The sequence below is a fragment of the Acanthopagrus latus genome, chromosome 19 (genome assembly GCF_904848185.1).
Source record: "Acanthopagrus latus isolate v.2019 chromosome 19, fAcaLat1.1, whole genome shotgun sequence".
In the NCBI taxonomy this organism is placed as follows: domain Eukaryota; kingdom Metazoa; phylum Chordata; class Actinopteri; order Spariformes; family Sparidae; genus Acanthopagrus; species Acanthopagrus latus.
In genome coordinates this window covers 6,229,773-6,518,130 of record NC_051057.1, presented here as the reverse complement: position 1 = coordinate 6,518,130, position 288,358 = coordinate 6,229,773, and the positions used below count along the sequence as shown (strand labels likewise).

Here is a 288,358-nt window from a genome sequence, read left to right as displayed (position 1 = left end):
AACGGACGTGGGGGCCAAATGAGACAGGCCGTGGCAGGGAGGAGGTTTTTTTTTTTTTTTTCATTACGTTATAAATCCCACAGAGTCTGGCAGCTCCAGTGTCTCAACGTAATACCCAAATTCAATGTGGCATTTCATAACAGTGCTCTCGTCACGGTACTGTAACTGTGCTGGTTCTGGTGGAAAGAGCAGTGCTCTCTCCCTCTCCGAGAGGTTGCAGAGTTATACATATTAATCAGTGCTTTGAGGATGATGTTTTCTCGATGATACGCAGGCAATGCATGGATATATTTTGTGAACAGTAATTTGTGGGAATGTCAGAGTTTCTGTAATGTCACAGTAAAACCAGTTATTGTCAGCATGTTGAGCTGGAGGACCTGGTTCTTACCACCAATTAGAACAGTGACGTTTTCTGAATCACTTCATTTCAATGGATCAGTCAAACCTGACACACCAGATGGTTTGTTTCACAGAGCCGTCTAGAAAGTCGCCCTGTGGAGCTGTTTGGAAAAGCGCAGGCACTTTTCAAAGAATAATTGGCTGGTGATTGGACAAACCATTTGTCTATCGCCCACCAACCAGGGGCCAACTTTAACCAATCAGATCACCATATGACATGGAAGGAGAGTGCTACCAGTGATCAGCAGGAAATGATATTACGGTGTCGGTGGTGGTCCTGGACAGTCGTTATTAACGTTGTTTCAGTGGCATCATTGAAACGCTCCAATCACATATTTTGTTTTGTCACAGCTTAGCAACTCAGATACGCACATTCGTTTAAGACAGTGAAAGGATGCATTTAAACCCAAACCATCTTTCCCTAAACCTTACAAAACAGTGACAGAAAATAACAAGTGACCAAAATAACTAAATATTCCAGACGGTATTCAATCTCCAGTCTCCCGTTTGAGAGTCCAACAGGGCACTCGATCAAAACAGTTTGCTCCAGATGCGGTCTCCATTATTTTCTATTCATTATTACTATTTCAGTTAGGTTGGAATGAAGATTCTGGAACATTATAACAACAATATCGTTTTTATTATTTTTTTTTTTTCAATTAAATATACTTTCCACTTCCCATGGACTGATGCCGTAGTTGCCATGCCAACCTTCTGAGGAGCAATATTTGTTGCGTCTCTGGCAGGTCTCAACACACTGTAGTTCCCAGTCGTTCATCACAGGATATCGATTGGTCCGCACCCCTGTTGCACGGACTCGTGAGCATAGCTTGAAGCCTGACCAGATGGATTTGCATGATCACATTGATTTACTCGTACGGCAAGGCGAATCCACGCAATCTTCGCGTTGTGTTCAACGCTGATGAGCCGTGTTGACCAATAACAAGCTGCCTTGGCAATGGCGAGCACTGATGTAATGGAAAGCTGCAGTATGCAAATGTGTTGTGCATTTGACTTTAGTTCAGGCATTTATTTAGCACCTAAGCCATTTGAAAAGAGTTTGCCAGACTTATCACTGGACGTTAATCGGCCACATCAAAAAAAAAAAAAAAGACTCACTTACAGAACACTGACAGACACTTGGTGACAAAATTGGATGTTCTCGATGCCAGGAGCTAGATAAGAACAAGGATGACTAAGATTGAGGGAAGAGAGTGACAGACAGCCAAGCGGGACTTGTACTGTACTGTATGTGATGGAAATAATAACATTTGAACTGAGCAAAAAGGGCAGAATTGACATTTTGCAGGTGTAGGGAGCAAAGGCTTATACAGGTTGTACACCCTGGAGCCCAAACCAGCCCGACTCTCCGGTCCTGGCAATCACACCTTCCATCACTGAAGGCAGGTTTATACATCTCCCCGCTGTCGCACATTTCATTTTTTTCTCCTTACTCAGATCGGCGGCAGCAGAGTCGACAGAATTCCCAAAACATTGGGTCCATCCAAGCATGAAACACGCTTTGGCCACTGGTGAAAGCGGCACCCTGCGTTGTGAGAGGTTATCAGCCGGAGCAGAGATGGCCACAGGTAAAGCCTGTTGGTCGCCCTGGAGGGCAGCTCAGAGGGCTGGGGAGGGGAGACGCGGCTGATGGTTATCATCAAATTATATCTCTGGGATGGCACCCATGGCTGCACGGAGTCAGAAAGAGCAATCTTCACTGCTCATTTCTGCTCACAGTAGTTTCTCAGTAAGCAGGTGTCTGTGTGCTTCACCAGTTAAAATCTTTTAATGTGCAGCTAGAGCAGTAGGAAATAATAACTTACTGCAGCACACTATGGATATGCAAAGCACGACTAACAGTCTTGCAAAATGTCCGGTGTGATTGGTAAAATGTTGTTGTTCTGTGCAATGAAACGGAAAGAAAATAGTTCCTGCATGAAACTGCTGACAACAAGGTCTTTGGGTTATCTTCAGTAACCAGGTCATGACCTCCACAAGCAGAGTGCCAGTTATATTCTATATATGTAACCATTGTACAGTCGCTTGATCCAGCTTCTCAAATGTTGTACGGACAAAACAAGCAACATCAAGATATTGTATTGGGCTCTGGGAAACTGATGAATTGCTACCGCAACAAATGTACTTTCTACTTCTGCACAGCCTCATGTTCACTGTTGACCATGTGCCTGAAACTGCTGCTTATTTGGAAACATACAAAGGCTCCTAGTTCCAAGCCTAACACATATATGTTTCAAATGTGAAAAAGATATTTGATAGTTGTTTCCTCAAACTAATTCCAACTAATTTCAAGTGATATTATTATAGGCGCCACTGTCCTGAAGATACATTGGACTGTTCTCTGTTCTCCTCAGAGAAGCAACTGCCAACAACAGGACAAAACAAGAGATTGTTCATTCATTTAGTCTGTAATGGAATCATGAAAGCAGATAAAAATGGTACCAGACTTCGCGGCCGGTAGCAGACAAAGATTGTTTTATGGGGAACCGGTCTAAACGCAGAAGATGTCATTATATTGTGCAATCAGCATTTACTTCATAATGATATAGCTTGTCCATTCCCAGTTATTTAGAATTTCAAGAAACACTACATCTTCTTAGCAGAAATATGTGGCTCATCTTTCCACCCTGCTCTTCCCTCATATCTTCTACCCCCTTTCCCCTCCCCCCAGCCCCCCGCTGGTCTCTCTTGGTGATTGCCTTGCCTGCTATCTCTGGGCAGCAGTTCTGTTTGTGCAGAGATTTGCTATGTCAAAAAAAAAAAAAAAAGCGGCCTGTTAATTTTATGATCTGTCACACGTCTGCCTTTCCGCGACGGGCAGTGGGCGACAGGGTCTGGACTTTCCCTTATCACTCCGTTCATTCCTGTCCACCCCTGCCAGAGTCACATCACATATCTGGCAAGCAGGAATGAATTGGTTTCCTCGTGCTATTGAGAATAGGTCAGCTCGCAGCGGAGGAGATTATTTCGATACTTTGACTTTGAATATAGTTCAAAACCTGTTTCTTTGGCGACAGAGTGCATCAGCGTTGATAACCGGGGCCATTCCTGCTCATGCCGCTGCGGTGCGAGATAGTTAAGCTTTGGTTGTTAAATCCCTGCATAGTCTAAATGCATATTTGTATGCAGACGATGCTGATTATTTAGCTGCAGTGTGATTCAATTTAACAATGGTCCCAGAAACAATTCAGGGAATGTAATATCGCCTTGACAGCTAGTGGTATCCCGTCGAGCATCTTCATTCTACCCACTGTAGCGTCAGTGTTCGGAGAGGGGTCGGGGGCTCTCAAAACAAGCTTTCATCAAAAGGAGAAATGAGAAAATGATCTACATAGCGCGTCCTCAGTCGCCAAGCCTCGCAGGATATGTTTCATAATGCCAGAGGAACTCGGTGTGTGTTCGAGTGTGTGCCTCTCGCATTTGCGTGCGGTAGAGCGCTTGTTGGCGTGGAAACTGTAAGAGAAAATTAAGACGCAAAACAATGAATGAGGAGCTCACGCCGGAGTAATAACAGCTCTTTGTATATTCAAAGGAGACACCGGAGAGGCAAATCGTGCACATTCCGGAGTTAATGGAGACGTTTCCATAACTTACAGTGTGTTTATTGGAAACTTATTACAGTGTTTGTCTTGTGCTTCCTCGAATCATTATCCTGAGAAGTCAACTGTAGCTTTTACAGATAGCTTTATTTACATAAGGCTATCTACTTACATCAACACAGGATCAGCAATTCGGGATCTTTATAAAGCCAAAAAAACACGAAGCCCCTCAAGTAACCCAGGCTCTGTAAAGATGAATTAGTAATCTTCTAATCAGATCTCCAATCTTAAACAAAGACACTGTATCCGTCTCTCTCCGCTTGACAAACACAGAGCAGGTGGGCCCCTCCACTATGTAAATCTGAGGGCTGTCAGCCAGAATTGCGCACAGCCGCAGAAATTAGAGGAGGGCCTTTTGTCTTGGAGGGAAAACACAGCCATATTTAAAGCATACAGAGCAGGCAACTTCAAAGCCAGCGAGCGCACACACAAAAACAATCTTCACCAGAATAACTCGGCGGCACGGCAGCACGGGAACATTTCTGCTGAATGTTTCGAGGTGCTGGATGATTGCCAGGAACCACATTTTCTGGCGTAAGTGGCGGCTGAGGTACGTCGTTCTGGGTTGTGTTTTTGCAGAGCAGAACGACGTTCGGTGAAAAACAAGATCAGAACCTCGCGATGGCCGCAGAGTCCAGGGGTGGTGATGCATTAGGGCCCTAAATTTTCCCCTGAGATGGCTGAGCTGCGGTCACCAAGACAACAAAAGGAACCCCGTGCCAGAAAACATTCCTTCTTCCTCCCACACTCATGGACTGCTAATGGGAGACAGAGTGGACTAGCCAAGCAACCAATGGAGGGAGGAAAGAGGGGAGAGATGAGAGCACTCCCGTCCATTTAAGGAGAGTTCCCATATGCCGAGCTTTCAGTGGGAGGACTGGACCATTACAGTAGTTTGCCAAGTGTTTTGTTTGGATTCATCATTGCAGCTCAGTTTTCCCAAAGCTGTTTAATTGCTGGGGAGCAATGAGACGTGATGACAGTAAGATAAACCTTGACACAATTGGAATTGTTTTAATGATGATTATTTTAATGTTTTTACAATCTACTGTGCAGAACTATCAGCCTGTATGTGTTCGATGTTCCAGCACTGCGTATTTGTAACAGCGGCTGTGTGTCTGGGGCGCTGCTTTCAACAGTGGACCGAGGGTGGCACACCTCAGAAGCTAGATATAAATATGCCAGGCAAGTAGAGCAGAAATTCTATTGTTATGGCTAATGACTTCTGCAGGACTCACACTGAGAATATGAAAGGCGACCTGGCCTTACCCTCCTCCAGAACTCCCTCTTCTCTTTCTTCCCACCTACAAACTCCCGTCCTCTGTGCAAACCGCAATGCACAAAAACAAATAGACTGAATAGTACACAGGTATTCCCTGAAGCATGAATGACACCCTTAACACGTGTGTGTGTGTGTGTGTGTGTGTGTGTGTGTGTGTGTGTGTGTGTGTGTGTGTGTTTGTACATATATATGGTTAATTTACGCCAGTACACACTGTGACTAAATACAGATTTCAGTGTGTAATAAGCAGGTGCTCTCCCATTGGGCGTGACATTAGAGCTTCTTATTATCACATTATGCCCATGATGCACTTTTCCTGGGTCGAAGCAAACAATTAGCATCATTATGATGCTGGCTAACGATATCTCCGCTCTGGCTTAATTAGGACTCCAGCCACAGCGGCTAACCATCAGTGGTTTGAGCACAGGCTCCCACAACAGGTGACCATCTGCAGAGAGGGACTAAATATAGAGCGGAATTAAGTAGCACAGGGGTTAAGTTCGTGTCATGTGGCCCTGTAGATAAATTATTTTTTGTTTACATACTTTGAAAACACAGTGAATGAAAATGATGAAAAAAAAAGAAAAACTAAGCAGCTCGATGTAGACAGACAACCGTGTCAAAATTACCAGAAGCCCAAATAATCTGAAGGCCTGCTGAGTTGCCATCAGGATGTCAGACAGATGAACCATTAAGTGTCAGTGCACAAAAAAAACAAACAGGGAATGTTATTGTTGCAACATTGAACTGCATTCGGTTTGAAACAGTTTGTACTGACAGTGACTAAATAAACACCACAGAGAAAGACTCCGTTACCAATGTGATTTGCACTGCAAGTATGATGACGGTGTAATAATCTATGATGGTTAGCTCAGTGTCACTATACAGTAAGCAAGCACTCCTGCTCTGTCAGTCACCGGACTCGTCTCCACACTCTCTACTATTGACTCTACACCATACCATACTGTACAACCTTTATGACCTCCTTTCCCGTGATGAGTAAAAGGAAAAGCACCAGAGGCAAGGAGGACGGTTGTCATTACACTGGGAGTGTTGTTTCTTTTGATTTGGAAGAAATAGGTTCTGCATTAATGGAGTCATTCTCCGGCTCGTCTCCTGCTTCAAAAGAGGGAGAAACAAAGGCCGGGAAATGATAGCCGCGAGCGCCGCGCTCACATAGCAAATGAGCGTTGGCTATACATTACTGTACAAACCCGTGTTCATGATAAAGGGGTACCTATTTTGCTATTCGAACGACATGCCTATGCCCTTTCCAAATTCACAATAGTCTTTCAATAACAGTCTCACTAATGGTAGAAAAAATGTGTATGAATATGAAAAGAACAACATATTGCAGCAGTGACATATCTGCAAAGTTGCGACCTTGGGTTTCTCGGTATGACCTTGAAATGGTACATAGACTGGAGCAGCAGTACAATGGAAAAATGATATATGCACAATTTTAGTTGATCAGCTAAATTAATGATCAACAGAATTTGAAGAAACAACAATAGTGCTGACATTGTGTTAAAAAAAACAACAACATAGACTTTCTAAATTCAAGTTTCTCTCCTTAACTGAACTAAGACGAGCTTAACTTCTTTGTTAATTCCTCGTAAAACACACTTCATTCAAACTTGACATCACAAACAACCACCAAAAAAGCCTTGGTTTTCTTTCCGCAATCACCTCTGGTTTGGCCGAAATAAATCTTCAAGTCACCGAGAACAATGTGAAAATATTCCAGCTCATGACGCTGTTTTTGTCACTGCTGATGCCTGACTCTCTGCCATTTCGCTGCAGCCCTGGAATCACAGTCTTGATCGAAGCAGCTGTAAATCACCTCTGTACTGTATCTCCTGTCTTCAGAGTGGCATCTGTCTCTCTCAGATGCTTTGTTCAGTCGCATGGAACAGCATGGGGCATCCAGTCATTTTTCAGAATAATTATCTTAAAGATAAACACACTTAAATCAGACAAATAATTAAACAAATGAACTACATAGCCTGCCCAACTATGGCTGAAACACAAAAATCAAGGAAAAATGACTAAATAAACACAATCTGAGCAGCTCAACAACATCAGGCAGGCATGACGCCACGCTCCTGAAACACTTCCTGTGGGATAAGAAGCATTGTGGAAGACAGGATGAAACAGCGTTGCACATGCCAGTTTACAGGGATGTGCCCAGTGGAATGAAGGGGTGACTGAGCTACTTGCTATTGGCAGATATTTGACATGATGTGAATCAAATTATATTTAGTGTACAATATGGATTACTGTATATGTTAGATTACTTACTGCAAATTCAGCCCGTTACATTTATCTTTGCAAAACTCTGAAAAAAAGTGTGATTTCACATAGTGCTTAAACTTCACAACAACCTCACTTTGTAAAAAGTTTCCATATCAAATCCCACACTTATATAACTGTACTTGCTGGAGACGGCACACTGCTGTATATTACTATTTAACAGCACCCAAGCTGTCTAATTCGAGAGTTTTTGGAATGCAAGGAAACAGATGAGCTCTGATGATAATCAAACCGAAATTAGCGCAGGGCTGAAGTCACAGGTGCCGAGCTTTCCAACGCAGAAACGAGGGCTCGCAATGCTAACTGTATTGATTAGCTGCTAGCACTTGCTGCAACACAATCAGCGTTCCATACACCAGTAGGAATTAGCCACATCTGTATCCACTCCTCGGCTCTGTGACATGGTCAGCCAATCATCATCACAGACCACTCAATACGTCTGGGAGAAGGCTCTGATTGCTGCGCAAAGTGTGTCTTCAATTGCGGTGATATCGTCAAGTTTGCATGGTCTGAACGAACGTCCTTGTGGATTAAGTTGTGCGATTGTGCCCGTTTGAGCAGGCACAATTTTTGTTTGTTTTGTCTGTTGCATGGGGCTCTTACATGCAGTCTTTATTTTCTTCATTTGAAGCCTGTGGGTCAATGAGGTAGAGTTACTCTGATGTCATCTTATTGTGGTTAGCATCTTAAGTGCTCGCTGCTGGGGATTTTTTTTTTTTTTTGCACCACACATCAGAGACATCAATTATGAATCAAACAGCGAGGCACTACTTGAGTCTCCGGGAGCCATCGCTTTCTTTTTCTCTACAGCCATTCTTCTCACAGCTCTGGATTTTTCACATTCCTTCCGAACAAATTTATTTCGCCACTTCTTCTGTGAGCAGAGATTGTATCATTTCAACCCAGCTGAGCTACGATGCTATAGGTAACAAGTCAAAATTCTGGTACCATCACAGTACTAGAAGCCTGACCTTTTTAAATCCATGTGAGCTCATCTTTATTTTTTTACAGGAGAGGCTCTCGGTGAAAAATGGAGCTGGTACAGAGGTGTGGAGGGGGGAGAGGGAGGCAAACAAGGACCACCTGAGACAGAGAATCTCTTATGTGGGAGAGGACAACAGAGGTGTAATGAGGATTGCGATAGACATCAGCCAGGAGTCATGTTACATCAGTGGAGAGGCTGAGAGAGAGAGGAGAAGGTTTCTCAGACAAAGAGCGGGGCATGAAATAACCAGGGAAAAGCAGATCCCACGCCTGGCTCTGCCGGTCTGATTTATTCCCTTCTTTTTCTTGTTTATAGCAGCGCAAACCCTCACCAGAAAAGATGCAAAGCAGTCCAACCGCACATTGCACGCTGTTCTTTACAACTGGGTATACAGGGGTGACAGCAGCAGATTGTGCAGCAGCGACAAGAGCCGGTGAAACATGAGATCCTGCCACCTCCCGAGTGTACAAACAAGACATGGCTGCAAGCGAAGCGTGTGTGCTCTGCGAAAAACCCTGTTCGTCTCTTACCTCTTGCTTGCTTGTGTTTGGTCGATGCTTATCGCATACTGTTAGGATAGCTTTCACCATGTAGAGAGGACAAAGGGACGAGCGGAGGGGTTGGCGGGAATGCAGGAGGAGCTGAAATGTTAATGTGTGGGCCTCTGAATGTTCCGACAACGTGGCTGTGCCTCAGATAGAAATGAGGATGCAGATCATTTAGTTAATAAGGAAGAAAGAAAGTATTTCAGATTGAGCAATATGGAATAATTAGGGATATAGTGCAAAAACGAGGCAGAACATACAGGTAATGGTGAGCTCGCTCTTTCCTTGTGTAAGGTAAGCATCACTAACAAGACCCCCAAGATGCGTTGGCAGACAGACAAAATTAGCAACTGGCTGGTGAACACGGTAGATCATTTTGCAGCAATGCTTATAAATTAGTGGAGGCCAAAACAGCTAAACTGCACTGTATATGGACTCCAGTCCTTTGGACAAAAGCATGACTTCAGATGAAAGTCAGTTTTCTAGAGATGTTTCCACGGTCCCAGATCTCAACTGGATTGTACAGAATGGACCTTAAAGCCGGAGAACATGTCATTATTATCCACATAAAATGGTAAAAACTGCAGAAAACAAGTTGTATGAAACCAGAATTTGTCTTTAAGGCTGGCATGCTACCTGCATATGATGGAATAATACCATTACAATGTGCAGCATTGTTGTGTGGACGCCCTTCTTTTCCTTTCTCTTTACAAACTCTCTGATGTTCAAGGATCTTAAAACTTTCATCATAATGTTTGACTAGCAGCAGGCTATTTTAGGTCATGTTTGTAATGATGAATATGCAAATGTTCAGTGTTTACTCTGATAATGCTTATGTGGTTTCGTAGATGGTGGTAAGAAATCCACAGAGGACCAGGACTAACCCCATTAGCGCACTGCCGGATAACCATGCAGAGGCCCAGGGGAGGTCATTATGAAGGAGCTGTTTTGCTGTCTTCATATCTGTAATCAACATATGCAATGCTGATTACTTCTTTCAGCATTTAACCTAGATCTATATTTTAACTTAGACGATAACATGGGGGGGAAGAAAAGGAAACAGAGCTAACAAAAGAATTCATAATGGTGTTAAAACGTCACCTACATTCCACAGACGCGGGCTTGTGTTAACAGATTGAAAGCCATGAAGAAAGACAGAAAAGGAGAAAAAAATAGAAAATCACAATACCAACTGAGGGATTTTTCCTTTTCTTTTTTTTTTTTTTTTCCCCAAGATCCTGTTCCTGTTAAGCACTGCTCAGACGAGGTGTGTTTGGGTTTGAATGGCAGGAAAACGAGACAGGAACGAGCGCAGGATTGTGCGGTATCCCAACGGAATCCCACGTCTCCGTTCCGAGCTGCTCCGTGACGACCAGCTGCAGATTTCAGTTTACACTCACCGGCTCCGTATTTACATGGGAGGACGCCGCGAATGAGGAACAATTCAATCACCGGGTTCCTAACCTCTGTTTTCATTTCCCCGGCATGTGGAAGAGATGGAATGGAAGGAAGGGGAGAGAAGAAAAAAATCATCTGAAAGACATTACGGCAAAGGCAGCGGGAATGTTTGATATGCGCTTGGACTGTGAAGGTGGAGTGCGAAGTCAAATGTGTGTGTTTGTGATAAAACAGGTATGAGTCTTTCATCTGGAGCGAAATGCGGGAGAAAAGGGCTGATCTTCCAGCGCAATCATTCCGGTTTACGCTATGTGTTTTTCACGCTAAAGAACCCGCACGCTGCAATTTCCCCCCAGTTCCCTTCAGCTACCACATTGTCCTCGTCCTTTGATAACATCATTCCGTCGCAATGCAGTCCCCCTTTGATTTGTATTCCTTTGAAAAGCGCATGAATTCACTGAAGGGGAACAGGTGGGGTGGGGAAAGTGGTCGTCTCTTTGTGGACTGCCTTGAGTTTGATTCCCGGCCAGTGTTTAATTCAGCTATTGGGAAGCGGCGGCCAAATGTTCCCCGACAAACGCCAGCCTCACTTATCAGGGCGCTGCCTCGCCCATCACGTGTCACTCTCCTGCCAAGAAGCTGGTGAGCGCACAGAAGTTTGATTTCGTGGGCCGCTAGCTGAAGCTCTAAACGGACACGTTCTCTGCCCTGGTATGTTCAGTCATATCATTAAGCAGGCAGCATGTGCCCCAGCGGAGGCTTCTCATTGCATATTCAATGCGGCGATGAGCACAGTCATATTTGCAGATTCAGCTTTAAGTGCTGGTGGATACTGGTTTGACGGTGCTTCTGTAGTGAGAGGACAAGAGTTCTTGGGGCTTCTGCATTCATTGTGCTCATACTTGCTGAGATGTCTCCGAGGCGAGGTTATTTAAAAAGTGCTTAAGAGGTCTGGTGGGTTTTTATCAGGGTTAGTCCATTCATGTCAGTCTCAGCCTGAAGGTCTGTGGAGGTCTTTTTAGAACTTTTAAAAAGAAATATTAACAAATGAGCTTGGGTGTCTGATTTTCAAATATTTCTTTTTAAAATCAATAACACCAGGGAAAACTGATGAACGCAATTACTGTGTTTACCTCCGCCACAGAAGCTATGTTTTCACCTGGGTCCATTGGTTTCTCAGCAGGAAATCACAAAAAAAAACTACCAATTAGACCCAATTAACTCTCGGTATAGATTCTGAAAGCCATATTCACCAATGAACTAGCCGGAGGAAAATGCAATGTGTTTGTCAGTGAGTTATGAGAACTCTGTTAGCATTACTACTAATGACAGTATTGTTGTTATTTGGCTCTTTGTCATTAGCTGATCAGTTGAAAATTGATACCCTAGGCAGCCATAACATAATTGCAATTTTGGTAGAAACTGAGCGATGACTCACGCTGAACTTTTCATATCTTGGGACACATTTTTGAAGTTGTCTTCAACAAAATGAACTCAGTTACATCTCATCCCTTTCAACTTGAAACAGACATGCAAACAATACAATTCTGCAGCTTCGTTACTATATGATTCACAGGCAGAGTGCAGCATCGGCATATTTGGGGTCACAGATCAGATAATTTAAAGTTGTAAGATTAAAAGTTGTTCCCTGAGCATCGAAAATTTCTTTAAGAATATGTGTTTAATAAGCACATAACCACTGTTCTACCACATTTGGCTGGACAGTCAGTTTCATTATGAAGGTTACTGTGGTTAGCCTGTGGGCGACAATTAGTACGAGCAGAAGCAGTGAGTTGTTGGATGAAATGCAACAGAGTGCCGGCCAGCCCCTTCTGTGGTTTGTGAGAAAAAGTTTACCCCGACATGACACATCAAAAAACAATGCATCGCTTCCAGGCTTTCTTGTGGACGCCCGTTCACACCATGCCAGCATGGCTGGAGCGGGCATAGCTGCTCATGGCACAGCTTAGCACGGATATCACCACCGTCAAAACAATGAAGTGATGTAAGTTGTTTTTTTTTGGGGTTTATTTTCAGACAAAGCAGGTATAAGCCATTGCAAGGCTACTGTTCAGGAAGTGAGGGTCATACAGATATATGTGGCTGCTCTAGTTTGCCTTTGTCATCCACGCATACGATTCTCTATGGTGACTACAACTGGAATGGAGCAGAATTAAAAAATATATATATATATATATATATATATATATATATATATATATATATATATATATATATATATATATATATATACACATATATATATATATATATATATATATATATATATATATATATATATATATATATATATACATATATATATATATATATATATATATATATATATATATATATATATATATATATATATATATATATATGTATATGTATATGTATATGTATATATATATATATATATATATATATATATATATATATATATATATATATATATATATATGCACCAGCACACCTCCTTTTGATTTGTATCCTCATGTGAGTATGAAATACAAACAAGGATTTTTGGCTCACTATTGTTGTTTGGTATTGCAAAACACTTTGCCTGGGTTTCCTGCTGTTCATCGTGTAACGAGCCAAGACCCTGACAAACATAAGGTACCAGCTGGTCAGCACCCATTTTCACAGAAGTAATTTGCAAATAGAAAAATGCTTTCATGCTACACACCGATACGCATGCACACATGCACACACACACACACACACACATAGCAGAAGTCTGAAAGAGCCTGGAGCTGTTTCGGTACATCCAGAGCGGGGAGAACAGTTTTGAAGTCATGCAGGTTTGAGATGTTAATGTTTTCCACGTTGAGGCTGGGTGTAACGGGGCTAGCCTGAAGTACATTGCATGCTTGGGATGATTCTGTACCTGATCCAAAGGATTCGGAGGGCCCAGAGGATGACGGGAAGCAGAAAAATGTGTGAAGGGTGGAAAGCTGAAAATGAATGAGTTCAGTGGGAGTTACAGACATCCTGGTTTTCTAATCTTTAGCCCCAACGTTTCAGAATTTTAAGTTTTCTCATATCTGTTCTCCTCTGTGCTTTGAAACTAGTTTGATAGAGGTGAAGTAACTAACTTTTCCTGTGCAGCAAGGATGAGGAAGTAATTCGTATCCCTTGGGTTTCTCCACAGGTGCGCGGCAGAAGTTGCATATTAACAAAAGACGCATTTGCTGACTGTTTCGCGAGGGATTCAAAACAGAGCTTTGGGGCATCGCGGCTTTTCATTAGAATGCTGAGCCAGTCAAAATGCAAGCCTGGAAAAAACACAAACTTGGTAAAGAACGGGAGGCTTGCCTTGTCAGGAGTTTACATTGATACACCAAAGAAGAGGGCAGGCCTCTCCTCTTTCTCTTCCCCCCCTCTTCTCTCCCTTTCTCTTTCCGTCTTCAATTGTTCTGCTCCGTGGCTTCATCAGCAGTTTCCCTCTATTTGAAAGCGTGGGATTATGCAAGAGAGGCAGCATCAAATGATAGGTAACCCATCCCACCCCCTCGCCTCGACGCCACCCCCCTCCCTTGTCTTTAAGTCTCCCGGCTGCTGAGCATGTAAATCTGCGAAGCCTGTAACAACACAACTCAACAGTCAAGTCACTCTCTGACAGGCGGCACTGTCAGCACGCATACAAGATGGTTTTTGAAGTCAAGGTCAAATGTATGAAAACATACAGCGGTTGCCACAATGTGCACGTGAAATATTGTACGTGGGTGAGCCGGTACATAATGGAATGTTTCTAAGCTGCCGAGGAGCCTTCGGGATACAATTGTCAGCGCCACTGTGAAGCAGCAACACTGGAGCTATTGTGTGCCGAGGTTCCTGCGCATGAAACCCAGGATGAAGTCAGCTGAGTATTTGGTTATGACGCCCTGCACTGCTTTTCAGAGACGTGGCAGCAGGAATAAATGCAAAAGACAGACTACTTTATTCCCCCCCCCCCCACACACACACTTCTGTAGTTGTTGTCGGGAAATAGAAAGAATACAGAAAACGGAAGGAATCCAGCTCCATTTGCGGTCTTTATCCACTGACGCTGAACTACATTTATACCGACAAGTGGTGTTAATGCTTCATCGGCTATCTCCTCTCCGCTCGCTAACTCCAGGAACAAGATTAGAAAAATGTCCCAAAATATGAGGAAGAGAGGGAGAAAAAAAAAAAAACGCTTTTTGTGCAAAAGTGGAACAAATGACAGAGTGCAATATCGCCTTGACAACTTCATAATAAATGCATTTTTATGAAGAGCAGCCTATTTATTTTGTATCAGACATCTTGCACTAAAGCAGCACTCCAGCCCTCGTGAGACGCAGCGGTTCTGTAAATGATTGCCGACCCAAGATGTGCACTCGCAGGATTATCTCAACGAGTCGATCAAAAATAAAACCTCGGACGCGCTGCTCTTTATTGACCTGTGACAGAACTTGTGAGGACGAAGTAAAGTTGTTGTTATTGACGGCGTGGGTCTTATGCGCACTGCCCCAGAAACTCATCTCATGCTGTCAAGCTAAAGCACATTGATTATTGGGTGCCGGCGAGTGAACTGTCTCTGAACCCTTTGTGTCTCATCTGAGGAGTTGAGTCGTCTTTTGAGTCATCATGCTGTTTCCATTTTCCGCAGGAACCCACACTGTCCTTTTAGTTGATGAAATCTCTCAATCGCTGCCCTTTAAAGGATTCGCTTGAATGTCTCTCCCAGACTTTCTGATACCTGGGATTAAAGCCGGGTCCATGTCTGTGCCTTGCAGCTCATAGATCCAACAAAACCAATATTCTTTTTTTCCATTAATTTGTCATAGGTGATTTAATTATCCATGCGAATAACACAGTTACTCCACCACTGATCTCCTCCAGATAAGATGTGTCTACACTTCCTATTACAGTATCAGTCTCTCTTCCTCCGACTGTATTCTTTGGCGTCTGTGTGTTCTCGGTAGTGATTGGTAGCACTGAGCCTATCAGCGGTACAGTACAGGACCTCTTGTTTCACTGACAGACCTGTTGATTATCTCCTCGGCATGCCAATAATCCATTAAACACATTGTTTACTTTGCCTGTGCAAAGAGATCCACTCTTACATCATATGCATGCGGTGATACATTTCGCCCCATTTAATAATGCTATTAAACTTTACTGTGCAATGAAAAGACTATACTCGCAGCCATTAGTGGCAGTGCAGGAAACCGAGTGCGCTGTAATTTGCACCACATTATCGCCTCTGCTGCATTTTACTGTTAATATAATGACCCAATGTGGTGGACAGCTTAATTCTCCGGGTTCAGATGCATCAAGGATTAATCCGAAATAAAGGTCTGAGAGTGGATTTTTATTTACTCTTTATAGATGATTTCTACAGTACATGCGTAGTTTCACGGTATTTTTCTTTCTGGACGGGTGAGGTTGAGGAGTGAGGCATATTTTTGTGAGTCTTGCCATGGAATATGAATCACCGTATCCCAACACAGTGTGCTCAGAGATGTATATTTTTAATCAAGCAGTGCTGAATGGAATTCCCCTCGGTTGATTCCTGCACAGAGCCGGGCGATAACACATCCTCCTCCCTTTCGTGTCACCCTGCATTACACCGTGGTGGCTGCACAGCAAACCAAACGGGCTGGAGTCATGCCTCGCAGCCCGCCAACCAATCTGCCCAGCAACATCTTATCTAAGGCATGACACATGAATGGAGGGGGAAGTCCGGGGAATGTGTTTGGCGGGCACGTGGGCGGACTCCATGAATGTCAGAAGACAGCGGCGCGTTGGGCCTGTAGTATAAGGTGTTACGGAGGGAACACGGGGTTAAAAATGCAATCTGGAAATGTGACTGATAGACGTGAAGGAAGCTGCTGACCAAATTTTGCATGTGGAGGTTTTTGGTAGCTCCAACAGAGTTAAAAAAAAGGGTTACGGGGTAACCTCCAGATTACACCGTGCAGGTCTGTCGATGAAGGTTCTAAGTCATCCAGGTCAACGTCATTCTAAATTCTGTGACATTGATAAATGGACTTGTTTTCCAGGTACATCCGTGTTGCATTCAGGCCGTATTGTGGCTACATGCAAAAGACCGGTGCAAATAACCTCAGCTCCGTATCTGAATCCACTCAGTCATAAGCACAACACATGCATCCAATGTTGCGCTGATGTCACATTGAGTTAAATCATGTGCAGAATTATAAACAAATTCCTAGCCTGAGTCTGTCTGATGCAGACCATTGGCTAAAAGTAAGATAATGCAAGCCAGGGGAGCGAGGTATGAAGGAAGGGGGGGTCAGCAGGCCAGGAAAGGGGAAGGGCGTGTGGGGGCAAGCAGTTGGTTCAGCCATGATAAGGGAAGCCAATACTGTAAGAGAGAGAGACAGAGAGTACAAGAGAGATAAAGACCTGTGATGACTTATTCCATAAAGGACAGACTGGGAGGAGGGAGGATCCTCAGACACACACACAGACACACAAACACACACACAAACACATTGAATCGGGAGACACAGTGGGGGGTGACGGACGCTTGTGGTGGATGTCCACATTATTGTTCTGGCAGAGCAATCTTCTCCAATCTTGGCAGAGCCTAATGGAGGCACGAGAGATACCAGGTGCTGTTACCTTCTCCATTCCGGAAGGCAGGGCCACAAGCCAGACTGAATTGGATGAACCTTTTATTGTTTGGCCTGCACTCGGCTGGGTCACCACTGAAGGGCCCCGCTGTTTGCAAAAATCTCCAAGGACAGAGAGGAGGAAAAAAAGAAAGAAAAGGCCTTGTCTTGACCTGAGGAGTCGGCCCTCCTGTGTTGTGCCATTCATGTGCAGTCCCGGCTGCATTGAACGGCATGAACTACATTACTCTGCCTGGGTGATTCGTCCTTAGGATAGACAAATTTCTGCCTCACCGTGTAGGTAGATTTGAGGTGAACCAGGATGTGATGTTTATTGAAGGTCCTCCTTAGTTTCTTAGATATTCCTGCGATACAGGGAATAACGATGTTGGTGTGTTTTTCCATCTTCTCCTCTCTGTCTGTTCTGGATCTTTCAGAGGTTTTGACAGAGGTCTAGCCACAACACGGGTGGGCCAACTCCTCAGGTGAAGACTCTGCTTTCCACGTACATCTGAAAGATGATCCTCTACGATTCTGTAAGGACACTCCCACACAGAGTTTAAAAGTCTGCAAACTCCCCTCCAGTTAGTTAAAACTAAAGAAGGCTTGTGCAGCGTCTTCAAGAAACCAAAACATGTCTAGATGCCTACGCTACAGTGCTTAGATTTACCATGAACTGGATGACTGAGAACCTTCATCAACCTTTTACCTTTTTCTGGTCATTTTATTTATGCTTCAAAAATCATTAAAAAAAAAAAAAAAAAAGTGTTCATATGACTTGCTGAACAAAAATGTTTGCCATAAACTTGTGTTTACCACAGAGCCTGTTTTCTGCAGTAACTCAAAATCAAATCAAAGATTCCCAAAGGCATTTTGTAGAGTGAACCACGGTGACACTAACTTCCAAATTAGCCAACAAAAACATGTCATCCCTGCAGCACTGTTATGCCAAAACTGTCCATTTGAAATGTCCATCACAGTCGAGATGTACTTCAGGTTAAGACTGCTTTATTTGCAGTTGTAGGTGGATTCGGTTTGCAGGAAAAGATGGCAAAGCATCCATCTTGACCCAAATTGTATAAACACTGACGATAGGCAAATGTGGGAAACACAATTAAAATACTGAAGCAACTGTGCAAATGTTGCTGCATTTATTCACCTGAACGATATCTGCTGGAACAAAGGTATTTTTATAATGCATTATTGTATACCTTGGTTCCTCCTGCACTGAGAACATATATAGAATTCATGGTATTGACCTTGATTGACCATTCAGCATGCACTTGGATCACTTGGATTTTACTTCCAGTTATAGTGCTAACTTCTACTGTTGTGTTTTGAAATCCCAGCAGCTACTTTTTTTCTATGTTCTATCTCTAAATCTCAGAAATTATGGCAGCTGTAATAACCCAGAATTGTCCTTTAAATCAAATATTTATTCTTTTTTCCTTAGTAACTTTCATGTCTCAATCAAACATGGAAATGGCTCTTAATTTGGCGATGCACTGTTAATAACGCGGTGATTAGACACTTCTCGTCATTCAGCCTGATTGCAAGCATTTCCCAACCAACCCCTAATACACACACATACACACACACACACGACGGTGGCACACACACATCCATGCAGAAACAAAAAGAGTGAGACAAATAAAGGACTGGGCGCAGGGCATGGGTGGGTGTGGGGGGGCTTTATATGGCACACAGGGGCTGGAGATCATCAGATTAATAACCTCCTCTTTTATTAAGAAAACAGCATTATTGTGTTTGGTCATCTGAGCATGACAAAACAAGCCAATACACTGACTGCTGCAGAGCTTATTATTGTCCATTATGTTTGTTTGGAGGACTTGGTCAGACCCAAAAGGATTAGGGCTGATTTAAAGACTGAAAAGGGGGATTTGGAGGAGTGTGTGTGTGTGTGTGTGTGTGTGTGTGTGTGTGTGTGTGTGTGTGTGTGTGTGTGTGTGCACGTGTACAGAAAACTGTTGCTGTAAAAAAAAAAAAGAAAAAAAAAAAGTGTAAGGCAAACACTCTGAGTCTTTAGAAGAGGACCCAGAACAGGGAGCGTGGTGCCGTGTTGCCTGGTGACTCCGTTGCTAGCCACACTGGCGATACAATAGGATAATGAAATCTCTAGCTGTTCCAACTCTCCAGGCTACAGCACAAACAGAGCAGAGGAAAAAAAAAAACAACAAAAAAAACACTTTAGTTCATTGTAGCTTGTCGGATTATGGCTCACTTAATAACGCCTTTTCTTTGCGAGGGAATAATAGCTTGGGACATTACACGTGAAGAGAAGGGGAATTGTTCCCACCGGCACCTCTTCCATTACCATAAAAGTTGTCGCCGCTTCAGCGCGTTGTCATTTTTTGATTGATCCCTTCAAAAAAAAAACAAGCGACATGTTTTAAAAAAAAATAAAAAATCTATCGCGGTGCCAGAGGCCGCAGTGAAGATGGTTTGCAGTATGTGACAAGCCTCGGAGGGCCTCCTCCTCCGCAGTATCCCCTGTCATTAGCAAGGAGGCCTACTCCCACAGGCGGGTCACCACAAGGAAGGTGTGAGGAGAATCTATTACAGCCACGGTCGCGTTCCTCCTTGAGGACAATCGGAGACTCTGACTTCCTTCTCTCGGGGCTGGAAACCATCATTTCCACCTTTTCCGACTTTAGACTTTGGTCCGTCTTTTCAACCCTTTTTGCTGCCTTGCCTGCACCTCTCCTCCCCCCACTCACTCCTTTCACCTCTCCTCCGGAATCCAAAGAATAAAATCGCTTTTCTTTTTTTTTTTTTTTTTTTTAAACACGGGATTCAATCCCTCACCCGGGCATCCCAATCCACCACGCCAAACTGCCATCTTGACAATTACGGTGAGCGAGGGGGACAACATCGGCAAGACGTGATTACCTTTACCGACGTCTGCAGGCCCTAGAACAGAAGGGAGAGGAGATAGAGGGAGCGAAAGAGACGAATAGCTGCCGGTGTCTGAGTGTGTGTGTGTGTGTGTGTGTGTGTGTTTGTGTCTCTTTTGAGCTGTTAAAAGCACACTCCCCGCGCTTCTAATTAGCTGATGTGTTCATTAGCTCCGTCAAGAGAGTAGACGTTCTGTCAGTCAGGTCGGCAGACTGAAACGCGGCTGTTAACGCTCCTTTCTCTCGTGATTACACCGATGTTTAACTTTTGTGAGAAGAAGCCCGGGCGTCCCTCCGATCGCTGTTGCGACTTAAACTGTTTCCAGCGCTCGCCGCTCTGGTTAAAGAAATAAAAAGTCAAGGCCTAAAAATCCCTGTTTCACTCCTTAATTTCTCCGGTGTCACCTCGGTGGCTTTGTATTTTTTTTTTTCTTTCTCTCTCCGTGAAAAGCCCACGCAGCATTGTTTCGTTCCCACACATCATTCATAACCTTGAGGAGCCAGAGAAATAAGAGACTCTTAGTACTCCAATACAAAAGAGGGGATGTTTCAATAGCATCAGCAGAGATGGGAAAGAAAAAAAATAAATAAAAGAGATGTGGCCCTCATGTATCCATGGTTACCTTGGCTTTATTGCTGTTTGTCTTGGGCAGCGCGTGCAATAAAAGTGCAGGGAGAGGAATGACTGGGCGAGGGGTGGAATTGCAGAAGGAGGCACAATGCGCAGGTGCAGGGAGGCTAACAGGAGGCTGGGACTGACCCGAAAGCCCCTCTCCGCCCCCCCGAGCCCTTTCAAAGCTATCTGCCTTACGAGGGTCTCATTAGCCTTTGATTTGACGGCCCCCGAATGCGCACGAACGCCATATTTCAGTTTTCCAATTAAGAATTCCGAGCTTCAGGAATCTCAGGTATGCTACTGAAAAAAAAAAAAAAAAAAGGGCAGAACGTGAAATTAAGTGTCTCTCCCGCGGCTCGATCAGACTCTGCCTTATTTGAGGAATAATGAAATAGGGAGGTGGTAAGTCATGCGTGCGTAGAGGAGGGGGGGAATGAAAGGAGAAAGAAAAATGAGTGTTGGTGCGAAACGCCCGTTCACAAATCATTTTAAGACCCGTCGGAAACGGCTCATGTTGTCGGGCGTCTTGCGCGATTAGCCATTTCCCGCAATCTTTTTTTTTTTTTTTTTGGCAGCAAAAGGTGGAAGGGAAGTATCACCACCTTCTGTCACCTTTCTTCATCTTTCCCCGCCGTCACTTTTCGTAACCGCGCCTTTTGCTGAGGGTGTTAAATGAAATGAAGACAGGAATTCATTCACACCTGCGGTACTGGCGGGGCGGGAACGGGAGGCACACCATTTCCTGTGGCCCGCCGGGGCTCAGGATGGAAGGCGACACGCACACAAATCAACACTTAAGACACATGGCCGGGGCGGAAGAGGATTGAACATTCAGGTGTGGTTTGCCACTAAGATGACACTGTTTAGAAGAGGCATTTGGAGAAAATGGAGCTGAGAGGGAGGGAGGGGGGGGGGCTTTTACTTCCTGCAGGGCTATAAATCACGGAGGAATCACTGGACCCCCCCCCCCCCCCCATCACCCCCTACATACACCTTCATATATGCATTATAGCTAAAAGAAGACGTAAGGTTAGATTTGTGATATTTCCCAGTTTAAAGTTGCATAATGCTACAGTTCGGGGAGTCTTCACGCCGGCTGCTGCATGTCATTGACATTTTCCAGCGTTCTGAAACGGCAGATGAATAGTGATAGCCTACGCAACAGGGAATACGGAAAATAAGAGAATGGAAGGAAAAAAAAAACAAAAACCGCAGAGAGTGAAAAGTCAACAGTGATTGAAAGATAGGCAGTTCACACAATTAACACATTTGGCACATAAAAGCGTCGACTGTCACAAGCCGCCTGGTTGCCGGTTATTGTTCCGGGGCTGGCTCATCAGGGAGAGTGTTGCCTCCGGGGAAGGACACCCACGGGAGCCTCAGGAGAAAGCACGATGATGACACACACAGTGCACATCATTCAGGCGCACACCCCCCCCTGGGGGCCCATAAACTTTCTGATGTCACACCAACATTTTTTTTTTTGTTTTTTTTGTCACTGACAAGCCATTTAATCTGCTGTCTGGTGGTGAGCTGTGATTGAAGCCCCACTCCATTTAATCAGGCGCGCCAAACAAACAAAAACTGCACTGTCTCGTCTTCGCGAGTTGTATTTATTCATTTTCTACAGTTTACTGTAGTGTGGTGAGCTGCAGGAACTTGAGACTGCGGACTGATGAATCATTATTGTTCTGTGTCACCGCTGTCTGGCACGGTGTTACATAAACACGATCACTGCATCCAAATAAACAAGAAGAACTGGACTGGATTCACTTTGAATCCATTGTGGGAGGTTTTGAGAAAATGATCCTAAAATAGTCGACAAAATCAGCAATTGGAATTTTGGACACGTGAATACAATGACTACAGGTAAACACAGTGCGCTATTTAGTAAATAGAGCGATTTCAGCCTTATGTCAAGTAGTTTTTCATCAGTCATCATGCAGATTTAGCGTCATTCACCAATGAAATGGAGAAGGGGGTCACTTTGCATAATCGTTCATGTAGAAAACCCAGAATGCTGTGTTTTGTAACGGCGAAGAAATTACTGCAGCACCCGTCCAGGGTTCAGGAGGAGTCCTGGCAAGCAACACAATCGAAAAAACTAGCTTGAAGTTCCCCAACTCTGGGGAATTCCGGAATTTTTAAACCTGGGCCCTACATGAACAAAAAAGTTATGCAATCTGGGTCCAAAAGTATGAATCACATACACACAAAAGCATGTAAATATAACGCCCAGGTTTAAAAGTATCAGATTTCCCCTTTAAGAGGAGCAGCAACTGCCCCGCTGCAGCATTATCATTCATCATTCATATCGATATGTTCTCACGCTAGTCGCATCTGACAATGCAAACACTTATCAAGGCTAATGTCGCACCTCAGTCTGAAGGAGTGTTCGGCAAATTGGAGTGGAAAAGTGTCGGTCCAATTACATGGCGGAGCCCCAGAACAGGTGCCATTACCGGCGACTGCAACTGATCGCCTCGGTACTCCCCCGCAGATATCAAATCAAGCGTCGGCATCGCGGGGGGCATACCAATGAGGACGTGAAATGTGTTCGCGCATCAAAATGTTCGAATCCGAACAATCCCGCAACCCGAAATCGCCCGCGTCAATCCAAATAAGCTTTCGCCATTGACTGAGCCGGGGCGCAAATGGAGATTTTACTCTCAAAGTGGAATTGAGGAGGGAGAGCGAAAGACACAAGATGCTTTAAAGACCTCTCTCGATTCATTAAAAAAGTCTCTGCCACCAGAGACGAGGGGAGGGAATAGGATTAATCTGTGCTCTCAGTGCATGTGTGTGTTTGACACGGCTGAGTGATTCTCTTCATGTCTCTGAGGGGTAATTAGCTGTGGCGTGGCCTGTCGCTGCTCTACAGGCCTCTCCGGTCCCGAGACTCAGCTGCTTGTGTCATCAGTGGCCTCCGCGGCTGTATGCGGGGAGAGAACAACATGCAGTGGACCTCTTTGTTTTCGAGCCTGAGGGGTCACTCTCAAATAATCCGTCTGTCGGACCGCACTCTTTGTGTTTCATACTCCCCGGTGATGTCTGCAAGTGTTTGTTGTTTTTTTTGTTTTTTTTGCTTCGTATTCTGATTTTTCCCTTTTTGTTTTTACTTTCTTGTTCATTTTTTCCTATCCTTTATTCTCCTTCTTTTCTTCTCTGGTTTTCATCCCGGTCTGCTTTCCGCTTCTGTTTTTCCCTCTCTTTTGTCTTTTCCTTTTATTTTTCCCCTCTCTATCGAGTTATTCTCTTCTCTTTCTTTTTGTCCCTTTCTTTTTTCTGGTGTCCCCCAGTTTAAATTTCTTTTATCATTTCTCTTATCTGACATTCGTTTGATCTCCTTTCGTTTCTTTGGTTTCCATCTCCCTTTTCTTACCCTTGCTTTTCTTCCCTTTTCTTCTCCATTTCTCCGTCCTATTTTCTTCTATTTTTCTGCTTTGCTTTTCCCTCATTCCTTTGCGCATCTTCTCTCTGCTCTCCTTTTAAGTTTGCTTCCTTTTCCTGTTTACTGTTAACTTTTTTCAGTGCTTTTCCTTTATGAGCCCTTTCCTTTCCTTTCTCCTCCTTTCCTTTCCTTTCCTTTCCTTCTTCTACTTACCTTTCCGCATCTCTCTTGTCCTTTTTTTCCTTTCCCTTCTCACTTCAGATTGTATTATTATCCAGTGTCAAGCCAGTGGCTGCTGTGCATAACAAACTCTCATCCTCCATCCGTCTCTCCTCGTTCGCTCGTTCTCGTTTTCCATCACTCCTTCTCGTGACTCCTGTCATTGATTTTCCTCAACAAGGAGCGTGAAGCCTATCAATATTTCTAGCTGAAGAATGAAATCAATCGACTACTCCCCTCCACCGGTGGTTAAAAATGAGCGCCCGCTGGTTTATTATTAAAAAAGCCAGTAGCTAACGTTCACCCGACCATCTCCTCGTGTTCTGCTCGGGCCCGCGTGCACTAATGGCTGTGCCGTGACCCACCTCAATACGCTCGATCGATGGCGCCGCCTTACGTGCAAGACGCTATCGAGAAAGTGGAGAAAGTGCTGCAGCCATCGACCTGCCGACCAAGCAGAACGTGTGTCTTGAGATATGACTGGAGATGTTTTGCACTTTGAGTTGAATATACAATACACGGGTGACCCCCAAAGCATTTGTCAGCGAGTAGAGCCACTCACAAACAGGTATATTAATGTTGCTGAAAAGGTCAAACCACAAAGGTTCTGCCTCAACTTTTAAAGACTCCCAGAAACCGACTGCTCTCCTCACGATGGGCGATGGCGATGCTTCGACCCTCCCGTTTCAGACCAGGCCATTCCTCCATCATCCGCCTCGAGGTATTTTCAAAATGTGCCTTCAGTTCCATTTACACGGCGAGTTTGCGCGTTATTTTTTGTACTTTGGGCTGTGTGGTTCCTCCCTCATTCGGGCCGTCCGTTCAGTCGCTTTCACCTCCCACCAGTCACAACCATCAGTCACAATGTGAGGGCTCAATGAGGGCAAAAGTCGCAGTGCAGTGATGATTAAAACAAAGTAAATCAACTGAGAAAGTGAAGTATAAACATAAGAAACTTCAGCATTTTATAATCCACTTACGATTTTTTTTTAGTTTTCCTCTTCCGGCTGCTGTAACACTGACAACCCCGACACAGCATCAACACCTCAAGTGTCTGTAATCATCCAGCATCACTCCATGTACCGCCATACACCAGTTCCATTAGTCTCTCTCTTACCAGTCCATGATGCAGTTATGGAGTGGTTTCGCGCAGGTTCCATTTTGTACTTTCTACCTGTTAATGGCTTCTTATGTGGATCTAATGATGATGAGCACCCAGGTCGGGCCCAGCAGCAGCTGTACTTATTTTTTCATGGTCGCAGATCTGACACACACATCTGTGGGTTTAAAGGTGAGCAGCCACGCAGCCTGGACAGCAGATGTCTCGGAATTTCTGTTCTAAGACAGTGTTGATCCATGTCCCATTCCGCAATTTTGGTCCACACTCAAATATCTCAACCGCTATCGGATGGATTGCCTTGAAATTTGGACAGACATGATCACTAGAGGATGAATCATATTGATTCGTTGATCCCCTGACCTGCCTTCTAGCATCATGAGCACATTGACATTTTTGGGTTTTTTTTTTCTTGATAACCACGAGATAGATTGCCATGACATTTTCACATGAAAAAAAAAAAGGAACGGTCGACCCTGAAGCGGGATTTTCAGTTTGAGATGGCCCTCATGACATCAACAGGGTTATTTTTTTCAGACTTGACGTCATGCAGCTGTGAGCCGAGCAGTGCTGCCAATGCCAAGCAAAGTGACGTTCAAGGGTTTTCGTTGTTGCTGAAAATCAGTGGACCGATCCTCTAAGCCTGTTATTTATGCAGGTGGGTCTATATGTGTGCTTGTGTCTGCTTGTTATTTATGGGTAAACCATAGGAAGTATTTGAATCATGCTACTTATGTTGCTTGAATCCAAATTATTGAGTCAAGCTGTGCAGTCCTCTTATTGCTCTGCGTGAATGTTAAGCCCCATTAAAAACGTGTGAGACCTTTTTCTTTGCACCGCCCCTTTGGACAGATGGCATGGACCACCATTAGAATGCCATGTAGCTAATTATCAGGGCAGCACCCACATCCACACCCACACCTCTTGATTATCGCCACACACACACACACACACTACTTTACTCCATGGCTTGCCTGGAGGGGGAAAAGGCCAAAGCTGTGGCTCTGACTGTCAGAATCAACGTGACACCGCGGGGAGATTCTTCCTCACTGGAGAGAGCTTAACGGAACCTCGGATGGATGATGGTGGGAACAGGAAGTAGGAGGGTATTGGCCATCTGGTTAACCTTCTGTGTTCCGCTATCAATAATCAAAAAAGTTCACAGTATTGAACCGAGTACTGGCGCACTGGAAGTTTAGCGAGATGATAGCGTATGTTGTTAGTTTAGCTAACACAAAGTGGGCAAACATTTTAGTGATGGACAAGCAGAGAGATCCCCTTGACTGCGCGAAGGGCATTTGACATATATAAATATGCACATATGCAATCAGTCATTACGACGGAAAACAGGAATAATTGGGCCAAATGCAGCAGCATGTCAGCAGCACAGCATGAGAAGCGGGAATGATCAATGAGTTTTCCTCAATGGTTCCCGCTGAGGAGAGCCGTCGCGCCGGAAAAAACACACAAGGACCTCCGCGAAAAAAAACAAAAACAAACGGCGAGCCGGCGGAGTGATGGAGGAAACGCGCTCCCGTCAAAATGACATGTCACATGCAGACAAACAGGCAGCTGACATTTCACACTGCAGTCGACAATCAAGTCGCTGTTCATTAGCGGCACAAGGCTGAGGGCAAGAAAAAAAAAATAAACTGTCTGCATAATGGGTTAGATGCCGAGCACACACACATTTTGACATCTCTGCAAGGGCACACACACACACACATATGCAGACACAGATACAGTCTCTGAGGACGACCCCAGATTGGGGATCCCCAGCTCCCCCCCCCGAGGCCTCAAGGCAATAAGGCATGTTCACTCATCTACATCCACCGCGAAGACAGAGAGGAGGACTGTCCCACATCCAGACGGCACCGCATCCCTTAATGAATGTGACATTTAGCTGATATTTACATGCCATGCAGGATGCAGAATTAGCATGCTAAACACTAAGCTTCAGATTAAACAAAGCTTAGCAATTACTCGCAATCTATCACGCGAAGAGTTACTACAGGTGACCCTTGCAGCTTAGCCAAGACATTCACTTAGGTCTGCCTCCTAGAAAAAAATAAAAATAAAAAAACATTCATTAAAATGTCGCACACATGAGTTATTTACATAGCAGTGAAGCAAAACGCCATATCTCTCCGGGGGAAACTTTCAGGCCTGTCTGTCTGCCCAGGTTTAAATTGCTCTGCTGACAAGACGCAAAATATCAATCAGAAGTAATTTCTTCCCACTGCCTCTGCTGTCAAGCGCAGCAGTGGAATGTTGACCCTCCATCATAATACATTTGTTTACCATTTACATCACTCACTACACTGACTCCAAAACACTGAGAGATGTCATGGCACCGGCGGCGGGGGAATATAAAGCAGTAAGGGCAGGGTGGCTCCCTCGCAACGTCGCACTTTTTCAAAAAATGATGTTGCCTCTGCAGGAAGACGGCGCACGTAAACGGGGCTGCATACTGAAAAGCTATATTATTAAATGCCAGCTTGGAGGCACGCAGACGTGCGAGGTGATAGTGAGTGCTTTTTACATTAATCAGATAACAGTGATGGTAAGGTCCGCCATCAACACCCCTAATGGAGATGTTAGCTGACAGAAGCACTTATTTCAGCAGGTTAGCTCCCAGACAGCTCTGTGAGGCCTGCAGGAGTGCTTGTCAAGGCCTTAACTGATGGGTGCTACTGGCTCCAGGTGAATGAATGTCATTAGACTGTCTATGCTGAGGTGCCTCTGTACATGTGTCAGGCCTCCTCTAACTCATAATCCGCCTGCAGACAAACAACATCGCAGTCCCTCTGAAATGATCCCAGTAACCTCACTGTTAAACACTCTGGCGGTGGATTTGCATGGTGCCTGGATAGAAATGTCAGGCCATTAATTGCCCAATCGCGGCGTTTTTTTGCATTTTCCGCACCTGAGGCGCCCGGTAAGTCACGGTCACTTTAATTGATTCTTCGCCGGGTCGCCGCGGAAGGAAAGCTCAATGTGTGGTGCCGACCCTGGGTGACAGAACTGACATTTGAAGTTAAAAGTCAAACACTGGTGGCAGCACATTCCATAGCGGGAAAAAAAAAGAAAGAGTTTATCCAGCCAGCACAACTGTGTGACATTATGAGGGTCGTCTGCTGTGCATAAGGAAGCTGGCTGCCAGAATGTGATCGCAGTTTCCCAAAATCCCCCTTGGCGAAGTGAAATGAAACAATGATCATTACACTGATTTATCAAAGAGAGAAAACAGACTTATTAGCGATTAGCCGGCCTCCAGCTTTTCATATTTCCTGTCAGTCCATCTTTCTTTCTTCAAAATACACCTGTGTCCAAATGGCACTTGCTTGTCTGCTTCAACAACGGCATCCTTCAGGTGTGTGTGTGTGTGTGCACGTGTGTCACCCTTTCCAAGGTGTCTAGGAACTGAAGGCCCATCTGTGGGTTTCCTCCTGAGCCTCTTGAGAGGGCCACAAAGGCTTCTAATTATCCCTGACCTTCTGGCTCTACCCTCTCTCTGCTTCCCACTCCAGGCCCCCGTGGCTCGCTCAGTTCCCCCCTCTCCCCATGTGCTCCTTCCTCGCTCTGTTTGCCCCCTCGCACATTCAAAATAACCCCTCCGCTTGGCTCCAGCCGCTAATTGCTGCCATTTCAGAGACAAAGACGGTGTTTGGCGCGAGGCAATCCCGAAGGTCAGTCAAGGAGAAGGGCTCCAACAACACCTGCGAGTCTGTCGAAGGCATGGTGGGTGTTTGGAATCACATTTGCTTTGACAGGCACAACTCTTTTGTTCCAAGGTGTTCCATTTGTGGAGGAAAGTGACGCCTCAAAACGGGTCATTAGCGGCTAGCGCGGCGGAGAACAAGCAGGGATTATGTGGGCCCTGACAGGCCCGCTTTTTTATTGCCAAAAAACTGATCATTTTCAGGCTGTGTTTATTTCATATTTATTTCATGTACACAAAGCTAAATAAACTCAAATTAGTAGTGACATTAGCAAAGTGGACTGAATAATTATTGTGTGCGACATTCCCTCAAGTGAAAAACATACTAATTATAAAAAAGAAAATCACAACTTCAAGTCAAGATAACATACAGTCTGTTAATAAAACCAGTGGTGCTAATTTGCTTGGCTTTCCCCAAAAAGCTGCAACAACTTTGGAAAACTGCTGTGTAAATATAATTTTGATATTGTAGTCCATGTTTTGGGTTTGAAGTATTTTCCTTTAATGCAACTGCGAGGCCAAGACTGTAGTTCCTCTTAATGGGTGTCACATGTTTATGTCCAATTGGTGTAAAATGTCCTTACACAACGATAAGGCTTATTGAGTGAGGATATTCAGCATGCAATATCAAAACAAGACGAACGCTGTGCCCAGAAAAACTTCATCATTCACTACTCCATACTCACTGTCTAGGGAGTTCTATGCAGAGGACTATAGACTAAGTGATTTTGGTCATACCAGTGGCTCTGTATATAGTTCCAGCTGTGTTTTGAGTAGCTTTGACCAATACGGACTCAATCCAAAATGACCGACTATGTTGATTGTCTTGATTGAGTGTCTGGTTAGGTTTAGGTTGGTTTGGGTTAAAATAAATAGGGATCTATTGTGTTTTTGTTCATAAACCAAACTGAAAAGAAAAGTAAAGAAAAAGTAAACATATCCAACGAATAAGTTTCAACATACTGTATCTGTGGTTTTGCAAAAACGTATTATTATGTAAACATTTATTCCGACAATTCAGTTGGTTTTGGGCTAAAATGCTAAACATGCTACTAAAACGCACAATGCAAATGCTAACACAAAATGATATTTACCAAGTATAACCAACCAACATTTTCTAATACGCACTAAGCACAATGCAGCCTACAGCCATGGCTGTTTTAAAGTTGGTTTGTAACCCAGCACCAGATGGAGTGTCAAGATTATCAGTGTTGTTCTAAAAAAGGATACGGGGTCAACTTTAAATTATATATCACATATAAGTTTAAATCTTTTTGGATCAATGGTGCAATAGTGGTGTTTTTTGTTTGTTTGTTTTTTTTTTGTGGTGACATTTTTAGAATTTGACAGTGTCTTGAGGGGTAAATAAAGAAAAACCAAAACTCGAATGCACTGCAGTTGTCGAATTGTAATTGTTTTTGCTGTATGTAATCGTAAACCAAAGTTCATAAACTGTTTACTAACACCAGTGAACTACCGTCGCCCCGGTCCTGACAGCTGATGATGTATGGGTTTTGGACAAGGTGAACTTCATTTGTTTCTCCATGCATGCTACCGCCGCTCAGAGCAGTCTCGTTCAGCTTACGGTCATGGATGAGTGGGGAAAGTGAACATGGGCGGTAATTAGGGCGAGGGCTTATTGAATTTCACACTTTTCAAATTTAGATTTATCACCCAGTAAAAGGTGGCCTTGCCGCCTGCCTTGCCTCATTGTGAGGACGCTGAACCAACAAACAGTGATTAGCACGTAGAATAACTCCTCTAATCAGCCGTGAAGCACATATTCGCAAATGAACTTCAGCAAGCTCTATTAAACCTGTAACTTAAAGATGGCAACATGGATTTTGAACCCGCACAAACAACAAACAATATTCTTTTTTTTTCCCTTCTCTCTCTCTTTTTTTTTTTTTTTTACAATAGATAATTGCTGAATTTCAAAATGTCCAGTCAGTAACCCGACCAACAGCATCGCCATGGAGACTGTAATTATGTACGTCCTGATGTGAGGGGTGAAAATAGACATGGGAGGGGAGGGGGAAGGAGGGGGTGACGCTGTAAAGCATGTCAGTGAATATCAGAGCTGGAGCCCTGCAGTAAATAATGACTCCACTGCCGCACTCTGTCTCCTGCTGAAACCTTGCTGGTCTCTCAGAGAGAGTTGCCAAGGAAACAGTGAATGAAATAAATCTACAGTTTCATGTCAGAAAGGTTGAGGGAGACTTTGAGAAGCAAGACAGGAGACAAGGAGTTTACATATTTAAATCTGTACTCGTGTTTTTTTTTTTTTTTTTGTCCTGCGTACATGTGCGCATGCAGGATGACGATTGTGGGAAATTGTTTAAGCGAGGAAAATTTAAAAAATGGGTAGCACGGCCTGCTTCTGCCTGTCATGGCACTGAGGAACCAAATACTAAACTTTGACGTACCAGCCTGCTCTCACTTCCAGCACATCAAATACAGCAGTGTGGTCACTGGCCCTGCGCTTTCTTCGAAGTCCGACACTCTGGGGACCCCTCTGGCATCACTTCTTGTGGCACCATTTCGTGCAGTTACATGAACAGTGAGAAAACTGTGAACTCAGTGGCGGTCGTGGTGGTGTGATGGGTCATAAAGTAGATTTCCCTACTGGAGACCAGGGTTCACATCCATTTTTTGACTAAGAATCAAGAGTGATTGTATTTTAAGTTATGTTTTGTCCAATAACTTCTTCTTAAACCTACATACTTCTTCTTACCTGAAGACACAAACCAACGTGAATCATGAGAGCAAACCAGAAAAAAAAAAAAAGTCCACTTTCAACCTGACTGGGAACCAGCAGCCATAACAAGCTGGTTTCGCGGGGCCCTGTCTACCACCTTGTTTGTCCTCCGCGTTCGGTGTATCTGTCAGTTATCTTGCTTGCTCTTGTTTTACGTGCGTGGCTCTAATTGACAAGCCAAAAGCTGTTGCCCCCCTGTCCTTAATCCTCCCCACCAGCATTAATTAAACATCCCCCCCCCCCTTCTAATTAACAGAGCATTACAAGAGCAACAAAATAAATCAGCGTTCTGCATACATCGCGCCGATAATGTATTCCGAAGTACTTATCAGGCAACACAATTCTCCCCTCGCTCTCATGTAATTAGACACTGATCAAAGTGTTGCTTGATTTGATAGAATGCAAAAGTACCGATTTACTGTATAAATTAGCTATAGTTAGTCAATGAAAAAAAAAAAAAAAAAAAAACATGGAAGAATTTCCAAAGTCTAAATTGAGGTTATGAAACACTTTGAATGCAGGACGAGCCGTTTTCAAAAACTCGTTGTCTTGTGTTCATGTGATTTTTTTCTTTTTTTGTGGCCTCTGGCGTCGCATCAAATATTCGGGAAAAGTGTCACAAACTGTGTTCTGCTGGTGGACTACTTGGTCTTTTTTGAAGAGCAGCTATTTGTGGCAACCATCTCCCCTGCACTGATCAAAGACAGACAACTCCTTCCGTCCTTCACTGCGGATCGCATTTGTAATTGGAGCGCTCGCGTAGGTGGGCGAGCTCTCAAACACGCCAGCGAGTGGGGACACTGCTTTTCAAAGCCCGTGATTGGGCCTTAACAGCTGTAGATTGTTTTTTAAGCCTTAAACGTCGCATGATGAAAGAAGTGTACCTTTTCTGTCATCCCACCCACTTCTTCGATCGGTGGGTCCTGGGTAGGCGGCCCGTTTAGTTGTGAAGACCCCTCTGTAATGATGTGCTAGGCCAAGATGCTGCATCCATGTGTTTGTGTGTGTTTCACTGGTTCGTGTGTTTGGCATGTGTTCAGCATGTTTGTTCTTTATGTTGTCGCCTTGTTTTCCCCCTTGCTAACACACATACAATGCGCCAGCAAATTCCCAAGTTCATCTATAATGGATCAAGAGATGTTCTATCTGCTAGTTCTGGCTCACCTCAGTAAGCGGGCCTCAAACAGCCTTGGCATGTCCTGGCACTTGTCCCAGCGAGAGGGAATGGAGGGGGGACCCCAGCGACGCAGACGGGGGCCGAGCCGAGCTGCTCAAATATTGATCAGTGGAGCTGTCTTTGAGCTGGCTCTTCTCTGCCGTTCATTCGCCCACGGGACTCGGCGGCGGGTTGAAAAGGCCACACAACAAAGAGGGAGAGAACTCGCGGGCTTGTCTGACTCCGGCAGATTTCGACTGGTTGCTGCCGCTTCTATCGCAGCAGCGGTCCTCGGAGAGAGAGCAGAGCATCACCTCTGTATCGACATTCTGCTCAGCTCCGCGAGAATACGCGTCCCGGTGGATGAACCGCGGGTGGATGGTTGATCAGTAGAGGTCAAAAGGCTACACAACACCATTTTGTCTCATTGCAGCGCTGTCATAGAGAACGCCACATAGACATCGACAGACTGAGCTTGCCATGGTAATCGAATGAGAGGGAATGTTACAGACAGCAAAACCAAAGTAAGTAGTCTGGAATGGAAGGTGTTTCTCACCTCTCAAGGCCGTCACTTGGTATGAATCTGTCTGCATTGTTTTTTTTTGTTTTTTTTTTTTTTTAGATTTTTTTATTTCTAATTTCCAGGTAAAATATTGCAAAAAATGTTTTCACTCTTGCTGAGGTAGAAAAGTTGGTATATCTAAAAGAAGAAGATTTGGTAAACACATACAGAAACAAATTGTTAAGCTATAAAAGCTTTGTTGGAGATTTTATATATTTGTCATTTTCATCCAGCTTATATTTCACCCATGCAAAGAACTCTTCACTAGATGGAATACATGCAAGTCTAAGAAAAAGCTATGGCGGAGCACAAAATACAAATGCCTCGGCAATTGAATTGTTTTAAATGTGATTCATCTTGTCAATATCATCTCATGAAATTCAAAATATGCAGAAGTACACCTTGAATCTAGCATACATTTCAGACATTCCACAAAAACAAGCAACATTTAATGAAAACATCATCAAGATGCCAAGATTCCACCTATGATATGGATTTTAAATGACTGCATTTGGGCAGTGTAAAATAAGCTTTTTAAACTCTGTGCCGAATTGCATAACTTCCAAGGCTCCTTATGTATATGTTTTGTGTAATCCTATGATGTTTCAGCCCTCAGGTCTTCTTTAAAATCAAGACTTTGGCTGATATGTTGTATATGCCCCACCCAGGGGTGAAAGTACGCCAGTATACCACTTCAAGATTCAGTGCCAGTATGCAGCACTGGGAACACTAGCCTGCCAAAATCCACATCCAAAAACAATCAAATTTTCATCAAGAAAATCCTTCTGCTAACGCTGTGCCATCTCACACAACACACGGTTATTCTGTGCTATAGAGAATGCCGCTGCCTTTTCATAACCGCTGGTAGTTAACTCTAGCCAACGTCAACTAGCCAGCTGCAGCAAGTGTCTGATATCATAAATCCTGAATGCTCTTGCACCATAGATGACACAGATTGTTTAAATAGGACACAGAGACTAATTTCTTTCTCCTCCATGCATAGTAGAATGTTTGAGGTTTTTGTACAATATCAAAATATGAAGTGATGCAGGTTGAGGTATCAGCAGACAATCGTCCTCCAGTGCTAGAGTTGGAATGAGCAATCAAGATGCCCTGAGTGACTGAAACTTTCAAATAGGCAGCGACAGGATACAGCCAATCAAATCACTTTCTCGGTTATGAGAAACAAAGTTTCATAACTCGTGCAAAGATTCAATTTTACTCTATTTTTTTGGTCAAACACTTTCCAAAATCTTAAATTCCATTCTTTCTAAATAGATTCTGTTAGAGAAGCTAATTCGGTAGTTTCTGAAAGTTTCCAGTCTACTTCCAGGGATCAGCGCGTCGTTGCCCTTGATCTACGAATGTGAAATGTGATGTGGATGTACCAACCTACAGGTGGAGATCAAACTATAAATACGCCTTCTTGTTAATTATGGGGACATGAAAGTTGAGCCATGCTCCCTGCTTCCAGTTCTTCCTTGGCACTGAAACTCACCTGGCTGCGTCTATAATTAAACTGGACTTTTTGATGTGCTCTAACTTTTTGCTTCACCTAGCTAAGCCATCCAGATGCCAAAGCCAATCTCTCTCAGACTACTGTCCGTGCTCTCAGATCCTATTTGGACGACTGCCACTGGCTTGCCTCGCGCGTCAACACAGCATCAGGTGCGTGGTTGTGTTTTCGACTCATCCCTTGCCCAACTCGAATTTCGTCCTCATGACTGCGGGCTGCTGAGTGGCGACGGCTGGCCGAACATCACGGCCCTGCCAGGATCCTGACACGGGCTGCAGATGCACAGAGTGACACCGGGTCCCCTCACCCCACTGGCATGGGTCCCCGCCTGGCCATCTGGTGCCTCTGGAGCATGTGCCAGTCACTCATTGCACGCACCCGCCCGCCTGCCTGCCTGCCTGCCTGCAGGACACAGCCCTCTGCTGAAAGCCTTCGAACCAGCTTCGCGGCTCCCGCTGCCACCTCCTCACCTCCCTTTGGCCGACAATGAGTTATCCGCCGCCCAGGAACGACCCCGTTGGGACCCCTGAATCACCGACATGCCATACTGTAGTTGTTTAGAATCGGTTCACGCATGAAGTTGGTCACTTAGCTTGTATAAAACGGACAGGGATGCTCGGAATAAGCGATGTGAGCCCAGACAGATTGTCAGGGATGTCGGGGGGAGAGAGCGCAACCAGGCAACCACTCACTTTGTCTTGTCGGTTCTGAGCAAACTGTTTGAAAAGGAATAGATGTGTCACCGGGGCAGGCGGGCTCCATGTAGCAGCCCTCGTCAATCCCTCCGCTGTCAATCAATGTTAGGCTGAAAGAAATCTCTGGGTCGAAGATGCATGGAGCAGAAGATGAAGGCGCTGATTTGACTGATGACATCTCAGCGGACATTAGCACTTAGCTGCTTTTCAGCAAAGCCCGTCAATACGACTCCCTCCTTTTCACAGACAGGCAGCACTTTGCCCCGGTCCTAATTTTTCCTCTCTTCTCATTTCATTAACTCAGATGTCGACTGCGACGAGCAGCTGTTATTTGTTTGTTCGGCGTGCTGACATTTCCCGTGACACGGACAATGCATCAGAGCAGACAGCATCTCTGCCCATCCAGCTCGCCCATCTTTCTTTGGACGGAGGCGCCGCTCAAGATTCGACACAAGTTTCTACTGTATCCATTATTCCAACTCGTCGTCATCTCTGTGTGACTGCGACTGGAAAACTTTTCCAAATGAGGATGGATCACATTTGTGTTGAAGTACCAGCATTATTTAGTTCGTGGGCTTAAACAAGGTACTTATATTTCAATTTCTGAAAATCTTTTTGAAAGCTGATCGCACGCCGTACCACGTCTCGCCACGCCTCAGTAAGAGTCGGTTGCTCAGAGGTCTCCGAGCCACATCAAAAAGTCACAAACAAAGTAAACTGAGGCCTGACAGTAAACCCAGTCTGCCCGTTACACTTGCTGGCGTGTTTCTGGCTTGCGGGGAAGAGGTTCACACGAAGACAGATGTTGTTTTGGGCTATGTAAATGCTGGAGTTGTTTAAGGAGTGAGCAGGAAGACAAAATGATAAATGTGTGTAAGCGAGGCTGAGCGTCTCTCAGAGAGAGGTTTCCCCCCTCGCAAGCGGGAGGCTCGCTGCCTTGCTTTGTCTTCAAAGGGGCCAAACCGTGCCAGACAGCACGTTTTGCAAACCACAGCGGCTCTTATCTGGGAAGTCTAAGCACTTCCAGAGATCCTGTCTGTGTTTAATCAATAACTGGTGAATGTCCTTGTGGTCGAAGGTGATCTAAGCTTCAGATGAGTCACCATTCTGTTTTTTTTTTTTCTTTTTTTTTTGCAGCTCAGGAACTTTACTCTCGCGCTCCTGCATTGTTACGGAATGCTTTTTAACTTCCGAGATGAGCGCCGCAGAGCCTCCGAGTGGCTTCGCCGTGCGCTAACATACAGATGCAGCAGCGTCCCCAGCTGTGCTCGGCAGGAGGCCCCAGTGAGATACAAGCATTCCAGCGCACATTACTATCTCCATCTTTCCCTCTGCTCTAACACCCCATGTATGTAACCCACTCCTCAGAGATAAAGAGAAAGACAGCGTATTCATGCACACATACTAACACAGCAATAAATGTCAGAGACCTCCCCCGTCCCCCCTCTTAGATAAAAGGCAAGCACGGATGAAAGCCCCGAAGAAAATGTAACAGGGGGACGCATTTGTTATGTTTGATAGCATCGGCACAGGAGAGGACAATAGAGACGCACGAGGAGCAGCTCGAGCTGAGCGTTCGCAGCAAACGCGTTGCATCAGAAGGAGCACAAACACGCCACTTGATTCATCACGCCCGGCAAGCGCCTGTGCTTCCGAGCTCTTGAATCCGAGGAGGAAAAAAAAAAAAAAATTGATCTTGGTACACTTTGAAGGGTGTTTGCGTCATTGACAAAACACTCAACCAACTGGGTAATGCACAAAAAAAATAAATAAGTAAAAAAGTCAGGGCGCTTCACAGATTTCGTAGATCAAGGAGTCGCTCAAAGTCAGATCGGGTTGAGCCGCCAGAGAGGGGAGGCGTTTGAGGAGTTGCTATCAAGTCGAAAGGAAATATTCATCCGTGTGCGAGTGTGATAAAAATGGTTGATTCACTGTTTCACTTCACAGCAAACAAGGTTAAATCTATTTTTCCCTGGCTTTCTTCACTTTCGTAACTGTCTGACAAAGAATGAATGCAAACTACTTCAGATAGCTCAGCGATCGAACGCTGTGATGCAGTTTTTCTTGCGTTCATTTCACTAAAGGGGATTTCTTACCCTCTTTAGAAACGCTCTCCGCACAAAATCTGAAGCAGCAAACAAACAGCAACGGTTTTTGTTGTAGAATTACTTCCCAGACCTCCCCCTCTCCCACGGGCAGTTTATTGAGCATCGAGCCGTTGCTTTGCGGGTACGGTGAAGGGCAAAGTTCTTGCAAGTTGTCCCAAGTTTTTGTTTAATCAGATGCGATTTGGTAGAACTTATTCGTCCTCCTGAAAAGGGAGGAGCAGGAACTGAATACAGATTGCAGGTGCTCACAGCTTCAGGACTAAAAAGCAGTTTTGAGCTACCAATTACTCGATGAAATAAATAAGCCAGCTGACCATTACACACACACCTTAGCTTTTATTGTAAAACTTGCAGCAGTTATTATTATGAGGCTTGCTGTTTGTACAGACTGGGTGTGTGTCCGTGGGTTAAAGGTCCGTTGTGTAAGATACAGCGGTGTCCTGTGACAACCTTGCAGATGGCTAACAACTGAACACCCCTCATTATATGATGGGTGTTTGGTTTCACTGTCCTAGGCCACTGTAGAAACATGGCTGACTATCCCTCTGTGGTTACAAGTGGCTCATTTTAAGGTCATGTCAACGCAATGATTCTAAATATAAGGGACATGAAATGAAAACACAATAGCGATTATTATACGCATCGTATGCTCCTGGATCCTACACACTGGGCCAATTTTGTTGAACAATCCATTTGTTTTAAAGGAATAGTTTGTCATTTTGGGAACAGCTACCCTGACTATGTTCAGGGAGCAAAATTATTTAAAAGCCCGCCCAGCAACGACCATCTTTGCAGTGGTGTAGTGCAAGTAGCACAAAACTAAAATAAGTCATAGTAATATTCATGTGATCATAACTTCAACCCGGGAATTCCGCAGGTTGCTTGTTTGTTACGAAACCGCCCCGCTGCGGTCTTGCTCCGTCACCCGTCAGCCCCCCCATCGGCTCCATTTTGTGTGCAGCGCTGCCAGACAGTTGCGAGGCCGAGGAGTTCCCCTGATATTTACTTAATCACGCACAACCGCCGTTCTACATATGTGTTATAAACACAACAACGAGAAGTGCTCCCAACCGGAGGATTAGAAGAAGTGCTTCGATTTGTCTCTTTCTTGAGTGTTTTATTATGAAAATGAACCAGATGTTATGTTGTTGTTGTTCTGGCACGTGACGTCCTGTCTGCCCTGTGCCGCGTTTGGCAGAAACAGAGGCTTCGCGTGTCTTCTATGAAAGGTTGTGCCGTGAGATGACTGCCGGAGCTGCATCGGAGTAGACACGCAACACGGCGTAGCTAGTAGGGGAACACGCATAGACCTAGTGTCTTGGTCCTGCTGCCGTGGTGGAGCGGAGACGGACCGAACGAGGATCTGGTAGAATTTAGGGGTAAGGCTGCAGCGGGTAAAGGATGAGATTGTTTTAATAACTGTATACACTGCTGCGTGGCTTAATCCTTGCTACAAATTTAGATTCTTTATACAAAATAGAAATAATTTAAGTAGCTAGTGGGCCTAACAGTAACTAAAATTCAAGGTGGCTGCAGCTGTAAGTTGTGCAAGCGCCCATAAAAACTGCAGATGGTCTCGCCATGTCCAAGTGAAACTCAGCTTGTTTGCGTGTTTGGCTTTCCGGCGAGGACACTCGCAATCATAGCTCGAGAGGGAGAGGGGGGGGAATGTTATCATAAATAAAAATTATGTTTACGCTTCGGTCCCTGCCAACGGGTGATTGTGGTGATGTGACAGCAATCAGCAAAGAGTCTTCTGAGAGTTAAGTTCCTCAAAATCAGCTCGCCCGTTACTAAGAGCGCCTTTCATCCCTTCACGTGACAAACAGCATCTGCAGAGAGACACACTCGGCAATCAGCGTTTTTATAGCCTGATCTCTTAAATAGCCAATTTGCTCTTTGTTTCGCCTCGGCTGTATATCAGCTGAGACAGGAGTCAATTTGTTTTTTGTTTTTTTTCCCATTCTGAGCATCAGCGTCAGTCAAGAACACTTGATTGAGCACGATGAATGAGTCGCTTTGAATCATGATATTATACTTCAAATTGAATTTCAATGAATAAACATCAGTAGTAAACACAAAGAGGGTGGTCTCTCCTCTCGCTGGGTTTTTAATTCTCACCTATTAAAATGCATAATCTCCTTTACCTCCGCACAATTGCGGAGAACAATTGCAGCCTGAGAGCCGTCTATTGTATCAACAGTATGATAGCGAGTAACAAAGGCCTAATTACTACCTGCTGGATATGATGAGGAATAATTAGCTCGATCCTGGAGAGCCACTGACGGCAAGCTTGCGAGGAGCTCGGTTGTGCCCGTTAATGGAGGGAAATAATAAATGTATGAAATGAGATGTTCTCGCATAAAGGAGTCAGGCAGATGTAATAAAAGCAAAATACTATCAGCGTAGTGTGTTTATTTCGCAGGCGCGGTGCTCGTAAAGCAGTTTGATTCGTTCTTCAATCCTCGCAGAAACTAAATTTGTCATGGAGTCAGCCAAAACATTAAAAAAAAAATAAAAACTATATACTCAACTATGCAAGAGCTAAACAAACACCTCAGATAATTGCCAGAGCTTCCTGCTGAGAGTCGTGTTTAACAAGGTGCCATCTTCACCGCCTCGTGATAAACTACTGAGCCCCCACAGCGTTTTGCGCTGAGTCATTAAACAACTATGTACACCTCCCCAATCTGCAACTGAGAGTCGAGAGCTTGTCCAGGGGTCAAAGTTTAATCCAACCTCCCTTGCTGCTGAGGGTTGCCCCCCCCCCCCCCTCCCTCCCCCCCATTGGGCTGCGCAGCATTCCTTCTTTCTCAGGATGACCGAAGACCGCCGCGGACCATTAGCATTGAACAAAGGAAGCAGACAAAAGTTGGCAACGGGGAAGAGGGGACGGAGCGGAGGCAGGTGCATTTTAATGACAGTGTGTGTTTCTGTGTACCCAAGCATGTCCACTCCCCCCCCGAAACACACTGTTAACGACTGGAAGACACCGGTGGAAATGTGCCGCCACTTAGGAGAAACCACTTCTCCTTCCTCCCTCCGCAGTTCCTCTTTCCAGATCCTGTCATACTTCCACAGCGGGCCTTGGCGGATATTGTGCGGATACATGTGCGTGGCTGACTTTTCGTTTCCCCCTCTGTGTGTGTGTGTGTGTGTGTGTGTGTGTGTGTGTGTGTGTGTTTTCACTATGCACAACTGACAATCTGAGGACTGTCTTTAAACAGTCACACTCAGGTCAATGCTGGGGTTATGGTCCAGTCTCTAGGATATTCATTCAAGTCTATGTAATGTTCCTTAAAAGTAATGGAGGCATGACTGTGTGTGTGTGTGTGTGTGTGTGTGTGTGTGTGTGTGTGTGTGTGTGTGTGTGCGTGTGTTTTTCTAACTGATACTGTGAGGACAGTCTTTAAACAGTCACACACAGGTCGACGCTGGGGTTAAGGTCCAGTTTCCAGGATATTCATTCAAGTGAAGTGAATCCAAGTCCCCAGAAGTGATGGCAGCAGGACTTTGTGTGTGTGTGTGTGTGTGTTTGTGTGGCCGTCTTTGTTCTTTGCTACCCAAAACATTACAGATAGCTCCATAATTCAGCAGAGGTCTAAGCCTTGCTTTTTTTTTTTTTCCTCCGCAGTGTAATTGTGTTCTAAAACGGCTCGCCTCTGTTCCTAATGGGAAACAGTGATTATTTCCCTCGAAATTACCAAAATAAGTTATCGTTACTTGTAGCGCGAGGAAAAATACGAAGCGCAATTGAATTGTGAGAAGGGGGGGAGAGAGAGCCCCGCACACAGATGAAATATGTTAATAAGCTGCCGAGGCATGAGCTCAACTTCTGGATAATGGCACAACACTGCAATCTGGCCCTCCAGGGGAGAGAGAAATGAGCATCTTCATCACGAGTCCCCCATCTGAGAGAGAGAGTGTGTGTGTGTGTGTGTGTGGGGTGGGGGGGGGTCTAGCAGACAGACAGCATTAAAAAGCCAACGAGAAAGACAGAGGGAGGCACATAATCCCTTCAACCAGAGGAGAGGGTGTAATCAGCGAAGAGACGACGACTTCCTTGAAATATCAGAACGGAGAGCGCACGATAGGAAGAGCTGGGATTTTTTTTTTTAAAAAAAGGGGGGCATTAATTACACAAAAGTGGTTAATAAAGACAGGAGAGAGAGGACGGGAGGCAGTGAAGAGGACGAGGGATGCAGGCTTCATCAACACAGCTCAGGGCCGCCGTCCTACAGATCCCATCCCTCTCAGCCATGCATTTTGCATTACGCGTGCAAATGCTTCTGCTGTTTGAAAGCCATCAGCCAGCGCCTTAAGGATTAATGGCCGCCTCTCTTCCCCTCATGTCTCTCCAGAACCGAGAACACACTTTTTTTTATTATTTTTTTTTCGCTTTTTCTACCCTTCTGATCCTAGGCGTTGGAGCTGTGTGAGTGGGCGTGACAGGCGCCTGACAGCAATATCCCAACACCGTCCCGGAATGAAATCACGGAAGTGGGCGGGCTGATTGGGACGCTTGCGAGGGTGAATCCCGGAGACGGGGGGCACGGCAAGGTCACGGTGACAGCCCCAAGCATGATGCAAATAGAGGAGGCAAGGTTTCGCGGCGGAATTGCAAATCAGGCAGCCGGTGTTGATTAAAACGACACATTTGTTTTGAATAGGGGCTCCAGCAAATGAAATGGCCTCATTAAACCGGGGTCTGCATGGAGCTATCAGGGGAGAGGGAGTCATAGGAAAAAAGAGGGGAGAGATAGATAGATAGAGAGAGAGAGAGAGAGAGAGAGAGAGAGAGAGAATTTGACTTCTGTGTTCTCTAATGAAACATCTCACAGCAGCAGAGACGTGAGTTCGAGGGGCAGGCTGCTCATCAATTCAGATCTTCACGCCATTCTAGCAGTAGAGTGAATGCGTTAACAATTTCCCCTTCAGTTTTGATTTTATGTATTTTCCTTATTGTCAGCACATCAAAAAAAAAAAAGAGACCAAAACCAACTATGAATCGATCCAACTAAGAAGCAGTTTTGAATCTTATTCCTCTAGAGCAGTGAGTCATGCCGCGCCGGGCGACGTGTGAATTCATTGCCATGTTCACACACTGCAATTTGCTTTAAATCAATCCCACACAGCAGCTTTTCTGCTGCAGGAAACACCCGGCGGAGCGCCCGACAAGGTTTCGGTTTGCGGCTGGAAATTGTCTGTGACAGGTGAGGCACTGACTGCCGACTTTCTCCGAAACTGACCAATGATTACCGAGCCAATTTAACATCCACCTCTTAAGCATTGAACTCCTGTTGACTTACAATGGACAGTTCATTACAAAATGGGATCTACTTAAATGCAGCAGGACCGGGAATCTAGTCCTTTTCCTTTTGGAAAAATCCCATATGATGTGCCATGATGTTGGACCACAAAATGCAAAGTCTGAGACCCCTCATGATGTCTCAGCATAATGAGTGTTGTGCTCTTGCCTTTAGCTAGATGCTCAGCTCAGATGACTTCTATGGCATGTCCCATGAATTTTGTCCAAAGAGGCAACGAGGTCTTCTGTGCACAACTGGAAATATGGCCACTGTCAGTGTGTTTGTTTATTTTAGAGAAGACATACCAAGATGTACAGTTTTACCATTTATTTAAAACTGTATCTTTAAACAAAAGCTTGATATCAAGGACCTTCTCTGTTTGAGAAATCACAGTCAGCGGAGCAACAAGAGAGTTTGTGTTGTGAATTACACAGAATATGCTTGTCAATTTAAAAAGGTCATTTTTCAACTAAGAAAGTTTTATTGTGTCACAAAACTAATTCATAAAACTATTAACTAACTCACAAAACTGACAAATCTACTTTCATATAACTGCCGCTGTCATAATGGTCCACTTGTTGTGGTTTTCACCTGTCATGGAATAGTTTCTGTGCCGAGGTGACAGCTAGAAATGTTTGAGCGAGACATTGTGGACTTCGTGGCTGTTTTACACAAAATAAAACTGTATTGTACTCTGGTAATGACAAACTGTTAATTTCTTGACTTGCTCTTTTACACTGACAAACATCAAACGAGTAATTCATGGTGCACTTCACCGTTGACTACTGTAAAAAGAAAAAAAACAACAACAAAAAGATCTGAAATAAGGTATCATGGGACAAGGCGGACAGGGCGGGAATTTGTCTCTCTGCTGGATTTGATGACAACAGGGGAAATAGAAAATAAACCTCATAGTTTAAAGTTCCCTTATCCTGACACCCTGTGCACTTACTCCTCAACAGCTGAAGACTTGTTTTGTTAAAAGAGCACACTCGCTCCATTTTTCAAGCTAAATTGAAGGTTAAAAAAAAAAAAAAAAAATTCCAGTAGCACTTTAAAACTGCCACACTCAAAAAGGAACGGAGAGACGCTGGTGCTTATGTGTTCTTACCCTTTAATTTTTGCTGTTTCCTTCCTCCTTCTGTCCCCTGCCTGTTTGCGCTCTTAACTCATTAGCATGCCTTGTTTATTTCACCCTACAGCAGTCGCTGGGACCATGTCCCCCCCCGTGCTCGTGCCGACTTGTATGACGGGATATCTGACGTGACAGAAAAAGGATTGCTCCTGTCACTCTAATAAATGTAGGCGATCATTTTGTCTTCCTTCTCCACAAGATAGAAGAGGTGCACAGGTGATGATACATAGCAAAGATCACAATCGCCCTGTGGATGCCTCTTCATTTCTACCCGCTTTGATTGATAAAGGATGTCACCTGTGTGTGTGTGTGTGTGTGTGTGTGTGTGTGTGTGTGTGTGTGTGAGAGAGAGAGAGAGAGAGAGAGGGCCAGAGAAAGAGAGCGAGCCAAGACTGGCAAAAGTGACACGACTATCTAACAGCCAGTTGTGCATAATTATGCTGCAAATGTGTTTCGCGCACTTAAGAGCTGACATCATAGACAATCACTTACACTTGTATTGAACACGGGATAACACACACACACACACGCACGCTCTCTTATCAAGATAACAGCATTTGTTAGCAGGCCCGGTTTGAAAGCTCTCGCGTCGACAGGAAACCGTTTTTAGAAATCTGCCTTTATTCACTCTGTGTTATTAGAATTCCATGCCCTGTCTGTGTCCATTTCCCCAGAACATTTCATGTACATGTTCTGCTTTAAGGCGCACACGGTTGGGCTGGATGAAGGGAGCGCCGCGCTACAAACCCGGGCTGGCTAATCAAAAGATTTAGCAGAGCCCTGGAGTTGGAGCGGCGGCACCACGTTGCACTCGCTGGAATGGAGAAGTCTAATTATGTCCTCGGGGCTGAGAGGGGCTTCCCTCCACTTTCACGTACTTTTCCCCTCTTCCCTCCCGAACAGACACGGACTGTTCCTGCTAACTGTCAGGCACCCGGGGGTTAGAAGAGCCCCGACCTCGGCTTGTTTACCGACTCCAGATCCTCTGACAGCTCCGCTCTTGCCTCCTTCCGCAGGAGCCGGCCTGGCCATTGAGGCCGGGTGACAGATAAGCCGGTGGACACTCCACGTCCAGGGCTGTAAACGACGCTGACCTTTGTAAACACAGATAATCGGTGACTCATTTGGCCCTGAATCTCAGGACCTCTGTTGTTTTTTTCGGGAGGTTATCTCCACTTTTCAAAACGGAGTCTGGACCCTGCAGGCGCAGGGACGGGTTAGCGAGCTTTGCGCGACCTTGTTAGCCTTTTGTGTATGCAGAATCCTCAGAGCTGCCCCTGGTTAAAGGTTAACACTCGACATAATAAAAAGGCTTTTGTAGCTGTTGACCTCTGCAGGCATGGATCTCATCAACCGCGTTAGTATACATGTCTGTAAAGCCATGCGTTCGCCTGCAAGAACAGGCTGAAACAAAAAAAAAAAGACCTTGATCTGTGCTGTTTTTACAGAGAGATGTGTTTAACTTCCTCACATCTTAGATTGTAGTGGGCTGAAAATAACATTCACAGGCAAATTACACGCAAAAAACAAGAAAACAGCTTATTTTGAGAAATTAAATTAAATTTACGAAAATATACCTTTACTTGAATCAGATGTCTTGCTTGTCATTTGTACATATGCAACATTCCTACACATGTCTAAATTTACTATGAAATGCTGTGGCCTGAGACTGGCCTGATCTCTTATCGCTAAACAATGTGTTATAAAATTGTTTAAACTTCAGTTATCTTATATGCTTCTCACTGTCATTTCAGTTTAAAGTCGACTATAGAAAGATAACAGTAACCGTGAATTGTCAATGAGCCCAAATACATGGCCTTTCACACGCGCGTCTCTGACCTGTGCTGCTCAGCTTCTCCTGATTTTAAAAGTTTGCGCGCAATGTTTCTATATTTGTCCCGAAACCACAAGGCAGCCTGAGCCTCTTTTTGGAGCGCTGAGTGAAATCGAGCACTCCAGATTCTATCTATTTGATTTCTCACAGTCCTAATATAACCTCTCCCACATGAGGCTCTTTATTACCGCTCAGGGAGACAAGCTTTATTTGCAGGCTGTTTGCTGTAGCAAATCATTATTGCTCCATGGCATTTCAATTGAATAAGATATCAAGTTATTGTGTCATTCACCGGGTCCCAGACGTGACTCCAATCGGAAAATAAGATATTGAAATAGGGATTTTAATAAAGGGAGCTGAAGATAGGATTCTACCTTGAAGAGGGTAGGAAATATTCAACAATGGAGGGAGAAAAACAGTATTCCCAAACTGATAGCTGTTAATCTTGAGCACTCAAAAACATCCACACGCAGAGAGAGATTTTGATGAAAGCTCACGCACACACACAGAAGCGCTTTCATAACTTTATGCATCTCACAGCAGTCTTATTATGTGACTTTTGAATGTTTGGCAGTATTACCACATATTGCAGTGCAACTTTAAGGTATTTGTGCACTATTTAAAGTTTCAGCGACCTTGCACGTTCAAAATGATTTTATCTCGTGCCCCTTGTGATATATTTGGCTTTGCAGGTAGGTTTGAACTTCTGACACCACTCCTATTCAGTGGCAGAAACATTTCATGTGTGCTGCACAAAGCATTGGGAAATTAAACTGTAAGAAAAAAAAATGAACTTGCAACACATCTGTCCAAAGGCATTGCGCCTCACGTACCTCTTGTACAAAACGGACTTGCTGCACGCAGATTCCAGCATCGAGACGTGAAGGAAATGCACCAGTGGTCCAGGTGTGTCGAGTGATGTGCGTCTGTTCCGTGCCTTTATTCACAGAGGAGCGCGATTATGTAATTATCGCAAGATCTCCTCGGTCTCGCAATTCCAGCTGCCCGGCAGTGCTGCTGTGCCGTCCCTGACTCAGAAGAAGAGTTGGTGGGGGTTGCCAGGCGACGGATGACGGACCAAAACCGTACATGAGGTTGAACGTGCATCCAGTGGAATCTTAGAGTAAGAACTACAGTGTGAAGATACTGAATCTGCTCCTGATGTGCTGGTCGGCGCCTTGCATGGTGGCCACCGCCATCACTGTATGAATGTATGTATGAATTACTGTAAGTGGTTTTGGATAAAAAGCGTCTGCTAAATGCTGTAAAATGTAAATGTAGCAGGGTGGTAACCATTAATCTAACTCATAACTTTTGTTAGGTTAATTTACATAAAAGGAATAAAGTTATGTCACACTGTTATTCAAGCTCAAACTAAGTTGTTTTCCTGCGTGTCCTAAACGACAACGTGCAAACGACATTAAATGGAAATGCCTGACAAGACACGTGAAATGGTCCTGAGAGGAGGCGCGCTATTTATACGCCGTGAGATTGCGTTGACACTCTCTAAAGCCTGAAGGTTCTGGTGCCTATTTTTGCGAGCCTGCCGTCATGGAAACATTTGACCAAACCTGACTGAGATGTGTGTTCACGCCGGTTTGTTTGCTGCTAAAATGTTTGGACACACACGACGGTCACTTTTCTTTATCTGCTCGCCGTCAAAAAATTGTTGCGGGACACCCAGCACGACAGCGCAGAGCTCACATCAGGCAAGCACAGGCAAACAGACGGACTCTTTTGCCATCCAACTGACAAACATATGCGCGCAAACACACACACACACCTGCATACACACACACCTTATCACAGCAGTGGGAGGTGGTTTTGAAGCTGTGACAAACTGTCCAGCCAGCTGAGGCTATCCATGGAGAGCTTTTTTGTTCCATCGTTTGATGCTGTTTTAGTAATTAACTCAGACAAAAGCTCCAGCAGCCCCCCTTCTAATGTGCACTCAACACACGCACACAGTCATAAACACACATTCCACGTCCGTCCTCTCTGATAAACAGGGGGAGTCTGGGGGACGTGCAGAACGTGTCGGCGGCATGGACACAAATTTGCCCAGAAATAGCTTCAAAATGAGCGTGCGGGAATCCGTGGGAATCCGTCGGTGGGTGCATCGAAGAACACAATGTTTGACTTGTACTGACGGTGTCAAATACAGCAGCAAGGGGAGTTCCCTGTGATGAGGGTGAAAACAAAATAAATAAATAAAAATTGAAGCAGTAAGCAAGAAAATGTCTGGAATGCTTTGAGGCGCCTTTTCATTGCAGGAATATCTGGTATGTTTGCATTCTTAATACCAATGCGAATAATTAATTCACACTTGGCAAAATGGTTTTATTGGAGAAGGCAGGGTATTTAGTATTTGCTCTCCCTTAAAGCCGGGGGACTCACACAGGACAGATTAAAAAGGAACGGCCCACATATCCTCACTTTTAGTCCCGACTGTGGGCTAAGTTTTATGAGATTCTGGAGCCTACATTTCCCATAATGCAAATGGGTAGCATTAGGCCTACCCTGCCTCCTTCTTTCATCCCCCACAGCTCCTGTTGTAATGCAGGATGCCTGTTAAACATCTTGAGCTTCTGCTTGATGACTTTGTCAAGGCTCTGCTTCAGATGTTCCCCAAAGCCACAGATATCACTGATTTGTGAAAAGTTGCCTGAATTAAAGGCATTCCGAGAAAACTAAATACACATGTTCCTGAGGTTCAGAGTTCATATTCAACCTTGGAGACAGAAGTTGAGAGTATAATTCTCACCACTTCCATTCGTTAGGTGTTCTGAAACTTTCAATCATTCCAAAATGTTTACGAGCAGCCCGGCTTTTAAAGTTGTAATTGTCATTATTTCAGTCCTGGTTGGCATCCCCGTGGTAATGCTTGATGGTGATACAAGGTTCCAGTGTTCTCCGCGGGGCACTTCTTGAAGAGCTGATAGTCGGGGAAAACAACAGAAAAGCTACTGGCGCACCTGCTCAGAGCCCAGCCAAACACGCCCACGTTGTTTTAATTAAGTAAAAGTGAGTCGCTCAGCTTGTTGAGGATCTGGAGGTGTGTGTGTGTTGGCAATCTGTCACCTGCTGTTCTTGATCTAACAGCTGAACCTGAGCGCCAGAATGAATGCTGGCAGCGTACGTTTCCTCAAATCATGGAGAAGCTGAAATTTCCCATTTCCTTATGTTCCAACTTTAAGTTACTTTGAGTTCAGTTGTCAGTTGTGTATTGTGACAACACTGCGCCTATGGTCTGGTTGGGTTTAGGCAGTAAAAACGCTTGGTAGGTAGGTTTAAGAAAAGATTATGTTTAGGCTTAAAAAACAACTGCTTTTGTCACCACATTTGACATTTTGAAATGCATTCTTGAACTGCGGTGACTGGCTTGGCACCCTTTGCACTGAACCGTAACGTCACTGTTTTGTAGAAATGTCAGTGCAGTACATAAATGTTACCTGCCAACATTTTATTCTCCAGCGACTAGGCTAAACATCTGACCTCAGGTGCTTCTTCCACCAATTCCCTGCAAAGATTTAAACCTCCTGAGGAGGATGCCAAAAATGACTGTTTTCCTTTTTTGTTGACCAATCGTGATGAAACATTCACCGTCAATGCTATCTCCGTGACACATAAAACACTGCTACCAAATGGAATTGTGGCGATCATGTTTTGACAATTGGATTCTCTTCTTTGAAGTCGCGAGCTGCCACCGTCCCTGTTTATTTACAGAGAATACAGGCGCACCAACATACAGCTAGTTACTGGCCTCTCCTTTTTGCAAACAAACCTCACCAATGACAGGCTTTGTTGGACCCTAACAGTGTTTACGCTTGCCACCATGGAGCTCGGCAGCAACACTCAAATTTATACTTTTAGAAAACTTCAAACCGGATTACTGCACTGTGTTTATTGCAGCGTGTTTCTCCCCTCTTGTCTCGAGTGTTTGGGGAAACACGAGAGCGGTGTTTTCATGTTTCGGAGTGAAGGTTTCCTTGGTAAATAACCAAACACGCCTCTCATGTGGTGATGCTGCCGCGATCAATGCTGTTTGGTTTGATTTTTCAAACATTTATTGCCCTCCTGTGGATTGACATCTTGCCCTCTACATTTATAGGAGGGGGTCTACAATGTTTATGTTCCAAGTTTCTTTTTCTTTACATGACCGCTGCTTCCTCAAAATAAACATTACCTTTTGTGGGCTCATCAACCGTGAAATCGTGCGAGCGGTCAGAATGTGGGAGCGCTTTTCAATCCCGGATTAAACAAGCAATAAAAGAGCAAGTTTCCACTCACGTCTTATTGAATCATCCAATTTCCAGGCTGAACCCTCTAAACCCACCTGGTGCTCTAAGCTGAGCTGCACACTGACCTCTCCGAAGCAAAAAACCCTCGCCCACATTGGAAACCCAAATAAATTCCAAGCATGCATCGTGTAACCGAGCCAAGTAAAACATTCCATGTGCGTCGGTACCAGTGGAGCTTTGGGAGAGCTGTAGGTTCGGGGGTTGCAGATTGTCGGAGCCTTTTTTTTTTCTCTTCTTTCGAAGCAGCATCATATCTAAGTGAGGTCATTTTGTTGAATCACCCCCAGAAGCAAACTGCCTACGAGGCCCCTAATAACTTTATTACCACATATATCAAGACCAAGCTCTGGTGGTGCTCAGATTTGTGGGTGACTTGGAAGCCATCCGCGAGCCGCTGTGCTGCTTTTCCATTCTCTACTCGGTTGTTTGACCTACAGTCATTACCGGCTTCTGTTTTTTTTTTTTTTCTTTTTTTCCTCTCCTCTTTGTTTCTTTGCCTTGTCTTCATTAAACTTGTCAACTTCCTGCTGTAGCTATGCCAGCCCTGTATTCTGCTCTGCTGTTCTCATCACTGTGCTCTTCAGTTGCCAGGAAACTGAGTATGACGAAGACGTGTGAAGAGGCAGAGAACACCTTCTGACACAAAGTAAACATCAAACCTCGTAATATAAAGTACATAGAAAGTTCTAGAATGAAACTGAAGAGCTATTAGAGTCACCTGTTGGTTAGATGTTGCGATGTGCGTCTGTGTCCTCTGCAGTTACATCAGCAGCTGATATCTGATTCTAGAGCACAAGACACGATCTCCGAGGCAACCAAGGATACTGGGATCGTGACTTTTTCAGTGGAAATGAGGACATTTCAATACGCATCATATGAAAATGGGGCTATAGACAGTTATTTACACTACATGGTCAACAGGCCCAATCACCAGAGTGAAATGTTGGCATTTAACATTTCTAACCTACAAATATATGATACATTCATATCTGTACATGGCATAGGCTTATGAAACATGGTGACATTTTTCATAGAGCGGGTTACATCATGTTCAGATTAGATGTTTATGACCTGACTATCATGTACGGAGGTTAAGGGGAAGGTAGTGGAGTTAAAGGGGAGAAGGTTGCCAAGCTGTTCCGGACTACGCATTGCAAACACAAGAGGACCAGGAGGTCGGGACAAAGGGCCCAGAAACCACTGGTGGATGTCACCCAGGCTAGCGACTGGGAACCAGAGTATGATGTGGCGTCGAGCGGCCCCGACGTCAGGCCTTGGTCCTGGGGCACTGGGAAGGACTCTTCTCCCCATGTTACATCACGGCGAGCAGAGGAAACATCTGCTAATGTGAGTTGTTCAAAAACTTTCTTTTTAGTAAACTATGTGTACTCAAACAATGTTCTCAATGCTCGTGTTCATGTGTAGAGACCCTGCTGATACTACGAAAAAAGGTTCATGTTGTGTCGAGCCTTCTTAGTGTTTAAACTATAGCGATTTTGATGCTATTGCTAATTTGCCCCAAGCACTCCCATTGAAATTGAGTTTGACCTGAAAAAGAAAATACGGGAAATCTTAAAAACGCCTCTTTCATCATAATTATCCTTTTACACGAAGGTTTGACTCATATACATTCACAAAAAGAAAAAAGAAAAAAAGCCTAGCCCACATCTAATATTTGGTAAAGGTTTAAAGGTGCTATATGTAAGAATCAGCTATTTGTGGAATTGAGAGCAACATGTCACCAGAAAGCTTGGTTGTCCATCCATATTATCAGAAACAGGTCCCTCCCCATTTCTTCGTCTTTCAAGAAATAGCCAACTTCGCAAATATAGTAACGCTCTCAGTACCAAGTAGGCTCTATTAAAAGCTATCACTAACAAGCTAATGTTAGCATAATTTTTTGCACAGTTTGGCATGAGATGTAATTCTTTTGCCAAGCAACAGCAACAGCAGTATTATCTTTTCTTCCTGGTATACTGCCCTCTGAATATGCGCCGCACTGTTTCTCCTGCTGGCCCCATCTGCAAGCACTCGCTCTGCCTATAGAATTCATATTGGTGATGATGTTACAGATTTTTCAACCACTTTTCTTGGCCAGAGGAAAGTTTTACAAATATAAAACTCCTGTGAACATGAAATTTGTTCGAAAAAAGTCTTCATTTACCTTCTTGCCTTCTTTCCCTGCAGCAGGTGTCCTTGTCAACAGTTTTACAGTCGTCTCTCGTATCAAGACTGTCTATGGGGAAAGTGCTTCTTGGGCTGTATTTTCACAATACCCCCGAGTGGCCACTGGGACAATACTGGAAGCAAATCTGAGCGGTGCCACCATATCCAACTCTAAACAATACATTCATCCTACTCCTCTCATGTTGGACTGAAACCAGACTGGACACTTCGCTGCTTGAGGTACAAAGTGGTATTACGAGACATGATCGAATGTCAAAGCTGTTATTTCCTCCCATTCTGCTGAGCATTTTTAGCACATTTTTTTAATGTTTTAAACAAAAATGCTGACATATAGCTCCTTTAACAGTCAAGAATGAGTCTGATGTGAAGGATTTCCTGTCCATCACATACTAAGGTAGCTCCATCAGTTCATCATCGCAGACAGACATCGCCTGCTGCATGTGTTGACTTTTAAAAGCGATGAAGAAACACTGTATCAGATAGCATCGGTCCTCCACGCTGCCCATTGTATATCTTGTCAGCGTGTGTGACACACATTTCAATGCGACGTCTGGTCAGTTTTTCTTTTTGAAACCAAAACGAGGGACGGCCGACCCATGCATCACTGCCACGCAGCGGCTGACATTAAATCGATACGGGGGGCATGTATTTGTGTGTCTCTCCGTGGCCACGGAGCTAATGACAAAACAAGACAAATTAAGTGTCTGCTTAGGCGCACTTCCTCGGCCTGACAGGATGATGGGGGCGGTGTAATGGGAAAAGAGGGGAGGAGCAGGCGAGGAACCATATAGCCGAGAAGAATACTTCATTTTCTAGGCCTCGTTCGGAGGGCTGCTGGCCGCGCTGCGCACGATGTGTGATGTGATGCTGATTACCACCAGCATGTCAAGGCAAGATAACCTCCCTGCGTATGTGTCATGCTGGGTGTATATATGTGTTTGTGTATGTGTGTGTGTGTGTGTGGTTTGCCTCAAGGGCCCATTGTGAGGCTGCGAAGGTGGCAAGAGTTGGAGAGGCGCAGGCCAGGACTGATAATACAGAAAGAGGCATATCGCTACATCAGACGCTGGCAGTGAAACAAATGGGGTCAGAGAAGGTCAACGGCATCACAATGTCAGCCTCAGTCTGCTGCTGGTATGACTGTTAGTCTTGTCTAGAAACGGGCGGGCTGATAGAGCAACCCCTAAGCTGACACCCAACTGCAAAACAGACAGACAGAATGGGTAGCTCAGATTCTGGCACTTGATTCGTATCGGCCGAGACGGAGCGCTTGCGTGTAGGAGCATGCATCTGAAAAATAAACAGAGCCCGAAATGATTGCGCCTGACTGCAAATTACAGTCACAGTTAACAAGAATGCAATGTGTTGGGAGCGAGTGTGTTGTTTGTGTCATTGCCTCTTCATGCCAGGCCTCCGTTTTTTTGTTGTTTTTTTTTCTTTCCTTTTTGAAAAGCGCGTGCCGAAACCTTGTGGCGATTACACCCAGCCATATGTCTCGTCTGTGAACACCGTAGCTTTGCACTCATCCAATCCATTTGGCCTTTTTTTGTAACAACAGCCACTCTCATCAAACGCTTTATAATTAACCATAAAATATAACTGGAGGAACTGTGGTGAGCTGTCGCTTTTGTCCGGCGTCCAAAAAGCGGGCCTGGCTTCCTCTGGCAGGATAATTTCATGAGTCTTTACAGCAAATTAAAACGGAGAAGTGTGGCAGTGTGACTGTGGGGGGTTTATTTTTCTCAATGTGTCTCTAAAGGGTTTATGGGAGCGAAAAATATTACAATTAGAAGTTTAGAACCTCATACTCTACCACCAGACCGTGTTTATATGTGGCACAGTGTCTGTGTCCTGGCCACTTTTTTTGTCCTGAGAATCATTTCAGCGAAAGTGAGAAGACCATAGCGGAGCTGCGGTGTGACTTGTTCAAGGCCTGTTCAAATAAATATGTACCTCTCAGGAACAGTGCTCGGGGAGGTCGTGTTCACTGGTCGCCAGGTTGGTTTTCTCTTTGATAGCAGTCTCCTCTCTTTCAGGAGCCGCTGAATCTGCAGATGCAGCGGAACTGGAAGTTTTGTTACACGCCAAGTTTCTCACTGTCTGCTCAACTTCCCTGCCCTAACGTCCTCTTTCTCTCTGTACATACTATATTTACATTTGACATTTTAGGGCATCTGGCGATTTACAGTAATTCATAAGGACATTCATCCAAACGCTGATGGCGGTGACTTCCGTGCAAGGTGCTTACCAGCACATCAGGAGCAGTCTTAGGTTCGGTATCTTGCCCAAGGACACTTTGACAGCAGACCAGGGGACTCAAACCAGCGACCTTCCAATAACAAGGCACTTCAGTCAGTGAGCTATCCCTATACTTACCTGACCAAACACTGACTATAAACTATATAATCGTACTAATTTGTTTTTGGATTCTATGTTGTAAAGGAAAACATATCAGTAAAATCTCAAATTGTTGTTTTCTTTTTTTTTTCTTTAACTCAGGGATGGGCTACATTCTGGTACCAGAGTAGTGGAATAGGGATATGGTTGGGGGTGGAAAATGGAAGAACACAACAAAAAACCATTACACTCGCATCCATCTAGGAGTAGTCAACAAACGACCTTTGCTTAGGGTCAGCGTTTACACAAGTCATGTGAATGCTATTTTTGGACTGATGGAAACGTGTTGTGAGAAACTAGAGCTTTCCTGACTCTCTCTGTTGTCTCTACAAGCCCCTGGACGTTTTGATTCAATTGATTATTGCCGCTGGACTGTGGATCTCTTCGTGACGTACGCAGGTCTGTCACAGTCCAAAAGACGTGACTTTGTGCACGTTCTCGAGCGCCTCATCTCAGCGGCTCACTCCATTTTACTGACAAGAGAGCAAAGGAAGCAGATACAGTTGAGATTGGTTCACACCTGGGCTCACCTAGCCTGAGCAACCCCCCCATGAAGGCCGGTTTGACCAACGTGCCAGAAACGACTCTGGAACTCAGAGCTCACACGTGTCCGTACCGACTCTGCAAGGACACTCCCACACAGACTTTAAAAGCCAGCCAACTCCCCTCCAGTTAGTTAGAACTGAAGAAGCCTCTTGGATGAGAGGTGGGACGTCTTCAAGAGACTGAAACAAGTCCCGTTTCCTACGATAGAGAACCTAGAGTTACCATGACCCGGATGACTGAGAACCAACACTACACAAAGGGTTCACAGAGCCTGTCTAGCCTGTTTTAAAGGGAAGATTTTGAAAATGTATATACATGTTTAATAAAGCTATGCACACTTTAATTAATATACATCTTTGATAGTAAACACAGATGAGTTTAAAGTATATGCTCTTCTGATACTTCACTCCACTTCTGTTTCTCTCTCTGTGTCCAGTTACATTTTTCTCTCTCCCTGTCAACCTCCATTCACCTCTCTCTCTCTCTCTCTCTCTCTCTCTCTCTCTCTCTCTCTCTCTCTCTCTCTCTCCCTCCGTCTGCACTCGACTCCGGAGCTCTCTGTTTCTCCCCTCCTCTCGCGCTCTCCCCATTTCCCCGGCCTCAGCTGAGAGCAAATCCTCCCTCCGTCTCTCACCCCACATCCAATTCCATTTCTCACTCTTGATGTGTATACATTTCTCACTCACTGCCTCCTTTGCCGCATCTGACTGCAAATATTGCCATCCCCTCTCTCTCTTCTCTCACCCCACGCCAACTATTTGTCCATGCCTGTCTCTTCCTCCCCTCGGTCTCCCGCTCCCGCTGCATCTCTCTCTCTCTCACTGTCCGTCTCTATTTGTCTCGGCGGACAGGTTGGTTTCTCGGAGGGCTGCACTCTGACACGGTGAAATGGAGTTAGTTTGTTCCCGCAGCGATGGCGGCACTTTGCAGTCGGGATAACAACCGCAGATATCGACAGCGAGGTGGGGAGAGGACTTCGGGGGTCACCGTGAGCTGGCAGGAGAGGAGCGGCGAAGCTCCGAAGCACAGCGCACATCAGCTGTAGGTACGGTGACACGCGACCCCGGGGTTGAGACAGACTGTTTCCATAAAGTGCGCTTCGTTACACCCGGGGTCTTATGTCATAGCGTACATCAGTTATGACTCATAAAATTGATTGCTGGAAGATGGCATATGGTCACGCTACCGCAATAGTCAGAGCGGACAAGAAGGAGTTTAATAAGATCGTCTAAACTTCTTCGTTCGGAGGTCATGCCTTCTGTTTCCACCCCCTTTAACCCTCTGATGCCTGCAGAGATCGTTCAGAGCGACAACGGCGTGAAGCAAGTTGAAAAAAAAGTGACCCGGTTTATCGTCTCGTTTTCTCTAACACGCATCAAGCGAGGCCATCGCCCACTGCAAATCCTCTACTCTAACTCAAACCCGCCCACAGCCGCAGTGAGTGAACGCTGCGATTGCTCGTCAGTATTCTTCTATTTACTCATAGTACAAAGCAAATACCGAGCAAGGTACCACGGGGAGTGTGATTACTGTTGCCTGAACATACACCAGTGTAAAATCCAAAGCTGAACGGAATCCTACCTCCCCACCTTTTTGGACTGTGACCCCTTACAAAGAAAGTGGTGTATTGTTTGGGCTCCTTTCCACGTTTCAGATGTCTGCCGTCAGCAGTTCCACTATAGAGACACCTTCCCTCTAACATGCTTTTCTTTAAAATTAAATTACTTGTTAAAGTTGCTCCCGGCTCAAAGAGGCCCAATGATCCAATATTACACGTTTTCACATTTATAAGAGTAGTTTAAACAATCTAGTAATGTCATGTCACTCTATCAGTCGCAGGGACAATACTAGTACTTCTCCATGAAACACTACGGCCGGGTTGTGCTGACACAATCTAAGGTTAGCGCTAATCAGACCACGTGTCTGTGTCACATGGACACTGTTTGCACACTGCTGCTTCCTGCATGAGTTAGGTCTGAATGAAACAGCACATTCTTCTCCTGTGATCTCAGCCTCTTGTGTCACCATCCTGATTTCGGTCACATCCTGTCGTCCCTCTGTAAATAGTCGCCGAGTCGAGATCACCAGCCCTGTCACGTGATGCCAGTGTTTAGTCAGCGGCCGCCTCGTGGCCACAGCCAGGCCTTGTGACAGAGACAGAAATACAATGGAAAGAAAGAAGAGAGCGAAACGTCCCATGAAAAAATAGACACTTCGTCCTGACATCGCATATGAGTGATGACTGCTCCGCGTCCACTCACGCAGGCTTCTAAGTCAAGTAGGATACCACCCACCCCTGCAGCGACGCGCACTCGCTTACAAAGGCCAGCATCTCATGTTCCCTCAGTAGCCCGTCTCACTGTATCAGCTAATCTTCACGATCACGGGTCAGGCTGCCATTGTTGGGATTTCCTCCTCTTAATTACTAGGGATACCGAGCTTTGTGCCTCCTGTGCTGCTGTTTCAGGCTCCATTTCTGACTCTGTTGTGTTCGTGCCTTTAATCCCTCTGTGAGGTTGGAAGGGCCAGAGGGGCAGCTAGGTTTACCACCTGTTGTGGCAATTACCGACTGCACAAAGCATGGAGGGCTGGGAGGGGCTTTTATCCTCTATCAGTGCGTTGTATTCTACCTAGAAAAGAGCGATTGTGATCAGAAGTTAAACAAGCACCAGTATCAATCCAAAATAACTAAACTGCTGTAGAATGTAAGTATCATTCGGATCACCTAATGAGGGGAAACGCGTCCATCCACGGAAAGTGATGCTTTTTAACTTCGAGGAGCAATTAACGCTACATAATTGGAATGGAGTGCACTTAAACAAAGGTGAACAATGAATCAGCCACTGCCACCAGCGCCCGAGCCTGCTGAGGTCGAGCATGTGCAGATTAATAGAGTCATATCACACATCTGCAGAGGGCCGGAAGTATCTCACATAGCTGTTTCCCCAGTGACTTCCTCCTGGGGAAACAGCTATGGGAGATACTTCCGGTATTGACAAAGTGTCCTAATAACTGACACACCGGTGATACTTTCAAGGCTTTAGAAGCATTAGTTAAGTGGACTATGAAAAAATAATAGCGTTTTCTTTATGAACAAATGAATCTGGAGGTGCATCAGGGCCATATTTCAAGGTAAAACAATATACTTGACAATCCGTTAGACAGCAGCCAATGTCCTTCCTGGCTAACATCGCCGTTCAATAGTGTTGCACAATACAGTAGGAGAGGTGTAAATTAATTCTGAAGTATCAGCGTGCATCTTGGAACGGCACTGAGATGGGAGCCAGTGGTTGAACACCAGTATTAGCTGCTGTCTAACGTCAGCTGGCGGGTTATCAACTATGTTGCTTTACCTGTAAGGTTTGTAAAGTCTGGATTTGCACTATCCACGGCCTGTTCCGTTTCTGGTCAAGCGCCGAAATGATAAGGATTTGTCGCATCCCATTAATTTGTACGTCTCGCGACCTGGAAAAACAGAAGTTTGTCGTTTGAGCTTCGCACTCTGAGCGCGACGCCAGAGGAAAAGTTACTGCCATGCGAAACTGATCGATCAGAAAAAAAAAAAAAAAAAAAAACTTTTATTAGTAACATGGTTGGTTCATGGAAGAATTTTGAAAAACGGCTCGGTGTTTATGTGGGTTCAAAGCAAACAAAAATAAAAAACAGTTCAAAGGGAATTATTCATGGTGACTTTAATCATGAATATTATTCAAAGGCTGACATCTGGGCTGACAATAGTTGTTCACTGTTGTCCACTGTGTCTGGTGTGCTGTTTTCTGTCGCTGCCAAATGGTTTTGGCCACAGCACTTGTTGAATGAGAGTCATCATTGTCCACGTGTCGCGCCAATTATCTAATCTGCCTTGAAATTTATGTTCAAGGAACAGAAGTGCTTTTATTTTCAACAGACCGATAAAACAGACTTCAGGACGTGTGCAGGCAATGTGTGCTTTTATGGTTTTCTCTCTGGCGGGCTCGGGGGAAACGTGATTTAAATCGCACAAATCTCCTGCAGTTTATGTGGTGGGAATGTATCTATGATGACTGATCACTCGAGCTTGCTGGTCTCACTAAAAGCAGACCGCTGCTTTCTGCCCACGTCTCACTTTTGATGCGGACTCTATGGTAAAAGACTCAGGAAAAGGTCATGCTTGGGGTTTATCCATCCGTTCATCCATCCATCCATATATAGTGACATTGTATCCATCCATATAGTGACAAGCAACCATTCAAGCTCACAATCACACCCGTGGACGGTTCAGAGTAGCCGATTAACCTGACATTTGCATGTCTTTGGATGGTGGGGGCAAGGCGGAGTACCCGGAGAGAATCCACGCAGTCACAGGGAAAACGTGCAAACTCCGCACGGAAAGGCTCAGCCCGGTCTCAAAGCCGGGCCCTTCTCTGCTGTGGGGCATCAGAGCTATCCTCTGTGCAGTCCTGGTTGAGTTTTTCGGGGGGAGGGTTTGCCAGAAATATAGCTGGATCTAGCTTCAAATCCTGCTTTAGTTGACAGAAAAACAGCTGAGAAGTCACAAAGTGACTCCCTTTGTGCTGCAGCTCTGTTGCTGGCCACGCTGCTGAGCAAAGTAGAGGCCTCTGTTGATTTATTAAAAAAGAAAAATGACAGTGTGGGGCGGTGGCCACGTCACACAATTGGGTGCAAGGGCCGGCCAAATAGTAACACCAGGATAACCAGGCGCGACAGCAAGCCAACTGCAAGGTTTCAAGAAGTGATCTTAGGATGGGGAAAAGATCTGCACCAACCCTTAAAAATGATCATGGAAGAATTTATTTAAACTGTATACAATCTGCATTTTTGTATTATGTTAAGATTGGAAATCAAACTACATTTTCAGAAGTATTGCACCCACTTGTAGCACTTGAACGCTGTAGTGGCCCATCTTCGAGAAGACAGTACAAGATAACTTGAGCGGGAGACCCCAAATTGTTCTTTCTTTCTGTGAGACATTTGACAGCATATTCCGCTAACATCAGTAGCATGCTATCATATGCAGTGTACGCACTGTGTAACATTAGAGGTTTATACGCAGTCAAACACTATATTTCACAGAACTGCAGGACAACATCTTCACCTATGTACCACTTCTTCTCTCACGCCAGCTGAGTGAAACAGGGTGTTACAGGAAGTAGTGTGTCCTCCATGCAGGGAATTGTCAGCACAGTGTGGCAGATTCAAGTTTGTGTGGCAGCAGTGCAGGAGTAGTTCCCCTCCCCACTACATCCCAGCTTCTACCTGAAGGACACACACCTTAATACAGAAACTGTCTGACTAAGGTTTCTTTGAAGAACTTGGACAGACTTTAAGTGTATATATTAGCCAATATCCTCTATAGATCTCTATGTATGGATCCCCCCCCCGAGAGCGGAGGGTTTCTCCAGCACAGTCACCAAGGTGATTTTAGGGAGGGTAATCTCTCATAATTCAAGTCGGATGGATTCACCGGAAATCAAATCAGCTTCCCAGACTGTGAGCTGAGGAGGCAATATCCCAGTGCAATTCTTCATTGACCTACATAGCTTTTTCTCCCTGACAGTTCCCTCCCGCTCTGCCAACCCCCCCCGCCCCCCCCCCCCCCCCCCGCCCCATCCGCCATTGCCCTGATCTCGGGGGCTTCTCCCTGCGCGTTTGATGATGAGCGGCACAATATTCATCATCCCAGCTCTCAGAACTGGAGGGGAGGTGTGGGGGGGGGCAATTTGAAAAAAATAAAACAAGTGGAGAATAGAACATTAACCGACACCAAAAATTGGAATTTGCCAGGCGAATTTTGCTCCCTGGCTTTTCCAGAAATGTAATTAAGCATCAGAGACAATCGCGAATCTGTGTGTGTGTGTCTCCAAAAAAAATGTTCGCCTGATTAGGTATCGAGGATTGGGTAATTTCCATCAGTGATGATGTGAAATTGGGGTGCTGCAAGAGTGAGTCGGATGTGTGTGAGTGTGTGTGTGTGTGTGTGTGTGTGTGTGTGTGTGTGTGTGTGCGTGCGCACCCTAAGTTCTTGCACGCACCCACACTCATTTGCAGATAAATGCTGTCACATGTGCAGACACTCGTACGGATCCGCGTGCACACCCGGAGACAGACAGTAGGCTCCCTCATCATTAATTCAGGAGCCATCACTCTCGCCCTCCTCCTGCCCCTGAGAAGCTCTCGATGCTTCCTGGCAACATTATGCATATTTATTCATACATCCCCGTTCACTAAATGTCACTGTAAATGTTTCTACTTCCAATGAAGCCATTTCTTTATGTTTTTGTTCTATTCCCACACTATCCCCCGACACCTCCCTCCCCACCCGCCCTCCCCGCTTCCCCCGTGTTTCCTGTTTGAATGAGGATATCCCCCGCCAAACGTTCTCGGCTTCCTTGTACTTTTTTTTTTTTCCTCCATTACTAGGACGTCTCTCAACTTCAGACGCGCTTTATTCAACCCTCCGCTAATTCTATTCACACTTAGTTTCACCTCTCTCCGAGCTCCTCGGAGGAGAAAGCGCTGCCTTTGTAGCAATTACTCCAGACCTTGATCTGACTGAGCCACTCCCCCAACCACCCACCACCACCGCCGCCGCCGCCACCACTCCACCCCTCAAGAGACAGCCGCGCAGGGATTTTTTAAATTTTTTATTTTTTCAGTGTATCCTCCGTGAACAGGAGAAATGTCAGCTCACTCTGGCTTCTGTTTGTCTCCCGTCCTCTTTGTTTTCCGGATCCATTCACCTCTCCCTTTCCCCGCGTTCCCACCTCCCGTCTCGTACGTGTGCTTTCCACATTCCTGCGGAAACAAAAAAAAAAAAGAAAAATAAAGGTCCCAGATTGCGACACAAGTTTGAAGGTGTGCCGCTGGTGCCAGCGCGGCCTGTTCAAGAGCGCATGAAACATTCTTCTGTGGTAATTATCAGCAGCTGCAGATATTGTGAAACACGTACAGCAGCCGCTGCGCTGCGAGAGCTATGTAGCCCCTATTCATGTGCTCCGGCAACCTTTCAGCCCTTAGATGTCTTTTACTGCGGTTGTCATGGAGGAGCAACTGGAACACTGTATGATTAGTAGGTAACAAGGCCTTTTAAAAAGTTCATGGTCTGCACCTCTAATCCACTTTGCAATGCAGCGGAACAGCAACATGCATTTAAAATATTCCCGCTGGTGGAGGAAATACCGTGTCTGTCATCTCATACCAAACCTAAAAGTACAGAATACGATCCGCTGTGACGTCCCTGGTGCATTCTGTGACAGACAGACTTCTTGTTGTTTTCGCGGAGGACACACTGCCAAGACGGATGTGGCGAAGCTCGTGTCAAAGCTCTGGGGGTTTTAGTGCATAAATCCAAGGGATTAAATGGTCCAAATGACAGCAAGCAAGCAAGCCCCAGTGTCTGAGATCAGTGCAGCATACGTTTGATGATATGACATCAGGACTGGCACCCGCCACCCAGTCATTTGGGGCAGCAGTGCTGAAAATACCAGGCCTCGCTGTGCAGCTGCAATCGGGAAGAGGACGAAACGCCTGAATGGGTGGCTCAGTAATCTCCCGTGGCTGCAAGCTGGTTGGATTCTCTTTGCCAATAATTGTGGTGGGAGCTAATAAACCGCACCTTTAGGGCGTTTTTCAAACTCTGTTTAGTATTTGCTGTGGGCCAAATCAGCGATCGAGTCAGTGAGCTTGTTCCATTTTCCTCTTGGTTTGGCCCCGCTTTCACACAGAAAAAAATTGGAGCAATTCAAAATGCGTCCCTTAAAATGTCGTCGGGGACACTGTGTCCAAACACAGACCAGACACCAACATTCTCATTCTGATTTCTGATTTTTACGAATCCTACGTGTTTATCTCCAACCTCCCCTATTCTGCCTCCGATGGGCTCGATGTTAATCTGGGGGTTTGAACTGAACTGACCGATACTGATAATCTGGTTCTGTGATAGTGATAAAAAAAATTGATGCAGACCCAAAGGAGAATCCAGGTCTAGCAGATTCAAGTATGTGCTGTTTGATGCTGGCGTTGGCTTGACTGGATGAAAGGGGACTGGTGGGCCTCGGCTGAGGTATGCTCTCTACTCAGGGCCATCCCACCTGAGAAAGATGTTGCCTCATTTGATGTTTAGCTGTTTGGTGGTGGACAGCGCTGTCCGACACGGTCCGGTTGTGGGGTTGGGCTCATGATTGGACTGTACCATCTCATCCACTCATTACACCATCCGGTGAGCCCCTGGCGCCCTGCTCCGAATCATAAAAAAACAGGTACTTCCTTTAATGTGCCACCTGTCGAACCCCGAAATAGCATATGCTGAATTATGTCTAACTTCTTGGCAGATGACTCCAAAGACAGGCTTTTTTCAATCAGCGGCTAAGGTGCCGCTCGGACTGACTTTGTGCCAAATGGTTTGTACCTGGACGTTTCGCTCTGACTCACTCACTTTGGTGAATAAAGGCCAGACTAATGAAATCAAGCGCGGCGCTCGCAGGAGCCATAAAATGTCTGCTTTTGTACAGGAGCTAATTATTCATCGCGGCCGCAGTAAAGATTAGTGTGGATATATGTGAGGAAGCAAATCCTTTAAATTGCTCTTTCATTGCCCCCCCCAACCCCTTATTTTAGACAGGGCACGGGCGGGGCACCCCTTGTGAAATGACTCCAAGCCATTGTTCCTGTGTTATCCGGAAGACACGGGAAAAAAGGGGCTAGTTAGCGCCGCCTTTGATAGAGATGCCTGGCACCATTTTAACATTTGTGTTATCAGCAAGACAGAGAGAATTACCAGGGCTGGGATGGGAATAAAGCCACTCGATACCCCCCCCCCTCTCTCCAGGAATAAAATAATAATAACGTGCAGGGATTGTGGGGCTTATCTTGCTTCCATTGTGTCACAAAACTTTTTTTTTTAATTTTGTTTAAAAAAAAAAAAAAAAGAGGACATCTCAATACGCCACGCAGCATAAAGCATGTCAGCCTCCCGAACTGACACAGCTGACTGCTAGTTTTTTGTTTTTGTTTTTTTTTTTCTCGGAACAAGCAGATTGTATTACACCGTACGGGAAAATTAAAGCACGGGAGAATGTTGTGGATGCTGATTCATAGAAGGTCTGGATAAAATGCTCACTGAATATGGTGATTAGGTCTGCAAAAAAAAAGAGAAAGAAACTTGAAGCTACACCCTTGTTTAGAAGCCCAGCTGTGCAATCTCAAAGGCTCTTACAGTAAGGTGAGGCAGAGGAGCAGTGGGTGGCTCCTTCTCAGCTGCTCACCAGCTCTGACGCCCCCTACAGGACAGAGGGCTCCTAACCACGGAGAGCTGCTGCTGCTGCTGCTGCTGCTGCTGCTGCTGGAAGCCTCTGGGTTATTGCAGTCAATTGAGCTAAAGCAGCAGAGAACTCAAGCATCATGTGCCAAGGTTAACCTTTAAGAGCCAGGGTCAGCGGTTAGAGGAACTTCCAGAGAAGTAGGCCGACTTAGAGTCTCGGTTCCACTTTACTGGAGAGTTTCACAATGAGGGAAAATATGGTATTTTTTTCTCTCTCTCTCTCCATTGTGACTTCCAAGCAGCTGTCTAGTTCTGTAATCAGTCATATATATCATCAAACGTTTGCCATAGCATTTCCTGGAATGAGTTTTTCCAAATGAAGATTTGTGAATGCAGTCTTTCCTGATTAGTAATTTGGGGCCTCCCTGCACCCGAAAGAAGACTGTTCCTAAGAAAACTCCAGTTTTGGGGGGTTTTTGTTTTGTTTTTTGTTCCAGAATCCTCTCATCGCCTCTGGTGCTCATTCAACAGCCAAGTCCAGCAAACGTCTTCATCTGATTGGCCATGGGTCATGTTTGAATCATTTTTAACACCAATCAGATCAACTTTTACCACCCCTGCAGAGGAAGTCATGGTGGCACCTGTTTCCATGGGTGGGACAGTCCGCTGGTTGGTTTGTCGGCAGGATTACGCAACAGCCACATAGAAGATTCCCACAAAACTTGCGTGGAGGATGAGTCTCTGCCCAGAGCAGACCCCAGTAACTTTTTGCTGTGGGTTCGGTGGGTAGGGTCCATCATAAGAAAGGGTGTTTTCCCACATTATCATTAATTTCCCAGGGAACAATGGATGGAACTGTGGATAAAATCTGGAATGATTTGGTGTAGATCTCAGTAAAAATCCAGACCTGGTGGCTTTGAAGTTTTATTTGACACTGGATCGGGCTTGATTGAATTAAAGGGGAGTCGTTGGCGGATGCATGCAATCTCCTGAGTGCCATTCTAGTTTGTTTATTTGTGTATCTGACATGCTTTGGCGGTCTGGCACCCACTCCTCCGTGTCACGTCTCACGCGTAATGTCACCGAAGACAGACGTTGTCGTTCAGGCCAGTCAGTGTGTGTGCATATTCTCTGGGTGCCGGCTGAAGTGTGTGTGACGCGCCGGGGCAATAAGACTGTCCACACACCAACAGAGAACGGCGTCTTTGTTCGCTCAACATCAGCGAGTCCCTCCGGCCCCTATAGACTTCGGCCCATATGGCACCTCTGTGACGTCCTCATGATATTTAAATGGGAACTTGTACAGTGTGTGTGTGCTCAGTGGCGTCATTGTATTGTTTTGGTTTATTATTTTTAACCTCCAGTAATCTTGCAAAACTCTGATGTTGCTGTATTAGAAGCGCAGACGCGTTCAGGTTCGCGCGTTTTATGTCTAATGTCACTTTCTGATGAGTCCAATAAAAGCTACAGGCTGCTGGTAAAGAGAGAGAGAGAGAGAGAGGCAGCTGGATGAAATCTGCATCTCAGAATACGCACACACACACAGACGCACGCACGCAAACAATCACGCGCGCCCGCGTACTCATCCCTCGTAAAGGGGCGTGTGTGGCTGGCAGGGACTCAAACCCTCTGCGTTTACATCAGTGGAGGAGCCGAGACGCGGAGACACGGACAGGAAAAGAAGTTACATTAGATCAACCAGGACGGGGTTTTTTTGTTGTTGTTTCCCATCATCCCGCCGTTTATCCCTTTGACATTTTTTCGGGACCGGCTATTTTTTTTTTACCCTCACGCTGGCCGGATTTCACTTGTGACAGCGCCGAACGAAAGGGGGCGAGAGCGTGGAGAGAATCCCGGACAGATCAGCGGGGAGGAGACCGGCTCGTACGCGGGAGAGGAGAGCGAGTCTCCGGGCAGCGGCTGTGCGTCTTTGGGCTGTAGGGGTCCCCGGACCGAGCCGGACGGCGCCCGTTGGTCTCTCCCGGCGCATGAAAAAAAGGGGGGTTCGAGCGAGGAGTTAACTTCACCTGCTGGTCTGAGGAAAAAAAAGATCAGGTGTCTTTTTTTTCTCTTTTTTTTCGGAGGAAACCTGCCTGATCACACACTCTGCTCCACGCATGTTGGAAGTGGAGAGAGGAGGGCTGGATGCCTGCGGGTTCGCGACTGCTCAAGACGCAGGTGAATGCAGCTGGTTTTATGCTTTCTTATTCTCACTACGCAGGGTGGAACAAATAATGCTGCGTTCAGGTGCCCTGAAATTAGATCTTTACGCATTGTTTTTCATGATTTCCACTATAGTTTTTTTTTTTTTTTTTTTTTTTTTTTTTTTACAAATTTGGCTGAAATGATCCCATCTTAGTTTTACAGTCTTTTTTTATTTTGTTTTATTTTATTTTAAGACGAAGGCCTTCACAGTTAACCACACAAACTATTGTTTTTGGGGGTTTTTTTCCCACGATATTCCACGCATTGCATTGTGCCAGGCGCTGTGTTTATTCTGCACAAGTCTTCATGCGCCGATTGCTGAATTCCAGCTTCTCGCTGTTCCCTTTTCTCTCTCTCTCTCTCTCTCTCTTTGTGCAGCAGTGTGACCCAGTAAGGGCAGCCTTGAGTAAATGTCCCAAGGCTGCTGTAATTTACGCTTTAATTGATTTCTCCTAAAAAAAATTTCCAGCGTGCTGGTTTAATGGTGTCACTTTTGCGGGGCAGTCTTCTAACCGTCGGCGCATCTGGACAGCTCACTGGCGCATAACAACAACAACGAAAACACACACACACACACACACACACACACACACACACACACACATACACACACACACACACACACACACACACACTTCCCACTTTGTGTTATTTAGAGGGGAAAAAATCTGGGACTGTAATAACCATTGCGGCACGGATGTGCTTCCACTCGAGCGGGAGGATCAGTGTTGTTTTGTGGACACTGAGGGGAACTTCTGTTGATTAGATAGTTGAGTGAGTCACATGGAATGACGAGTCCCAGACATCCTGAGGAAACACTGTGACAGCGCTCCTCATCATCCACACTTTGTAATTGTGGAAACGCACGGTGTTTGACGGTAGAGCGCACCGGCTCCCCCAAAATAATGCTCTCAAACGGTTCTGGAGAGGAGGAGGAGGAGGAGGAGGGAGTCCTGTGGTGTTACTACATCTCCCGTTAATGTCCGGCTCCTTTTTGTAAGAGATGGGAAAGAGGGAGGGAGGCGGAGTGAGTTAGGAGAGAGAGAGAGAGAGAGTCATGTCACTTAACGGGCTGCCGGTGCTCAGTGACTCAGAGTGCGGCTCCGCTTACATATAAAGACACAGGGCTTTTCCCACATAGGTCGGCTATTTGTAATCAAGCCAATCATCAGCCTCCTCCGAGTCCCCACTCTGAGCCTATAGAAGCAAAGTGATCACAATTTCTAGTGGGGGGGGGGTGGGGTTGGGGATGGGGGGTGTACCCGCGCCTTTATAGTCTTGTTTGTATCAGCGACAGCGCGTTTCAGACAGACACTTGGGGGGGAGAAATGTGCTAGAGCGCACGGCCGCGGCGCGCATTCCCAACCTGCTCACTCCTCATCTCTCCGTTTGTCTCTTCTCGCTCCACAGCCGAGGATTACCTCCCGCCTCGTCGCTTGACGGAGTAAGAACGAGAAAAGAAAAGAAAAGAAAAGAAAAAGAGTTTTCGTTTTCTTCATCGAATCTTTCGCCTTGGCTTCCCCGGAGAGGATATGGCACGGTCGGCGCTGGAGAGAGGAGCGCAGCCGGCACAGGCGAGAGGAAACAGGAGCTGAGTGACAAGATGCCAGCGACCTGAGCCCGCACTCAGACCAACTTCGTTAAAAGAGACACTTCCTTTGCTTTTCTTTGTCGATTTGAAGGAGAGGACAGAAGAATACTTGCCAACAAAAACAAAGAAAGAAAAAAAAAAGAGAAAGAAGCCTACCGGAGGAGTTTAATTTTGGAGTTTTTTTGTATGCGTAATTTTATTTTTTTTGTTGAGACAACAAGGATGCATTGTGGATTAGTCCTGCTCCTGTTCATGGGAATCCTTTTGGTGGTCAAGGCTTTCAAAAACGGTGAGTGTGACACCTGACGACTGTAGAAATGAAGTTGTTTAAGTAGTCCGTAAAGCTACTAATCCCGGTGTTTTTCTAAAAGATTAACCTTCTCAGATCTGCGCTGAGCTTTTGGCAAACTCGCCATGCGCTCACCTGACTGTTGAGCCAACAAGTAAAGACGAGATTCCCCAACAGTGACTTGGATAGTTTCTTAGCCCTCTTTAATTGTGTTTCTTTTATTTGATATATTTAATTATAATACTTATTATCGCTCCTGTAACACACTGTGTGAGAATAATAGAGTTTCAAGACATTTTTCCTCAACCATCATATCAGTGAAATATTCATAAATAGGTCTTTATTTGTATTTACGCAATTGAAGTTCCTTGCGAGAGCGCAAACCTGTAATAAACCCGTTCCAGAGCACTTGATAAAGTGGCTTTTTAATCCCTTTCCGTCAGCCCCAAACATTCACCGCACAGAACTTTCCCCCCTGTTCCTGTCAGCGACAGCCTCGCTTCTGCTTTTGTTTGTGACTCAGTTTCTTTTTTTAAAAAAAAATCCAGTTTTAATCAATTTCCGAGAGGTGTGCGCGTCGTTCGGCACAGCAGATGGTGGAGGCTTTTTACGGGGAGAGGGTGAACAAAAGCGCAAATGAAGATAAATGAGAGAAGCAGCGGCGGGCCTGTGGAACGATTATTATTAATATTACTGAAGATTATTCCCTTTAATGATGAAACACGCTGTGAACGGGGGTTTTGAACAAACAGACTGTATCAGGCTGTTGACTTGGTTCGCTCGCACAGCTCCATGAACTGGCCTGACAGCTGCTCCTTTTCTGATTTTAACATGAAGAAGTTAAAGTTAGTGACTGCAGGCCATCCAATTGTGCCACAACACCAGATTAAACATTTGTACTTTATAAAAGTTCACCACAAACATTCAGTTCTGTTCTTGTCAGACCCAGCTTGGATATTATGTATGATAATATTAGACACAAGTACTGACAGAGCCCATGCTGCAACACTGGGAGCATTTGTTCCACTTAAACTCCATGTGCTCCTTCAACATTTGTTTTTTTCTTGACCAGTGGGATTCTGTGAAATGATGGTTTGGGACAGTCTCCACAAGATAGATAGATAGATAGATAGATAGATAGATAGATAGATAGATAGATAGATAGATAGATAGATAGATAGATAGATAGATGGATGGAAGTCTAGTTAGCAATCCAGCTGTTCTGGAGCTTGATATCAGCCAAATTGCCAGATGTGAAACATGACTTCCTTTTGTTTTTGTTTTTTTTTTTGTCACCACCTTTTTTTAAAAAAAATAAAATAAAATAAAAAACTTTTCCCTCCCGCCTGCAGATAAATGTGGAGGCAACATCAGAATCTCAACCGCCAGCTACCTCACCTCGCCCGAGTACCCCGTGTCTTATCCCCCCTCTCAGAGATGCACGTGGGTGATATCCGCGCCTGGTCCTCACCAGCGGATCCTCATCAACTTCAATCCACATTTCGATCTGGAGGACCGGGAGTGCAAGTGAGTCTGCTGCGAGCTGTGGAGTTGTGGAGAAACAGATGTGATTTTTTTTTTTTTTTTTTGGCTCCCAAAACAGGCTTGTTCATTCAAACTCGCTGTGTGCCTGGGAGCTGGGTCTGATCTGAAAGGAGCTAGAAAGGAGAGGGGAGAGAGTGAAGCAGCCCTGAAAGTAATCTGTGTTCTGTCGTTCAGCGATAAAGGGTGAATGCAGTGACAGAATTAGTGAAATCAAACAGTGTGGGACACCTCCTGAAGTGGCATTCTGGCCCCGCAGGCCTCACTTTCTCTCTGCGCCTATAGATGTGTTTATATCTGAAAGCATGTATGCATTTGTGTTCCCTGCTCCCCTGTGTGTGACACTCATTCCCCCTCACCCTCCTGTATATTGTGCATGAAACTGCGCCATCTAGTGTCCGCAGGCTCACTGAAACCCAGTCGGAGCAGTCCTGCTCTGGCACTGCGCGGGGTTCAGAAGGAATGTCTCACCCCTGCCATTTGGTTTTGGAATGTCCTCCGCTTTTTCGTCTTTGCGGAGTGAAGTCACCGGGGTGTAATATTGATTTGGGCGGCTGTGCTCTTGCAGAGGGCACCGAGTGAGGGAGAGTTACAGGTCCCCCCCCTCCCCCCAAAAAAAACCTCACTAGGGCCCATTAAACGTGGCTGCTCGGGGGAAAAAAGAATGTCCATCTTAATGAGCCATTTAATTTCATAATTCCTCTTAAAATCCCATTACTCTCCGAACGGCCGAGAAATTCCGAGAATGGGGTTACATGAAAAAGCAAGACTCGGCCCCTTTTAATGAGACGCTCACCCTTAATGTCGGCTGGAGTCGAGTCAAGCGATCTGACTCATCCCTGGTGTTTTTTGCTGACGTCGGTTTTGAGCCCGAAAATCTAGGTGGATCTGATCTGAACCTTTTTTTTCTTTTCTCTTTTTTCGCCGACAGTTAGTAGCTGATCCCCGTTTCGACTTGTAAGCCGCGAGCTGTCGCATCCAACAAAAGGCTAAGCGGCTAACCTGTTGTCAGATAGCTAGTTTAAGCCAGTGAAACCGGAGATGGACAGTAATGTGATGAGCCCGTGTCAGTGCGGCTGCCCTGAGGTGAGCCTCCGCCCGGGCAGACTGCCTCGCTCTGATTGCGTGCATGCACGCGTGTGTGTGTGTGTGTATGTGGTTCATGCGGGTGTGTCGGTGCCTCTGCCCCGCTCTGTCTCAGTTGTTTGTTTACACTGCAGGGCTTGGGAGAGAACAGGGCTTTGCTGGATCCTGTTACTGTATCCCCGCTTCACCCAAAATCTAGACCCCTGTGCTTCTTTTGTGCTCCCTCAACAGCCATCCCCCCCTTTATAGGTTTGCAGAGTTTGGTTCTTTTTTTTTGTCTAATCCAGGATTTCAATCCCACTTCAGCCTTTGTTCTTCTTCTTCTTTTTTTTCTTCCCCCAGCCGTCAGAGATTCATGGCGGGCTGAACGCAGCCGTCTTCATTTGATTTCAGCACCACGGGGTCCTGCCCGACCGTCCCGAGATTCTCAGTTAGAAAGAGAGAGCGAGAAAGGGACAGGAAGAAGTGTGTGTGTGTGTGTGTATGTGTGTGTGTGTGTGTGGGGTGGGAGGGCTCGAGCACACGCAGTAACAATGCTCGCGCTAATCAAATTAGTCAGGAATGAATTTCCTGTGTCTGAGCACACTCGGAGAAAGAAAAAAGAATTCAGGCCCTTGCCGACCCAAGAAAAGGAAGCTTTTAACCAGGTTGAAGAAAAGGGGCGGGTTTGGAGTTTAGTGATCCGTCGGTGTGTCATTTACAAATTAGCTTCCGCGCTTTGATTTTCAACAGCCACTGAATCTGCAAATTGCGGATCGCCAGTTAATTGGTAGCTCAAGAACCCGTTCGCAGATGAAGTTTGTGTAGTGGATGTGTGTTTTGCATCTGCGAGGGTCTCTGCCTCTCCTCTCTCTCTCTCTCTCTCTCTCTCCCTCTCCTCAGGCTGTTTCTTTCGGCTCTACATATTTGATTATTCATTACATTTGCAGCAGGCACGACCTGTGTCATACCAACAGCGCCGTCAGAAGTCTGTAAATCCCTTGTCTGGAGGATACGCTCCCAAACGGCACCAGCAGACGGCTGTTAAACTTGAGTACTTCTCCCTAACCCTAACCCGCCGGAAAAACACTGTCTGCACTGACCTGCAGCTTCTTTTTTTTTCTTTCTTTCTATTTTTAACTCTGTGCACCGTTTCATTTTTAATGTTTCTAATGGAGTGGTTTTCATGGGACCAGGGAACGTCTTCCACCGTGCGCGGCTTCGCTTTGCCTTCAGCGAGCGACGACGCACCAAGAAGTGAAATCCAATTTTTTTTTTCTCTCTCTCTCTTCCGCCTCATTCTCGAATTATGGCACTATGTAACATGAGGCTATTGTGCTAATCGCTGACGAGGCCCGCCGCGGGTAACTCGATTACGGGACAGGGGGAATAGTTACTCGCGCATCGGCAGACAGTCGCTGGGCGTTATTTGCGTTGGAGCCATCAGACTCCCTGTCGCAAACGCCACTCACCGAATCAGCCCTTACATAATGGAAGCTGATGAGAGCCAGAATGGCTTCCTTATCTGATGGACTGGCGGAGTGGGTGGAGGTAGACGGGGGGGAAGCTACAATGCACGCTTCGGTGAACTGCTTCGCAATCTAATTAGCGGGCAAATGGAACACATATGCACCGCATGTTCCCCCAACGTGGCTGTTATCACCAAACCAAACAAGAAGCACTCAAAGTGGCGCTTGTAAAGAGAAAAACAACCTTAACTGAAAAGGGCCCGGGCCGACACGGTGGTGGTGGTGGTGGTGGTGGTGGTGTTGTTATATGTGCGCTACCCTTGACAGGTTTGTTTGGGGAAGTGCAGAGGCCTGTATCCTGAGAGCTGGAGGAGGAAAACACTTCATCACAGAGATAAGGAGACTAAGTGAGCCCTGCGATTCTGAATGCAGAACGTGTTTACCTTTCACGCGCCGTTGTAGACTTTCACAGAGCGGGGAGTTTTCAGCGGGCGGTGTGGGGGCCGCCCTCGCCGCCCTCACCGCTAATGAAGTTTGAGGCGAATGCGCAGCCCCGCATCAAGGTAAATATTTGAGGCCAATTCAGCGGCGAAAATCCGTGGAATGAGCGAGCTTTAAGCTCGAGTGAAAAAAAAAAGGCTGAAGTAAATAGATACGCCGTATGCGCTCTCTGTTTTTCTCTGAGATCTGATAAGGGCTGTCAAGCTCCTCTGACTGCAGCCGCGCTGCCATCATGAAGGGAAAATGGAGGTCTGAGTGGATTGGAATCTGCATTTGCGGGAGGTTTCACATAGGCAGACTGAAGGGCAATTTATTTAACTTGTTAGACGGACCGGCTCTTATTGTTAAGAGTAAGAAATGGCTGATTATGTTTGAATTTCCACTCTCGGACAGACTCAGAGAATGTTTCACTCAGAGTTTCGGGGCTGTTCTCACCGTCTCACTCCTGCCAGCTTGAGGAGGAGAACTTTTCTGTACATATGATGTACTCCTGACAACATTATGAATCATTGATGCCATCGGATATGCTGACCAGACCAAAAAGCGCGCTGACTGAAATCCCTCGCAGCCGGCCAGCCAGGAGTCAGTCAAGGCTGCACTGTTTGTTTTGGAGGAGAGGGCCAAAGAAGCAGCCCTCCCTCGTTTCTTTGCTTTTGTCTCTGTCTGGATGATATTTTGCTGGACCCCACAGAAATTCCAGTGTGACAGCCTGTGCAGTGTATGGGGGGGGGGGGTGGCAGGTCGGTGGTGGTGTATGGCAGGGTGATATAAGGCGGCGGAGATATTTGAGGAATGCCATCTCAAGCAGCTCTTTTGTGAGGGAGATCGGGGGGGTGAAAGTGAAGGAAAGCCTCCCGCCTCGCCACGCTTCAGAAGTCTGCAACCCCCCCCTCTAGGTGCTTGTAACTCAAAGCTTGGAAAAGCACTCCCTTCCTCTTTTTAATTGTAGGCCCCTTCTTCTTCCTCCGTCCCTCTGCCCCCTTCCACTCCAGTCTCCCGCTGAGCTGCCCCCCTCCCGTGAAGCCGCTTGGCCTGCTGGGAAGGCAAACATTCTCTGCTGTGTACCCTCTACAATAGACATCCTGGCCCTCCTGGCATTCCTGACCAGGCCTGGGCTCCAGAGATGACTAACAGGAGCTTGGGGAAGGGGGAGCTGGGTGTTACCCTACCCCGGATCTATAGTTGGCTCTTCCTTTGTCATGTGGAATCCCACTAACTCCACTCACATGCGCCCGACAAAGAGTGCCACCTGTTTTCAAGGAAGCGAGAGTGAAGGGCGGAAGGGGGCTTTAGGGAAATGATCCATGCTTCGGCCACTTTCCCCTTAATTCCCCTGTTACTCGTCCACCTGACTAGCGTGCAGCAGCTCCCCCCGATTAGATAAGCGCAGTGGAGCTTCACAGGTGGGGAGTGGCCCCGCAATAACTCCTCTCTTCTCCCCCTTTACCTCCCCCTCTCTCCTTCCTCTGCGAGGCGACCATGGGCAAATGAGGACAAGTGGGCTGTGCAACCATTTATCAGCTGTTGTCATGGAGGAAAATAAATAAGGCAGGAGCGCAACAGGGACCTTTTCTTAACTGGCCCTGGAGTGCTGGAGGCGCTGTGACCTCCGGGCTGCAGGGGACGTGGGGGGGTGGGGGGGCTCCGCGGTGACAAGGATTGTTGGAGATACTTATGGCCTGTTAGCGGACATTTATTTCTGTTGATGGGAGCTCCTTTTCAAAGGCCGTGTCAGAGAGGCATCCACGGTGGCGGGGTTCAAAGCAACGCCGCAAAATAGGCCACAGTAAAAATAAAGAGCGCGAAGGGCGACAGCGCTTCCTTTTAACTACCGGGTTTGACAAAAGCGGCTGAAATTATGCGCCAGGTATTTTTTTTTTTTTTCCCCGACAGCAATAGACTCCCACAGCTCAACACAATGGAAATCAAATTACACTCAGAATTGCATCGGAACAGCGTACCTCGCAAAACTAGCTTGTCAGCAGCATATCAAAGAGCAATCCACTTTCAACATATCTTGTTTGCTCTTCACAGCAATTATACCGAGCCTTATTTTGTCAGCGGGCTATAGTTTCGCAGAGACGAGCGCTCTGCATCTTAAATTGCTATTTACAATACATCATCCCACTCGCTACCCGCAAAATGAAGCCGTTAATGAGGCAGGTGAGCCATTCAAAGCCACGGCGCTGACGAATGTTCAGCGCTCACCTTGCCAATTAAGCAGAGGGTGGGGAGGGATGGGACGGCAGACCGAGATGTTGCATCAGAGAGCCGTTGACCTTCACTGTCGCCCCTCTTCCTCGTCTCTTTTAAACATCAAGGGTTCCTCCCAGGCTAATAAGCAGGACTAAAGTAGGTCTGTGCGCACGTGTGCTTGCATGCATGCGTTACATTTGTGTGTGCGTGAGTGACCGTGGAGGTTGAGGGTCTCTCCTTTTTTTTTCTCCATCCACCGGTGAAGTGTTTCACCTTGGCCGTGGCTTGGAAGGGCAGCCTGATTGAAAAGCTTTCTGGCCGTGGCATCTGCCATCCTCCCCGCTGCTCTGTCACCACTTTGATTCATGCACAACCTGACCACAACCGGGAGGCGAGCCACTCTACCTCACAGCGGGCGAGCGGCCCACTTCACAGCGGCCGAGGAGCGCGAGAGGGAGGAGCGAGGGAGAAGGAGGAAGAAGGGAAGAGGAGACGAGGCTCCGCGCTCATAAATAACCCGGTGGATTTGAAGCCTCGGTCACATATCTGCGGTGGCACAAAAGCATCACGCAGTCTCATGTGTCTGCCTGTTTTGTTTCTCATCTCGATGTGGGAGTTAGCAACGCGTGTTTGCCAGGGATTGAGTGTCACTAAGCTGTTTCTGGCACACGGCTGCTGAATTCTTTTTTCTTCTTCTTCTTCTCCTTTTTTTTTCTTTCCTCTTCAGCCCCAATCCAGTACAAGCTTCCCTATATGGAAGTTCTTGTGGAATGGTGCCGCGGCCCACACAGCTTAGAGATGTCAGTCGTATGCTTTTATGCGAAGCAGACTGCTAGAGAAGGAGCCGTATGGAGAGACTCGTGATTAGAGGACAGCGTTTGGTAATCTCGGCTCTCTATCTGGACGCACATCTATTGACTGTAAGAATATTCCTGCTCGTTTTCCTTCCAGCACCGATGAAAAAAAAAAAGCATTAAACACTGAGGCCATTATTCAATTATGCGCTCCTGTTTCCAAAGGACAGTTGGCAATAAGCGCTGTCTCCCCCTCTCTCCCCGCCTCATATAATATAATTAGCAACAGGTTTTTCGTCTTGCGCCTTTTTTTTCTTCCCATCAAATGCTGATTTCTCAGTTTATGGGGCCATATGGAAAACAACAAGAAGCGAGAGGGAGCGGCATTGTGTGAGGTATCGCTTGAGCTCATGATATGTGGGTGGCAAAGCAGTAGTCAGGGGTGGATTATTTCAAAACAGTTCCTCCCAGTGTCTCACTTATCCGCCAGTGTCAGAGGAGAGAGGAGGAGAAGAGGCTGCTCAGCTTGACGAGGGAGTTCTGGACACTTCAATACAAGCCTGTGTTCAGGCTTGTCAGCCATGTTTCGTTCAGTGGTCTTTACCTTGAATGGGGGCTCGTGATTTTGATTGATGTGGCCGCGGTCTTACGCTGCGTGTTTGTTGATCTAACGCCCCGGTGCTTACAGATCCTCTCGAGAAAGCCGGTGGGGGTGGGGGGTGTCGGCAACCCAGCCCTTTATTCAAACAATCACGCGAGTCCCCAGAGGGGCTTTGGGCGAAGCAAAGTTTGTTTGCAGTGGGTCGGTGGGTACAATGTAAAGCCGAGGAGCCTCCGCTCTCGGCCCCCAGATCCCCGGGGTCATTTTTGGTCACTGCGTTTGTGCACAGCGGGCCGCCGGCTCGCTGGTGTTTCTCCACCACTCAGCTCGGCGTGATTCGGCCATGCCGGCAAGCAGACAGTGATTGATGGGGCGGTACCCCGCCGCTCGCTGATTGAGTTAGAGCCACTCACAATTCCTGGCTTTGTTTGCTCTTCGCTTGATCCCTCCTCGCTAAATTGGCAGCATTAGTTGTGGTCTTTCTTTTTCATTGCTGTCACCGCTGCAGTTTTTGTTTTTTCTCACAGCCTTATTTCTTTTGTTGGATGGCAGTTATGGTGAAATGGGACTGTAAATTTCAGCCCCGCAACAACCTTCCACGGCATTATCACAGTAGGGTGGTGCTGAGAGTGTTATTAGTGGCCCATTCCTCTGGTGCCTGTCCAGCCGGGATGACCCTGACCTATTCAGGGATAAGTGACAAGAGGGCCCCTCTCTTCCATGCATACTTACGGTCTCTCCCGGAGGATTTCACCATAAAGGAGACAGAAACGATACTAGTGAACAGACAGCCTCCAAGTTGGCAGGGAAGTCTGATTATAGGGCCAATAAATGGAAGAGTCACCTTGCCCTCTGAATGCTGGCAAAGGCCGGCTGGCCATCAGCACTTAGATCAGCCCTATGATGCCAAGCATTCAGCCTCACGGCCCAGCACCACAGAAGAGATGCACCGCTTGGCTGGAGGCCCTCGCAGCATGGCCTGTTTGGCTTTCAAAGTGCTGCATCATTGGAAAATCTGAGTTCTCTGCGAGCCACGAGAACAATGCAGCCATCAGACTGAAATAAAGGATGTGGTTTCAGACACTGCGTCCAGAGGGCTGATCCACATTTAAAGGAGATCTGGCGAAAGCTGTCTGACTGTCCATGCTAGCAGATATCTGGCTATTGCAAAAAAGCTCCCCCGTTGTTTACTTTTATCATCCTCTTTCCTCTTCCTGTTAAGAACCAGGAATAGTTTGTCTGGTCTCGAGGTTATTGCGTGGTCAGGGGTCAGGTGTGGTCTGCCGCTGGCTGTTTGTGCTTGTTGTATACATTCCGAAGGACAATCTCGGTCCTCCGCTACACTCTTCCCGGGGCCTGTTTCACAGCCTCCCTCCCCAGCCCCCCCGCCGAGTGACTGCATGTCCAGCCAGATGACCAGGTCGCACAGAGCAACGAGCTCAGACTGCTCTGTGACCCTCCAACCCCTGCAGCCGCCTCCGCAGGGGAGGACAAGGAATAGACAGAGGAGAGGAGAACGCCAGGGGGGACGGATGGGGTGTTTAATTGAATAATTCCCAGTGCAGTTATTACCGCCATTGCCCTCGGGCTTCGTAGCCGTTGCAGAGCCATGTAGAAGAATCTCACAGAAAGAGAGCGAGAGAGAGAGTGGGGGCATGCTTCACAACACTGAACCCTTTGCTGGGTTCGCGTTGGCACCTGTTTGCCAACTACCTCTATCAGCTATTTGCACTGTTTCTCCCTTTTGTTTCTATTCCTGCACTCCCCCCTCAGCCACTCGACGTACATGCCTTCACGCTCTCTCTCTCTCTCTCTCTATCTCCCTCGCCAGTCTGTTTCCTTTTCACCCATCGACGCCGCCGACCCGCCCACCGCACACTCTCTCCTCTCCCTCTTCCTGCCCATTGTGGAGATGGGAGTTTTGAGCAGCACCCAAAAGCTTTACCTCTGTTTGACCTCAGCCCCCGGCTCCCCTCCTTCCCTTCTCCTTTCCTCCTCCCTGCCATCTTTGAATGCGGCATGCTCCTCGCACAAACAGCTCATTACGCAGCGGGGAGCACCGCTGGCTCCTCACAGCATCAGAAACAGATAGATGATTGCCGTTGAGTATGCCGCTCAATTTTTTTTTTTTGGGGGGGGGGGGGGGTGCGCATTGTTGCCGTTTTTCTGTCATCAGCCCGTGAAATGTGAAGTCATGTAGCGTTCACTCCGCTCATTCTCGTTCCATGTAAAGTTCAGTGGGTCATAAGCTCGAGGATGTCGACAATTATGTCCCTGTTTTCTCATGTGTCCTCTTGTCACGTGGTTCGAGCATCCAGGACCCGATCATGTGCGTCCTATACTTATGACCAGGATATCTAGTAATAGTCCGTCCCCCTAACAAGCACCCCCCTTTTTTTATGACATACTCAAAATAAATGGGATATTGTTCTTGGAGCCTTTAGACTATTATCTTGATTTCTTCTGAAAGTTCAATCTTTGGTCAAATAGCCATAGTCAGTCCAAGTGATAGTTGACCAAGTTAACACGTTGGCTGTTGCCCTTTATGATCAGCTACAACAGCAGGGGGGGGGGGGGGGTGGTAAGACGACAAGAGAACTGCGGGGACAGTACGTTTTTAAAAAAACGGCCCTGCTGTGCCACATGGCCCCCCCTCCTCCTTCACCCAGTGCCCTGTTATTTTTACCCTTGACTTCTCATTGTTGGAACAATGGCGTATCATCCAAGCCGCCGCCACAGACCCCTGTGGAGGACTCTCTCTTTGCTCACCTCTGTCTGCCCCTCTCTCCTGTGTAATCAGAGATCCCCTGAAATGTCAAGGTGGGACAAATGGGAGCCATTCCCTACTGTAATGGCCCCAGAAATGTGCCGGGGTGCCTTTTTTTCCCTGTCCCTCTCTTTCCATCTTCCCTCCTTCTGAAACGACACAGGCCTTTTCAGCCCTTTCATCTTTTCGGCTAGTTTACGGTACTCGGTTTTTTTTGTTTTTTTTTGTATATTTCCCATTTTTCTTTTTCGATCCTCAGTTAGTTTTATAACAGGGTCTCTGCTTTTGATGCGTTAACATGTTAAACCTTTTCGAGATGCAGTGTGTGACTGACAAGTTTGTATAACAGCTCTGAGTAAAAATGACTATAAAATAAGGCTGTCACTGCCCTTTGACCTCACTTCTATGAAATGCACCCAAAAGGTTTGTTGCCTCATTTGCAGAGCATACATCCACACACTGAGATGTGCACAGAGTGCTGCCGTATGCGAAGCAGTTTCACTGCCGGAGCTCACTTAGCAGGGAGAAAGTGCTAAATGTGTATTTCCATTTTGCCAGGGGCAGTCCTCTAATTAATTGTACTCACTCGTTCTCAGTGTGTTTATGATAGCAACATGTGCGGCAGAGAAAGAACTGTGGCTAGATGGATATTTTCAACCCCGTGCGCGGCTGCAGCTATTACGCACCACTTGATATCGTCGTGAACTTAACACATCAGCAAATTCGCTGCAGATTGCTGTTTTCACTGATTGAAAAGTGCCGTACTTTATTATCAGCCCCCGCTGAGGTGGGTAATTTTTTCACCCCCGTGTGTTTGCGAGCTGGTTGGTCGGCTGGCTTGTCAGCAGGATTCTGTAAAAACTACTATGAAACTACCACGAAACCTGGATGGAGGATGGATCTCGTGCCGGGATAGAAATCACAGATTTTATGTGTGGATCTGGAATTTTTTTCTTACTCTCTTGAACATAGATTTATAGTCAGTTTAGTAAATTCCTCATGGAATAATGCATGGATCTTGTATTTAGCCGTGTGAGTGAGTACCAAGGGGCACTGTGAGGGTTTGACAGAGGTGTGCGCTCTACGGAATGCCATTTTAGTTGTTACCAAAAATGGTAGTTTGTCACTTTTAACCACACCGTAGTTTGCTGTACTGGCATTTAGCATGTTCAAACATGCTTTTGGCTCATAGTTTTCCATCTAAAATAAAAATTTGGGACTATTTTAAACAGACGCCTTTCAGAAGAAGAATGAAAATATAGTTTAGAATGTGACATTAAGACAAGTTATGCAGAACTCCAGATGACGTAGCTGTTTACAATAACTCAGATTGCATATTGCATGAAGCAATCATCCTTCTTGTGAAAATATTAGAAGTTTTGATTGATAATGAAAAAAAAAAACATTAGACACACGGAGCAGATATCCTGTGCTCGTTGCTTAAACCGCCGATGTATATGCACATTACTCAAATCATGTTATTGCGACCCATTTGTCATGCTCCTGATGAGGGAAAGAAGGTCAAAGTGTGCCTAACAGGATGACTGAAAATGTGCCCGGCTCTGCTGCGGCCCTGCAGGCATGTCACAGTAGGCCGCGGGGAATAGAAAGCAAGTCAGCTGAACATACTTTGGCATCGGCGGGGTTCAGAGTTCATTAGGCCGTACATGTGAGGTGAGAAAGGGGGATTTAGACGGCCCGCTAACAGTGGCTGCTTTTGTGGTCGGTTTTATTTCCCCTGCTTGTTTTTAACCCCCCCGGCTCTCCGTCTAGGTCGCCGTAATGTGAGGCCGCTCTGTGCTGAGCAGAAAGGATCCCCTCCCTCAGGGCAGAATTCACCCTCCGTCAGTCTGCGCTCATATTTCCAAATAAAGGATTATTGTGCGTGTTGGGCAAACGGAGGGGGATGCAATGATTGAGTCTAAATAGCCAAATTCATTAATTTGATTGTTGGCGACAGCAGATCTCTCGACAGCGTAATTAGGAATGCTAATGGATGGAGGCACGCTAAATCCATCAATGCTAATGATAATTGCTGTTCAGGAAAGCGAACATGCTTCACGAGACGTTTGGCCGAGGCCGCCGCAAAAAATCAGAAACACTGAGGGGAATCTAAAAATATGACGGAGCCGAGTGCAACCGTGTGCGGGTGACACCCAAAGAGGCCACTCGGTGAGGGTGAGGGTGCAGCCGAGACTGGACGGGGGAATCTCCATCTTTTCATCCGTCTTTTTTATTTTTTCCATCCTCCCGTGTGGTGGCGAGCGATGCAATCATGCCCTTCTCCCCTCGACGGCAAGTAACCACTTCTGAACCGATCAGCCCTGATTGGATGGTGGTTCGTCACGCTGGGTGGGTTGCCACGTTCCGAGGCCTTCGACTCCTGTGATAATTTTCTGCAGTTTCAGAAGTGGAGGCACATTAGCGGGGAGGATTTTTTATTTTATTTTTTATTTTTTCCATGCTCCATGGTCAGACATCTGTAATGATGGTGAGATTTTGACCCTGAATGGTAAAAAAAAATGTTAGCAAGTCAATTAATGTTAATGTTTCCAGCTGAGGAGGTAAAATGATGTGGGCTCCGTTTACTGCCCCGATTTTCCTCGCTCTTCCTTGTCCGTCCAAGCTCGGCTGACGGGTCGGGGTCATTACAGCTGCTCCGGGCCTGAGGAAAGAGGGAACCTGTTATTCTAATACGGGTTAATGAATGTCACATGCAAGGGGGGGAGCAAAGAAAGAGAGACTTCAGCAAGGTATGTCCCCTCCAGGCTCAGGGAAAAGTAAGGCAGAGATCAGCTCGTCTTGTACAAACGGTAATGATGTTTTTCTGGAGCCCGAAGTGACACTTCTGTTAGCCGGAACTCGTTAACACGTGAAGTCTCCCGGCCCAGAGTTTCTGACAGCTGACAGCGAAGTCTTTTTTTTTTTTTCCCTGCTCGGTCCCCTGGGCCCTCCGTGGAGCTGTCCCGACCCCGCTGTCTTTGGGGCCCTTTTCCGCTCGTGTTACTCTGAGATGTTTTGACACGTCGTAGGTGACATGTTTTGGTGCGACGGCAGGTTACACCGTGACAGCCGCGGAAAGAGAAGTGCCAGAGAAGAGTGCGGGGCATTTAGTCCTGTGCGCGGCCGCGGTGACCAAGACGGCGATAGCGAAGAAAAGAGCTGTTGTTGTGGGGGTTTCCACGGCATGCTCCGGCTTATAAATGGTCTGATTAAGAAATCCGGCCGACTGTATGAGGCTTATACATTCTGTCGTGGCGTTATTCCATCTCCTCAGATTGTATTGCTTCTGTAGAACCATATCAAGCGGACATTTATAGAGGGAGGACAGATTATTTCCATGGGAAAGCTTCAGGCAATATAACTGTTATATTGTTAGGTCTGGGTGGTTTGTCGCCTTCTCTTTGGCTTTGCAAGGAGGGCTAATGTTCCTGTTTGACACTAGCGGATTGCTTTCTCTCTGTGCCTGAAGAAAGAAGGCAGGCTAATACATTTGAGTCTGTGAAGCGAAGGTCGTTGAGAATTACATTCACACACACACACACACACACACACACACACACACACACACACACCCCTACTTCTCTCCTTTTCCCTTTAATTTCCCCACTGGATTGGCAAACCGTTTTCACTGTTAGCACTGTGGTAGGCAGCTCACTGTGTGTCAGTGTGTGTGTGTGTGTGTGTGTGTGTGTGTGTGTTGTGCTGGCAGGCCCACCCAGACCCGAAGCGGAGCGGATGGATAAATAGGTGCGCGGCTCGACTAGATTGTATTGTCACGGGGAATAAGGACAACAGCGGCAGCGGTGACACAACAACAGATAATCACCCTCGAGGAGAGGGATCGGAGTCTGACGTGGCGGGACAGGGGGACGCGGATGAGAGGCAAGCCCCCCCCCCCAGAAACTGTGACTCAAAACTGGGTCACGTTCTGCTTTCACGATCCGATATAGAGGCTGCTAACCGTCCCCCCTGTCTTCCATAAGGAGGCTCAGCCCTAAAAGTGAGACCTCACAGGAGTTAAGAGCGGTTGATCAGAGCTACATTTAACACATCCGGCAACAGGGACAGCCTTTTTTTTCGGAGATGTCAATCTGCCCCATGCCAAGCGTTTTTGTTTTTTTTTTCCCTTAACATCTTCCAGATGATAAAAGGCCCAGATTGATCCGCATGTGGACCCACTGGTGCAGAACCGCTGGAGCTTCCGGATGACATGCGAGTCATTTAAGCACAAATAGAGACATTTTCTCAAGGAGGTCTCTCTCCTGTTCTTTTTTTCTTCTTTCTTTCGCCTGCGCTCAGAGCACAGCGAGGACCCCCAGGGCGCGTTCTCTCTTCCATCTGCATCGTCTCCACCCGCTGCGCTGCTTTTTTTTTTACGAGGGGCCATCTGAGCTGATGGTGCGCCAGAGTAAAAAAAAAAAAAAGAAAGAAAGCGCCATAAACAGCTTTCCAGAGGTGTGAGAAGTGGAAGCAGAGTCGAAAAGAGGAGTATTCTTCTTGTTTGGATGCTGACTGGGGGAGGTTGTGACGACAGGTGAAATGGGAAAAAAAAAAAAAGAAGTGGTAGACTGGCATCTGTTCAAGCGCGCACACACGCTCCGTACACATGCTCTTTTTTTTTTTTTTTTTTTTTTCTGCACGTCGTTTATGCGCACAGATAAACAATCAGACCCCACCAACACTTGCTCCAGCTCCTTGAGCTGTACCGCAGCACACTCCTCCCCTACTTCATCTCGGTGATGCATCTCGGCATCAATTTTTTAGGCGTCTGGCAAAGCTCAGCTTTTGGCAGTTAGATAGCTGCGGAGACAGAGGCTCTGAGGTGAATTATAAGTCTGCTGATGGAACAGAGCAGGGGCACGAAAAGATTGATGCTCTCTGTTGTGAGCCGGGAAGCTGAGAGGAGAGGAGAGGAGAGGAGAGGAGAGGAGAGGAGAGGAGAGGAGAGGAGAGGAATTAAAATGGGGAAGATATTAACTTAACTTTCAATTAGAAAAGGAGGATTCCTGTAGCTCCGGTTAGACTTTCTCTCACCATAAATATTTGCTCTGGTGACTAAACTAGATGATGACATCATTACAGCAGTTAAAATAAAAAAAAAAGCTTCAGGGGAGCCCTTTAAACTAAATAATGACTGCCATTTAGCCACAAAGTGAGGGTGGGTGGGTCGGGTGGGGGGGGGGATAACATTGTAAACACCATGTGAAACTAGTATTTTTTACTGTGCTGCAGCTGATAAAGAAGCTGAGACAAAGTGGTACTTGTGTAAGCCGAGCCGGGCTGTTGCCACAGCTGGTGGCCGCGGTGGGGGGGTGGGGGGGGGAGACCACGATCTGAGTCACAACACAGAGAAGTGGAGCTTATGTAGCGGGCGGGAAACGGACTGGGCTGAAGGTGGATCCCGAGGAGAGGTTTCAGGAGCGGCAGCCTGTCGGGGGGGGGCCTGCTGGCTTTATAGACACACAGCCGCCTTCTGTCCAGGTAGCGAACCTTTAACCTCAGGCGCTGAAAATTTAAAGCGGGGAGAAAGAACAAGAGGAGGGCGCCTGATGCAGGTCGACAGCTCCGCATCACCCAGGATCACTCCTCCGAGCGGACAAGTGAAGACATCCATCCACCGCGCCGTCTCGTCTCCGGGGACCCAATTTCGAGGAGTATGTCTGGCTCTACATTTAGACACTCTGTCCCTTTTTTTTGTTTTTTCCCATCTCACAAGCAGACTCCTGCTTCTTCTGTGTATGAAAACTCCCGCAGCTCACCTGTTGTGACTCGATTTTCTGCTTCACGAATTTTTCAAAACGTGAGCCGGGTGAAGGTAACCTCTCGTGCAGGAAAAAGAGTGCGTGTGGATACAAGTCGGGCCCCGCCTGAGAGACTTACCCTACCCTGAGCCATCATCCAAAGTGTAAATCAGCCTTTTTGTGCACAATCCGGTGCATTAAGCGAATTCAGGATCTCTGAGGAGACGTGATGTTTTGACAGTAATTTGGGAATCAAGCAAAACTATGAAAATAGGCCTCTTCGCCCGGGAGGCGCATATTTTCTCAGGAGGGAGGAGACAAGAGAGAGCATGTGTGTGACTGCTCGCACACCTGCTGCACATTATTCTGAGCGTTTGTCAGAATTCATGTATGAATTAATTTAGTGTGTTTGAACTTGTCGTATGGTCTCCGGTGTAGAGACGGAGGATAGTCGCAGCAGGTCACCAGGGTTTTTGGGGGCGCTGGACGCGTTCGCCAAGTGAAGAAACGCCACGCACGGCCGTTGCAGGCGATTAAGAATCCGCCGAAACCTGAAACCGAGCCTGCCTTTTGGAGCGACGCTCGCCCCGTCACTCACAAAGTCAAAACACGGCACGGAAAAGTCATCTGAACCATCGTGCACGCACACGGGCGCCGGAGCGAAAACCACAGCTCAGATGCATTTAATGTACACCCTTAACAAGTGCCTGAAAAGACACACACACACACACACAGATAACCAGAGGCTATTTAGACCACCCTCGTCGGCCAGTCACTCTCATTCCTCCTCTACCAGCTTAAGTTTCACGTGCCAGATACAGTGTGTGTGTGTGTGTGTGTGTGTGTGTGTATGTGTGTGTGTGTGTGCATCATGGCTCCTGTTCCCAGCCCTATTTCAAAGTTGTTTTCCTCCACCGCTCCCAAAACTCTGCGCCGACTCAATTAAGCAACTGCTCCCCTCAATAGCCGTGGGTCGGAAATTCCATTCGAAAACGTGACATTGAGCGTGTGAGCATTAACAGCTTTAACACCCGCTCTTTCCATGCGGCCCGGCCCGAGCCAAAGGTATCGACACTTTCGACTCCTGTTTTCCGCTAACCGACAGCAGCGAGTGCTGTCCTGCGGTTAACCAGGAAACAAACAAGTGTTCAGCCAAAGTTCAGTACACAAAGCAGTTGCGTAAAGCTGACCTCGGTGGTGCCGGGAGCACGAAACCTCTGCAGTGTGTGTGTCTGTGTGTGTGTGTGTGTGAGTGTGTGTTGCCAGGACGATATAATGAAAGCATTGCCTGCCCACCTGTTCTCTGAGTTTTAACCTGAGACCTCATTAGTACACAGTGTTTCATTTCCACTACATTACCTGCACAATATGCTGTGTTGCTCTGTGTCTGTTCTGTCCTCTGAGTACGAATGTGCGTGCGTGTGTGTGCGTTTGCATGTTTGCCTGTAAACAGTAACAAATCCAATGTGCTCCCGCAGGAACAGGAGTAAGAACAGCGCATGATGAAAGCCGACTAAACGCTGCTTCCCTTCCTCTCGTCTTGCTCAGGTACGACTATGTGGAGGTGCGAGACGGCGTGGACGAGAGCGGTCAGCTCGTGGGGAAGTACTGCGGGAAGATCGCCCCCTCTCCGGTCGTCTCCTCTGGAAACCAGCTGTTCATCAAGTTTGTGTCCGACTACGAGACGCACGGGGCGGGTTTCTCCATTCGATACGAGATCTTTAAGACCGGTGGGTGGTGCGACGCAGTCTCCCTTTGTCACGAACACACAAATATATTCATCAGCAAATAACTGATCTAAGATGAAAACGCTGCACGTTTGGTGGTGTCATGGTATTGCTCATTACTGTTATTATTGGTGTTGTGTGTTTCTTTGTTTAAAATGACAGGGGCTAAGGACACAGAGAGTAAAAGTTGCTGACAAACCTTTGCCGCAAAGTTTCATTAAGGAACCGTTCTCACACTTTTGATAGCGTCGCACAATCGCCGTCAGCAGATGGCCTTCGCTAAGCTTCCGTAAAAATTGCACATTATCTGAGAAGTTCAAAGGCTTTATAACAGCCGCTAGAGATGACCTCGCAGTGAGTTTTTCTCTAAACGACCGTCTTCGAGATCAAGCATAAGCTTTCTTTGTGTAATGTATTATCTTGCTTTTCCATAGATCTGCCACCTCTTCTGCCATCTGCCACTCCAGAGAAAGCTTTAAAATGTTTCCACTGAGGACGAATGTGCTGTAAAAGCAACCCAGCGGGCTTGATAATTGTCATAACTGAACAAAACGAAATAGCATAAAAGTTACAGGTCATGCATAAAAAAAAAAAAAGAAGCTTTGAAATTGGAACGACTATCAAGGGTAGGTTAGAGGATCTCAGTTTACGAGTTTGAACCATAGACAGAACAGCTCCTTGATGAAGCTAGGGGCTCAGCCGTATCGGGTCTTAAAAGAATGTTAAAATCAAAATTGGCTGCCAGTTCTACTAGACTACATGCAACAACAAAAAAAAAAGTTCTTAAAAGACAAGGCTAATCTAATTTTGTCAATGCGTCATGGGTGGAAGGGAGTGAAAGCGGGAGGAATTTTTCTTATAACAGGGCAAAAAAAAAAAAAAAAAAAAAAAATCTCTCCATCTAATTTCATGGTTTGTTTGTGATTTAGTCAAGGCGCCAGAGCATCAAATTATGCAATTACAATACGGCGGGCAATATGCTCGATTCAAAACCAATGAATCGCGGCCCCATATGTTCCATAATTGTAACAGTTTTTATCTGGTGTGAATGATTGTACAATAAGCAAGGGTATAATTTGCTAAGCCCTCGTTCGACAAATGTTGCTTCAAGTTCTGTCGTCAGATGGCGAGGGTGTGACGCTGCCATTAAAACCAGTGATTAGCTGACGCTGGCAAAATTGAGTTCTTGCCACTGAAATGCGCGTGGGCTTGAAGACATGCCTTCACTTCCTTTTGTTTACTGCAGTTGCGAGGTTCCTCACCTCGTGTTAAACCCAAAACATAAGGCCTCTGGGTAATTTTAGTCAGGAATCAGGTGCGATAAAACCCATAAATATCCGCAGGGGATGTCTTATCAGAACGCAGCAAAACAACAGGGAGGATTTCCTGTTGGTCAGCAGCCATCCTTTGTTTGAACTGGGAGGAGGAGGAGGAGGAGGAGGAGGAGGAGGAGGAGGAGGACAGGACATATCTGCAGTGTGGCTGCAATAGACAGACAGGTGCTACAGACTCCACTTTCATTAATTAACCTTAACAGCAGTCCGTAGAACGCCCCCCTGTGTGACCTCTGAGACATGATGGATGGCCCCACAAGGTCCCTCCTTCCTTTTAATCTGGGCCGGCGTGTGTGTTCGTGCCGGTGTTTGCGTGCCCGGGCTCGTGCGTGTCACCATCACGGCGGCGCAGCTGGTGGAGTCTGGGTCCATTTATGAGATCAAAGCGACACCCCACCCCGACATACGAGGACGCGTCCCCCCGCTCGCTGCCTCGATCCCCTCGACAGGCCCGGCTAAATCTACTGCATTCTTCCCGTGATTAGCCTGGTATTTCCCAGTCTCATCTATTAGCCAGGACTGATTACAAATGAGGCGTGTTAGGGGCCTGCTGGTGATAAGGGCTGAAACCGCTGAGCAGACTTGCTGAGATATGTGGAAATCTAGCAAAAATACAGATGTAGGAGGAGGATAGAAGATAGAGAGTCGGGGCTAGAGAGCTGGAGCTAGATGAAAATCTCGCAAGAACTTTTTTTTTTTGCCTCCGAAACCCAAAGTGGAGTCGGGGATCAGATTTAGACCCAGAACAGAAGTTCATCATCTGGGCGTTTTCGCACCTTGCAGACACGAGCACCCTGGGCACGCCGTCGCATTCTCAGTGGATCCAGGCCCGACGCTACGCTTTGAATTTATGCCGTGTTTTGACTGCCGCGGCGCCGGCTGCCGCCAAGAATGGGGCTCTGAGATCAATTAACGGCCCCGTTTGCCAGAGCGAGGGAGGGAAGCAGGGAGAGCGAGGCAGAGAGCGAGTGAGATTCAAAGCCACCTGATTAGTACAGCTTATCAACAAGCGGGGTATTAGCTGGGAAAACATTGTGTTGGCTAACACATGTAACGTTAATGATGATACACAGATGCCTCGATAACGGGTGGAGGAGCGGGGAGCGCTCGCGCCCGTGCATGCCGATGAAGGGAAATGCAGAGAATGCGGGCTGTTTATCGCTGTGATGATAGGCCCGGAGATCACTGCGAGTCGACCTCAGGGATTGGCGCTGCCTTTCATCTGGGGTTAATACAAGCAAAGGTCACATGGAAGATAAATATACCCTCAAAGGAAACATATGTAAACAAGTCCCCCCCACCCCCCCAAATCAGGGATCATATTCCAACTCACACAAGTGTGTTTACATGTGCAGGTTCGCCCACTTAAGCTATAAACTATGTAAATACACTCTAACACACGTGTCAACACGCTGGCATCCATCAACGGTAGCCTGCGAAGTTCTCTAGTTGGAAGAGAACAGGTTGTTTTGCGGCTCTACCCTTCTCCACTCCTCAGTCCCGTCCAAACCATCTTAATTAGCAGGGGCTATTTATTTTATAGCCAGCAAATTGGCAGCTTCGCTCGGCTGGCTGAAGTCTGGCGAGAGACGGGAAGAGTGAGACGGTGGGCTGGGGGAGGGAGGGGTGGGCGGATAGGGAAGAGGGATAAGTCCGGGAGTGAGGAATGTTTGGGCTGAAGGGAGCAGATTAGCAAGATGGTTGTGTTTGTGTGTGTCTGCAGAGGTCAGTGGATATAAAAAAAAAAATTAAAAAAAAAAAAAAGCTTGGCCTTAACTTGATAAACAACCAGTAGAGTGAACAAAGTCCTGGGTCCTTTTGTGGAACACGGAAGGCTGTGTTTATGTTGTCATCTGACGGTATCGCACTTAATATCCTCGAGTGCTCGGATCTGTCCTTTTAAGTTTGTTTCCACGAGCACATGCGCCACATATGTTCTCGGTTAACAGCTCTGCAGTTTTCGGAGAGCCACATCAATGCTGGCCGAGGGCCCATTGAAGTGGGCGAGGAGGCAGAGATAGTGCCACTGGCAGCCCTCCTCCCTCCCAGTCACACACACACACACACACACACACACTCATCTCCGACTCATCACCTAATCGTTACTCAGGAGAATGATTAGGTCCAGTGGAGGGAGGCTGACCACGTTTGTCTTTACAAAAAAATAACTGGTGAACTGGTGTAATTATTTTAACCCAAATAGGAATATTTTCCTCAACCTGACCAAGTAGTTGTGGTACCTAACCCCAAACAGTAAGTTTTGGTGAATAAATCTAACCAAAAGTTTTTGGTTTCTAAACCTAAACAATATGTTTTTGGTGCCTTAACCTGACTCAGATGTTTTGGTGAATAAACCTAACCAAGTAGTTTTGGTTACTGAACCCTAACAAAACTGCAGCTGTCTCACTATGTTAACCAAAGAACAAAGGTTTGGTACAAACGTAGGTCTGGGACACCTGCTGTGGATACTCTGCAACAGTCACATACATAGTTTGAGGAATCAACTGGCAATCAGCCAATTCAGCAGCGTTGAGAGAGCTTGATTGAAACTAACATCTACTAGACTCAGTACAAATGTGTCAATATCCATTAACTCCACATCAGGCAGCCGACTGAAGTCATTTATTTAAGTATATCAAAAATATTTGTTCTGATAGTAGTTCTCGTACTCTTGTGATCAAGAGCTTTGACTAAAATCTCAATTCTGCCCAAAGCAATTTCAGACTTAAATGAACAACGTCCAGTTTGTCACCAACACAGATTAATTTGTTGGTTGAACAGATGCAGACAGTAAAACTATACTGTCGTACTGCATAAAAATGATGTCACTGAAACATGGGTGGTTTCACTCTGAGCACACACCTGTGAAAACACTTTCAAGGTGCGTGTGTGTGTGTGTTGGGTGGGGTCTAATAGGAGACATGTTCAGCTTTTATGGAGCGCATGCCCTGATGGCATAGCTCACATCTGGAATGAAGACAGACTTTCATGACACACACACACACACACAGCCCTCACGGAAACCTAAGACAACAAATCTCTTTAAGGGGAGCCAGGGGAAAATTGTGACCCAGCCCCCCCTCCCAGTGTCATCACTGCTGGGAGGGGGTGGGGGGCTGGCACGGTCACAGCACAGTCAGCAGTGCAGTGCCTCAGGGTGAGGTTAAACGTAAACCTGCCTGACACTCCACAGGCTTTAGGTTAATGTTTGATTTAGTGTTGAAAGAGTTAATTTTCCACCAACAATTAACCCCTTATGTCACTGTGGCATGAGGACAGACTGAAGGGGAGGGTGGGAGGTGGGGGGTGGTGGGGGTGAACTGGGCTAATGATCAGCCAGAGAGTAGCACGCAACATAAACAGCGGTGATTTACTCAGCAGCCCAAGAACAACACCTTTAGCCCGGACGTCTCCGGCCGACTAATAACCCTCACAGCGGCGAGAGAGGGATGGATAATATGGAAAAAAAAGAGAGAGAGAGAGATAGAATTGATGTGTGAATGAAAGGGGAGAGCGCGACAGATTTTAAAGTGAAGATAGAAAAAGAGGCTGACACGCTGCCGGCTCCTTGGCACAGTGTTATTCTAATGATTAACGTTCGGTCTCCGGTCTGCTTTCAGCACTTAGAGCAACAGCTTAATAGAGACACCGAGGACAAGCCATCAGGGAGAGTAACAGCTGAAAGGCGCCCTGCTCCCCTAATGTGGAGACCATGTTTATTTGATATGTATTACAGATCTCTCATGCTTTGCGAAACTTGAAATCAGATCTCCATTAAATATCGTTTTGCTGGCCGCGACTTGTCCCCTTAAACAAACTCTAATTGCTCAGCGTGGGAGTTGGAGTGACATTTGTTTACTCCCCGGTCCAGGCGAGAAGGGCCAGTATCAATGAGTTAGAAGAATCCATTACTAGCGGCTGTAAATGTTTGAGTGCCCGGTTGGAGGTCGCTGGTAAACGTTGCGCGTTCAAGGTTACCGTCGTTTTCTCTTGACTCGCCTCCTGTCGTAAAAAAAAAAAAAAAAAAAAAATTCAGCTTGTTTGTTTAAAAGGAGTGGCACGCTGCGACTATCTTAAACAAAACCTAAGCGGAACCTTTCGTATTTACACAGCCCCGTTTCATGTTTTTTAACCACTTTCCCCATCGAGGCGACGAACGCGGCGGGGAAAGACACGGCGGCGGCTGCGAGCGACGCGACAAGCAAGTAGCACATAGCGAGTAAGAGGCTGTGACTTAGCATTTGGCTGACAGCGGGATGCATTTGTCTCCCGAAGCTCCTTGTCAACACAGATGCATTCACACACCCGTTGCTCGTACGGACACTGTCACAGGAAAGCGTGACTGCTATCGTGAGTGCCTCTTGCACAGACATCGGCACAAAGCATCCTGGCTGCAGTGAGGGGAGCTGGAGGCGGGAGGCCCTCCCCATGTGTAGGCACTAGATAAAAGAGATGTGTTGGATGATTATCTCGCCAGTGGGGACCAACCGCAGCGCTCTGTCTTCCCGCTGCTTTTTCGTTGTGATGTCTTCGCTCCGTCCCCTTCTTGGAGGCTGTAAAACGCAGCCGGTCACACAAAACATGACAATATGGGGAGTCGTCCCCTGGCTGCGCGTCAGGCGTGATCACTCACAAGTGCACAGGAACAGGAAGACCTGGTGGTGATGTTGAGATATGTGAACTGGGAATATGCGCTGTTATATTTTTAAGCCTTAACTCACATTTCCCAAATTCAATTATTGGGTGAAATCCAATTAGACTGCCGAACTGGACTTAACACTGACAGAAGAATCAGTCCAAGCATCGTGCGCCTTTCAGTGCCAGTATAATGGTGCCTGGATATTTTTTTTGGTTTTCTGAGTGAACTATTTCCAGTGACCAAACCTGTTCTGGTCAACTGCTGTTCTGGTCAACTGCAGAGATAAGGGTCGTGGTGGAGGCAGACGAAATGGTTGGAGAGTGGAGTTTTGGGCCAATATCCACAGGAAATTCAATTCACCGACCTGAATTGCACTTTAGGTACCATAGCTGTTCAAAGCACTCAGGGATTGTGTGCGCGTTTTGTTCAAAAAAGTGGCTTGCATCTATACTTTTTTCACCCCAAAACTGCCTGGCATTTTCTCCCAAATGTGGCGAGGTAAAGTGCAGAGCGGCAGCATCCAGCAGCCCCTCTCATCCGGGGGGGAAACGCCGCCTCTCTCGACAATGTTTCTCCATTTTCCGGGCGTAAATACGAGAGGAAGCTGTGAAATTAATGGCTCCCACTGTTCTCGAAAAGCCGCACTTTAGCTGCTGCGCTAAATGTCAGCTCTCTTTAGAGTCAAAACGCTGCTCGCCGTGGCTTTCAACTTGGAGAAAATCGACATGGCTCTCCCTCCTGTCACTCACTCCACTGGTGGACAGACTGAAGTGGGCCTGATGGTCTTGAATTAAGGGGCCCCGGCAAGATTCTTGAGTAACAGTGGGAAAAGCAGTTTGCCACATTCATTTAGGCCACAATGAATGCAGTGCCGAGGGCTCTATCTAGTGCTAACTCCCAGCAATTTTGGTTTCGATCGGGGCCCATCTGCGCCCATCACGCTGGCTGTCAGACAGGCATGAAAATGACATTATCCTGGGCACACATCTGCCGCTAATGGCTCCAAATAATTGTCCTGGATGACAGTACTTTCCTTTTTCCTCTTCGCGTCACGTGTGCTTGGAAATAATCTTGCACAGCGTTTGAGCACTTATGGTGAACGTACAGAACAACATACCTTTGCGCCGACTCCACAAGTTTTTCACCAACCCTAACCCTAACTCTAACTGATGCAACTGATCCAGCTTTTACAAATCCAGTTTTTTTAGTTTTCTATTCACTCCCTACTTTTACTCTCCGAATCCCCAAATTTCTGAATATTTCCAGCTTCAGGATTTTGGATGTGGTCTCTGACTTTTTTTGTGTGTGTCTTTATGCATCCCTCCGTCACTCACGCTTAAATCATGTTCCCGTTCTCTTGATGCTCAGAGAAGTGGCTAACAAGGGACGTATGTTAGCTGAAAGGCAGCTCTCCGGGGAGCTGCGAATAAATATTTTGACTTTCCCCTCTGTGAAATTCTGTGTTTTAAGTGTTGATGTATGCAGTCATCGCCCGCCCCCTCCATCACTGATGCTGTAATTTTGCCTGAGCACCTCTCATATGACACGGATGAGTCATGTCCTGATGGGTGGGTGGGTGTGTGTTGTGTGTGTGTGTGTGTGTGTGTGTGTGTGTGTGTGTGTGTGTGTGTGTGAAAGAGAGATAGTGAGAGAGAGAGAAAGATATATATAGAGAGAGAGAGGTTTTGCAGAGTGAATCAAGCTGTTTATTCGCTGCTCCTTGATTCTGGCGATTGAGGCTTTTGGCTAATGTTTACACTTGCAGTCCAGATGTTCCAGGAGTTACAGAGTTGACACACGCACACGCACTGATGGGGGCGTTTCATGTTTGTGACCAGAAATGGAATGAAAAAAAGGGCACCACATAGAGAAGACCCAGATGTGGCCTCTAGTGAGCAGAAGAACTATCAAGGTGGTCCCTCGTCTATAGACCATAAACTGCCCTCCGCTCAATAGACTTGCTGGCAGGCAGAGCCTTTTAATACCCGCCAGTAAAAGACACCCACAACAGATCACTTAACCAACAGTCATTCAAAAAGCTTTGCGTCCGCCCCTTCCTTTGTCCCCGTTTTTGTCTCGTCTTCTCACTTCCCATCTCGTCTCCTCCTTTGGTCCTTGCTGCAGGTCCCGAATGCTCGAGGAACTTCACCTCCAACAGCGGAGTCATAAAGTCGCCGGGGTTCCCGGAGAAATACCCCAACAACCTGGACTGCACGTTTATGATCTTCGCCCCCAAGATGTCCGAGATCATTTTGGAGTTCGAGAGCTTCGAGCTGGAGCCTGACCCGACGCCCCCTGCTGGTGTCTTCTGCCGCTACGACAGGCTGGAGATCTGGGATGGCTTCCCCGGAGGTGAGCAAGCAGCAGGCAGTGCTGGTTAATGATCCGACGCGTAAGAAAGTTGATTGTAGAGTCTCGTTCCCAACACTGCCAACGCATCGAGTTGGGATGCTGCATACTGATGCCTCTATATGACCTATATGAGAAAACGAGGCCATCAGCAAGAAGATTAGCTGTGTTTAGATAGTTATTAGAGTTAATCGCAATATATCAATCTCCTGGTCAGATTCTGACTAAAATGATTTGTTATGAGTGCTGAGAATAAAATCTCACAGCCTAAGGAAAGAAGCTGCTCTCTAATTTGCGGGGTTCCGCACAAAAACAATGATTGCTTAGTAACGTCATATTAATCAAATAGATACCTCATCACTATGTGCAGGAAAAAAGCCAGATTGAGATATTTACGACACAAGGCTGTGGTGTTTATACCACTTTTGTCCACAGGAGCCGCCAGAATCAACCAAAAATCAGCTGCTTTAAATTGAGGCCGGGCAACTTCAGAGGTAAAAATTAGACAATCCCACCGCTGGTGAAAGTTTCACAAATAAGCAACAAAATGCAGTTTGGGCATATCATCAAAAAAGTCAATGGATTGTGGTTTAAAAAAAAAAAAAAATGAGAGAAGGTTCAATAAGAGTTAGAATGCGTCTGCCCATTTGGAGTCAGAAGACCAATTGTTTCAACGCTTGTGCATTATGCCCCTGCTGAGAAACCTGCCGTCCTGTCGTGGAAACAGGAAGAACGTTTCTCACTCTTTTTTTTTTTTTTTTTTTTTTTTTTGCAGAGGAAATGAACAGCTTTACACAATATGATTGGCATTATCCGGGCCAGTGGGCTAACTGCCGTATCCAGACTTGGCGGCGGTCCAAGAGTCGTCATGAGTGTAGTGCTTGGTCATCTCTCAATGTCAAACGCTTCCTGAGTACAAGAGCCTCCCACCTTTCCTTTCCTGTCTCTGTCACAGGCTGCCATGTGCCTGAGGATTTGTTACTGCCTCTAGGTTTGGGAATGAGAGGGCTAATCGCTGCTATCACGTTTAAGTTTCCCTGCCCTGATGCGTTGCTCTAAGGAATCTCCCCTGCAAGAAAAAGTACCCGTTGAATTCAAATTTTAGCTTTTTCACAGCAAGTGACAACATTTTCCTGGTCGCGAGGTTTGGCAAAGGCTGCAGCACTTGCGTGGGTTCAGACACACGGGAAAACGTTCAAGCAGACCAGCGCTCTCAAATCCATCTTTAAAAAAAAAGTCAGCAGGTGAGAGCTGGAGTGAGAGAGGACGAGGAGTGTTCAAAGCGATGCTTCCACGGCCCGAGATGAGGCTTTGAACTCCACGAGCCAAAATCACCTCTTGAAGTTTTCAGGGTTTTTTTTTTTTTTTTCCTCTCTCCTGGCTATTCCAACAAGGGGCGCAAAAAAAGATGAAAGCTTTTCTCACCCATCAGTGGCTGAGAATTTAAAGATTTTTTTTTTTTTTTTTAATCTTGTAAGCACGCAACCTGATGCACATCCGTACCTTCTCCCTCGGCGTTCCGGGGTGATGGGGTTGAAGTGCAAATCGCAGTGCCTTTTCAAGCGAGTTTACTTAAAGTTCAATATTTTTCCAGCTCACGTCTCCTTAGATTTGTAGTTGACCTTTGATTCCGCAAAGCACTTCTATGACTCATTTTTGTGTGTTCTCCCCCTCGGAGGTGGGACGAGTTTCGTTATCACGGTTTGTGTTAATTAAGACCTGCGATGGCGTGGAGAGCTGCAAAAAATGTCACATTATTATCACCTTTTAATATATGTTCTTATAGAAAAGAGAAGTACCTCAAGGGTCTGGGGGAGAAATGCTTCCTGTATTACCTCTGACTTCTTAAAATTCAGAGATTTCTCACTTCTTTCATATGAAAGTTTGGCACAGAAGAAGCGGAACACTAACTAACTCTTTTTGGGCCAACTCAGGGGGACGAAAAAACTGTATACCACCATTTTGGACTGATGCTGCATCACACCCTTCAGGTGTTGCTGTATGTGAATGACAGCCTTGTATAAAAATAAGCCATGGGAGGAAAACTGTCTGCCGGATTTTGCTGGGCGGCTCCTGTGGTGCCTGCCGGATCGATAGTGCATCAGCTCAGAAGCATCGAAGCATACCAGTCGTCGGGGGTGTGCAGAAGGTGGGCGATGTTCGGGCAAGTGAGGGCTTCTGCGAAACACTCGGTGGGTGGGTGGGTGGGGGGGGGATCGCACCTCCATGTTTTTCCACCTCTCAAAGCACACCTCACTGAACCGCCGCTCCCTCGCCCACTCGTCCCCTGAGGAGCGTGGAGGCAAGGCAGGCTTCACAGCGAGGTTCTTTAAAATTTCATTGCACCGGGGAGTCACGCAGATAATCCGGGAGATGGCATTTCTTCATTCGGGGCCAAGCCTTAGCGGGTTAAAAAGCACACATAGACTCTCGCGCACACGCACCAGGCACCTGGGTTATGAAGATTAATTTGAGCCCTCGCGCCCTGGAAGTCCCGGAGGGCCCGGCCTCTGCCTTTCATGCGGGAGCTTGGCTGGAAGGGGCACGCTCCGGATGACAGGAGGCTACGGGGGAGGCAGGGCTGTCACTCGCCGCTGATCACAGCATTACTAATCACAGATAAGCTGCAGGTCCCCATACACCAGCATGAACACACGAACTCACGAATGTGCATGGATCGCGGCACACATCAGAGACGGAGGGGGCAAGGTCATTGTGCTCTCTTGCTCTCCCGCTCCCTCGTTACCCCCATCACTCTTTCCCCGCGTTTCCTCCTCCTCCCTCCGCCTCCCATTTTCTCCCGCCTCTCTAGTCCACTCCGCTCAGCCGAACGTGTCCCTCTAGTTCTCTCGTTGCTCTCTGTACCCTATTGTCCCGACCCTTTTCTTCACTTGTTTGGCGTCCTTCCACAAATCTCACTCGGCCATGGCTGTGTCCGCCTCGAGTCTGAGTTAAAAAAAAAATAAAAAAAAAAAAAAGGAAAGACGGGAAGCCTGAGTAATTTACAGCCAGCGAACAGACAGAAACCGTGACTTACCCGCACCACGGGTTCTTCCTCCGCTTTGCTCTTTTTGTGTCCGAAACAGCAAGCAGGCATGGAATGTTTGGAGTCTTTTCTCAAGCGTTTTTTTATTGGGGCCGGTGACATACCTCACTGACACACTAGTTTTCACACCTCCATGGGGGGGGAGATGGTAGTTAAACCCTTGTGTGACACGGCTGTGGCAAACAAACAAATATTGAGTTAACCCAAGTCTAACCCAAGGAACGATGTCTGTGCTTTCCCCCCCAACCCCCACCCCCTCTTCCTGTCTACAGTCGGCCCATACATCGGAAGGTACTGTGGGCAGAACACCCCCGGCAGGATCATCTCCTACACGGGCATCCTGGCACTGACAATCAACACCGACAGCGCCATCGCTAAGGAAGGCTTTTCTGCCAACTTCACCGTCATCGAAAGGACCGTTCCAGAGGGTAAGCTTGCACAGAAAACACTGAAAATCAGAGAAGTAGGGACGTCAAGGGACGCTGAAGCAGAGCAAGAGCTCCCCATTTTGACCCCTGAGATCCAAAGCAGGATCAGATATTCTCCCAGTACTTTTTTGATTCCAAAGCTAACTGCTTGCATGTGTTTGAAATGAAAAAGAAAACCTAACCATAATACATAAAATGTAGTTTTAATCATAGATCAAATCATATCGCATTGAGAGTTTAGAGAGTCGTGACACCCCTAAAACGGAGGTAGAAATCAGAGAGGTTTTTAACATAGAGGAACGTTTGGATTTGATGACTGAAATTAACTGAGTAGTTGCACCAATGGAACCCCCAGAGGAATATTACTAAAAGAAGCAGATGTCGTCCGCAACTGAAGCCGCACGTGGTCCTATTAAGAAAAATTCCCACACGATTAACAGAGCTTTAGAGTTATTAAATAAACACCTCCTTCATTATCTGAACGTGTTACAGGCTACAAGTCTGCCTCCCATGGTTTACAAGACTTTTTTACGCACTATGGCCCTAGACGGGCTCCAAAAGGTAGCACACACACACACACACACACACACACACCAGAGGGTTTACTTGCAGCGGCGTCATCACAGGGTTTGACCCCAAGACCCCGTTTTGCAAAAAGCTCTGGCTAAACATTTCATTAAGGAAGACGAGCGCTTGTAGGAGTCGTAAATCTGTCCGTTGGCTAGACCACCCCAAAGACACACAGGCGGTCTCTGAACAGCAATAGAGACGGATGGCATTCAACGGATCTACTAATCATCTCCACAAAGGATTTTCTCTTGCCTGAAGGAAAGCAGCGCACACAGCTGAAAACGGCCCCTCCCTCGCAGCCACAAGCACTGGTGATGTCATTTCTGCTTCGCTTCTGCCGAGTTACATGAGTCAGTTTAATCAAACATCTGAGATCCAATTACGGGGAATCAGCGTTAGGGCACATGCTGAAGTATCTGACCGGCGATCAGCGAGCGCCTTCATCTGCATGGGTTGCTCGGTCTTACATCACCGACCGAGGCGTATCCAGACAGAAAGAGAATTTCCAAACTTTCTCTGAGCTCTTCCAGAGTTGTACCACTTGAATCATTTATAATCCCCTTATGTATAATACACAGTGGGTTTTCTGGCTCATGCAAGGAGATGGGTACACTCTGGCTGTAAGCTGCTGATGAGAGGCGATAAGGTGATGAAAGGAGGCCTTTTGTCTTTTGTTCTCTACCCCGTGCTCGTTCTCTCCAGTCACCCTCCTCGCCCATCCAGCCTCGCTATCTCCTCGGCTATCAGCCCCGCTTTTGGTCAGCAGCCCGCATGATCAGATACCATCCCTCGGCGGCTGGCAAAAGTTTGACAGGAACGCCTCTCAACCAGGGCCGACGACAGGACTCGGGGAGGTGCGAGACAGCGTTCTCAGCCTCGCGCTGGGGGTCCGATGCCGGGGGCTCGTGCGCGCGATCGCGCACATATTGCGGCCACGCATTGACACTGTAAAGCGCAAGTACACACGCTGACCCAGTGACTGAGGTGTGGCAGATGGGGAGACCATCTGTGTTAGCTCGTAGGCAGCAGCCACTTCGCAGCTCCACACTGCTCCCCATCCTGTGCCCTCTGAGTGTGTGTGAGTGTGTGTGTGTGTGTGCGTCGGTGTGCACGCAAGCGCATGACGGCATATTCAGGCGAACAACAAAATGTCCCTGGCATCAGGATTAGACAGGACTTGCGAGCAAAGAGTTCACAGTTTGAATATTTTTGATGTTACATCGTTGCCGTTGATCTGGATTATATATAGTCATAGATTTTGGATGTTGTTGTATTTGATATGTCTTGAAAAGCTTAACAGACTGTTGATCTTTTATGAAAAAGTCTTGTTGAGTTAATAGTTTGTTGAAGTACCAATAGTCATCTCTACAATATTGAAGTATTTTGTTAAAAATATTGTGATGAAAAAAGAACAACAACAACAAAAAAAAATCATAAAACGGCTCCCTAAGTGATTTGGAAGGATTGTATAAATGGTTTTGGGTGAACTCTGTGTGAATCCTTTAAGACCATATGACCCAGCCCTGGTGTCAGGGTGCTTGACTGTCAAAAAAGAGGTAAATAAACAATGAGGAGAGAAATGGTCGGCAATAATGTGTGAAAGTGTGCCTTCACATGCGTCTTGTGTTGTTGTGGTGACATTATACGACTCCTGCCCAGATCCAAAGGTCACGTTGTTTGTTCCGACTGTCTCTCTGTGTGCGGCGGTGTCAGAATGTCTGACCCGCAGGCGTTAGAGAGGCCGCCCTCAGGCTCACCCCATTTTGAGTCTTGAGCCACGGAGTTGGCTCCTAGCATGGGTGGCTGGCCACTGAGTGTGATATATGGCCCCAAACCACACATACTAAACACACCTAAACTCCCCCAAGAGACCGAGTTGGGGGAAAAAAAAATAGTCAAGATAAACTGCCCACAGGGAGATGAGGAAACACAACCAGTCGGCGGAAGAAATAACCGGAGTGAAAGTCACTTTAAAGCCTAATAGTGGCGTAAACTTAGCCCGCCATGAATGTTTTATGGAGACATTTTTACATCTTAATGTGAGACACTTCCATTAAAAACTAAAGTAAGAGAAACAGAAAGGATTTACTGAGGCGTCGCTGATGTGCTGCTCTGTTCCTGCCAGCAGCGCTGAGTGCCTGTCGTGCGGTGCCCTCCTCCCCAGAGACGAGCTCCGATTCTGGGGGACACTGAAAGCGCGTGCTGGGTACATTCTAGTGCTTTCAGAATTCAACCGAACACAGTTTTTACCGCCCCCCCGTTCTTTTCCTCCCACCTTGCATCTGCCCTCTTTCTCCCCTCTCAGACTTTGACTGTAGCGACCCTCTGGGAATGGAATCTGGAGAGATAACATCGGACCAAATCATGGCCTCATCCCAGTACAACCCCAGCTGGTCCTCAGAGCGCTCCAGGCTCAACTACTATGAGAACGCGTGGACGCCTGCAGAGGACTCCAACAAGGAGTGGATACAGGTAAGGATGCAGTGATTCATCGATTACTTATTACTGAGTATTTTTTTAAGATAAATAACACATATAGCAAAACATTTGAGGGCGTCATCTTGGGCTTTGTGGGAACACTTTTCATCATTCTCTGACATTTAATGGACCAAACAGCTATTAAAATATCCGCAGATAACCCAATAATGCAAGTAATCATCAGTTGCAGCGTCGGATACAGATACAACATTGCTTCTGATGTAAGAGAGGATATTCTTGGTTTTTTCAGAGGGTTGTTAGTTTTAGAGATCGTAGATGATTGCTAAAATAATGGATGTAAAGTCAGTTGGAAAGTTTTGTGGAGCATTCGTGGAGCTTCGCAGCAAAGCAGCATTCTCTTAAACAACTGAAGACCTGTTTCAAAAATGAAGAGAGATAACCGGAAAAAAGCGTAAAAACAGTGTAATCCCAGTCTCTCCAAGCCCTTTAGATTCAAAAATTAATTTGAAAACAATTTGTTTTTCAACACCCCTTTTTAAGCCGAAATCTGCTGCCGAGCTATAGACTAAATGATGAAAGAGCTGCTGGATGACAAGCAGATAAAGGCTGGGTTTTTATTTTTGGGTGGACTGTTCCTTTAAAACTAGTCTCAGTGTACTTACCAAGCCACAACAGTATGGCCTGCAGTCTGTTTTGTGAGGTGTGTCGCAGTCTGAGGGTGTACGCATTGTGCATCAGAAGCGACTACTGCCTATTTGAACACAGTAGGAGTGTTCCGACTTTGTCCTTGAGTCTCTGGGGGGGGGGCACAGGTTCCCAACAATGCTTTGACGAGACCCAACAATTTCAGTGATGAATGTCGGCCGTCCTGATGGACCCACGGGGTGGCGAAGTCCACACCTCGCAAAAAAAAAAAAAAAAAAAATTTGCCGGTGTCCACCCTCTCTCCGTTTCTGTCTACCGATCTGTCTGTGTCTTTCCTCTCCCTCTGTTTTTCTGTCTTGCCTGATAACTTTCCCTCTCCTTGATAACAGTGGCCGTTCCCCCCCGGGGGGGATGCTGGGATTTAGTCCAGGTATCCTGCCTGGCCTCACACACGCACACACACACACACACACACACACACACACACACACACACACACACACACACACGCTTTCAAAGAAACAAACAGGCCCTGTCATATATTTTCTGTCTGTCAGCTTATCTGCGCAAAGCGATCATCACCCACTGGGGGAAACTTTATGTGGAAAGATTAAGGATTTATTTTATTTTATTTTTTCCCGTTCCCAGATGAGGATAAGTCGCATATCCCAAGTCCAGGACAGAATCCCTGGTGACACCGCTACAGCGGCACTACCTAGACACATGTTTGATTTATTAACCGAAAGCAGCCTCCAGGCCTCGTAAAATGCCCAGACTGTTTTTCTTTTATCTGCTCTTTCTTTGCTTCATCGCTGAGAAGTTTGGCCCCCGCATATTCCTCGGGGGACGAATAATGGAGCTGACCCAAAGCCAAATATTTGCTCTGGGAGGGCCATAAGCAAGCTCTTTTATTATTGCAATGAAAATATTGTCCTGAGGGCCCCTGTTGCTCTTTCAGACTAATTTAATCAGTGCTTGAGCATGTATGTGCGAGGGTATGTTGTTCACATGTGTGCTCTTGGCTTTGCTGGATGATTTGGAAGGTTTTTGGCGAGGTCCATGTCGTCCTGCAGCAGAATGCACAGCATGTTACCTTGAGTGGGATTAGGGAGAAATATGGCTGCCCCCGCCACTTCCTGTAGCAGCTGCCTGTTCTGTCAGCAGAAATTACAAGTGATCACAATGATCACTCTCCCCGCTACGGTATTGATCACGCAGAGTATTTGATCCGGCAGTAAAATCCGGGCGCGCTCCTCCAGTTGAGCTGTTTTCCCCGATGCTAATCGGATCAAAACGCCGAATGTGGCTCCCCTAATTTCTCATTTCTAACGCAGCAAAAAGGAGCCAAGTCTGTGGTTGCCACATAATTTATGTTTTCCAAGAAGTGCGATGCACTTGTGCTGAGCGCTCCGAGCGGAGGCCCAATTATCACAAGTGGTTATTAAAAGAGCAGAATTCTTCATTCGTCTTTCATTGCCATGGTGCCGCAACGAGCTCGGGCCCCCCTCGCGGCACGTTCAGAACATCTGAGCGCACCGTCAGATGCATGGTAATCAATTCATTATTTATTTCAATATCATGCGCCGGCTGCAGTTCGAGGCAGACGGTTTTATTATTCATGACAGGCGGCCTTTGATTCCTGGGCTTTTTCCTTCGCTCCAGCTTCTCTCTCTTCTTCTTCTTCTTTTTTTTTTTTTTTTTGATGAACATAATCCAGATTTGTCATCCATTTTAACGCTGCCTCATTCTGATGCATGGAGAGAAGGGCGGGCGAGATGCTGGGGTCTGTCTCTCGTTTCCGGGTAATTAGATTGGCGTGGTGTGGTTCAGCGTCGAGTGCTGGGTTAGCCAGGCCATTAATCAGCCCCCTTTGGTGTGCGCAGAGATGGACAGATGTCCTTTGAGTGAGGCGTGTGGCTTGAGGGAGGGAGCGACCGCGGAGGCGATAATCCCACAAAACAGACCCTCGTTCCATTTCTGTTCCTTCTCACCCCTCTTCCCTTTTTTCCCCTCTTCTCCCCCGGTCCTCTTGAAAAATCAGGTCTCGCAGATCTGTGTGAAGGTAGAGGGAGATTTCTGCGTATTATCCGCCAGGCTTTCTGTGAAGCTTAAGAGGATGAGCAGTGGGGGGGGGGGGGTCTCTTCAGCAAGTTGCTGCAAGAAATAAATAAATGAGGATACGCTCACAGACTACCCACCGTGTAGCCCTTAGCCTTGCTTCGTGAATTCGGACTGGGTTTCGCAAGAAAAACCTGAGTGACACACACCACTGGTGAGGAAATACCTGCATCTGCACAACACATTCGCCTCCGACGGGTTTTTGTTTTTTTTTTCAAGATCGAGGGGTTCCTTCAGGGACCGTGACAGGGGGAATGTGGAAGAAGCTGGCACGGCGCGGAACAGCTTCGTCGAATGTGTCTGAGGAAGGCTCTGATGGCTGGCGAGAGTCACCGCATCGTCTCAGAGACGCAATGAAAGCGCGGCTGGATCTCTGTCAGGCAGCCGCCATTGATCGCACGCACGCACACAAGATGAATAATTTACGGATCAGTCTTGGAGAGAACCCAGATGTCAATACCTGAAAGCCTCTTTATTGAGCATCTTGTAATATACTGTACTGCACATGTACATCCCCTATGCTGGGCTGGGCTTGATTTTGTTCTCCATATCTGTAATTCAGCTGCAATCTCTCCCACCATTATCTTCAATCTTCACACCTGGATGCATTATCCCCGATTACTTCATTGGTATTTATGTTTTTATCAGTCTACATACATCTCTGATGTATGTAGAATAATAATAATGAGGGGCGACGGCGAGTCCCTTTACCGTCGTCATTTGAGCTTTTAATCTCGCTCGTCTGACAGATGAAAGTGCCGCACGTGAGAAGCATATCGCTGTTTGTGTATGCAATGCGCTCCCTCTATCTGCCTGCGCGTGATGCTAATCTCAGGGTAAAGTCAACCGTTTACCACCGAGATTGTCGCGGGTTCACGCGGAGAGCTTAAAACAGTGCGTTCCCCCAAAGCAAACAGCAGCGTGAAACTTGGGCCACTTAGCAAAGATTATGCACTGGCTTCCACGCTCCAAAAAACAGGATTTGCCTGAAACAGTGAGTTTACAGATACAGAAGTATGAAAATAGGTGTGCATGAACCGAAGCATATTCTCATGGCTTACATTGGTCACGCAAAAACTGGGGATGAAATGCAGCAAAGGGTCAAAGGTCAGATACGAATCCTAGGCAGCTGTGACGAGGACTAAGCCTCTGTACATGATGTTCATGCTCTATGCACTGAGACACTGGGGCACCAACACCAGGCTAATACCTTGTATCGATAGTAGGGTTGCCGACTGGTTTTGTTTGCAATGTGTGACAGAAATAAGTTGGCAGAGGTGAGCCGCAACTTTATTTCTTCGTTCAGCGCTCCAATACATTCTGCAAACACATTATAGCGCAACTGTCGCAGCCATGTCAAACCCCAAGATGCGATGATAACGCAATGATCGCTAGTGTTGGTGTAGTAGTGTAAAGGTAATATATGTATCTGACCATTTGACCACTGACCATTTACATAGTATCAGTGGCGACATGACACTAAGAAGCTTCATAAATGGTTTATAAAGCATTTGTCTACAGTCAAATAACTGTTAACTAAATGTTAATTAATTATGAGTTTGCCATTTATTAATGATGGTTATTTAATTTAATAATAAGTAATATGTGTTACAGTTAAAGCAAAGTTTATAATAATTAACATAGATAATAATTAGGTAATCTGATCAAATTGAATTAAGGGAGAATTATATATAAACCTTATGTTTATTCAGTTATTATATAAGAAGTTAAGGGGAACTTCTACAAAAACATGTATTTTTTTTCAAGCGTTTCTTAGTATTATGCATACATTATACAAGTAATGCATTTTAAGTTGCTCTGTCCATGTTATCTCAACATGACAGAAAAACTTTTTAATATCTCACTGTAGTTTTGATCTAACCCGTCAGAAACAAAACCGTCTCATCCAAATGTGCGTTCAGTTACCCCAGGTAAGTGAGTTGCAGACATGTCACTTTCGCTCTCCCCACTTCTCGATTCTGTCCCCATTCCAGGGCTTAGCGCCGTGCCGAGTGATGGGTAATTAGAATATAGCCTGGTAATTAACAGCAGCTTCTCAGTTGATGAAGTCTTGCGAGAGTGGAAGAGCCGAGCCGAGGCTGGCATCCGACCGCCGGTGAGATCATCGCCGTGTTGCACAAATGGAAACAATGGGTGCTGTCTCTGCCTCGCCGCTCCCAGGCCTCGCTCTCGATCCGAAAAATCAACGACAAGGATAGAGGACAGTACTCGAGTGGAGTAGCCCAAAAAAAAAAAAAAAACAGGGGCCAGAAATCAAAAGGTGAAGAATGGCGGGATGTTATGAAACGAGACAGCGCTGCATAAGTACTCAGAGAGGAAAAAAAAAAAAAAAAAAACTCAGCTCAGCCGTAATCAGTGTCATTTTTCAGCTCCTGCGCTACAGACAGGGTAAAATGCCTGAGAGCTCCCTCACCGCCGAACCGTCACCCACAGCTGTACATCCTGGGATAGTATCACTGGCCAGCTTCCAGACATGACATACCTTCAGGTCGCCCTCACTTCCTTCCTGATCACTGTTTCTAAGTTGCATAACAATTACTCACAGCGTTAGTCATGCGTGTGTGTTGGATGTGTCGGGAGCGATGCTGAACTCAGAGCCTTGAAAAGTGATTCAGAGAGAACCTTTGAAAGCTGACTGTTAAGATCCTTCCTTTTAACAGCTGGCACCGAAACCTTTAATCATGCAGCGACGCGGCTCGCGCTCGCCACACAACAAACCAGGCAACCTTTTATTCCATTACGGCTGCGGCCCGACCTGGTCATCCCTCTTTGTCAGGAAAAACAGATGATCGGCGGATGGGAAAACATGTATAATTTAATGCCACCGAAGAGGGTGTCGAGGGGCTAAAAATAAACTGCAATCCTGTCAGGTGAACATTGTGATAAATGGAAGGTCGCACGCGGAGCTCATAGGTCCTGCAGCATTTGAGTAATACAATTTCCATGAAAGGAGAATTAATTACACTTTCGGGTAATGGAGCCGTTCCAAAAAAGCTTCCTCCTCCACGAAAGCGCTGCGGGTGAAATTAGCGAACAGGTTTGCCAAAAGCCGGTTTATAATTACTGCATCTGGGCCTGAAGACGTATCGCCCGTTTTAGCCGCAGAGCAGAGTAGCTGCATCGGCTCTCAGAAAGTGAGAGATTCAAGATTCAGCACATAAAAAAAAACAACAAAAAAAAAAAAAACAGGGGACTCGGGGAGGATTCCACACTCTTTCTACTGTATACAAGGTTAGGTTAAGGGTTAGGGGTTAGGGTTGAAATGTTACTAAGCATTTCCAGAGATTGTTTCCTCGATGGGGTGGGGCGAGGGGTGGGGGGGTCTCCGTCTCTGTCTACCAGCTGCTCTTTGACTTGGGAAACACAAGAGGAGCGCTGCTTCTTTCCTCACCCGCGGCATTTCTCCCCCTTGTTGTTTTTTTGGCTGAGGGAAAACGAATAAACTCATTCCCCAGAGGCCTCGGTTATTCACTCAGCGGCCCACACACATACCGATGGAAGGCTATTCACCCCCTCCCACCCCCCACCCCCCCACGCTCTGTTGGGGAAAGCTGAGAAATGGATTCGAGAGAAAAGTATTCGGTAAACTTCTCCCAGAGTACGGATTGCTGCGTGCAACTTCTTTGGCAACTCAATTATGGGCCAATCAAGCAGCGAGAGATAAAGCTTTTGAGCCTCCACTGTTTCTTGAATGCCTCCTCCTCCTCCTCCTCTTCCTCCTCCTCGCCCTTATAAACCACATGTCTGCTCACTGCTCCCACACAACAATGACTAGCCTCAAACACGTATCATGTGGCCCCGCTGCTCAGCTGAGTCATGCGGCGCGGAGACAATGCGCCGAGTATCGGATAGACCTAATGATCGTGCCCTCAGCTGCCGCTGCCGTTGAGGGATAATTGGAAAATTATCTCTTCAAAACTTGTCCAAACGCACATGAACACACAAACACGCCGTCCGTCTGTCATTCCCAGTCGTTCAAGTGCACGCGGCTCATCCAAACGCCCAATGTTGACTTCGGTGCTGATCTAATTGCATGCGCACCGGGCTTTAACTGGCTGATGTTGCAAGCCCGAGCACGACTAATTCTTTTTCTGCCTTTCTGGTTTCATTAGTCTGTCAAACGACTGGAGCCGTGCGCGTTGTTGCGGCGCCAGGTGCTTTGAGTCATCTGTTTGCCTCAGAGCGGGAAGGTAGAGCACGCCCAGAGCACACATACGGAGGCAAACATATTCTGGACCGTGCCGCAGCAGGGAAAAAAAAAAACTCCTGGGAGACAAGGACGCGATGGAGTCCTGCCCACATATCAGCCTTTATGGAAAGACTCCGAGAAGTCTGGGTGATTTCTTACCCCGCCTGGCATGTTTATGGCTCAGTCCAAACACCAGCTTCTTTCTTATGGCTCAGTATGTGCGCGCGCGTGTGTGTGTGTGTGTGTCCCTCCAGATATGAGTTACAGTGCACCAGCATGCCCAGAATGTATAGTGTCGTTTGTCTATAAGGTGGGCCTCGGTCCAAACACACATTTGCATGGTAGAAATAACAATATGGCAAACGTGGAGCGGACACGAGATTCAGTCTATTAGATCAGCAAAAACAGGAAGTTAGACCTTTTTATATATATTAGCATCCCTCCCGAGTGGACACCTGGACACGCCTGTCGTTTCACAGCTGGCATTAACACGCGTCTCAGCATTCGCCTCGAGTGACCACGAGCGATCGGATCTGCGTAACTTCCCACTCTCTATGAAAATCAACACTCCAGAAGATCAGAAGGGCCACAAATAAGGGAACGTCCTCACATGTAACATTTGCAATATTGGTTCATATGTGGTATTTCACAAGGTTGATAAAGTTTCTCCCAAGTCAGTGACTCACAACACAGCCATTTCTCAAGGGAGTCTGGCAATTTTTTTTCCCCATCAAAGACGATGTCTATATCGGTTGCTGTTTACTGCATTTACTGTGTTTCATATCAACCGTCACTAAGATGTCGCGTTCCAGAGTGATCAGATCTCAGATGCCTCCTCCGTTAGGCCTCGGGGGTGTTCGCACCTGTCCTCGCAGCTGTTCGCCTCTGATCTGATCACTCATAGCGCATGTTTTTACCGCTGGGAACAAAAAGTCTCAAAATGCAGCCCATCCCTACAGAGTCATCATCAACACACACCTCCACCTCCCTCCCCTTGCAGTCATTACATCACCTATTAAGCGTGATTCAGCCCTTCAGGACTCAGTGACAAGCAGTCTGATCATGGAGATTGAGCTATTTACCCCTAGAGCCGCTGCGTGCTGCTTATGATTTCTAAATGTTGGTTATTGGTTTATGTATATGGGTCAGCTAGTGCTGTCAGCGGCTCAGGGCTAGGAGGAGTCCCACTAGTGATCGTTATCCGGGCCTGTTTGTTTTTCGCTGCGGTCTCTGTGGTGCGGAATGGACTCCTGCTTTACATCCCAGCAGCCCCGTCTTCTCTCCCTGACCCGCGTAACCCCGCTCTGTTAGCGCTGCCTCTGCCTCGTTTCCTCCACCTCCAACAAGCAGCCATTAATAAATCATGCTTTGCTCATTACCCAGGCCCTGTTATCAGCCCGTGTCTGTGAAATTGATCCAGTCTGCGCACTTCTTCCTCTTCTTCTTCTTCTTCTTCTTCTTCATCACCAGAGACCCCGTGCTTCTGTCCTTCCAAAGCATCACTGTTAGCCGGCTTGTTCCCTCCCCGGCCTCCTCCTCTTCACTTCTTCTCTCCACGTCTCTCCGTTCACTCTTTCATCATCATTCCCCTCGTCACGGCTCGCCGCGGCGCCAGTTTTTGGAAAATCAATTTTTTTTTTTTTTTTAATAAGTTCTGCATCATTAAATTCGAGCTTCGCTGCCAAAAACGTCAAAAAGCGACAACAATTCGGCTCGCTCCAGCGTCGCCGTGCGGTTCTGCGTTCGCCCTGAAACTCTCGAGCCACAAGTGGCGAAGAGTTTAAAGCGCCACACCCAGTGGCAGAGAGCCCCTCGAGAAATTGCTACCCTTTTTAAATAAAAAACATTAATTTATATATCCATGAGAGTTGGACTAGAATATTGATTAAAGTCATTAGTCCAGCCCTCTCCAGCACACTTCTGAGACTGTTTGAGCACCCACAAGTGTTCCCAATTACCCCCGCCACTCATTCCGTTTCCAGAGGCTCTTCTTCTCCATTACACCTAATGAGATCCATTCAGAGAAAAACATCCCAGGGCCAAGTCTTCCTATTAGACTTTTTTTTTTTTTTTTATGTGAGCCTTTTCAGTAAGCCGCTCGGCCATTGGTCCAGATTGGAAAGGATTCAGGAAGGCCTTTTTGATCGTACGTAGATGTAAGAGACCCGCCTTGGCTAATACACGCCTCGCTGCCATCCGCTGCCGCTCTCCCTCGTCCAGCGCTGGCGCATGTGGCCGTTTACCCTGCAGAGAGGAATTCGGCTTCTGCGTTATTAAATGGGAACCTTCTGAAGCTGGGGTGGGGGTGGTGGGGGGGGTGGGGGGGGGGGGGGGATTTGATTTTGTCTCTAATTGTGGACCCAGAAGAAATCCGGGACTTACTGTACAAGCCCCTTGAGCCTCCAGACAGGAACAAAAGTATTCTGTCTCCGTACGTGACAGTCTTTTTTTGTTAGTCTCCATCCATCCAAATCCTTTCGAGTGGCCAAGAGAGAGGGAGAGAATGGCATGGTGGAACCTCATTTATTGCTCCCATCTGTTTATGTCTTTTTGCCCGTGGAAGAGGATCGGAGGGGCAGGGATGACCGTCGTTCTGTGGCACGCAGACGTTCCTCTCCTGCTCTCTCTGCTCCGAGTCATTAAATGTGGCACTGCACTGTATATGAGGTTGGCAGACAAAGCAAGTTGGCTCTGCAAGTATGGTTTTAACATATGAGAGCTCTTTGGAGTTTTTTTTTTTTTTGGGAGGCAAATCACTCTGGTTTTAATTTTCTAAAAAATGTGCAAGCTCCTGCGTCTGTCTGCTCGCTCTCACAGAACGGATTCTTGCTTTTTCTTGCTTTTTGCACAACCCTTCCACGCTCTCACACCGACGATCTCCTCCGCGTCGACTCGGTAATCCGCTCGAGGCTCCGGTCGCCCTCCGCCAGGGCCCGAACCCGTCTCACGTCAACATCAAAAGACCTCGCCTCTCACCCCGATATGGAAAACCTGTTCCTGCCAACGCCACAGCTTCCCCCGCCGCTCCCGTGTTTTCAGTGGGGTCTGCACGCAAACACCATTATTCCTCATTAACGTCAGCTCGGCCTGTCAAAGGCGGCGTTATCACTTGTTAGAGTGAAGCGTGCTGCTTCGTACGCCGAGGGAGCGAGCGTTCCCTTTTTAAAAGCCTTTCAGTTTCACACTACACACTCCTCTCCTCTTTTATGGATGAAGGGGTGGTATTATGGGAATTAAGTAGCCTGCGCAGAGGTCGGGAGGAGTAGATTTGTTATCACTCGTGGCTCCTCAGAACTAGAAAAAGCTGATCACACCTCACGGCCTCCTAGTCAGGCCAGGAGTCCCAAGCTAAACATCGGATGATAAGCCAGTGTGAGAGCTATTCTAATCACAGAAACAACACCCAGTCCAACTTTTTAACCCTACCCCTCGTTTTCGAGTGCCCACTTGCCCCTCAGAACAGAGCCACAAACGGTCGCGGTATAAATCTCCCTCTATGATACGGGACAGCCCTTCAAGACCCCTCATACATCATCAGTTGGCGTCGATGACGTTAATGTAAATTGATGTGACCTGACATTTTTCAGCTGCGGTGATTCATCCCGGCGTTCATCTCAACACCATTTTTTTTTTCCATTTATCCGATGGAGCTGGTAAAATATGGACACATGCAGTTTGTTCACAACTTCACAATATCAGTAAAGTGATGAAGTTAAAAAAAAGGGAACTGTTTCATTATATGGCCACTATGCTCATATGTTATCATTAGTGTCCTGTGCTCCGGCCCTGCAGGTCTTCACTGACATTAGAGGAGCACTGCTAAGCACAGCAACTTCACTCTGTCAAATATTGGGCATCACATGCCTTTAGAGGCGGGGAACGCAACTTGAAAATATGTGCACAATCCGCAAACTAGCCGTGTTTGTTTTATGCTCGATGTGTAGAAAATAATCCGTTGAAATGATCGTCTTCATAGCCCTCTGTTTGGATGGACATGTAGCCTCAACACTCGCCTGTCCCGACGGGCGTCCAAGCTATACTGCCGAGCATCAGCCCTGAATGCAGAAACACATCTCTCTAACCCCACCGCCTCTCGCCGTCTCCTTGTGAAAATATAATAGCCCCCCGGTAATGCACTGCAGTTCATGATTACTTTATAAAGCCCTGCATATTTTAAAGACACAATATTTGATATTCAATCTGTATCTCTCATTTCTCCTGGCCAGTTTTTGATAATGTGATTGCGGACCCTCGCGCTATTCAACGTTCACTTTGATCCAATAAGCTCTTGTCTCCCATCTCAGGAAATTAAGTTGTCATCCTGTGTCTCTTTCATTAATGCGAATATCATTTCATTGTTTTTTTATTAAATTCCAGGTAGCAGCTGATGAGACTATAGCCAGAGGTGGTCGTAATAATGTGGTTATATTTTTACCTCTCCAGCTTGTCAGTGCATTATTAATACACGCCGTGCGTTGAAAGCCTTTTCTGCAAAAAAAAAAAAATCATTCATGCATTTGAACGGGCCAAGAACATTTTACTTCAGCTGTATTGGCTACTTAAAAATGAGAGAGAATATCGTGTCATTCTTACAGCTCCTGTGGAATTTTCCAATTGTAAATCATTTAAATCAGCTTTTTCTCATTCGCCTCCTCCCCTCTCTCTCTCTCTCTCTCTCTCTCTCTCTCTCTCTCTCTCTCTGTCTCTCTCTCTGTCTCTCTCTCTGTTCCTCTCTCTGCCCTCCACAGGTGGACCTTGGGTTCTTGCGGTTCGTCTCGGCCATAGGCACCCAGGGCGCCATTTCCCAGGAGACCCGGAGGATCTACTTCATCAAGTCCTACAAGGTGGACGTCAGCTCGAATGGGGAGGACTGGATCACCCTGAAGGAAGGCTCCAAACAAAAGGTGGGAGAATCTTCCCATCAGCCAGCAGTTGGCTAATCACATTAAAAATACAGAGGTAAAACTTTCAGGAATCATAAAGCACACATATTTTTCCTTGATACTTTTTCACCGCAACTCTATGTTTCATCCCTCTGACTATCAGAAGCAGATGAAACATTCATAGGCGTTTTTTTTTTCTTGCGTCTGCCTGACCAAGTTACTGTGTCATGCAAGCCACTCCTGTCCGCGCGCTGCAGTTGGAAATATCCAATGTTGGTAAAGCAGCCAGCTGACTTGAATTGTGGCCTCTTCCAAGTTGCCTTTGAGCTCAACAAAAAGGGGGGAATACCCGGCTATATGTACTCGAGTCTCTTCCTCCCACTGTGCAATTATACACTTTTCCCTCGGTATGGCAGTGTGTCCGCTTCCCCGTGCGAGTGGGCAGTATTTCGAGCGAAGGACCGCGGCGCTAATGCGGCGCTGTGGCAGTTTAGGGAGGATTATGTCAGGAATGTAGCCGCTGTTTTATCACAAGTACACATCAGCTGGTCGCCAAAGAAACCAGGGTGACAAAAGACTCGACAAACAAGAGTTAAAGGGGGAAAAAAGGGATGGAAAGAAAGATGTCATGTTTGAGCAGCTGGTAGAGGTGGGTCCAGGAAGAGAGGGGGTGGGAAAGAGGAGAAAGGAAAAAGGGAGGGGGTGGCAATGCTTGACCGGAGCGTGACAGGCTGTAACCATTGATTGCTGATCGGCCTGTCAAACAGAAGAGGCTTTGTCCATCTGGAGGCAAACACACCTTCCGCAGAGAGTCAGAGTTGTGTATGTGTGTGTGTGTGTGTGTGACATGTAAATACCACAAGGCGAGGCCTCGTGGCCAACAAACAAAAAAAAAAGTTCTCAGCAACAGAGCATCCAAACGAGCGCGTTTGTGCTGCAGCGTACACATGCGCCCCCCCCTTCAGGCCTGACCACTTTATGGTCACTCTCCAAGTACACAGTCCCTTCTGTGAAGTGGGCGCCTAAAGGTGCTGTAGTGAGCCCCGCCCCCACGTTCTCGTGGACCTCTTAAGTGCTTTTGTGCGAAGGGGCCCATTTGCTACACGCTGAGCCGGCAGTTTTCTTAGCGCAGCCCGGGTTAAAAAAAAAAAAAAAAAATGAAAAGCCACTTTACAGTTAGCGAGCGGAGAAGGAGGCGCAGCGTGACATTTAAGAGAGAGTGGATGACTCGGTCGCGGCGTCCCTCGGTGACGTGGTCGGCAGGTATTGCTCGGGGGACTCGAGTTTTTTTTGTGGGACTGTTGTCTTCCTCAGAATCAGAGATGCTTCACGCTACAGTCGCTCCTTCCGGGGAGGAAATATCACAGCACAGAGAAACTGGACGAAAAACGCAAAAGTAGATCGTAAGAACCAGGGGTGTGTAGGAATAAACAGAAATATTTACAATCTAATTGTAGTAGTGTGTAGACACCGTTGAATATATAAGATAACGACTGACATAATCTACAATGTAAATGCCACAGTATATATCAGTATTTGCACAGCGGCTTAAACAATAAGGTCTCATCTGTGAGTCCACCCTGCTCCTCTCAGCTGGACTCCTCTCTGCCCAGAAGCTACCCTGTCAGGGAGGTCAGGAGGTGGCACGGTCACCGCCGCGATTCGGTTACGCAGAATGAACCGTGATTTACTGCGGGGGAGCTGCTCTGCTGGGTGGTCAGCCTCTTCGTATGGCACTAGTAAACTGTCAACTGACCCCGGGGGAGAACCGTGACATCTGCGACCTTTAAACAAGACACGGCAGTAAAAAAAAAAAAAAAAAAACTAACGCCAAATCTGGAGCCGGAGGACGGAAAAGCCGGGCATCTTCAGCGAGCCTGGGCTTGTCAGTCTTAAACACACTGCCTCAGGTTTCACGGTCAGGGGCCGCGGCCTGTTGCGCTGCCACATGTAGTGAAAGGAGGAAGTGCTAGGGTTGTTGCAGGGGTTACGGGGAAATCAGCTGATGCAGTGTAACGTGTAGGTAATCTCTACAGAAAATGGATCTGATTTTGCTATCTGACGCATTCTGGTTCCAGTTTCAGTGGGCCTTGGTTGCAGAATGCAGTCTGGAAAGGGTCTGGGTTAGGATTAGGGGTTTCAGTCTCAGGACTTCAGGTGAGGGCTAGGGGATAACCTTCGATCAGCTTTTTAAAAAGATTGCCTACAGTCTTATCCTCCTGTTAAGTTGCTAATCAGGCTGTAAACAATAAGAGGAAGTCTTGGCCTTGATATCAATTATTCATTATCCAGAAACCCTGAAACATTGGCTGTTGGCCCAGTGGCTAAATCGTCGCGCCAAAACGAGATGGGTTCCAAGAGTGGCGCGTATTTAACATTCGTCCCATGTCTAAAGGTTACACAGTTTAGAACCACGGTGTGAAGACTGTCCTCAGATTTCCAGCACCCTGACTCACAGTGCACCGCAGCAGCAGGCTGGGTGTACTGCGTGTCGGCTCCTGCCTGTTTACGTGGAGTTTGACTCTGATAATTAGCGATAAATATGATGACGCGGTTTCCCTTTACCGCCGAGAGAGCGAGGAAGCCGGAGGGGTAAGAGAGGACACCGAAACGAAAAGCGAGAGGCCAGCGCTGCGCACGGCATCAGCTGCGCGGGCACGTGAGGCCAATCACCGAGCTCCTTCCTCCTAATCTCGCTAAATGCGGACCGTTTCCCTGCCTCGACCCTCTGTTTCTCAGTTCAATTCAATGCAAGGTCTCGCGGTGGAAATTTCCAGCCCGCCTCTGGACTCAACCACGCTCCGTCAATAATTTACTGTTCTTCTACCTCCATTGCAGGTTTTTCAAGGCAACACCAACCCAACAGACGTTGCCAAGACGATGCTGCCCAAACCCACGCTGACACGCTTTGTCCGCATCCGACCGGTTACCTGGGAAACAGGCATCGCGCTGCGCTTCGAGGTGTATGGATGTAAGATATCAGGTGGGTACCGCTGAGCCTATGCATATGTACAAACACATCTCGGCTCTATCTTTGCTCCACAGCTGCCAGCGGAGACAAACAACTTTTATCATCCCGGTTATGATCTGATTAAATGCTAGATGCATTATTCAAGTGATGCCTCTGACTCCGAATCAGCTCTCATCTCGTTACAACACTCGGTATTTCCCACCCCAGCCCCGGTTGTACAAACACCTCGCTGTTGCCAGGTGTGAGAGACTGTGCTCCTTTTTTTTTTTTTTTCTGTGAGAGTCCTGCTCAGAGGCTTAAGCAATCTGCTGCATAATAGAGGAGTGGCACATGAAGGCGGATTACCTATTTATGTTACCCCATGTTTAGATGTTCCTCATTCAATATAAATGGAGCCAACAGCTGGCAGGCAGAGGGAGCCGGAGCTGGGTGGGATCTATATGGTCCCGTCCCTCCTGCTGAGCCGGTCTCAGCTTCCACTTTAGCCACAGTCTGATTTTGGAAAGGTTCCTCTCGCCTCCGCCTGCTTGTCGATTTTATTTTCATGAGTGGTGTGTGTGTGCGTGTGTGTGGCACACCTTCGCAGCGTTTCAGCACGTCCGTGTGCTTCTCGATGGGTTTATGAGCGCGTGTGGTAAATGTTAATCGGTGCTAGCCTGTGTGTTTTTGTGCCGACTTGATTAGGAGCATATATCCTGCAAGGACAGGAACAAAACAGTGTTTTGTCAGTGTTGGCACTGCAGGATTAGACCTTGGATTAAAGTTAGGGTCAGGATTAGTTGCAGCCAGACAAATGTGCTCATATGTGAAGTGTGTGTATGTGTATATGTGTGTGTGTGTGTGTGGAGTGTGGCTGTGCATGTCATGGCAGAGAAAAAGGCACTGTGGGTACAGCAGGGTTACAGCTGGGGCGTGTGTCTCGGGCGAGGGACCAGACCGCTGCACAGAGCACAAACACATCACAGGATCGAAGTCACCGCAGGGCCTCCATAACGACGTCAGCACCCCTGGGTGCTCTGAAGACGCTGCCAGCTCCCCTGCGTGCTGCTCGCATGGCAGTTGGAGGGAGAGGAACGGCGAGGCTCTTTAGGGCCGGATAAACTCGGTGACTCACCCCGTTCTACCTTGAGTTATGAATCTCCGGTCGTGGAACAACCTCTGCTGAGAGAAATATGAAGGTGCAGCTCCACTGGTGCTACCACAATGTGACAAAACTGCCCTTTTTTGTCAGAGCCAAACAAAACTATTTCCACCTTCCACTTTCTGATGCCAAGATCACAATTCCAGTATTAGATTAGAGGAGACGGACGCGTACCCCCAGATGTATCTCCCTAAATCACGGCGGTTGCATGCTCAGGCTGATACAAACAGCTACTCATTAATAAAAACATCCACCGCCCTGTTGTTTTGTAAATACACCACGCTCTATAAATATCTCTGATGGACCACTGATGCTCCACCCAAAGCCAAGCTGTTGCCCACACTGCCATGTATCACCGTCTACTGTCCTCAAGCACACACATGCACACACACACATGCACACTCACACACACATGTGTTTGTTTCCTCCGGGCGTGTCATTACGTGCGTGCCATCTCCGCAGCTCCCGTCGTCACAGCTGATGTCGATTAGGCGCTCCAGATGACCCGGGGAGTTCACCCGAGTGTCTCATCCCAGATCAGACGTGCACATTTTTTTTTTTTTTTTTTTCAATCGTACACATGTACCTCCCTCTCATATCTCCCCACTTCAAACTCGATCAGCGTGCGGTGCCTCAGCTTTGCCCCTGTGATCAGTCTCGCACAGATCTTGGCCAAGGTTGGAAAAAAAAAAAAAAGAAGATTGGAAAAAAAAAACAGTCGAGAGGCTTCTGCACTACCAGTGTTTGTTCCTTTAGCCCCCCGATATTCAAGAATGTGTGGACTGGAGATTGGTCTCACGGGTCTGCATAGGAGCTGCTTTAGATAACCAGAGACAGAAAGCACAAGTCTGAATGCCGCCTTGTTCTGCAAGTTTTTTTTTTTTTGCTCGCTTTTCCCAGAGTCCTAGAGTCGCACAGCGCGCACTTTGTCTCGTACAGATACAGAAGATGTAATAATGCCCAGACTGAGCCGTCCATGGGAGACGGATCGTAAATATGTTATTGCTTACCCACGGGTCCCTGACTCAGTGTCTTGGGATTAAGCATTGGGAAGAGACAGACAGGAAGATTTACCCCTAATACACTCCACTAACTGTCACACTCCTAGTGGTAATTGCAACACTGGGAATTTTTTTTTTTTGCGAGTCCCAGTGTATTGTACTTGGCTCCACCAACTGCAGAAGTGTGTAGGCGGAAACATAAGGCATCAGTGTCTGCATTATTTACTCCTAGAGGTGTTTCAGAAGAATGAAAAAAAAAAAAAGAAGTGTTGTGTTTATCGGCAGTATGCTCAGTGAGATAAAGTTTACAATGTTCAGCACCATTACCTATTACCACTGCTACACCAGTGGGACGCATGAACTATGAAGTTTCACAGACTGCACCTTTAATTGTCATGTTTCGGCACATTTGAACAAGAATCTTTTCTGTCATTGGGATCGTTTTTAAGAAAAATGCAGAAAGGAAACAAGTTGACAAAAAAAATCTGGTTTAAATGTGCAAATGTTTCTTTAAACATGCCCAGCTGTAGCAACAGGTTGACATCCTGCTCAGCTCTTAACACGGTGGGACGGCTTTTCAGAAAAAGAGTAAGAAAAGAGCTTTCTCCTCGCGGAAACGCGTCCAGAGACGCCGAAAACTTTCGGAACCAGGATAGGATGAGATCAGAGACGTAGAGTAAAAAGGAGGAGATAAAAGTTCGAAAGAGCGGACGGGAAAGAAACGAGGTGTTAAAGGGCGCAGTCCCACAGATGTTGACAGCTGTGGAGCAGAAGGTAGATGAGTGCGGCAGCAGATAAAACACAAGGAGAATGTGTTTTTGTGTGGGTCTGTGGAGGAAGGAGGGGCTGGAGAGAGACATGAAAAGGGAGAGAGAAAAAAAAAAGCTCTCCCAGAATGCAGGACGTGGATGCACCAACTGAGAGGAGGGTTTTAATTGGCTGCCTGGAGACAAGCGCTTCAGGCGGAGGAATTAGTATGCATGAGATCTACAGACAGATAGAGAAAGAGAAAAGAGGGAGAGATCACAGTAACATCACAGAGAGTTTGGGGAATTGTCTTCCTCACTTTGACTTTCACTATCTCCCCGTTGGCTGCCATATGAACCTTCAACTTGAAATGTTGAACGTCGAGCCTCTTTGACATACAGCGGGTCAAGTCGTGCGTCAAAAAGCTAAGCACCTTTTGCTTCCCCTCCCTGTGTCATTCAGAGTACCCGTGCTCCGGCATGTTGGGCATGGTATCGGGTTTGATCACCGACAACCAGATCACCGCATCCTCCCATACGGACCGGAGCTGGGTACCGGAGAACGCCCGCCTGCTGACCAGCAGGACCGGGTGGACCCTGCTGCCCCAGCCCCAGCCCTTCACCAACGAATGGCTACAGGTGGATCTTGGCGAGGAGAAGCTGGTGAAGGGGCTGATCATCCAGGGAGGGAAGCACCGCGAAAACAAAGTCTTCATGAAGAAGTTCCGTTTCGGCTACAGCAGCAACGGCTCCGACTGGAGGATGGTGATGGACGCCAACGGGAACAAGCCAAGGGTGAGAACTTTTCTTTGTATGTCTTTTTTTTTTTTTGGATCGTATGCTACAGCACCCTTGAGCAATGCCAGCACATTCTCACTCCTAACTCGCTTAAAGCTTCAAAATATGACTACCTTACCCTCTAGGATATGTTTTTTTTTCTTGCTCTTTGTACTACTGCACTAGAGAGGCACTTAAGGAGCGAGTTTGACGGGTGCCTACAGTGTCAAAGACCACTGACGAGGATGCATTAGGAGCTACATGGGCTGGCGATGCTTAAGGACGTCCAAAATCACTGGGGTCTTTGCTCAGTCCTAACAAGTCAGAAGCAGAGCCCTTCAGAAAACATTCTGTCAGGGAAATGGGTCGGAATTAATGGTTTGATTTCCACCAAAAACCAAAGGTGGGGGTTTTACCTCCAACATTGTCGAAAATGACTCGAACACATCTAAAAATGTCTCTCTGACACGATCAGAATATTGACTCGATTATGACGCGTTCGGTCAGTGTTTCACCAGACGTTTGCGCCTGGCAGTTGTGAGTCACTGTGAGTCAGTTTCAGCAGCGTTTTGAATCGCATTATGATAAGCATCTCAAGTGTATCCCAGGTGTCTCTTGCTGCTTTCTATTCCGCACGCGCCGTTCAACCCTTTCAGTGGATAGCGGAGCCTCTCCAGAGTGGTGAGAGGAGTCGGGGGGTGGGGGAGAAAAGGCGGAGGAGAGGGGGAAAGAGCGTGGAACGTGGAGAAGTGACCCGAGATTTATCTGCCGGTGTCACCACGTGTACAGGAGGCATAAGCCAACACTTGACTCAATGCACACACACGCTTACGCGCAAAGAATTGGATGTACCATAGCGCATACACAATCGCACGTGACTCCAAGACGAGCCGCAACGGGCCCGTCCCCAATTACAAGCGTCCCTGACAGGGCATAAATCTGATCCAGATGGGCTGATGCTTGATTTATGAAGGGAGTAAGGAGGATCCATATCCCCCTTGTCCTAGTTAGCCGCCCCTCTCTCTCTCTCTCTCTCTCTCTCTCTCTCTCTCTCTCTCCCCCCCCCCCCCATTCGCCTGAAAGAGTCCCAGCGTCTAACTTGCGCCAGGTTCCCTCCACGTGATCGCACCCATTAATCCACTTCCATCAAGTCTCCAGCTCCTCCTTTGCACCCACATTTTCCTCCTTTCCCCATTTATCCCCTTGCTCGCGGAGGATCAGAGGCAGAGCGGAAGGAGCCCAAAGCTGCCTTTGACAGAGATGTGTGTCATGGCTGTCTTTGCCGCCGGCCCCCTCCCCGTGTCACATGCCTAAGCTGTGCCTCAGAAGTCGACAAGATGAGAGAGCTCTGGTCATCTTCTGTTCTTTCCCCGTCATCCCTCCGTCTACTCGGTACATGCCATCTCCTGCGCCACACCTCTGGTTTCTTGGAGGGCACGAAAAAGCCCGCCCCGGGGTATCTGTATTTGAAGAACCGCGTCAGTCAAACGCCCAGCGATGATGGCATCATCGGCAGTACCGGGCTTTGTCTTTGTTCACTCACTCACCCTTTCCTTTTCTCTTTCTGTCCCTCTTCCCTCCGCCTCCTCTCCTTTTCCCCCGACAGATATTTGAAGGAAACAACAACTATGACACTCCCGAGCTGAGGACCGTGGAGCCCCTGCTGTCCCGTTTCATCAGAATTTACCCAGAGAGGGCCACTCCTGCCGGCATGGGCCTGCGACTTGAGCTGCTTGGCTGCGAGATTGAAGGTAAATAGCCACCCTAGTTAGAACTCCTATTAAATCCATAGCATCTTCTGTGTGCTGTCTAGGTTTTGGTGCAGAAATATGCAAAGGCTAGTAGTAATGGCATTTCTACCCGTGGTGCTGGTTTCTCCACCAGCAGTAATGGCGTTTCTGCCGGCGGTGGCAAAGTCGTTACCCAGAGCGAAACCTTTTCTTTTTTTTTTTTCCCATCGCTGACAACGTTTCCAGCTGCCGTAATGCTTTTTGAGCGTTGTAATGAAAAGTTCACGTGTGGTGTTGGTGTCGTTACCCTCGTCAGAATGTGAATTTGCTACCAGCAGTGGCGCACTTACTGGGTCTACCTCAACTTCGTTTGCAGTCTGCGTTCAAGAACCGTTCGCACATCCGATAAGTCTTGATGCACGCACAGGTGAGCCATCTATCATCTCAGCTAATGGCGTGGCTTCAAGTGGGCCTGTGCTCTTCGCCAAAGTCGGGGGCGGGGGGGTGTTATTTAAAGATGTGCGTGAGGACTTCCTTGTGTTAAGCCCACAGCTGTCCAGCTTCTGCTCTTTATCCCTACATGGGACAGTTGTCTTGTCTCTCCGTTACATCAAAGCTGCCCCCCATAGATAACCACTGCTAGGGGAGGGGATCAAACGAAAGCCCACCTGGCCCAGTAGGATTATTGCGGCCTGGCCCCCATCGCACACTTCCCAGCCCCTGTATGTCTTTCTTCTTTCAAAGGGCCTCACACACACACACACACACACACACACACACACACTTCGCTATCTTTTTTTAAAAATTATCCCTGTTTTTTCTCCAGCTCTTTATCTGTCTCTCTCGAAGCTCGTGTAGCACAGCTCAGCGATATAAGAGTGTGTAGCACTAGCCCTAAGTGGATTTACATATTGGATTTCAGAGAGGCCCATTCTGTTGTAAGCCTCGTTGGACTCCCACCGGGAGCTTTAGTCGGATGATAATGCTGGTTTTCAGCGTTAATGCCAAACACACACACTCACACGCGGGTGTATATGCACACACAGAGCAACCGCAATCACCCAGCCAAACGTGTGGTTACAAGCATTTACGTACACAGGTGCTTCTGGTAGTGTGTACAAATACGTGTGTGTGTATGTGTGTGTGTGTGTGTGTGTGTGTGTGTGTGTGTGTGTGTGTGTGTGAGAGACAAGCCATAGCGGGAGAGCTAAATTCTCATTTCTGTGAGAGGCTCCCCTGATGCAGCGCTGACCCCGTCCCTGACCCCCCCCACCCTGAATCTGACAGGGGCTGATCTGCCTCATATTTCATCCAGCAGAGGGAGAGGGCGAGAACATTGGCTCACACACACATACACACACACACACACACTTGCAGTCTTCACACACACACACTGTACACACATTTTTCAGGCGGTTTGCTCCTATCTGTCTTTCTCTCCTCCTCTCTCCACTCCCTTTTCCCTTGCCTCTGCACCGGGGATCCCCGCTCATTACTCAATCAGTGTAAACATACAAATGCACGCCCACCGCAGCACGGCTGTGTGGCAGCGGAGCGTGGTGTGGATCCAGGCCCGCGTCCACATCCAAGTGCAAGCGCGGCCATAATGATAGGGCGCCGTGGCAGCCAGGGGCCCTGCCTATAGCCAATCCCAAGCCCTGTTTCTGCATCTTTGAGTTTCAGCGGCTCAAGCCCTCAGAACCTTGCTTTGGCTTCAGCTCTATTTATACACCCACACCTCCACAGCTTGATAAAAGGAGGGTTGCTAATAGCAAAGGTCTAGATTGGAGCACAGTGTGCGACTGTGGGCGGAACATGCTGAGCCTATATGCACATATGTCTGCGTTTTCCTATTTGCGACTACATCTGCGCCCCATGCAAGCACTACATCTCATTTCTTTTGTACCCTCACAAGTGGTGCTGCACTTACTGTTGGTTTTTATATTTTTGATTAACCTGCTGATTATTTTCTAGATTCATTGACTAACTGTTGGTGTATAAAATGTATGAAAATTGTGAAAATGTCCATCCCAGTTTCAGAAGAAAAGCAGGAAAAAACATTTTCTCCCATTTTTGCAGGGAAAATTACTTATGCAATTAACAATTAACTGATTATCAAAGTAGGTGGCAATTATTTTTCAACTCCAGACACACTATCAGTGTATGTTTGAGAGGTATTCACTTCCAAAACCCAACGTCACTGTCCCTTTAAATTTCAGTGTTGTGAGGTTAGAGCATGATCTGTTGGTGGTCAGCCCAAACAACAGGAGTGTACTGTTAGGCTTATGTCAATGGTCCACATTAGCTCACCTAATCTACACAGCCAGAGAAAAGGTGTGATTTACGGTTTGCTTGTCTCCTCCAGCCCGATATCAGGGCAAATTTTAACTTTATCTTTTTCCGCTCTCTTTCATCTTCTTCACGTTTACAGCTCCTACACTCCCGCCCACCACACAAGTTCCGAGCACCACTCCGTCGGACGACTGCGATGACGACCAGGCGAGCTGCCACAGCGGCACAGGTGATGACTACGATGTGACAGGTGCTAACATCGCCCTCATGAGACTGCAAGCAAACCCCCTCTCTCCCCCACCCCATGCCCTTCCTTCTGCTTTGACTCGCACTCGATCTGCCCCTCTTTTCCAGCTTTGCCACTCTCTGTCACACTTAGATTTTGATACCAAAGCCAAACCGCCATCTAGTCTGCACATTTGCACGCACGCATGCACGCACGCACCTCGCGCTGGCATGTACACAGCTCTAATTACCTGCACCCGTAGCTCCCACCTTCCCCTTTGGTCTGACCCCTTTAACCTCCACCTCAGCAAAAAGGTCTGATCGCCAAATGTGCACATCGACACACACACACACACACACACACCTTGCTTGGCCTCTCTCTATCCTTTCACCTCTCACCTGAGCCTGCGCTGCTGCACTCCCCATTAACCAGCAGTCTCCAATGATGAGCATGTCAGTAATCTGTTCAGAAAGTATTACAGAGGTGCTTCTTGGTAGATAAAGTGAGGATGGGAACAAAAGGGTAAAGGCGAGGCAAGTCTTGATTAGCTAAATGTAGCCAGCATGGATGCATTTTTCTTCGTCCGATGTTGAAAAGACATCTACTCAGGAGCCTGGATGAAAGTTTTTGTTTTGTCCTTTTTTAAATGTCTCTCTATTGGTCACTATTCACATCCGGATTTTTTTACAATGCTGTTTCAGGCACCTTTTCACTGTCAAGTATAGAGGTCACAGAGGACATCTTTCCTGTGGTTCAAATTTAAACTTCATACGATGTTTTCCTTACATTCACTTCAGATGTCGACTTGTTGCACTCTTACCTCACTACATGCAGAACAAGCCACAGTATGGGATCGAACCTTTAGCCTCGACCTCGCTACATTACATGTGTTTCATTACTCTCCCACTGAGCCTCCAGGCCATCCTTCCCATCAGCTTTGTTTCTTTCATTGGAATAATTGAATTGAAAGGTCCTCAGTAATTGAAACTTTGCATTCAAAAGTCTAGACTTTTTTTTGCGAAACCTAAAGATGGAGTGGAACGGATCTTCTCAAGTGAGTGCAAGAAACAAGTCATAAAAACTTTAATTTTGTCCCACAAGAGGCTGCCCTTTACATGTCTATAAACAAGGTTGAAAAGATGTCTGAAATTAGGTCGTAAAAACCTTCATTTTAACCCTTTAAGGGTGAAAACTTTAGACATCATGGGTCAACCCAGTTGCTCAATTGGTAGAGCTTGTGCCCCATTTACAGAAGCTGTGTCCTAGCCGCAGTAACCCTGGGTTCCATTCTAATCTGTGGCCCTTTGCTGCATTTCCTGTCTAAAAGAAGAGGTGTCACAAAAACTTTCATCCAGGCTCCTCGGCGGATGTCATTCTAGCCCCTCGGCGGATGTCTTTCAACAAAAATGATAAATCGAAATCTTTTGCTCTTTGCTCAGTGACTTAACCCTTGCTAGGCTAAGCTAACCGTGCTAATGTGTTATGTTGTGACAGTTGGAAGCATGATACCAGAGACCACTACCACCGAAGTGGACACCATTCCAGGTGAGTCTTTCTTTGGTTTCTTTCCCACAGATTCCTCATCTTAACCAAGCACCAAATGCAGTGCCCGGATGTTGAATTAGCATTATTAATACACATTGCAATTTTAACTGCTCAGGGTTTTTTGTTTAATTCATCGCCGTGTATCGATCAAGATGCCAACCTTGGCTAGTGATTGCCAGCCCGTCTCTCCTCTGATGTGTGTCGGTCATTAAAGCTGATGATGTGGCCCTGAGAGTCTCCCGCTGACTGGGTGAGAGGAGGTTGTCTGATGCGAGGCTAGCTGATGATTAGCGCCGGTGCTCTGTTGCTGCCTTCTCAGCATAATCACTAATCACTGGGCCGACACTGACGCGCACCACACGCACACAACAATGCAAAAAAAAAAATGCAAATGACCACAGGAAATGAGGTGTGCTCAGGGGTCACATGAGCCGACACACACATAGGGCTGTCTCCTATAGCAGGTTGATGAGGCAGCCGCCAGCTGAGAGACTGCGCCCCAGTCTGACCTTAGCTAATGGGCCATAGGCTCCACCAAGCCCCCTTCACTCTGTCAGCTGACTGTGCGCTCTGTCTGCGGTCTGCTGGGGCACCGGCTATGGTAATAGATGAGGGCTGAGGTGCAGGTGTATGTGTGTGTGTGAGAGTCCATAATTATGTGTGTATGAAAATGTCCGTGGGTAAACACTTATCTGTCTGACTTTTCGTTCCTCTAATCAGTTCTTTGTATTTGTGTGTGTCTGTTCAAGTGTGTGTGTGCACCCTAATCTCGCAGGATGTAGATTCCATTGCCATTTGTCTCCTTTTTTTTTTTTTTTTTTTTCCTTCAAATGGCCAAGTGAGTCATGTGGCTGCTCATCTTACCCGGAGCTTGTTGGTAGCCTCAGTCAAAGCCTCCCAAGAATGGGTGGCGGGGGGGGCGGGGGTGAAACAAAGCCTTTTTAATTGGGAATGGGACGTCTCGACAAATAAAGTGGCTTGGCGTCTGAGATGCGGTCCCACATGGGGATTCCATCCTTTGTGTTTAAAGCGTAAATAGAGCCGTTGCCCAAAGAAGCTAGTTAAAAATCTCCTCATTATTAAGGGAAATATTGGCTCATATATTGTCGTTTGGAGAGCGGCCTCGTTGTACCTCTGAAGGCTTCACATGCTGGATTTTAAGGCCGTGGCTAACATCCCAAACATCCCGCTCCCTTGTGTTTCTTTGAAGACTTTTCTTTATCCAATTTGAAAAACACTAAAGCCTCCCACACATTTCCCTGCCTCTACCGAGGCTTCTTCAGCACGGCATGTGTCCGCTGGGGAATGCATTGTTGGAATGGGGCCTCGGTACCGTTACCATAGTTGTCTTTAAATCTCAAGTCTCTGTTCTCATTAAAATCCAGAGCTCTCTGCGGGTTGCTATGAATGTTGCTTTCTCAACTGGACACCATGTCCAGACCCCGTCTTCCGGTTTCCCCCTGTCCCTTTCTTCTCGCCTCAGTGTCCCTCTATATTTCTCTTTCTATACCCTGTTATGTTCATTAAAAGAGATCATTAACTCCAGCCACCATATAAGGTCTACATGAGGTCTGTGCTGTCACTTTGCTCTTTTATCTCATGTTAGAACCATAACTTGCTTTCTATCCCAGTCTGTTTCACCCTCCTGAGTTGGCTGGGTTTATCCCACCCAGCTGTGGGACTCCGAGCTCGCGTTCCGCAGTTCTTTGCTGCCCTCTAGTGCTTGTGTCTGATCAGGATGAGTGGATGAACCCCCAAAGTGTCGCCTGCAGTCATACAATGAAAGGCCCTCAGGTCATTGTATGGGTACAGCCCAGAGCTGTTGGCAATCTTCCCTTTTGAAATAAGGAGGATCATGAAATGTGATCTCCCCTGACACATGATCGTGACCCTCTCTTTAACATTTTTGCAGCTTTTCTGTGGTTTGCCTGCGACTTCGGCTGGGCCAATGACCCATCCTTCTGCAGCTGGACTTCAGACGACACTGGGTCGAGGTGGCAGATCCAGTCCAGCGGCACACCCACGCTCAACACAGGGCCTAACATGGACCACACAGGTGAGGACTGAAAATGTGTGACCTGCTGCGGTACGTGCGGGTCACATTCACTTTAAGCCTTCAGTGTTTGTCCTGTCAGTGATACAAGTTATTTTATCCAACAGGCGGATCAGGGAATTTCATCTACACCTTAGCGACGGGTCCGCAAGAGGTGGCTCGGCTGGTCAGCCCCGTCGTCAGCTCCCCGGATTCAGACCTGTGCGTGTCATTTTGGTACCACATGTTCGGGTCGCACATAGGCACATTGCATATAAAACAGCGCAAACAGACGGTTGACGGACCAGCTGACATCCTGCTGTGGACGGTCAGTGGACACCAGGGCAACCGCTGGAGGGAAGGTCGTGTCCTAGTGCCGCGCACCAACAAACCCTATCAGGTGAGTCAAAACTGACTCATCTTTCACTCGGGATTTCAGGCCTTTACCCCAGTGTGGTATCCAAGAAAAGGTTGCCAGTTAGTCACTCTGTGCTTTTTTTGGGGGGGTTTCAAGGTGGTGATCGAAGGCCTGGTGGATGGAAAGAGCTGGGGAGACATCGCAGTGGATGACATTAGGGTTCTCAATGGACTCAGCATGTCAGATTGCAAAGGTGAGGCTCTTAGTTTTCACAGTTACGATGCTCGCACTCAGTTGTTTATCTGAAATATACCTGCACAGGTTGTTTTTTTTTTTCTTCCGACACTGGATGTAACTATTATTTCTGTTTGAACAGATCCTGACGTACCCACCGAGCCAATGCTGCCAGAGGATCGCCTAAATGACATCCGTAAGTGAAATGACAATGACAATGTCCAAACCCCGAGAAATTTACCAACTCAAGGTCAACGGTGTGCTTCATGTAGTTGCTATTACCACTTCCTGGATCCTGGATTGACTGTCCTTCCAAACTCAACACTCAACGCATTTTGTGTTTTGTTAGAGACCCTTTGTGGCAAATGGTTTTACTACATCGTACATCTCATGATCCTCTTCTGCTTCGGTCTCTCCCCTCTAGTTGAAGAGATCACTGAGTACCCGGACTTCGTGGAGACCAACCAGATCAGTGGGGCAGGCAACATGCTAAAGACGCTCGACCCCATCCTCATCACCATCATCGCCATGTCCGCCCTGGGCGTCTTCCTGGGCGCCATCTGCGGTGTGGTGCTGTACTGCGCCTGCTCACACGGAGCCATGTCGGACAGGAACCTATCAGCCCTGGAGAACTATAACTTTGAACTAGTGGATGGCGTGAAGTTAAAGAAGGACAAACTCAATGTACAGAGCTCATACTCGGAGGCGTGAGATGGGACTGAGTGCATTCGTGTGACTTTAGCACGTGCAGAGCTCAAAGAGCGTGCACAAGACTGGCGTATCCTCTCGTGCTCGTGCGAGTCGGCAGGCTAAAAGGACTGCCACACCCTCAACCTCCTGGATGAGGGACAGGTTCAGGATCCAATGGGAGGTTTGGACTGATCCATGCTTTTCTCAGGAGCTGCAGTAAAAAGAACCTACCAGTAGGGGACACTGTGTACAAATAAGATACAGAAAAAAAAAAATATGTACAGATGTTTTAGATGATATTTTAATTTTCTATTTTGATTTTCATTCATTTTTACAATCGGATGCTGGTGTTGAGACCAATTTATTAATAATGTTTAAAGTATTTATCATTTTCTGGGAAAGAAATGTTCATTTTTTTTTTTAATGTCAGTTCATGAAGGCTGTTTTATTTTCGAGTTTTGAAAAAAAAAAACAAGACGTATCAGAAATCGTAAAATGAACCATATCCGGCAAAACTGTAGATTTGCCCCCATGGTGTGGCATACAGGTGTGCCCATAGCCCGTGACCCTGAAACATGTACCTTTTCCCCTTTGACACTCCAAAGTGAGGGTCCGATTCATGGCAATGTATGGTTCTGACAGTGCCTTTAGTACATTTTGGTTGGCCTCCTCTGTTTATCTGGGTGTTTTTTACTGTACACACCTTAAGTTATGGTAAATGGAGACAGGGGCACATTCTCTTATATATACCTGCAAAAGAGGAAAACAATCTATCATAGCGCTTTGTTCTGTTTTCTGTCTAAAAGAGAAAAAAAATAACCACCACCACACACTGTAAATAAGTTTTAATATATTTTTTGCCCTTTTTAAAGAAAGCGAAATGGAAAAATAGCTGCAGTATCCCTTTTTTCATGGGTTTGTGTGTGTGTAAATACAATCTCCTGACTGTTTTGTGGAAGGTGCAGTGTTATCGTTTTTGATTTTTTTTTTCTTCTTTTTTTTAGATTATTCGCTCAGACGAGTAAGATTTGTGTGACGCTGACGTTACAGCGACTTTCAATGTGCATTCAAGCCACCTGTCATTGAAAAAAAATGCCCACTTCGTGTAAACCCGCCGGGAGGACGAATGAGTCACAAGGTCACACACACAAAAAAAAGAAAGAAAAAAACTAAAAAAAAAAAAAAAACAGCTTACGTGATGAACGCTTGTCGATCTTTCTCAAAAATTTCTCTCATTTCTCCGTCTCGCGCCTCCGCTGTCAGTTCGGCTGGTCACCAGAACGCTCCGACGTAGCTTCAGCGCGCCTCTCTTTGATGGCAGAGCAGGTGGGAAAACGTGGAGTTTCTGCCAGCATACCAAAAAAACCCAAACAATCATCATCGCTTCGCTTTAGCTGAGACCTAGCCTAGCTTGTCACGTACAAACATCACTGTGGATTGTTCACTGAAGCAGCGCTATCTGGACAATGCAGCTTGAATGCACTTTGTTACCGATTCCCCCCCTCGTGATAGGAGCCTATTTACAGGAGGGGGTAAACACACTAACTGAAGAATGGTGCTATCATTACTTTAGCCGGACACATTTATCTCGTGATTTAAAAAAATAAAATAATAAAATAAAAATTTTAAAAAACCCAGTTTGTATCGTTCACATGCTGTATTGTAGCTTAAGGCCTCTCGGAGGGGGGCCGCAAAAAAGTTTTTACGTGTAGCAGCCATAATGTTGTGATGTCAGAGCTGATGTCATTAGGGACGGGACACTGGTACAGCGAGGGGTAAGAGTGGCGACACCTGAATCAGGTCACCTGGCCTCCCCTCCGTGGCTTTACCAAAGGATGGTTGCCCCCTTTATTATTTTTTTTTGTGCTCACTGGGGGTTTCTCACCAACACACACTATAAGACCACAGTTCACCGATGGTCATCACTCGGAAAAAAAGCCGATGACTGGCTTCGCCCTGTCAGAGCCAGCCCCACCCCCACCCCCACCGGAGAGGAAACCACAAGGGGGAAACGATAGGCAGAGGAGAGAACTGTGTGACTGTTTTTCTATCTCTTTTTAAGCTCAAAAGAAGTGCAAATGTCACCTCAATGTGAATCGAATCTCCGTCAAGACTCTTTACAAATGGACTGGATGGGCCAGTCCCACCGCTGGACACCGCAAGGGAAAAGGGGACTCCGCGTTGACATTGACAGTATCAGGACACAAGGGTCCAAGGGGACCAGAAGTCAGTGGGGGGGTTTTTTCCCCACACCACAAAATCAAACAATCAAGAACTTGATCCTGTGACGGGTGACATCTTTTACATCCTTGTGCTTTGTTATGTCGTGCCATGGTGAACACATCCTCTTCAGCTTGCTCGTTTCTTTTTCCAGACCCGACCTCCCGCTCCTCTCATCCTCTGCACATAAGAGGACCGTAGCTCCCAGCGACATCTGCGAAAAACTAGAGAAAAAGGATACTGTAGCGTGGACTCAAAAACAAAACAATGTTGCACTGATAAATATATTTAAGAGGTTTATGTGTTTATAGCGTTCATTTGCAAAAAAGAAAAAAAAAACAGAAGAAAGTCAAAAACACGTGTTCATTTCTTTCATTTTAATTTTTTTTTTTTTACATATATCAATATATAGTTTCAGGTTATGTGATATAATTCTGAAATGTTAAAAGAAAAAAATATTGAAATGTTTTTCATTATTGAAAAAGGCAAAATAGATTTTTCCAACATCAATGTCCCCCCCATCATTTACATGGCATATTAACGCTTCGTTTTGTACCGTCATTCAAATTTTGTGCAGAATCTTTTGTTTTGTTTTTTACAAGAAAAAGAAAATAAGACTTTTATTTTCAATACTGCTTCTGTAATTTGCTGTTGTAGGAAAAAAAAAGAAAACAACAAATAAACAGCAAGGCCTTAAAAAAGAAAAAGGGAATATTTGTGTTGTGATCCAGAATCCGAAAAAAACATTTCTTTTTTGTTTTTTTTTTAGTCCTTTCGATTTTTCCTGTCAGATCTACGTCATAGCCATGCTGTAAAGGGTAAACCAGCAGCCTCACGAGCCTCAGCTCTTTGAAGCAACATCTGTTTTTTTCGCGTCGGAGTAATGTTCAAGCACCACTTCAGCAAGACGGTGATGTAAACAGAAAATGGGTCTGTCTAGTTTTTTTTTTGTTTGTTTTTTTTTTTGTCTCACACAGCCATTGCTTTCCAAAGATACAAATAAAAGGCATCTTCATATGAAGGAAGTCGATCATTTATTTGGTTATTTATCAGCCGTTTCCTACATCAGATTTAGTAGCGGGGGAAAATGCAAGGCCGTGTAATAAATGGTGAATATTTATGGGCAGATCACAGAGCAGATGGAAACAAGCTCGAGGTTGGGTCTCTTAATGTGAGAGCTCTCCACCTATTGGAGTGGTGAAACTCGTGGCGCAGAGCGAAGGGCGGGTACCGACCACTAATGCGAAGCTGATGTGAGCTGCACTCTCAAAGTCGCTCGGCCGGTCTTGTAGTCAGTCTGTCATTAGCTCAAATTAGACTCGAGCCTTCATTTTCACTGATTTGTTTTTCATCTAAGGAAGGCAAAAGCCACATCCGAAAAAGAAAAAAAAAAAAAATGCTGTGCTTTCTGGCAGGACATTGACAGGACATGGGTTTGAATACTGGAGAATGGGATCTGTTTTTTTTTTTTGTTTTTTTTTTTATAGTTTGATTTATATTCCCGGGAGTCAGAAGTGACAATATTACTTTTGCGATGATCTATGTCTCTGAAAAGTCGTCACATCTTAGATAAACGGCGGCAACGCTTAGTCCCCATTAACATAAACAAGCAAATTAGACTTGTAACATCATTTGGCTGCGTATCCTTCACACACAATTAACTGCAGGAGATTAGTAACCTAGCAACCCCACCAGATCGTCGTCATCTCTTCTAGAAACTACTTGAACCAGTCATTAGCAGAGCGATGCTTATCTTGAATTAATTAATCGATGAAGTGAGACAACAAGGCTTCATTAATCATTTGTTTGTGTTTTGCACACTCAGTGGAAATTTGGATCTTTTGGTTTTTTGATCAGCGGCTCCGTTATTGTCAGCAGTGTACTGTATAGTTACCCTTGATAAGGCTTATTGCCTGTTTAGTAATATTAAGATAAATATTAAGTGACTACAGTTTAGTTAATAAGAGGACAAGGGCAAATATAGAAACAATAAGAAACAAAGTGCTATATACAACATACAAAAACAAGTACTTTATACAATAAAATGCTCAAGTAGTTATAAAATAAGAAAAAATACTGAGGTAAATGAGTAAAATGCTGATGTATCGTGGAGTAATGGTAAGTGAGGTGCAGTTTCGCCAGCATCTTGTCCTCGGCCACCTCCTCCAGGGTGACGAGCTTAGAGCCAACAACAGACTCTGTCATCTTAATGACTTTATTCGGTCCGTTTGCTTTGGACAAAATAAGTCCGATTAAGCCACCAAATCTACAGATGCTGTTAAATCCTTGATTAGGGGTCATTACTTTATCACTTTCTGATAATCCATCGGTGATATAAGGTGTTAATGAAATGATTGGTTTCTTTTCTTAAAGCTCAGAGGTCAAACAGGTTGGTCTCCATGAATGTTACGCTGCAAGAGGAACAGTTAAGATGGCGTTAACACAGTCTGGCAAACCAAAAGTTGTCCTTTTCACTGGCTTATGACTGATCGATACAGAAAAGAAAAGCAATTTCTTAACAAGACAATTTAACAATACTTTTTAGTGAACAGTATTTACAACTTATAGCCTGTTTACAGAATGACTTATTCCAAAAAGTGTTTTTTTTAATAGTTGAGCAGATAAAAAGATATGGTGACTTTCTCCCCAATGGAAACCCAATCAGTGCTAGCAGTAACTAAATAGATTTACCAAAGTACTGTGATTGGGTGCAGTTTAGAGGTGTTTATTTTACTTTAATTAGCTCTTTAATTATATTTTTAAAAAATGATCTTAAAGATCATTTGATTATCTTTAAGTGTAGCAGAGTCACACACAAACAAATCTACCTCTCAGTTTTCATAATTATTCCAATCAAATTAACAAATTAATAAATGATGTCTCTGTAGAGACACCTGCAGCGTGTCACCTCCTGCTGAAGGCAAAAACACCTGTACAGGTGATTATCTGTATCTGACTGACCTCTGCCCTTAAGATCAATAGTCAAATACAACTCAGCTTTGTTTATTGTACGTTTCGTTAGTTTTTTGTCAAATCATACTTAACTCGTAATATTGTTACAGGAGTGTGGGGAGGTTGAGAGAGAATGTGTGTAACCATAAACATCTGTTGTTTCCGACATGACTGTACACAGCAGTAGTACACCAGCGAGAGCAGCACACACATAGGGTATCTTCTTTTTACAATCTTAACTTCAGCAAATCTTTGTAAAAGCTAAGATAAAACAATACTTGGATTTTATACATCATTGAAGTCCTGGTTTGCTCATCCTCTGACATCATCAGACCAAACTCCTTAAGGGTTGTCTATCGCTGATCATTAATTAGTTTGATTTAAAATTCTAAAAACAGTCTGGGATAATTGCTGAGGATAAGAATGCGGAATGTATTGATTGATTGATTGATTGACATTTTTTTTTCCAACATATACATTTTTTTCATAAACAAACGAAAAAGCAAAAGAGTAGCGCATCTGAAAATAGGCAATTCTAATGACATGTTCCAAAAGGAAAGAAGTGTCAACTTATCTAATCCATTTTGTAGCTTATATAGTGATTTATTTTGTCTTCTATAAACATGTACTGTTCCCATAATTAATGATATATGTTTTAATGATTTGAGTATGTCTTTACCAGCATCCCAGTAACCCCTCACCATACCTATCTACATATTTACACACAAACACACACATATTCATATATATGTACATTCATACATACCCACTTTGCTTCCTGTAAACATATATAAATAATAATAGTAATAATAATTTTAAAAAACTGAGACATTTAGAAATAAAAAATAGATGAACAAGGAATACAAAAAACATCATAATCCTCTAGTGAATTTTAAAGCCCCTCTGCATTCCTGAATATCATGTTTTCCATAGTTTTTCACAAGAACTGATAGAGAAAAAAAACAGGCAAGTAGCCTCAAACCTACAGAATGGATCTCTTCCTTCCAAATTAATTTTAACTGTATCCTGAAGTATTTTCTCTCTCCCACCACCTATTGAACACAAAAACTCTGAAAATTCGAAGAGTGTACCCATGTCAGCTGATGATTGGAACAGCTTGGACTGATTTTGTGTTTCCAAACCCAGGTCAGAAGGTTCAGACATCTCTTGGCGTGGGGAGGGGTTGTTTTATCTATTTATTTAAATGTTATCTCTTACATAAGTCTAATATGTGGGTACTTTTACCACCACTTTACAAAATCATCAGAGGGCAGTAACGGCCTGACTGCCCTGAAGTACCTGTCGTTTTCCATTTGACCACTGGATGGCTCAGTAGCAGCATAGTATTAGTACGTAGAAATGTCATGAGGATATGCAGCTGCAACATGACAAGAGTAATTCCACAGAACTAACTTAGTGTCATATTTACCACATACAAGAAACATAGGTTGCTGAGTAGAGTTCTCATAAAATAAAGGGAAGTACACTTCAACCATGGTGTTGACTGACAGTGCTTGTGTGGATTCTTTTCTTCCCTATCTTACTGTATGTCATCCATAGAAACGAGTAGCTTTTCTTAGCAACCAGACTATAAACAGTTACCAGAGGATGTTTCACAGTACAGATAATCACTCTTTTTTTTTTTCAAATGAATTGGCTTCTGCCTTACTGTCACACCACCATGACTTGCTGATGCCTGAGCAGAGCTGAGTCAGGGTCATCACTGCCATCAGCAACACCTGTGCATCGCCTACTGTGACAGGTCAAAACGCCTGCAGTGGAAAGATATGAGACTGACAGCTGTTTGCTATAAATGTGATAATGATGACAGCTGTTTGTTAGAAATGTGATAATGGTGACAGGAAGTCCAGAAAAACAAGAAAATGTCAACAAACTATGGTCTCATTCGAGTGGCCCTGTTTCCTTGAAGTGACCAAAACATACCACAAGGTGGCTGTAGAGTTCCTGTTATGGTGCAAACATAAACAGTACATCTCAGGCCACCAGATCAGTTTTAAGTGACACTTCATTATCAGTCATACAGTAAATGACAGGTTGCTTATCTTGTGGACACAAAGACTCAAGTTGGCCTCAACTTTGCATTTACTGTTAGATGCCTTATGATGTATATTGGCAAACACTTGCTGGTTCCAGCTGCCCTGATGGGAGGATTTGCTGCTTTGCTTTGCCATTTATGATGGTCAGTAACAAAGCAAAGCAGCAAGATGTCCCTTTGGGCTCTGAGAAACTGTGATGTGCACTTTTCATGTTTTTTCTTGACATGCTTGCTTATAGAAAGCATTGTCAGATTAATGGATAATAAAGGTAACCTTTAGTCACAGTCACAGCCTACAGTTTGTGTACACAACCTGAGAGGAGAGAGGCTGGTGAAGCCAAAACAGGGACATTTAATCGGATTAAATTATTCTTAAAGTTCACTGCAATCGGGTCACTTGCAGTCTGTCTGAGGCTCTGCTATGCTCTATATGTCTTCTCACAGAGCATGTCAAACATTTGTCTGCCCGTTCAACGCATCATGCCTTTACACAGCCTTTATCTTCATCGCCTCCGCTTCCTGTGACTGACGAGACACAAATTTCCCCACTCTCGGACGTGATTCATGCACTTGCAACTCTTTAATTCTCAAGCATGATTGATATCAGTGAGTGCTTCATCCGGTTCAACCACAAGGAAGTCTGTAATCTCTGGAAGGACACGAGCCTTCCCATGAGGTGTGATATACTACAATTAATGCAAAATGGTTGCACAAGAGCAATTTATTTCAGGTTATACAGCTAGTGCCAGGGCCATGAACTATATAAGAAAGAGAATGGAATGAAGGTAAGGTTTTTTTTTCCACTTGAAAAGGGGTAAAATGTCTCAAGGGCCAGGGAGGGAGAAGTAAACACTCTCCAGAGACTAAACAGGATTCAAGGACCTTCCGGTCGTCATAGTTTGTTTTCTCTCACATTTTTCCACTACGGCCCCTGTGCTGAGACAGGAATAACTTTCCACTAAGTTTAAGGCAAAACAAATAACCGAATGAGTTGGCTGAGTTGATTATTTTCACTGAAACTGATCCAAAGACTGTATATTCAGACGCTCCACAGGTTTGTATGTGGTACTTAATGCTGTGGAGGAGTGATAAAAAGACAACAAACAGACAAAAAAACGCTTATTGTTATTACAAAGTTTAATACATTTAATAATGCTCCTATTAAAAAAGTCATGAGACTGTTTATCATCTTAGATTTTGTATATCATTATATCATGATTTGGCACAAGTGGTCTTTTTACTTGGTTTTAAAGGCAACATTACAGTAAAGTGGCGTACTTGTCTGAATATCATTAGGTTCATATTTTGTGAAAGCACTTGGTTGTCCCTACAATACTGTCTCAGTATCAATATTAAGGTGTTTTGGACAAAAATGTCGCTAGATTTCATTTCGACACCTGCTTTTGAGGGGATTTTTAAAATATCAAGGCACACCTTCCATTGCAGAAGTGTGAATTATAAGTAACTGTAGGACAAGAGACTTTGTAATCTACTATATAATTCATCTCAGAAGTAATAACCTCCACTACCATAGTGAACAAATAAGTGAATTGATAAACTCGTAATGCAGTGTTTACACAGACTGAGCTTTGGACTGATGTGCTGGGAGTGTATTTTGGGGTAATTAATGAGGAAATCAAATCAACACATGTAACACTGAATAGACATGTGGAAGCATCTGCATAAACAGGCTGTGACGTACACTGGCTTTGCAGTAAGTCAGCAACATTAAACAAACACAAAGCAGGAAAAAGAGAAGCACCTGCCTTCAAAATAAAAGGACGTTGACATGTCAACTCCTAAACCTTTTACAGTAGCTATACATGAATTAAATACATGAATACACCGCGTGTGTGTCTGCATGACTCGTCATCGAATCCCACATTTTAGAAATCTATGTGCCTGAAGGAATAACTGCGCTGCTGTTTTCAACAAATGGTATGCTGGTGATGGGACACTGGTGACCAGCTTCATCAGCAACTTCACCAGCAAGACTATGCTGGTAGGTCAGCATGATTAATGGGCCCTTGCTGGTGGACCAGCTTCATCATGTTGGTCCACCAGCTAAACCAGCACTAACCAACATAGACCAGCATGAAAATCATGCTTGGCTATGCTGGTTTTTCCAGCAGGGTATGCAGTACATCGGTAACAAGTACATCGGTAACAAGTTCAAATATACAGCAGTAAGATATATATATATATATATAGATATATATATATATATATATATATATATATATATATATATATATATATATAACAGACCGTATTTAAATTTGCAGTATATAGTCTTCACGTCATTATAAGAACCACTGTATCGATCAACAGGCTCGAGGAGAACTGACTCACTTATAAATAGATAAGCTGTGGTTTAAATCTTTAAATCTAGGGTAGAGTTCGTGTTTTACTTTGAAGGATTTAGCCGGAAGTGCGTCGTATTTATATTCCTCACATTTGGTGCTTGCCGGCGGAGGGGTTCTCTTCTCCTGTTTCATTTGATTGGGACCGAAGAAAAAGAGCTCCTCACAGGAGCCGCCGGGTACATCGTTTTCCTTTACCAGCTTTCTAACAGTTCCTGCATTTGATGGTGATTAAAAGCGGTATACATTTTCTCTGTGGAGGGAAGTCGAAGGGAATGAGAAGCAGGGGAAATCTGCCGTGACTTTTTTTTTTTTTTTCTTTTCCCGGAGGCTCCTGGTGCCAACAGGGCAGAGAGTTGCTGCCGTGGTCGGTCTTGTGCGGCTAGCGGATCATCACTGGGAGCTGGGAGAGAGAAGCTAGCTGTATCCTCTGCATGTTGCCTCCGAAGTAACACCACAGCGCCAAGGTAAGGCAGCTAATACATTTAGCCATACTATATTTCTTTTATTTATTGATTTATTATTTTATTTGATCTTATCCAAAGCTAAAAACGACATTCACTTAATTATTGTTGAGATATTTTCGTAAACCTGTATGTTCATTTTGCTGTGCCAAATGCGAAGTTTATAGGGATGTTATGTTACCAGTTAGCATTCAAGTAAGAAAAAAAAAAAGCCGAATTTAGCCCAAATATTATTTTGTGCTTTTTCAAATGACTTTTGTAGGTGGTGGAATGTAGTTGTTTTAAAATGAGTTGAACATGATGGTCAGTGGTGTGTGTGTGTGTGTGTGTGTGTGTGTGTGTGTGTGTGTGTGTGTGTGTGTTATTGAGGCATCATGTACACTCTTTCTATTGCACCATACATTATGCACTGCAGGACTCTGAACTACAATAGTCTGTATCCACCTCTCCATCTTCTCTGGGTCACATGCAACAGGCTGTCATTGCACCTCTCCTGGGTTTGATGGTCATATGAAAGGGCCTCAGCAAGTGATCTCACATGATGTTAAAATTACTCAAGGGTCACCTCACATGAGATGCTGACAGCCCTGGGGGTTAGAGGGACGGCAGAAGTTCAAAAAGTGGTGAAAGCATGAGTTCAGTGAGGTTGTAACCGGACGGAAAGCAGTAAATCTCGAAGCCCTCTGTAGCAAAAAGAGGTATTAAGATGTTGAGTAAAGTTCCAAGATGACGACTGGATGCACGGCCAAGACATCAGAGTGCGTTTCTGACAGAATATTCTGCTTGTTGTTGCCCGCGCGGCATTGCATGATTGACCAGCCGCATAGCGTCCATTGATTGGATCAAGCAGAGCTGGCCGATTTCATCTGAAGGAGAGAGCGGGAGGATGAAGGCCTTGTAAATACAGCTGACTGTGCTGGCTGCATGGTGTAGTTTAATCAGGGAAATGGAAGCAGGAAGGAGAGGGAGGCAAAGGATGGAGGATGAGAGGGGGTGTGGGAAGGAGATATGGACACGGGGGAGTGGGGGAAGGACAGTAAGGACAGAGGCGGAGGATGGCTAATTGAGGAGGGAGGGCAAATGTAGGACAGAGGGGGGGAGTTGAAAGAAGGTAGTCGAGCCGGTAGCTGCCAGCTGAATGGATGTGACCTCAGCCTCCCTGGAACAGCTGCAGGGGCCGGGCTCCCACCTGATTTACGAGGCCACTTAGTGCACACAGAGGGCCACACCCAGGCCTTTCTTCTGGACATGTGATGTTCCTTCCCCACGTGTTTGTTTCTCTCTATGTGAGTGGCGTACACATTATGTGCATGCTTGTCCCCTTTGATGAATATGCACTTTGTGATTTTCTGTGTGTGTGTGTGTATAATTCCTGTGGGACAGAAGTGATGAATGTGTAAGATTGCCCTCCGCGACACATGCTTAGTGCCGGAGGGGGAAATCTCAGGCTCAGAGGTGTAAAGCAAGACAAATAATCGCCTGTTGCGCCCATTTACCCCCAGCACACACTAACACACACACACACACACACACACACACACACACACACACACACACACACCTCACACACTAAACCTGTAACCCTCATGGACATGATGTGTTCCCTAGCCCCTTACTGTAACCTTAGCTGAGTGCCGAACTCTTACCGGAACCCTTACCTAAACATTACTCTAACTTAACTCTTATCTTTCAACCAGTGTTTTAAAGTTTTGAGGATGGCCAGAATGTCCTCACTTTGTAAGTTAAAAACATCTGGTGCGCACTATGTAACAACTTCAAACACACACACACACACACACACACACACACACACACACACACACACACACACACACACACACACACAAGTTTGAAAGCTGGTCTCCAACTGATGATCCCTGAAGAGCAGTTATCTGTGATTTGTCGGGTAACAAATCACATGACTGGTCAACAAGCACGAACTTCTGCAGACTTTCCTGCATACTAAAGGTTTCTCAACCCATATGGTAATTTTTAGGTTTAGTTAGCTTAAAACAGCACATTTGAGACTCTCAACTTTTGTCCGGGCAAACACACTACTGAGCTTTGCTGCTTTTGTTCTGTTCCATTCTTCTGAAAGTCATTTTTGGCACAGATTTATCTATTTTTGCATCTAGATTGCGGGGTGGGCCGCACTCTTGGTTTTGGTTTGTGACCTCTGGAGCTGCTCTTAGCTAAAATATTTGCCCTTGGTCTTCTATACCCACACTTCCTCTCCACAATGGGCTCAAATACACTTCTAGGGCTTTTTTTGTTGGGGGGGGCCCGCTTGCCTCTAAAAACAGCCTCTGCAACACCGGTAAGGAATGGCGTGGTTTAAACTGACCTCTGCTATCTGAAAATGAGACTAAACACGTTATGTTGGCAGTAAATAGTAACAGGCCTTTGCTGGGTTGAGAATACAGTCGTACTGTGTTTGTTATTGTGACAGTGTGAAGACTTTACTACAAGGCAGGGCCTGTGAGTTGGAAAAGAAACGTTTATGTGCCTTTCATTAACAGAAAGGATTGGTTCAAGGATGTAAAAGAGCTTGTGTTTAGAAATGTGGCTTTATTCACTAACATGAAATCTGGCTTGCCTTTCACTGACACTTACAATCACATAGCTGTAATCAAGGAAATTGTCATTATACTGGAATAGAAAACTGGGGTTATCATTGCTTTTTTGGTATCAGGAAGAAACATTTGATTCGGTTTTCATTTATTTCAAGACATGTTTTGCCTTTTATTAGATAGTGTATATACATATATGTGTGTGTGTTTGTGTGTGTGTGTGTGTGTGAGTGTGTGCTTGAACGCAAAGAACTAATACAATGAGAACACTGTTCTCTGTCATTGTGAATGAGGTATTTCAGATGCGGATGTTTAAGGAGTCACCAGCAGTCTGCCAGTTCAGAGACAGAAACACATTATAGTACTGTGGTTTCATAGATGGGCTCCTCTTTAAAGGCACTCTTTGGAAATTCCTGCAGTTTCCGATGTGCATATCTGATAGGGCTTGATAATAGGAGTTGGTTTTTCTGACCGAACCAGCGCACAATTGGATTAAGTTGATGGTTGAGCATAAAACAATGACGCTGACTACCTAAAAGTGAAGACGCTCCATAGATAAACCAACAATACACACTTCTTTAGCTTAATAGACAGATCTAGCAGTTCTCATCATAATTACAAAGACGACTGCTCACCCACATACAAGAGAAGTATTTCCAGTAAGTTTCTTCCCTTCTCGACTAGTCGCCCGTTGCTTTCAAATATAAATGAATTGATATGAAGCACTGTTTGATGAGGTCTAGAGAGAGAAGTATCTTACATAGAGGCATTTGTATTCAGCACCAGCTGTCCATTAAGGGTCATCAAGCTTGAAAGTTGTTCAAAGGTTCACTAACACACAAGCCTTTAAGTCAGTGTCTATTGTTCTGATTAAGCATTACATGAGATCTCAAACACAGTTTGAGAATTTGATGTTCAGTCAGTGGCCCCAAAGAACTACTTGAGAATTGAACATGACAGATCTTCCTCTAGTGTTCCCAGAAGGACAGCCATGTAACTGTGGAGAGCTTACTGTTGTAGCTCTGCAGTTTTCAGTCTCCCGTGGCAGAGGAAATGGAGGCCCTCCAGTTCAAGTGTCAAGTCTGGGGCCTAATGAAAGACATCTGAATGCCATTAATGTGCCAGTTTTCAAGCATTAGGGCCTCAGTTGAAAGATGGTGGAGGTGTCCAAAGCTGGATTACTGCTGGCTTAAAATTGGATTAAAATCAAACTTTGACATATCTGTCTGTGTAGGGAAAAACAGAACAGCCCGGGACTTAATGCAGTAGTTTCCACATTGTCTTTGTCACGTGTTAGCTTCTGTTGGACAGCTTGTATACTGCAGTTTTCTCTCTGTGCTGCTGTTCTCACATGAAACTGTTTGTACCTGAGGCTCACATTTATGGTTTTACGTCTGCAGACATTCATTTCCCTGGGCAATTAATCTCAAATCTCAAAAATGGGCTCAAAATGGGCTCGTGATCAAGTTTATTTCATTTTGGGTGTTCAGCATATTACATTTTTAATCTATATGGATAGATCTAACCGCCTGTCGTTTGGCAAAAATAGACAGGACGGCAGCCAGGGGCAGAGCCATCTAACCTCCGGTTTTAGTACCCCGCTGAGTTAATTGGGGATAAAATGATTTGATATGGAGGCTCTTCTAGACTTTCCAAATTTCATTGGACCAAATGGCTGAAATTCTGAGGGCTCTGCAACAATTATCAACCCCATTACAGATGCTTCTCGGCTTCTTTCACAATGTTAGCTTATGGGACATATAATTACACAGATTGGCCACTACCAAAACTGTCTTCAAGGCCTGGCGTGCTTCCTGTGGGCTTGATCGCGATGAAGACGAGTAGATAGAAGAAATAGAAGATCAGTAGGTGGCAGCCAACGCAGATATTGTGGCGAACTGACACAAATATATTACTGTGTCAGAAACACTGCACGATCAATATCACTTTATTTTATGAAATATCTTTATTTTGTAGTTGTACCTAAATACGTCAGGACTGTTGCGATCAATGTTTTTGTCTAGATAGTATAAACATTTGAGATGTTTGCTGCCCTGCCAAAGGTACTTGTGATAGTATTTATGGGTTTTAGTTTTTTGTTTGTCTTGATAGATTTTACTTTTTATAATTAATTCTGTACAGATTTGTTGTGTATGGATGCATGTTTATTGAGCTCACTGCATCCTTGAGGATTTGAATGCATCAGAGATGGAGGATGTGTAACTAGCAACATGTCAGTGCATCAAGGAATGTTCTACAGCCCAGCTTATACTTGAGTTTTGGGTGTGAACAAATTCTGCAGTAAATATATATTGATATTAAAATTTTGATAAACTTCACTGGGAATTAAAAATCCATGGTATCTTTTTCTGCATTATGTTGTGGCACATTCCATACCAGTTACCTGATACCTTGTGCCTCCCAGTTCATGTCATGGATTTGCTAAAGAACAAAAAAAATCATGTAAAAATCTGTATTAAATTCATGCAACCTCCTAAAGCTGTACTCTAAATACTTTTACAGTTATGAATTTCTTGAAAAGTTTGTCCTTCAGAGTTACATTCGATCATTTTTATGATTCCATATGTGTATTTAAGGCTCAGCAATCACCTTATTTTCCACTGAATTGGTTTGGAATTATTCCTGAGGATCCAAGAAACCATACATTTTATTACCAGACTGAAGAATCTGTCAGTTTCTAGTTTTCACTTTCTTGCAACTTAATTTTGGTTTGTCCCAGGGAATAATATCTTGAAAACCGTTTATCAGTTTGCAGTGCAGTCCCTTGGATGTGCAGAAAGCATTGTCTGAAGCAGTTTCTGGGCTTGTTTCTCTTTTTCCAAAGATTACATCAATGACCTGGTTAAGGGTTGAGAATCAGACACAGCTAATTCACATTCACAATGCCGTTTGGCTGCTCACAGCGTTTTCAACAGTCAAGAGTTCAACAGGCAGTCTGGTCCTCTCTCACTCTCTCTATTCTCTCTTCACTTCCTGCTTCAGCTGAATGCAAAATATGTCATCTGTATGGCTTCAAGAGGGAGCTGTGTCTGGTTTTCATGCACCATGATTCAGGCTTCCTGTGTGATCGGGTTGAGCTTCCTGTGTTCCAGCAAAGGAGGAGCTGACTCAGCAAACACAGGAGTTTGTGGAGGCTTACTGTACGTCAGATCCCAGCTCCACAGTCTGAGCCCTGAGCTCACACTGTCACAGCCAGGCAACCCCACAAGATCCCTAAAACATGCTGCCCTTCTCTAGATCTGCTTACAGAGGCTCAACGTAAATGGTTAAACAGATGGATCCCTAAAAATGTCAGATTTTACAGATGCTACGCTGCTTGTCTACTCTCAAGTTCCTGTCCTTTACTTCAGAGTTTCAACAGTATAACAGCAGTGGAGCTGTCTAATTATGTGGAACAAATGTTCCTGTCCGAGAATGACGTGTTGCACTGACATTTAACCATCTATATTGACACAATGTTAGTTGTAGTTGTTTTTCTGTACCTCTACAGGGTTGAGGCAGATTTGTTGTCGCCTCAATTTAGTCCACCTTTTAGAGTGATTGCAGAGGCCAGAGGGGGGAGGATGAGTCAGAAATAACCTGTTAGCACTGCACAGCTATTTTCAACACAGGGATGGAGCCATGAATAGTGCTATGGACGTGGCCCTACTCCAAAGGTTGTGGCTCTTTGCCGCAATTGTTTCGATTCATGCGCTGTGGGAGGACATTTTTGTCATGAGATGTGAAGCCTGTTCAATATAAATGCATTTAAAGTGCTAAAAAGAAATCAGACCTACTTTAGTGGTATTGACTTTCTTGCTTGAAAAGTTAGAAAGTCCTTCCAAGGCAGTATACCCCCAGAAGTGTTATCTTTAGCCTCCTGCATACACAAGGGGAATGTTGGAAGGCTTCAAGCCAACATATGTGGCTAACTGTTTTGTGTGAAAAGCAGAGCAGGATTTTCAAGCGGTGGGCTGTAGCTACTACTCATAGTATTCTCTTCAGCTACTGTGAGTATATGGGTTACATGTGTTATATTGAGTAACTTTTGAAAAAAACTAAATTATTGCTGAATTCAGAACACTCCACGGAATTGCTGATTGCACATTTATGAAGGGTTTGAAGTTATGAAGTTGGTTACTGTTATACAGCTTTTGAGCATTCTTTCATGTTATTATTAAGCTGATGTATAACCACATATTACTGTAATTACTCAATATAAAGGGTGACAAAAAATGGCAGCCATAGTTCTGACCAAGGCTAATACATGGTTGCCACTTGCCAGCCTGACAACCAGTGCAGTCTTCCTTGTGGTGGAAATGTTGTAGAACATGCTTAATCAAAATCATCATCTGATTCACTGAACCTCTTCTGAAAATGTAAAATCAGAAAAAGAAGCCGATTTCATTAACATGTATCTGCATGTTTTTCTTTGAGGCTGAAAATAAAAAATGGCAGTTTGAATTAAACTTCTATTGAGGAATTTGAAAACAGGAATACTCATCATAATAACGCTTGTAATGTGGAAACTGTAACATTTTTGTAGATGTTTGAGCCTTCATTCCTATCTTCTGTAGTCTTTTCCTCTTTTTTTCTGTAGAAAGACTGATCCCATTGGATCATCTTACCATATCAATATCCCAGTACCAAGGAAGGACCAAAAGATTAAAGACCGTAAAATCTGCCTCGTTAGTATTATTTATCACACAGAGGCTCTCCTGGCAAAAAGAAGACAGTGAGTGGGAACACTTTAAGGATCAGACCTTCTGTCATTGTCTCAGAGTGCAGCCTGATTCATTGCTTTTGTCTGCATGAGAGGGTCCCCCGGATGGTGGTGGGAGGTGGTGGTGGCGGTGGGGGTGGACAGAGACAGAGACACAGACGGTCACTGTTTGGTATTCTCCTTCAGTTCTGTCCATTGGCGTGTACGTCTCACAGCTCAGACATTTTCCCCACTCTGCACTGTTTGAAGGGTATGTGGAGTCAAGGGGGGCCACTGGCTTGGCTTGGCTCGGCTCATAGTGGAGGGAGTGAACTGACCGCTTGTGTGGGTGGTATGATGGAAGAGGGAGAGCTGAGAGGGAGAGAGAAAGGAAGCAAGGAATGAAAGAGGGAGGATGGTAGTTTAGGAAGCCAGAGATATGATACTGGCAAAAGGGGAGTGACTGGATGCATCTTGGAATGTTTTAATCACTGTAACTAAACTCAAGATTCCAAAAGTCTATAAAGATCCTTAAGCCATGCAGACCCGATTATTTTACTTACTATCTTTAGCAAATTAACTCATAAATCTTCTGTTGACCTTAGAAAAACTTGAACAACCAGACCAATACTGTACAAACTGAGGAGGGAGGATTAGAAGAGACTAAAGTGCAAACTCTGCAGAGGCGAGAAAAGTCTGTAACTTCCTTTCCTCTGGACTTGAGGCAACCTCTTTCCCCTCTGAGTCGTGCACCTCCCTTTCCTGTTTTTCCTTCTTTTCCATTCCTTCCTTTCATGACCAGAGGAGAACAGCCATTCTAAGTGAGAGCAGCCCAGGCCTTCTCCAACAAAGAGCGCTGTGACTCTGAGCTGCCATCAGTACTTTACTGCTGCAGTATACTCCACTGTGTCTGGCTGTTTTTCTCACTGACTCTGCTGGTCATTATTCATGGCAGTGCTTGCTAAAGTAAGTACTTCGAAGCACTTGCAAATGCAGCTCAGTTTAAGTAAAGTAATTCCGCTCATTCACAGCTAAGGTTTGTGTAGCTCAATTAAGCAAAGCTGTATACACTACAGGTTTTCACACATGGGTTCAGGAACCGTAAGGAGTGTCCTGAAGTGGACACCTGGGGAGTTGAAGCACAATAAGGTTTCCTATTAGGGCTGCAACTAAGGATTATTTTTCGATTATTCAGCCTATTATTTTCAAAATATATAAAGATACATTTTTCAGCCTATAAAATGTAAAATCTCTGAAAAGTGCTCATGACAGTTTCCCAGAACACAAAGGGACAGCAGTGCCACAATCCCAAAGACACCATATTTCGTAAATGACAAACAAACAGCAGCATATAAACATATGAATATAAGCTGGAGCTAGCAAATTGTTTACAGCTTTACTTGAAAAGTTACTGAAATGAATAGACAGTTTCATTCTGCCTCGGATCCGTCATTGGAGGTATGAACAGAGGCAGGATTACATCTGTGTGTAAGGGACAGCTGGCAGCACGGCACGGGAGACTGGTGGTCTTCATAGTTGACAACTAAACAGGCTACGGCATAGGGCCTGAACCTACGTATAGGCTATGACGTAGGTGTTACTTCAAGCCAGAAGCATAATTCAAGCTTAGAAAATTCCCATATCGATATATTGGCCAGTACACACATTGTGTTGATCCTTCAAAGGTGGTTATCAAACACTTATGACAAAGATATGTAATGGACTTAGTATATTTTACAGCTGAACAATAAACTTTATTTTACAAAATGATGTAAACAATAAACTTCACTGGGAATGCAATAATAATAGATTGCCCAAGAGACCTGCCACCTGCAGAAGTTCTCGGACGACTCTGCAATTGTTGGCTGTATCAGTGAGGAGAAGGAGGAGGAGTACAAGGGGCGTTGTGGACTCCTTCGTCGATTGGTGTGAGAACAACCATCTGCATCTTAACACCACTAAGACAAAGGAGCTGGTGGTGGACTTCCGCAGGAGGAAAGCCGCACACACACCAGTTTCCATCAAAGGTGTGACTGTTGAGGTGGTTCAGGATTACAAATACCTTGGAGTCCACCTGGATAACAAACTGGACTGGGCCAAGAACACAGAGGCTGTGTACAAGAAGGGCCAGAGCCGACTCTATTTCCTGAGGAGACTCAGGTCCTTCAATGTCTGCAACATCATGCTGAGGATGTTCTACCAGTCGGTGGTAGCCAGTGCCATCTTTTTTGGGGTTGTGTGCTAGGGCAGCAGGCTGAGGGCAGCAGACGCCAACAAGATCAGTAGGATCATCAGGAAGGCTGGCTCCGTCCTGGGGGTCCAACTGGACTCTTTGGTGGTGGTGTCTGAGAGGAGGATGCTGTGCAAACTGCATAGTATCCTGGACAACAACATTCACCCTCTCCACCAGGTGCTAAACTCACACAGCAGCACCTTCGGCAGCAGACTCATCCCACCCCGATGTAACATGGAGCGCCTGAGGAAGTCTTTTCTCCCTCAGGCCATCAGACTGTTTAATGCATCCACCTCTGGTTGCGGGAGGGACAGTGGAGACACTGTCACCTGAGCCAAATCAAATCAATATCATTCCCCATCACTTCCATCACTTATTGAGTGTGCTCTGGACCTTGTAAATCTCCTGCACTGGACTTGGTAAATTGCTGCTATTTCATGCTGCTGCTAAATTTACTATTTTTTCACTTTATACCACTTGTCACTTTATTCAATCTTATTGTGTACTTCCTTTTCAGTTTTATGCTGCTCACGGTTGGATTGCATTCTGTGTACTTAGTAACTAGTTTATTTATTACTTTACCATTATTTATTACTTTTGTATTCCTTTCTCACTTTGTTTTACTACTGTTGCAAGACAATTTCCCTCGGGATAAATAAAGTCTTCTTGAATCTTGAATCTTGAATGTTGTTCTGCATTGTATTCTCTTAAAAAACAAGCTGTCATAATGGTGCATATTGGACTACATATGCACTGATACCAATATATATTTGTGATAGGACATCTTTGGCCAACCAGTAGATAGGTTGGGTTCTAGAATTTCTAGCAAAAAAGTCAGAGAAAGGGAATGTGGGAGGGTGTTACAAATACAGCATCACTTCATCATGGGTCTCACAGCTAACATTTCCCATTAGTGCAGTAACAGTGCAGTGCAGGTTACTATCCTGGTCAGCCCCTCAGGAATGCCTGAGAAGCTTGGCCCGTTTTAGTCACGCACCACAGTGTCTGCGATGCATCACCTTCTCCTGCCAACTGATAGCGCTTTGGAAAGCACATAAAACACCGGGACACCATTAGTCACTGCTCAGGTGTTTGTGACAAGTGGACAGGTGTTGAGGAGTAAAATGTGCATGTATACTTGCTTGTGTCAGACTAGGAGAGGCAGAAAGAGCATTGGAGCTACATAAATGACTTTAGTGTAAGAGAATAAGTAGTGCCGCTCTGTCATGCTGTTGTCAGGAAACTGGAATTTATATGTTTTAAGCTTTCCCCATGGACAAATGAATGAAAGCAATGTAGTTGCTATGCAAACATCTTAATAGTCCTCATCCCTCCCCTCCAGCCATCAACAGTTTTGATTCATATCTCTGTCGCTGCCGAAGTATTTAAGCTGTTTATGAAGTGTACGTTTCAACTAAACTGAATGTATCATTTATAGTGATGTAACAATGAAACAAACAAGATACAGTTTCTTGGCATTGTCTTGCTAATTCAAAAAGGTATGTGAATACATTTCTGAAGTTTCTCTCAAAATCACAGAGTTCAACGATATTGTGGTTCTAAGGGGAATGTAAGGGAATCACCAAGGTCAGAAGGATGAAGGGAACTATGACTGTTCGGCATAACTTCATAACAATCAGTGCACTAATTGAGATATATTCGGCCTGAATCAAAGTGGCAGACTGTCTTGAGGATCACTAATCATCAATTTCAACCATTTCACCACATTTCACTGTCTTCATAATTACTGTCAAAGGTTTTTTTTAAAACCATTTTTGTCAAACTATGGAATACTTGGCTAACGAATGAACATTGTTGTTGTTAAGTGTTTCTGAACTTTATACATACTAACGTTTTGTCATAGTGCCAAACCAAACCAAACCCAACCAAAACCACTGTGAGATGCTGACAAGTTGTATTTCTGTCTTCTGAACATTGAGCTTCAGGAGGCCACTTGAAGGCAGCATAATATCCTGCATAATATCCTTTCTCGGACTGCTCCTGGTATTCTGCTATATTTTACTGTAGTTTTTACTAAACATTCCTCTACACAGCTGCTAAGCATCACAAGGCTGAAGACAACATGGTTATTTTTCTAACTTGACACCTTGCTGGCGTTTTATAGAAGTAGTTTTCATTTGATTGATTCCATGGAACTGAAGCAGAGACCACAGTAAAAGTGAAAAGAAAATATCTCTGTGGTTATTATTGGAATGTGAGATTTTTGTCTTTGTTTAAGCTTGGTTTTCACTGAAATCAGTTGTTTGATGTACATGCACATCATGCGTCATAAACTCTCACAATAGCCAAACCCTTTTCACATAGGTCTTTTAATAGGTCATCACTTAAATATTTTGTGATACACTTATTCTCTTGAAAGACTGTTAGCTTCAGGGATGTTGTAATAATGGCAGTGCCAGGTTAAATGTGGGTTAGGGTTATCTCACATGGAAACACGCACACGAACACACATACGTCCCGTCTACAGAGGTGGAGATTTAAGCCAGCTGATCTAATCTGGGGGGCTGTAGACAGGCTGTCTACCCCTCTGTGTCTATATAAACGGACGAGCACACAAACACACACGCACACACAGACACACGCACACACAAGCAGTCAGGAATGCATCACTCAACACTGCGCTCGCTGAGCGTCAGAGCTTCCTTTTCCACAGTGTAAGGGAATGCAGTCTTTTAATGTACCCTCTATGAATAGCGGGCAGCAGTCACTGGTCTATAAAGCTAAAAAGAAAGTTTTGTCACTTTATCACTGTCAATCTCGCTCTAATTTTAATCTCATGCTTCAGTATCCAGTATGTGGTAGACATTAGCTACTGTGGAGATTCCCATAGAAATGACTCCCATGAGTTTGTGATTTATGGACCAGCCAGATATTTGCAGTACATTCCACATGTTAATTCGATTCGGCACATGCTGATCCCTTTGCTGGCCACTGCACCTTAATACAACATAGGGCCAGTGATTCTCTGTCTCTCTGTAGGAGCTGTTCCAGCTGTTTCTAGTTAGAACTGCCAATGAAAGGTGATGAGAATCCTGAATGTGTCAGTGCTACTATATGCAGCTAGCAGCAGAAGAAGAGGAGGAGGAGGGAGCAAAGGAAAGACAGGAGTGGAATAGTTGATAGGGCTGTGTTTCATTTCGGTAGATCTATATTATTTTTAAGGATACTTCCAATCAGGAGTTTTGAGGCCGATCACTGATCAATGTCAGCAGTATCGCCAATGACGCATCAAAAGGATGTTTCTTTACTTAAGTGCCATCTATAGATAGCTATTAGTGATGGTAAAATCACCATTAAAATGTTGAGGAATTCATTTTGAATCAATTCACAACAACAGGTTTAAAACATCTATAAACTGTATACAGAATTAGTTAATAGAAGACAGTCTCAGTCTTTGTACTGAGGTCTTTGTGCCCCAAAGCTCCACTACTACTCCACCACCTGGTCACTGCTTGTACCAGGTTACTTCAGACTGATAAAATGTACACAAGTACAAAGCGTCTGTGTCTCCAAACTCAAAGTAGGCCTGCATTTAACTTCAATACAGCTGAAGTGCTTCACTACGTTTATTTTCTCTTTGCTTGTATATAAATATATTTGAAGCTGGACCGTCTGAGATTAAAACAAACGCAGACAAATAGATTTCCAGTCAGTGTGGGGCGATTTCCACCATATTTTCATAAAGAAATAAAGTTAATTCACTTGGTCTTGATATCCTTTGATGAGAGTAGATGATGTTTGTGTTGATCCTTGCATTCAACAGCAGAGCAGCTCCTTGCTTAGCTCTTAACATTAGCACTGTACTAACCTTGTCTTGTTCAGAAATATCCTGGTCTGTGCAGCTTGTTGACATGCTGTGGACACATATTTTGTAAGAGAACCATGAGTGTACTAAATGTATTTTACTTTAATGGGATTATCTAATTATGTAATGAAAAAGACTCTTGCTAAATGCTTTTCATGGTTAAAGTTGAATTAATGGACATTCTTCTACCCAAAACATGCCATAACGCCTAGGATGGCTTTTTTAAATGATCATTTCTGCTTAAATAAGTTCAATATTAAAGGGTACAAATGTGAAGTGATATTACTAAAATGGGAATATGGTAAATGTTATACTTGTAAAACATCAGCATGGTAGCCTTGCCATTGTCAGCAAGTTGACAAGCTATTGCGCACAGCACCATTATCCTTAAATTTATTCTATCAGACCACTAGCATCACTGCTCACAAATCAGCCATTAAGTGAACAGAGAGGCTCTTCAGGCCCTTAGCCTTTGTAAGTCATGTGCTTTGCAATTGAGGACAAAATACATCAATATGTCTGACCTAAGAGCCTGCACATAGACAAGAGATCAATATGTATGAAAAGAGAGGGCTTGACTAAATGGAGCTGATGTTATTTACAGTAAAAAAGGCTTGTGAGGGAAAAGGAGACTGCAGTCTAAGCCAGGGACTGATCTGTGATCGTGTGTATGTCCATATGACTGTGTATACATGTTTCTGTGTGAAAGCGGTCTCAGTAAGCTGCCTGTTACCCTTTGACCGACTAAGAATAGCCAAGTCCCTGTCACTGGATAATTTATTATCTCCAATTACAACAAAACAGATTAAATCCTCAGTCATCTTTCACTCCTCTGGACCAGGAAATTATGAGCTCAAGCATTCAGGCTATCAAGCACAACAGCTATTACTGTTAACAAAGAGATATTCACAGATGGCTTATTGCCTCTCAGGGCAACAGTAGCTCTTTGACGAGACCACGTCACAAATAAATGATGTTTTCTCTTGTGTGTTTTCAGATGGACCTGAAGCTGCTCCTGATATCTACATTGTTAGGAGTCGTTTGTTACAGTAATGCTCAGAAAGGTAAGATTTCAGTCACATCTCACTTTTAAACAAGATTGTCAGATGATATGATTTTGTTGATGTCAGCTTGCATAGTAGTCATCATTATGAAGCGTACATTACGCTTCATAACGATGACTACATCCCCAGAGAGAGAGGCCGGCATCTTACTGATGTCACTGACCAGAGATCCACCTTAGCATCAGGGAGCATAGTGGATAATGGAAAAGACTGGAAAGAGTATTATGTCTCTGTCTCCAATTACCATCGAGCCGCACAGTGTTCCAGATGAACTGATGTGTAAACACGGGGGGCTTAACTGGCTGCTTACTTTGCAGGGGCTGAGCTGCACCCCTGCTCTCTCTGACTCTGCCTCCTCTTCTCCTCTCTCTTTGTTTCCCATCCAGAGGGGAATGAGTGCATCAATGCCAACGCCAAATACTGCGGGGAGTGCATCCAGGCCGGAGCCAAATGTGGCTGGTGTAAAGACCCAGTATGTGAATCCAAGCTGTCAGCTATAATCGCTGCAGAGAAATGCAGTTTGATGCCATTACGATGCCATTAGTCATATAGTGATAGTGCATGTAGTTTGAGATCGTTCCCAATTTAAGACTGCAGCTAATGGTTGTTTTTGATAGTAATCATAGTAGTAATTCATTGTTTAGCCTATGAAATATGTTCTTATAAATCCTTTGATTTAGACTTTTATAGCTGTAGAGGGAGCACATCTTCTTTCATGGAATAGCCCAGAATTGATGAACCATGCGCTGTTGCCAGAGAGGGCCTTTCACATTTTCATGTTTTTAAAGGCCACTAAAGAGTAGGAGGTGGGATGTATTTCAATGGTTGTAATCTGGACCCTCTCCCATAGATACCACCAAATCCCACACACCACACCTTTAAATGCGTAATGCTGCAATTTGCACTATACTTTCATTAAGTTGCGGTCCTTTAAGAAACACTTTTTAAAAAACAGTGGTCAAAATCAAAACAGCAGAAGACAAGATCACCTAACTTTTTGTTTCTAGAATAGTTAAAAGTTGCACTTAAATAATGCAACACAGTAGTGTCTTTTATTAGATGTTAGTCACTCAGGTCTTGTCCACAATGCCTCCAGTTTGTAACACAGACTTTGTGTTTTGAATTTTTACTCTCTAAGCCTAATCTGAGTCTGAGAAGGCGCCCCGTGATTAAAGCTCCCCCGGAGTCACAAATACAATATACAGCAACAGCTTTCTCAGAGTGGTTCACCTTTAACATAAACTGATTTTCGCTTGTTAAATTAATGGGCTGTCCCTTTAATTCATCTTCTGCTGCCTCTTTTAGAGCTTTCTGAAGCAGGGTGAGACTGTGTCGACCCGCTGTGACGAGCTGCAGTCTCTGATAAAAAGGGGCTGCGAAGAGGGAATGATTGAAAACCCACGCGGAGAACAGAAGACCCTTAAAAACAAAGCAGTGACACATCGTAGAAAGGGAGCAGACAAACTGAAGCCGGAGGACATCACTCAGATCCAGCCCCAGAAACTCAGCCTCACCCTCCGATCTGGTCAGAATATATTTTGATTAAGCTTTTTCTGAGGCTCTTTTCGCCTTCTTTTGAATTGGATTAGATATTTACCACTTTGACACTTAATTATGGACACTTCATGTAGGTGAGCCCCAGTCTTTTGATTTGAAGTTCAAACGAGCTGAGGATTATCCCATCGACCTGTACTACTTGATGGACCTGTCCTACTCCATGAAGGACGACCTGGAGAATGTCAAGAACCTGGGAACCAGTCTGATGCTGGAGATGTCAAAGATCACCTCTGATTTCAGGATAGGTAAGGATTTTCATTATATAGTGTGGTCACATTTAGAAGTCCATCTAGATGAACACACACCATACAGATTATACAAGAAAAGATGTTTCTTTAGATAAAAATCACGTTTTTTGGAACTACTGCAAGATCATGAATTTAAAAATAAAACTAAAAAAAAAAAACCTCTTTCACAACTTTTTGGGGATCTTTCCCAGTCATCAGTTTATTTGAAGTAGCTTAGGATTTCAAACTGTGGCAAGGCAAAGAAGCAGTGTGAGATGAAATGGATAAGCACATTCTAGTGTTCTTAAGACAACAGGAAGTTAGTTATTTCGCAATGTGTTCCCCTCATCAACACTGTGGACGGTCACAGCAGAAACATTGCCTGTGACAGGTCATAAAATTAAGGTAAACTTGATTGCTGCATTTGGCATCAAAGTTTATACTCATTCACAGAGTCATAACTGTGAAATCCGAACACATAGACATGATACTCACATGTTGTAGTATCAGTGTGTCTTACTCTTTCAGAGGAAATCATTGTTTCTGTCCAACACTAATAAATCTCAACAAATAAATGAGCTCCTTATAAGTCCAGACGTTGCCTGAGAATCATCAAGTTTTTAAGTTTTCCTCGGTATTCGAGTAATTCTATGGTAGTTGTGTTTAAGCCCATGGGTACATTGCAGACAGGAACTGTTAATAGTTATCTAATCTAAATGTCTGTGTGTACGCATACAACATCAGACTTGGTATACCCTGGAGTAGACAGACTGGCTTGTATTTTCAGGTGTGTTGTTGTGGGTATTAAATGCCACCCAGGTTTGAATGACCTTTCTGTGACCTGTGCAAACAAACCAAATAAGTAAGCAGAACAGACATCACTGACATCCTCTCAGTTAGTTTGGTGTCACCTTACCCTTCCACTAGAGTGCTCCGTCTTAAATCAACATCTTGTGCAGCCTTTACCCAGATGACTCGTTTGACTTTTAGCTTATGTTGAGTAAGATGAAGTTCTGAATCCGACTGTCTTTCAAAGGCTTTGGCTCCTTTGTGGAGAAGACAGTCATGCCATACATCAGCACCACCCCGGCCAAGCTGCTGAACCCGTGCACAGGCGACCAGAACTGCACCAGCCCATTTAGCTACAAGAACGTCCTGAGGCTGACCAGCGACGGCAAGAAGTTCAACACCTTGGTGGGTCAGCAGCACATCTCTGGAAACCTGGACTCTCCTGAGGGGGGCTTCGATGCCATTATGCAAGTGGCTGTGTGTGGGGTAAGCAAACAAAAAAAAGAGCTCTGCAGTGACCCTGAGTGAAATAATGATGCTAAGGTTCTTAATTTAAAGTAATTTTCCATGAATTTCGGCACTTGCTGTGGTGATGTGTAAAACATTTTTTTTTTATGTTACTTAGATGTTAACAAGGAGATTTTTGAGATGCAGTCATGAAAAGTGAATGTGTCACATTGTGCATGTATTCTCCCTCAGCTTTTATAGAGAGGAAATGTCGCTGTTTTACTTCCGTGTTGTTCACTTGTATTACTTATTTCATTTTCAGGAGCAAATCGGCTGGAGGAATGTGACTCGTCTGCTGGTGTTCTCCACTGATGCTGGCTTTCACTTTGCTGGTGATGGCAAGCTGGGCGGCATCGTTCTGCCAAACGATGGAAAATGTCACTTGGAGAACAATGTGTATACAATGAGCCACTACTATGTAAGTAGCTCATTGTTGTTATTTGGTCTGTTGTGAATGTCTCATGTAGATTAAATGTGGTTGTCTCGACTGTATTTTACGCTGCTTATCTCTCTTTTCGGTTTCAAAGGATTATCCCTCCATTGCTCACCTGGTTCAGAAACTGAGCGACAACAATATTCAGACCATCTTTGCTGTCACGGAGGAGTTCCAGCCTGTTTACCAAGTGAGTTCTCTCTCGGTCTCCAGACTGCTTTTTTCTTTATCTGACATCTCTTTAATCCCTCTCTTTCGGAGCATAGTCTTCCTCATTCCTTTTGAGTGCATGTGTGCGGTTGGAAGATGACCAGTGCTTAAAAATATCCTCCTGGGCTGATACATGTGCAGCGAGTTATGGTAGCTCTGATTGTTTCCTTCTGCCATGCCGCTGCTTTTCAGGCTGGTTCAGCCCAGCTCCATCTGAGTTTGATAAAAGCTCATTATGCAGCCTCACAGTAGCTTCAGTATACTTCAAAGCAATAACGATTACATAATTTCATGGTTAAAATCAATGTTGTATCCATATTAACCTGGAATTCAATGTTTACATATAAAAGTTCACAGAAATGTATCATTGATGCAGTGTTTTATAATAAAACTGTATTCTAAACTTTTCCTGTCCTCAGGAGCTGAAAAATCTCATCCCAAAGTCTGCAGTGGGAACACTGTCTGCCAACTCAAGCAACGTTATCAACCTCATTATAGACGCTTATAATGTAAGTCCACTTCTGAGATTGTTGACTCACATGAACCACATTAAAGCATTGAATATTGTGACCGAGTTCAAAACTTCTTCCACACACACAAAAAAAAATTCTCATTTAATACTGAGCTAAGCCTTTGTGTATTGTACGCTGTCAAAACAAAGCTACCAGATGACATTCCAGTGCAGGAAATAGCAACATTCATTTTGTTATCTTTTGGTTTTTGGCAGTCTCTCTCGTCTGAGGTTATTCTGGAGAACAGCAAGCTTCCAGAGGGGCTGACCATAGCTTACGTCTCCCACTGTAAGAATGGAGTGGTCAGTGTAGGCGAGAATGGCCGGAAGTGCTCCAACATCTCCATCGGAGATGAGGTAAGGATTAGAAAAATGTAACACTCCTTCCCACAGTTTCCTACTGAGCTTCTCTGTGTATAATGATGTTTGTTTGAGTTTGACACTAAAAGTGTGTTATCACATTCATTGCTCAAAGCCTCAATTTTTTTCTGTGCTCATAGAAAATGATGGGTAAATATATATATGAGAGAACATACAATTTTGGAATTTTACTTTGTATGGTGACTGGGATTTTATTTTTATTGTATTTTATTATTATTATTAAAAACCATGTCAGACACATCTTTTGTCTCACATCTGTTTGCCTAATACATCTGAGGAGAGGATCTTTAAGAGACTGAAAATGTAATAATTCTCAATAATAATTCATTAAAGTGGTGACAAACAGAAAATGAGCCGTCTTACCTTAAACCGGACATTTCTTACATTTGTTCTCTTTGGACAAAACATGACATCATTATTAAAATACAGAGCTCTCGCCATATCTCTACAGGTTCTTAGCAAATTATGCACTCTGATCTGAAAGATTTTTTATAGCTTCTGCTCATTGCTTTTTTGTAAATCACACATTTTATTTGTACAAGAACCCCTCCTTATGTTCAACCTGTAAGCTCTCGGTTATTATAGCTCATTTTCTACCCTAAACCCTATGCATGTCACACAATGTCATCATGTGAAAACTTGCTTGATTGACCTTTACAGCTACTTTGTTGCTCTCTGACCCAGGATTTCTCCTTTATTCCTTCACTCCAAGGTTACATTTAGCATCAGTGTGACCTCTAAGGGCTGTCCGAAAGAAGGCAAACCTGAGACCATCAAGATCAAGCCCCTGGGATTCACAGAGGAGGTGGAGATTACCCTCAACTTCATCTGTGAGTGTGAATGCCACAAGGAGGGAGTTAAGAACAGTCCGCTTTGCCACTTTGGAAACGGGACCTATGAGTGTGGAGCCTGCAAGTAAGTTGGTCGGGGTTTTCACAGTTAGTAACTGTATCATCCGTTCAGCACAAGAATATCCAAAACCTTCAAGTCTCATACTGAGTGCTAGATGGATTTCTGTACAAGTATTTAAGAAATGCTTCAGAATCAAAACTTCTCACTTGTCTCAGGTGTAATGAAAAACGCGTGGGCAGACAGTGCGAGTGCAGCAGCAACGACGTGGCCACAGAGGACATGGACCGCACCTGCCGCAAAGACAACGGCACGGACATCTGCAGCAACAACGGAGACTGTGTGTGCGGCACGTGTGAGTGCAAGAAGAGAGACAACCCCGAGGAGAGGTACAGCGGACAGTACTGCGAGTGTGACAACTTCAACTGTGACCGCTCCGGAAACAAACTGTGTGGAGGTAGGTATCACAGTGCTGCTCTCTGCTTTTGAAAAGCTCAGCGAATGAAAACCGTTTAATGCAGTTAAACAACAGAAGGGCTTATTAAATCAGTCATCCTCCACCAATGCATTTTCTTTCTTTAGGGCATGGTCGCTGTGAGTGCAGAGTGTGTGTCTGTGATCCCATGTGGACCGGAAGCGCCTGTGATTGTTCTCTAGACAACAGCACATGTATGGCCAGCAACAAGCAGATCTGCAACGGCCGAGGATCATGTGAATGCGGCACGTGCAAGTGCACTGACCCCAAATTCCAGGGTCCCACCTGTGAGACTTGCCCTACCTGCCCAGGAGTCTGTATTGAACACAAGTAAGTGTATACATACTCCAATCTTAAGATTAGGCTCAGATTTGTGAAGTCTATCCTGATAAGGTATATATTTGCTGTATGTACCTTGACCAAGTATTGTTGCTGTAATCCTCCTCGACATGAAGTAATACCTTTGTTGAGCAACCATACCATAAGAAATGGATGAGCAGATCCAAAGGTCCATTTGGCAAATCTGAGGCTTAAACAGTTGGAATTAACATAATCGAGTGAGTATCTCTAAAAGTTATAGGTCTGTTAAACACAAAATTCCATCTTTGTGTTTCACCGGATGGCATTTCCTTCCTGAAGCAGGAGGATACTGTATTTACGAGAAGTTTGTCTCTGAGACACAATAGCAGTAAATGAACTACACGTGACTGTCATATAGTCGCTATACAATGGTACTGCATTGCCTCGCAGTCAGTACAAAGCGGGGGAATGATAACTGCAAGCTATAACTCTTTTATTGTACATGTGGTATTTTAGCATTGCATAGACATACACTTGTACCCCTTTCACACTGGACACGAACATTTTACACCCACTAACATCTGTCTTCAATGGAAGTGGTTTCAATCAAATTGGTACAAACAGATATCGTAACACAAGAATTAAAAAAAAAAAAAAAAAAAGGTAGAATGTTTTTTGCGATTCATGTAACCCTTTAATAATGAAGCAAATCTAACTGCTCATTACTAACGCCAGCGCCCTGTTCCCTCCAGAGAGTGTGTCCAGTGCCGGGCGTTTGGCACTGGTGAGAAGAAGGACACGTGCGAGAGAGACTGCAGCTACTTCAACCTGATCAAAGTGAAGGACAGGGACAAGCTGCCCCAGCCCAATGACGCCTCCTACCCTCTGATGCACTGCAAGGAGAGGGACGCCAACGACTGCTGGTTCTACTACACCTATGCCGTCAACAACAACACAGAGAAGGAGGTCCATGTAGTCGACACGCTGGGTAAGCAGAAGGCTGGGCTAACAAGCACCAGGGTGTGGAAGGTTTCTGTTACAGAGGAACCTAATTACAGGGGCTGTGGCAGCTGAGCTGTAAAAATAGGTCATTTGTTTATGCACACACTGCTGCGTTATGGGATGTTTTTCCCATGGTCTTGTTATTTTTATACTGTTTGTTCAAGCTGCCTCAACACTTCGCTAAACCCTTCCTTGTTTCAGACTGCCCCACCGGCCCTGACATCATCCCCATCGTGGCAGGCGTGGTCGCCGGCATCGTTCTGATTGGCTTAGCCCTGCTGCTCATCTGGAAGCTGCTGATGATTATCCACGACAGAAGAGAGTTCGCCAAGTTTGAGAAGGAGAAGATGAACGCCAAATGGGATACGGTGAGTGTTTGGAGCTCCGACAAGCTCTATGAAAGATGAGCAGGGCAAATATTTTTGATTTCTGGCAGAGGTGTGGTTGAGTAATGTAAATGTGGAAAACAGGTGTTGTTTGGCTGCTGTGCAAAGCCAGCCGCTGTCAGGGAATTAACTTGTGAAGACCATTTGTTATTCTTAGCAGCAGACGAGGTTTGCAGACCTATTGATATCGTTACAAAATGTCTCGCTCACATTCTGTTCAGTCCCATAACCTCAGAAACAGATTGAATGTGTTGCTTTTGAACGCCGCTCAAAATAAAGAGGAAAAATGTCAGAGCCTGAGTGGACTTTTTTGGAAATGTTATGCACTCTGAGCATAGCTGGGCTTTTTCCGGGGAGTGGCCACAGCTCCTCCCCACCCTGTGTCCTCCCCCTTAGCATCACCCCTCAATTCCAATATGACACGGGACTGGATCTTCACATGCAGTAATATGCCTCCATCTAGTGGCTGAACTGCGTCATACCCACAGTGCGTGTAGGTTTGATGATGCAGATGTTTTTGATCTGTGTTCTTTTTAAGGGTCGTCCTTATTACCATGGGCAGGGCAGCCTATGGCTCCAGACCCCTGTAATTTCTCGAAATGAGAGGCTGTCAGTGAAACTCTGAGTGACCTGGGTTTCCTGAAAAGATAACAAGCCAAAGCAACTATAGGGAATGTCAAATATACTGCATGAGCGACTTCTTATGGTTGTGACCGCATCATCCTGATCCATAGCCTCAACAGAGTACTTAGTTTTAGTGATTTGGATCTCAGTTTAATCAAGTGTCATAAAATCTGGAAGAGTTGGCCTATGTTTAATTTATACTAAATTTGCCAATTTTTCGTTATGAAGATAAACATCTGCTGCATGCCACATGTCTTCACAAGGGCAGGACAGAGAATAGTATATGGTTTTAAATGTTTGCAAAAACACAGAGCCACCTCCAGTAGATTACTAAGTGGGACCCCAGAGCTAAAGCCTTGTTTGAAATGAAAATTCATTTTTGTTTGAAAAGTCACAGAGTAATTCTTACCAAGTCCGATCTAATATGATCTATATGTTCATTTTTTTTACATAATACAGCTACATAGCCTACATAGATGGCAGTGAAGCGACACTGAATTGAATTCAACTCCTGAAAGATGTTTGACGACAGAATATTCATGTATAAAGTACATCTTTGTCTTAGGCTTGCTTTGATGGAGTTTTCATGTAGTGTTTTTATCTCCCTTTCTGTGAGGGAGGTGTGTGTGTAGTAGTAGGAAAAACACCTTTAGCTCAGGATTTATTTTTTTATTTGCTTGCTTGCTTACTTGTTAATTATCGTAAGCCTTCATGGAAAAGATGTCAGTAGATGGATGACAGAGGGGAATGACATGCTAAAAAGGTCCCCACATTAACCAGCAAAGTACCTCAGGAAAAGACTTAAAATGACCACAAGTGGTGTGTAGAGTTTTCCGGTGGGTAGGCTCGAGGGGGGCCGGATAGAAATGCTTTCAATAAAAAAACATAAATTGCATAAAATCCACATTTTGATAACTTGATAAACAGTGAACAAGGCTGTTGTCCATATTGTATCTTCTTCTTTTGTCTTCTGTTCATCACATAAAGAGCCAAAGTCACAAAAATGTGTAACATAGTGAATGGTAAAGAGACAAATCATTTGTTTATGTTTGTCTGTTTGATTTGTGCCATGAGTTACATGATGTTTGTCACTGAAAATTATATTTTTCAAATTAAGAAACTCACAGTTCTTCATAAACTTAATCAAGTGTAAAACTGTGAAGTTTCATAAGAAGCCAATAGTTGTGTAAGGTATGTTGTTGAATTTAATCCTCACTAAAACCCATAACCAACCCTTGTAGAGCCGGTCCTGTACATTAGTTGGCTGACAGAACTGATGAACTGTTCTTTCACATAACAACAGCTGTCAATATGACAAGACCTGTGATTTTCACCTTTTTTATTACTTTTTATTTACTAAGCTGACGGCCATTTTGGTGTTGGAGACGTGTATTTGTAGCTCTCTGAGTGCTTTTACACTAAACTAAATGGCATTTATTATTTTGTAACCCACGGCACGACAATTCAAACAACAACAAAAATGTACTTGTCTGTTTCCATTGACTATTAAATATACTTCACCTCTCTACTGTCTTGCTTTCGTCACTCTCAGTGAACTTAATTGATATTTTCTCCCATCATACTGCCTTTTTTATCCTTTTATTTCTCCTGTGTTCTATGTTTTCCTGCTGAACTCTATTCTATCCTCATTTTCCATCTGTAGCAAGAAAATCCCATATACAAGAGTCCTATCAATCAGTTCCAGAACCCAAACTATGGACGTAAAGCTGCTGTCCTTTAAGTTTGTATTTCCTTTCAACCTCACTTTCCTGCATGTGCTGTTTATGTCTGTCTCGTTTTCACCCAGTTGCATTGTTTCTTTTCTAACTTCACCTCTTCTATGAAACCATCAAGTAAACTTTTAGACAAGTGGAACCTGGAGCAGTAATATTACCTAATGGTTGGTTAAAAGAAGTGCATGAGTGTGCTGTGACAGTCACTTCACCAAACCTGTTCAGTGTTTGAGGATATCAAGTGGCTTCAGGGCACAAACTTTGTGTGGTGAGTATGTGTTGAAACATGATGCCTAATTTGTACCTGCGGACATTTGGTATTTTGTCACAAAAGCATGGCGGCGTGCTGAGTAACCTAGTTTTCTGTGTGATTTTGGTGAATCTAACAACAAAATTGCGTAAAGCTTGCCTGAGTAATAATATATATTTATGGGTTTTTTTTGCTTTCCAGGGTGAAAATCCAATCTACAAAAGTGCTGTCACCACTGTGGTCAACCCCAAATATGAAGGAAAATGATAGCGTCGTAGTTTTCAATGAACTCTGCTACCGAAGTATCTGACAGCTGCAGTGTTTGGGTCCGGGGTCTATGGAGGAACTTTATGTCATTTTGTTCTTGTCGCTTTACAAATATAACATACCACACGGCCACCGCATCAGTATTTTTACTAACACTTATGATTTATATGCATTTTTGATGTACAGTATAAAAGAATGTGTATATACTTTGAAGTTGTGTATTTGCAGAAATGATGCCAGGAAGGTGCTTTGATTTCCCCTGCCACAGGACTGGTTATGGGTGGAGGATTTAGCTTTTTGAACAACACAACGTGGACACCAAGGTTATACAATATATGTATAAAAGCATCTGTCCCCTTCTCAGACATGTCTTTCACTCCGTCTTGTCGTCGCCCTGTGCACTGACTTCCTGTGTGTTCCTATGTGTTCCTGACAGGACCTGAGTTTAGTTTGTAAATTGTCAGCCGTAGCAACGCATTGTGTCGATGTGTGTGTTTGTGTGTGTGTATATATATTGAAAACAACTGCAATAGGAAGTATTGAATGATATTTAGCATTCAACGTAGATTGGACAGTTTCGTTGAATCACAGTGATTGTAAATGTTTTGAGCTGCAGCTTTGAAACTTCCAATGTTTGAGATTTTATTGCTCTCCTGTCAAGTACTAAAGGAGTGAACACACAAGAAAATGAATAATATCAACTGTCATTCTTTGAATTGCTGATATGCTATCACAAAGGGACTGTACACCACTTGTAAAAAAAAAAAATATGAAATTGTGGCAATGTTTGACAATTGAAGGATTTGTATAGTTATGATACAAGTTGCAATTGACTAATGAAATAATGTTGTATTTACGAATTGCAGTATTGTTTTGACTCATTCTCAGGTCCTCTCCTGTGTTTGTCAAGTACACCAAAAAATATGTTTTCTTGTTGTTCAGTGAACTCATTTGTGTAAGTCAGTTTTGTTAGTCACGTGTTTGTTTAGATTGTAAGACTGATGAGACAAGAGTATTTTCTCAGCATCACCCGCTTTCACACCGAAATGCCTCTGAAATACAACAAACAAGCATTTGCAGTATTGTTTTCAAAGTGCCTTTTATTTCAATACCATGTTCTCTCCCAACGCTTTTTATGGGTTATTTATTTAATAAAGTACAAAATCTGTCTGTCTATTTGTGTGTGGCTAACTAGGACTGAGCAAACATGTAAACACTGGTTTCTTTCAAACCAATATTTAATATATTTAGCTTTACATATAGTAAGACCAAATTTACTTCTGATTTTAACATGACATGAAAAAGCAACATCTGTGTAGCAATAGTTAAAATGTATGAGCTTCATGCACAGACACCGTATAACATTAAGAACAAAATTCCTTAATATGTGTGGTAATGATAAAATACAGACCCAATGATAATCAATAGACCTATTTGATTGATGTTATGTAACACAGTTTCTGAAATCAAAATGTACTATCATCCTCACTCACATGTTAGGTTCCAGCGTCTGCCTTGTCGTCATAAAGATAAGCTCATCAGATATCCATGCACACATATACAAAACGGAAGTGCCAAAAAAGTGATACCGGATATGGTGGGAGTGAGACGTCTCACCAAGACATTATTGTCAAACTATCTCCGCTGTAGCTGTAAACAGGACCGCAAGTTACTCAGGAACGTCATTTTTAACAGGCCGTTTTAGCTGCTTATTGAGAGTAACACCGCTCGCTGTGAAGGAGCAATGGAAGAAGATATACTAACGACGCTGAAAATATTGATAATAGGAGAGAGCGGTGTTGGGAAGTCCAGGTAAGCTCTGATTATCTCAAAAGAAACTGATGTCGTGGCTCATTGCTAACGTTAGCTAGCTAGCGTTAGCTCAGCAGCCAAGCAAAATAAATGTGAGGTTCGGAGATATTGCAGCGCTTCAAAAATAACGAATGAGACTCTGCTGTGGTTGTCAACTGCTTTAACAGAATAAGAAAACGTGTTTAAAAAGCCGTGTGCGGTGCTGGCTGTCCAGCTAGCTTCAGTTAGCTTACAGTAGCTGTATGTGACATCATCTTTGTTCACGTCCGACATGGGTTGGTTTTAAAGATGTTGCAATCGAGACCACTTTTTTGCCCTGTGGCAGTGAAGCCACGAGGTCTGTGCGTCCGCGGACAGTTATCTAAGCTGTAATTGCATGACAGCAGATTTAAGTGAAGACTCGATGAGTGCCAACAGTGCTCTTGCTCTAGATAACGGACCACGCGATAGGCAATCTCTATTTGTAATTGTGGGTTTTTTTTTCCCAAGACCATATGGTTCACCCATCTTTATGAAAACAACCTGAAATATCCACATTTAAACTGAATTTAAGAGGACACGCTTTAGTAAGCTCTGCCTCTTTAGTAGGACTCAAATGCCTCTTAAAGTAGTAATCAGGCATTTGTTTGCAACTACACTTAAGCCTATTATTCATATTTGAGTATGATGCTTTAACAACATTACTGTGGCAATTTAGATTGTTTAGCATGCCAGCAGCTTGGCCAGGTCAGCTGCCCTCCATGCCTGTGGGCTAGACTGCATGAAAGAATCCTGATAGCCAGCCTGAGCCATCAACCATCACATTGCTGTGAGTACAGCGTTATAGTCATAACACAGTACACAGGTAATGAGCAGTCAAAAGGTAAGTGGTTTGTGGTAAGCCTTTTGACAAGCGGACTGTCTGGCCAAGAAATCAACTTTCTGTTGACCAGGCCTTGTGTTCTTAAAACAACAAGCTGTGACTTGAACCACAAAAGTGCGGAGCGCTGTTTGTAGTAATCACATTCATCATCTTCAGCACTGTTCCCAGAGGTGTTCGTTTCAAAGTGAGCACTGTTATCAGTTATTCTTTCCTCTCTCTACACACATTTGCAGTTACTCAACACACAACTGTTATTTTTAGGTGTCAGACGATTATCGGCATGGCGCATTATTGAAACTGCTAAGGAGCACAAGAATTAAGCGCTTTTCTGTAGCCTGAAAGATTAAACACTCTGTAAATCTCTGTGTATGAACAGTAGTGACTAAACCAAACTGTTGCGTAAACCCACAAGTTTTATATTTCAGACTTCTTGGCAAGATAGCCCAAACCCCAAAAAGTTGATTAGAAAGTTTTTGATGAAAAATGTTGATTTATTAAGAAGTGTAGCCTTAAATTTTAGGCTGTAATGTTTGACTGAAATCTACATTGTATATAAACACAGCATATGTGTACGAGTAAATTGTACTTGATGTAAAAATGTAGAAAAACCAGTGATGGAATGTTACTTAGACTGATATTTGTACTGCACATGTTTAGCAGTTTTTCAAATAGTTTTGTTACTGTAATTTCAAACTTCCAAACAGTATGTTGAGAAATACTCCATAGCATTTCTGAAACCAAGGGTAAAAATTTATACAACATCAACGTTCTAAAATTTGAGATTTTTGCTTAGAGATAAATGTAACAAGGATCGTGTCCTGTATGTGAAGCAACATGCAAGCGCAGGTGGTGCGCGTGTATGATACCGTGGAAAATCTGTAATGAATCTGTGTGTTCAGAATCATTATGTTTCAACGGGATTGGCCCTGAAAAAAAGCTTAGGTTTTTACCTGCTTTTTGTTTTGTTTTTTTTGTTTTGTTTTTAGTGAAAAATGGCTTCTTCTTTTTTTCTTCACATTTACTCCTGTGGTGCTGGTAGTTTGCTTTCTGTAAGGAACAGAGGAGGGACTGAGTTTATTCTAACACGCTCACACTAGGTTTGCTTATATTTCCAGCAAAGTGTTTTGTGGCCAGCCTGCATTGTTGAGGCCAAGGGCATTGGTTTCTATAAAGCAATTTTGTGCTCAATTTTGTGCTTCCTAATACAATATACTAATTCAGGCTGGGATTAGTTTCAAATGTCATTATTGGAATTAACCTGAGCCAGTTGAGCTATTGTCAAGTAGCTACACAGACTGGACTAATTTCTGAGTAGCGAACAGTTCTGTTGAAGTGCCTGGCAAGGAATACACAAGTTTCATTTTACCTGAACAAATGACCTACACAAAGCGCAGTTCTAATTTTGCAATCTCCAGGCATAGCTCAAAAGCACATTGCTCCAGAACCCCTCCTGATGGCCCGTGAGGAAAAATAAGAGAATTAGACTTGGGTCAGGGGAAAGGAGTGAGCTTATCCACATCATCAGTGTTGTGATTAAGGCCTATGCACTTGATTAGTCATAGTTAAGAATTGAACTCTGTCCTCCAGACTGCAAGCAGTGGTATCATCTGGAGCTTGAACACGTAATGCAAGGGAAGGACAGAGTGATCAATAGAGGGATAGAGATACACAGAATTCGATAAGTCTGGTGCAACAGGACAGTTCATTTGAATTGAGAAAATGGAAACCTGATGCCACATCATAAGCTTGCTGCACCTGTGTGGAATAGAATTACTGAAAATCGCCACTCTGCTGTTTTGCTTGGTGATTCATAATGAGTCGGAAACTAATTATTCCCTTCTTCCTGTCAACAGCCTCCTCTTGAGATTCACAGATGACACATTTGACCCTGAACAAACAGCAACAATAGGTGAGTAACACATGTGAGCTGAGGTAGTGAAAGAGTGAAATAAAAGCCAAGATATTGTGCATCAGAAGGTCAAGGTTATAATCACTAGAGTCCAAATGAGGCATCAAATTGAATGACTCGGACTCAAAGGAATTGGTTACAAATGACTTTTATCATCATCTCAAACAACACCTCCCGGAAAGAAAGCACATCTGCCACAGAGAAAAGAAGCATCATAAAAAGAAGCTAAACAAGAGCACATATTGCCACAGCATTCCAGCACTGGTGACAACTGTAGGGGAGTAAAAAGCTGAACTCGCAGCCTTTCTTTTGACTGGTAAGTAACATTTAACATTTGCTGTTTACCGAAACTTATCTTTAGTGTTAATAATGGCAACACAAACTGTAACAATTAGTGAGGTGGGACTGTTTTGTTGTTACCACAGGGTTGTTAAAACAGAGCTAAGTTAGTTATAATGTACACTTATACTCAAGTACCACCCATAAAGGGTATAAGATAGCAGTCTTATTTTAAGATAGCAGTTTTATTTTGACCAATGTGGTTCCTGGTTACTGGACAGGGCTGAGGACTCTTCTTGAAATGGGATTCTCAGACAACACCTCCAGCACATCTTGGAACCTCACCTGTTAAAGTGAACTCCAGTTAAAGGTCACACCAGCTGTCAGAGGTTCAGCAGTTTGGTCAAGTTAGGTGTATTCTTGTTCTGCTGTCAATTATTAGATGTCTTAATTTATTTGAATTGGCATGGATTGTTTGTCTTGTTAGACAGACTGAAAAAAATTAGTTACGTTCATCATATTATAACTAGCAATAGCATTACCCTTATAAGATGAGGACACATTTGAGGTTATTACACTATTACACTTGTCCTTACTTGCTTCCTGAAAGAAAGGAATTACACTGTGACGTATGTGTTATGAGCTCTGACATCATCAGAGTGAAATAATGTATACATCCTGTCTGTAAGGTTAGAATTGATAATTAGTTATATCACATGTACAAAGGGCTTTACAAAAAACACTCAAAACACTACAGTGTTCGCACTGTATATATCTTATATTGCTCATATTACTGTTCACACTGTATTTAAACACAGTCCTAAAATCTTCCAATAAAAAAATGTGTCTGAGCCAAACTAATTGCTTTGTCACACCTTTGTCTTTTTAGGATCAGAATTCCAATCAAGCCACCACCAGAGATGAATTACCACCCTGCACTTTATTCTCATCTACAGCTGTTCTCATAAACAAGCATGCACCAAACACCAGTGTGGTATTTTAGTGTCCATTACTGCACTAATTTGTTTTGTTTTTTTAACTTTGTAATAAATAGCAAAACATGAAAGACTTTTTTTGTGTTGGCAGTCATTGAAATGAAAGGGTTTTGTGCCAGCTTTTCTCAAATGTGTTTCAGTGGTTGCTCCAAATACCTACTTACACACCCCTGTGTCTTTTACCCCAGTAGAATGACCAGTTCTCAGAGTTAAGTTTGAGAAAAACTGTAAACGTTCTTTCGAACTTTTGTATAATGTAAGTACATGGCTTACTTTATCCCAAAAAAGTATAAAATATTTAACATAGGCCTAGTCATTTTTAGATAATTTATTGCAGAAATGGTATATGTTTATATCTGAAACTACACAACATTATTAGTGTTGGTATTATTTTGCCAGCGGAATTTACAAATATTACCCCATTAACCCCATGACATTACCTTATAAACATATAATTGAATTACTACCTGTGCATCGTACACAAATGTAAACAATAACAGGTCACAAGATTCCCAGAGCTCTGTTAATATGACATGAACTCAGTGAAGGTGAGAGTGCCAGTGGTCGGACTGCACGCTGATCATCAGATAAACCTCATGAGTTCCGTCAGAAATATTTGTGCTGTCCAGTACATTGTCTGGAGTTTTTAATAAATACTGCAGGCAGTAATGGCTTCCACATGGAGTACAAGTGGACATAAACTCTTCTTCATTGCGCTTCCTAGTCTGTAGGCCCTGAGGCTGCTGGCTGATACTGAACATTTTACTCAACATCAGTCCAGAACAAATCCACAGAACCCTTGTTATCTGCTCCAGGAACAGTTTTGGCTCAGTCTTTGAGCTTGCTTCTTGTGTCAGTTGCACACCCAGTATTTATTGGAAATAATTTAAAGCAGATAAGGTATAAGCGGTATTGGCGAGCTGGAAGTAACAGTTGCCATGATACCACACACTCTTACAGCCACACAGCTTTTTTGATTTATTTCAAACTTAACGAAGTGGTTGAAACAAAATCCTGGTTCTGTAACCTCATGTTCATTGATTTCAAGATTTTTTCAATCCCACTGATGAGTTTGAATGTCGATTGTAGCTCACAATGCTGTCTTTGTTGGAACCACCTAAAGCGCAGATTTCTAGAGATGTTGAAACCGTTTTTTTTTCTTCAAGGTCGGGGTTTGGATCATTACTGCTTTACTTGGCCAGCTGAGGGTCTATACCAAACAGATGTTTTTATTGGAGTTAAGCTTCCCTCATTGACTCAAGATCCCTCAGATTCAGACAGAAATCACAATTCACCATCACTTGAATCAGATCCACGTTCAACCTTTTACACCTAAAGCAATTTGCTTTGCTAGCTTTCTTAGTACGTTGTTACATCAGCAAACATTGTACTGGCGTAACATTTTCGAATATGCAAGAATGAATCTCTAACAGTAAGTTCTTCTGGTCTTAATGGGGTTAGAGATGATGGGCAGAGAGTTGAGCAGAAATGTTGTCACAACAGTTGCACTGATATCCCCTAATGTCTTCTGGTATTTAATGAATATGGTCTGAATAACAGATGTTTAAATAAAATATGAGCTGATTAACATTTTTATCATTTAGTGGTTTAATTATCTGAATGATTTTATCATAGAAAACCAGACATTGTATCATTTGGACTGCTAGCATTTACTTTGGGCAAGTTAAATTGTATTGGGACAGTTTGGAAAGGTGGCGAAAAAAGTCTATTTAGGGCCCTGATATCAGATGCCCTCAGCCACTCTATCGTTTTGAAGATAAAATGACCTTATAACTGTAATTGTAATTAATGTAATTTCTGCATCGAAATATCCAAAAACAAGCAGACCTATGTTCTGTATTTTGTTGAATTGTGTACTTAACATTGATGTTAAACAGTGTTCAAACCCAGAGCACCATCATTTTGTGAAAGGAAAAGTTAATTTTGTTTGTCATTAAAACTTTTCAGAGTTATATTGAGGGAGAAGTCAGGAAACAAGAACTAAACCAAATGTCAGTAAATTAAAAACATGACCTCGTATGTGAACATTTCTGCCTGAGTCATGTCAGTAGATTTTCATCAGCAGAACACAACTCCATGATCCTACACTACTTGCATCCTCTGTTTTGATTTGAACAGAGCTCAGCCCAGCCTTGACATCCAGCTGTTGTGGCATCTTGTCATGTTGTGATACAACAAACAGATGCTGTATTGTACAGTAGGTTCTCAGGGAAAGGTCTGTTTGTCTTTGTACTAAATTAAAGCAGGAGATACTGGTCCAGGTTCAGACAAATGTTTAGTGTCAACTCCTCTCCACATGCATCTGGCAGCAGTATCTGAGCAACGCTGCTGGACTGGAGGAAGAGCTAGCTGTTGACTGTGAACAGACAGATGCTGTATTCCCGTCTTCCTGCCCCTTTCTCCTCCTCTGTTCTGTTTCCCAATCCTTCTCCAGTCCCAAATTTTAGAACAAGCCGATCATTTCCCTGGTAAATCTGTCAGTGGGTGCTAATAATCAGGCAGATATATAATCCAGGCCAATTCTGCGAACAAAGACAATGGAGGAGATTTACTTGTTGAGGGAAAGGGGACAACATGATTCTTTTTATGTAAATTTTAGGTTCATCTGGAACCTGGCAGGATAGTTATTGTTGAATCATGGTTCTCCGAGACGTTTCACATGTGGTGTTTTTTGTTATTTACTTTATAATACAGACTTGTATTGGTTTCAGTTCTGAACAGTTGACCACACCGCCACCACCACGTCTCTTGTGGTGCATGTGAGCACACTGTCACACCATAATTTAAATACAGGACATGGGATTGGCGCAATGCCAGTCTGAATACTGGGGTTAGCAAAAGTTCAGAGACAGAGACATCACTTGTAATTATAGTCTGTCACAATGATACATTATTCTTGGCAGTAATCGTCCAAACCTGTAGGAGTTGCCATATCGGGACCGAAGCAGGATGAGGTAATGTGACATTATGAGTGACGGACTTGCTTTTCATTGTCTAGGTGTTGACTTCAAGGTGAAGACCATTAACGTGGATGGGAACAAGGCAAAACTGGCAATATGGGTAAGTGACAAACTCTGTTCACTCTCTATTTCCACCCAGTAAATACAAATGTGACTCTCATCCATCAGTCTGAGCAGAGGGATCAACGATCACCCTCCTCCACGAACCAGTCTGTCTGTTCTCTAAAATGGCCAATAGATGGCGCTCATGTTACACAATTTTGCCCACATGCTCCATGAGGGACACAGTGGAGTTGGTCTTGTTTTTTAAGTCTGTCTGCCCTGGTGCTCCTTCTGTTTGAGCCACCAGTTTGTCCTGCCAGTGTGTCCAGTAGAACTGAGCTGTGTGTGTTTCGCAGGACACGGCAGGACAGGAGCGCTTCCGAACTCTGACGCCCAGCTACTACCGTGGTGCCCAGGGAGTCATCCTGGGTAAGCCAAGCTGCTGACACGATCATTGCTCAAGCACCTGTGTGTGTGCCTGTATGTGTGCATGTGTGTGTGTGCGTGCATGCGTGCAACCTTTTCACTTCAGAGTCAGGCCCATGGTTGTAAAAACAAGTGATGGCTTTTCATCCTGTGACCTACACACACTTGCCTCTTTCTGGAAGTTAGTTTATATCCTTAAGTCCGACTCCTCATATGGACGTGATTGTACAGTATGTATATGAACACACACACAGGAACTAAGTTAAACCTCTTAAACAGACTTCCTGTGCAGCCTATGGTTTTTGACCACTCTAATGATGTTCGGAAAGACACAAGGCGCCTCACTACAGCACTGAGATTATGAGCACACCCCATGTGATACTGTTGGAGGCTTCAGTGCCTTTGGTTTTATCAGCCATGTGTACTTTAGATGAAATCACGTGTCATGATTGTCATATATCATGTCAGTTGTTTATTGTATTATAGTTTGTTGTCTTTTTGTTTACTTTTTCAAAAACTGAAATAACTCAGAATAATTGAGAGTAAATGTTTATCAGATCCGTGCTTTAGATAAAAAGAAAAAAAAAAAGAATGAAGTCTGTTCTTAAGTTCAAGGCCTGTTAGGTCCAGTATGTGTACTTAAAAATGTTATTAATGCATGACAGTAGAGCTACAGCTAAAATTAATTTTCATTGTCGATTAATCTGTTGATTCTTGTTTGTTGTTTGATCTATAAAATGACGAGAAATGTCAGATTGTATTTAGTATTGTATTATTTATGTATTTATTGTATTGATTATTAAGTAATTCAATTTTTCTGTCATAGAGGAGGAAGAAACCAGAAAATATTTCTATATTTTAAAAAATTGTTTAAAGGGATTAATTGATTATCAAAATAGTTGTTGATTTTACTTTCATATTTCACAACTAATGGATATATTGCTGCAGCGCTACAAGACAGTAGAGTGATAATGGAATTCTATATTTGAATATAATCATTCCCGTGCTGCAAAATGTTCCTCTTGTTGTGTTATGGAGTCAGAGATAGCAAAATCCAGATGTACAATGTGTGTGTTTATTTGCCTTGATTCTGAACATATTTTGTTCATTTGCTTTGGCACAGTGTATGATGTCACACGTCGGGAAACCTTTACCAAGCTCGAAAACTGGCTCAACGAGCTGGAGACGTACTGTACGAGGAACGACCTCGTGAAAATGCTAGTGGGGAATAAAATCGATAGGGTGAGTGTGTTTGTGGTTTATTTGAAGGTTTAACAACATGTCTAGAGAGGAGGAGCACATTAGGAGTTTTCAAACCAGCTTGTCACACACTTTTTTTCCTTTGCTTGAGCTGTCTTCATGACAAAGATTGATATGTTATGTTTAGATAGATTTTAAAATTGTTTTTCTGTATCTAGAAATGCAAAACAGGTACTTACACAGTTTAAACAACTATCTCACAAAACAGGAGAATGAGTATCTTCGAAAGGAAAAGTCATCTTCCAGCCAGTTGAGAAATTACAGAAGTAAATGAAGGTGGCAGACCCACTTTCATATTTCTGGCAGCTGCTCCTTCAGCAGGATACCAGAATCAGTCAGTGGGGATAAAAATGCCCACTAAGTAGCGCATTATGAATTTATTGTGTCCTGTTCTTTGTCTGTGAAAATCACTTTTCCCTCTCTGCCCCGTGACTCCCACAGTAGCTGACAGCTCCGCCCGGCAGACCTCAAATAAGCCATTACCTCTCTTTTGTTTTAGGAAAACCACAAGCTAGACAGGGCAGAAGGGCTGAAGTTTGCAAGAAAACATTCCATGCTTTTTATAGGTAAGTCAGGAGGATTCCGTACTCCGCAAGGACCTGCTGGGCATGAGTTACAACAGACCATCACACACAATTTTAGAAAATAACTATCATACTTGCTAAGGAATTTCTTGCGTAGTTCTATATATAAAACATGCAGCATGTATCATCTTCCACATGCTCAATGAGTTTTATCTTCCTTAACTGCAAAAATGTAATTCTAAAACTGGGTTTAGATTTATATCTTTGTCTTACAGTTATTACTATCCTTTATTTCTGGTTATCATCGTGTTGTGAGGCAGGTGTTAATTATATCCCCTTATAACCTGCTAAGGTTCACTATTAGTGTCTGGGGTTGACAGTTATTATAGAGACATTTTCCACCACTCCCCAGTCCAGTCTGTGAGCCCGGCAGATGATGACATCAAGATGCAGTCTTCTGTTCTCTTCTATTTCCAACCTCCATTTCTTCTAATCCATCTCACATCTCCATTTTTCTTTCTCCCTGTTATTTATCTGTCTGTTTTCTTATGCATCCGTCTCTGCCCCCCCCCTCCAGAGGCGAGTGCTAAGACCAGGGATGGTGTTCAGTGTGCGTTCGAGGAGCTGGTGGAGAAGATCATCCAGACTCCTGGCTTGTGGCAGAGTGAGAGCCACGGCCGAGGAGTCCAGCTGACCGACGAAGACGCAGGAGGTGGCACCTGCGGTGGCTACTGCTCCCTGGTCTAGACGACACACATGCATAAACACTTTCGCGCACACATGTTCAAACACACACACGTGAATACCACACACAGTGTCACACAAATGCAAGCATAGACACAAACATATCGCCCCCCCACCCCCCCACTGTGTGCTATCCTGAGCTGAGCTCCCTCCTCAGACATGAAGGCCGTGGAGGTCCGACAGTCTTCCCTCCGCTGACCGTCCACACACAGACACTACTATTTGCACACTTTATAATAACAACGCTGCGCTAAATGCAAAATGCAGCTCAGCCTTCCTCTTAATGGAATTCGAGTGAGTTTTTCCCTCCTCTTGTTTTGTTTTGAGTTACAGTTTTGTGCAGTTTCAGAACCTTGGTTAAAATATTAACCATTCTCACTTCATATATATATATCATAGAAAAATGAGTGAAAATGGGTTAAAAAGTATAAACCAAAGTTAGTCAGACATATGGCAAAATTTCTGAAGTATGAAAGTGAGAGTGGAAAACCAGTTTTGACCGAGGCTCCTCTCTACTCTTCAGCATGCTTATCGTCCTCGCACCTTGCCTTAGCGAGCACATCTGTAACAATGCAGGGCCGACTTTTTCTCTCGTCTTTGTTTTTCCTCTGCTCTGTCCTGCTGCTTGATCCTGATCAGACTCTCTCAACATCACGCTGCTTACGGAGAAGCTTATCAAGCCAAGTCATCTCGTACTCCATCTCACCAGTCTCAGTCATAGGTTTGGATCATGTGTCTCTGTTGTCCACACAACTGCCTCATTTCTCCAGAATATAATAGAGTTACCAAGTGTCTGGAACTGTTGTTTTACTACTTTTATTGACTTGGACTTCAAACCTTTGGTGTGTTTTGAATAGTGCATAAATCAAAGAGATTGGCACCAGCAAGCTTTCCACTGGGTGCACGAAGAAGAGGGAACCTCTTAAAATTGCACGCCTTTGTTGTAACGAGTCGCTTTAATGGAGTGCGACTTACTGGCACTCCCTCACTCAGACAGATAATATTGGTAATATCACTAGCACTGCTATGGTTTTTCATATACATCCCTTTGACTGGACCAAGACAAAGGAAAAGTGTTCAATATTAGACAGGGCAGTGAGTCATGAGGGTGTTTCCACTGAATTTGGAAAATCAAAGGGAAAGCTGTGTGCTCCAAATTGCTAATGGATTTCACAGTACTCCCTATCCCTGTGTATGTATCCGAGAAGCCGTTATACATGTACTGTACCCCTGACCTCTGGCCATGTTTGTAGTATTCGAGTGCTGGGAAATGTAGTTCTGAGAGTTTGATCTTGTACCAGGGACGGTGAGAATGACATGGTCTCAAGTATATATATTATTATTATTTTTTTTTTAAATCTCTTTTTAATTGCATGAAAAACTGCGTGCCATTCTTTGTTGTTTGTCCAGTGACAGCCCTCGCACGCTGATCACTAAAACTATTTTAACTTATATTTAGCTAAAAAATAAAACAGTGCTGACAGACAGTTCCTCTTGGGATAATAAAACAAAGTAGGCTTTTACTTATTAAACTGGTATAGCTGTCTTTTTTTGTGTTCAGAAATATGTTGAAACATGTATACCTTGTAAATTGTGTGTATTTTAGGAATTTGGTGGGATAATTCCTGTATGAATTGTAAAGCTGAATGTATACATATTTCACTATGAACCGCCCTCTGTATTAAACTAAATAAAATTCTTTTTTAAGTGAATACAAGTGTATATGTTAGTGTTAATGCAACTCTTTAGCTTTGGTGTGGAGCTGCTGACAACTGTAAATCCAGGTGCCAACTAAAAAATAAGTCTTTTTCAGTTATTGCTCAAAAGTCCAGGTCTTCTGCAGAGATGAATATGAATTCTCTGCTGTCATGGTTTCCATGTTGGAAATGTCACTATTAGGTGATGGTTTTTCACTCAGCGCCCTTCGCATTCCTCTGTCCTCAGAATAAAGACTTGTGTTTAAACAGTGTCCGAGAAACCCTCAGACCCCAGACGTGCGATCTGTCTAAATCATCTTTTTGGCAGACATCTCAGGAAACACCACCAGAGCCATAACTCACTCTACCAGTGCTCTAACTGGGATGTGCATAATTCCTGGGCGATTATGAAAGGGTCGGGGTTGGCAGCGAGAGCGAGGACTCTTCCCCTTGTAGCAGATCCCTCATCTCCTGCCGCGGTCCAGGCAGCCGTCTGGAAATATGTCTCAGTCAAACAACAACGGAGGCGTACAGCATAATAATGCCTTCATGTGGTCCAACCATGTGCTGAAATGTAGCACTGCTGTTTCCTCATGCCTGCATTGGAAAAACGTCAGCTACTCTAGGGGCTGAGCTGACAGATTCTTTGTTGTTTTTTTGTTTTTTTTTTCATGTAAAGCTGCTTGATTCACATTCATTTTCTTGTCATATCATGAGAAGTAGGGCAGCCTTCGTCCTTCGCCCTTTTGAAAAGCCAGTGCTTCTTATTTGAACAGAAATGTAAGAATTTTATATCTGAGAATATTAGATCTGCAAATAGTTGAAATGTTTGCTTCAATGATTCAACGTTTTTCAAGATTATTTCAGATAATTATAATTATGAAAGTTATTAGTGCTATTTGGTGAACTTGTAAAACATCAGCAATGCTCCATTAGTTTTCTTTTTTTTTTTTTGGCTTTACATTTCATCCTATGGGAAATGAAGGTATGCTAAATGTAATAGCAATCCATGCTATTAAATGCTGCTGTGGATCTAACTACATAGTACTTGTCAACTGTCCATGGAAATTCAATGAACAGTTGTGAAAATTCAGTCTGGAGTGTTGTTACAAATGTACAAATGCATTTAATTTCCTTCTTCACAATAAAAGCCCACCACTGTTAAGTCATTTGAAAGCTCCTTTGAAGCATCATGACAGGAAACGTTGCGTTTTCACCAGCAGTAACTCAGCGCTGCTCCCAGAACAGCTGAGAGTGAACACAACGAAACAGTAAAACACAGCAGCTGGTTGAAAGTGGGCGAAACTAAAGACATACACAGTTAGAAGCTTACAGAAGTACAGAGAGCTGAACACACACACTGTAAAAAACTTCTTTCTCCCGGGTTTCCTGCGCAGACATGGAGTTGAGCTTTGATTTGAGGGAATGTTCTGGTAAAAATGGTAAATGGATAATTATTATTATCCTGACCTGAGTCAACTAATAGAACACCGAGCCGAGCTAACTTGCAAACGGCAGCTATTACTCTGGGGATGATGATGCCCCCTATTGGTTTGGAGTATGAATTCATCAGGTGGCCCAACTTCAACCACAGTGAATGTTTCATGTTAGAAAAATAATTTTACTCTCATAGTACCGTGGTTTTCTAGGCCGTAGACTTAACCCTAGCTGCACAGCAACAACACAAAAACTGCACAGAAGTTAGGCTGTCACAGAGAGGGAAGGCAGGACTAAACACTCCTTTGGCATATCCAGACTCAGCAACATGCCAAACTCCTGAAACTCTGCTGTCCTGCCCCACCTTGTTGCCTCAGAGGCCTGTGAGCAGCTTGATGGACTGCTTTCTGTCTTGCTGTCTGTGTCTGAGCACGCGGGCCAGGCGCTAAGCTAACAGAGTGGATCTGGCTCTCATTAACGCGCCCTTGTCTCCCTGCTCCTCCTCCACTGCCTGCTGCTGCTGCTGCTGTGGCGGTCCGTATGGATTAGTGCTCAGACGAGCTCCTCGGGAGAGCAGTCATGCTGTCATGTGTAAAAATCTTACGAGACGTCGGGCATCGTTTCATAAGGTGTTGGGTTCCCGGACGTCACTCACTTTGTCATGCTCATCGGCGATTTGCTATCAGGTAATTGTTTTGCCATGCTGTCTCATAAGAGCAAAGAAGAGAGCGAGAGGGTGATTGGAAAGATCACCCTTTGCCACAAGCACCTGAATTGTATTTTGTGGGGGGGGGCTAATATGTTCGCCATAAGGCCAGCCCTGTGATAATGAGAATGTGATAGGATGGGGTGACAGGCCTTCTCCGACTTCTCTTTAACAGAGGCCATGGACAAGAGTGCCATGCCCTCAGGTCTTGGACTAAAAACTTAAAGGATAAGTTCACCCAAAAATGAAAACGCAGTTTTTATCTATTCACCCTCCATGCCACTGGGGCCAGTTGGGTGAAGTTTAGTAATCCACAAAACTTTTCTGGAGAATTTCACATCAACACTGAAGAAGATGGGGACTTGGTTGAAAATAACATAAAAATGTCTCCATACAGCCCTGACACACCAGGCTCATGGTCAACTTCCTAGGACTGTTGCCGTCAGTGAGCGTCCACGGTTGTTGTCTGCGCGGTGTGTCTCACACCGTTGGAGTTGGAGGCCTTCGGGCTGACTGAGCATGCAGAATTGGCGCCGGCCCGTCAGTGAGATAAACCGCTCCGACTGGCTGTTGGGGTTGGCAGATGGACAGATGGCACAGTGGAGAAACAGAAAAAGAAAGGGCAAGCTCATTAAACCTCTTGCAGTAGCATCGATGATTTCTTTAGTGCTATTCCTCTGTATTTTTCACTAAGTGCCATTTATCAATTTTTTAACAGACATATTCTCAGTCTGGACCCTCCTTTGCACCTAGATTATCTGCTGTTTAACTAACATTATTGACTTGGACACGCCCTAAACTCAACTGTGCCATGCGCTTTAGATCAAGCATTATAGATCCTTTAAATAGTGCCCTGAGACTTGATAAGAGTTATTATTGCTGTGAAGCTCCAGAGAGGTTTTGTGGACTATCAAACTTTCCCAACTTTCCATCAGTATGGGGGTGGGAACTGTAGATATGACTGAATCACCAGATGAGAGCTGGAATCCTGTCCTGAAGAAGTGAATCACTAAAGCTGAGGTGTGGCTTATTGAAGCTATGAACTTCCTCAGAAGAACGACTCCGACATGACAGGCAAACAACTGATTATTTTCTCCTCAGGCCCGTTTGTAATACCACGGCCAGGCACTCTCAGCTAAAGGGATTTTTTGGGTGAACTGTTCCTTTTACAGACATCATCAAACTTCTCGTTTTTTATTCCTCTCCAGATGACCTTCCTCGCTCTGGTCAAGTCGACGCTGAGGCACCTGTAGGTCTGCAGACTGTTTCACTGTTTACGCTCTGAGGTGAGGTAGAGGAAAATGCCCTTCGCTCCCTCACTTTCCTTCCTCTGAAGTCAGCCAAAGTCGCTGCTCTGGCCTCACTTAGGTTACCCTCCGAGCACCAGAAGGCTGTGAGGTAATGACCGGCATGCCCAGAACTGATGGCTCTGTCACTGCAGGTGGAAACACTTTGATTATGTGGAAGCGGGTGTTTACATTGTTGCACCCGTTCACATTTAGACCCTTTGACATTTCATCAGCGATGGGGAGCGTTCCTTTTTTTTTTTTTTTTTTCAGGACCCTGATGTGTTTTGAGCTTTGTGACCTGCTGCAGGGCTTCCAGAGGAGTCAGTCAACCCCCCACCCCACCCCACCCCCAACCCCCCAGTGTCTACCCGCTATTTTTTAACCTTCATGTGTGGGCCTGCTTTTTTTTTTTTTTTAATAAAATAATATTTAAGCTAAGGAGACTACATGAATGGTCGTAGTGTTAAATGTGCGGAGTGAAAACATCTTCGGGAGTCCTATCAGGACACGGGGGCTTACCTACATACTGACGAGCAGCGGGGCTGTAGGTGTACCCATCAATCACACCGGGCCCCTAAACTCAATAAGAACTGGCCTCAGGTAAGCAGACGACCTCTGTCCTTGTTTTGTGTGAACTCCCTCGCCCCGGATCCATGTAAATCAATTCAGATAGTAATAGAAGCTGTAATTGAGTTTCCTCATATTTGATACTCTGTCAATCTGATTTAAAACTTAATGATAGCGATGTAACCCACCCGTGTTATTGTCGAAAACATGGCGCCCTTTGTACGGGCCCTAAAGAAAACAGGAGGCAGGGACTCGGCGCTCCTCTCGCAGCGGGGGTTGCTTTCATCCCGGCCTCGGGTTACTGCTGCAATAAGCACAAGGGCTGAGGAAGGACCAACAGCGCGATGTAGAAACGAAACACTGCCGCCCCATGATCCCGCTTGTTCACGGCGCTCCCGTTCCATGTGACCCCTCCGCCTCAGGTTTCCGCGGGCCATGTCGTCATTGAGCGCGTCTGGACGCCCGGCCGGATCTCGCCCATGCTACTGCTACAACATGGAAGCAAACAGCCACACACTCGAGCCATCGGTTTCTACAATAAACTAATCACTCTGTATCAACACGGGCTTGGGTGTAAGCTTTCCACATGCCTCAAACATTTCCGCGGACTGGCCACATGCTTCTGCCGCTGTGCTTCGCTCTCACTTTGAAAAAGAAAAAAGAAAAAAATCCACATTAATAAACTCCCATTTGAGTGAGATGATTGGCATGTATAGAAACAAATTCATTATTTTGTATAAATAATCTGTCCCGTGTTGTAATTGTACTGCTTATTTTTCCTTGCCAGCCAGATCTCGATTTTTGGGGTCGGACCAGAGAATGTGTTGTAAACCACCAAGACTAAAGACCCCCATTTCACTGAACTTTGAGGAGACGAGGAGGTCCTAAAGGCCCTGGAAGATCCACGCGGTTTCTTCATAGAAGCTGTTTTTCCAGCAGAACTCGGTTTAGGGACAGAGTTCAGAGCTTGAACTTTCTGAGACTTTCTTAAGGTCTTGTGGAGTCTCGTCGCTCAAGGCCTTAACCTCATTATGACCATTTGCACTGTTTTGTGCCGCGGATGTAACCCAAGTTGAGGTTTATTACTGCAAACCACAGGAAGCTCGGGCCCTTTGACTGTATACTGGACAATTGAATTTGAAAAACACAAAGCCGACCTCTACCTCTCCCACCCTCCCACCAGCAAGCTTAAGTTAAATAAAGCTCTCTCAGAGGAAACAGTACCCAGGTCACACAAACACGAGGAAACCTCTCGCGTACGCGGGTTTCATTTAAATCGGACCCTGCGTATCCTCTATCCACTTTGTCGCTGGATTTCCTTTCAATCAGATTACGCAGAATAACAGAGGCGTGACAAGTGTTTTGTAATCACATAGCTTGCGAGAGACTTTTAGCGGGGTCGCAAGCACTTCTGTCCGTCTGATGGCCGTGAAGAGGACGTCGTTTGATCTCCGGTTACTCAAAGCTGCGTATCAGATCAAGGAATCAGGGGGCATCAGCTTTTTGTTCAGGATCGCCCTCGTCAGCATGGCCCAGAGTTCACAGTAGATCTGCTTTGTTGTCATGTGCTGTCAAGAGATAAAAAAAAAAAAAAAAGCGTGAGAGTCATGGAAGGTTATTAATCCACAAAAAAATGTTTCGTCTGGTTTACATAATTCTGCACACAAAGAATCGTGTACAAACACCTTGTATTGTTTACTTACTCCCAACTCATCAAGTTCGGTTGGTGCTCCCGAGCTTTGAACCATAATGAACTCTACCTGCTGCTCTAGTGTCAGTTTTGCACGTAAAAATCTCCATTAACAAGTTAGCACTAACACGCAGTATATACAACATCTGGTTTCACTCTCCATCTAAGGCGTCCTGACAGGCAGCACAGTATGACATATTCTGACTTTTGGAATGTTGTTAATGTTGTCAGATGGTTCGCGGTTGGTCGAGTTTAGGCAAAAAAAAGAAAAAAAAGAAAGAAAAGAAAAATCTAGGGTTTAATCGAAAACCTACTTGGTTAGGAAAAGATCACATGATCAGCAAAAAATGACGTAACACATGTCATGTTAACATAGCTGATGTCGGTCTCATATCATACTTGAGATCGGTTACGTACCTTCACTTGCTGTTTGGGATGTGGACCCTGGTCTCTGGTGGAAAAGTTTTAATAAGTGTAGTATAAATCTATAAACTGCCGCAAATCTATCAGACTCAGAGGCTCTGTTGAAAATTCCTGCAACTGTGCTATGCTAGTCTACTTGCCCTTTAACCACATGCCTTCAGTTTACCTTGGAAGCCGAAACTTGGAGCTGGAGATGACATCATAACAATAACAAAGTTGGAACAGCAGTTCTAGCCAGCCATTGTTAGCAATACCAGTTGATAACAATGCATTATACAGTATTTTGTGCGTAGCAACACTGTAGCAACACGTCCAACACATTTCTGCGCGTGGGACTGATTTTACGGGACTCGAATAAGGAAGAAGTCTTAATAAACAATACACTAAAGCTTTCACAGCCGTTGTTAAGCAAAGCAGCCACCCTGGATGCACACGCCGAAATTCCAGTGTACTACAAGTATACTCATTTAAAACTGAGGCAGTATACTTGAAGTGTACTTTTTATTTACTATATTTTATATACTTAAGAAAAGTATAGTGAAGTACACTTGGCTTATACTGAAAAGTATAAAGAATAGTCTAAGACTAAGTACATTAACACTTAGACTTACACTTATACTTTAATATTAAAGCTTATACTTGTACTTTAGTATACTGTAACGCCCCTTGTGGACTGTGGCGCAAAGACTCTTGGGTATTCTGTTGTTGTTGGTGTAATTATGGTTTGTGAATGTGGTTGTGAATAAGATGATGTGTAAGACGGTTGCGGGGTTAATTCACGTCCTTGTTCTGTGGTTAAATTGTGTCGAGTTAACAAAGATGATAAAAATGTTGGCACCATGATTGAAGGGGTGTTTTCCAGGAGAGACTTCCTGTCTGTTAAGCCATTGGCATGTATATCATTAAATGGCAATTTTCTGGCTAGAACTTGCTAAATTGTAAGTACTAATGCTTAGTGAATGTTGATAAAAGTACAGTAGAAAGCCAACACATGGATCTGTGCCCACATTTTATTTAGCAGAATTAAAGTGTTTTACAGTACACACATTTATGCTGAGGTATTACCTCTGTTATGAATTTACGTGTTAATAAACTAAAATGTGGACTAGAAGTATATGATTAGTGCAGTAGTAGTATATAGATGAGTATACTTGAAAGTGTACTTCTGTAAACCTAAAATGACCTTATAAAGTATACTTACAGTATACTTCTATAAATCTAAAATGTTCCATTTTAGTCCAAATAAATATTAAATTAGTATACTTTCAAGTATGCTACAAGTACATGGTCTAAATAAAAAGCATACTTAATAAAATGAACTTCAAATATACTACTTTTTGCTAAGGGAAGCAATGCTCCCAGCTTTTAAGAGTAACTTCTTAGTGCTGTAATTTTTTCCACCAGCGTGATGCCGTTACCTCCTGCCTCATTAATATGAATAGATTTAAACTGACTCTGACGTAAGGAGTAGTAGCTTTACTCAAGGCTTGCTGAGGTCACCTCACAAACTAGCTTTACAGAGTTCTCGGACGAGGGCCCAGGTCCAAGGCCTGGACCCTTTAACAACAAAAATGTAGTCACTGCAACTTATAGTTGGGCATACTTCTGTGATAAAAAGAAATGGCAGAAAGTCAGATCCTGGTCGTAACTCACTTTCGACTGAACCCGTTGTGGAGTGTGTAGACTGGCTCTGTAGGGCAGCGCTGTTATTGGAGTTACAGGAGAGAATGTTTTTTGTTTGTTTCAGGTTTCAGAGGAAACCGACACCTTCAGATGCCTCACACTTGCTCACCAGATGTGCGTGCGTGTCGGCATACCTCCATGCCCGACTGCATGCAATGTCTTTGAGACCGTGTCTGTGCAAGAGCGGCGCGTTGTGCTGGTAGCTACAGCGCTGGGGCGGCTATTTTGTCTACGCCTCGCCACCTCCAGTTGCAATATAGCTCGTGTTATTACCCTGCTGAGCTCCAGCTTGTGTTACTACAGAGCCGCACCAACTGCAGTGCTCTCCTCTGGCCCGTTGTGCTTTACATCAGCTTCCACAAACACTGTGCCCAAAGTGGGCCTGAAATAAAAGACCCCCGTTCACACACACCTCTCACAAACACATTTCTACCCTGCTGCTGCCCTCCTGGGGGTGTGAACAGATAGTGTAACAGCAGTGTGTAGGTGTAGCATGGCTCTACTTCCCAACAGTTCCAACCTTGGCTTCTCACTCACAGGGCCCGAAGGTGGCTCCCAAATTCACTTACTGTGCCGGATGCCTGGGCTCGGCTTCCCAGCAGGCAGCAGCACCGCTCTCAAATAATTCGTCCGATCAAGCAGCAGACGGTAGCACATATATATTTCAGTGAGGTCACGGGCTGCCATCCATTACTACCTCTGATGTGTGGAGATCAAGGACTAGCCGGTCTTGAGAAGAGACCAAATATAAATGTGTATTGCATTGTTTAAGTATTGGTTCTGTTCTGGTCCTGCAGCGCTGGAGTTTCTGCTGTGCTCTGAAATGGACATGGATGTGGATATCCCCACTTGGGATCAACAAAAGCAGCCCTTACAAGCCAATTAAAGAACTTTGGAAAACATAAATTACCTTTGAAAGTGAAATGCTTTTCCATTCTTAATAGCCGATTTTGGTCAAGAGTACAACTCTCTATTGTAGTATCCTGCACCACATAATGCTCTGGATTGGACTCGCAGGCTCGGCCAGTCTAGTGGCCGCACTGTCCCTGGACGGCCACGCTGTTTTAACAGATGCAGAGTGTGGCACGCATTGTCAAGTAACATGGTATTTTAACATCTGTAAGCACGGCCGCAGAGAACACATTTTAACAAGAGAACACTATTCAGGACGTTTGTACACAAGAAAACAGCGTATTTCTTACATAATTTACGGACAATTTCCAGCCGTGTTTGTTAGGACAAGAAAGCCAAACTATGATCTGTTCCTCACCCTAACCAAATGGTTTATGTGCCTGCACCTAACCAGACCGTAGGTAAAGCGATAAAAAAAAGCAATCTACATGCACCAGTTCAAACACGTTATTCTTGCTATTCCTGTGCATTGATTAATTTGCAAATTTGCATATACTTTATTAATCCCAAGCTGGGAAATTTTGGCGTAGCAGCAGCATTTACATACATAAAAGATATAAGCAACACACTGAAATAAAAAGAAGAAATTACATATTAATTACAGTATAAATGCAATGTACAAATATACACAGTATAGATAATGTATAAAAAGAGGTAGTTATTATAGTGCAAAAAATGAAATAAAATATAAGGTGCAGTGAAACAGATAAATAATCATCAGTGGACCGGTGGGCATAAGAAAAACAGATAAAGTGTGCATGTACTGTATTAGATGACCAGATTATATAACTATTATTGTACAGTTTGATGGCATGTAGCAGGAAAGAAAAACAGATAAAGTGCGTAGGGACTGTATGGAAAGACCAGATTATTTAACTATTGTTATAAAGTCTGATGGCATGTGGCAGGAAAGATTTCCTGTATCTGTCCTTTCGACAACGGAGCTGGAGCAGCCTGTGAGAGAAGGTGCTCCGCTGTCTGTCCACTGTGTGATGGAGAGGGTGCTGATCATTGTCCATGATGGAAAGTAACACATTCAGCATTCTCCTTTCAGCAAATAAGCGCCTGTACTTCCATGCTATGCTCCTGCCGTCTTCTCCACGGACTTCCGAAGCGGGTACTGCCAAGCTGTCACTCTCAAACACACTGGCCAATAGAGACGTGTCTCACATCTTTCAGCACCTGTCCCGCCCACAGGATGCAGCTCAACAGCAAACTAAACTTTTGATTGCAGTCTGGAAAGTTCTGCGCTCAAATCTGTTCTGTTTGATTGCATAATAAAGACACAACAAATATTCGAAGCCAGCCACACTCGCACAGAGTGGTAATAACAGAGGACAACACGTGTTATTGTTCCTGTGCTTCATGCACTCCCTCTTGTTGCAGACACATTTTTGTTTCAGCTCATAAGTTTTGACTGAACTGATTTGTCTCCCTAAATACAAACCAAATGGCCCATTAGGCTCACTTTCAGTTGCTATATGTCACTGGTCTCCACTCTAACTCTAACGGATCAGCCAAGCTGCCACGGGAAAGCACAAGTTATGACAGTTGTTTCAGGTGAATGGTATAATATTTGCTTTCTGTCATGGCAACACTGACAAGTTTTAAGTTGCGCATAATGTTGGTTGGATGCTTCAACATGTGATCAGCTACCACTGGCTTAAAATGCACTGCCCTGCATTTTTTTTTTTTTCTTATGCAACATTTAGGTTTGTGTCACATGTGATGGAGAACATGGACACTTTCTGCTGAAGTGTGACTAGAACTTGCTCCTTGTTAGCGATGCTGATTCACAGAGCGGCCTCCTCGTCGTCCTTCCAGCAGCCCTGAAATGAAGCCCGCAGTGGTCTCCAACAGCTGACTCTGAATGAAAAGGACACGGTGTGTGACCATATATGTCCTCACGGGGTGATTCCGCAGCCATCTGCACCCAAAAATGGTATAAAGTGTGATGATTAAACTTGGAGGAAGAATTCAGAGTGTTGCACAGTGTGAGCACTGTGGGCAGTGAGAGGACCATATATTCCAAAGGCCTCGGGGAGGTCTTGTGTGGTCCCTGCCAAATGGTGCTATACAGTCAAGCTCTGGGCTATAAAGCGCTACTGTACAAATCGCTGACATCTCCTCTGAGGCACATGAAACCCGGCCGAAGATGAGGCTGCTACCAATACTATAACGTTTTTTTGATGACATTTTCCAACCAATCACCCAATATAAAAGCATGTCCAGAAATCTCAGCAGGCTGAAGTCAAGACCAATAGATATGGAATACAAACAGAGCAATAAAAATATATGGAAATACTATAACAAATACTATAGCAGGTATAGATTTAGAATGACAAAGCTGTACAGTGTTGGGCAAACCTCTTCATCACCGGATGTGCAAAAGGACTGGAATTCTGGTCCTTAAAAAGACAAAGGTGTGGTTCAGACACATTTTATTTGAACATGTTGGGACTGTGTTTGAGACACAGTGTGAACAGTAGTATGATCAGGCTAAGATATATACAGTGTGAACACTGTAGTGTTTTGGATGTTTTTTGTAAAGCCCTCTGTACATGTAAGATATGAATAATTATCTATTTTAACATTACAGACAGGATGTAGTCATTATTTCACTCAGATGATGTCAGAGCTCATAACACATATATCCCAGTACCATCTGTCCTCTTTCGGGAAGAAACAGTTGTCTCCAAAACTGGAGATATTATATGATCAGGCAGGTAGTGGAAACACGGACTTAAGAGAAAAAACATATTCATCAGGCAGCCACAGGATTTTCACAGGACACATGATGTAAGAACAAGTGAGATCCTCTGCAACTAAGAGACTTTCTCATCATCATCACTCAGACATTTAAGTTTACATGTAGGGCATTTAACAGACGCTTTTGTCCAAAGCGACTTACAATAAGTACATCTGTCACAAGGAAGAAGCCACAACATATCACTGCAGATAAAGTAAAAAAGAAAAAAATAGAAACAAATGTCAGGCCCTCAGCTGAGCACCGTAGCTGCTATTACCTGAAGTGCATAAGTGCTATAATTTAAGTGCTAAGGATAGGAACATACAAGTGCATATAGACCAGTGGTTGTTAAAGCAGGATCTTCCAGCTCTGCAGGCCCTGCTCCTTGTTCATACCTGGAGCAAGAATCTCATGACTTGGGTAAGTGCCTTGTAAGTGCTGCTGAGGCATGAAATTGCATCATCTGAATAACTGGACTGCCCCTCACTGTTGCAAAAGAAAAAAAAAACATGTATTGATGAAATCAAACCTGATTTTTGGGTGACAAAATTACACCAATAGACATAGCTGTTCCGCTTCTCCTATTTAAGCAGTGTTTTTGGGTACACTACTAAGGAATAATGGCATGTTTAAAAAAAAAAACATTCAAAAGTTAGCGATACAGTAGCAGTGAAAAAGTACTAATATTAAAAATTCACTTAAGTAAACACACAAGTATTATCAGAAAAAAAATGCCATAAATACTAAAAGTGAATGTACTTAATGTGGAAGTTTGACACTTACAGGTTTTTATATTACATAACGTCACTACTGTTACATACATTAAAATGCAGTACCAGCCTATTTTTAGATCTTCTTACTGTACATTTGAGCAGTTTCATCTATTGCAAGGCATTGTATCTGTTGGATTGTATGTTTATTGAGTAAATTGGACCTGGTAAATCAATGTAGTCAAGTAAAAAGTGCAATATTTCCCTTTTCAAATGTAGTGGAGAGTAATCCATAAGAACAGTTACCTCAAAGTTGTAGTAAATGTGCTCAACTGTTTTTTTTTAACCACTGGGGACCAGTTGCTATGATGTTGACAGAGCACCAAAAGTGTGCTCACTTGCTTACACAACTGACATTGCATTAAACTATACTTAGATATATACCTATATTTTTCGAATGCATATAGCTGCTCTTTAATGATACATCAAATGTATTCCTGGTCTATTATTGTCTATTTGTATTCATTCCATCTGATTATTGACATTGTGTTAGATAGCATAGGTAACATTGCATCGAAATGATGAAAAACAACTATTGTTCTATATTTTGTTGAGTTGTTTACGTCCATGCATTATCCCAAATGTTTCCGTCAATGTTTCGGACCCAGAGGACTCCCCAAGCTGACTCAAAGTAATTGTGCCTTCCTTTCGTTCGCTTGTAGCTATGACTTCGAGGAGAGTCGGCGAGTGAGGAAATGAAATCAGCGTGTTGTGACTAAACTTCAATAAAACTTTATTCTAAACTCTGCCATCTGTGAACACTTCTGCCTGAGTCACATGGATAGATTTTCATCTGAACTGGCGGTTCGTTAAACAATAAAGACAACAAATCCCATGATCCCACACTACTTAAATCATTTGGTTTGTTTTGATTGAGAGACCCCTAGCTGCGGAACTGATACACCGTGCGTTTATATGCGAAGGTAATGCATTTCATCGACCATTTCATGAGTGAAGCAGTTTCAATTGTTATTTTATGAGAAATAAGCTGTGCAAATAAAGATGCACTGCTCATTTTCTGAATGGGTCTTTTTTTAAAGAATGATATATGGTGTTAATGTCAACAAAGAGACGAAGTTCGGTGTGAATGCAGTCGCATACGAATCTCCGCAAATTCCACCTTGTATTAGTCACCAAGTCAGAAAAGCCACGATAAAAATGGTTTGACAGTAAACACATCTCCAGTATCAAGCTCCAACATCTGGTTCGGTTGGTCATCAATAATAGTTGCTTTCAGCTGTGGTTTACGCGCCGTGAAAACACAACACTGCTCTGATGGCAGACGAATTGACTAATAGCTCACTTGAAAAGAGCATAAAAGCGGGTAATTTTGCAAAGTACAGCCAGCGGATGAAGATAAATTGGTGACATGAAGGCCGCATAAATTAGACAAAGTCAGATCATATTTCTAAAGTGTGGCGTTCCAGCGGAGTCATAATTTGAGACAAAGAATCACTCCTCCCAACATTAATGGGGCCGCGCGCAAAGACTTATCTTTACCCAGCATGCCTGATAAATGTCAGTCCGCACAGTAGAGCGGCCTGCAGCGAGTAAAAGTCGTCACCTGAATTCAACAAACGGCAAATCACTTATGACGGGATCGTGAATCCAGACAGCTCCGATCCATAATTTTACACCTAAAATATGTATATATTTTTATGATGGGGTGAAGAGGAAAAAAAAAAAAAAAAGTCAAAATAAAGAGTTCCATAACTAACATCTGGAGGAATGGGTGCCTTGCCTTGGCCGAGCGTGCCCATTCGATTCCAGATTTATGGTAACATTACAGTTTTGGCTCGGGCTGCACACTTGAGCAATGTGAGGCCTATTTATTTGCTGGCCCTCAGCGCTGGCTGCCACACTGATGCCACGCCGCCTGCCAGGGCTGCAGCCTCTGCCTCCATCACTGTGTTTCTCTCCCTCCAACTCCCCGTGTGTTTAAATATCACAATACAATCTTGCAAAAACGCTTTTTCAAATACCGCTCTGCTCCACAAATGTCATCCTTGTCCAGGGAGTATTTCTAGGTCTGGACACGTGGAGGTCCGCTTTGTGTGGGGATTTTTTTTTTTTTTTTTTTTTTGACGATGAGGAGAGGAGAGTGGACCCTCCACCCTGTCCCATTACACACACATAAACACACACGTGCACACGCAGACCTGAGACTGAATCCCGCTCAGCCCGTCAACAATGTATCGTTGTGCTCCCAAACACAAAGTGTTAACGTGAGAAGACCTTCCAGCCTCACTCCAGGCCGCGCTCGCTGCCAAACCGCATTCCTCCAGCAGCTGCCATTTTTTACATCTGCTGCATTGACGTGGTTTCACTTGACTGTACTGAGGAATTTATTTAGCTTTTCTGTGATGAAATATTACACAGAGACACCGGGCCCTGCTCTCCTATGTGTCTTATTTGTGATCCCCCAGCTGTCATTATGTTATGAGTGCTTGTGGCTTCTGTTTTACTCCGCAGCGCTGCCTGTTGCTACAACGCGCGGCGGCTGGTGGAAACAGTCTCTGCCCTCGCAAGACTTCCAACGGTGTTCTGATGTGGACCTTGGCTCCAAAATACTGTGTTAGAACAGACTGATCAAGACTGAGCCACCAGGAAAAATGAACTGGCCCCTTCAACTCCCAACATAAGCATTTACGAACGGTTACGTTTGCCAGTCACTAAGTAAGCGAGGTTTAATTTTAACTTGGGTTTTGAAAGAACCACAAAACAGAATGAACACGGCACAAGCGACTAAAAACATCAGTTAAAGCAGCACGGATCTATATTTTTAAATTGACAATGGAAAAAACAATTTCATATGACGTTAGAGAAATCCTTTGATTCTGCACTTCCCCTTTGTTTCTTGCTGTTCCAAGCAGTGTGGCTTCTTTTAGCTCTTTTTCTGGCCCCCAAACTTCAATATTTTGGTTCAGTCTCACTTCTCTCATCTGCACATATTCAAACAAAACAGGCAGCTGCTTTCAGTGGAAAATTATAAGTGACACAGCTACAAAAACATGCTTGCATTTCAAAATGATAAGCATTTATATTTCATATGAGCTAATTCAAGCGAGCTCGCGCCCTCCCAGAGCTCCCGCTCCCCACGTTAGCTTGCTTTCATTTTTAAAAATTGCATGTAGGCTATCTAATGTTGTCTGATTCTCCTTTGGGTGCGGGTCAGGTGTCGCTATCAGTTTATAGCGGGTCAGCTCGGGTAGGTATGGCGGACACAGGTTTGCAAATAAGAAGCGTGCAGGACTCTGACGGGGGCAACATTATGTGTGTAACTTCAGGTATGCAACGTACGTAACTACCCTAGAAAGTCAAAAGAACGCACTGCTGATGTTTGCATTCATACTGTGACCCAAACATGCCGTCTTTTAGCACTCCGACTGACTTCCTCCTTTGTTGCTGTACTAATTAAAATCAACATAAATATGGGTCGTGTTAACCATCGCTGCATTTGATCTTTAAAGTATGGTTACTTTTAGGTTGAGGCCTGTCTAAAATGATCAACATTTAATAGTCTGTTATAAAGTATATATAAATTACACTTACATGTGCTTAAGAGGTTTGATTGGAACCATTCCTGTATGAAAAAAATCGAACCGTGTCACGCAGCACGAACAGGTAGCAAGGCCTCGAACTGAGATAATCTTATCACACAAACTGGTCCAAAGGTTTAGAATACACCTCCTCACACATATGTGTAAATACATGTCATGAAGAAATTATTCAACATTTATACACCACCTGTGAATGCCTCACGGGGAGGGTGAGATGCTCTTCCTTTCTGAGGTCAAACTACCCAGAATTTCTCCTTCACTTGCCCTGTGCACGTGGAGGGATGACAGAGCCACGTCAGTGAGACACTGCCTGTGCAAATTGCAAACCTTGTGCGATTCCACTTTCCTTAACAAGCCCAGTCCACGAGGCTAAACATTTCGGTGCTTGGTTGAGGGCAAAACTTTGCACGGAACGGGCAGTCCTATCAACTTTGGAGGATGAACCTTGGAGGGCAAAGCGGCTCTGCTGGTGACACCACAGAATGCGAAAACAGCAATCATGTAATCATGGCATATGGTGCTGCCATGAGTGTTATTTTTGAATTATGCTGCTTTGGTAAGTGGCAACACCCAAAGTTCATTCACTAGAGCCGAAATAAGACAGCAATGAGAGGTTTCTCTCAATGCAAAAATAATACCTTCTAGTCGGGAAATATTTGACTCATCATGACCATGACCTTTGTCTCCTTTGTCCTCTAGAACTCTCGATCCTCAGTACTCCCAACATCTGCTACACTCGGCCCTTGACTTATGGTTCCCAAGCCCTTTTATAGCTGTTTAGTATTCCACAAGTGAGGAAGAGTCGGAAAAATAAACCAACCAATTTTTTATTTTTTTTTAAATGATGTTTTCAGCATTTTCAGTCTTTATTGATGGTGACAGTGGAGGCGGCGAGGAAACGTTGTGCAGGAGAGAGAGCAGGATGACACGCGGCAAAAAGTTACTGTTTAAAGCTTCGGACAAAAGCGTCTGCTGAATGCACTAAAATGTAAAATGTAAAAATGTAAATGTAAAATACATGCCTCTTGGCCATCAGGACACCCCAAATGAACATCATTCGCAATCACAAGATAGGGCCTATTTTAGCATATTTGTTAATGCATGCATATGGATCTCAAGTAATAAAATCAGGCGTAATTTGGTGGCTGGCGTCTACGAGTGAGAACAATTTGATGCAGATCCCAATAAACATACAGATACAGTGGATTTTGTCAGTTGCTACATGGTGGGTTGGGAACATGAACCGTGCATTCAGCTGTGGTGGCAAGACTTATTTGAAATGACTGGAAAGATGCACGACTTCCCCCGGTAGTCACATGCATCCAGATAAAGGAAATTCACCTGATCAAGTCATCTTGAGGGTTTTTAACATGACTGGTGATAAAATCTTATATATTGTCCCATCCTTTGTCACATAACCAAAGTTCTATACTTAGTGCAATACACTGACAAATGGCCAAACTGATGAAGACTGTGAGATGTAGTCAAAACCCCTGAAAAAAGCCAGTGAGGGTACAATAAGTTGTAATTCTTTGTTTGAAGACAAGAACAGGCCTCGATGCTCAAAGCATCTTGCTTACTTACTTTAATCACCTTGTGAACCCCTCAGATTCCGCCACATATAACACCTGGCTTAGGCCGACAGCAGTATGTCAGGATTTGCCCAGTGTAAAACTTTGGCCAACAATGATTGGACGAGTCAAAAAAAAAAAAAGGGACTGTTTACAAATGTGAATGCAAAAGTGGAGTGAAAAAGAGGCAGTCAGCCCAGATCAGATGTAGTATTTCAAACCCGAGGCAGTGACTTTCCTTGGCTCTCTCTTGGCCCTAAAAATGAGAAGCAGCGCATTGTGATGGCGTTCCTCTGGAGCCAGCAACTTTGTTTCGTGAGTTCCAAATACCTATGAATGAGATTATGTCTGGCTGAAATAAAAGAAGTCCGAAAACATCTCAGGGTAATTTTTGAGCCCTGACACACTGAAATGCTAACTATCATCAGGGGGATTTCATGTGTATATGAAAATAGATATGTCAACAGAACTTCTTTCTTGGAGTATACAGACCCTCGCCCCATCGGTTTTCTCCACAGGTTCTTCTGCATGGTCTTGATCCCGTGTTGGCAGCTGGACCCAGGACACCTCTGGATGGGGTCTCGCTGTTTGTAGCAGCTGTTTAGTCGCCTCTGGGGGCTCAGAGAACGGCCAATTATCAGGATTTAGGCTGTTAGGGAACAGCTAAAGGTGCACGCAGCTAGACCGCCTCCCCGTGCGGCCCTGTTGCTGCGAACATGTGTGCAAAGTGACTCTCGGATTGGGATGCGGGGGGAGGGGGGGGGGATTCACAGGCATTATTCTCCAGTAAACAAACCGGGAGATCCACTGCCTGCGGCCGTGCGTGGCGGGGGACGGGGATCGGATGTTCCAGGCAAACAGAAAACAATCGCACTAACCTCCAAACAACGAGACCTGTCGCGTCGCAGGGCTTTGCGGTGAGACTTCAGCGGGGATTACACAAGTGGACGGAGACAGGGAAGAGAGGAAGAGGAAGACGCGTTCCGCACGGCTGGCGATTGTGTAATTGGCTGACATCTTAGCGCGTGTACGAGAAAAACCGCGGCCGATGAAATCATGCGAACGAAAACTTGACACCAGGTATCAAAGCAGAGATTTCCTGCATTCCCGTTTCGTTTCAATAAGAGTACCTACTTTTTTTTTTTTCACTGTGAGAGCGGTTTACTCTGGCAGCCGAGCAGAGTGTTTCTAAGCCATCTACGTTTATCCATTTCCCAAAGGTCTCAGGTCAGAACAATGTGCATGCCTTCACAGTCTGTTCTTACAAGCGCAACAATTGACCCTTTTTGTTTAAAACTGGCATGTGTCACATTTTTCCCTCTGTTTAGGCGCGGACCCCTTTTTCGTAAAACAAAGAAGAGACGGCGTCCACCTGGAATAACACCCGGCATGTCCTCATTTGGCCAAACGCAGCGTTTTGCTTGTGGTTCTGTGTAAGCGCCGCTCTCCCCCTCTTGTTTCTGGTGGTTTATGAAGAAGTTTATTATGAGAAATGAAGACAGGAAATATTTTTCAACTGCCTCGGGTTGTGCCGAGCGCGGCGGAGACTGAGAAACTGCCTTGCAACACGGAGGAGAGGCTGGAAAATGTGGCTTCAGTACAATAATGGAATCAAGAAGACAAACACAGAACGTATTGCTCACTTTAGGACGGTTTGAGGAAACGATACGTGAAGGCACAGAATATACGGCGGCGAAAAATGTAGTCTGGAAGAAAGCAGCGGGGATGGGATTCTTGTTTGGGTGGATCAGACGGTTTTCCTTCACGAGGAAATATTTCAAAGAATATAAAACGTTTTCAGGAAATCCAGAAATCAGAGCTATGACTGAAATGACACCTTGTTACCAGCGTTTTACCTCCTCCGTCTAGGTAATTCATTTAGTCAGTAATCTGCGCAAACTGGACGTTCCCAGTGTCATGCAGGCTTGAACTTGCGCTCACCTGTTCACCTGCAGACCTGCCCGACTGGAAAATATGCTAATTTGAGCAGCGTAATTCTTGTCTGCAAAGTAATAGTGCTTTTCCGAGCCCCTTTTGTCTCCTGTGTGATTAGCTCCGGTTCAAACGGTGTCCATGATCTGAGCTGTGGCCTGCACGCATCGCCTCCTCCAACATCCATGAAGCTGCAGCTGGTCCAGCAACCCACCCCCAAAATCCCAAAATGATTGCAAGGTCAGACCAAGTTTTTAATCAGTCAATTCTTTCAGGAGTCTAACAATTAGGCCCTGCAATTTTTTTCTCATATTTTTGTCCAAGGGCAGGAGTTAGCAGGAGACAAAGCCCTGGCTCTAATGAACCGGGGGGCTCCGTGGAGCATCCTTCACAGCAAGGTAACTAATTACTTCAGCATGCCATGGGAGTCATATTTCCTCATCAAATGGGAAATGATTTTCAGAACATCTGCATTGTTGGATTTCATTCCGCGTGGTTTCGCCCGCTGGTGGTGGGGTCGAGTTTCTGGCGGACTAAACGGCCAAGGTGAAGTCTGGAGTCTGTCACGTCGCGGGGCCGCGCCAAGCGAGAATCTCCCCTTGTCCGTCTCCCGCGCCGAGATAACCGTGCAGTCTCGCAGCGCCTTTCCAATCTGTCAGCAGCACACGAGGAGCGAGAGAGAGAGAGAGAGAGAGAGGAGGCACGGGGTGAAAAAAAAAAGAGAGAGAGAGACGGAGAGAGGGAAGCTATAGGCAGCATGGAATATCACTTAGTTTCTCAATGGAAAACGTGGCTCAGTGAAGCCGGGGCTCGGGGGCCGCTCGGTGCAGCGAGGGATGAGAGGTCAGCTAACCTGATAGGATTGTTGCAGGAAGTGTGAGGGCGAGCCATCTCACAGGGCCTCGCTGAGGTTCCAGAGGCAGCTGATCCACAGCGAGACAGCGGGGTACCTTGTCGGGTTATTGACGCTTCAAAGGCTGTGTCCTGATTGGTTACAACCGACGATGGAAACGCAGGGCCCTCCGACACGGGGCTGTAATAAGTTTGTGGCGTTGGCTCCTGTCAGCACGGGGACCGTCGCTGTCAAGATCTCTATTCCCGTCTTGAAGAAAATCACTCCCTGCACTCCTTTGTTTTCTCCCTCAGTATCTTTCTCATCCGCCTGTCGTGACATAAGCGGGGTCCTGGCCCCAGCTTTGTGGCAGAGCTCGAGTTCGGGACGAGCCGTGGCATGGTAGAGCCATTAATATTCGGGGAAGAGAATGGAGACTGGGCCCTCAGGGAAAGGACACACCTAGGAAGCATGAGACATAAATTCAGTCTTCCTCCCTGCCTTCAGACGCACAAAGGCTTGGTTGTCCACTGTCGCTATCACACGGGATCCACAATACCACAAGTGTTCAAATTATATGTGCAGGCTTCCCTAGGTATCCACACCATGACAGCGGATAAAGAAAACCCAAACTTTATAAAGTCTTTATTTAAAGTAGTTTATCTCTCACTGCTGCTGCTGCTCCCTTGAACCCCTGAGAGGAAGACTGCGATCTGATGCCGGGTCGGACAAATAAAGCGAAAACGCCCGACATCCTTCCAAAGGTAGCAAAAATACACAGGAGATAGCAAGCGCCGGGGGCCCCCGACCACTAATGTGCGGTGTACAGCTGGCGCACAGCCACCGCTGTATACATTCAGCTCCTCCAATGGTTTGTCATGATTAGCTTGTTTAGCTCCTGAAAACCGCTCCGCCCTGTGTGCCGTAAACAAACATCCCCTATATTGTGATCAGCGTCAAGCTTAGAATCAGCTGACGTCAGTGAAGGGAAACTACAATTGCCTGAACCCAGGACAGATTTTGTTCTAGAGTTTCCTTCCCTCTCCTTTAAAATGATGAATACACTGACACGTTATCTTGCTGATGATTTAAGAGGTTAAAGCTCCAGTACTTCTCAATGGTTCCATAGTCTTTAATGCTGCACTTAGTTGCTTATTTTCTTCCACTTAAACAGCATTTTGAGCTTCTCTCAGCTATTGTTGTATGAGCCGCAATATTGCCGTCCATGTTTCGTCTGCCATTTTTGTTAACCGTCTTTACCGCTGCAGTAAATGGCCATTTTTAGTGAAAAAGCTATGATAAACGCGGTTAGCATAGCTTGCACTGTGAAAAGAAGCCGGCTAAAGAGCCTTCAGTACTGTAGTGTTGACAAGAGACAAAAACAAAGACGAAAGGAGCAAATGAGTCCAAAGAGGTCCTACATTCTAAAGTTGCTCACTATCCAGCAGATGTATCTGGGTTTTTTTAGCATGTCAGCCATTTTTAAGGTGAATGTGTAAAGTGTACAACTTCTTTCACTGTCTCCTAATGGAATTATTCATGAAAAATATATAAACAAAATGAACCTGCAAAATGAGCATTAACAGGGCAAAACATAAAACTTGGCCACTTTTCGAATTAGCTACTTGTCAAAGTTAGCTGGGCAGCTACCTTCAGAGGCTGGAGCTCACCATCTTTGTAAAGAACAAAAAGGTATTACAAGACTGGACGGGCCGGGGCTATCTGGCTACTAACTTCAGACGACGTCTTTGAAGCATAGATGTCTTTGACATTACGTCAGCACTGTTACTTCTGTACATTCTGGTCAATTATAATGCGTTTTTAAATGTTTTCAATTTAAATTCTTACGCGCTGCACCACAGACGAATAAGACACACGATGCGCTTCATTTCATTCAGAGGTTTATTCATTGCTTTGACCAAGAAATGACTGTTTTTATAAAAGAAAACTTTACATGAGCAACGAGGAGATATGCATTTGGTCATTGGATTGAAAATCCAGTCTCTATCAAAACAAACAGACAGAAATCTCAATTTATATAACTTAACAATAATAATAAAAAAAAAAAAAACTATGGTCACCACTTTTTTTTCTTTACAAAGTCTGTAATAATAATTTATAGGCTTTAATGCACGCCGCTGCTTCCCACTTGTCAGCATGGTTGTGATGGCGCGGCTCGTGCTGGAGGAAGGTATGTACAGTACCAAAGTGTTGGCTGTGGTAACCCCTTTGGCTTGTACTCGTGTTGTCGTCGTCGGGCAGCGACCGCAGGTGGGAACGACAAAAGGCTGCTCTGTTGTCTCCCGAGCCTCCTTCCCCTCGCTCGGGGTATCGTGTGAGGTGCGAGGGTCGCGAGTGGTCCAGAGGTTCAGAGGTGCGATTGGAAACACAAGGAGCTGTCCCGGCACTACCCCGCAGCTACCCTGCCTGGATCAAGTGTATAAAAAACATATGTGGGAGCTCTCAACCCCCATTGCATAAGCAAATAGTGCCTGGGGATTGGCTAGTGCGATTGATTTCATGATACTTCCATAGGCACGCTAACAGGAATAATATAGGGTTGTCCTTCGTTTATTTTCCTTCTCTTCAACCTTCATGTAAAAAAAAAACACATTCAACCACACCTTCTCAATGGAGCCTGTGTATTTTCTGACTTTTTTTGCATGTATATAAAAAAAAAAGGTCAAAAAGTCACTTTGTGCAGCATCACTCCCTTTCGTAGCTCTCGACCACAAGCACAGTCCGGGTTGTCCACAAAAAAAAAAAGAGAAAAACTGCATAATTTATGTAGGAGTGTACATTTTGACACACATAAACAGTACCTTGAAGATATACATAAAATTGAAAAGTCAGCACAGAGAGCCAACTTCAGTTTCTCCCATAAGGTTCACTTGGTTTCCCCCAGCTTGTGAGTTTGGCATCGTACACTGCAGACATCTATAACATGCACCGTACATGAGGAGACTTTTTTTTTTTCCCCCCCATCGGATGACAAAAGAAGCTCTTAATGCCGCACGGTTAAGTGAAACCAAAGTACAACGATTTGTTAAAAAACAAAACAACCACACATACACAGACTGACAATAACAGATACTTTGAACTTCTGCTTGGCCGACAGATAGATAATACTGGAATGTATTTTTTAAAGGCAAAAAAAAAAAAAAGAAAAAAGAAGAAGTGAGGGGGAGAAAGTCAAACTCTTAAGCCTACCCTCTGGCTTCTTGTAAACAGCAATTTGAATGTAATGCTAAACAGCTGAGAGCGCCGGGGATCAAACGGCTGGGGGAGCTGGTGCTGGCTTTTCTTTTCTTTTCTTTTTTCTTTTAATTCACGTTCACTCCTGACTATCTTGTTTCTGAGCACAAACATGTGAAAAGGCAACACTGTCCATGGGAAAAAAAAAAAAAAAAAAGTGATAACGCAAAGCAAAAACATCCCTTTTAGGTCGTGGCATTCTTCCGTCGGAGCAGATAACCGTAATGGGCCTCGCCTGCAGATCTGCGTAGATGTGTGTCACTGAGCGGGCGAACGTGACTCCATTTGGGTTTCCAGCTGAGCGTTCGCGCACGTTTCAGCAACCCGGAGCCCAGATAAGAAAGGAATCCTTCGCCCAGGTCGATGAAATCCATGGCCGTGATGTGGAGAGAAAAAAAAAAAAAAAAAAAGGCGGAGAACACTGGCTGCTTCCCAATCTGCTGCTCACGTTAGGGCAACTTATCTGCGTACGCAAAAGTTATTGTTGGCCTGCAAGCAGCAAGAGGCCGACTGAGACAAAACAGTGTTCGGTTTACAGTCAATATGAAGACCCCAGTCAAAACAAGAACAATGCCTTTAAGGAAATTACTTCAAGGTATTTTCTGTGAGTGTGTGCATCGGCGTGTGTGTGTGTGTGTGTGTGTGTGTGTGTGTGTGTGTGTGTGTGTGTGTGCTGTTTGAGTCCACCAACAGCAAGCTCGCTTAGTCCTTAAGGCACAAGGCTGTCGCGGAGGAGGTCCTGAGTCACGTCTGCAACTCTGAACTTCGTCAAATATTTCCTTCACAAAATTCTACAAAGAGGCACCTCGGCGTCCGTGCGTCACATCGACCGCAGGCGGCGAGTTATTTCATCTAAACAACGAAAAGGCACTTTGGCAAAAATACAAATTTTTGTAGCATTAAAAAAAAAGGAAGAATAGAAATTAAAAAAAAAAAAATCAGACTTATCAAAAATAAGTTAACATTAAAAAATCGTCTTGTTTTAAGGGAAATACTGCAGTGGAAGTATCATCAACACTTGTCTGTCGCACATCAACCCAGCAAAGGAAAATGATGGTCAAGGCCTCTTTTTAGTCAAGAAAAGAATGAGAGCGCTCTTTTTTTTGTTTTTTTTGTTTCACACTCTCTCATGTCAAACACCCCTCTCCTCCTCGAACAACAGTTGTCTTTTCATTTCATTCTCTCAGGTGGGAGCCTATTCGGACACTGAAACAGGAATGTCTGTCTGGTTTTTGCATAGAGAGATGTTAAGACGCAAGACGACGTCGGGGGGCTAATATTTCTGCATCAGTGGCACTTTAACAGTCTTGATCTCTGCTATATGGGAGGACTTTTGGATGATGCAGCTGGTGGTACCAGAGGCCCTGTCCTTCCCCTGCGCCAGGTTGGTCAAGGCCATGGCGGCGTTGATCTCCCTCCAGTACGTCTCGTCTTTGCCCTTCGCCTTCTCCTTCTGCACAGCTCCGACGACGCCTCTGCCGCTGGTGATCACAAACACGCACAGGGGAAGAACAAAACAGAGAGCGGGGGAGTGAGAGGTCAGCTCGCAGTGAATGAAAACAAGGGGATTTGATCTTGGCTGCAACGTGAAAGACAGTCCACTCACTTGTCACATTTACTTGATCCATGGTCTGTGGTTTCTGTAAGCACAAAAAAAAAAAAAAAAAAGGTTAATTTTGCGGCGTTCTCTTAGGTCAATGAGGATTTATTGAAATCTTGCTGAACATGCAGGCTCAGAAGTGTGTGTGTGCATGTTTCTTTTTTGGTGTGTGAGGTCTGCGTGTGTACAACCACGTCCAGTGCAAACATGTGTTGCTCTGTTTTCTCTCTTAATCAGACGCTGGACAAAACAGACAGATTGCAAGAAGCCGTCAAGAAACAAGGTGACTAATAGGATCGAGTTGAAAGACAATTCTTATGACTCATAAACTCCATTCCCTAATATTTTGTTGGAAAACAAATGGGCCCGGGCCAACGTAATTGAGTTGTCTGAGGAAATCGTATCGAAAATGACTGACTTGGGGAGGTTGGAGTGGGGGGGGGCCTTCAAATGGGAGCAATCTCTGTCTCATATGTAAAACATTAGTGGGGAATAGCAAAGTCATTAAACAATGAAACCAAACTTCTCTTTGGGCCAACCGGCGTGTTTACTGCAGCGAGAGAAAGGCCATGTGCACGTCGCGTGTGTGTGCAGTTATGCTGAACCTGTCCTCTGTCTCGGGTCCGGGTTTAGGTAAATATTGCCCAGCAGTGAGTATGATGACACAGTCTTGGCGCTTTCGTGAGGCACTAAAAGAGAGCAGAGCATTTGGATTTCCTAGCTGCGCAGCCCTCGGGGCACTTTCTTCAAGTCGGCTCAACAGCTGGGGACCCTGTGAGCTTTTAAGAAGTCCGATTTTGACCAGGCGCAGACGAGCAGCCCACCCTAGAGCGTTCAAGAGAGGGTCAGCTCTCTTGAAATTTCCAGTTCGATCCAAAGGTATCAAAAGAGCTCGCATTCAACCTATCGCTCAACACTGACTTCCCGCTCTCTTACCAGTCACTGTTTTCTCCGATTCCCATGATGCCATGCCACGACCACATCACCCAGGGACAGGCAGCATCCTGCAGCCCCCGTGCCCGTAAAGCGGGTGTCTAAACCTGAGCTGTCGCTTTAACAAGCCCTCCCTCGCGCCACCGTCGCCGCAACACAGCAGTCGACGGGCGTTCCCGAGCGGTCCCCTCCTGCTAATGAAAAAATCTGCACCCTTCATTTTCACTGGAATTTCATTCCCATGATCGTTAGAAGGGGCTGTAAAAGGTTGCGCGAGGACACGGCGTTTTGGGGTTTTAGTGTCGCTGCAGACAGCCACAGTGATGGAGAGCCAAACTCCCCCAGCAGCGGAGAGAAAGCACACGCAGGGTTTTAACCGTTCTGCTTCGTCACCCACAGCCCTTTGCCAAAACCCTCCATGGACTTTCCAAAGATCTGGACCCATAAGTGGCTAATTATTACGCCGACGCTTCATTCTCTCTTCCTCCCTTGTTTTCCAAGACTGTTCCCACGCAGCGTGACCCACGCTGACGGTACCAGCTTTGCAAGGCTAATGTGGGCTCGATTATGAAATGCGCGGTGGAGAGAGAGAGACAGACTTCACTCTTCACTATTTCCCTGTTGATGCTTCTTGGACAGAAGGGAGGAATGTGCACGCACGTGCGAGAGGGAGATGAGGACATGATAACCCAGAAGTACAAACCGCAGAATGAGATTTTAGGTTTAAGTGCGTCAAAGCGATCCAACAATATCCTCGCATTCTTGTCTGGCCACGACTCCCCCGCTGTGCTATCTCTCCCTGGGCCTTTATCTCGCCTCATCAGCCAGTCCCCCCCTTTATTGATATTCCTCGTCCTCCATTCCTCCACTCCTTCACCCCTCGCCGCGCTGATTTGCTGTAATACCTCCCGATCCAGGTAATCAAGGCTCCGACGCAGCCCAGCCAAAACAAATGCAATGTTTCCCATCTAAGATTTTTTTTTTTTTATTAAACGCCAATCCTGCGCTACGTTGTCCACGTTTCCAAAAGCAGTTTTTTTAAAAAGAAAAAAAAAAGCTCTTGATATTATCCATCGCCTCTTCATCACCCGTTTGCTATCGCTCTCCATTTCACTGCCATTTTTCCAAACGTGTGAAGCGGTCCTCTGCGCTCCGTCTCCATCTACTCTATTGGCCCTGATTTAAAAAAAAAAAAAAAAAAAAAAATGCACGCCATTCCCTTATAATCACAGCTCCATAATTACATGCCAATTACACGGTTTTCGTGCGTTGTTCATGTTCTCCCCAAAAAACATATTAGCTCAGTGTTTGCAGCTGCGGTGCTCGGTGTGCGGGTCGGTTAGTGACAGCAGGAAGGAGGTCAGTAACAGCAACATCAAAAAGCCAAACAACATGCAGATGAAAGCGTCTCTGCGCCTTGTGAAGTTCGGTGTGTGAGTCTTTCCATCCACAGATCTGAGTGTTTCCAGTGGATGTGAGGCAGCCACTGTCCAGATGCGCCGTTCAGAACACACAGAACAGTGTTTTCTGAGGTCTCAGGCAGGTGGGGGAGTTTTTTCGGTACAATGCTTAAGAGGACACCCAGGATCTCTCGCCCCCACCCCCTTAGACTAGGCACCAGTTCCTTCCCTCAGGAACCAAGGACCCCAGGATCTGGAAATGCACCACTGTGTAGAAAAACTCTTATTTCCAAAGCCCTGTGCCTAAAACATCTAAAACTAAGATTTTTTGAAAACAAGAGCGGCGCCAAAGACTCAATAAATCGCTAATAAATCACCCCAGACTATTTTCTTGTTCTTTTTTTGTTGTTTTTTCTACTTTTTTTTTTTTTGCTTTAATACTTGCTACTGAACGCGCAGTCCACTTTTGCTGTTGCCTTTGGGCTCGGCTGACAGCGGGGTTCCACAGGCCGCCTAAGGGGAAAGCAAAGAAGTCTGATGGTTTCTGGCGACGCACTGGAAGTCCAAAAATACCAGCTCACTTAGCATCACCGCAGCGTGATGCAGGAAAGAACTTAGAGTAGTTTTAACAAAAACTTGACGAAAATGAGGGAAAACAAGCGGGGGCTGACAAATTAGAGAGGGAGTGAGGTTACACCTGTTAACGACTGCAGAGGAGAGCGGTCGGCTATCATCGTTACCATCTGGTCCTGTTGTTAGCAACACGCAACAATAAACACGGCGGGCCATGTTGCACAAAACCGAGGGCTGGGCTGAATTAGGCAGACAAATAAACACAAACACACACACACAGACACACATACACATTTAATACAACATTTACGTTCCAGGCTTTTAGTTGGTGGTCTTGTCCAAAGTGACTAAGTAGGTGTCGAGTCTTTCGTCAGCGAAAATCACGCGTTGCCAGAAATAAGTCTTCAGTAAGTCTTAGTCACGACATAAAACTTATTGGAACATTGTTATTTTTTATTGTCTGCTGGAGTAAAGATTAAACAAGCAAGATACAGCTTGTTGATCCGTGGAGGTGCTGTCCAAGTGAAATGTTAGTGAACTTTGGAAATACAGGCTTGCTTTTACTTCCTGCTTACAGTTTATCCTGGAGGAGGTTTTGCTTCCAGTATCAACCCCGACAAGCACAACCATAGTTAGTTCAGATACATGGAAGAGGTATCGATCTACTCATCCCACTTTAAGTGAGGAAGCAGATAAGTATTTCTCGAAAATGTAAACGTGAAAGCTTGTTCTTGATCTCGGGGAATGGTAGTTTGACAAGATTATCTTAATTCAGGGTCCGCCTACTAGCCTTTTCTCAGACCTTACCAGCTACTACCACCTGTCAAAGCAAAACCAAAGCTCCATACTTGGATCACACAAAGACAACCGAGCCGCCATCTGCTTCACAACTGTGAAATGTGGTTGAAAGCTACAACAGTGTAAAGTGGACCTTGAAGATTATGTTGTCGGTGTTTAAGAAAACTAAAGAAAGTAAAGAGAAAAAGAAGAGGAAGAGAAGTCAGAACTGGTGGCTTAATGAATGCTTAACAACTCATTCTCTTCACGTTTATTTACAGATCAGTTATAATCTATTAATTGTAACAACTTGTGAGTTGCCAGGTTGTGACAATCATTTTTCAAGTTATTTGTTATTATACATGAAGTTATAAATCGTTATTTATAGTAGCTCATTTACAGAGTGTAAAACAGCAAGTTTCTAATATTACTCATGACATGTTACATTTTCATAATTTTTTCAGCTTTATTGGTGAAAAATATAGTGCCTATGGCAGAAATATTGTCGTTGTCATTGCAGACGAATTGCGAGTGGTTTGGAATCACAGCCCACGGTGTCTCCCGACCATCTAACCTGACTGGCTGGACTGCCCCAGGGAAAAAGAGCCTTGTTAATCTAGCTCACTTTAAGGCTGCTCCTGGCTAATGTCTGGTCTCAGGAAAAAGGAAATGGACAAAATGGGACTCAGGCTGGCAAAACAACATGAAATTGGAGACTGTGATGTCCACAGAGGCCTGTCTCCACCACAACATCTCCGATTTAAGGTGTCGCGCTTGACAGGCGGACGTTTAATTTTTGAGCCGGCAAGACTACAGCCGGACGAGGAGAGGTGGACCCTGTGTTTTGTAACATCGATGCGAGGCGCTCACATGGTCAAAGCTGTTGGACGGGTGTTTCCAAGATGTCGAGCTTCTGATATGAAGATGATGACCGCATCAGCACCACCATCTTGTCGTTGCTGTTTACACCCTGACACAGATGCACCACATGTTACATTTGTATAGAAATAACTGTATATATAATGTGTAATTTCTGTATGCAACCCTGTGTTACCTATAAATGACCCTGCACCATACTCATGGTTGTAAAGTCATTTAAAGGGAGACTCAAGTTATCAGAAAAAAAATAGCGAGTCATCAATAATTACAAATATTACAATGCCATCGGTAATATCCAGTAAGTCTGCAGTTGTAAATGCGAGTCAATACCTCATGACAGCTGAGAAGATCAAGCAAATGTTTTTAGGATAAACACCAGTCAGAGAGAGTTTTCTTTTAATCGCCTAGCAACTTAAAAGTTGCTTACAAAAATATCTTATATAACTCATCCATAGTATGATAACGTAAACAAATACATATAATAATACATGCATGAAGAATCCTTTACTCCAGTGGGTAGAAGGTGAAATGTGTTTACTTTGAATGAGATGATTATTCCACGACGACTGGAGAAGCAGTTGGAAACACACACACACACACACACACACACACACACACACAAATCCAAACTCAATTGTTGTGGCAAGGAAATGAGCTAAGCTGATTTCCTCACGAGCACCTGATGAGAACCAGAGTGGCGTCGCAGACTCGCCTGCCGCTGACCCGCGCAACCGCGGCCCAGGTCAGAATGAGAACAGATCACCATGTCATCACGCAGCTTCTTTGATTTCTCATGCAGCCGGTCGAGAAGCGAGGGATGAGTCGAGATTTACTGTCACCACAGGTGAGTCACAGCGCTGCACCGGGCAGATTAAAAAAAAAAAAAATGCACAGTCACACGACCACTCTTTTACCTCGGGCAGAGCACATCCAAATGAATGCAGACATGTGACTGCGCAGACACGTTTCTTTTAGTCTCTCTGGTTCCAACCAAAATGGAGATGACGAATGCCTCAGGCGACATCTAGTGATGCTATCTTCGATTTGTCACCAACCCAAACCACAGTCTTGAGCATGAGGTAAAACACAGAGCGATCCCTCATGCTCCCGGGCTCCCACGTCTATCTTTTATACATTTCTCTAATGATCTGTGCTTTTTATAATGTCAAGGAGAGTCTGTAAATGAAGTTAGAGGTGCCTTGGCACTCGGCTGCCTTGAACTCTGCCAACTCCACTTTTATATTACCCCTCCCAGCCATCCCTCTCCCTGCCTCGCTCTCCTCCTGTCTCTACGGGTGGTGAAAAAAAAAAAGTCTGCGCCCGAGGCTCCAAATAACCCCAACTGTCAATTCCACTCAGTTGGCCAAAGACATCACACACGGCGTGAATTTAATGCCTTCTCCGATCGCCCTGACAACACTTTCATCACTTGAAAAAATATTGAAAAATTAGCGCTTTCCTCGCCATTAAATTGAACATACACGCAGTGACAAAGCCAGACAGATACTAAGCCGCTGCCCAAAAGTGACTCTCCCATCCGCTGCATTTCTTCGTCTGTGCTTTTTTTTTTTTTTTTTTTTTCTTTTCCACGTCTGCCCGGCAGATGACACACTGGTGTGTCTGTGGCCAGCAATGAGGATTATGCTCTGTGTCTTCTCCCTGCTGGATGGGGAAATAATAACAGTGTTTCTGGTTTTTTAAGCGCTGCCAGGTTGTCATTGTGTTTACGAGTGCCAGTAAACAGAGTGTAATCAGGGCCCCCCGTAAATTAGCCAAAATGGGAAGAGCGTCTCGACGGAGACATAAATACATTGTCACGGGTGTCTTCTGTGTGTGAGTGCGTGTGGCTGCCAGGGTGTCCCAGACAAACAGAAAAGGGAACCAACAGGCCCCGTCGTGAAGAATTGGGGATTTGGCGTGACATCGGACGATCGCAGCAAAAATGATCGTCGCAGAGGATTGAGAGGGGAGACGATGATGGCATGGGAGGGGGCTCGTACGTGAGAGGCTGACTTCATAACAGCAGGGACACATCAGTGGAGGGAACGGCACTGATGATGAACAGATGAGCCTCTTATCGCTGCTTTGATACGACAGGTACAGATGAGACAAAACAACCGACCCCCTCCCCATCACAGGTCTCTCGGTAACGTCCTCTGGGATGAACGAATGCAGTGCGCTGAACACAAACACACACACACACACACACACATTAGGGGAAAAAGAACAGAAACCACAAGTAAATCTTATTTGGATCTTTAAGTGTTTTCCTGTGCCCCAAAAATATCCTTTTTTTTTTCTTTTTTTTTCTGGAGCTGGAGGCCAAATGATATGTTTGTAGTGAGAGTGTGCGAGCGCGTTTGGCGTGTGTGTGTTCTCCATCCTCGCCGGGTCACACCTCTGCTCTCTCATTAAAGCCCTGCTCCATCCCGTGGGAACACAATGGTAGCCTATTGTTCTAGACACGGCTTGCTTTTTAAAATGGAAACAATTTGTGTTTTTTATGCAGACCAGGGCAGCGTGGCTCGGTTTCCCCGGCTGGGCAGGCAGCTGTGTTTTCTGACTCCGATGGGCCGATTGTGTGTGTGTGTGTGTGTGTGTGTGTGTGTGACCTCGGCGCGCTGATGATTTAAAAACGATCAGGTTGAGAGGGGCTGATTATTCCGCTCTCTTCCAGCTCTGTGTCAGGGAGTATAAATAGCGTCGGTGCTGGTGTTTTGTTTGTTAACACTTCTCCGCAGGCCTGACGGCTCGAGTGAACGCCGTCTCAGTCTCGCCTCGCACCCAGCCTCTGTTTAGTGGTCGGAAGCCAATATCCCAGCATCCCAATGATAGAGCTTCGCCATCAGGGTTTTCCATCTCTCTCTCTCTCTGTCTCTCTCTCTTCCTGTCTTTTTATCCACCTTTCCATTCACATGAAGCTGCACCCCAGCTCGGTGCCAGCATTTAACTTAACCTCTGCCAACTCCCAGTCGTTCCCACCGTCAGGCCAGCCACGCCCTGGAGGACACACACACAGCACTTACACACTCACTTATTGCAATCTTTCAGACCTTTTGGGTTAACCCTGCTTATCTCGCAATATACAGTCCGCAATCAAAGCTGACGTTAAAGGGCCAATTCGCCAAACGTACGCGACCCACACATTTCTCACAAAACCTCTAAAAGCAATTCAGACAGTACATTTGCACTTCCAGCCCACCGCTTGCATCTCTCGGCCCTCGTGACACGGTACTTTCCTCTGAGGCGAGAACAATCCTCGACACGGATTTCAACGGTCAAAGCAACAAACTCTGTATTGGTGAACGACGTCGTCAAGAATAATCAGCTCTGATGGATTCTGTATTCTCCCCCGTGACAACGATGACATATGATCCTTTACCATCCGAGGGGGGGCGCGCCCTGTTGGAACTAGAAAAATAAACCACTGTTGCGTTTATTTGAATTCGGTAGACAAGCGTATCAGGATGATGTGATAGGGCTGTTCAGGGATTTTGCCGGTCAATCCAAAGACTCAGCTATTCGTCTTGTTTTCAGTTCAGCATCACGCTATAGTAATTTTTCAGCCTACATCAGCACGCCAGAAACTCGACCGATATACTGGTTGGCTGATATGCACCACAGATGCATCGGCATCAGCATCAATGTCGTCCGGTATGTGCTGACATGAAAACTTTCTTTCTACTAAATGAAGAAAAAGTTGCCTGGTGGAGTTTCTCATCCTGCAATTCCAAGTGAAGCTCACACTGTTTCAGTGGAGAGAGAAGTGTGTTGTTAAATTGCAGAAAGCCTTTCCACTGTGACATTTCTTGAATGCTCATCTGCACAGCAAGATAGCACAGCATGGTTCAATTATTTCTCTTCAAAACAATTATTAAATAAAGCCAATATGTTCCTCTTAAAGGTGGGGTTAATGATACTATCTGTCTTGTGACTTACATCACTGTTGTTTTCTTTTTTCAAATAAATTCTCGAAGAAGAACCTTTGGACGGGTTTGGGAAGCGCTGGTTCTCTGGTTCAACTCCAGTCTCTCTAGTGTTTCTCTACCAGAGAGAACAGCTGGCAGTGTCTAATCCAGCATTACTGTTTCTGGAAAGACATCTTGCAGTTGATTTTTTTTTTTTTTTCTAAACTTCCAACCCTCCGAGGAGAACAAATGAAATTCTAATCACCTGTATTGCACAAGCAGACATTTGAGGAGGAGATATTCAAAGGGAGACTGTCGACATGGCCAGACAACACTTGGGGCAAGCGCAAAAATATGAAGACAAATATGAAAACTATGAGCGTGAACTTACTAACCCAGTCCCTAAATCCAAGTCCTGTACTTTTGTCATCCCCGTGATAAAGTGAGACCTCGTCAACTGTCGTCCTCGCTTTATCTCTGTGAGAAGAAATACAAGAATACATAGAAATGCCTAAGTTCTTCCAGCCACACCCCTTCTGTCTCTTCAGTGACCACACTGTCTTTCTCCTCCCCAAAGGCCACTGCTGGAGAAACTCAACTCTACATCTGGATGGAACAAGTGCCTCCTTCTCCTCCTCTCATCCCCTCCGCACTGATTCCTCAAGTCCAACCTGAACCCAGTGAGTCTTGGCAAATGTTGCTGCCTTGGAACAACATCCTAAACCCTCCACCCCTCTCACTGTCTTCCCTTTCTCCTTTCCTATGAAACTGTGGAAAGCGCGAATCGCAGCCAGTTCGTCCACATCTCTGGATTCCTCCGATGAGGACCTCTCATCCATAACCGTCCGGGAGAGGCTCGTTGTCACCGAGCGGGCCCCGGGTCGAGCATTGTCTTTCCTGTTGCTCTGTGGCCTGCAGCGAATTACGCCGCCGCTCATCAGTCAGCGAACGTGACATCAGAGTCTTAAATCAGACACAACCGCCAGCCCATCCCAGCAGCGCCGCTGCATAAATCATCACAGTTGGGTTTCTCTTTGGAGAGGAAACAAAAGACGCATTAATGGTAAAGGAAATTCAGTTAAGTATATCTTGTTAGTCGAAAAATATGAAAACAGCCCTGACAGAAATCTTTTTTTTTCTTTTTATGTTTTTTATCATGAACGACTATCAGATCGTTCTGCCTCGAGACACGAAATCCAAACATTCTTCTGCATTCTTTTTCCACATTAAGATCAACTTTTCTTCCATTCACCTTGACGACTCCAGAGCTCCTTAAGTGCCACTAAACTCTCCAGGATTCAATAACTGTCTGGCACTCAGCGTGGCCTCATTTGAAAGGCCCTCAGGACCCAAGTGGCTGCCGTCAAACGTTGCTGTTTTCGCTGGGTGTGTTTCTAAGAAAGCTAAGTGTTGAACAGCACCTGACTGAGAAATAAGTCACTTTTATTTATTTACATTGGTTGGTGTGCAATGTAATAAACAGCAGTAACAGGTGAAGATAACTAATTGGGTCACTTTGGCAGTTTCAAGAAATTCTGGTAGTAGCCATGGCAAATATTTCTGTTTCTCTAAAAATTGATTTAAGTCCCTGTGGTAATCCATTAACTTTTCATCTGGCGTCATCACCAGGTCATATATTTAATTGACTATGGTTTATGGCCACACACTTCCAAGACTAAAGCCTATCAGCCTGTAGTGTACTTATTCATTTCATTTATCCATTTTTTTGTTGTGTTTATTAGCAAAGATTTAAGTGGTTGGGTTTTCACATACCAAACGCGGTCTCATTCAGTGGTCATGTATTTTATAACAAACATGCAACATCGGGTTCATTTGCAAAATACAGGCATCCAAACTACTTGATTGAGCTTTGGAAAAGATCATGGTATCGTTTAAAAGAAGTACCTCTTTGAAACAGTCATCGCTGACAATTGGGTTTCCACAAGGTGGTTTGGAGTGAAATGCCTCGGCAACTATTGGGTTGGTCGCCATGACATTTGGTAAACAGTCATGTGAGGCTTGATGCTGATAAGCAAATGTTAGCATGCCAACACCCTTAACTAGCAACACTGTCTGCTAAGCTTTAGTATGGAATCCACTTAGCTTTTCTTGCTAAGACCTGGTATACTCTATGATTGGTTGTCTTCATTAGTTAAGTTAGTCAGATGGCATGAGCATTATGACTGGTTAGGGCTTGGAAAAAATTATATTTGCTCATCAGAGGTAGAGTAAGGTGAAGGCAGCAAGTAGCTTCCAGCCGGTAAGAAGTGAGAGTGGGGTGGAAACTACCAAGACAGCTGTGGGATCCATGTTTAGCCAGTTCTTAGTTCTGTGCAATGCTTACGCTTGCAAATCATCAATGAGTGGGATACGTTAGCATTTTCACTATGAGCTTTTTAGCACTGTTGACTTGAGGTGCAACAAACAACTCTTCAAATCAATTTGGGATTTAAAGGCTTACGGATACTTGGATTACAACAGATCAGAAATTTTAAGTTGGTTCTGTTCTGTTAGTTAAACAAGTCCCCATCTACTTCACTTGTTGCTGCAATGCTTTTTTGATGTGAAGCTCTATAAAATTTATCGTAGACTACACATTTTCTCTCCACTTTCCATTGGCATAGGAGTAAGTAGACGATGACTGACTTCTCATTTTTGAGCGAACTGTTCCGCTACCTTAATAGATGCACCCTCGACAAAAAAAAAAAAAAAAAAGGCAATCTAATCACTGGAAACTCGCTGGTGGCCAGTGACTTGCTTTCAGCTATTTGTACTTTTCCACATCAATAGAAGCACTGGCAAGCAATCTACATTCACCATCAGGCTACTGCACTCAGCTGTAACCAGAGTCCATAAAGGAGAAAACCTGAGAAAATGTACCACTGTCAGCCCTGTGTAAAATGTCTGACCGAGATCTCTCCGTCTCCATCTGCAGAAACGCTGCAAGTTATTTGGCGTATAATGATCTATATGATATCGGACGGGGCCAAATCTGGTACAGAGCAAGAAGAAAAACATTGAGCCAGATTCCTGCCATTTAATATCCCATTAAAGGGTAATTTGGCATGAAACCCCTGGCATGTGCGATGGAATTCTACTGCTCCTTGTGTTCAATGAAATTCCCCACTGGCTTTGGACTGTAGGTGTGTGTACATGTGGGTGTTTGTACTGGATATGTGTGTGCATGTGCCTGTATGGAGGGCTCTGAATGGTACATGAGTGTGTGTGTGTGTGTGTGTGTGTGTGTGTGTGTGTGTGTGTGTGTGTGTGTGTGTGTGTGTGTGTGTGTGTGTGTGTGTGTGTGTGTGCGCGTGCGTGCAAGTGTGTGAGTCCTTTCAAGCCGGCAGAAGTGTAGTTTTCCACTGGGGTAAATCTACACTCTCCATCTCCTGCCACGTCTGACTGCCCTTTGTAGTCACAGATAACACTGTGGGCTCAACAACAGCCAACTGGCCCATTAATGGACTTTAAGCCAATGGGACGGTGGTTGCCAGGCACGCCACTTTTTCTTTGACCAATCAAAGTTGTTTCGTGGGCAGGAATTCGGCAAAAGAATGTGCCAAAAGACACAGTTTGTGCTCTTTGTTTCAAGTTCAAATTCTTTTCCTCCCTACTGAAAATGTCAGACATTTTTTTTGGGAAACATTCAGAGTTTAAATCTTACTTATTCTGTCCCCCCCCCCTTTTTTTTCATATAATTGATATCTCTTCTGCTACTTGGATTTTCTCTCATCATGACAACACAATAGAAGTATTTGTGGCAGAGAATTGTGTTCACTACAAAAATATCTTGGGGGGGTGGGGAGAAGTACAGAGGAAATGATGCAAACCTGAGCTTCAAATTATTACTGTCTGCCTCCCTCTTTGATTTGCTGTCTGCTCCTGCGAGATCAGATGTGGAATTAAAATTTCATTTTCTCGACTCTTCTTTTCTTTTCTTTCCTTTCTTGTTTCGACCGGGGCGATCGGATCGGAGGGCCCCAGCAGGTGTTCGATCCCGTGAGTCAACACCGCCTCGGAGAACTTTCCATGTGTGGATTCAAAAGCTCCTCTTGCATGTAACAGAGTAACACTTCTGTAAAGGTGCCAGAGCCTGAGAAATCCAAGAGGGACACGCCAGAGCCAAGAAATTATATTAACCATAGAGATAAAATAGTTACTCTCTATTAAAAACAGCAGGCCGGCCAGGTGAATTAATCCTTTTTTTGGGATTTGTCTTATTAAAGTCTGGTACGGAGCGAGTTATAAGTCTCACTTGGTCTATCCGTCTCTTTCTTTCCTTCGCCATCTGTGAGTCCCAGCAGGTGCCTGGACGTGAAAAAGCCTGATGGTCGTTCAGGTCACAGGGTTTCAAGTTTTCTGATCGGGAGGACTGTAACCGTTGCGGCGGTTGATGCATTTCATACCCCCCACCCCTTCCTCCCCCCTCCTCCCTCCGCCCTCCTTAGCACTCAGATAATATGAAACACATTTGTCCGTGCGAGGACCCTCGAATGAAACACAATAAAACCCGCTCGTCGGCCGCACCGAGCACCTCGTCCTCGTCCTCTGTCACTCTGACACCTTCAAACCTGACCATGCTCAAGAGAAAGTGAAATCACCACTATTGGTTTTTTTAAACACAGGCTCTGCGCTCTCGGCTGAAGAAGAGCTTGGACGGATCCGACCGTGACCGTCCACAGCTCAGATGGGTTGCAGGCTGCAAATCTCTGGAGCACGCATTTTGCGGTCTGCGAGGGCCTGGCACTTCATTTACAGTTAGGCGAGCGTCTATGACATTACTGTGCAACATTTTTAAATTTTTCCACTTTGAAACACGAGTTCGCCGGCTGCCTTGGAAATGTGAAATAACTGGGCTCAAAGTTGGCTGTGACCTGAAATGTATTACAAAGCCGAGAAGAGTTGACTGAAAGAATATAAGTTGCCAACAATTTTGATTATCCACTGATCATTTCAAGCAAATATATCAAAAATTTGCTGGTTCCAGCTTCTTAAATGTGAGGACTTGCTGCTTCTCTTTGTAGTTCACGATAATAAAGACACATCAGGGCTTGGACTGCAGGTCAGACAACAGAAGCAGTTTGAAGTCTTCACCCAGGCCTGTGGGAAAATTGGTTGACACCTTACAGACTACTTAATGTATTAAGGATGAAATAATGTAATGAATGTTATTAGTTGCAGCCTTTGCTCCAGGTAATTTATTGATAACGAACAGGACACATATCACACTTTCATCATGGCTTCTTTAACTTGAAATTGCAAAAAAGGTTTGGCCTCTCAAAACCCACTACACATTTTCAAATAAATATATATCTTTTAAAAATATAAATTCAATCAACTACAAACAATATCTTTTCTTTTTTCTTAATTCTTTACTGTTTAACAGTGATTACACGCCATTTATTTCTGTCTACATCTGGTCATCATTTTGCAATCCGAGCCCCCCCTCCTTTTTTTTTCTACTTCAGTTGGCTATCATTGATTTCAAAGTGGTTTACAGAGTTGAATCCAGCCTAAATGAACTGCTGTGTGACAGAAAAAAAAGCCCAAAATAGAAACACATGCCAGTAATTAAGTCCGTAAGGCGACACGTTGTAGGTGTCAAGAACGACAGAACAAATTGCGCATGAACACACATCCGGAGAGAAAGAGACAATAAAACAGTAGCTTCGACTGGCTCCATCTCACTCTGGAATGTGTTTTCCATTCTGTCGAAATATTAATCACAGAAAATGACTTCCTCTGGAGCGAGCGAGTGCGAGGCCCGAATACCTCCCGACTCCTCGGATCGCTGGCGAGAGCATCGGCAGCAGAAGTGCAAAAGACAAAAAAAAAAAACAAGTGACCCATATCGAGGGATTCAGCTTTGTTTTGCGTGGCGCTCGTTGCGTGGTATTTTTATCACAGCTGCTTTTTTTTTTCTTTAACGGTGGCGTTCGCTTCATGTCAAAAAAAGAAATGCATGCTCTTTTTTTTTTTTTTTTTTTTACGCAGCCCAAAAAAAAAAAAAACAAAAACACAGGCCGCTCGCCTTCGCCCCTGCTCTCTCAGCGGGACCTCATGGCGGGATCAAAGGCATGCCAAACAGTAGTCTGAAAGTGAGCGTGTTCCACATGGCCTTGTTGTGTCTGGCCTGCTAAAGCCTGGTCAGAGGAGCTGGCTGGGGGGAATTCCTTCTCTGTACTGGCTGCGGCGTTTGAAGTGACAGGACATGGGCTCCTCTGTTGTGGATACGTGGGTGCGTGTTGATGTAGGCCATGTCTATTTTTTTTTTTTTTTTTTTGAAGGGATCAGGTCCCACTTTCAGTAGTCACGAAAATCACAGTTGGCAAATAAGTTCAATTAAATGAAAGTAAGAATGAGGTGGAAGAAAACGGCGTGAAATGGCAGCAGGGGTGTCATACAGAGAGAGAGAGAGAGCGAGAGGCAGGAGGACGGCTAGAGAGGCAGACAGTTGGAAATAATGGACCAGCTGCAGGAATTAAAACAAAATGTGCAGATGGAGGGGACAAAAAAAGAACAAATGTGAAGGATGTCGTGTGTGCGAGGGAGACTCTCGAAGGGAAAGAATGCAAGAAATGTGGCTCCTTACCAGCCCGATAAACAAAGTTCGCCTCAGCCTCGGAGGAAGACGGCGAGAGCAGCTCGTCGTCGTACTCGTTGGAGCTGAAGGAGCCGGAGTGGTTCCTCTTGCGAGCGTCCATGACGGCGTTGGCCACCATGACGTGGTGCAGCGAGTCGTTCAGGTAGCGGTGCAGCAGGCTGCTCTTGTACTTGGGGGGGGACACGTAGTCGTCGGTCAGCGAGGCGGCCGAGCGCAGCCCCGCGCCCATGCCCATGGCCATGCCCACCATGGAGGAGCCCTCCTTCTTGATCACGCTCTGGTACATGGGTTTGGTGAGCTCCTCGGGGCCACTCTGTGTCCTCTGGGGGTTGTCAGCATCTACATCATCGAGGGGAAAGGTGACAAAAAAAATCATTTCAATGCAATTGAGACATTTTCCAAGCAAAGTCTGTCCGAGTATTTCTTAATATTTGTAATGTCCTGTTCCCTTTTCTGTGAGTAATTCTATGTAGTCTCCCTGTTCTCATAAAACTTAGATTAGATTAGCATACTCAGTAGGTCATTACTGAACACACTGATCTATTTCAAATCTTGTGCAATTCTTTGTAGACATGTGGTTGTGAATCTTTTTTTTTAAATGTTCATTTCAGAGTTTAATGTTGTAATACACTAGATGCACATAGCAATCACAAGCACTTCCTTCAGCAAAGGGCATCTTTCCAAGGGTTCTTTTTAGTCACACCGATACCGTCTTGCATTTCTTCCTATTACATTCTTCTGTGCCTTCACAGAAAAAAAATCTGTGCATAATTGTATGAAGCTTCTTGTGTTTTCATAAAAAATGTCATAAATGAGCAGATTCAATCATGTCGTCCTCAAGTAGAAGATTTTTAAAACACCTCCGATAACAAAAAAAAACAAACCTTTGCATCAAATCATCTGAAATTCCAGCATTTTCACAGTATATTTTTTTAGTATTTAAAATCATCCCCTATAGACATCTGTTGTACTTAAATATAATGTCATGATTGCTCGCATTGATGTGCGAGTATGTTCAGCATGATGACATCACAGTTTACGGGTTACATTTTGTAATGCGCTGGAGCACAGAGCCATAACATACATTTCCTTCAACAAACATTCTGTGAACTCCTGTGCAATGCACGTTGATCCCCGCTGACTCGGGGTCTGCTTATTTCCAGCTAATCGCAAGTCTAAGTACCGAGGCAGGGGGACCTGGTGCCCCTGCCCTCCTGTTGGCATCGCCTCAAGAGCAGAAAGCCCAGCCGAGACCTAAGACGCATTAGCAAACCGTGGCGGATGGTAGACTACTTCCTCTCCATCAGGAGCACATTGCCCCTCCGTTCCCCTGCAGAAATAAATCATTTCCAGGGTGCTCTGCAGCCGATGAGATTGAATTAAAGCGCAGGTCCGTACCTGATGAAAGACACGGGGAGGGAAGATAAAACACGGCACTGAAAAACCAGATATCCTCTGGCAGGAGGAAAATCAGGGAGAAGTTTACTCTAGTTACTGTCCCTGCCAAGACTGTGATTTTGTAATTTGGGAGGTTGGACATTTGATTCAGTCTGGGCCAAATTAAAATTATAGCTCCCACATATCAGAAACACATGGAGGTAGCCGACTCGCTCTCCTTCCCCTGAGCCTTCCGAGGCAGAGTTCGGTGAGCGCTTCAGGATCTCCTGCTAAACCGCACAACTGATAATAAATCCGACCTGTCATTATAATCCCAATGAAAGCATTCATTTACATCCACGTCTGCCACCTTTTTTTTTTTTTTTTGGGGGGGGGGGGATAAAACTTCCTCTCCCTGCACCTACTTGACAGCGCGGCCTCTCCAGATCCCACGCAGGAAAACAGCGCTCGCTCTCCCTCGCTTGCCACCGTAGCTACAAAACAAGCTGGACCATTTAAGGACAGTAAGAGGAATGTACGTCGAGTCAGAGGGGTCAGGTCTGGCCCCGTAAATAGCCCCTGGAACAAAAGCATAGGCTTAAAAACATAATAGAGGGCCTTTAGAGCGCGGGTCAGAAGTGGGAGCAGGCTGCGGACAGCTTCATAACCATAATGTGACAGAAAGAAGAGTCACAGAGATATACAGAGCCTCCGGTGGTACAGTGGCCTGTGGCGGACACAATGCAAACACCATGCGCGCATTCCTCCTCCAGCCACACGCTCAGCCTCTCCCCCTCAAAAATTTAATTAGAGATCCCTGACACCACAGCGCTCTTCCTCTCTGTTCGTCCTCGCGCTGCATAAGTATGCATGTTTCATTCTTTTTTTTTTTTTTTTATTTGTTTTTGACCATGTTTTCGGCTGCTGTCAGTGAGTACAAAAACCTGTTGCTGTAAATACACGGCTGACAGAAGGCTGCTCATTTTCAATTGCAGGCTGGGAGACAGATGTTGGCTTAGTGGGGTGTCTTAATGACAGCGTGTCATAGCCCGACGGCCTCGACGTCTCAACGTCGGGTCGCACACTCGCCATTTATATATGTCCAGAACACGGCTCTGCGTAGCATCAGCCCGCTCTCAGGACGAGCCGTTGGCCTCCGTTCATGTCATAATGCTAGACTTGAGTTTTGGGGGCACGAAAAGTATGATGTAAGGAGCCTTTCTTGGTCACTCTGTACAAAGAGCATCGGGGTCAGGACCAGAGTTTGAATTTCCAGCTGAACTCACCATTCTAACTGCGCCACTTTTAATGCGATCATCCGTCAGATTGATGGATAGAGCAGCTACGCAAATGGAATGTTTATAACACGTACGTATGTCAGATCCTGTCAATCACAGCAGTGTCATGAGTCAGAGTCAGACGCAGATTCAAGAATATTAATGTAGCACTTCCCTAGGAGGTAACTATAACCTCGGGCTTCCTGCTTTCCCATTAACAAGCAACCGTAACTGAAGAGGTGAAAGGTCACAGACAGGAAGTGATAACTAACACTGCTGTTGTCTGTGAATGAGGGAGAAAGACTTGATAAGTAAGAATACTGACAATGTCTGACTACAACCCTGATTCCTAACAGTTGGGGTTCTGTGAAATAAAACAGAATCTGATTATTTGCTAATGCTTTATTACATATAAATCACATCATTGATTTTTGATAATATGTGCTTAATTTGGAATTTGATGGCAGCAACAAGTCTCAAGCAGATGGAGACAGTGACATAAAAAGACTGTGATATTTGTGGAACGCTCCCAAAACACCTGTTACACCTGGAACGTTCCACAGGTTCACCGCTAACAGGCGACAGTATCATGATTAGGCGCGAGAGGTGCGTGCTCAAAGGACCTACAGACAAGGATGAGGAGGAAGGTCCAGCACTTTGCGAGACACATGATTGTGTCAGGATGTAACAACAGAGCTCAGGGACACATCGTAACACTGCAAAAAACAGCACTCTGTTTCTACTCGTGTTTTACAGTGTCCCAACTTAAAATCAGGTTTGTAAAACTAATTTTAAATCAGTACTTGACCGATTAAACACAGGAGGAATTTCTTAAACGTGACGTGCATCCAGTTCACGCCAAAATAAATTGCCTTTAATGTCTGTCCATGTGTCTGCGGAGGATGTCGCAGACATGAGGAGGAGGCGCACAGTAGCCGAACGGCAGTCCTGTGCGCATATTTCTCTCTCTCCCTCCCTGCCTCTCTTTCTCTCTCCCGCTCTCTCGCTCCTTCAACAAGGAGCAGAGGGAAAAAAATCGTTCTTACTGATGATTATCGAAGGCTAAGGAAAAGGAATGGTTGGCAGTAGCCACGCTGGACACACACGGGCAGGGGAACAGTGCAGCCGTCACGCACTACACGACACTACACAAGCAGGCGGTGTGTGCCATGGGAAAGTATCATGTAATCACAATATAAACTGCAGTCATAAAGGTCTTAGAATTAGGTTTTGACACAAAGCTAGGGTTAAATGTGTAACCATTCTAAATACAAAAAGCTTCTCTTTGTGAACAGCCTGAATGTCAGGGATGTGCATTTTTTAGTTTGCCCTTTCAAAACAGGGTACAGAGGTACTCCAGCAGTTTAGTATGGTTGTATTGTATCATAGAATTAAAGGAAGGGGACTCAAAAGATGGGAGACGGATTTAAAAACAAAGTTAAAATCTTTGTTGGAGAGGCTAAGACATCCCTATTTTTAATCTCGGGCTCCAAAAGCTGTGCACCCTACGATTCCCACAATGCAACACAGCAGCGTCTTTCATTAAACACTCCTTGGCTCCTACATGCACGCTTTCTTTCAAACTCCACGTTTCCAGCATGCAATGTTCTAAGTTCTAACTAAATAGTCTGCGGAGCTCTGGATAGTTGAGCTGTGACACGGTCGGTTTGTGAATTCTCTCTTGTTATTTTACTCAGACTCAGACCTCTTTCACTCAGAGGAGAAGGAGCCGTACCTTCTGAGCAGCTGTCGTCGCTGCTGACGCTCAGCCTCTCGGCGTTGCCCTGGACATATTTGTTGTAGAGCTTGATCCTGAGCGCCCAGCTCAGGTCTGGCTGCCTCACCGTATTCTTCAGCCGCCTCCTGGCATTCGCGAACCAGTTGGACACCTGAGAGAGAGAGAGACAGAGAGATAGAGAGAGAGAGAGAGAGAGAGAGAGAGAGAGAGAGAGAGAGAGAAAAGAGGGAGCAAATGGACAGATATGTTATTGTTTTGAGTCCAAACACCTCCACATCCATAGAAAAGCAAAGACTATCCCTTATGAAAATGTCTGCTCTCCGCCTGCCATCAGTCTCATTCAGAAAAACCAAGAGAGACTCGAGGCAGAAGACAGAAACAGAGTCAAGTTGCAGAGCGGCTCTCTGAAACTGAGCCTCGAGAAACATCCCAGACGCTCTGGAGAGACATCACAGCACGCATCCTTTCTGTCCCGGTGCCACGTAGAAACATTTAACACCCTCCCGAAGGCCGCGCCGCCAGCAGATGCAACGTTTCATTAACGAATGTTCCGACCAAGATGTACGTCCCCGGTGCTTATTCTGGCCCCACGCTGCCTCCCTCCGACAGTACTTTTTTTTTTTCCAACAGTGTCCTCAAGACGCAATAAAAAAGACACTTGAGCCAGCGCTCTTCCTTTCACTAGGAAGGGAGACCATTAGATGTTATACTAGAATAACTTTTCATGCTCAATAGACTCCGAGCAGCTTACGAAGGGGCTGGGACAAGGGGCCTTATGCTAGACTACTTATTTTTCTGATCCCCTCTGTCAGTATTGTGTTTCTCATTAACCAGGAACATCCCACATCCCTATTGTCTCCAGCTGTGGCACTAAAGGTTGAAGGCGGCAGTGAGTGCATGCGACTTGGCCAGAGGGGAGGCGGGATGAGATGAGGCGAGGCGTGGGACGGCCCGCTAATGGCGACCGGAGGAGAGACAGCTGTCTACATGGTGAGAGCAAAGGAGACAGGGTGGCACACCCGCTCAGATGACACCCAGAGAGATTCAGAAAGAGGAGGCACCCAGCTGCCGAAGCGGCTCTCTCACCCCGGCCTGTCTGCACTGTATGTACCGTGGAGGAGACGGCATGCAGGCGCTGTGATGGAGAGATGGCACACCAGCGCAAACTCCAGAGAAATAATTTACGACATCTACATGGAAAAAAAGGGACTGTTTTGCTAAAACATGACAGATTTAGTTGCTTGAAACACCTGGTGCCAGGTGGGTGTTTCCAGGGAAAACTTCACATAAAGTGATGCAGGCTACATTACTGGCAGCGGCAGCGGCGGTCTGTTTGGACTAAACAGTGGAAGAACTGGGTAGCGCTCAGCCTCCGTGACCGGGGAGGCGAGGAAAAGAGCGCCGCTGAGGGCCGCGCCAAATAAGTATTTTCGGGTTTGATCGTTTTGTTGACGATTTGCTCAATAATCGATTAGTTTCAGAGTAGCTGCAGAGGGAGAGTTCACCCAAAAATTCCAATTCAGTCACTGTCCACACACCATGCCGATGAAAAGTCAGGGGAAGTTTTGTGCTTGACATTATTAGAAAACAGCTGAAGTAGATGGGGAGTTATTAAAAAGAAAAAAAAAACAAACAGAAAAAAGACATAAAATGGTTCCGTACCACTCGTCTGGCTTGATCAAAGTCTCCGGAAGTCAAAATCTCCATTATAGCTGCAAAGCTAAAAGCGTTAGCACGAGCTCGACCCCGGGGTGAGCCTATAAATAATGTCTGGGTCTCTGAGACTCGGAACACACAGGGCAAGCTGTATGGAGACACTTCATGCTTTTTTCCTGTCTTTTATTTTTATTTTTTTACGTCTTTAAAACAATTCCCCGAGAGTGTTGCAACATTGTTTTCCTGTGAGGCCGCAGAAATGTTCTGTGGACTACAACGCTTCACCCGTCCATCCGTCTACATGGAGGTGAGCAGGTATTGACTGAATTTTCATTTTTTTGGTCAAACTTATCCTTTAAGTTTAGCTCAGTGCTAAAAATATCAGAAAAGAACACAAATCACACGATCCCAGATGTCAGGGTGGAGCCTTCAGTAGCTTGTTTTAAGAAGTCTAAACCAAAACCCATTTATATGTCACTGACAAAGTTATCAATCAATTATCAATGTAGGAATCCATCGGCTATCGTGACAACGGTTTGGCTGATTTATCTCTGCATAAATGCATTTTATTCAGACTGTTCATCTGCATGCAACCACAGCCTATTCAAATATGACTGGTCAGTACTATCTGAACTACAAACTGACTACAAAAAGGAACCAGAACACTCCCCACACGAAAAGTTTGCCCAAGATTCTGGATTCACATGCAGATATCCGTCAATAGAGATGAAGTATGACCATTTCCTTTCAACCAACTCTTCAATTAGTCGACTTAATATCTTTCCGTCTGAAAATGAAAACAGCCCGAGTAAAAAAAAATGTTTTAAAAACTCAGCAGGCCTCCGTCGTGTGGAAAAATCGTCATCAACCTCTTCAGTTTCCGTGAAAAAAATAAAAAATAAAAAAAATAAGTAAAATCATCGCCTGACCTCTGACACCGCTGCCGGTATTCCGATGTCAGCATCGGTGTGTGTGCATGCGTGTGTTCGCCGATGTCCGACTCAAAGCATTCCTCCGCACTCCGCTCGCCCTCCCCAAAACAAACAGCTCCATCAGGCTCCCAAAAATGAGAAACAGATTAAGCGCCGTGGCCGGCTGCCCGAGAGAGCCGCCGCAGACTGTGTGAGGCCGTATCAGTGACCTTGTCAGCCAGATGATACTGTACATACACGGCCCGACGTGCCAGACGCGGAACAAACTCGTACTCTGCCGGCGGGTTTTCCCTCTCAGTTGTCATTTTGTCAGCAGTCGGGTCGGAAAACACTTTGCTCTCGTATTGGCAGCGGAGGGTGCAATAAAACTTCAATTTATTTGTAAGTATAAGTAAAATTAATTAGTGATTGGGAACCATCGAGGGGCCCCAAGATAAATAGGAGAATTCACGAGAAGAGCCAACAGGAGGGAAAAGGGAAATTTGCTACACAGAAGTAGGTTTATTTTTCTGAATTTTCTTAGGATATTCTGAAGTTTCTCCTGTTTGTACATCTATAACTCAAAGAAAATGTGACAAATAAAACCACTTTTTTTTAAAGAGATTATACGTCAGCTGTAGCATCTGGATGAAGGTAGAAATATGACAGGCATTAACCACCACAGCTCAAGATGTGAAAACACTTTCTACTCACAGCCTCTTAACTCCAAACTACAAGCAGGAATCCTGCCTCCCAGCCCTGATCAGACAGAAACTCCATCACAGAGATCCAATCTCACTTCCCCGCCCTCACTGATCGCACTGAAAAATTAAGAAATACCTCACTTTTCCTGGCATGTTTTAGCCAGGGGGAAAAAAAAAAAGCAGGCAGAAAGCACTCTCACCTGGACCAGGGTCATTTGCGAGCCGAGGGCCAGCAGGATCTTCTCGGTCTTGGTGGGGTAGGGGTTGTCTCGGTGCTTGTAGAGCCACTGCTTGAGCGGCCGCGCCATGTCCTGCAGGGCCTGGCGCTTGTGTCGCACTTTGCCGCCGCTGGGACGACCCCTGTGGGGGAACAGGTGGACCGTGAGCCGCCGGACACAAAACCACAGACCTGCTACGACATGGCACACACATGCACGCATGAAACCTTTATATATAGGGACACTTTTAGGGGACACTTTGACCTCAATCTGGACTTTATGGTGTTTTTTGTCGAGGATGTTTATTCTTTTTCTAAATAACTCTTTTAAAGCGTATCTTATAACGAACAAACATGCGGGATTTAGTCTTTCTTTATGGATTTATGAGTGCTGATTGGACATGTATATGGCTGCAAGTGGATTTCTTTCACTGTCGATTCATTTGCAAGTTGATTTCATGCATCACCGATGACACCAAGCAAAAACATGGGACTGAGGTGACAAAGACGACACTTTTTTTTGTTGTTGCTCAAAAATAATCAAAAGAAAAACAGCCACTGATTTTATTCCCTTGATTAAACCCCAGGCTGTCCTCGCTCACACGTGTGTGCACATTCTGTATTCTGTAACATGATGCTGAGGATAACACCTCGGTGAGGTTAAAATTCAACATTTCCCCCTTTTTCAAATTAAAACGAGAAAAGAAGAAGAAAAAAAAAGGTCTGGTTTCCAGAGCTGTAAAAGAAAAGCAGGATTATGTTGTTTATTGAAGTCAACCAAACAACAGCGTGCAGCTGCAGGCAGGGGCCCGACGGGCATGATGTCTGAGCACGTTAGTCATGAAGCGAACACTCCACGCAGCATGCAATTTTCTCACCCCGAGCTCTGCAATTAAACCCAGAGAGGCTGGATTAGACGAGAGAGAGAGACACTGAGAGAGAGAGAGAGAGAGAGACAGAGAGAGAGAGAGAGAGAGAGAGAGAGAGAGAGAGACACTGAGAGAGAGAGAGAGAGAGAGAGAGAGAGAGAGAGAGGGCCACTCGCAGTTTATTTTTCATTACGTGTCCCGCAAACCGCCAACACGTTGCAGTGAAACAAACAAAAACACCTCTGCTCCAGGCGCGCAGTTCTGCCAGATTAACATCTCGCCGCCCCGGGAGGAGTGACTGAGGAACAATGGGTCACAGTCACAGCCAAAGCCATCACACAGATGGCTGACAGAAAATCTGAAATTATAACTTCTGGTTTTCCTTTTTACAGAAAAAAAAGAAAGAAAAAGAAAAGTCCAGAGGATGCTGTAAAAACACCGCAGCAGGAATATACCCCGACTAAAAATAGATCTATTCCAAAGTCCCAAATCAGCCACTCACTGCTGATCTTTTAAGAAAATTAATAAATAAATATTGTCGTGATAAAACGCCTCTATAAATTCATCCCTGCAGAACAAGGACACCCTGTGAGGGTTTGCTTTTTCTTTTCTTTTTCTCCACTCATTTCTCACTGAAGTCCGTCTGGTGGTTTTGCTGCTCCTCCGTCTCACCTCAGCTCCAGGTTCTCTGAACCTGTAGATGTCAGTATGGCGCTGCGCTCTGCTCCGCTCCTCCGTTTATCCCCCCCACCAAAAAAAAGCTCCACTGACAGCAGATGTAACATATTTCAGTCTAACCTCAGTTCTGCCTGAGGTTCGTGTTCTACAAATATTTTCCTTGTAATCTAGATCGGTATGAACATCCGAAAAGGATGTTTCAGTGCGTTCTGTAAGGTGCTTCAAACACACACACACACACACACACACACACACACACACACACACACACACACACACACACACACACACACACGCCTCTGTTTAATAATACAGTGTTCTTCATTAGAACTGGTGCTTCCCTTGAGATGGAACATTACAGCCACAGAGGTTCATGACATTTACTCTTACTTTTGAAGGTTACTCCTGGAGGAGATTCCTTGAGGTCACTGCGTGCTCTCTCTCTCTCTCTCTCTCTCTCTCTCTCTCTCTCTCTCTCACACACACACACACACACACACACACACACACACACACACACACACACACGTGCGCAATTAACATTTCAATAACGGATGACAAATAATGGAGTTACATGACATGTTCGGACAAGAAGGAGAATAAAATAAAAACACATGTTCCGCAGACAACACTCCGTCGCTCTGTGATTGGCTGGACCACACAGCGAGCTGAAGGGCACATTTACGCACTGGAAGCAGATGGAGACCTCTACGAGACACGCTACTGAACACGGCGGGCTTATTAATTCTATTATTTATTTTTTAATTTTTAGAGAAAATTAGCTGTGAACATCAACACCTAAATGAGGACCAGATTGGGAAGCGGCACACGCGGTAATTCCCCTTCATCCATCAGATCCTGTTGCAATAGAGCCACGTGGAAAAAAAAAATCAGGTGTGTGTCTCAGCCGCCAGATGAAAAGAAGAAGTGTGTACGCACAGCTGCAGCTACCCATTCAAAAATCCAATCACCAGTCATGTATACACAGCACATATTGACCAACAATGTTAGTTTTCAGCAGAGAAGCCCTGTCAGAGCTCTGATGGAGATGGAGAGACAGCCACAGACTCCCTGATGACAAAACCACCACTGTTGTCCACTCCTGACTGAAACCATCGCACACCTCATCACAAAAAAACAAAAAACAAACCAAAAAAAACCCCTAAACAAAACACGCTCCATTCCATCCACATTTGAACACAAGGCGACACGTGCAATTAAAGGCAAGCAAAGAGGAGGAAGCTCGACGTACCCGCTCCGCCTGTGCCTGATGGCCTGGTTGTCTCTGATGGTCTGGCTGCTGGAGAGGAGGTCCGGATGCTGCCCGTCGATGACCTCCAAATAATTTCTGCTGCTCATTTCCACCTCCTTCGCCTTCTCCTCGAACAGGACCTGGCTGCTCAGCTTGTTAAACACGATGGTGTTCATCTTTGGCCAGATAGTCCCCCCAATTTCTCTGATGTCGAAAAATTAAAAAAGGGGGAAAATATATATATATATAAAAAAAATCTCCCTGGATGTGTCACAGTGTCCCAGTCTCTCTCCTGTGGAACGAGAGTGGATACTGTAGGATGTGTGAGACACTGATGCAGTCTTGAAACAGAATTATGACATTGGGTTGGTGATGATAAGACACATGACATCCACTTTAATATCCCCGGTGTTAATTTCTGGTAACCATTTAAAATCATTTCTGGGAAAAGGGGGGGGACCTTTCGCATAAATCATCATTTGAACACCTTATCTGTGGCGTGTGGTCGCCTCGCGGCGGGATGCGCCTCCTCATATGAACGCACATGTATCGAACAGCAAGAGAGATTATCTTGGAGCTGGAGCGAAGCCAATGCGTAAAAGCGCAGCGGTTGTGCGTCACTGTAAGGTCGCTCTTCGTAAACATTTACATCTGCGACTCCAGCTCAATGCAGAGAGTTAGGATTCATTTCATATTACAGATACATTTGGGAACATGTTTTAGAAAATCAGTACGGACAGCAGGTTCACTGTGGGCAACATGGATAAATATATTTACTTATATAAGAAACAAAACTTTGTTCTTTCGTAAGAAACTCAACTTTTCCAATTTTGTTATCAACTCGGGTACATTACAGGACTTACTACAGTTACAGTCTTCAGACTCGGTGCTGTGGATTGTAAAAAAAGAAAAAAAAAACCTGCCTGGAGTATTTAAAAAAACAAAAAAAAAAACAAAAAACAAACAAAAAAACGCTTTCGAGTTCCAGTTCAAGCATCTCACACAGTTCAGCTGTGCCTCCTCTGCGCTGCGCTCCGCTCCGTCCATAAAACTCCCGACTGGTTTATTTTGACTCGTTCTCTCTCGTGTTAACGCAGAAGCGAGCAGCCACGCACACTCTGACGCCTTGACATCACGTGTTTCTCCTTCAGCTTAAATTTAAATTTTTTTTTTTTTTTTTTTTTTTACTCCTAACAGGTTGATTATTTGAATCTGTCAGGCGCACGGTGATGTGGTGCCACCGGCAGCAGCAGCAGCAGCAGCAGCAGCAGCAGCAGCAGCAGCAGCAGCAGCAGCCTGACCGCAGCCCACCCTGGAGTGATGTCCAGAGTTGAATCGTTCTAATTAAAGACCATACTGACAGTTCATTTACACTTCTGATCTTTAAAGTTGAGCTTTAAATGAATGAGGATTAATGTGAGAATAAACTCAGTCCTGCTCATTCAAAATTGGCTGTAGTGTGTGTCGATGGTTTTATCCCTCACCACATCCAACTATATTATAAGTGCATTCATTAAAAAAAAACAAAAAAAAAACAATTGTGAGTGTGTGTGAGTGTGTCTCGGTCAGTTACCTGTCCCGGGCCCCTCCTGCGTCTCTCTGCTGTGTACAACAATAATCCTGTTTCCAGTCGCCCATTCCCCGCTCACATGTTCCCCTCCTGAGATCCAGAACTCAAACCTCACGGACGGCCGCCTCCTCCTCCGCTTTATCCAGCGGCCTGCGCCGCGCCGCCCGGGACTCTGAATAGCGCACCCTGCTCATGTTTCCTCGCACGCAGCCCGAGCCTGCGAACATACTGCTGATGTATTAGGCCCGTTCCGGGGTTCGAGAGCAGCAGACAGAAAGAGAGAGAGAGAGAGAGAGAGAGAAAGAGGAAGGGAGGGAGAGAGAGGGGAGGCACCACACTGCAAAAAGTGGGCTGTCATTCGAGGTGTCCTGGGGTAGAGTTTGAAAAACGCTGCTTTGGTTAAATCAAACTTGTGGGGCTGCACCTCCAGCGGTGATGCTGCTGTCAAGGGACTCTGTGGACAAATTACTTCATATCAATAATGCACTTTCTCATGAAGCACACTCTATAGTCCAGGTGATGTGCGCCAAATGGGAGGTAAAAGCATGAAACTGGGCAGTTTGTGGTGCGGAACATGTTCAGATATGGAGCCATGGATGCCATTTCGCTGTCCGCCATGTCTGGATTATGTATTTTGCATCACGTCTCCCTGTTTCTTCTCTCTTTTGTATTATTCTCTACATTGCAGATCAATACCGAAGACATCCAAACGACGAAAGGGAAGGAACGCATGCGGGATTATGCAGTAAACAAGTGTTGAACCAGATTATGTTTTCTATCCCTCAAAGCAGCCACCTTTTTGCTTCAACGACAGCTCTGCTCGCTCTTGGCATCCTGTCGGTCAGATTCATGAGGTGGTCACCTGGAATGGTTCTCCAGCCGGTCTTGAAGGAGCTCCCAGAGGTGCTGAGCGCTCGCTGGCCGCTCTGCCTTCGCTCTGCGGTCCAACTCATCTCAGAAGCCATCCCAGTTGGGTCAAGGTTGGGTGACCGCGCCAAGTTTGACCTTCGCAACGTTGACAAAAATATAACCCGCGGACTGATTTTGTCAACGTGATGTCGTCACAGCCCGGCAACTTCACCACTGCTTGTTTGAAATGAAGCTGGAGGCTATCCTGAAGACGGGATCACACCGGCTGTGACGCCAACGGTGCAGTGGAACAGATGACATTAGAGAACGTGAGACATACTTCATGTTTCGTGCACACAGTAATTTGTACCGTCCTTGTTTGATGTGTAACCGTAGTTTCACTTAATTTTGATTGGCTGCAGACTGGCCGTGTGTCCGTATGGCAAGCTGCCCCTCAAACCAAGTAACGCTTCCTGTGTCCATGCTCGGCGTGTGTCCGCTCTGCCGCAGGCCGAAGAGGACGGTGTGTTTACTGGGAATAGTACACCTGGCATTCCGCTGTTTCACACCAGTCGCCACAAAAACACAGACCCAAGCAGATAATCTGACAGAATTTGGTTAGCGAGTGCAGTCGGATACAGCTGAGATGCTCCATGAGGAAATCTCTGGCAGAACCTCTTTAAAGCTGCTGTGATTAGTTGTTTCACTGCGAGACAACCAAACGCAGCAGAGTGTGTGTGAGTGTTCTGAATTTGTGGACTCTGAGAAGTCGATTTATTTTTGCATTTTGAAACAGTATCCATTTTGTTGTCATTACACGTGTACATTCATTAATTCTTTATCATTTTCTTTTTGAGCAGCCCCCTCAGTCACCTCATCCTGGTGGCAGGCCTGTGAATTTTTCTCAACTAAAATGTAATGTTCTTTGCAGTTCCTTTTAGGTAAGTTACCAATTTCATATTACATGTCTGATTAATTATTTAATTTTTAGTCACTGTATTGTCAGGGTTCTACACAAGTTCTACAAAACATGCATGCAGGCATGATATGAAATGAAAAATCAAGTTTGAAGATCGGTGGTCCGATCCATAATTACTGAGCAGTGCTGGGGGTAACAGTACAGTAATATGTTTGTGTGACTGAAACAAGCTGTATTTCGTGGGCCTTGTCACATTCACCCATTCATACACTGATGGCGGTGGCTGCCATGCAAGGGGCCAACTGCTCATCAGGAGCAATCTGGGGTTCAGTAACTTGCTAAAGGACACTTCGGCACGCAGCTGCTAGGGGGAGCCGGGGATTTCAAAACCAGCATCCTTCCAACTACTAGACGACTCAGTGCTAGTTGTGTATTCTGCCACTGGACAGAGGCAGGAGAAGTGTTCCTCCCTGCTTCTAGGTCTGTGTGCTAACTAAGCTAAGCTGTGCGATGTAAACAAAGCACAGGAATTGAATTCAGGAAACGACTGTTTGTGTCCGGCGTGAAACCAAAGGCAGAGTTATTTTACTTAGCTTACAAAGTGAAACTGCATCACTTACATAACATAACATAAGTTACTTCGGCACTGTAGACACATTCGTGACTGAAGTTGCAGAAGTAAACAGAAGTTCTCCAAACAAGTGAACCAGCGCTGGACCTAAACAGAATCCTCCGACCACATCTGCAGAACTTGTCACGCTGCACACAGAGGACAGTGTTTTAATGCTGAAACAAAGTCACTCAGTGGAAATGAAACACTTTACAGCCCCTTGCACTGCGAGCGGAGACTGAATTAAATCCATGACCAAGTGTCTGCTGCAGAAATACTTTACAGTGTGGTGAACCTGTTTTGGATGCTCGTAAAGACTCCGCGATGTTCCGTCACTCCGGGATCACACCTCGGGCGGAGACTTCGTACCTGAGCGAAGCCGCCCATCTTCTTGCTGCCGCTGACCTTCTTCATCCTCGGGCTGCCTGAAGCTGGAGCTTAGATCAGATACACATCAGTGGTCTGGCAGCAACAATTATCCCATCAGAATCCAACCAAACAGAACAAGCTTGGTTTGGTCCCCTTCAGAAAAAAAAAAAAAGGAGATTCCTACTGTATATAGCCGCGCCACCGCTGATTACTGTCGATGCACCCTCTCATTGGCTTCCATTATAAAAGCTGTCACATTATGGGCTCATGAGTCATAGGTTCTGAGGTCCTAAGCTGTGTGTTCCCTTGGGGTTTATCCAAGGTAGTGATTCGAAGGACATGACTAAGCAGCAGGAGCCATATGAAGGGTTTAGAATCCGTGTAATTATTGTTTATTTGTGCTTATTTTCATTTAACAGGGGAAGCTAACTTTTACAAACAGCTTGTGCAAACATGCTATGAATGGCCCAGTCGTGTAATCACTTTAATTAAGGCCGGGGAGGGTTTATTTACCCAGGTTCTACACAATATGTAAGTCTTCCCCGTTGCCTGAAGTGAACTTGTTACCTCGCGTGACCCTGTCTCCGTTAATCGGAAACCTTCCCCGCGAAAAACGCGGAGGCTCGCCACAGCGGCGGCATCTCTTCAATCTCAATCCGTCTTCCCGGCAGCCTCTGCTTTGACTCACCCCGTCCCCGCTGCCTGTTGTCGAGTGTGGGCGGACAAAGCGATTCAGCAGGTAAGGAGCGCTGCATAAATCATGATGTCCCGCTTCGCAGGGGTCGGTGGCAGGCAAGGGCCCTGCAAGCCGTCTCAGTACGCAGCTCTGTTTCATCTCAGGCCGGAGTTCGTGAATTACCCTGGCATCTCCTTGTCTCTGTAGCTCCGCTGCCAGGGTTGGACCAGTAATGGTTTGTGAAGCCTGGCACCCACACCAATATAATAATATTTTCAGCCTGAAGTCGCAGACGGCTGAGATTGTGCAGCTTTTGACAAGTCTTCTGCGAGTGACACCACATTTGCTTTTAGCTTCACCTGGTAGCTGATACATTGATTTATTTAAAAGTTTAGGCCTGAAAACAGTGTTCCCCACATCGCTATGATGTGATGATGTCATAGTGATGCCATCGGGGTTTGCAAGAATTATATTTGTATCACCATCCCCCGCCTCACTGACTCCTCCAAAGTCTCTTAAATTACATCAGCGTTTCCCCTCATTTGTGTCTTTTCCTTGCATTATAGTCCCTCCGATGACAACGTATGAAAACTATGTGAAGAGACAACGAGGAAATGTGTCTGTGTGCTGAGATGTCTTTGTCTCCAAGCCTCATGTAAAGCTGCATCCACCATCTCATTCAAACGTGCCAGATGTATGGGGAGTGTTCATGCATGATCGCGTTCAGCTGCAAGTTTTGAGATTTATGTTTTAAAGACAGGTGGAAATAACGTCTCTTCATGTCAATCTGTAACATAAATCTACAGGATCTACAGTAAACTCAGTATGTATTATACACATGTGTTAATCACTCTTGTATTTATTTATGTTACATCTACTGGAGTTCATTTGTAAGTGGATTTGGTCTGACCTGCCAGAGAGGTGGTCGTAGTGAGAGTTTTACTTCCTTGCGCTCGTAACATTTGTTTTCTTCTGAAATGTCACTCTGACCCCTCTGTGGAACACAAAACACACCACTGACGGAGGCAGCCCACATTATTCTCAAGAAATAAAATCAGCAGTCAAGACTCAGCAGGAGAGAAAGATGAAGATCAACATTGGACAGCCTCACACAGAGGACTCGTGTGTCTTTTATGAGACTGTGAAAGTCCAAATGAAAAAGCAGACATTCATCACACATTGTGGATCCAGCAGAAAACACCCTGGTTTTTTTGTTTTTTTTGCCTCGGGGTACTTCATCATTCAATGCGTATTAAAGATCTGGCTACGAAAGGTGGCAATTACGTGAAATCAGTGTTAGCTTAGTGTCAACACCTTACGCCATTACAATCCAAATTATTTTTTAAAAGCCCCGTCTCTGCCCCCATAACGTGCCCCTCATTTAAGTTGATGTTTTCGCTCTGGACCTGGCTTTAATTTTGCCATGTAAACCAAGGAGAATGACATACTGTAGCGCACGGACTGCTTACAAAGACGCAGACATATTTGTTCAATATATTGCCAGCTTTGCTGGAAAATGTGACTGAGTAGAAAATTTGCAGGTTGTTTAAAATGACCCAATTACTGTTTTTCAGAGGGGCTTTAAACACTCGGGACACTAATCAGCGAGTGGAGACGTGTGCTGTCTGTCCGCGTCGACTGAGGGTCAAATCAAGAGTCAAAACCAAGTGCCATTGAAAGTCACTGAGATTGCTCCTTGAAATTACAGTGGGGAATAATTGCAACTTGGAACACCCAATACTTTTTAAACCCTGCCATCCTATGTTGCCGCTCCAAAAATGGCTTTCCAAGAATACACAAATGGCTACTAAATAGGCCAATACCACTTCACAGGGAGGAGATGCCAGCTCAGCATCCAGTGTACATGGAGAGGTGATGGATACATCTGTCAGAGAACATGCTTTCACTGCGAGCCCTCTGATTTTCTTGCATTGTTGATCCAAGTGGAAGTCAGACAAAGTGTGCTCTCCGAGCCGCTGGGCCTCGCCAGAACCACTCACTCAGGTTAGAATAACAGACGCACTCTGATGTAGTTTGTAATGCCAGCGTGAAAAAAAAAGATTCAGTCAAACGTGTCAGTCAGGAGCGTGTCATCGCCTCTATAATTCTGGTCGTACTATCTTCGGCTGCTGGATCTCCAGGTATTTTTCTTTCTGAGTAGACAGTTGCAAGGCTCCGAAGTATTCGGGAGTGCTCGGGCAAACTGACAACAGTCAGCTCGACTGGAACAGCGGGGTTATTTATGCAGCGTGTGGAGCGAAAGGACATTTGTTAACGTCAGAATCTAAGCTGAGGGTTCAAATGGAAGAGAGTAACAGTCGCATATAAACACACGCCACACCAAAGCATTAAAAAAAAGGGGGGAGGGGGGGTTGAACATTTTTACAAATATTGCTCCTAATTCCGCGAAGAAACCCAAGCCGACAGCGTCTACTACGGTCCTGTGCTCTGCTCTCATGTCTGGGAGCACGCAATCAGTTACAGATTTAAATAGGATGTTCCATAATGCCTTGCTGATGATTTGTTGATTTGGTGCTATTCCCCTTGGTTGCATGTCTTCCCCCCAGGTCCAGAGTTGTGATAGCTTGATGAAAAGATTGTGATGAAAACACTGGGATAATATAATTCTTGGTGGGGTGCCATACAGAGCTCTCAGGTTGGTTCGCGATCCAGCGGAGGGGAAACCTGGCCGGGGCTTATGGCTCACAGCTGTGCAGCCGCGAGCGTGTGCCAACTCATCACCGTCTGCTGTGTGAGGAACTTGGCATTTTTGAGCATCTTTACTTGACATTATCCTTTCGTCTGCAAACGAATATAACTGCCTGCTGGCTACCACCACCCTGTCCTCTCCAGTTCGCCCATAACCGTGAGAACGAGGGGTCCAGAAAAAGGCTTTGGGGCGTGCAAAAAAAAAAAAAAACAACTTCTGCGAACACAAAGCCCGGAAAGTACGGCGCACATCACCGCACGACGCGCTGCGAGGAAGGTCGCACAGCGATCAAGACGGCAAGTCAGCGCGCTAGAAAAATACATTGTTGTTCCTCAAAAAAAAAAAAGAAAAAAAAAAGATGCCTTTGAGGCCAATCAGCGTGATCCTAAAAACTGAGTCATACCTTCCAAGTTTCATCAAATCAGAGCAATGGTGTCTAAGATTTCGCAATTTCCTCAATTTCAAGGTCAGCGCAGAGAGAGAAGCTATGATCTCTTAATGTGGTTGACAGGCATATCCTACAACCCCATGCCCCCCCCACCCCCACCCACCTCCTTCTACCTTACGCTGACTACAACAAGACAGACATCAGATCTTTGCCGCGAGTAACGACTGTTTCATTAGAAATGCGAAGATGCTGAGTGCTGGAACAGTTCAGGATGAGTCAGGGATGAAGGCTGCGCGCAGACCGGCCCCCAATCTGATCCGGCTCTCGCGTTCATCAGAGGAAAATGTCAGGGTGTTGGGAGGAAAGAAAGTTGCGCTCTTGAGTGTACTGCAAATTATGGCTCGTACAGTTGTAAGGTTCTCGTCAAACCAGATGTACAAATCAATACATGTGTTTTTTAATTTAAAAAACTAAATTATGATTGTGTCCTTGAGTCTCATGAAGCCACATGCTCCACCTCGTGCAGTATGATCGAGCTGTGCAAGCTGTGTCGCTCTCTCAGTGTCCTCTCTCTATAGCTTTCTCCTCCTCCTCCTCCTCTCTTTTCATTCAGGATCCACTTTGCCGGACCACGGGCTCCTGGGAACCTCCCTCTCCTGGATGCTGACGTATTGACAGACCCGGATCGTCACACCCTGGGCTCCGGTGGATCATTGCTCTCCACTGTTTGACTATCTCCTCATATCGGTACCTCTGTAACATTTAATGCCCCATCTTTTCTTTTTTATCCTTTATTGTCTTGCGTGGTCCGTCCTCTTCTAGGTCACCATGGTCGGCCTGCTCAGTCTTCTCCTGGATCCACGCACTTTACCCATATTATGTAATTATTTGTATTTGTATATTTTGCCAAAGTTCATTTTAGCCATCTCCACTGGAATGGAGATTTTGCTGCAATTTTGCCATCTTTAATGTTGGTGTGAACTTCAGTCTATAATGCAAAGATAACGTCTACTCAGCTCACCTGGCGCATACGCAGAAAAGTTTCTAGCTTCGAGGTTTACTTCCTGGTTATGTTGCCCACATTCATGAATGTGGGCCAGCAGGTTCCTGCTTGGTTCATAGACTTTTCCATTGTGATGACATTACAGCTTTTTAAATCACATTCTCTGGACCAGAAGGAGGGTTGACAAATTTAAAACCTCCGTGGATCAGGAGCTAGAAAGAGTCACAGCTGACCTGTTTGCAGTGCGAGGTGTCCTGTCAACAGTTCTACAGATGTCTCTTTTATAATGGTGCTCAATGGGGAAAAATGCTTTTTGGGCCACAGGGGAATTTTTTTTTGCTGCAATACCACAAATGGCTAACCGGCAAAATTGGAAGCCAAGCTGAGACACCATTGCCAGGTCCAAATCATAGATTCATGCCTAAAACTAAGGCCACGGTTTGGTCATTGTCGCAGGCAGTGGTGTGAAAGTAGCACTGACATTATTTTATGTGTGCAACTGAATGAGCCTTCAAATTTAAGATCTTTAAGGCGTGCGCTGTTGTCCTCACTTATACAACACATCACTTGTTTAAGCTTATTCTGCATTATTCACATTTTCTGCCGGCAAACACATAACTGTATGTTTAGAAGTGATCATAGAGGGAATGATTTAATTTGAGCAGACTAAAGTATACTCTGCACTCAGTACATGTATTTGCTTGTTTGCTATCACAATCTACTCTCTCTCCTTAGTTTGCGCTCTGTCTAATTCCCTTAAACAGCGTTCTCAGATCGTTGGACGCTGACTCACAGTGTCTCTCAAATGACAGTGACACCGGGCGCTTGCAGTACAGTACATGGATAACGGCAAACATGCAAATACAGACGGCACAGGACGGATATTTGCCTACTCAGATTTAAACTAATCTTTGCATGACAGTGTCCGTAGAAAATCCAATTTTTGTGCATGCAGTAAATCTTTTTCAGCATGAGATACCAAGAATCGAAAAATTGTTGGTTTGTTTTTAACTTACATGACCAAAAGCCACAGTTTTCACCACCAATGACCCTATTACTAATATTTTTATGGAGAATCGTCGCACCCTTGAAATCTGACTCAGACACTGCCGTGTTTGCCTGCTCACTTCTTTGTTTCTTTCTTTTTTTAATTGTCGCACCAGCTTGTCATCTACATTTTATGGATGGGACTGTCAGGATTCATTAGTGCTGTGAAAGCCCCATAAAAGTCCCGGAATACTACTCAGAAATGCGAGAGGGGAATCACAGGACAGCACTTCAGCCTCTCAGAGGAGCATGGAATGGGGAGATCTCCTGAAGGAAAGGAAACGGATGCAGGCCGCTGAGCAAACAGCAGATGAGCATGACACGCGAGGCCCGCTCCGACAGACCTGGTGGTGTGAGCATGCTGTAATGTTAGAAAAACCTAATTTACAGACCGAGAAGAGAAGCTGTGTTCACCCCGCGGCCGTCGGCGACCAGAGAGGGCTGCTCTGTTTGGACGGAGCTCTGAGAGGCCGTTGTGTACATGCGTGTTTTTGATGGCAACACTGCAGGCGAATCGCACTGCCGCTGCCTCGCAACAGTTTGTGATTTTATATTAGAAATGGTCCTCAGACACTGTAGGGAACGGAAAAGCCACTTCTAATATCTGGAAAGAACTTTTACTGTTCACTAGTTGCTTTTATGAAATATTTCTGCAGGACGCCTGGGGAGATGTGGGATCTTTAAAAACTTCAAAAGAGCGGCTCCATTTCAAAACAATTGAGCTAATATCGCAGTGTACAGCACGCTCTATGAAGAATAGCCCGACTATAAAAATAAGTGATATATATTTATTATCCTGTCCGCCCGAAATTGCGGACAGTCAAATTTCAGAACTTTAGAAACGCTTTTTTTTCCCACATATAAATCTTGTGTAATGCATAATAAAATCCTCGGGAACGGTTACGTCCGTCACCCTGACCTCTGGGAAACCCCTGTGAGAGTCGGGACAGGGTGAAGGCTAGGCCAATGGTGCGGCACCACGAGTTGAGATACAGGGGTGCGGCAGATGCCAGGACCCACGTTACCTCAGGACAGGAACAACAACATCAGGGATATCCCTCCACTATTTCCATCCCTTCCGTTACGCGATGAGAAGCATCGGATCTTGAATGGTGACCAGAACGGCGAGAGCTGGACATAATTGCTGCCTCTGCTGAGGCGTGGAGGCATAACCTCTAATTTCCCGTGAATAATGTCCCTGTGTCAGACGGCTAGCCAAAGAAAGTGGCAGTTTCTTTTCTCAGAGGGTTTGCGGCTCGACTAATACACTCAACTGCGGCTTTATGACCAATGAGCCTGAGGGCCCAGGCTCCTGAAGCTTACTACCACCTCTCAGCCTTTCCCCTGTGCTCTGCAAGGGAAAACAGGAGGTTCAGATCGGACAGTAAAGCTCTGCTGCCTTAAGCACTGACCACCAAGGGTCATCAAATTCTAAAGACGTGACGGGGTCTCTTCTTATTGCAAAACATACAATCTGCTGTCCTGTGCACCCAGAGAGCCAGTTCCATGTTTACAAAGCCACATCAGGGGAGGTTGAAACGAGGGGTATTTCATTGGTTGCGATCTGTAGCCTCACCACTGGATGCCGCTAAATCCCCCTCCCCCCCCAAAACAAATGCATTTAGGTTAAAACATTTATTTCTAAATTAATAGTTTCCTGTTTTTTGTGTTCGCTGTGGAGCTGAAGTCTGGACGCCATTAGCCTAGCTTAACATAAACACCTGATGCTGGGGAGAAAAAGTTAGCCTGCCTACGTACAAACAAAGAAAATAAGCCTAGCAGCCTTAGCTCATGGTATTGTGTTTGTTTAATCTGTATACAAAGAGAAATGTATCGGGACAGGCTTTTAGTTTTATGGGCAAGCAACATTCTAAAAATAATTCATGGCGAACAGTCAGGAGCACAGAAACAATGCATGACTCCCCCTAGAAGTGCAAAACGTACATATGTAATTACATTTAAGTTTGTATGCATATAAATAAACAAGACGCAATTTTGGTTTGCACTAATTGGCTTTTTAGGCGTTGCGTGTAGGCATATATATATATATTCACTTTGGCGAGAGCAACCCTAGCTGCAATCCCCCTGCTTTCAGTCTCCATGCTAGTTTAACCTTATCCACTACAGCTCATAACACGCAGGAAAATGGAAAATACGGCAAATAAGCCACTACCCAAACCGTTGAACAATTCTTTTAAATCCTCAAAGGGGGGCTAAAAGGAAAAGGTGCCAACGCGAAGAGAAATTAGAGAGCTAAATATAAAAACGCGAAGAAAAAGAAATCTGCAGGAGAACAGGAAAAGCCTCAGCAGCCACAAAGAAAACAATTCCCCTCTCTGTTTGTTCAAGTGACTAAATGCTCTCCCTTCAAACCTTTTCAAACTCATTCTGACTTTGGTCATGCTGCAGCCGCTGTAAAGCTCGCTGCATGGAATTAAAGAGCCATTAATCACTGTGAATTATTTATGAGACGGTGGCTTCTTTCAGCTCCCAGTTTTTGGTTTTTTTTTTTTATTTTTTGGAGGAAGTTGCTTCTTCACAGTCAAACATCCACTCTCCTTCATCCGTGCTCCAACGGTGACCCCTGCTAACAGCTGGTAGCGTTTAAACTTCAAAGAGTGATGCAGATTTTCAACCACATATTTTCAGTGTTTTGCTAATTTTCTATTTCAGCACGCGTCTGATATTAATAATGAAAGTCCCATGAGACTTTTCTTTTTTTTGCGGCGGCAGCCTCTGTGGTTGAGGGCTGAGCATCTGAGCTAACTGGGACCAGGACAGAAGGATCAGAGAGACAGAGGGCAGCGGTCTCGGGACTGAATTCTGCAGCACACGAGGCTGTCAGGCCTGACGTGGCCTGTTTATAATGAACAAGAACAGAACACAAGAGGATCAGACCTGAACATTACCACTGCAGTGTACAGTATGGGAACAAGGCAGGATTATAATGAGGGCACTAGCATTTTTTTTTTTAAAAAAAGATATCCTGCAACAAAGACAGTTAAAAACATAACTACTTATGGGAAAAAGCTGCGCAATTTGTAGCATTCTCCCAAAAATCCTTTATTACATTGTTTTATAGCTGGTGCTGACGAAATGCCATGCAAGTGCTTTGGTACAGAGATGACCCCAACTGGCAAAGTTTAATATAACATTTTTGTTTTTACTGAAAAAAATAATGAGCTTGTTTGTTAAAATATATTTTATTATTTATAATAAATATCTCTACAAAATCCAAAATTACTGTAGTACTGAGTAATGTGGAAAATCCTCAGTTCACTGTCGTACACAATGTCTGTCTGTGGAGACACACTGTTGTATCCCTGATTGTTGCAGACATTTCTTATCCACTTATGATAACAGTGCTCGAATTTATGTGTTCATATTAATGTGCGGTATTTATACAGAACATTTTTGCAGACTCCACTGGTGCTGTATATCCAACAGCGAGTTACTCTGCGTGTCTAATGGGTCATTGTTGGCCGTGTGCTTTCTGAGTTTAGACGTCTCACGAATATTCATGTCGGTACAGGAGCATGCAGACTGCGTGAGATGAGGCTGAGCCACTCGTGCAGATGTGGCTACTGTTTAGAGCCCGTGGTCTTGTGTGGATTATTTAAGGAATGTTACAGCAGACAACACAGCTTCGAAGCGTTTCACACCGACAGACGGATGAGGTATTTGGCGTGGGATCAAACGCGATAGATTATTTGTATCGGTTTGACAGTCAGCGAGCAAGAAGACGGCTTCCTAAAATGTTTTCACAATGTTTTGAGCGGGTAAGTGATGTAAACACAGAGTTGGGGATAAAAGGATGTTCTAGAACGGAAGCAGGAGCAAATAAATACACTCATCAAACAAGATACAAGATTTTTATTTGAGCCCTTACTCAGATCATTTGATACAACATATTTTAACACTTGTGATGCTAATATTTGGAACACTTTTCTCATTCTATTTATGTGAAACTCTTTTTCAAACACATTTGTTTGAAACAAACTCCGTTACAAAGTTTGTGTACAACACGACAGATGCTGAGGTAAATATTTGCTGTTGACGTCAGAAGCAGCCCTGTAAGGAACTGTACAACAATTATTGGAAGTGGCATCAGGAACAGGGTTTGACATTGTTTTCATTTTGCTGAATGGAGGACAGTCTGGAGTGTCTTTCACTTTTCTTTTACATTTAATAGTTACACTTTTTGTGTGTATCATGGATGAAAACTGCAGACTGCAATTTGCAGTTTTGATAAACAGTAGGTGTTTTTTTTTGTTTTGACATTACAGTCAGCGGTGATTTAACATTTTTTATCTAAAAAGGGCACCATTTTTTCTGAAAGCTACGTTTTCATGCAAGGTTTACAAGCAGTATAGTTGTACAGCAAACAACGGGTTGAGAAAGTTTATGGAAAGACACATTGCTGTATCAAATGAGTTGGTCAAATGAATTTCTTTACGGCGCTTTGAGAACCTCAAGAGTGGTTTACTTCCATTATATGTGAGAGAAGGCAAACATCTCCAAGGTTTAAATTTTGGGGTGAACTATATCGCCTGAAATTGTAGTTGAGTGTTTCAGATTTGTTGTGAGTGGAGTGTCAGAAGCATATCAGTAACCCTGAACATATTATTGCCATCTAAAAAAAACGCCCCTGTCTTCACCCAAATAATTTTTGTACATTCGCTATTGGATGTCGAGAGCTGCTGCGATCATGGATTGTCAGAGAAATAAACGGGCCTTCGTGTTTGCCAGAGCCAGTAGACGGATGTTGCGCACACAGCCAGCAGAAGCTTCCTGGAGCATCTCGTCTTCGGAGCCTATGAAGTGGATGAGGGGCTGCGGGAGTACAGAAGACAGATGTTAAGCAGGCATCACTGTTTTCCAACAGTGTACAGTGTAATTACAACTAGTGCCCATATAGTTAGCTGGCTGCTAATGTTGCCATGTCAGCAGTAGCGGTGGCAATGACTACTGGCTGGCTGTACGGTGACAGGCTGCACTGGTCCCACGTGTCCCTGTGTGTGTGTGTGTGTGTGTGTGTGTGTGTGTGTGTGTGTCCCAATTTACCCATCCAAACCATGCCTCAGCAAAGGGGTTACAGCTGCGAGCGCACATGCTCCTGCAAGTTTGTTCAGATGAAAGTCATGCAGGGCAGGCTGAACATTAAAAACCTGAGTATGAACCCACACCACTTGACAGCCTTTTCCGCCGCTCCAAAGGTCAGATTCTATCCGACTATTAGTGGCTTGTGTAATGGATCTCGTTAGATCTTATTGCAGAACATGGTTTTGCGCTCGCAAGAAATCTCTCGCTCTGGAAGTTTACTTTTTGGTTACATAAAAACTCGACGTTCGAAAGGTTTTCATGCGTTCAAAGAGTCGCGCATTGTGCAGAAATGCGCTCAAAGTGAAAAAGCTGGATGGAGGGTGAGCTGTTTTCCTATTTAATCTGCAGCAAAATCACTACATTATGTTTGTGGGCAGCTGCAGGGCTGAATCAAAGTAAAAGTAAATGTAAGCATAAATACTCTGGTGCATTGGCTGAATCTAAATGTGTTCAATGTGTGCTCCTCGGTAAAATCACAATGGTGTGCCACTGAGGTTTCCTTAAGCCACACTTGTAATTATTTCGGATCGTCTTGTTTACATCCATAATGAACCGACTGCAACATTACATCCCTCAGCTAAGCACTTAAAGACTCTCTGCTTCTAAACATAGTGAAGCTTTGATAAATACAGTAACTGCTCGGACGTCTCAGGCACTTTTAAGCCCCATATATCAAGGTCTTGTTCTTCGCTGAGTGAAAAGGGATTCTGAAGACGGATTTTTTACCAAACATTGTGCTGCAGCCGGCTTACAAGGGGTGTTTGAACACCATCTGCATCGTTTCCCTGGTTTCTGTGCAGCAATGTCACATCCTTGTTGATCCTGAGCAACACACAAGACAACATCTAGACTGCCACTGTCCAAGGAAGCGATCCAAGAACTAATCCTGTGTAAAACTGACACACAGCCACTGATTTTTGGTTTAAGGCAGTGGAGTGATTTCAAATGGTACTGGCTAACCTTTTCTCTCCCCTCTCCCCCATCCTTTCCATCACTGGTCCGTTACACATTGGAAGTGATGGGATTCCTTTGTCGGTTTAATACAAAAATTAAATGCCTCTGTCAAGCCGTATGATCAGGGATATTTCGTGAGCAGACGTTGCCTAATCTCCATCCATCTGATCAGTGCCGAAGGCAAACCTGACACCGTTTTGCTCTCAGGTTACCACTGTGTTCACAATGCATGTCAGAGCGGAGCTGAGGTTGACCCTGACCCCTCTCCGTGTTACATGCAAACTTTAAACGCTGCTCTGCACATTCGTGTGGTTAGCAAATAGCCAAAGAAGGCGGGAGGAGACATTCTCGGGATTTTCAGCGCAAAGACAAACAGTGGAAGGAAAACAGATGAAAGATGAGGTGAGCCTGATCGTGTGAATGAGCAAGAGAGGGCAGTGAACCTACACTGTAAGTCCTGTTGAAACTGAGAAAAAGTAATATCCTTCCCTAATCAGCGGTCCAGGATGCCAGCTTCGCTCAATGCACCAGTGTGGAGCAGTATATGTGAAAGATTTGCCCCTCAGGTTTTTATATGATTCTTAAATAGCATCCAAAACACCTCAGCAAGCAAACTTACATTCTGAGGCTACCGAAAACATGCAGCTTGCTAAACAAGTCTCTTTTGTGAAAAGAGAGGATGCCTGAGGAGTGCCAGAGGCAGCGTTTTTGCCAACCTCATAGCATGTTATTCAGACGTCGCCAAATAAGGTCTCCTGAAGCGCGCAGCTAGGCTAAGATAAGCGTGTCTCTCTTTGCTGCCTTTTTTCCTAGCTTGCTCTTTCCCTCCCAGCTGGGATGTGGAGGAATATAATACGCCACTTGTTAGATATTCCCAGACTGTGGCAACATGAACACTTTTGTCGGTCTGAAAACTGCACTGCATTTTTTTTTTTTGCACTTCAGAGAGCTCCAGCGAGTCCTGACCTCTAAGACGGGAGCTGGGGAACATGAGGCGTGAGGAGAGGGTGGAGCGGGTGCACGAGTCTGTGAGGGCTGCATATTTTGTTGCATGTGTACATCCTGCAGCACATGGAAGTGTCACGGTGTTAAGTGCACGCTTTTGGACTGCGTCTGGCTGCAAGAGTTCAGGTTTGAACTCCCCTGTGCCAGCCCTGACAGTCATTACAGCTCCACCAACCCCTCTCCATCCCAGCATTCCCATGTTTCAGCCTCCGCCGTGGAGGCAAACAGCACAAACAGACAGCAGTGTTTAGCTGAGGTTGAGGGGAAGTTAGTGAGGGAAGTCAAGGTAAACAACATTCCCTACTGCATCCAGCAAGCCAGAAACTGCCTTTTCTGTGTCTCTAAAGAGGAAGAGGAAAATAAGGGAGGGCAGCTTTCAAATCCTTAACAGGAACATTTCAGTCTGAACCTAAAGCCAGTTCAAACCTGAGGAACATGGACTTGGGATTTCTGGTCCCAGCATGCGGCAGAGAGGCTCTAAAACATTACACTCAACAACATGGTAGTCATAACAGAGCAGCCGGGACACAGTGCCTGTATCATCTGCTCGCCACACCCGCAACCTGATGTCATGTTCCCCAAAAACCAACAGGAAGCTGTCGAAGTAAACCTGTGATGCTCTGCTTGGTTTTATTCCTTCCCTCACATTTAGTGCAATTTCTGCCCCACACAGCCTCACTGAGCACTTTCACTCCCGAAGTCTGACCATGTAAGAGAGAAAAACATACACCAAGGGTGCCGAGCAAGGAGTGTGCTCATGGTGCAAAAACTTTCCTCATTTACATTAGAAAAAGCCTAAAATACATACCAGGACCTGGCAAGAGCCACACTCTGGCATACCTTCAGTTGAAAATTGCCAATAATTACCATCCGCATTTTGTAATTTTCACCAATTTACTTCATAAAGCTTTTCTTATGAAAGAGCCTCTTTAATACAAATAGCTGGCTGAAGCTGTCTCCAAGAATTTACGATTTCAGCAAACAATCCCCAGTGCTTTTTGGAAGCGACGTACAGCGCAGAGGGGGGAGGCGTGCTGATTTTGTGCCCGGCACAAAATGAGGCACATCCATTTAAAACTGCGAGATACCAAGAGGGGATGTCAAATCAAACTGTGAGGGCGATTCATCTCTCAGGGCTAAAATTCCATTTTCCATGGTATGAGCTTCCTGTGAGAGTGAGCACCTCGATTCCCTTTTTCTCCAACAAGGTCTGATCTAGGAGGAGATTCCAAGGAAAATATGTTGTCAGAAAATTTAGGAAATAAAATAACAGATGACGGCGAGTTTTGTCCAAAACAAATCCAAAACGTTTTATATAAAAATGTGTAACACCTCGAACTTTGTACTAGGTACTATGTATTTACTTTTACTTTTGATAAAATAATTTAATTGTTTCCAGACCAAAACAAAAATAGACTAGGAGGGGTCACTAATGTGTTCTCCAGTGTGATGTATTTTCTTTTCAGTGCTTAATTCCCCCAGTGAATCTTAAGGGACTGGGCTTACACCATTAAGTGTGCTACAGAGGGAAAGTTACTTTCTAAACCAACTCCGGAGTGAGAAACCTTCGCTTAGTGGAAATAGTATACTACACGTGGGTGAACGTGTTTTGAGAGCTTCTCCACGGCACAGAAAAAAGCTCTTTGATATACGGTTGCAATAATACGAGAGCCAGTCCAGAATTTTACACAAGGCCGTAAATTAGATGCAGAGCCTTGTATCAGTCCTCGATACACCCTCCCCGGTCCAAGTATTGGTGATAGCACACTCTGTCTACCAGCTGCCTGTATATCATGGAGCAGGGCATTACAGTCCGAGCCCAATCCAGGAGACTGACAAGCTCCCACACTGTAATGTGTCCTTTGGGGTCAGGTAGGTATCAGCCTCTGTTCCAGACTGGCTGAGAACCGAACAATGAGGCTGCCTGTGCTACATTTCCACGTCCGAGATTAAGAACAAATGCAATGCCGGGTGCAGTTACGTGGCCTTTGGTGATTAAGCTCTTTAAAAGTCCAAAAATACATTATGCAGTAGTGTTGCAACTCTTAACTGGTACATTAATAAGGGCAAACACAAAGACAGATTAAATAGGGCGGTATGTCATGGATTTGCACACACACACACACTCATGCACATACGCAGAGAGACTCGCACTAGAATTTCAAATATAGACATGCACGCGCACACACGCACACACACACACACACACGCATGCACACACACACACACACACATGCACACACACACACACACACACACACACACAAAAGGAGGGCTTGTCCAGTTTTTGTCGTGGCTCACACTACAAAAAGCATTCATCTTAACGACTTTTGCAAATTGGACATAACTCTTTCTGAACACCCAATGTTCTGTCCAGCTACCAATTATGGCTAGTGTTGAACCACATACACTGTAACAGCAGATCAAGCTAAAATACACCATTTAATGAACATGGGAAAAAAATATCTGGCTGCAATGGCATAACCACTTTGTAATTTATATTGCAGTTGTTATTTTGGGGGAGGGAAAAAAAAGGATTTAAACTCGCTGTGGCCACAGACAGATTTCTCATGTGAAAGTTTCTCTATGTGAAACATGATAATAAAAAAAAAGTTAGCGAATGATGCCGAAATACGGGTTGATGATCATCTGTGACAAGACATCAATTACAGCAGGATCTCTGCGTCTCTGTCAGACACAGACAAACATAAACAGTGTCTGGAGCTGAGCATGGAAACACGCTGACAGGCTCAATGTTAGACAAAACAATGCTTGTTTCTTTTTGGAAGAGCACTACACAACTGCGATGATGAGGGGAGCTGGCAGACGTAGCTTTACAGAGTCAGAAAAAAATGATCCATAAAAAAAACATTGTTCTCTTTTAGCCTGGAACAGCACTGCCCCCACCCTGCTTGGCCTGAACCATATCGCTGCTACATTCTACCCTGATGTCCAGGAACAGCCCTTAGCAACAGTTACCCCCAACTACAGACCTTTGACTTGATCTGTAATGGCATCTAGGGTCTACCGGAGAAACACTGAGCTGTTTGCCTTTCTAAATTCCCATGAAGGCTAGAAAGTGGAGTCATGTTTCCGCGGCAGAATAAAACCAACTTTGTTTCTGCTCCATTGGTCAAAGGCTCTCAAAATAGTCAGCTTTTCAAAGTTTATTACCCAGTGTTTGTCACACTTCACTAGAACAAGTGCGGTGGGAGGGGAAGGCAAATTTTCCTCAATCTAATTAAGCCAGATTTAGTCGCGAAAACAAATTAACTAGGTAAAATAACTACTTGATGATTGATCTTCAAAAAAGAAGGAGTAAGGAGTCACAGCTCTACAACTGACCTTGACCACTCCTTTCTCATGCATGGTGATGCAATTGTTGGGGTCTTTGGACAGCTGGTACAAGGCCATAGCTGCGCTCTGGTGGACTGGTCTCTCTTTTGACTTGAGGTAGCGCACAAGGGAAGCAACTGCTCCAGCTTCACCGAAGGACGCCCTGTTGCTGCCCCACATGCAGCAGTGGCTGATGGCCTCAGCCAGGTGGCGACGGAGCCTGTCATCAGTCTGTGGAGAGGAGAACATCCTATTGGTCCCTGAAGACCAGTCTTTACAATTTAGACAACAACAAGCTCTACTGCAGCTCTGCAAAAGGCTAAATCTAACTGTTATTCATATTAGCTGAATGTTTGTTAGGAAAAGGCCTACTACAATCCATTGTAAAGACATGTATATTCTCAGTAAGTACAGGGATGTTGAAAAGTTGTTTGCCTCCAGTAGTGAGGTATACTTACTGTGTTCGTCAACTTGGCCAGCAACGGGACAACCCCGTGATCAGTGAGAACTGCCAGATTTTCCTTGTCTTTGGCTATTTTGGAGATGGCAGCGCAGATGCTTGCCAGCACTTCATTGTTTGCTGACTTCAGCAAATTAACAATCAGTTCCAACCCACCGACAAGGGAGCGCACCATTTCCCCTGCATCCTAAAGTCAAAGAATGTGTTATTAGCTGGTGCACGGTCCAAATAAACGTGGAGGATGATGAAGAGAGAGGGAGTGTAATGTCTGAGGAAAGAAGAGAGCAAGGCAGACAAAACAAAGGATGCTAAATAAGTATTTTTTACCGGCCAGGAAACAATCAAAGTCCCATCAGTGCAAACTCCTCAACAGAACTATCGCTTTCTTGGTTTTCTTGCATGAAGGGACATGGGGAAATCTTGTGTTCTCCCACAACAGGATTTCTTAAAATATCTGCAGGTTAGGAGTTATGTGAGATCATGTCTGCCTGACTGAATTTGGTGGTGTGGTCAAATCTGTTTGTTTTATTTGTTTTGCATGACATTGTTTAATATAATTTAAAGTATTGCATAGATTGCAGTATTCAAAACTAAATTACACAGGATATTACCCAAAATTTCCCCACACTGTGATAAATGTAACTTACCCTAACACCCTTATTACACAGTTATGGCCTATGTCCCACTTTACAGAACTTAACTTTTTAACTCCTACTACTAGTGATCCAGTATTTATCAACCTATCAGAAGGGCTGAGGAGACTACAGGTACCTCAGCAACATCTTTCGTCTAATGGGCTTCTCACCACTAAAAACTGGACTAAGTAGAAAGTGAATATTGTTAAAGCCCTGGTGACCTGACCTCCCCTTACCTCCCCTTAAGGGAAAAGCAATCAACTTCAGGGATACTGTATACTGCCATGTTAAATTTTCTGATATATTGTTTGCTTGAGGGCGCAATATGTTGGAAATTGAATTTAAAAACATTGAAAAAAATCACTAATATTATCAACAGAGTGTTTAAGAGACATCTCTACTTAAGTTAGCATGCTAACCAGCTATCCTGTGCTGAAAAACTCCTTTCTCCCAGCAATCCAAACAATCCCCTGGTAGTCCACCTTGCTGAACAGCTAACTGAGCTAACAAGATAAAAGTAGCTACAGTCAAGGTTGCATAAATGGAACACAGTAAGCAGAAATTAGCACTTACATGGGTGATACACTGCCCCTTTGTGTTCTTATGTACTGCACCATTAAAAAAAGAAACATTTACATTTGGACGCTATATATGATGAGTGTCCTGTTCTCCATGTTAAACATAACTACTGAAACATTTTTGAAACAGAACTATAGCCTCTCCTACAGCAGAACTGTGTTGTGGATCTGAGCGAACAAACCAATAAATTTGACATCTTTGTCAACCTCTCCTACTCTCACCCTTACTTGTCATAATGAGGAGGAAACATAGAATTTAAAGCTTACTTAGAAGTGTCATTTAAAGCCTTGGCCCCAGACCGACGCACAGTGTAGATTCAAGGCTTCATGGTTTGATTTCAAGGCACCAGCTGCTACCACAGGACTCTGAGCCACTTATGGGGCCGTGCCTACCAAACCGACAGGCTGGTAGGCAGTGCTGAGAGAACCACAGCGGAAGAGCTGGCAGAGACAGAGGCTTCAGTATGGCTTGGCACATCAGGCTGCTGTTTAAAATCAGAACTCACCGTATCGCCAGCCATGGAAGAAGAGATCGAGGTGGCTGAGTCTGTAATGTTCAGTGGTTTGAAAATAGAGCAGGAATTTTCCCAAAGGCTAACAATTAGGGATGCAAATCACAAAGTATGCTTAATTGGAGTCCTTCTCTACATCAGTCTACTTGCCCAAGGCAGATGTATGGCACAGTACTGTGGAGTACAGTAATCACAGAATATATTATGAGCACTTTATGGTTGTTCATTCTATAAATTAAGGTATTTCATCAAATTCAGCACTGACAAAAAGTACAGCCAGGAGAGCTGGATGTTCTGGTGTGTTCCCCTCTCTAACAGAGAGCTCACAGCTGAAATGAGGCAAGGTCGCTGTATATGGGCCCTGTGATGCATTGCCAGAGGATGAGCCATGTGTGCGGTGCCGGGGGGTGGGGGGGTTGCCGGGGCCAGGAGCTGCCCCCCTGACACACAGGAAGCCCTTCCTCAGGAATACTGATGATGGCTGGCCAGGAGTCCCTGAGACAGAGGAAGCTCTCTCAAGCCACCAGCTGCGATTGACCAGCCAGAATCTCTTTCATGGCCTGGGCAGGCCCCCAGATCTGAAAGCCACAACATTATGAGGCTGCACACGGAAAGGTCTTTCTCACTACCCTCTCTCTCTCTCCCCTCCTCTTACCCAGGATGACATGAAATAGAAAACACACTATCTGCTGTGCGTGATCTCAGGCTGAGGGGAGCAAGCCTGGCTCAGACAGCAAGAACGTGCCTTGACATTCTCTGGAGCAATCAGGCTACTATGCATCTCAATGTGCCTCTGCGTCCAGGTGAATTAATGATACGCCCAATTACGTGTGACGGGGAAGGTTCTACTTCTTCGACTGAAGAACAAAGATAGTTGAATGGTTCTTTATCGTGGTATTAAGTGAGTTTAAGTTATGGACCTGTGGGCATGGAGCACAGCATCTGTGTCGGTGGAGGGGCTGCAGTACAGTATAGAGCATCTAACAGATGCATTTATACCACGGCTCTCTCATAAATCCACTATGGAACCGCTAACTCAAACCACATGGGATTTTTATCTAAATAGCAACTGCACCAAAGCAGCTGTATCAGGTTCCGTAACTCCACGGGCAAAGAGTGCTATTTAGCTCTTTTCAATGCCCCTGTCTCAGAAAAATCACTCAAAAAGCATGTTCATGAATTTCCCTCAAAATTGGCACACTGAGGACCAGACAAACATTGTCAAACTTTGTTAGCACTCAATAGTGGGTACGCGGTCTCCCACTCCCCCCATATGGTTGCCATCCATCATTTTCACTACGTTCCTGGGCCAGAGATATTCCTGCCAGAAAAAAACAAAAAAAAACAGCTTCACCCCCAACATACCTGCCTGGGCCTAAATATATCCGTTAAAGTTTAACCAGACTGTGCCACTGACAAATGTTTACCTAAATCACAGCAACAACCTAATGGAACAACATTACGTTTATAGCTAGAGATGATGTGATCAGAGCATTAAAGACGTGCTGATGTGCAACTGGAATTCACATTACAAGTTCAATGACAACACTGCTCTGTTACACTAAGCCTGACAATGTCATGAAGGAGCTCATAATGATCCATGACAGTTTTTATAACTGTATCAAAAACAATGTGATTACAAACTTTTCTCTCCTTTGTCAAAACCTGGCACCTATGTTACCCGAAATGCAACTTGAACACCAACATGTTTAGTCAGAGATTTGGGTGTGTTACGCTGGTAGTGGCAAAGTGTAAACCAACACTGATGTCACTCATTGATTTGTTGACTGTTTTTCTGAGGCCTTAAGTGTGGAATTACAGCCAACGCAATCGGGGGGGAAAATACACTGTGCCTGTATAGTGGTTGGATCTGACTTAGAACCCGAGGACCCACCATGGTAGCTACTCAAATGACGTCTCTTGACGCAATGTATCAAACCTCACAGTGCTTTTTCTGGAGATACAAAAGGCTTTTTGCATTATTTTCCACACAAGCAGCAGTGGGTAAAATCAATTATTTTCTTTAAAGAAAACATCTGTCTTGTTTATGCACCTCTGAACTAGGCATCATCCGATTAACAGCCTGATTATTGGATCTGATATTCAGCGTTATTCTGATTATCAAAATTGAGGGTTTCTTTTCTCAGATTTGCAGATCAAATAAATTAATAATTAATAATCAGCGAAGTAACTAACTAATTAGTAAAGTTAGCAAATAAATGTAGTAAAAAGTGTAATATCTGTCTCCAGAATCTAGTGGAGTGGAAGTACAAAGTAGCAGAAAATATAAATACAAGTACATTACTTAAGTAAATTGTACAATCACTCACAATTCTAAAGTTTGACAGTTAGATTTTTATCTTTACTGTAAACATATATCAGTTCCAAAGGCTTGTACAGTTTCCTTGATTATCAATAATAACCTGTATCTGCCCTGGAAAAAACATATCAGATATCCCTAAGCCAAACTTACAGTGTAGCTCCATAAATAGTTATATCTAAAATTATATAAGTAGTAATCATGGCAGTGTAGCAGGTTCTTTTGCAATCAACGTGTTCAGTGTTTTTATCAGGGTTCACAGAAACTCTCTATTACCCTATGCCCTATGCTTGGATCGTGTGCCTCTGTAACAAGTAGCATGTTGAAGGGAGATATTCAGCTGGGAAATCAGAAGCCGTGCTACAGGATATTACTCAGTCTTTTCCCTCTGCCTGCTTCCCAATTCACCAATCCCAGTGTGCCAAGGAGGCTTCTCTGCTTCATATTAGCCCGAGGTTCATTTAAGCCTCCTCTGACACAGCTCTGCCCTTGCTAACCTCCCAGCAGCAGTAGGTTGGAGGGAGAGCTCAGCAGACGAGCGTGGTGATATAAGCAGGCCTCTGTTTTGTCAGCAGGATGACCCTTCGTTCTGAAACAACACAAACATCTGCAGACCTCTTTGATTTGGAGACTATGTGCCTTGGGTGTGTTTCACTCATAAGTCAGAGGACAGAGGCAGAAGCAGATTTACTTCACTGGACCGTACCTTTGCATTCTCAATGCACGGACAAAGGGCCCATGCAGCACTGGACTGCACATCTGCACTAGGGTTTTTCAATAAGGACCACACCAGGCGGACTCCGTCAAGCTGGTCGATGATTCTGTCGGCAGACAGAGAAAGGAAAATAACGTTAATAGTGGTAAAAGGGAAACTAATAATGAACGAAACAACAGAAAGAAAATAACCCTGGCAAGAATAAACAAGATTGAGAAGAGTGTTGCAATTTCAATCAGTACTTTCATTAACAGTTGATTTCTGCTTCAAGGATTTAAGAGTTACTGATCTGTTTCTAAGAGCTGGGGCTGTATCAGCCTGGCCAGTAGCAGTATAGCAACTAAAGCCAAGTTGGATCAAAGCGTCGATTGATTTCAGCATTGGCTTTTCTTCACAACTTGCCTTCAGTCCTGTTCATTTCCTCTCCAGGCCCGCAACCCACCCACTGTCTGCTCACTCAAATCAATCTTCACAGAAAAGCCTGGCGATACTAGGGCCAGAGGTTAACTCGCATACATCTGTTTATAGTCCTTCATACAAGGGTTTTATAAATAGAAACTGAAACAAACTTACACTTTATGCTGGTGGCTTGTTTTTCAACCAGAGCCAAAAAGAGGACCTCTTTCCAAATCAAACAGAGCCAGAGACAGGTTGCTCTATATTTCATATAGTCTGAGTGAAGTTTACTTAGGCACAAGCTGTATTTCATGTCATATACATGACTGTAGTCAAGACTGCAGTCAGGGTCTGGAAAGCCCAAGAATTACGCCACAGTGCACCCGTTGTCTGGTGTAAATAACATGTAACGTATTCCCCATGTGTGCTTTCACCAACAAGGCCGACATTGAATGCTGTCATAATTACTTAAACACTCCCTAATCACAGTATCTCTGTGACTGGCAACGAGCGAACACTCATCAGGGACGTCCCTTGCACCATCTGTCTTCCGTTTGCACATAAATCAGTCTGGAGGGATCATAACATCAGATTCCAGTCTGCGGGGCCTCTTAAATCCGGACCAAAAACAAAAGTGAAGCGTCATATCATCCGCCAAAACAGCTCCGTCTTCCCATGAAGCAGGTATGAAACAGATTACCAATGAAGTCGCAGCTGACAGTGATGGATTAGAGGAGGAGACCACAAACCCTGGAGGCATTAAACAACGTGTGTTCACTGTTGTAGCTACACAGGACTCAGTGGAGGAGGCGCAATGTCATTAGCCACACACTGCCTACTGGTCGAGAATGAAAACAAACACACCAGTACTTCATGGAAAACTTGAAAGTGATGAGGGTTTGTTTTAGGCTTTTTTGCAGTTATGGATGACCTGCATCAGAATGATGATGAGGGAATGATTGAGCTGATCAACAGAAGGTAGTATTTGAGAAAAAGTTCCTGTTGGGAGAATTAAGTCACGTCAACTGACAATAATTCTGTAGCTTACTGTGTGGTATTATGCGTCATCATATTTGCTGGCAAACCAAACATCGTCTAATCACAGGGAATGTGAAAAACAGCTCCTGCAGTGTTGGTTTGGAGGAGGAAACAATCACATCTGAGTTAATTGCTCAGCAAACTACTGTACACACACGTCTAAAAATAAGAGAGTGCCGCAAAACATACAGAAAGCAGCCACTGAAATAAGAATTTCCCATTTACAGCCGTTTGCTAAGGCTGAAAAATTACAGTCTGGCCTAAATATATACACTGTGAGAAAACATGGAGAACATGATGAAGCAATGCAAAACACGCCTCTTGCGTGAAGTCAGTGGCTTTAATTTGACATGCTTCACTTTTTATTGAACCCGCTGTTTTTTTCTTCCAAGCTATTGTAAAAGGCTCATATGATAGCCTTAACAGCTAACAAACAATATAAACTCAGTCATTAAGTTGTATTTGTGTCCAGTGCTAATTAAGAAGGGTCTTGCAGTCCATAACAGCCTTGTAAAAGCAATGAAGCACAGATTGAGGGTGAGGTTAAAGAACATTGAACAAAGACTGCTCTGGAATGTAGTTCACTGTGTTTTCTTGGCCATGTAGTCTTGGACAGGCCGGGGCTTTAGGTATGTTCGTCTGACCAGCTCAAGTCCTAACAGTGACCACAAAGTTATAGTAAAGCACCGGGAATGGTACCACAACCGTATTTAACACAGCAGGTACAATAAACAAAGCTTTTAAATCCTGTCATTATGCCGTGGATGAAAGGGGAAAGTACCTGTATAATTACAAATTAAAAGAACATATATTTTCTTATGCATCAGCCCATGACACGTTAATGATACTGTGTTGAAATCCTGGAATTGATGTCTTTCCCTTGTTAAAACATATGACATCAATAGACGGCCAAGAATATGTGTTTAGAGCTCATTCAGTAATAACAGTGAGTAAGCAAAGAATTGCATGTTAAAAGACATTTTGCATTGGGCTGTTTGCCTTGTGCAACTGTACTCTGAATGTCAATGTTAGCTGGTTTGATGCCCTGGAAGAGAGGGACACTTACGCCATGTTGTCTTTGTCTGTGGCACAGGCGCCCACTGCCTTGGTTACATTCACCAGTAGTGCCTGGTTAAATGACACAAATAGAGAATACATGCACAAATCAATATAGGAGCACGTTCCAAAGATCAGATGGTTTTATGCAGCAAGATAAAAACACAACATGCCTGGTTTGTTCCAGTGAGCAGGTTAACTAGCAACTTGATGCCTCCACATTTGCGGATGGTGGCCTTGTTGGCAGGTATCTGGGCGAATTCTCCCAGAGCTCCCACCACATTTACCAGCACCTCTTCAGGTTGATCAGACAGCAGGCCAACCAGGGTATCCAGGGCTTTGTACTCCTGAAGCCTTTCAAGGGTGGAGAAGAGAAAGACAGGCATCTTATTTACTAATTTCTTCACATAATTACATTCATTACATCAACTGATAGAGAAATCAACAAACAAAATAGACTCTAGCTCTGGCTCTGAGAGGCTTTGGCAGGGGGGCTTTGTGCTTACTGCTAACTTCACAATGCTAACATGCTCAGAATTACAATGTTAATCCTAGAATGATTTTAAGGAAGTACAGTAGTTAATATGTTTACCAACTTAGTTTAGGAGAGGCTCTACTTAGGCATAGCTAAATGTCCAACCCCGGCAGAGTTGATCCAAAAACACAATGGGTGGTTCCTGCTCAGGCCTTCATGAGCTGATTAGTCAGAGGAGATTGGGCTTTTCAGGAAAGAGGCCTTAAAGACACGAGTACTAAAGCAGATCGTTCAGTCAGATGGTGAATAGAGGAAAATAACGTGTTTTTTTAACATTAAAATATGCAAACATTTTCTTGTAGACTGCCAAGTTTGAACCCAAATATGAGCATAATATGGGCATGCTACTTTACTAATAAGCACTGAGCAGGAAGCACAACTGAGAGTGATCTTAGAGTCATTAATTTTGCAGGAGGTGTGGTCATAAACAAAGACCTGATGACAGTGCAAGCGAAAAGGTTTTACAATTCATCCTGAGAGGGAAATTTATGCAAATGTGCTTAAATTCATGGCAATCAAACCAATAGTTAAAACACAAAACACAATCAATAAAACACAAATGTTTGACCTCATAGCAGCTTTATAGTTAAGTTGGTGGATCAGCAATTGTTTTAGGGGTACATCACCCGTGAATCATGAATGTCTGTGCCAAATTCTTAAGACATTTAGTGGACGTTTTGACTGTGGTGTGACTCATCCTCTCAGGACGATGAATGTCTACAAAACTGCATTGCAATCCATCCTATAAATGCTGAGATATTTCAGTCTGGACCAAAGTGGTGGACTGACCAGCTGACAGACAGACCAACAGACCTGCATCATTGCCATCCCTGGAGCTGTACCACTAGTGTGGCTAAACATGCTATTACTTATCTAAGTGCACACAGCCATATAGGCATAAAGTTCTTGCTGCAACCCAGTGGTACAGGCAGTTTTCCCACGGCTGCTCACAGTTGTCCCTTGTCCGTACTTCCATTTCCAAAGCTTTGCTGTGGTTTGGAAACTCTCCCTCCCTCTTTTGCTGTGATTTTGCCTTGTTTGCCCATGCTATAGAGTGGTAAACTATAGTAAACATTTAAAGGGGATATAACGTGGTTGCAAAAAACCTCAACAAACCTCTGATGTACAGTTAAATTCTATGACTGTTTTTATTCACAGTTACGGTCGCTGGCAGCGCAGACTGTAAGCTATTGTAGATGGCCAAGGTCATTTGGTTTTGGTCAGGGTCCACTGACACACCTATTCTTACAAGTGAAAACACTGCTAATGATCAGAGGTGCTGCCAAAGTTAAGTTCAGTGAAAATCGCCATAAAGAAAAACAATGGTTTTCCCATGCCAGCGCTGAAGTGTCATCTGCAATTGCCTACAGTAGAATTATCTTGTAATCACAGACATAACTTTTGATAAATGAACAGTAAGTCATGCCTATTTTTGTTAAGCCAATCCCAGCTAATTACGTTATGGCAAGAGTAAAATTACCCAAGACTGCCTGGAGCGGCTTCCACTGCAAACACTGGGCTCCACACAACGGGAAGCTTATTAAAGCCTGTCGGAGGACACAGGAACCACAGTGGGACTTCTGTGTAGCGCAATTTTATGACTGATTTCCTCTCTTTCACTTTTCTCTTTCTTCTGCACTAGATCACACATTCAGCTAAGTGCAGAAAGCTTAACCGCTGCCTTTCATTCTAACTATGGCTCTGAGGAAAAACCCATGTCAAAGTAAGACATTTCAGGGACCCAGAGATGCTTGGAAACCATGACAAAGAGGGAAAGATAGATGATTGTTCAACCTGAAATTTAACCATCCGATAAACTGATTTAATTTGAAAGGAAACAGGGGCGCAGTAACTTACTTGGGTGAGCAAAAAAAACGTTTGTGAGGTAAGGAGAAGTATCATTTGGAGAAGCAATTATGGTGTGCTCATCATAGGGCTGGAACAGAGGTAAGATGGAGGGGTAGTCAGTAATTGAAAGCTAACCCCACAATCTTGACCCCAAACATTACTGCGCTGGCAAATACAGTAGAGACTTGGCAGTCGTGACTTTCCATTACAAAGTTATTCCCTCAGACTTTTGTTGAGGCTTTTTACAGCACTTTTGTATGTCAATAACACCTCGGTATACAGGCTAAAGAGGCCACATATCGATGCATGCATAAATCTGCAAAAAAGCCATCCATGTAATATTGGAAGCCCTACAAAAAACATAAAATTATGTGGTCTTAAAACAAATACACTTATGTACTTCATAGTTATGAATGTAATTAAATTTCAGGGCATCAATCATCTCCCATTTTGATGCATCATTAATCAGGAAAATGGCTTACACATGCTGCTACTTGTCTTGAGCAGAGGTCCCCCGACCTCAATACTGTCCAGACCACGCGAATCATTAGTCACATGAAAGAAAAAAGGGATGTTGTTTGCAAAGGGCCAAGGGGTCTGTTTCATTTGACCATGTACCGAATGAAAGAAAAGTGAAAAAAATATCCACACTCTGCTACTCATTATTGCTGAAGCAAAATATATTCCAAAATGATTTTCAATTCAGTACAACACTCAGCCAGTGATTGATTCTGAAATGAGCACATGCCCCTAAAAACAGTTACCATTAGCAGCCTTTGCCTTTTGACAGTAATGGCTTGGTCACTGACCTAGACATTTAAAGTGATTCAAATATGCCAGAGAGGATGAAAAAACAGATCCACTTACACATTAAAGAGTGCATTAAAAACATTTGCCGGGCATCATGCTGGTTTCCTCCTGAAGAAGTAGCCACATATCACCTTTGTTCACATCCAACTGCCCACATCATCCAAGAAACAAAGTAAAACATTAACACAGACGGGAAGGAAACCATGAAATATTATGGTCTCTTGGTAATCTCACGTGGATACCTTTGTGACATGTTAAATTTAGAGTGAGGGCAACCAAGTGTTTTTTAGTGTTTGCAAATGAAGTGTCACTAAATGTGGTTTACATGTGATTAATGGCATCATTATAATTATTTCTATTATTGTTATTATCAGTAGTAATATAAATATTTCACATAGCAACAGTGTGACAAGTCATTACAAGTGGCAGAGAGCCTGTGCTGGCAGCAAGTGTATTATGCTGCCACATTACTCATGGCCAGCGCAGTTAATTTGTTTTATCATTACGCCAAGTTGCAGTCTGAAGGGTTCCCGGTATGCACGAGTTTCAGCATGAGTTTATCTTTAATTAAAATTATCAAGAAGCCAGTTTATAAGCTTGATTTGTACAATTAAACACTGTCTGCTTACAGAGTAATATACATGACACTATCTTTAATCATTTAATGACAATAATAATATAAAGACATTAAAACAAATCAAATCAAACTGATTTCTTTCATGACATGTGTTAAAGGGACAACGATCTGTCCATGTTGCTTTAAAAGAATGTTATCGTCATTCCTCCACTCCAGTAAAGGAATCCTCGCTTAACTTGATGTGACAGCAGACACTCAGTTCCAGTTGGGAGGACTTAACTTAGACTTTAAATGCAGGATATCATTCTGTCAGTCATGATATATGAGGTGAAGAAATGTCATCGCAAAGTGCTTCTACTTCTTCTTCTTGTTATTTCTAGAATTCTACTGCATTTTCGGCTGCAAAGCCCTGCCTTTTATGAATGAAAAGAAAGACATACATTCCACATTATCTTAACTTCATGAAACTCTTTTTCATGAAAATGATTAAAAGACAGTGACTTATCAGTTTGTGGCTACACTTTATCAATATGTAACAAAGATATATAATTACTGCATGTGTGTTACACTGAATAAAAAAGTTCATACAGCTACACTAAATCCTTCATTCAAAAGTGCACCAGTGGAAATGCAAAGTGCTGCCAGGGCATGCCTCTGGCCATTATTTATTTTAGAGGGCAAATTACTGACTAATCATCTAACACTTAAGTGCAAGTCAAAAACCTATCCAGAAATGTCACAGCCGAAGCATCCAAGCTAAATGACACTTAAATAAACTTCTGCCTTCAATGACAAATGATTAAAGGCTCTGTCAGCCTGCTTTCTCTGACATTAGACAATCACCAGCTCAGGGCTGATTCTTTCAGCATGCCTACATTTGGTTAAATACTAACAGGACTTGACATACACGTCACTGAAGTCTATAAAATCAGCGCACCGACTTGAGCATTTGTTAACGCTGGGAAAGACTGAATTGTAGCAGCAAACACTCACATAAACGATCAGCGCTGAAGGAATCCAAAAACTTTACATTCGGAGCAAATAATCACTTCAGGCTGGAACAATGGTAAAGACAGGGAGACATGACAATAGCATGTGTGTGGAAAAAGTGACACAGCTAGTCATGAGTGAATAAAATGTATAAATACTGTATGTGATGATGGCATGACGACGCTAATGCACGCAAGCCAGTTGAAGCCCTTTCTGGTGTGTTCACATGCTGTATTCACATGCTTAACCACGTCATTTTAGCCAACATATTTTCCAAAGGTTAAGGCACGTGTGTGAATTTCCCTGATTGCTGTTGATCAACTCTGATCCTGAGGTTCATTACACTGCTGTATGACTACTGATTCATCATAGTCATACTAATCTGTCACCACTAATTACAAACATATAATCATGCAAACCCAAAGATATCAGTGTGTTTGCGTGTCTGTGGTTATGTTGAGTTTGTGTGTGTATTGATAAGAGTTAGTAATAAGGTGGGACCCTGAGTCGTGGCTTACTTAGCTACATTCTCCACACTGATGGAACACTTCCAGATGGCCCCGGTGGCAGCGGCCAAGAGCTGCTTGTTGTCTGCCTTGCTCAGCAGTGAAACCAGTGGCTGCAAACCTTTGTACTTATACACCAGGACACGGGTTTGTTCGTCCTCGGCACACTAGAAAGTCAAACATTGGATCTGCATTATTGCCTCTACAAGCTGGGTCTACTTAAAAAATAGTCTGAGAAACTATTTTACTCCTTGTCCTTCTTTTTTCCAGTTCTGTTCATTTCTTTCATAGACTATGGCAGGAATGTTGAAAACAGGTACCTTAAAGATTGCGCTGGCACAATGCATTTGTAGCTCATCATTGTCACTGCTCAGGTTTTTGACCAAATCCTTGATCATGCCCTCCTTCTGAATGGCAATCCTGTAGCTTTCCTGCGGTGACATGGCAATTGGCAGACCACATGGTCAACATAAACTGTTGAATGTATAGTTACGTCACATTAGTTATTTTCTTTTTTATTACCAAGGAAGTTATGTTTATATTTGTGGCTTTTTTGTTGGTTTGTTTCTTTATTGGTTGGTTTGTCAGCAGGATTACACAAAAACTACTATATGGATTTCCACAAAACTTGGATGAAGGATGGGATGAAGGACAGAATAGAACTTTTTGCACAGATTTGCATGGATTTTGACCTTTGATTCTTTGACGGCTTATTATGTGTGCCAAATTTAGTGCAGCATACTGTGTAGTACATCATCCTCAAGGTAATCATGGTTACGCAAAAAGTAACTGAAACAAAAACAAAGAGTAATAAAAACAGAATTGGGACGATATTTTGTACTTTGTACTTGATGTTTACATGACTTGCAGCCAACTGCTTTAGCAAATTTTTGTATCTTTTTTTGTAACAACTATTCTGAACTTGTTATATGTTGTTCCTGACAAATACCCTCCATATTGTATTAAGACCAACCAACTAAAACTAATACAGAATCTAATAAATATTAAACTTGAAAAAGCAGACCCTGTGGAAATTAAAACTAAATTTAGAACAACTAAACAAGAATAGTGAAAACAAAAAATAAAAACAAGCTAAACAGACAAAACTATAATAACTCTCTCCTTCACCTCTGAGGCGCACTCCTGCAGGGTGCCTACAACGGGAATAAGCATGTTCTCATGTGGAGACTTGAGCAGGCATCCCAGCAAAGGGATACCCTCAGCCTTCCGAATGGCTTCCTTGTTCTTGGTACTCTTGCTGCAGCTCCACAGAGCCAGAGCCCCACAGCGAGCCACCTCGACATCCTTCACTTGGTTTGCAGTCAGGTTGGCCAAATTAGGCACACATTCCAGCAGCTTCACCTGAGCACAGAGACAAGGGGCCTGGACTTAGCATGTGAATAAACATGAAACATGAAATGTGTGCAAACAAGCAGACAAGACCACACATGTTTAGCAGAAAACTTCCAAGCAGAAATTCAAGGACTCTGAAAAGTTTGCTTGCACGATTGGAGTGATAATGTACCGTTCCAGATGGCACTGGAAGTTGTTGGCTGTGATTAAGGGTGTAATTAAAATTCTATTACCACTGGGTCTGCAAGGATGAAAAAGCCAGAGATGCTAGGAGTGGAAAACTGTCAGGATAGATGTTGTTGTTAGGCTTGAAAAGCCCAGTGTGACGGTTTATGGCCATCATTCAGTGTTCTAATCCATAGCTGCTGGCCAGTGAGACAGAGCAGGCAAAGCTATAACACACAGCACAGTTCAAAGGTGGTCTTGTAGCATAGCGTGAAATTAATCTTCCTCCGAGAGCGACTTGCACATGAGAACATCCGATTTGGGGCTGAGGAAAATATACAAGGCATGGAGGCTTTAATCACAGGTCCCTCTGTCAACAAACATGAATGCAGGTCAGAGGACGTCAGGGACATTCTATCTGTTTTGCCCCAGTACCCAGACTGCTGTTTTCAAAAGCTGTGTGAAAAGGGATGGATGGGATGATATCTGGCATTTGCATACAGTGTGAAAAGGGTATGAAAAGGGTGACTGACTTGCAGTGCATACAGTAACATACAGTAGTTCAGGAGCGTCTGGATATGTGTTTTACACTTTAAACAAAATGGTAATGGTAATACGTGGATCAAATTAGAATAAGGCACCATCCTGTTTTTCCAAAGGTTCCATGGTGTCTGTGGTTTAGCGCGAAAACGTTTGTACTAAATCACAAACTAGACGCAGACATAAACAGACAAGTGTTTTTAATGGAAAGTTACCACTGTAGCGCATGTACATTAACACCAATACAGACAGATCAGGTTCTGCTCTGTCGTTTTCTCTTCTGTTGCACATCATTTTGGCAGTACAGAGAGGTTTTAATATTTTTTTGTTGCAACACTAACCTGAATTCTTTAGTATACCCACCAGTTTTTTTATACCGCCGTGCTGCCTGACGGTTCTCCTCGCTCTGCGGAACCTGGCCACGTTAGCAATGGTCTCGGCAGCTAGGGCCTTGAGGTCCTTGTCTGGTGAGTCCAGGATCTTCACAATGCTCTGCAGGCCTCCCATGTCGACAATAGTTCGACGTATTTGCACATTGTGGCTAATTTTTCTCAGGATCTTCAGAGATCCAATCTAAAAACACACACAGATGAAACAGTCACACACTGTAAGAAAAATGTTTATATTGAAATCCTTAATATGCTTTAGTAAAAGGTCATATTGATAATATTTTTATGTTTATAAAACTTTTTTTATAATAATATACATCTATTGGGCTTATACAAAGGTGCAGAATAAAAGTATCTCTTTTCCTTAAAAACATTACGATGATATCTGTAAGTCCTAACAAGATATTTATTAAAATGAATAAGCTTATATAAGTGTTAATAATAGCATAATAAACACTTTAAGACGATTGCAATGCTATAACTATAGGATAGTTCTGGTATTTTTAAACCTGGGCAATATATTTACATGTTTGGAGGTGTAAATAATTAATTTTGACCAAAAGTTTTTGAATTAGAGTCCGGTAGCTTGCCTCTTCTGTCAGTGGCAACACAGCTGCAATGGCTTCAAAATAACCCCTTGGGGCAAGACCAACTGTCAAAGTTACGTGCGCTAAAACTGCTGTTTTCACCACTGAGAGGCTGAGGTTTTAATTCTGACAACATTACGGAATAAATTCCCACAGAGATAGATGTGAGAAAGAAGTCTTGGTAAGGGAAAAGTCACACTCTGAAATCTGAGGTGAGTTTTTCAATGAAGGAAAGCAACAGTGAGACTCAGAGTTGGAGAGTGGAGTTTGGAATTTAAAAGGAACTACCAGTCAGAATTTATTTGTAAAGTCATGGGGGAATATTGAACTGATTTTGATTAGACCTAGATGAGGCAACTACGGTAACAAAGCGACACTTACACTAACCCTAACCCTCCACAAGCAAGACTTGTGTTTCTGGTTGTGAAAGGATCTCACTTTTTAACAAATGTTGTCTAATGCTGTAGGAATCTTTTCTATAATGTCGTCAGACACTTAGAATAACAACCTCAGCCAGTCAGTGGCAAAAAACTAACACTTTTAATTGCAGTAACCTTGACAGCTGATTAGTTGGCCCAAAGGATGACTCCGTAGCCGTGACGCAGCTGTCAACTGAGATGATTTACTGGACCGAATCCACAACTTTTGTGTCAGCATAAATCATTTACAAACTAAAACATGTAAAAAATAGGGTCTGAAACACTGTAATGCCTCTTTAATACTTAATACAGTCTTATCAATATGCATCATATGAGAACTTATAAGGGCCTTTTACTGTACCTTTTAACTAAAACTTAAGACACAAATATAAAGCTTTACCAATATTTAAAAAATGACAGTTCTGTATTGTGGAATAGAAACTGTTGCCCCAATGCCAACATGAGGCCTTCTTTTAGACTAACACTGTAGAGTGATATCTCATAGCCAAACATTTATCCACATTATTACTTACTACACTACTAAAAATAGACAGAAAGCCGTAATAAAATCAGGTTAAAAAGCACCCACACATCATTAGGCAAACTGGTGAATAATTGCTACCCTGTGTTTTTTCAAAGGCACGCTCTCTACCCAGTGCTAGTGTTTCTGTAACTAAGACACAGGCTGGCACACATAGCCAGCTCTGTTTATGCCTGTAGGCCATCTAGGTCCAGCTTTGGCACAGCTACTCACTTTGCATTTGACTTCATCTGTATCCAGCAAGTTAATGAGGACTTCAAGGCCACCTACATCCCGGATGGCCAGTTGGCACGTCTCCTGCATCAAATTAAAGTCCATCATGGCGCACAGGGTGAGCACAGTGGCAGTCTGATCGCCTCCCTGTAATAACAATGCCAAAACGTGAATGAATGAAAAAGAGGAGACAGAGAGGACCAGAGGAGGGGGGAAATTAAACATTAAACAGACATTTGGAAAAGGGAGGAGGATGCGAACCTCCTTCCACCTCCCCGCCCTCCCTCTCCCTCTGTTGTCTCCCCACATAATATCGCTCCTGCTGGGGTTGTTTTGTTTAAACCACAGCCTGCTAAGTGTTTGTGGTTTGTGGTGGTAAACACTGATGGAAAGAAACGATTTGCTAACAGAGCACTGAGTACAGACAACAAGGTCAAGTCTAGAATCCGTTAGACGTTGCCCTTAAGATGACAACTATTAGAGGACTCAAACCCTGTAACTAATGTTTTGACAGTTGCTATATATACAAAAATCATTTAAGACCTGCACCCTAGCGATTAGCAACTTAGCAACTACAACACTACTAAGTCAACAATTGTTTGAGGGGGGAAAATCTGCTGTTTGATTTAAATGCAAGCCCATCCGCACACATGGGGCAGGGAAACTGATGAGGTTTTATTGCCACTGAACTACACGAACACATGTGTTTTCACGAAAAAAAAGTAAACAATACAGAGACTTAAAATTGGACATGTGCGGTCACAACCGAACACGTGTGGTAGTGGCAGACCTCTCCTAAATTTAGTGACCAAACACTTGTTGTCCTTTTTCAGATTCCCCTAACACTGCATAAATCCACATAATATCCCTCACTGTGGATGGATGTTGACAGTATTATGGCACTTAAAATACCAGTCTCTGGGGTTGGTGCTTCGAGACGGTTAAAATACCATCCGGGCGGGCAGCAATAGCGTTTATAATATTACCATATTTAGTCTGTATCATACGTCGTTGCATACCATTCTTTGTTGACACGCAATGGTTTTGATCACAAGAAGGGGAAAAAATTGGTAGTCAGATAAAACAGAAGCTCATGGTACGAAAATGCATCAGTTAACTGCTGTAATACTAGACCTGCTACATGGCTTTGATATGTGACACTGAATCGTCCAGTCCAAAGTCTCCTGGCAAGTGAACAATCAAATATTATTGCTTTTTTTTTTTTTTTGCAGCGGTTTAAATGTGCAACAGATAGAATTTTCTCATCTAGCAGATTCAAGGTCGCCTCAATCCTTCCAAGATTCGGAGGCCTTTATTAGTTGCACACTTCTCAAACAATTTGAGACTTCGGGACCATCCTAAACAGATTATTTAACTAAACATAAGAATGCTGCATGTCCTACGACCAGTTATCCATATACGTAAGTAGAAAATAGCCTATCACTATATAGAAGGCCGCGGCAGTAATCTGTTTCATGCAGCTGTTCATCAGCGTGCACCAATACCACAGTCTCAAGTGGTGTTTGATCATATCTCTCTCACAAAGCAGTGCTCTGACACAGCAGGATAACAGCCACATGTGTTCTCCATATCGTGATGCTAGCCTAAATGTGAACCATTTGCACATTAACAGCAGTGGATCTACTGCTTCCTTTGTCTCCTCCACTCTCGCTCTTCAAAGGATTCAGCAGGCAAGGTTCGTACCTTGTAAAAACAACGAAAAAAATGGCTATGTTTAGCAGTAATAGCCGGGAAAACAGATCATGTGCTTTCATTTTTGTGAGCTTTGGTCTTGAAGTATTGTCGAAATTCTTTAAAACATCGACAACATCTGACTATCTTTAATGGTGAAAGATCTTTGACTCTCTGAGCATGATGGGGCAGATGCTTGAAGTGGAACCAATTCAAACACTATTCGACCTTGGAAGAAAACAAAATCAACAAGACCAGGTCAAAACCTAGTCTGCTGCTGGACCGTGTCTGGTCAAGGTGCGAAAATGTGGTTTATTTGTTATTGGGTTAGTAAGCAGTACGATATGAATTCCTGGATAAGAAAGTTAAGAATAAACTGAATGGTCATTATATTCACAAGTTACAGTCATAGATATCTTATTAAGACAGCTGTAATTTCCCTTTGAATTAATTACCACATTTCCATTTAAGCTTAACTATTCACCATTCATTTTGCTATGACAACGGCAGTGCATGAAAATGTGGCGTCCAGTAGCTACTTTAATCCTCACTACATTTTTGATATATTTTTTTCTGTTTTTTTCACCTCTCCTGAAGCACATTTGGCCTACGATAGAGATGCACTCATCAACATCAGAAAAGTATGGGGTTTTGATTGAGTACAGCAGACTGTCAGAGGATCTCCACCAGTAGCATCTGCTGAGCGGCCAGCCAGACCAGAAAGACAAAAAAATAATAATAAAATCACAGAAAGCGCTGCAAACACCCCAGGAAGAAGCGCCATCAGAGCTAAGCTGACCCGACTTGGATCAAGCTGTTCCTTTATCAAGCCTTCTTCTGGCTGATGTCTGATCGCAGGAGAATAAAGTGGAAGAAGTGCGACTCAGCAACAGGAAACCAGAGACTGCTGTGTGCACATCTTCACAGAGATGTGGTTAACCCCTAGCATCCTGGATCAAGCTATTGAAGCGGATGGGCAGATTTTGTTCAGAGCCAAAAGGGCACAGGACTCCAGTAAGAGGAGAGGAGGAGGGCTTGAGAACAGTAAAACCACAGCTCCCACAGTTACTCCTGACACTGCTAAACCGCAGGTGTCAGGTCTGTTTCTCTCCGCTGTTGTTCTTTCACACAGAACCAGGCTGGATTAAAGTTAACTTTTAATTGTTAAAATGTTTAAATGTTATTCTGGTCTGGCGGTACTGCTGGTGATAGATCTGACGTTAGCCAATGTCAGCAATCACAGCAAAGGTTAGCTAATGTCAGCTAACACGGCTAACATCAGGGTCTATGTGACAAACGGCAGCAGAAAGAAACAGACTTACACACATTGATGATAACTTTGACTCATATCTTCAGGTGATTAAAGAAATTGCAGTGAGTCTAAACTGCAGAGCAATCACACTGACCACACACTGGTGGCTGTCATGGAATCACCTGAAACTGGTGGGAATGGTGAGATCCAAAATAATGCTGACATTAGCTATTGTAGAGAGTCAAAGTCACGCCCCTTACGATGGACCTTGTTATTTTGGGGTAAAAAAAAAACTGGACAGTAATCGATGGGGAGAGACAAATTCATTTTTGATCCCGTTTGACTTGTGTTATGAATCACACATTTGATGTTTGTCAATTGAAAAGATACTTTTTTTCCAGTCAATACAGTTGTTGTTAATCCTAAAGATAGTAAAATTCCATCCAGTTTTTTATTATACCTCTCCGTTAACTACATTGTGTATGTTCTAAATCATATGTTTTTTTCTTTTTACTTTATACTGCAACTGGCGTTGGATGTTGTATGCATGTAACTGGGACTCATGGTGTGTTCCATTGCAAGTTGGAATGTGGTGAGTATTCCAGACTTCGTATCTAAAACCATCCCCAGTAGATCTGCTCAGAGAAATGTGGACACTTGCTGCAAGCAGGTGTTTCAACAGAAAGTTGGATTTACTGCACGTTTTACAAAATAAAGACTACATATATGGATAAAAAGTGATGAAGAGGTAAATATGTATTGTTTGTGTACCGCTATACTGCTGTGACAACATGTGTGTTTATGTTAGCGAACTCGGGCTACACAGATCTTGTCCAAGTTTCCGACTTGGAATTCCTACAAGGACGATTGTACGTTGCACTTTGCTGTGTACGTTCCAAGTGCAGTGGAACCGCCAATACTACTGACAGCGCGTCTTTAACTTTGACCCTCTTGCTCCTACTGTATATCCATCTTGTGTCTGTCATTCTGTCAAATGAGCTGTCATCTGTCAGTGTCAAATGTTTGTGCTCTCTCGGCTTTGTTAACACTCCTGCAACAAGCAGTGACGTATGTGATGGATCTTCTGAGGCACTGAGGATTGTGGGTCAGAAAAGCTAGAAAAGCATGCTGCGCCACATGCAGTAGGACACCCTGCTAATTTTGCTGTTGAAATAAACTAGGTTTTGTCTAGTTTAGCCATTCATTTTCACACTTAGTACTGCACAAAGTACAAAGTACTGCACGTTTTTCAAAATAAACACTACATATATAGGTAAAAAGTGAGGAAGCAGTCAAAAGTAGTTGTTCACTTTGTGCACCGCTGTACTGCTGTGACATCATGTGTGTTCATGTTGGTGAACTCGTTCTACACAGACCTTGGCTTATTGGAATGTCATTAGTTTCACAAAATTGATGAATAACAGGTCACTCTTGGTCTTATTAATGGTGACCTGGTTATGGAATTAGATCTCCAGGAAATCTTCAAAGTCAGAAGGATTCATCCCGTGAGGAACATGAATGTATGTAATGAATGAATGTGATGTGATTATTTTTGACAGAGAGAGTGACTGCGATGTGAGTCAAGATTAGAGGGAAGGATCATTTTTGCATTACAATTTCAATTTTCACTGAAAAAAACTATTAAGATTATGATGATGTTACACTTATGTTTGTATGTTGAGAAACAGTATTTGTAGGTCAAAGCATCTCTGCAGTATTTCAGCATGATGCTGTTTGCTTGCGATTTGGATATTCCACTTGTCTATATTGCGTTTTCCACCAAATTTGACAGGAATCCATCCAATAGTTGTAAATGCTATTTCACTCTGAACCAAAATGGGTTTCATCTTCTAGTAACTCTTCAGGCCTAGAGAATTATGTAACGACAGTGTATATAGCAAACTTCTCCCAAAACAACAAGACAAACACCACTACATATAGTACACCTCTACAATAACACATTCCATTAAGAGAATTTAAAGGAGTACCACTCTTGACTAGCCACATGCTATTTAGGCAGATAATGTCATTAATCAGCATGAGGGATCAAATCCCATGCATAAGGTGAACCTGATATCTGCCACTTAAAGATGCTAACACATTTTGTCTCTTCCTTTACCCCAGATGCCTCAGCCTGAGCTACTAAATAGTTGATGCCTCTATATTACTAAATGGAGGTCTTACTCTAGTCTGGTTCCTCTGGAGCAACAGGCTGGATCGTGCAGACACAGATTGGCCTGCCTGAGCCACTCCAGGCCTATAAATCACAGCACTCAGCATGTGGGAGCAGGTATGGGGTTAATAGGGCTGTCAATGATACCCTGTTGACCTCAGGCCCTTTTCGTAAACCATTTTGTTGTGAATATTTTGTGCACAAGGGTGCATGTTGGCTTGGATTTCATCCCAGCAGGGGTAAATATGTATATTGAATATAAGTGCGTAGATACATAAGAGTGCACGTCTGCAATGCTGGATTGGTGACAAGTGGACTTGGGCCACTCCCAGCCATAGTAGAGAGAAGTAGTGCGTGTTGGCAGAGGTCGAGCCGTAGAAGATGCATGAGGTTTCATACTACTCCGCAGTCTGCAGACTTCATAGCAAGGCTACTAATGACAAGAACAAACCCAATCTCCTGCTCTATCATGGGAGTAGTACTGCAGGGATGCATGAATGATCAGTGGTTGTTTCTTGCTCCGTATTTGACACTAGATCTCCTATAACGTAAAACTTGATCACCTACGAGGACTTGCTGTCATAAAATGAATGCAGTGCACACTGAGCAAATGTCTAGTTGGCTCTTTTAAATGAAAAGTTGCTGAACTAATGTGAAAGAAATGATGCAATTATTCTTGTGAGCAACTTCTTCAGACAGGACATGCTGTAAATGTATTTACAGGCATTAAAAATTAAATGTTTTAATTCAGTGCTGTAGTTGTTAAAAAAAATAGCATGGAACATAATTGGACTTAAATCCACTTCTGCTGAGAAAATGAGCCAGTACTGGCTCTTGTTCACTGGAGACAGGATTAGTTTTAGTGCAGCAATTAGTAGAATGGTTCTCCTGAGAGAAGAGCAGGGCAGTAGTACTGTGAATGCCCAGCAGAGGGAGAGCAACCTTAATGAGGGCTGAACACAATACCATGTGTGTCAGGGACCCAGCTCAGCTTGTTAATCTACAGAAGCTTTAAGGGAAACTTACAGAAACTTTAGAAACAGAGGAAGAAATACTGCCCTAAAGGTAACTTTTTTCTAAAAGAATCAGTGCTTCATTTTCCTTTGATTGTGACTGTTTAGAAAAGCCATCTGCTCATTAGAAAAAATGTAAAAAACAAATTATGAATATTTTAAAATTGAATTATAAAAATGTTTACAGAACATAATATTGGAATGTTTATGTGTTGATTAGAAACATATTGCTTATCAGACACAATATTTATATATGTGAGAAAATGAAAATTGTTTTATGTTTAGAAAGACACAGGCCAACCTAACTGATAGCAGCTGGTGACTTTTTGCTGTATTTAAACAGACCTCATCATATGATGTTATTCTGTCTAGAATAGCACAGTTTTACTTTGCTCGTCTCATTTCCATGTTAACGAAAGCCTATATTCCGTACATTTACAGACAAAAGTACTGTAAATAAAAAGCATGATAAAAAAGTTTGCATATACTGTGGCAGTGAAGCATTACAGACTGGAAAAAGGAAGTTTAATTCTGCTAAAATTGTTTTCCATGTCGGTGTTACAGACATTTCCTACAGGACGTACATACACCTGCACAAACACACACACACGTATACTATACGAACCCATGTTTGCTGGATTTGGTCAGAGACCATGTAAGCATTTTGAAAAGCACAGATCTCTAGTCATACAAGTAAAAAAATAAACATATCGAAACCCGAGGCAAATACTCCTACATAAATATCATTAAAACACAAAACAGAACATCCATGCCTTGCTTTATGAAAGAGTTAAACCTCCCTGAGTACAAACGGCTGTCTATAGTGCAAGGGGGTAAGAAGTGTGGTATGATGTGTTTTTGTGTGAGTGTGGGTGGGTGTGTGTGTGGGTGTGTGTGTGTGTGTGTGTGTGTGTGTGTGTGTGTGTGTGTGTTGGGTGGGGGGGGATCTCCTCCTAAAATAAAACAGATATTTAACTTGGCCCATGCTAAGTTTCAGCATCTGATGGTAATGATATTATAAAATGACTACTGGACAAACCCCATAAATAACTGTGCTGTGTGGTTTCCAGACAGACTGAAAGCTAGGATACGTTGGTTACTGCACCGCTGCATTTTGCTGAAGTGGGGACGCACACACACAACCCCTAAAGCTGACGCCACCGTCTGAAAAGTACGAACACACAAACCATCTGAATTTGCCCTCTTTCATATCATTTACATCTTATTTTGTTCCTTTCTGGAAAGGACTAGCAGCCTGCCTTTAGAGTGGGAATTTCCTTTTGATATATTCTACTGCATTTTGCTAAGCTAAAAATATCAACCTAGATTTGAACTTCAATGCAGTAAAAATCTACTCAGGTGCACTCTGAACAATCTCATTTAGCACCAAACCACAGAACACAAATCTGTTGGTAATATCAAGAAATGTCCCACTGTATGGAACTAGTGTTCAACGTTGAATTCTTCTTCACAACTGAAGAAGCAGGGGATTTTTTTATACCATTTTCCAGCCGTTCTCCAGAAATGTTTTATGGACTACAAAAATGGATTTTCCATCAGCAAGGGGGTGAGATAATGACTGAATTTTAATTTTTGTGACCTTTCAGTTGAAGCAGCACCTCAGGTGTTTCTGCTGTTAAACATAAAGGGACAGGTTTCTAACAAAAAAATAAAGTGATGCAGTCGGTTTGAATACAATCTATCTGAAAAATACAGTCCAGATAAACAGATAATAGAGACCACTCAGTGAGGCAGGGTAATCACTTAACTCAAGTGGCCAGCGTGGTCAGTCTGGGTTTTTTGCACCTCTATTCTATCTTCTTTTCCCTCCATGTTTTGACACATAAATATTCCCCATATGCCCTGTCAGACCTATCAGGAGCGCTTCATTTTTATGCTTCTGCGGTGTGTGCAAACAATCCCTCCAGCCTCTGCCATCAGACAGCTTACTCCCCTCCGCCTTGGCACATGTGCAACCAAAGAGGCCCGTGTCAGAAACCAGGAACCCACAGGCCGAGCAAACCACTTCAACAAGCATCGTCCTACAAAGCAATCAACCATTTTTATCAACTGACATCCTCTTTTTTTTATTGAGTGGCACCTTGATATGAGTGAGGCAAAACAGTTTGGATTATATGATTGGTCATGATATATCAAATTCTCCTACGCCTTCATGACTAAATATAATTTTCCATGGATTGCAGTTTTCGAAAGTTGAACACTGACTCAGGGCAGCATCAAAATTCTTGCACAGAGGAGGGGAGGGGGAAAAGAGCATGGACTTCATTGTTTCCTGTCAGTTGCTTGAAATCAGTAAGAGGAAGAAAAACTGTTACACGCAGGGTGACATTCCCATACCTTAAGGTACTTGACCAGTTTCTGGATCTGCCAGTATTCAGAAGGTAGGTCAGTGTTACTCTCTGGACGGCGCTCTGGCTGCTCTTCCTCCTCCTCACTCTCAGATGAACTCTCACTGAAAACGTCTGCTGGCACGGCTCCTGCTGGGTTCCTTCTGAACAAAAAAAGAGCAGATAACAGATAATCAGACTTCAGTGATCCATAAAGACTTAGTTTAGTTTAGTTAGGGCAACAAGCAGACAATACATAGCTGGACAAAACGGATGGAATCTCGTTTTCATACGTTTTAAATGGGAAAAACAGCCGGGTCATCCCACACAAGGAGACCCATTAAGGATTTAGAAATTCAAGTGTCAAGTTTGAACTTCCTCCTAATCCGAGCAGCAGGAAAAGAAAGACTGTAATAATGTCAGGGGAGGACTGGAGTCTTCATCATATACAGAGCAAAGACTCGCAAGGTTATTGATGCAAACAGAAACGCAGATGGCTTTTTAAGGCCACTTGGATGACTGTATTATGAAAATTGGGCACTGCGGAGCAATGAAATTTGGTACGCATTCAAATGGGGCCGCTGAGAGACGGTTCCCATGTATGAAGAAAACAGCATTGCCAGGGGAGCATATTATCGGAAGCAGCGAGCTGATATGAAGGAGTGCTTTCCAGGAAGCAACATGATGAACATGGAACAAGACCGTCAGGAAGCGGCCAGCCTGAACACTGTCCTGGGTGGTGTTCAACCATGACTGTGATTGAGTGAATGCACCCTGGAGTCTTTTATTGCCTTGACGCTAAGTGATGAGCAGTAAAGAATGCTATCATTTGCTAGCATCAATTTATGTTGCTAGCGGTCTCTGTACAATGGCAGATGTACGATAAGTATGGAGGCAGCTGAGGAGATACAGCTGCCAAGAGGTGGAGGAAGGAAAAAGCTTTAACATAAGTTCGTGTTTAGTACAATGGCGAATATATTTGGAGCTTACACATTCCACTACACATTTCATAACTGCTTAAACAGCATTTCACTCTTCTTATATGATTCTTCTCATCTTCTTTCTACAAGAGAAAGAAAGAGTCCTGACAGATTAAGAGCAAGCTCTGGACACTTACATTTTCTGGGAGGACAGGCGTCCTGGTAAAGAGGACACAGAGAATTCTGCTTTCATCTTGCTCTTGGCCCCCAGCTTTTTCTTCTGTATTTCACCAGACTTCTCCTTCCCGGAGCTCTTGCTGAGATTTTTTCCCTCTGCTTTCCTAAAATGATGTGAAGTGAGAGTCATTATGCCTGCTTCTATTTTGAAAACGGTTATTTTTCTAACATAATCATTATTTAACAACTCAAGACAAGAGGTTCAGTGGGCACTTTCTTTTGAGACACTTTTATCATGAGCCAGTTTCTCCTCAAATGGGTATAGTTATCACAAGGTACAGCTGCAACAGCTCAGCCTTGCTAGATCTATCAATCAAAGACCATATGTGATAGATCTTTTTGGATTTTTTCTACGACTTTTTCCCAACATTTCTGTCGGTAATTGGGTAGAAAGGGTTTCCATACTCTGAACATATTTATTAACTCAGATCTCTGTGTAATCAGAAATATTTGCTTTGCCCCAAAATTTAGAAACCATAACACCATCTCTTTTCTAATGTGTGACAGCTGGCGGACGCACTTAGCACATGTGACGAATTCTTGACATCTAAAAAGCTAACCTTTACTACAAGCGGGATCCCTGGCGCGCAAGTTACGTCGTAGCCTGAAGATATTAAAGGACGCATCTAATCACATACCCACACGGAGACACGAGACCAAGATTCTTCCATCTCGTATATGGTTCATATTTCTTCTTGCCGCCTGCCTTGTTCGGCGTGTGCTGTTGTCCCGCCTTCTCATGCACATTCTTTTCCTGTTGCTCGCAAGACCTCTGGGGTTGGCCTTGTTCCTCCGCATCAACCGATTCCACATGCTGGATCTTTTGTGTTGATGGAAGCTCTTGAACTGCAAAATCCTGTCAGTAAGTGGAAAAAGACAAAGTCTGGAGCGTGAGGAAAAAGACCTCTCTCAATTTTCACCTAAATCAATGGGATATACAATAAATTGCGTTTAATAAAACTGTATGCACTCGAGTTGTGAATTCCTCTCTATGATGCTTTTTTAGAATAAAGTGGTCACTCTGTGGATTCTTGTGAAGCTGTGTGCCATATTTTCCACCCATCTGACGTGATGCCATTATTTGAGCCACATTACATTTCAGTGTCTGACAAAGTGTTTACTCTGAGAAGAGCACATAAACGCAACAGAACAGTATCAGTGACACATGAAAAACATAAAATTCACATAAAAAGAACTTTCTCAGCAGTATGTCTACCTGCATTACGATTCAGTCTTTGAGGCACTGGAATAAAATAACACTTTCCTAAAGCTTTACATAAAGGAGGTCCCCTTCTGTTAATAAGCTGAACAATATCAAAAAGTTTATTGTTTCGGTACATTCCTCCCCCTAAAGCCTCACAGCTTGGCACAGACAAAAGTAACGCCTTTGTGTCACTGTTATTCGGTTATGATTTTTTTTTTTTTTTTTCAGTTTTGAAGGTCTTTATACCTAACTTTACAGCCTATACACGAATGCCAATAAGACACATGAATGGTTTGCAGGCCAGGAGAGTTTTAATCGCAGACACCTGCTCTGCTGAAATAGCTCAGACTGTCATTGTTTGTTAGGGGCTTAACATTTTTAGGGGCAGGGAAAAAGAATTAAGATGTATTTCTATGGCTTGTGTTCACGCACAAGCTGGTGCCAAGCATGCCTGATCGCTTTTCCAAAGACTTGTTTTTCATAAAACACAAAGTGACCTGCTATTGGAAACATACAAGTCAATTTACCCAACCACAGACCCACAGTCTGACTTTATTAGGCTAACCAACCTTCTTTAATTCTATTATATGTAAAATGGACAGAGTCCATGCTTACAGAAGGGAAAGCTACAAATTCCCTGACATGCCACAGTAAGAAAGTCATATTACAGGTGCAACTCTGCATCTGAAAACACTACAAACCTGGAGACAAATAAACCGGACTGTCGTCTGCAGTCTTTTAAATAGCAGCTGACATTCAATCATTAGTTCTTTTCTTTTCCTTCGTTTGTCTTTTTTCATACCATTTAGCGACCTTAACTCCAACTTTTTACATGTGTTTTGGGTAGATGTGTATCTCATTACTTGATCCATACTGATGGAAAATCAGCAGGGCGGCAAATCTGAAGCCACCAGCCATAAAACATCTGTCAGTGGCAGGATTCTAGCAGTCTCTGCTGACTGATTATGACAGTGAAGCAGTCTATATCAATTTCAGGATGAGAATAACAAAAACAAATCTACAACCCAGGGAGTTTTTTTGCTTTTTGCTGAGCGTCCTATGCATGCAAATACGCAGCATGTCCAATTTCCAGTCACGCTGTGATGTCAAAATGAATCCACAACACTGAACAGAAGAGGCGAGTCTGCTTCCTCCCTGTGTTGCAGACCTCGTCTCCTTTGGCTGCCTCTGCTCGATTGATTGAGGCTGTCTCATCTCATACAACTGTTAAAAAAGACCTGCTTCCTCACATTGGGAACAAGCAGATATGTTTGGAGATTAGGTGCTGTTATCTTTGGCTATCGCCTGTCGAGCTCGAGCTCTCTGTGTTGCAATCAGGGAACTGAGCCGCGATTGTGTTTCTGACAGACACTGCTGCTATTGCTTACTCAAATTACAAGTGGACTGGATCAAGTCCACAAGAATGACTGCAATTACTTAATATCTCAGACACGGGATCCACATTGTACGATTTGATTGCCGTCGTCAGAAATCAATCAAGTGAATATCAAAGCCGATGCGTTTTTAAAATGACCCTATCATATGAAGGTGATTAGCTCAACCAGAGGCAGAGAGAAAGTCTTCAGCAGTGAGAGAGAAGCTGAAGTTACAGGACAGTGTGAGGCGCATATCAAAGGAGTTCAAGAATCCAGAAGAAAAAGACCTTGACAGTGATTTGTGCCTCCACACACTCATTCACAGCATTTTTTACTGCTGCTGTCCATCACTTTTAGATCGTTCAGACCTGAAGCATCACTCTTCACACAGAAGCCATAAAACATAAAAGCCTGAATGTCTTTTTTTCACACAGTTCAGCCTGGCACTCCTCATTGGTTTATTTAAGTTTTGACTAACCCCATTCCAGCTTACTATTCTGGCACCTTTAGATCTATCATCGACTGCAAAGAAGTCATGTGGACCAATGAACCAACCAGTTTCACAGATATAATAGAGGCACCATTCTAAAGTTTTCTAATCTTTTTTTTGTGTTTTTTTTAAGACTATGACTGTGTCTGAAGTCTCTAATCCTCTCATTCACTATTTCCAGCATAAAGTACTAAATACTCAGGAGTGTACTACATGCCATGGAGAGTTTTTCCATCCATTGTGGGAGTTTTTGGACTTTATGGTGCACACATTTCAAGCAACGTGGGACAATCAAAACACAACATGGCCGAGGGGGAAACACTATTCACTGTGTAGTAAAAAGATGGAGTCATTTCTGACAATCTAACAGCTGAGACGCATATCCTGCATAAGTAGCGCGTGTGCATGGTGGAATGTCTTGCTTTTCAATTCAGCACCTATGTAAACAGCTTAGAGCAGCCACACAGCCGGCATGAGCAACATTGCTCACTTGCATATTGTGCAAGGCTGCAGTGGCGCGAACATCCAGAGATCTGTCTGGATTAATTTATTCTGTGACATCTGTGCTGTTCTCTGCAAAAATAGACCTGAAAATGATCTATAGACATCATATAGTGTCTCACAAAAGTTCACATGTCTGTATCTTAAGTATGTTATAGACATGAAAACACTGTACAAACCAGATGAAGGGCAGTGTTATTCTGGCGTGTTCTCATTTTCTTTCTCTCCCACTCTTTCCCCTTTCAACAAAGGTAAAGGAAAATCACATTATCATCTTGATAGAAAATTATCTAAGGCACACTCCATGTTGAAGGATAGGTCTGGCAGTAGCAGCACTACAGGAGCAGTGTTGTGTGTGGACACACACACGCGCGCAAGTGAGCCACAGCAGTTCAGCACATTCCTTAATCCATTTGGCCAGTTACTGTTGTACTTGCACAGCAATGTAAGACCAGCGTCATATTTCTTGTATGTGTATACATACTTGGCCAATAAAGCAATTTTGACACCTTACCTCTACCTTTGATAGCAACATTTGCACTGTGAGTATACAATATTGTATATACATTGTATTCAGCTGAGAATTACATCACAAGCAAAAATAAAACTATATATTGATTCTTCTAAAAAGAAGATACTTATTGCCCATAACTTCGAAAACTAACAGAGGTTCATAAAGAGCAAACAGTGGGTAGCAAGTGAACTTTAAAGGCTTTGATGAGCCTGTGATGATGCCACATTTTCCATCAGACAGTGTGAGTGAGAAAAAAAAATAAGTTTCATATTTTTAAATGATTACCAGATTCTTTTGGTACAGCTGGAGTCTATTATTGAGGCGATTTGTTATGTCGTCAAATTACTAAAGCAGGAAATAGCACTTCGGAATAAATCGAGTGTGTGTGTGTCTGTCTGTCTGTGTGTGTGTTTGTGTTGAGGGGGTGGACGGTGGGTGGGATGGAGCTGCGCTGTTTTGAACAGGGAACAGGGAGGAGGTCCCTTCAGAAATTTTTCAACACAGTGACAACCAGACACTAGCTCACTAGTGTGGAGCAGCACAGACACTGATTACACAATCCTAACTCTGTTTATGAAGATGAGTCACACGGCATCAGGGATCAAATCAGATGAGAGAAGGATGATGTTCAAGGGACAAAGAACCATTTCAACACCCACACATCTCTGCTTCGAGAGCTAAAATTCAAGGCTACAAAAAGGATGAATTATCGTGTTGATGATAATTGCATCTGCCTGTAATTCACTGTACCTGCTTGTTTATGTTCTCAGCAAAATGTGGAGATCTGCTATTCAGAAGTGTTACCAGGTCTTGGTACATAATACTTGTTCCCTCATAGCCACTCTCCTCTCCATCCTGTTTTATGCCCTGTGAAAACAAAGTGAAAAACAGCTTCATTAATTCTCAAGACCACAATTATAATATGACCCACATGTCAACTGGAATAGCTGAGGTTAGAGTACTGCCAGGCAGCCTCAGAGAGGAAGTGTAAGGCCATGTAAACCGCTAAACTATACCGCTCTTTGATGTTTCCTTCGCATCAATGTCACCCATTTGGTTTGAGGTTGCAGTTTTTCACCTTGGGTGAAATATTTCCAGGTGAAGAAACACAGGCAGGAAGTCTAGGGCTTGTCAGCAAAGTCAGTGGAAGAGTGAAAGGTGCCGCAGCATGCAAAAAAATCTTCTCTTAAAAATGACTGCAAACACATTCAGAGAGATTCCTGGCATTTAGCAAGTATTTGGAAGCTCTCTGGGTGATTTTTAATGTGCAATTTTCAGGTATATTTATCAACATGAATGAAAACTTGTTCAATATAGTTTAAATTACATCACCTGATCATAATTAAAAACACAGGCCTGTTCTACGAGACCTTAAACAGCAACAGAAAACATGGCTAATTTAGATTTTTTTTTTTTTTTGTGGTTGCATGTATTGAACAGTAATCTGATATCTGCAAATTTGTTTCAACTTTCATGGATTATGGTGATTTGCTCTGGCCCAGTTCTATTACTGGGTGTGGTTATCTTATAGCCCACTGCACTTTGTTTGAATAATCTGCCCCTTCCAGATGGAACAGTATACAGGGGCATTTAAAAATGACAGGTGTAATTACTCTTGGTGAACTCAAGTCAGTCTTAAATGATCTGGAAAACAGCAGACTTGGTCAATGCCTCTGCTACTTAATGCTTTGTTTTAACTGTAATTTTGATATTTTTGGAAACTGCAAAGTGTTTTGAATCCCAAAATGGCTTTTGAGGCACATGATAATTTGATGAAAAGATCCCTGTGCTATGAAAGAGCCAGTGGCTCCAAGGACTACAGGCCGATGACACTGACCACTTACATTATGAAGACCCTGGACAGATAACATATACACATGCATATATCTTTGGCCAATGCATCTTTGTCAGTTTGTCTATTTTGTTATGTGTCTCCTGTTCTGGCTCCCCATGTCAGTCTTGTGTCTCCTGTGTTCCTTGTGTACCTTGTGTTCCTGCTGGTATTTCCACTGCTTTCTTGGTTTGTACTATATTTATTTATATTTTAGTTTAGTTACTTTAGCTCTCCAATGTTTCTTGTGTCTTTTGCCACCTGCCTTTTTTTTATTTATTTGCTTTTTTTGGCCCTTTAACGGCTTTATTGATAGAACAGCTGAAGATTATGATAGGAAACAGGATGAGAGAGGGGGAGTGAAACGCAGCAAAGGGCACCAAGGCCGGGACTCGAACCCAGGGCCACCACAGCGAGGACAAATTCCTCTGCAAAAGGGACAGCCACTCTACCAACTTAGCTAAATGGCACCCCTATGCCACCAGCCTTTTTGTTTCTTGCATTTTGCCCTTTGTATTTTATATTATTTGTATTATAATAAAATCAGATTTTTTGTTCAATTACCTGCCTGAGTGTTTTGTGCTTGAGTGCCTTGTTATGTCAACATGATACCTAGGTGCACAACGGAGCGTGATTTCTGCCTGCTGCCATAAACTGTTCGCTTAGTGTCACACTCTCTGAGTCAATAGACTGACACTTTGACTCAGTTTCTCACCCTGTAAATGAAATATCAGTCCAATTTCTGTGCAATATCTCCTCACCCATTTGTTTGTTTCAGTTACCTGTGTAATATGTATATGTTTATGCAGTATGTATATGTATCTATTCTATTGTTCTTGTTGTAGCTTTTATCTAGCATTTATCTATCCTGTTAACAATCATCCATTATTACAGACCACATTATTACTCATTCAATATCTATACTGTAGTTACATATATCGTTTCATCTCCATTTCCATTTGAAATACTTCTCCATCAAGATATGCTTGTGTGTGTGTATCTCTATATCTGTATATACACTATATATGTAAAGTCATCACATATTACTTATGTTCATATTTGTTATTTTTATAATTTAGCAATTCACATATTTTATTCTTCCCTATTCTACTCTTACTTATTGGGGAGGAGGATACACGGTAACTAAATTTATTGAGGTCTATGTCTTACATGCAAGATTTATGCTTAAAGAAAAGTACTTAAAGCACTCACAATAATTCTTCTCAGAATCACTTGAGCACTGCATACCAAACATAAAGAGCTGAAGTTGCTGCCACTTAACTGACTGTGCAATGATAAGTTGGTCTATCAGAAATATCCCAGACGGTATCCTCCCTGAACATCATAGCAAAAAAAAACAACATTATGATGACTGTTGCAGCTGATGCTTTATCTTCCTCGTCTTACCCCATTGAGGAAAGCTCCAGCAGTGCTGCAGGTAATGTAGAGGGTCTCAGTGTCACAAGGCTCAATCACAAGATAACACATTTCACCATGCACCTGTCTCCAAGGAGGGGCATGACAGCCATTTGAAAACTCATAATCTAAAAGGAAGAGAGAAAAAGGTTGTAATTTGTGGTAAACTTAATACTATTCTAGCCTGGTATCAAAGTCACTGCAAATTTGGCTATAGAGGAAAGAAAGACACAAGGGAAAATGAGGAAAAAGAGGAACAATCACACATGCTTGGACTGCTGAAGAGGAAGACAAAGCACTCCAAGCAGCACAGGTTGGAGACATGGGCCAAGGGGAGAGCAATAGTTTCTCTTTCAATATGAATCATCCACTAAAGAAAGAGGCACATGGTGACATTATCATATTTTAAGGCTTGGGAGAGTATTTTTACAAAAGGCGTTATTTCAACCTGAGAAAGGGACACAGTGTTTTAATAAGGCATGGTAGCTACACTGCAATGAAGCAAAAAACAGGCACTGACTATGATTTGGTAAACTGCAATCTGGCCAATATAATGACTTCCATGTCTCTTGTGGCGGCAGAACACTGCCTTTTTATATTTTGGAATATCCAGCATTAGTATTAACAGCAATTGCTTTCTTTGCAGCCCAGTGAAATGTGGAGATAATTCAAACCTGATGTGTATCGAACCGACTTCAACACCCTCGTCTCCCCTTCATTGCAGAACCGCCTCAACAGCTCAACTTCTTTCTTCACTGCGGTAGGGTCAAGCCTGACTTGTCTGAGAGGAAAATACAGGAAAAATAAAAACAAAACAACATCAAGTCCAATTCATCTATTCATGGTTACTTTTCTAAATCCAATGCCTTTTTCCAATAAAAAAAAAAAAAAAAAAACACATGTTGAGGTAAAACTAGTTAGCTCTGAATGAAGGATAGCCATGGAGGATGGAAGATAAAGAGAACGAATACTGAGAGAGATGCAGACAGAAGAAATACCTACTCAGATATCTCTTTGAGGCACTTGCTGAGGAGCTGGGTATCCATATTTTGAAGCAACAGGAACAGTCTGACCTTGACCTCTGAGTCTTTGCCTTGATTATCCTCCTCCACTTCGCCAATAAGACTTAGTTCATCAGTATGGGTGCCTTCTTTCTCCAAGAGGGTGGCAAAGCTGGGACCAAGAATGTTTACAATGGGTTGTCTGTTTTCTGAAAAATTTAGAGTATAGTGTTATTGTTTAGGGTTTTAGTAGAGTCATTTTACGTGTTATGTTGAAAGAATATCACCTCATGTGTCATTGTTTTGTTTTACTTCTTATATTTTTTTCTGCATTCACCTGTGTTTTGTTAATTAGTTCTTGTATTTCTTAAAATGAAGCTCTGTCTATGTGTTTTGGTCTCCCAGGCAATCATTAAGGTCTTCAGGTCAGTGAAAATGAAGCTTTTGAAAAACCCCAGGTTCTGGACATTCAGAAATTCTGTCTTCAGTGTTTACTAGGCAGAAACAGGTATTTTTGGAAACATCATTTGAAAGCATCACTGGTAAATGTGAGTATGTGTTATTACATTATTATATTAATATATCTGAGTTCTTGATTGTACAGTGAGGGAATGTATGTTATACCGCTTTTTGTTATATTTAGAAAGACACAAAAGGACATTGATAATACAACAACGGAAAAGAGACACAAAAACAGCGGCTTACTGTGTTTTGCTGAAAATGTATCCAAAAACTTTCTGTGAATTCAGATGTTTCCAAAAATGTTGATAAGTAAGTTGGGTTAACTTTGAACTAACTGCACAGCAGACTTCTAATGTACTTTTCCACATGGATTTCTTTTCAAAAACCAAGCCAACATTCCCGCTCTATGAAAAAAATCATAATACAGTCTGCTGTCCTACTAATACATATTACCTTTTTTCTTTTTGGCAGTGGCCCTAAAGTAAATACTTATCTGTTAAGAATTACCAATGGCAGCATAATTGGATGGTTGCAGAGGGTAACTAGGAGGACAAACAAATTAAGTCTGTGGGTTATGAAGGTATGCTGGTGGCTGGACCACTTAGGATGCAAATCTCATCCTGTGGTCATTGTGCTTACCTTCCAGACATGCTCGAAGCTCCTCCAGCTTCTTATCGTCTGCCAGATGAACGAATTTAGAGAGCTGGCTGAAGCTGCGTACGTAAACAGTGGGAGGGGAGAGCTGCAACAATGGACGCCCTTCACTGTCTTTCTCGTGGGACTTTACATCTGAGTCACTGAGGAGAAAAGAAGAAAAAAACAGTGAAAAACTCATTCTGATCTCTGTTATGTCTGTGTTAGATTATAAGTGCCAATACACGTATGGCTTTTATATTTCTCTGCTTCCCAGCTATAAGATAGAAACCTAACCACACACTGAAAGTAGATCATAACTTCTGATGAAATAAAATGGAATGTATTCAGTCTAACAGAAGTTGAAAAACAGATTAATTATAGCCAACTCCTTTGAGTACAGACAAGGTGAAATACATTTGGACACGATGGTGACAGCATATCCTGCACAGACACGTAATACTGAAAGCAGTGGCCAGCCAGCTGCAAGCCTCATGATTAGGCCAACCTGATGTCATAGTCTGTTTTGAAATCAGATGCCACTAAAGTGGTACTCCACTGGAGCGGCTCCTTGAACACATGTTCTGCCTCCTGTGGGTGTTGGGAGCTGAACTGCTCCACAAAGTGCAGGATTTCGTTCAACAAGGACGTATTCATTGGCGTTAACTCCAGTTTGCCAGTCCCAGAGCTGGCTGTAGTCCACTGGGCTGCCCTGGACAGTGACACCCCCATCACCAATCTGAGATATTCTGAAACTGTAAAACAACACAATCATTGACACTGTGTGGCTTCTGAGGGTTGTTGCTATGCTTTACTTTATCATAGTTCATATCTAATCAGCTTAGTTCAATTAAGTATCTTTTGTCTGATCAACAGAGAAATATACAAATGAATAAGAAATATAATGATATATAAAAGACTTATGGCACACGATTCCAGCAGCTTCACAACTGTGAAGATTTGCCTTTATTGCGTCTTATGTGATAGTAAATAGAGTATCTCAAGGGAATTGACATTTCACATGACAAGTGATAACTGTTAAGTTCATGAGAGTTAATGAGTTTAGGATATTCAAAATAGGTTAAAGGGCCATGGAAACGTTAAGAACCTTTTTTTAACTCTGAGTGACTTTTTGTCAAACACCAGACAACACTGAAAATGTTATTTTCACAAGCAAATTTCACATACAGCAGACACTGTATGTACTTTGTGAATGAATGTTTAAAAAAGGACGTGTTATTATGTTGAATAATGTCTAGAGGTTAACGGTATTTCTGTAAATGTATTTCATTTTATTTATTTTATTTTATTTAATGTATTTGTTATGTACATAGGTAACGTCAGAATACCTTAAACACCTGATATCACATCTGCATGAGTAGTGTATTATTTGTTTCTTTAGTAACACTGATTTTAAACGTTTAGACAGAACGCTTCCTAGCATTAAGTACTGCGGTTAATTTACGGTTTAGCCAGTTAACAAAGCTGCTGACGTTATACCGTCCTAAAGACTCACGTTGGCCGAACTATGACATTTTTTCTGCCTTTTCACGTCAATAAAACAAACGTTACCTGTTTCTACCCCGACTGTAACTCTTGTGGTCGCTGCTTTAAAGCAAACTTACCGTGTATTTTAAGTTTTTTCCTCTTATATCAAAACTTTTACCGACGGCTTGCTGTCCATGGAAACCACACGCTAACCTGTCAGTTACATCCACCCCCCCTCTTTGGTCGCTAGGATACGTCCAAACACAACGGAGCGCTACTTGGGTCAAAAATCACCAAACCCAAAGTTAAAATGAAACCATGAAACCCGTGTTACTCTCACAGATAACATATATAAATAGCGGTGTTTTTGTTTTTGTTTTTGTTTTTTCAGATTGAAACAAAACAAAACAACAAAAAAACGCTATCTAGATTGAATTTCTAACATGCTCTTACAATTTTCAGGCAGTGAAATGCAGGATGACCACTCTTGAGGCTAAAGAGGCCAAGTGGGCAATAAATATATATATATATAATTCAACTATAAAACATGTATAGTAAGTCTAACATTGGATCTGCAAGTGTTGTGACTTGCATGGCCAGAGACTCCAAAATGTCAAGTCAAATGTCATCATAATAAAATCCCTGTATGCTTTCCTTTCAGAGTGTCCACATGACCACATATTTGAGAGCCTATTTCCTCTGTCACTACTGGTTTGGCGCTGTCCTGCAAATAAACACTGGTGAGTGAAAACAGTCTATTCCTGTGGACACTCTCCGCTTCAACGCAGCAAGTTCACTCAGTGCAAAGTTATTAGGCCAATCAACACAGGTCGCCTCATGCTTGACACGAAGATCCAGAGGTGAATAAATTCATTTCAGCATTCTACTTTCAAATTTGATATCTAATCTTAATGATTTTCCACCAATTTAGACCGGACTAGTGCTGCCACATAACGTGGCGGAATGTAATAAGAATGATTTGCAGGTATGACAAGGTCAAGAACATAATACTCTGGTCTCTTTTTATCACACGAGCTGAAACCAAAGTCACACAAAAGTGACATGAGACAGACGCAGTGAGAACTATGCA

General features: G+C 44.3%; 5 protein-coding genes across 12 annotated transcripts; 3 read left to right on the top strand and 2 right to left on the bottom strand.

Annotated features, from left to right (window-relative positions):
• The first annotated feature begins 66,503 nt into the window (after positions 1 to 66,503).
• Positions 66,504 to 133,021, top strand: nrp1a (neuropilin 1a). 2 transcript variants are annotated; one of them, XM_037079516.1, is made up of 18 exons: positions 66,504 to 67,067; positions 68,505 to 68,974; positions 70,327 to 70,501; positions 87,202 to 87,383; positions 95,478 to 95,705; positions 99,021 to 99,176; positions 102,052 to 102,218; positions 113,907 to 114,062; positions 116,880 to 117,024; positions 120,364 to 120,695; positions 122,284 to 122,428; positions 124,839 to 124,949; positions 126,420 to 126,470; positions 128,383 to 128,526; positions 128,631 to 128,902; positions 129,017 to 129,113; positions 129,237 to 129,290; positions 129,519 to 133,021. In XM_037079516.1, exons 2-18 carry the CDS (start codon positions 68,872 to 68,874, stop codon positions 129,803 to 129,805), a joined length of 2,805 nt encoding a protein of 934 aa, XP_036935411.1. In that variant the 5' UTR covers positions 66,504 to 67,067; positions 68,505 to 68,871; the 3' UTR covers positions 129,806 to 133,021. The 2 variants fall into 2 exon arrangements, with proteins under 2 accessions (XP_036935411.1, XP_036935412.1); XM_037079517.1 differs by having other exon boundaries at positions 66,505 to 67,067; positions 124,839 to 124,928.
• A 6,464-nt stretch (positions 133,022 to 139,485) lies between these two features.
• On the top strand, positions 139,486 to 165,911 carry itgb1a (integrin, beta 1a). 3 transcript variants are annotated; one of them, XM_037079537.1, is made up of 18 exons: positions 139,486 to 139,602; positions 139,706 to 139,842; positions 154,168 to 154,234; positions 154,621 to 154,706; positions 155,540 to 155,759; positions 155,866 to 156,036; positions 157,055 to 157,293; positions 157,577 to 157,732; positions 157,842 to 157,937; positions 158,377 to 158,466; positions 158,685 to 158,825; positions 159,562 to 159,764; positions 159,917 to 160,155; positions 160,281 to 160,503; positions 161,226 to 161,461; positions 161,677 to 161,843; positions 164,149 to 164,226; positions 164,670 to 165,911. In XM_037079537.1, exons 3-17 carry the CDS (start codon positions 154,168 to 154,170, stop codon positions 164,224 to 164,226), a joined length of 2,412 nt encoding a protein of 803 aa, XP_036935432.1. In that variant the 5' UTR covers positions 139,486 to 139,602; positions 139,706 to 139,842; the 3' UTR covers positions 164,670 to 165,911. The 3 variants fall into 3 exon arrangements, with proteins under 3 accessions (XP_036935432.1, XP_036935431.1, XP_036935434.1); XM_037079536.1 differs by having other exon boundaries at positions 139,498 to 139,842; XM_037079539.1 differs by lacking the exon at positions 164,149 to 164,226 and having other exon boundaries at positions 139,498 to 139,842.
• A 406-nt stretch (positions 165,912 to 166,317) lies between these two features.
• rab18a (RAB18A, member RAS oncogene family) lies at positions 166,318 to 178,281 on the top strand. Its single transcript, XM_037079370.1, has 7 exons — positions 166,318 to 166,547; positions 169,263 to 169,318; positions 173,612 to 173,673; positions 173,972 to 174,044; positions 175,165 to 175,283; positions 175,801 to 175,867; positions 176,403 to 178,281. Exons 1-7 carry the CDS (start codon positions 166,480 to 166,482, stop codon positions 176,570 to 176,572), a joined length of 615 nt encoding a protein of 204 aa, XP_036935265.1. The 5' UTR covers positions 166,318 to 166,479; the 3' UTR covers positions 176,573 to 178,281.
• A 22,050-nt stretch (positions 178,282 to 200,331) lies between these two features.
• mkxa (mohawk homeobox a) lies at positions 200,332 to 230,707 on the bottom strand. 4 transcript variants are annotated; one of them, XM_037078298.1, is made up of 7 exons: positions 230,569 to 230,707; positions 228,996 to 229,199; positions 226,180 to 226,339; positions 222,706 to 222,859; positions 218,305 to 218,655; positions 203,249 to 203,282; positions 200,332 to 203,123 (listed from the first exon to the last, which is right to left on the bottom strand). In XM_037078298.1, the coding sequence occupies exons 1-7, from the start codon at positions 230,631 to 230,633 to the stop codon at positions 202,916 to 202,918; spliced, it is 1,176 nt and encodes a 391-aa protein (XP_036934193.1). In that variant the 5' UTR covers positions 230,634 to 230,707; the 3' UTR covers positions 200,332 to 202,915. The 4 variants fall into 4 exon arrangements, with proteins under 4 accessions (XP_036934193.1, XP_036934194.1, XP_036934195.1 ...); XM_037078299.1 differs by having other exon boundaries at positions 226,180 to 226,327; XM_037078300.1 differs by lacking the exons at positions 228,996 to 229,199; positions 230,569 to 230,707 and adding an exon at positions 227,738 to 227,926.
• Positions 230,708 to 242,994: 12,287 nt separating this feature from the next.
• On the bottom strand, positions 242,995 to 287,558 carry odad2 (outer dynein arm docking complex subunit 2). Of its 2 annotated transcripts, none has more exons than XM_037078456.1 (21): positions 287,406 to 287,558; positions 286,289 to 286,535; positions 285,787 to 285,944; positions 284,687 to 284,894; positions 284,359 to 284,465; positions 283,676 to 283,812; positions 281,188 to 281,304; positions 276,991 to 277,208; positions 276,313 to 276,456; positions 275,206 to 275,359; positions 266,718 to 266,864; positions 264,932 to 265,141; positions 263,639 to 263,872; positions 262,831 to 262,941; positions 262,523 to 262,677; positions 257,418 to 257,598; positions 257,255 to 257,316; positions 254,746 to 254,860; positions 249,993 to 250,181; positions 249,544 to 249,765; positions 242,995 to 243,969 (listed from the first exon to the last, which is right to left on the bottom strand). In XM_037078456.1, exons 2-21 carry the CDS (start codon positions 286,510 to 286,512, stop codon positions 243,853 to 243,855), a joined length of 3,210 nt encoding a protein of 1,069 aa, XP_036934351.1. In that variant the 5' UTR covers positions 286,513 to 286,535; positions 287,406 to 287,558; the 3' UTR covers positions 242,995 to 243,852. The 2 variants fall into 2 exon arrangements, with proteins under 2 accessions (XP_036934351.1, XP_036934352.1); XM_037078457.1 differs by having other exon boundaries at positions 275,206 to 275,356.
• Between the last annotated feature and the right edge of the window lie 800 nt (positions 287,559 to 288,358).

Excerpts from the sequence above, each read along its gene's own strand:
- nrp1a (XM_037079516.1), top strand. The coding sequence starts at position 68,872 with ATGCGTAATTTTATTTTTTTTGTTGAGACAACAAGGATGCATTGTGGA. Across the intron at positions 114,063-116,879 it reads AGGAAGGCTCCAAACAAAAG|GTTTTTCAAGGCAACACCAA; the intron begins GTGGGAGAATCT and ends CCTCCATTGCAG. Across the intron at positions 126,471-128,382 it reads CGAAGTGGACACCATTCCAG|CTTTTCTGTGGTTTGCCTGC; the intron begins GTGAGTCTTTCT and ends ACATTTTTGCAG.
- itgb1a (XM_037079537.1), top strand. The coding sequence starts at position 154,168 with ATGGACCTGAAGCTGCTCCTGATATCTACATTGTTAGGAGTCGTTTGT. Across the intron at positions 157,733-157,841 it reads ATACAATGAGCCACTACTAT|GATTATCCCTCCATTGCTCA; the intron begins GTAAGTAGCTCA and ends TCGGTTTCAAAG. Across the intron at positions 157,938-158,376 it reads AGTTCCAGCCTGTTTACCAA|GAGCTGAAAAATCTCATCCC; the intron begins GTGAGTTCTCTC and ends TCCTGTCCTCAG.
- rab18a (XM_037079370.1), top strand. The coding sequence starts at position 166,480 with ATGGAAGAAGATATACTAACGACGCTGAAAATATTGATAATAGGAGAG. Across the intron at positions 166,548-169,262 it reads AGCGGTGTTGGGAAGTCCAG|CCTCCTCTTGAGATTCACAG; the intron begins GTAAGCTCTGAT and ends TCCTGTCAACAG. Across the intron at positions 173,674-173,971 it reads AGGCAAAACTGGCAATATGG|GACACGGCAGGACAGGAGCG; the intron begins GTAAGTGACAAA and ends TGTGTTTCGCAG.
- mkxa (XM_037078298.1), bottom strand. The coding sequence starts at position 230,633 with ATGGGCGACTGGAAACAGGATTATTGTTGTACACAGCAGAGAGACGCA. Across the intron at positions 222,860-226,179 it reads CGCAAATGACCCTGGTCCAG|GTGTCCAACTGGTTCGCGAA; the intron begins GTGAGAGTGCTT and ends TCTCTCTCTCAG. Across the intron at positions 203,283-218,304 it reads GAACTTTGTTTATCGGGCTG|AAACCACAGACCATGGATCA; the intron begins GTAAGGAGCCAC and ends TTGTGCTTACAG.
- odad2 (XM_037078456.1), bottom strand. The coding sequence starts at position 286,512 with ATGGGGGTGTCACTGTCCAGGGCAGCCCAGTGGACTACAGCCAGCTCT. Across the intron at positions 257,599-262,522 it reads AGTGTGGAGAATGTAGCTAA|GCTTCAGGAGTACAAAGCCC; the intron begins GTAAGCCACGAC and ends CACCCTTGAAAG. Across the intron at positions 250,182-254,745 it reads CGTGCATTGAGAATGCAAAG|GATGCAGGGGAAATGGTGCG; the intron begins GTACGGTCCAGT and ends CTTTGACTTTAG.